The following is a 274,869-nucleotide window of genomic DNA, read 5'->3' on the forward strand; positions in this document are numbered from 1 at the left end:
CACCTCGCCCGGCTAGTTTTTTGTATTTTTTAGTAGAGACGGGGTTTCACCATGTTAGCCAGGATGGTCTTGATCTCCTGACCTCGTGATCCGCCTGTCTCGGCCTCCCAAAGTGCTGGGATTACAGGCTTGAGCCACCGCGCCCGGCCCCAATAAAACATTTTTAAAGCCAATCCCAGGCCGGGCATGGTGGCTCATGCCTGTAATCCCAGCAATTTGGGAGGCCGAAGCTGGAAGATCACCTGAAGTCAGGAGTTGGAGACCAGCCTGGTCAACATGGTGAAACCCCATCTCTATTAAAAATCCAAAAATAATGCCTTTTTTTTTTTTTTTTTTTTGTGGTGGCACATGCCTGTAATTCCAGGTATTCAGGAGGCCAAGGCACGAGAATCATTTGAACCCAGGAGGTGGGGGTTGCAGTGACCCAAGATCGTGCCACTGCCCTCCAGCCTGAGCAACAGAGCAAGACTCCATCTCAAAAAATAAATAAAATGAAATGAAATAAAGCCAATCCCAGCCATGGGGTTTATACCCCAAATACCTGTGAGTTGGGTAAGTTCCTCTCCTCTTGAGGTCCCAAGATAACTTGGTGCTCCTGGGCCTGTTAGAAAGTGACATTCTTGGCCGGGCATGGTGTCTCACACCTGTAATCCCAGCACTTTGGAAGGCCGAGGCAGGTGGATCACGAGGTCAGGAGATCGAGATCATCCTGGCTAACACGGTGAGACCCTGTCTCTACTAAAAATACAAAAAGTCGGCTGGGCGTGGTGGCGGGTGCCTGTGGTCCCAGCTACTCGGGAAACTGAGGCAGGAGAATGGCGTGAACCTGGGAGGCGGAGCTTGCAGTGAGCTGAGATCGAGCCACTGCACTCCAGCCTGGGTGACAGAGCAAGACTCCGTCTCAAAAAAAAAAAAAAAAAAAAAGAGGCCGGGCGCGGTGGCTCAAGCCTGTAATCCCAGCACTTTGGGAGGCCGAGACGGGCGGATCACGAGGTCAGGAGATCGAGACCATCCTGGCTAACATGGTGAAACGCCGTCTCTACTAAAACATACAAAAAACTAGCCGGGCGAGTTGGCAGGCGCCTGTAGTCCCAGCTACGCGGGAGGCTGAGCCAGGAGAATGGCATGAACCTGGGAGGCGGAGCTTGCAGTGAGCTGAGATCCGGCCACTGCACTCTAGCCTGGGTGACAAAGCAAGACTCCGTCTCAAAAAAAAAAAAAAAAAAAAAAAAAAAGGACATTCTTTACTTACCACTAGTCAGGAACCTTGTACAGGGACTGTGTAGACAAGGTTCTACACAGACTGTGTAGACTGTGTAGCCAGATTTCCCAAGGGGTTTTTGTTGGCTCTGTAAGTCAACTTTGTTTTGTTAAAGAAAGCATGGCATTCAAGTCAAAGCCTGGGTAAAACGACCAATTTCTCCAATTATGTCCTGTTACAAAAGAAAACAGATGGTTGTTTTTTTTTTTTCTTTTTTGAGACGGAGTTTTTGCTCTTGTTGCCCAAGCTGGAGTGCAGTGGCATGATCTCGACTCACCGCAACCTCTGCCTCCCAGGTTCAAGCGATTCTCCTGCCTCAGCCTCCCGAGTAGCTGGGATTACAGGCATGCGCCTTCACACCCAGCTAATTTTGTATTTTTAGTAGAGATGGGGTTTCTTCATGTTGGTCAGGCTGGTCTTGAACTCCCGACCTCAAGTGATCCACCCGCCTCAGCCTCCCAAAGTGCTAGGATTACAGGCATGAGCCACCGTGCCCAGCAGAAAATAGATTCTTATTGCACTTATGCAAATAACTATAATGCCATAAATTGAGAATACTCAGAAAGTTTCAAATTCTGGAAAAATCAGGTAGAGAGAAACAAATATGCTCCAAATTTTGTTCACAGGAGTATATTTTACTCACTTGTTAAAACTTTCAGGCCGGGCGCGGTGGCTCAAGCCTGTAATCCCAGCACTTTGGGAGGCCGAGACGGGCGGATCACGAGGTCAGGAGATCGAGACCATCCTGGCTAACGCGGTGAAACCCCGTCTCTACTAAAAGATACAAAAAACTAGCCGGGCGAGGTGGCGGGCGCTTGTAGTCCCAGCTACTCGGGAGGCTGAGGCAGGAGAATGGCGTAAACCCAGGAGGCGGAGCTTGCAGTGAGCTGAGATCCGGCCACTGCACTCCAGCCTGGGCGACAGAGCGAGACTCCGTCTCACAAAAAAAAAAAAGAAAAGAAAAAAAAACAACTTTCAAATAGCTCTAAAGAAATAAGTTCTCTTGACTCTGAAAACAAAAGGATTAGCAATATTTAACACATCAGCTCTCCATGAGACCCTAGAAGTTTCGTTTTTTCCTCTATTCCAATAGCACAATTTTTGTTTTGTATTGTTTTGTTTCATTTTGTTTTGAGACGGAATCTTGCTCTGTCGCCCAGACTGAAGTGCAGTGGCATGATCTCAGCTCACTGCAACCCCCACCTCCCAGGTTTAAGCAATTTTCCTGCCTCAGCTTCCCAAGTACCTAGGATTACAGGCATGCACCACCATGCCTGGCTAATTTTTTTTTTTTTTTTTTTTTTTTGGTATTTTTAGTAGAGATAGAATTTTATCAAATTGGCCAGCCTGCTCTCCAACTCCAGACCTCAGGTGATCCACCTGCCTCAGCCACCCAAAGTGCTGGGATGACGGGTATGAGCCACTGTGCCAAGCCCAAAAGCACAATTTCTTTTCTTTTTCTTTTTTCTTTTTTTTTTTTTTGAAATGGAGTCTCACCCTGTAGCCCAGGCTAGAGTGCAGTAGCATGATCTCGGCTCACTGCAACCTCTGCCTCCCAGGTTCAAGCGATTCTCCTGCCTCAGCCTCCTGAGTAGCTGGGATTACAGGCATCTGCCAACATGCCCAGCTAATTTTTGTATTTTTAGTAGAGACAGAGTTTCACCATGTTGCCCATGCTGGTCTCATGATGAGGTTGCCACTGCTGACCTCAGGCAATCTGCCGGCCTCAGCGTCCCAAAGTGCTGGGATTACAGGTGTGAGCCACTGTGCCCGGCGACAAGTCTTAGGATAGCCACTATTAAAGCTAAAATTCACTAGTGGTTTTGGTTACTTCTGTGGCATACAACAATTTTACATTAATTATAATTATTAATAACATACACTAAATCATATCAGAATTACAGAAGTTTCTCATAATTTTGGAGCACATACTGATAACATATTTATACAAATATAGCCCAAAGAAAGCCATATACCATTTCATATTTGACAATGCTGCCTGTATGATTTTTATACCAAATAAGCCAAAGATGACATTTTTGGGCTTCAGGTGACCTAATGTCTGAAGGATTAAATAGGTCAGAAAATGACATGAAGGGGTGGCCTACCCCTCCACACCTGTGGGCGTTTCTCGTTAGGTGGAACTAGAGACTTGAGAAATGAAACACAGATACAAAGTGTGGAGAAAGAAAAAGTGGGCCCAGGGGACCGGCACTCAGCTTACAGAGGACCCAGGCCGGCACCGGTCTCTGAGTTCCCTCAGCATTTATTGATCATTATCTTTACCATCTTAGAAAAAGGGAAGTGGCAGGATAATAGGATCATCGTAAGAAGGTCAGCAGTAAGACATATGAATAAAGATCTCTGTGACCTGAGTAAGTTTAAGGAAAAGCGCTGTCCCTTGATATGCATACACAAACATCTCCACAAAACTTTTTAGTGCATAAAGAGCAGCATTTCACCCTAAGGCGGTTTTCTTCTTTCTCAGTGAACAGAACATACAATCGGGTTTTACACCGAGATGTTCCATTGCCCAGGGACGGGCAGGAGACAGATGCTTTCTCTTTTTTTTTTTTTTTTTTTTTTTTTTTTTGAGACGGAGTCTCGCTCTGTCGCCCAGGCTGGAGTGCAGTGGCGCGATCTCGGCTCACTGCAAGCTCCGCCTCCCGGGTTCACGCCATTCTCCTGCCTCAGCCTCCCGAGTAGCTGGGACTACAGGCGCCCACAACCGCGCCCGGCTAATTTTTTGTATTTTTAGTAGAGACGGGGTTTCACCGTGGTCTCGATCTCCTGACCTTGTGATCCGCCCGCCTCGGCCTCCCAAGACAGATGCTTTCTCTATCTCAACTGCCAAGAGGCCTTCTTTCCTCTTGTACTGGTCCTCCTGAGCACAGACCCTTCACGGGTGTCAGGCTGGGGGACGATGGGGTCTTTCCCTCCCCAGACTATCACATGGGGAGAAACCTTGGACAATACCTAGCTTTCCTAGGCAGAGGTCCCTGTGACCTTTGGCAGCGTATGTGTCCCTGGGTACTTGAGATTAAGAGAATGGTGATGACTTTTCACAAGCATACTGCCTTCAGGCACTTGTTTAACAAAGCACACCCTGCACAGCCCAAAATCCGTTAAACCTTGAGTCACACAGCACAAGTCTCTTGCAAGGACAAGGTTGGGGGTAGGGTCACCGATTAACAGCATCTCAAATACAGAACAAAATGGAGTCTCTTATGTCTACTTCTTTCTATATAGACACAGTAACAGTCTGATCTCTCTTTCTTTTCCCCACATGACATACTTTATATTTGATTTTGGAAAGTTTTTCAAATATAGAAAGTTTAAAACACTGGATCTCACAAAGTAGAATCACACATTATTCATTTATCCAAACTAGTAAGTCAAAAAAATTTTTTTGCTGGGCGCAATGGCTCATGCCTGTAATCCCAGCACTTTGGGAGGCCGGGGTGGGCAGATCACAAGGTCAGGAGATCGAGACCATCCTGGCTAACACAGTGAAACCCCATCTCTACCAAAAATAGAAAAAATTTGCCGGGTGTGGTTGTGGTCGCCTGTAGTCCCAGCTACTCAGGAGGCTCAGGCAGGAAAGTGGCATGAACCCGGGAGGTGGACCTTTCAGTGAGCCAAGATTGCAACACTGCATTCCAGCCTGGGCGACAGAGTGAAAATCCGTCTCAAAAAAAAAAAAATTTTTTTTAAAGGCAAAAACCTTTACTCTGATAAAAGAGACAGCCTAGCCCGGTCAACATGGTGAAACCACGTCTCTACTAAAAGCACAAAAATTAGCCGGGTGTGGAGGAATCACTTGAACCTGGCAGGTGGAGGTTGCAGTGAGCCGAGACCATGCCATTGCACTCCAGCCTGGGTGCAGAGCGAGACATCATCTCAAAAAAAAAAAAAAAAAAAAAAGAGACAGTTAGCTTTCCAAACAAGACCCAATGAAGATAGTATGAGGCCAGCTGAATCCGTCTCCTCTTTTCTCTACCCTCTTTTTTCCCTGCCATTTACCCGAAGGGGTGAACAAAAACCTTTCATGATTTTTTTTTTTTTTTAGATAGAGTCTCACTCCGTTGCCCAGGCTGGAGCACAATGGCGTGATCTTGACTCACCACAACCTCTGCCTCCTGGGTTCAAGCGATTCTCCTACCTCAGCCTCCTGAGTAGCTGGGACTACAGGCGCCCGCCACCACGCCCGACTCATTTTTGTATTTTTAGTAGAGTTGGGGTTTCACCATGTTGGCCAGGCTGGCCTCGAACACCTGACCTCAGGTGATCCACGTGCCTCGTCCTCCCAAAGTGGTGGAATTACAGGCGTGAGCCACAGGGCCTGGCCCTTTATCTTTTAATATTACATAAAAAATCTTTTTCAAAAGAGAAAACCAAATTTATGTTTGCATTAGTGCATCTTCAATACTAAGGCAAGTTTTTAAATAAAATTTTATAAATCTATCCAGTTTTAATTAGTTTGACCATAAGGTAAGATTTTCATAAACTTTTTAGAACCTTTTACAATTTTCTGTTAAACAGCAGATCAATTTTCTAAGAAAACCCTGTTATTTGAACACATGGGCCCAGATTCTGACCCCGCATTAGTGTGCTTTTATTTTATCTTCAACTTAGGGCAAAAAAAAAATAAATAAATAAATCCCCTTCAAATTTTAGTCAACTTGTTTACACCCACAGAACCTTCTTTTTGTCCCATTACTCTTCTAGGTTAAGACAATCTTTAAAACCCTCTGAAGTAGACAAAATTACATTCCCTTTATCAAAAGCCATATTACCGTGCCTTCTCATACCCTTTAACCAAAAACACATTCTACTTTCCCTATACACCTTGTATGTAAAACTGTTTCTCCAGTAGTCTCGATTACTTGTTACAATGTTAACTCTTAGCAACTTTTATTTTGATGAAAAACCTGATAAATAAGCAATTTTAATTATGTACTAGGTGTAGAGCCTCGGACATCAGACGGAAATACAGATAATGTCTGGCCCTTTGCAGCATAGCTAGGGGCATGGCTCTCCACATGTCCCCAGGCCTCATCTAGAATCTAATGCTCCAAAGTAGGTGAATTAAACAATTTTCTCAGCAACGGACTTTTTTTTTGGAGACAGAGTCTCGCTCTTTCGCTCAGGCTGGAGTGCAGTGGCACGATCTCGGCTCACTGCAACCTCCACCTCCTGGGTTCAAGCAATTCTCCTGCCTCAGCCTCCCGAGTAGCTGGGATTACACGCATGCGCCACAATGCCTGGATAATTTTTGTATATTTAGTAGAGACGGGGTTTCACCATATTGGCCAGGCTGGACTCGAACTCCTAGACTTAGGTGTTTCGCCCGCCTCGGCCTCCCAAAGTGATGGGATTATAGATGTAAGCCACCGCGCCCAGCAACTGAACAATTTTCAAAAGTCAAAGAAATAGTTTATGACCTTAAAGCATTTAGCAGATCTCATATCTGACTTTAATCTAGGTCAAATGTCTAAAATTTGAAGACATTTTTATTTTACAAATAATCTTGAAAACTGTGTTTATTTCTAAAAGACTACTAAAGTAACATGAACAAAAAGGCATTATAGTTTCTATTTTTCTGGCCGGGCGCAGTGGCTCATGCCTGTAATCACAGCACTTTGCGAGGCCGAGGCTGGTGGATCACCTGAGGTCAGGAGTTCGAGACCAGCCTGGCTAATATGGTAAAACCCCATCTCTACCAAAAATACAAATATTAGCTGGGCATGATGGTGGGCACCTGTAATCCCAGCTACTCGGGAGGCTAAGGCAGGAGAATCACTGGAACCCGGGAGGTGGAGGTTGCAGTGAGCCAAGGTCACACCATTGAACTCCAGTCTGGTTGGCAGAAAGAGACTCCATCTCAAAAAAATATAAAAATAAATAAATAAATACACAGATGGACAGAAGATTCAGCACTTGTAAGATTTTTCATTTGCCAATTTCTTAACTGGATTACTGACTTTGGGGTGGAGCCCTTGGAAGAACAGGGCCAGGAAAGCATTCAGTTTCTAGGACCTAATAAGCAGGCACAGCTGGAAGGCAAAGATAGATCCGAAAAATTCAGGGTATATACTGTATCCTGGATCCCCAAAAGGAGGGAAATACTGTAAGAGAAGACAGTGCAGTGCTTCTGCTGAGCAAAACATTGCAAAACAACCCATAGTAAATTAGCCCATTTTCTAATCAGCCCGTCCCCCGTGGGAGTCTCATCTCTCAGTGCAGGTTGGGGATGTTTCCCTATCTTTTAATGGCCAAGAGTGTGTTTCCCTAATCGAAACATCAAAACGGAATATCCCCCTATAAGTGCCATTAGCCATCCTCAAAAGCATATTTCCTACCTAGTTATTACATACCAAGTTTCTTTCATAATGCGAAGTAATTTCTGATACCCACAAAAGCCAAAACCATCAGCTAATGCAATGCAAAACAGAACAGAGCCTTAGATTTTGAGAAGGATCTATTCTCTTTTAATTTCTAGGCTTCTGTGAGGAAATCTGAGGTTTTTTCCCAGAATGGGATCTGTGGCGCCTCCTCTGCTTTTCCCCAGGAGTCCCAGGTTGTTAGAATTTATGTTAGATTCTCTCATGTGGGCATCAAGAGTGACAAAAAGACAAAATGGAGAACAATTCAGTCACCTGAAAAGAAAAAAACTGTTTTTCAGAAAAACATGATTCAAGAAGAGGAAAAAGATAAATTCCTTTTAAATACATATGACTTGGTTATCCATTTTTAATTAATCTGGGTTTAACCACAGAGCTCTTTTTTCTAAAAAAAAAAAAAAAAATCCTTTTCAGTATCTTATTACCAGGGTACCCAGTATTTCTGGCTTTTGAATTCTACCACAGGTAACTTCCCACATGAAATTAATATGCTTTAACTAAGTTTATAACTTAACCATGGACGCATAAGGTGTCTCAAAGAGATGGTAAGCCTCTTTCTTTCTCTCTCTTTCCTTCCTTCCTTCCTTCCTTCCTTCCTTCCTTCCTTCCTTCCTTCCTTCCTTCCTCTCTCTCTCTTTCTTTTCTTTCTCTCTGTCTCTCTCTCTCAAGGGTAGTTTGGAGAAAGGAAAATCCAAAACAGAAAATCAGAAGCTATCCATGGGGTTTAAAAAAAAATCCTCAATAAAGGGCAAAGTTACACAAATAACAAACCAGAAAGGAATCATTCTGGAAGTTAAGAATTGAACCCAGGCCACAATTGTCAAAAGACAAAGCCTTAGCTACTGACCTACATAACATCAAACAGTTTCTATTGTTTTTCCCAGAAGAAGTCTCCAGCAACCAATTTCAAGCTTGGAAAGAGCTTTAACTGCTCAAGATAATTTTTTTTTTTTTTTTTTTTTTTTTTTTTTGAGATAGAATCTCTGCCACCCGGGCTAGAGTGCAGTGGTTCGATCTCTGCTTACTGCAACCTCCGCCTCCCGGTTCAAGGGATTCTTCTGCCTCAGCCTCCCGAGTAGCTGGGATTATAGGTGCCCACCACCACGTCTAGCAGGGTTTCACTATGTTGGCCAGGCTGGTCTCGAACTCCTGAACTAAGGTAATCCGCCTGCCTTGGCCTCCCAAAGTGCTGGGATTCCAGGCATGGGCCACTGTGCCCAGCCTGCTCAAGATAATTTTTAGAGCTATGACATGAACCCCAAATTTTCCTGTGCTCTGGATGGTGGAAACCAAGAGAACCAAGAGAAAGTATCCCTACATGGTCACAAGGTTAAGCTCTTTTTTTTTTTTTTTTTTTGGAGACAGCATCTTACTCTGTTGCCCAGGTTGGAGTGCAGTGGCATGATGTCAGCTCACTGCAACCTCTATCTCCTGGGTTCAAGCAATTCTGGTGCCTCAACCTCCCGAGTAGCTGGGATTACAGGCGCCTGCCAACATCCCTGGGTAATTTTTGTAGTTTTAGTAGAGACAGGGTTTCACCATGTTTGCCAGGCTGGTCTCAAACTCCTGACCTCAGGGGATCCACCCTCCTGGGCCTCCCAAAGTGCTAGGATTACAGGCATGAGCCACCACGCCCAGCCTAAGGTTAAACTCTTAGTGACATAAAACAAGAAAGATAAATTTTGTCTGGTATTGGTTTCAGGGACCTGCAGCAAAGTTTGTAACTGACCAGCCTGCTGGGGTGGCTTGAAAAATAGTCTTATAGAGTCTTACAGGGATCCTAAGCTCATGTTCTATCCTGTGATACCCCTCTCTCCATTACAGAAAGACACATTTTTAGTACAAACTGCATCAGATTTGCTACAGCCTAAGACTAGTCTCACAAATCCTTTATTTTTCTATTAATTAAACACTTGCAGAGGACACAAATAATGACGTTTATCGTTTACACACATACAGAGAGAGAGAGAGAAAGAAAGACCAGAAATTTGGCTGCTAAGAATTATTACCCTTTTTGCTGACATACCAACTTTCTGGGTCCCTTTTCTCTGCTGCAGCTTCCAGAAGAACGGAGCAGCTTTTGATGACCTTCTTCACTATGCCATAGCTATGAGGGACCAAGCCCGGTTACAAAATAAAATCATCCTTTTCTGCTTCGTGGAACCATAGGCAAATGATTCTCCATTTTGCAAGATGTTGTCCAACAGGCTGCATGGGGAACCGAATTAACATTTTCCACCCCAGCAAAATATATATAATACAACAGACACTAGTCACCTCTTTCAGCACCCAGTATCAGCCTGGCAATACGCAAACTTTCTCCTGTTGGTCCCTGTTGTTTTTGATCCACTCCGGGTGGGGAGGAATGAGCTCTGAAAGGTAACCCACAATGGGTGATCTCTGGGCAAGGTGAAGAGTGGATAGTCACACAGAGACAGGCCTGCTGAGCTTTCTCCAGGGCTCAATGAATGTTAACAGACTAATAGGAGGGTTCTCTGAGTTAGGCCTGCTGGACTTCTGTCAGCAACTCCTTCTGAGATGCCCTCCACATATACAAACACATACATAAAGACGAGACAGAGAGAAGGCCTTCCAAATCATATCCTTAACCAAGAACTCCAAAAGTATCCCTTCCAAACTATTCTCCTATTCTCCATCTGAGAAATCTCCCCGAAATCTTCCTGATTGAGAAGTCTCCTGAACCAAGTCTCTTCCTACTAGTTAGGAAGAGCCAACTGAAACCCCCACCAGTAGCCAAACCAAGACAGACACTCCACAATGGAGCAACAGACAAACTGAGACCCCTGAAGGAGCCAAACCGAGACAGACTATCTGTGGTGGAGCTATTAGACAGACAGACACTCTTGGGACTACAGATAGATACTCCACCATGGGGCTACAGACAGACACCTTTTGATAGGGCTACAGTTATGGGACGTCTCCCCAGGACTATTTCTCCACTGCAATTAAATCCATGCAGGCCAGGCGCGGGTGACTAACGCCTGTAATCCCAGCACTTTGGGAGGCTGAGGCGGGCAGATCACGAGGTCAGGAGATCGAGGCCATCCTGGCTAACACGGTGAAACCCCGTCTCTACCAAAAAACACAAAAAAATTAGCCGGGCGTGGTGGCGGGTGCCTGTAGTCCCAGCTACTCAAGCGGCTGAGGCAGGAGAATGGCGTGAACCCGGGAGGCGGAGCTTGCAATGAGCCGAGATGGCGCTACTGCACTCCAGCCTGAGCGACAGAGACTCCGTCTCAAAAAAAAAAAAAAAAAAAATCCGTGTACATTGGGTTGTCAGTGCCCCGCAACTGGAGAGAATACCAGAGTTGCCGGGCGCGGTGGCTCAAGCCTGTAATCCCAGCACTTTGGGAGGCCGAGACGGGAGGATCACGAGGTCAGGAGATCGAGACCATCCTGGCTAACACGGTGAAACCCCGTCTCTACTAAAAAAAATACAAAAAAAAACTAGCCGGGCGAGGTGGCGAGCGCCTGTAGTCCCAGCTACTCGGGAGGCTGAGGCAGGAGAATGGCGTGAACCCGGGAGGTGGAGCTTGCAGTGAGCTGAGATCCGGCCACTGCACTCCAGCCTGGGCAACAAAGCGAGACTCCGTCTCAAAAAAAAAAAAAAAGAATACCAGAGTCAACCCCTAGTCCGAGAGAACTAGGCGGCCGCTTGGGCTGACCTCTGGATCTATCGGGGGAGAGGGGGGCTACCAAACCACAAGCAGGTAGCCACAAGGGCAATCTCAGACAAGTCCCCAAATTTGTAACCGTCCAATGGGTTCACCTTGCCTGCTGCCTAAGCAGAACTCATTTATCAAGATCAGTTGATAAATCTGGGGGTCCAGGTGCAGTGGCTAACGCCTATAATCCCAGCACTTTGGGAGGGTAAGTGAGGCAGGCGAATCGCCTGAGGTCGGAAGTTCTAGACCAGCCTCACCAACATGGAGAAACCCTGTCTCTACTAAAAATACAAAATTAGCCGGGCTTGGTGGCAAATGCCTGTAATCCCAGCTACTCTGGAGGCTGAGGCAAGAGAATAGCTTGAACCCAGGAGGTGGAGGTTGTGGTGAGCCGAGATCTCGCCATGGCAGTCCAGCCTGGGCAACAAGACTGAAACTCCGCTTCAAAAAAAAAAAAAAAAGGCAGAGAACTGCAATAGAGAAAGAATAATTCACACAGAGGCGGCTGTGCAGGAGAACATAGTTTTATTATTACTCAAATCAGTCTCCCTAAACCTTCTGGGATCAGAGTGTTTAAGGACAACTTGGTGGGTGGGGAAAATTAGTGAGCCAGGAGCACTGATTGGTCAGGTCAAAGATTAACTCACAGAGAGTCTTCTTGTGCTGAGTAAGTTCCTGGATGGGAGCCACAAGATCAGATAAGCCAGTTTATCAGTCTGGGTGGTACCAGCTGATCCATCAAGTGCAGTGTCTGCAAAATATCTCAGACACTGGTCTTAGGTTACAATAGTGATGTCCCCAGGAGCAATTTGGGGAGGGTCAGAGTCTTGTAGCCTCCAGCTGTGTGACTCCTAAACCGTAATTTCTAATCTTATGGCTAATTTGTTAAATCCTACAATGGCACTCTAGTCCCCAGGCAAGAAGGGGGTTTGTTATGGGAAAGGGATGTTATCATTTTTGTTTTAAACTGTAAACTAAGTTCCTCCCAAAGTTAGTTCAGCCTACGCCCCAGAGTGAACAAGGACAGCTTGGAGGTCAGAAGCAAGATGGGCCGGGCGCGGTGGCTCAAGCCTGTAATCCCAGGACTTTGGGAGGCCGAGACGGGTGGATCACGAGGTCGGGAGATCGAGACCATCCTGGCTAACACGGTGAAACCCCGTCTCTACTAAAAAAATACAAAAAACTAGCCGGGCGAGGTGGTGGGCGCCTGTAGTCCCAGCTACTCAGGAGGCTGAGGCAGGAGAATGGCGTAGTCCCAGCTACTCAGGAGGCTGAGGCAGGAGAATGGCGTGAACCCGGGAGGCGGAGCTTGCAGTGAGCTGAGATCTGGCCACTGCACTCCAGCCTGGGCGGCAGAGCGAGACTCCGTCTCAAAAAAAAAAAAAAAAAAAAAAAAGAAGCAAGATGGGAGGCAAAGACTTCATGACTAAAGCACCAAAAGCAATGGCAACAAAAGCCAACATAGACAAATGGGATCTAATTAAACTAAAGAGCTTCTGCACAGCAAAAGAAACTATCATCAGAGTGAACAGGCAACCTAGAGAATGGGAGAAAATTTTTGCAATCTATCCATCTGACAAAGGGCTAATATCCAGAATCTACAAAGAACTTAAACAAATGTACAAGAAAAAAACAATCCCAGCACTTTGGGAGGCCGAGACGGGCGGATCACGAGGTCAGGAGATCGAGACCATCCTGGCGAACACGGTGAAACCCCGTCTCTACTAAAAAATACAAAAAAACTAGCCGGGCGAGGCGGCGGGCGCCTGTAGTCCTAGCTACTCGGGAGGCTGAGGCAGGAGAATGGCGTAAACCCGGGGGGCGGAGCTTGCAGTGAGCTGAGATCCGGCCACTGCACTCTAGCCCGGGTGACAGAGCCAGACTCCGTCTCAAAAAAAAAAAAAAAAAAAACAAACAACCCCATCAAAAGGTGGGCAAAGGATATGAACAGACACTTCTCAAAAGAAAACATTTATGCAGCCAACAGGCATGAAAAAATGCTCATCACGAATGATCATCAGAGAAATGCAAATTGAAACCACAATGAGGTACCATCTCATGCCAGTTAGAATGGCGATCATTAAAAAGTCAGGAAACAACGGATGCTGGAGAGGATGTGGAGAGATAGGAATGCTTTTACACTGTTGGTGGAAGTGTAAATTAGTTCAACCATTGTGGAAGACAGTGTGACGATCCCTCAAGGATCTAGAACTAGAAATACCATTTGACCCAGCAATCACATTACTGGGTATACACCCAAAGGATTATAAATCATGCTACTATGAAGACATATGCACATGTATATTTGTTAAGGCACTATTCACAATAGCAAAGACTTAGAAACAACCCAAATGTCCATCAATAATAGACTGGATAAAGAAAATGTGGCACATATACACCATTAAATACTATGCAGCCGTAAAAAAGGGTGAGTTCATGTTCTTTTCAGGGACAGGGATGAAGCTGGAAACCATCATTCTCAGCAAAATATCACAAGGACAGAAAACCAAACACCGCATGTTCTCACTAGTAAGTGGGAGTTGAACAATGAGAACACATGGACACAGGGAGGGGAACATCACACACTGGGGCTTGTTGGGGGGTGGGGGACTGGGGGAGGGATAGCGTTAGGAGAAATACCTAATGTAAATGATGAGTTGATGGGTGCAGCAAACCAGCATGGCACTTGTATACCTATGTAACAAAACTGCATGTTATGCATATGTACCCTAGACCTTAAAGTGTAATAATAACAATTTTTTTTAAAAAAAAAAGAAGCAAGATGGAGTTGATTAGGTCAAATCTATTTCACGGTTACAATTTTGTAGTGGCGATTTCAAAAGAACTCATGTCCAGAATATTCAAACCTCTTCTACAAATTTATAATAAAAATACAGACAACCCGCTAGAAAAATGGGCAAAGGATGTTAACAAGCACTACCCAAGAGTATATTCAAATGAGCAATAAATATGTGAAAAGGTGATCAACTTCATTAATCAGGGAAATGCAAATTAAAACCAAAATTAGCTATGCTGAAAGAAGCCAGACACAGAATACACAGGGTATAATTCCATTTATAGGAAGGCTAGTGACAGAAAAGAAATCAGTTGTTGCCTGGGGCTGGGGGTAGGGGTGGAATGGACTGAGATGGGACTCAGTGGAACTTTCTGGAGGTGATATATATGTTCAATATCTTAATTACACTGGTGATTTTATAATTTGGCAACACCCATCAAAATGTACAATTAAAGAGGATGAATTTTATTCTACGTACTCATACCTCAATAAAGTTGATTTTTTAAAAGCACAGTAGGGCTGGGCACCAGTGGCTTATACCTGTAATTATAGCACTTTGGGAGGCTGAGGTGGAAGGTTCACTTGAGCCCAGGAGTTCAAGATCAAACTGGGCAACATAGCAAAACCTTGTCTCTACAGATAATTAAAAAATTAGTTGGGTGCGGTGGCACATGTCTGTGGTTCCAGCTACTCAGGAAGCTCAGGTAGGAGAATTGCTTGGGCCCAGGCGTGGAGGCTGCAGTGAGCTGTGATCAAGCCACTGCACTACAGCCTGGGGGACAGAGCAAGCCCCTGTCTCAACAACAACAAAAGCACAATAAGATACCACTACATTCTTCCAAAGTATAAACTAGTATGAGGAAAAAACAAAAGAAATACCAGTACATTCTCACCAGAAAAACTAAAATAAAATTTACCAAGTATTGACAAGGATGCAGAGCAACTGGAACGCTACTAACTTGCAGGAGGCAATGTAAATGTCACGGGAAAACTCTTAGAAAGTTACTCTTTGACTGTTGTCAAAAGACAAAATTGCAACTTAAAGATCTTAACTGGCTTTATTTTTATTTTATTTTATTATTATTTTTTGAGTTGGAGTCTCCCTCTGTCACCCAGGCTGGAGCGCAGTGGCATGATCTCTGCTCACTGCAATGTCCACCTCCTGGGTTCAAGTGATTCTCCTGCCTCAGCCTCCTGAATAGCTGGGATTACAGGCATTCACCACCACGCCTGGCTAATTTTTTTTTTTTTTTTTGAGACGAAGTCTCGCTCTTGTCCCCAGGCTGGAGTGCAATGGCGTGATCTCAGCTTACTGCAACCTCCGCCTCCCAGGTTCAAGCCATGTTCCTGCCTTGGTCCCACAAGTATCTGGGATTACAGGCACCTGCCACCACACCCTGCTAATATTTGTATTTTCAGTAGAGACGGGTTTTCACCATGTTGGGCAGGCTGGTCTAGAACTCCTGACCTCAGGTGATCCAACCGCCTTGGCCTCCCAAAGTGCTGGGATTACAGGAGTGAGCCACCGCGCCCGGCCTAATTTTGTATTTTTAGTAGAGATGGGGTTTCTCTATGTTGGTCAGGCTGGTCTTGAACTCCCGACCTCAGGTGATCCGTCCGCAACGGCCTCCCTAAGTGCTGCGATTAGGGGCGTGAGCCATTGCGCTTATAGACAGATAAGGGCTGAAGAAAGCACAAACAACACAGAGTAGACTGGTCAGTTCTTTTCTTTTCTTTCTTTTTTTTTTTTTTTTTTGAGACGGAGTCTTGCTCTGTCGCCCAGGCTGGAGGGCAGTGGCGTGATCTCGGCTCGCTGCAAGCTCCGCTTCCCGGGTTCACGCCATTTTCCTGCCTCAGCCCCCTGAGTAGCAGGGACTACAGGTGCCCGCCACCACGCCCGTTGGTTTTTTTTTTTTTTTTTTTTTTAGTAGAGATGGTGTTTCACCGTGTTAGCCAGGATGGTCTGGATTTCCGGACCTCATGATCCGCCCGCCTCGGCCTCCCAAAGTGCTGGGATTACAGGCGTGAGACTGGGCCCGGCCGCATTGGTCATTTCAAAGTAACTTTCCTTGTAGGGCGGGAACAAGGAAACAGAACAATAGAAAAACAACGGATTGGGCCAGGCGCAGTGGTTCATGCCTGTAATCCTACCACTTTGGGAGGCTGAGGTGGGCGGATCACCTGAGGTCAGGAGTTCGAGACCAGCCTGGTGAACATGGCAAAACCCCATCTCTACTAAAAATACAAAAAAATTAGCCGGGTGTGTTGGCACACGCCTGTAATCCCAGCTACTCTGGAAACTGAGGCAGGAAAATTGCTTGAACCTGGGAGGTGGAGGTTACAGTGAGCCGAGATGGCACCACTACACCACTGCACTCCAGCCTGGGCGACAGAACGGCGGGAACTCGTCTCAAAAAAAAAAAAAAAAAAAAGAAGAAGAATAACATTGATTAACATCAGGTTACTTTTGTTGTAAGGATTACGGGCAGAGGAAATTTCATTGTCATGCTTATTGAAAGTGGCCTGTTGGGGAAATATCTGTTCTCTCTCCAGATTTCTCTGACGGTCAGATAATTAAGTTTCAGCTTGGTAAAATGTAACTTTAGCAGGAATTACTCCATTTTGGTTCTTAGTCTTGTTTGTTAGGATCTAGTGCAGGTGCTTTGTCCAAAATAATGGCCTTCTATAATTTTTTAAAATTTCTTTTCTTTTTGAGACAGAGTCTCAAGAGTCTCACTCTGTCACCTAGATTGGAGTACAGTTTCGTGATCACAGCTCACTGCAGCCTCAACCTCTCTGGCTCAAGGGATTCTCTCCCACCTCAGCCTCCCAAGTAGCCTCTCAATGTGCGCCACCACACCTCGTTGATTTGCTTGTAGAGACGGGGGTCTCGCCATGTTGCCCAGGCTCATCTGGAAGTCCTGGGCTCAGGTAATCAGTTTACCTTGGCCTTCCAAAGTGCTGGGATTACAGGCATTAGCCACCATGCCCGGCCTGTAATTTTTCTTTAACACCATATAATCCAGTCATTTCATTCCTAGGTGTTTAAGATAAGTGTGTATATAGATTTGTCAGAAAATATCTACTAGGCCAGGAGTAGTGGCTCAAACCTGTAATCCCAGCATTTTGGGAGGCAGAGGCGGGAGGATTGCCTGAGCGCAGGAGTTTGTCACCTGGGCAACATGGTGAGTCTCGGTCTCTACAAAAAAATTTAAAAAGTAGCTGGGTGTGGTGGCACATGCCTGTAGTCACAGTTACTTGGGAGGCTGAGGCAGGAGGATTGCTTGAGGCCAGTAGTTGGAGGCTGCAGTGAGCCATGATCATGCCACTGTACTCCAGCTTAGGCAATAGGGTGAAACCCTGTTTCTAAAAAAAAAAAAAAATTAAATTAAAAACCAATCTACTGTATTAAAACTTTAGAAGCCAGGATAGTGATTATCTGGGGGTAGGGAGGGTAGGGTGGTGGGTGGTTGTTGGTGAGTGGGTAGATAGTGACTGAAAGTGGTCAGGAGAGGGCTTCCGGGGTGCTGGTGTATATCATATTATATGTATATCATACTTCTATTAAAAGTTTACCAAAAACGAATTACTTTCGTTACATTTGTGAGACAATCTGAGAAAATGAAACTCAGACTGGGTATTAGACCACATTAAGGAATATTGTGAATTTTCTTAGGTATGTTAATAGCCTTGTATTTTTTATGTATTTTTTTGAAGCACTAATCTGTTGTGATTAATGCTTAAGTATTCACAGATGAAATAATGTGATGTCTGGAATTTGCTTTAAAATAATTTCCTGGATGGGAAGGGATTGCTTAAACAGGATAAATAAGCAGATGTTTATTATTGTTCAAAACCAGTACATGAGGGTTCATTATACTATTGTCTCCACTTTTGCGAATGTCTGAAATATTCTAATAATAATAATAATAATGAGAGGCTTTTCTTTTTTTTTTTTTTGAGACGGAGTCTCGCTCTGTCGCCCAGGCTGGAGTGCAGTGGCCGGATCTCAGCTCACTGCAAGCTCCGCCTCCTGGGTTTACACCATTCTCCTGCCTCAGCCTCCCGAATAGCTGGGACTACAGGCGCCCGCCACCTCGCCTGGCTAGTTTTTTGTATTTTTTAGTAGAGACGGGGTTTCACCGTGTTAGCCAGGATGGTCTCGATCTCCTGACCTCGTGATCCGCCCGTCTCGGCCTCCCAAAGTGCTGGGATTACAGGCTTGAGCCACCGCGCCCGGCCTGAGAGGCTTTTCATCACAGAATTTCCAGGCAGTCGCTTCACCCCTGATTCTCAGTTTCTACCTCAATAAAATAGGGCTGATGTTGTGAGCAGCAGGGGGAGAAAAGAGTTTTATGAAATGTTGTGTTTTTGGTTTTGTCTTTGAGACGGAGTCTCACTCTGTCACCCAGGCTCTAGTGCAGTGGCGCGATCTCGGCTCACTGCAGCCTCCACCTCCGGGGTTCAAGCGATTCTCCTGCCTCAGCCTCCTGAGTAGCTGGGATTAGAGGCGCAGGCCACCATGCCCGGCTACTTTTTGTATTTTTAGTAGAGACGGGATTTCACTATGTTGACCAGACTGGTCTCGAATGCCTGACCTCGTAATCTGCCTGCCTCGGCCTACCAAAGTGCTGGGATTACAGGCGTGAGACACTTCGGCCTGCTGAAATGTTGTTTTAATATTGTAACCACTGCCATTATGGTTTCTAGTACTGATTTGTTGCCTCCAAGTGTTTCCTCCTCCTCTCCCTGTATTTTTTTTTTTTTTTCTTAAGACAGAGTATTGCTCTGTCACCCAAGCTGGAGTGCAGTGGCTCGATTTTGGCTCACTGCAACCTCCACCTCATGGGTTCAAGCGATTCTCCTGCCTCAGCCTCCCAAGTAGTTGGGATTACAGGTGGGTGTCACCATGCCCGGCTAATTTTTTTATTTTTAGTAGAGATGGGGTTTCACCATGTTGGCCAGCCTGGTCTCGAACTCCTGGCCTTAAGTGATCCGCCTGCCTCAGCCTCCCAAAGTGCTGGGATGACAGGTGTGAGCCACCACGCTCGGCTTCCCTGTAATTATTCATTCCGCTTTTCCTCTGGTTCTTTTCAATGGTTCCTTCCTGCTACCCCCATCCCCCGGCAGCCCAATGGTTGAGTCCGGTTTCCCCAGGGGAAACCCCTTGGGGCGGATCACGCGGTGTCTGCGAGTGGCCTCCCTGGAGGCTACAAGGATCGCTCCGCGCCGGGGGTGGGCCAGTAATCGTAGGCGGGGCGCGGGTCCCGAGCTCCGATTGGCCAGGGCCGGAGTAAACATCCGGCGGGACGGGGCGGGGCCGGAAGTGGAGTTAGAAGGCGGTGGCTGAGGCGGTTCCGGAGGTTCTGGTGTCGGAGTTGGGGCAGGCAGGTGCTATGGGCCGGCTTGAGGCACACTGAGGGGACGCGGGGCTGGGCCATGGCCGGCGCTCGGGCCGCCGCCGCCACCGCCTCGGCGGGGTCCTCGGCCTCTTCGGGCAACCCGCCGCCACAGGAGCCGGGGCTTGGGGAGCTGCTGGAGGAGTTCTCCCGGACTCAGTACCGGGCCAAGGACGGCAGCGGGACCGGCGGCTCTAAGGTGAGACTGGAGGCGCGATGAGCTGGGGAAGGCCCCTAACTTGGGGAGTTACAGAGGAAAGGCTGAGACCAGGGGTGAGAGAAAGGTAGGAGTGGTACCTCGCCGCTGAGGAAGAGGAGAGAGAGTTCTCCAGGGTCTGGAACCAGAGTGTAAGAGTCGGACTTGACAACCATAAAAGGAGGAACTGGGGTCAAAATGAGCCCAGCAAAGAGGTCCTTTTTGTTTGAGAAGGGGTCTGAAGGTGAGAGATGAAGCTGAGGGGCCAGGTTCAAAGATCAGAGAGGAGGACCTAAGGAAGGCCTATTCCCTGCTTCAGGTGCCGTAGGATGAGTTGTGTCAGGGAAAAAGCCCTCGAATCTAAGAAAAATAGGGAGACGATTCCTCAGGGTCAGAGGTCAGAATGGAGCCAGGAGGTGAACCCAGTGTGTTGCCCCCTTATAAGGTCTCAGCATAACTTAGGCCCATCCCTTTTCTTCCCTTATACAGCAAGAAGACAACCCACACTCCCACTCAGTTCCTTCATCAAAAGCAGGTCTCAGTTCCTCTTTTTCCTCCCTTTGGGATTTCCACCCAGTCGTCTTATCGCCAGACCTGGAGGGCTTCCTGTTAGCTCAGGCCATCCCCACCCTAAGCACTGGCTGGCAGTGCGGTGGGAATCTTGCTGACCCTGCCATCTCGTTCCCCCACGTGGTTTTGGCCGCTTTAGCACCAAGTTTTCCAGTGGAACTGTGTTCCATCCTGCACCACAGAACTCTGATTTGGCCCCAGAGGTTACCCTGAGTTGCGATTCTGTAGTTGGCATCTGGTAGTCTCTGAAATAACCCAGGGAAGACTTCAGTAAGGATTGGACTTGCTCACTCTCCAAATGGCCAAGTAATTTTTCCAAGTGTAGTCTGGGGACCACCTGTTTAATTATCATCTGGGGTACTTTTAAAATTTGTGCTTGTGGGGTACTTCGTGAAAATAGAGATTCCTTAGTCCCACCCAGTCCTACCAAGTCAGAATTAGCATCCTCCGCCTCCCCAGTTCAAGCAATTCTCCCTGCCTCAACTTCCCAAGTAGCTGGGATTACAGGACCCCACCACCACGCCCAGCTGATTATTGTAGTTTTTAGTAGAGATGGAGTTTCCCCATGTTGGCCGGGCTGGTCTTGAACTCCTGAGCTCAGGTGATCCGCCTACCTCAGCCTCCCAAAGTGCTGGGATTACAGGCGTGAGCCACCGCACCTGGCCTTTTTTTTTTTTTTTTTTGAGACAGGGTCTCGCTCTGCTGCCCAGGCTGGATTGCAGTGGTGCAATCATGGCTCACTGCAGCCTCGAACTGCTGGGCTCGAGTGATCCTCCCACTTAAGCCTGCCAAGTACCCGAGACCACAGGTACACACCACCATGCCTGGCCAATTTTTTTTTTTTTTTAAATTTTCGTGGAGACATGGTCTCACTATATTGCCCTGGCTGGTTTCAAACTCCTAAACTCAAGCAATTCTCCCACCTCGGCTCCCCAAAGTGCTGGGATTACAGGCCTGAGCTGCCACACCTGGCCAGTGAGGGTCTTTTGGTTTTTCTGGTGATTGGTTTTTTGGACCCCTCTTTCAATTTACATGACCTTGAAGATTAGGGTTGTCATAAGTTACACCTGATAGTGGCTGAAGCTGGCCTTAATTATCTCTCCAGGCCTTCTGATCTCCTGCAGACTTAGATGTATATGTATTTATATGTATTTATAACTGTTCAGGTAGAACAGGGAGTTAGATCTGTAACTGAACAATCGATTGAGGTAACTCACTACCCCTTTGGACTAATCTCTTGCAAACTTCTTCTTTTTTTTTTTTCCCCCAGACGGAGTCTCTCTCTGTCACCCAGGCTGGAGTCCAGTGGTGCGATCTTGGCTTACTACAACTTCCACCTCCTGGATTCAAGCTGTCCTCCTGCTTCAGCCTCCCTAGTAGCTGGGACTACAAGCATGCGCCACCACGCCTAGCTAATTTTTTTTATTTATATATATATATTTTTTTGAGACGGCATCTCCCTCTGTCGCCCAGGCTGGAGTGCAATGGCATGATCTTGGCTCACTACAACCTCTGCCTCCCGGGTTCAAGTTATTCTCCTGCTTTAGCCTCCCAAGTAGCTGGGACTACAGGTGCCCGCCACCATGCCCAGCTAATTTTTATATTTTTAATAGAGGCAGGGTTTCACCATGTTGGCCAGGATGGTCTCGATCTCTTTCTTGACCTCGTGATCCGCCCGCCTCAGCCTCCCAAAGTGCTGGGATTACAGGCATGAGCCACCGCGCCTGGCCGGTGTTACAGTTCTTATGTCTTTTTTCCTGTTGTGTTTTTCTCTGAACTGTGAACAAAACAAGTAATTGTAGGGGGAGCTCTTCTATTTCACAAGCGAGTTGTATATAAGGAAACTTTACAGCTTTTACTGATTGTATGGAATAGAGCTTGTAGGTACTAGTCTATAGCTAAAGAATGGGGAAGAGGGCCAGTACAGTGGCTCACGCCTATAATCCTAGCACTTTGGTAGGCCGAGGCAGGTAGATTGCTTCAGCCCAGGAGTTCAAGAGCAGCCTGGAAACATGGACCCCCATCGTTATTAAAAAATTTTTGTTGGCTGGGTGTGGTGGCTCACGCCTGTAATCCCAGCACTTTTGGCAGGCGGATCATGAGGTCAGGAGTTAGAGACCAGCCTGGCCAGCATGGTGAAACCCTATCTCTACTAAAAATACAAAAAATTAGCTGGTCATGGTGGCACCGCCCACACCTGTAATCCCAGCTACTCGGGAGGCTGAGGCAGGAGAATTGCTTGAACCCGGGAGGCAGAGGTTGCAGTGAGTGGAGACCATTGCAGTCCAGCCTGGCGACAGAGCAAGACTCTTTCTCAAAAAAAAAAAAAAAAAAAAAAGTGAAGAGGCCAGGTGCAGTGGCTCACACCTGGGAGGCTGAGGTAGGCGGATCACTTGAGATCAGGAGTTCAACACCAGCCTGGCCAACATGGTGAAACCGCATCTCTACTAAAAATATGAAAATTAGCCAAATGTGCTCACTTGAAACCCAGGCGGCTGAGGTTGCAGTGAACTGAGATCGTGCCACTGCACTCCAGCCTGGACGACAGAGTGAGACTCTTTTAAAAAAATAAAGGCCAGGTGCGTTGGCTCACGCCTGTAATCCCAGCACTTTGGGAGGCCAAGGTGGGTGGGTCACCTGAGGTCAGGAGTTTGAAACCAGCCTGGCCAACATGGTGAAACCCCCGTCTCTACTAAAAATAGAAAAATTAACCAAGCGTGGTTCTGTGCACCTGTAATCCCAGCTACTCGAGGTGAGACAGGAGAATCACTTGAACCCAGGATGCAGAGGCTGCAGTGAGCTGAGATTGCACCACTGCACTCCAGCCTGGGCGACAGAGCGAGACTCCATCTCAAAAAATAAATAAACAAATAAACAAATAAATAAATAAATAAATAAATAAATAAAAGAAGAGGAAACTAACCAAGGAAGGTAGTGGATTAGTGGCAGTTTCAGTAACCTGGACCAAGAGTTCGTATGTTTTATGGGTTGTAGACTTCTTTGAATCTAATGAAAGATGTAATCCTCTCCTCCAAATGCTCAACACCCACAATTTCGGATTCATTGTTAGGGAATTAAGAATCCTTCCTGAAGCATACGATATATGGGTTAATGAACTACATATGGGGCCTGTGGCCTAGCATCACATCTTCCCAGCACAGAATAATTATCACTGAGGTACATGTCTTTCCCAGTGACCTCTCAGGCCATGGACCTCCTAATTCTCACCCTCAGAACCCCATAATTCTCTTTGTGTTCTGGTCTCCTTCTCTGTGCAGGTTGAACGCATTGAGAAGAGATGTCTGGAGCTGTTTGGCCGAGACTACTGTTTCAGCGTGATTCCAAACACGAACGGGGATATCTGCGGCCACTATCCCCGGCACATCGTGTTCCTGGAGTATGAGAGTTCTGAGAAGGAGAAAGACACGTGAGCATCATGTGACCATAGTGTGCATGTCTGGGGAGTCCGTGGCAGCTAATCCGTGTGGCTAGGAAGTCGGTAGCTGGGCAGGGCAGACTCACTTTCCCCAGGTGTTAAGCCTCATTGGCATTTTTATTTACTTCAAGGTTGGACAAGTCAGACTGACAAGGTGGCATGGCATAGAATGAGGGGTTGGGAGTAACAGCCCTTGATTTCTGTTTCACTTCCACCCTAGAGCTCATTGTCCTAAGACAGTTGACTTCACAGTTCACTTCTCTGAACATCAGTGTCCCTTTTTTAGAGAGTGTGGGTGGGAGGTACACTGTCAAGACAGGCTTACCCGCGTTTACCATATGTAGCACTTAGGACCCTGAGGTCTAGAATCAGACTGCTTGAGTTCACATCCTGGATTCCCCTTTTGCTGGCTATGCAACTGATGCTGGGCAAGGTATTTAACTGCTTTGCCCTTAGTTTTCTTATTGGTAATTCTCTACCTCATGTTAATTAGTCCTTTTAAGGACTAACTAAAATTTTAGAAAAGTGGTAGTGCAGTCCAGAGGATAAATAGGGCTGATAAAGCCTGACATGTACGTTGTAAGAATTAGAAATAAAAGCTACCATTTATGGTGAACCTACCAAGAGCTGAGTACCTTATGTGGGATAACAATTTGTACCAGAGCAGACACAGAATGCTTGGTGCAGGATGTGGCCTGTAGTTAGTCAGTAAATGGTGTAGTTATTTGATATTGATAAGTACTCAGAGCATGGGGCTCTAGGAAGTGCTATATGTTGATCTCAAAGTTTGCTCCCCTAATCTCCCTACTTCCTGCTGAATTTAAGGGAATTTCAGGAGCTGTTGTCAGCACTATCTGTGAAATCCTGGCCCCGTGGGTGAAATGTTGTGAGGAGTACCGCAGCAGTCGTGCTACATAATGCAATAGCCCCTTGCTACTCAAAGCAAGGCTAGCAGTGCACTCAATAACTTGTTAGAAACGCAGAAGCTCAGGCTCCAGAGCCATTGAGCTGGAATCTCAGCAGAACATGATGTCCAGGTGATTCGAATGCACTACCAGGTTTGAGAAGCACTGCCATAGGCCAACTGGGGAGAATGGTTAATTCTGCCTGGTGTTTGTGTGCCTAGGAAGAACTGGAATTGGAAGGGTGAGCAGGAATTTCCCTGAAAATGTCCTTAGGGATCAACTCATATAGGGGTCCTGATCATCAGGCCAGGGAGTGTGAACCTGTGGGTTGTGTGTGGGTGTCAGTGGTTTTACTGTGCTGGGAACCCCTGAGCACTTATTAAGATTATAGATTCTCGGCCTGGCCTAGTGGCTCATGCCTGTAATCCCAGCCTCCTTTGGGCGGATCACCTGAGGTCAGGAGTTTGAGACCAGCCTGGCCAACATGGTGAAACCCCGTCTCTACTAAATATACAAAAGTTAACTGGGTGTGGTGGCACACGCCAGTAGCTACTCAGGAGGCTAACACAGGAGAATCGCTTGAACCCGGGGGGTGGAGGTTGCAGTGAGCCGAGATTGCACCACTGCACTCTAGCCTGGGCAACAGAGCAAGAGCAAGACTCCATCTCAAAAAAAAGATTACAGATTCTAGAGCTTCTCCTGGGCCTTCTGGAATCAGAATTTCCAGCCTACATTCTGTGAGAGCTCCCTTGATGTCTTAAATTACAGTATAGCTTGAGAACCGCTGCTGCAGGCCATGGGGAGCCAGAGAAGGTTTACAGCAGAGGAACAATGCTTTAGGAATTTAAGCACTAATGCTTTAGGAGTTTAAGCCTTAGTTTCCTCATCTGTAAAGTGGGGATGTCTATAAGAGTGCCCATCTCGGCCGGGCATGGTGGCTCACACCTGTAATCCCAGCACTTTGGGAGGCCAAGGTGGGCATATCATGAGGTCAGGAGATTGAGACCATCCTGGCCAACATGGTGAAACCCCGTCTCTACTAAATATACAAAAGTTAGCTGGGTATGGTGGCACACACCTGTAATCCCAGCTACTCAGGAGGCTGAGACAGGAGAATCACTTGAACCCAGGAAGCGGATATTGCGGTGAGCCAAGATCGCACTACTGCACTCCAGCCTGGCGACAGAGCGAGACTCCGTCTCAAGAAAATAAAAAAAAAGAGTGCCCATTTCACAAGGTTGTAGTGGGGTTCTCTAAGAAAAGAATGTTAAGGACTCTTGTAAACAGATCACAGAAATTGTATCACATTCTCAGTTATATAACCTAAGAACTCAGGATCGCCAAGCCTAAAGAATTGGGGTTTGTTTTGGCCCCATTATTTATGGTTCTTAGCTCTTCCTTAATTCCTCCTTCCAGAATTAGGTAAACTTCGTTTCTTCTTTTTTTTTTTTTTTTTTTTTAAGGCAGAATCTTGCTCAGTTGCCCAGGCTGGAGTGCAGTGGTGTGATCTTGGCTCACTGCAACCTCCACCTCCTGGGTTCAAGGGATTCTTGTGCATCAGCCTCCCAAGTAGCTGAAATTACAGGTGCGTGGCACCATGCCTGGCTAATTTTTGTATCTTAGTAGAGATGGGTTTTGCCATAATGGCCAGGCTAGTCTCAACTCCTGGGTTCAAACAATCCACCTGCCATGGCCTCCCAAAGTGCTGGATTACAGGTGTGAGCCACTGCGCCCGGCCCTGTAAACTTAGTTTCCGTAAACCTTTAAGCTAAAGTTTCTGAACAAGAGGGTTTTGTTTTGTTTTGTTTGTTTTTGCCTTGCCGTCCTCTTCCATCCCCTTCTTCCTACCCTCTTTGGTGCTGGCTGGCTGGTGGTTTTACCTCTGTGCCCTGATGATGACATTCTGATATTAAGCTCAACTGTAATCAAGATGGGTTTTTTTGTTTTTGTTTTTAATTAAGATGGGGTCTGGAATGCAGTGGCACAATCATGGCTTGCTGCAGCCTTGATCACCTGGGCTCAAGTGATTCTCCCACCTCAGCCTTCCAAGTAGCCGGGAATATGGGCACATACCACCCCTCCCAGCGGATTTATAAAAATTTTTAGTAGAGACGAGGTCTCACTACATTGCCCAGGTGGGTCTCCTGAGCTCAACAGATTTCCTCACCTTGGCCTTTCAAAGTGTTGGGATTAGAGGTATGTGCCACCACACCCAACAGAGTGGTTCTTTTCTATGTTCATTTTAGTGAATCAACTGGGGATCTTTCTACAATGCAGAGATTCAGTAGACCTGAGGTGGGCCTGACATTTGGCATATTCTAACAAGCTCTCAGGTAATACCAAATGTTACCCTTCAGTAACATAATAGTACATTGAGGAACCTAGTCGTGGTTGCCTTGTGGAAGCTTTTCCTGGAAGGAAACAAGTTTAGTGTTGATCCCTTAAAGAGAAAGAAACTAATATTTATTGAGTACCTGCTGTTTGGCAGGTATTAAGGTTTTACATAGATGAAGTTGAAGCCCAGAGAAGTAATTTGCCTTTTCCCAAGATCGCAGAGGTAGTAAGCAGAGTGGGGTTAAAAGCTATGTTTCCTGACTCTATACCTGTCTGCCTTTTCTTTCACCACCGCGGCTCTCCCACCTTGTCTAGCAGAACCTCACAGTCAGGCTAAGGCCCCTATGGAACATCATTAACCTTAGAGGAGCTTGTTGGAGTTTGCTTTTACTTTGCACTCCTTGCAAGGCCTTAAAGTGTTACTGAAGTGATATTGAGTGGGTGATGCCTACTTGTTGAAAGGGGGGACTTCGGGTGTGTTTGGGTGGGAAGAAATAGAATTTTTTGCTTTTTTACTGTCTGGCTTGGCTGTTACTATGATGCTGAATTAAACTGAATAGACTGAATAAAAAATAGACTGAATTAAACAGGGTAGAATTGGATTTAAGCAATGTTTTGGTCCTGTTAAGGAACCTCTCCAATTTGGTTCATCATCTGGGAATAGAAGCCTGGACAGGGATCCCCGAATAGCCAAGACATGTTTGTCAACAGTGTTCATTCAGCTGCTGCTGTGTAGTAGACCTCAGGGATCAAGTTGGATGCCAAATAGATGAAGTCCTTACCAGTAGGTCTAGTGGGAAACAGAGTCCAATAAAGAAACAATAACTGTTAATAAGAGCTGGAATTAGGGGAACTACAGGTGAGGCCCTGTGGGATAGTGGTTAAAACCATGGGCCCAGTGGCTACCCACCAGGGTTTAGAATCTCAGCTACCCTGTTTACCTGTTCTGTGACTTTGGGCTAGAGATTTCATCTCATTAAACTACCTCATCTGTAAAATTGGGTAAGTGAGGACTGAGTGAGATAATGTGGGTGTAAGCTCTACTTTGTGCCTCTTATCTATTAAATAATATCAGCAGTAACATCTCAGAAAGTTTTGGGGCACATCATAGGAATAACCCACATAGTTTGGTAAGTGTGATGCCTGTCTGGGAAAGCTTCCTATTGGAAATAGGCGATAACAGCATTTTCTTCTGTATTTGACTGGGCATGGTAGCTCTTGCCTATAATCCTAGTTACTTGGAGGCCAAGATGGGCATTTCACTTGAGCCCAGGAGTTTGAGACTGAATTAAACTGAATAGACTGAATAAAAAATAGACTGAATTAAACAGTCTGGGCAACATGATGAGACCTTGTCGCTATGAAAAATACAAAGCATTAGCCACGTGTCATGCCATGTGCCTGAAGTCCCAGCTCCCTGGGAGCCTAAGGTGGGAGGATCACCTGAGCCTAGGAGGTCAGCTGCAGTGAACCATGGCGCCACTGCACTACAGCCTGGGCAACAGAGGAAGACCTTGTTGGGAAAAAAAAAAAACAAAATCTCACTACCTGGTAACATCTTGCCAGAAATTTCAGTGCATACATTACAAATGTAAATACGGAAGCCTACATTTATCCCTTCAAATGTGAGTATTATGTGCCAGACACAGCTCAGTGCTTAGCACTGCAGTAAAAGGATCCTAAGGACAAGAGATAGTAAAAATAAAAACAGGAACTAGTGAGAGAACAGAAACTGAATTGCTTCTTTATTTTTTATTTTTTTTTTACAACGGAGTCTCATTCTGTTGCCCAGGCTGGAGTGCAGTGGCGCAATCTGGTCCCTGCAACCTCTGCCTCCTGGGTTCAAGCAGTTTTCCTGCCTCAGCCTCCCGAGTAGCTGGGATTACAGGTGCATGCCACCACGCCTGGCTAATTTTTGTAGTTTTAGTGTAGATGGGGTTTCATCATGTTGACCAGACTGGTCTTTACCTCCTGACCTCAGGCAATCTGCCGCCTGAGCCTCCCCAAGTGTTGGGATTACAGGCATGAGCCACTCTGCCTGACCAGAAACTGAATTGGCACTTGATATAGGGGAACCGGTAAAGGAACCACTGGCCGGCCTAACAAGAAAAGCTGGGTCATTACATTAAAAGACCTCCCTAGAGGAAACTGCTGATGTGTCCTCCACCAGGGGTTTTTTGTTTGTTTGTTTGTTTGTTTGTTTGTTTGTTTTTTGAGACGGAGTCTCGCTCTGTTGCCCAGGCTGGAGTGCAGTGGCCGGATCTCAGCTCACTGCAAGCTCTGCCTCCCGGGTTTACGCCATTCTCCTGCCTCAGCCTCCCGAGTAGCTGGGACTACAGGCGCCCACCACATCGCCCGGCTAGATTTTGTATTTTTTAGTAGAGACGGGGTTTCACTGTGTTAGCCAGGATGGTCTCGATCTCCTGACCTCGTGATTCACCCGTCTCGGCCTCCCAAAGTGCTGGGATTACAGGCTTGAGCCACCGCGCCCGGCGTTTGTTTGTTTTTAACAGAAGTTTAGCCTGAGAAATGCAGCTTGGTTTTGAGGATAGAACTCAACCTGGGAAAATCAGATGTAGGCAGGATTCAGAGGGCTGGTATGAGCTGAGTGAGAGTCAGTTGCAACATATGGTGCTGACCAGATCTGTGACATTGGCCATGGGCCAAGTAAGTGGGAGGAAGGCCACTGTGGCAGTACTAAAGGCGCTCGGTTTTATGTTCTCGTGGAGTCTAGTTAGGCAATTAATTGGTACTGAGGTGCCTTTTGATTTCATAGAGAAACTGGGTGAGGGGAAGGCAGCACACTCTGGTTCTCTGTCAGCTTGTGTGCCTAGGCCTGCCTGGTGGGTTGTTGCCACCCTATGGGCACTTTGCTTTCTTTTTTTTTTTTTCCCCAGACGGAGTCTTGCCCTTCGCCTAGGCTGGAGTGCAGTGGCACGATCTTGGCTCACTGCAAACTCAGACTCCTGGGTTCAAGCAAAAATTCTCCTGCCTCAGCCTCCTGAGTAGCTGGGATTACAGGCATGTGCCACCATGCCCAGCTAATTTTTTGTATCTTTAGTAGAGATGGGGTTTCACCATGTTGGCCAGGCTGGTCTTGAACTCCTGACCTCATGATCCACCTGCCTTGGCCTCCCGAAGTGCTGGGATTACAGGCGTGAGCCACCACACCTATGGGCACTTCTTTGCAAAGGCACCCCAGCCTCTTCAAGTTTGCCATTCTTCCTCCTCCTCTGAACAGAGAAAAAAATTTAATTACAAAAATTACGTCTTACAGGAAAAGACACCATGGGAAGCTCAGTCCTCTTTTTATACCCCTTTGTTCTCTTTCCAAGATCATCAAACTATTCATTCTGGTTTTTATTTGAAGACTGCTTTTTAACTTCATTTTCAGACCCCCATTTGATAGTAGTTATATTGTCAAGCCACAATCACCTATATATATATCTTCTATATATATATATCCTGTTATTCTATATATATCTGCTATATATATATCCTATATATATCTCCTATATATATATGTGTGTGTGTGTATATATATATATATATTTTTGAGATGGAGTCTCGTTCTGTCACCCAGGCTGAATTATAGTGGTGCAATCTTGGCTCACTGCAACCTCCACCTCCTGGATTCAAGCAATTCTCCTGCCTTAGCCCCCCATGTAGCTGGGATTACAGGTGCCTGACACCACACCCGGCTAATTTTTTTGTATTTTTAGTAGAGGTGGGGTTTCACCATGTTGGCCAGGCTGGTTTTGAACCCCTGACCTCAAGTGATCTGCCCGACTTGGCCTCCCAAAGCACTAGGATTACAGGTGTAAGCCACCATGCCTGGCCCCTAGATATATTTTAAGTAAGAATTCGGCAGTATTTTAAAGACTTTGTGTTTTTATTAACCCTAACAGCATCCAGATACATTTAGACAGGTACTGCAAGTATGTGGGAGTCACTGATTTATTCCTTCTGAGATAATATTTGGGTGCGTGTGTACAAGAGAAGCTGTGTAATAACATGCAGATTCCTAGAAGGATTAGGATGTGAAATGAATTAAATTCCCTCTAGGAGTTGGTCTGAAAGCTCAACCCTTTTAAGGAAGGAACGTGAGTGTCTTTCCTTCCTTCTGCTGGGTTACTCTGCATAGCTGGGAAAGCTTCCTGCTCTAACTTTCCTGCCTCTTATTTCTCTTGCTACCAGAAGCTCTGACTGGCTGATGTGAGCTTTGCCAAAGGTTGGTAGGTGAGAGTGAACCCTTATTTTAGGGAAGTGTGATTTGATATGGGTGTGACTTGCTGGAGCTCACTTCTAAACCTGACTCATGTTCTAGAAACTCACTTACCAAGCCCAGTGCGTTAACTACTACACATCCCTGTGTCACACCTGGCTTCTCTTATGCCTCCTTTGCTCTGTGTGCTGTTGGCCATATGGACTTTGAAAGCAGAGGCCTAGAGCCATGTGGACCAAGAAACGTTATCTCATTCTGCCCTCTAAAACAGCACTCCCCAACCTTTTTGACACCAGGGACTGGTTTCATGGAAAACAATTTTTTCACGGCAGGTGGGGGAAAATGATTTCAGATGAAACTATTCCACCTCAGATCGTGAGGCATTAGATTCTCTGCAACCTGAATCCCTCACGTGAGGAGTTCACAATAGGGTTCCAGCTCCTATGAGAATGTAATGCCGCCGGGCGCGGTGGCTCACGCCTGTAATCCCAGCACTTTGGGAGGCCGAGGCGGGCGGATCACAAGGTCAGGAGATCGAGACCACGGTGAAACCCCGTTTCTAGTAAAAATACAAAAAATTAGCCGGGCGCGGTGGCGGGCGCCTGTAGTCCCAGCTACTCAGGAGGCTGAGGCAGGAGAATGGCCTGAACCCGGGAGGCAGAGCTTGCAGTGAGCCGAGATTGCGCCACTGCACTCCAGCCTGGGCGACAGAGCGAGACTCTGTCTCAAAAAAAAAAAAAAAAAAAAAAAAAAAAGAATGTAATGCCACCGCTGATGATCTGACAGGAGGTGGAAGTCAGACGGTAATGCTCCCTTGCACCCTGCTCACCTCCTGGTTCCTAATGGGGCACGGACTCGTACTGGTCTGGGGCCCAGGGCTTGGGGACTGCTTGCTCTAAAAGATCACAAAAATCTATATTCAGAGTTATGTAAAAAATAGATAAATACTCAAAAAAATAGTCCTGTGATTTCCAGAGAGGGTCCCCAGGGCATCAGGTCTTATCCTGGGAGTTAAAAATTGGAAAACCCAGACATAAGATCCAGTTTTCTGTGTATATTTTTGAATTTTGTGTATGTCTTCAGTTTAGCTCACCTTTTTTTTTTTTGTAATCTTAAAGGTTCAGAAATCAGAGTGATTTAAGTTTTAATACCTATAATTAGCACTTTTTTCTTTTCCTGAAAAACTTAATCTCATGCCTGTAATCCCAGCAGTTTGGGAGGCCGAAGTGGGCGGATCACCTGAGGTCAGGAGTTTGAGACCAGCCTGGCCAACATGGTGAAACCCTGTCTCTACCAAAAATAAAAAATTACCCAGGTGTGGTGGCTCACACCTGTAGTCACAGCTACTCGGGAGGCTGAGGCAGGAGAATCACTTGAACCCGGGAGGTGGAGGTCGTGGTGAGCCAAGATTGTGCCACTGCACTCCAGCCTGGGCAACAGCAGTGAAACTCTGTCTCAAAAAAATAAATAGATAGATAGATAGATAGATAGATAGATAGATAGATAGATAGATAGACAGACAGACAGACAGACAGACAGACAGACAGACAGTCTCAAAAAAAAGATGATTGGATGGATGGATGGATGGATGGACGGACAGACGATAGATGATATAAAATTTCGGAATGACATTTAATTTCAAGCAAACATTATATACACAGATCTGGTATGGGGGGGTCTGTGTGAATATACACAAAGTTCCCACTTCAAAGTCAGCTTGACCTGCTTCTCTTGCCTGTGTGTTAGGTTTGAGAGTACCGTACAGGTGAGCAAGTTGCAAGACCTCATCCACCGCAGCAAGATGGCCCGGTGCAGAGGACGGTTTGTCTGCCCAGTAATCCTGTTCAAGGGCAAGGTAAGGCCCATACCATAGCTTCATGTTCCAAGACTCTCTTCTGGAGTAGCTGACTTAATGCAAAGTATAGGGTCTTTTTTTCCCTCAACATTTAGTAGCCAAGCATTGGGTGATTACTGGGTGCCTGGTGTTGTGGGAAGCAGTCCAGAGAAACAGACCAATTCTGACTGAAGGATGGTTCTACGTAGGGAAGGGATGGTCACACCAGCGTACCCCACCCCATGTTCTAGAGCCAGACTGCCTGGATTCAGATCCTGACTCTTATTTCCTGCCTATGCAAAGCCTCCTTTTCCTCTCCTATAAAATGAGAATAATAATCACCTATTTCAAAGGTTTATGGATTAGATTAAATCAAATAAGTTCATATATATTGTTTGTAATATATAATTCACCAAGTATTTATTGTATGTTGTGTGCCAGACACTGCTTCAGGCCTTAAAATACATCATGTAAAGCAGACAAAAGTCTTTATTCTCATGGAGCTTATATTCTAAGGACTTTCGTTAATTTGGCTCCCCAGTATGGTTTCATTTTACTTATCTTTCGGTGTAAGGGATGTGCCCATTTCATTGCAGATGAAACAAAGGCTCAGAGTGACTAAGTAACTTCCCTAAATACAGGGTACACATCAGGGCAGAGGATGAAGGGAATTGAATGAGGAAGGCTGCAGGCTGAGCAGGGAGGTGGCTCTGTGTTTGCTCGGAGAGCCATTGTGATGTTTGAGCAGGGAAATACTGAATGCAAGTAGCAACTGGGGGAAAATTGGTCCAGGAGGAGTGGACTGACATGCAGAGAGCCTCAGAGTGGAAGGGAGCGGAATTCAGTCTGTTCATTTAGCCGGTATGTGAGTGCCTCAGTGGTCAAGGGCAGGGCAGTGGGGAGAGTCTTGACTGTTGTCTCAGTCCCTGGTATGCCTTTTTTGTAAATTGGGAAAGGGGAGGAAGGAAGGGAGACTCTGCCAAAGGCTTTCTTTGGCAGATCAGTTTTCAGAAGTATGTATGGAAGTTAGGCACTAGAAATTGATCTTCTTAAAGCTGTTGCCACTTTGGAAAATTTTCATGTTCCCGAAAGTTATTGGAGCTTTTTTTTTTTTTTTTTTTGAGATGGAGTCTCTCTCTGTTGCCAGACTGGAGTGCAGTGGCCCAAACTTGGCTCACTGCAACCTCCACCTCCCAGGTTCAAGCAGTTCTCCTGCCTCAGCCTCCCGAGTAGCTGGAATTACAGGAGCGTGCCACCACACCCAGCTAATTTTTGTATTTTTAGTAGAGACGGGGTTTCGCCATGTTGGCCAGGCTGCTCTCGAACTGCTGATCTCAGGTAATCCGCCCGCCTTGGCCTCCCAAAGTGCTAGAACTATAGGCGTGAGCCACCACGCCAGGCCTGCAGCTTCATTTTAAAAAGTACCACCCTGTACAGCACAGTGCTCGTCATGAGAAGTTGCACAGGAGATACTCCAACCAGTGTTTACCAGTGTTTCTATAGAACAGCAGCTTAAGGATATGCTTGTGAAAAGCATTCCCTGTCAAATAAGAATTAGAAATACTGCATACTAGATTCATAAAGTAGATTGTTAAATGTATGTTGATATAGTTAAGGCTCTGAGAAGTCTTGTAGCAGAGAGGCCTGTGTTAGGTCAGACACGTGGCTCACAGCAGGCACTTAGGAACTAGTGTGATGGTGGCAGCATTATTATTACCAACACTACTTTAGGGGCCAGGTTGAGGAAGAAAGAGAGGTGTGTTAAGAAATGCTTGCTTCTACAACCTAAATGTCTAACAGATGATAAAGAAAATATGGTACATGTACGCAATGGAGTACCATTCAGCTGTGAAAAATAATGAGATCCTGTCATTTGTATCAGCATGGATAGAGGTCATTATGGTTTTTTTGTTTGTTTGTTTGTTTTTGTTTTTTTGAGACGGAGTCTCGCTCTGTCGCCCGGGCTGGAGTGCAGTGGCCGGATCTCAGCTCACTGCAAGCTCCGCTTCCCAGGTTTACGCCATTCTCCTGCCTCAGCCTTCCGAGTAGCTGGGACTACAGGCGCCCGCCACCGCGCCCGGCCAGCTTTTTGTATTTTTTAGTAGAAACGGGGTTTTACCGTGTTAGCCAGGATGGTCTCGATCTCCTGACCTCGTGATCTGCCCGTCTCGGCCTCCCAAAGTGCTGGGATTACAGGCTTGAGCCACCGCGCCCGGCCAAGGTCATTATGTTAAGTGAAATAAGCCAGGCACAAAAAGACAAACTTCACATGTTCTCACTTACTTGAAAGCTAAAAAAATTAACACAATTGAACTCATGAAGATAGAGAGTAGAATTATGATTACCAGAGACTGGGAAAGGGTACTGGCAGGGACACGGGAGAGGAGTGGGGATGGTTAATGCGTGCAAAAATATAATTAGAATGAATAAGATCTAGTATTTGATAACACAAAAGGGTGACTACAATCAACAATAATTTATTGTACATTTAAAAATAAGAGTATAGGCCGGGCGCGGTGGCTCAAGCCTGTAATCCCAGCACTTTGGGAGGCCGAGGCGGGCGGATCACAAGGTCAGGAGATCGAGACCATCCTGGCTAACACGGTGAAACCCTGTCTCTACTAAAAAATACAAAAAACTAGCCGGGCGAGGTGGCGGGCGCCTGTAGTCCCAGCTACTCAGGAGGCTGAGTCAGGAGAATGGCGTAAACCCAGGAGGCGGAGCTTGCGGTGAGCCGAGATCGCGCCACTGCACTCCAGCCTGGGGGACAGAGCAAGACTCCGTCTCAAAAAAAATAAATAAATAAAATAAGAGTATAATTGGATTCTGTGTAACATAGAGGATAAATTCTTGAGGTGATGGAACCCCATTTACACTGATGTGATTGTTGTGCATGGTATGCCTGTATCAAAATATCAGCCGGGTGCGGTGGCCCATGCCTGTAATCCCAGCACTTTGGGAGGCTGAGGTAGGCAGATCATGAGGTCAGGAGTTCGAGACCAGCCTGGCCAACATAGTGAAACCCCATCTCTAATAAAAATACAAAAAATTAGCCAGGTGTGGTGGCGGGCGCCTGTAGTCCCAGCTACTCCGGAGGCTGAGGCAGGAGAATGGCGTAAACCCGGGAGGCAGAAATAGCAGTGAGCCAAGATCATGCCATTGTACTCCAGCCTGGGTGACAGTGCCAGACTCTGTCTCAAAACAAAAAAAAAATCTCATGTACCCCATAAATAAATAAATGTACCCACAAATATTTTTAAAACTTAAGTACTTCCAGCAGAAACAGAAAATCAAATACCGCATGTTCTCATTCATAAGTGGGAGCTAAACAACAGGTACGCATGGTCGTAAAGGTGGAAACAATAGACACCGGGGACTCCAAAAAGGGGAGACAGGAGGAGGAGGAGGCAAGGGTTGAAGAATACCTATTGGGTACTATGTTCACCATTTGGGTGATGAGTTAAATAGAAGCCTAAACCCCAGCATTACACAATATATCCATGTAACAAACTTGGACGTGTACCCCTGAATCTAACGTGTAAGAAAAAAGAAATGCTTGTGTTCTGCTTCCTTCAAAACGCAGTTCGGCGTGGCTAGTGCAACTGAGAAACTAAGGGTTATATTTTACTTCATTTCAATTTAATTTTTAAGGCTTGAAGCAGTATAAAAGTTTGTCATGGTTAAAAAGAACTTTGAGGCCGGGCGCGGTGGCTCAAGCCTGTAATCCCAGCACTTTGGGAGGCCGAGACGGGCGGATCACGAGGTCAGGAGATCGAGACCATCCTGGCTAACATGGTGAAACCCCGTCTCTACTAAAAAATACAAAAAACTAGCCGGGCGCGGTGGCGGGCGCCTGTAGTCCCAACTACTCGGGAGGCTGAGGCAGGAGAATGGCGTGAACCCAGGAGGCGGAGCTTGCAGTGAGCTGAGATCCGGCCACTGCACTCCAGCCTGGGCGGCAGAGCGAGACTCCGTCTCAAAAAAAATAAATAAATAAATAAAATTTAAAAAATAAAAAAAATAAAAAGAACTTTGAAATGGGCCCACATTTCCCTTAAAATGCCCAAAGTTTTTTTTGTTTTTTTTTTTGTTGTTTTTTTTGAGACAGTCTCTGTTGCCCAAGCTGGAGTGATGCCATCTGCCTCCCAGGCTCTAGCGATTCTTGTGCCTCAGCCTCCCAAGTAGCTGGAATTACAGGCACATGCCTCCACACCTGGCTAATTTTTGTCTTTTTAGTAGAGACTGAGTTTCACCATGTTGGCCAGGCTGGTCTCAGACTCCTGGCTTCAAGTGATCTGCCCACTCTGGCCAAAGTGCTGGGATTACAGGCATGAGCCACTACACCTGGCCAATGGCCAAAGTTTCACATCCTACTTAAGATATGCTTTAAGTGTAAAATACACATCAAATTTTGAAGATTTAATAGAAAAATGTAAAATATTCATTTTAAAAGTGATTACATGTTGACATGTCTTGGATATGATGGGTTAAGTAAAATATTTAAATAATTTTTCAAAATTCAGTTCAAGCATTGAGCGGTAAGTTCTCATACCATTTTCTCCCCAAACACTTGTGTCTGGCTTTGTTAGACCACTGAAACTGGAACAATTCATCTTTCTTTTTGTTTAAGGGGAGCAGAGGTCAGAGGTTACTAAATTAGCAAATCATCCAGAGTACTTTTCCACAGACAGAATTAGAGGCCATTCCTAACTAGGTAAATGGATAGCATTCAGGGTAGATCTTGCGTTTTCAGTCAGGAGCCAGCTTAAAGGGCAGAGATGATGGGTTATAAGTCACAATCATGAGGCAGGTGTCTATCAAGAGGAGTCAACCCTCCCCCAGGGGCCTTTCTGAAGAGGCCGGTGCCCCACTTGGGGACTTGGCCAACTTGTTCTTCTCCATCTGACTCTGGGGTTTTGCTGGCCTAGGTCTGGCTGCCTCAGTTACTAAAAAGACAAGATCAATAGAAGGGATGTGGAAGAAGAATTGGGAACAGAAAAAGGGTCTCTACTCAACAGCCAAAAAGAAGGCAGCTATCTTCGCTGAAAGATTTAACAGAAATAATGCAAAGGAGAGTGAGGTCAGCTGCCAGCAGCTTAGATGAAGTGGGGAGGGTGGACATTATACAAATGCCAGTGGAACAGGCAGCCACACACCCTGCCAACGTCTTGAGGAAATCAGACTTACCCCTTTTCTTTGGAGTCTTAGAGGTCCTCAGCCCTTTCCTGCAGAAGCATCCACTTTGCTCCTCACTACTTGACTGATTCCTTAAAGCAAGGGCTTTTAACAGGGTCTGGGGATGGGTTCATCAGTGGGCTTGAGAGAGTCCAGAAATCCCTGGAAATGTAAGTAGATTATGATGTGTATATATATATATTTTTTTTCAGGAGATAGTTGATAGTTTTTATCAGATTTTCAAATTGCTTTTAGACCCACAGAAATTTAAGTGGCCCCCACTGGAGTACATCCTACTTAGGCCAGCAGGAATGCCAGCCCTTGATAGGCTTCCTCAGTGGGTTTCCAGGATAACCTCTCCACAAACCAGCTCTTGCCCCAGCACCAGTAAAGCCCCTCACTCTGTCCCAGGTAGCTTTTCTATTGCTGTCCCCACCCCTAGGCTGCTGCTACCTCCGGGAGAGCCAGAAAGTGACCTAGTTGTTCCCATGCACAACTCTTTGCTGTAGCAGCAAAACTTTCCTTCCCATTATGTTATAGGTAGAGAAGAAGCCTTCAGATGGTACTTGGCAATCTTCCAGGGATCCACTTTCCATTTGCACATTGTGTGACCCGTTTAGCAGTGAGCTTCACTCCTTGTCTGTCACCTCACAACTTCCCCATTGCAGTGTAACGGGGCCATGTTCTCCTAGCCTTTAGCTAAATTCTGGGCTGGTTTGCCTTCCCATCACCAGGTATCTCCTCCCATTCCCCCCACCCTACCACATTTCAGCAAACACTATTTATTTAAACAAGTAACCTTACAATTAGATATTGAAGTTTGTGCCAGTTGCCTGGTTTCTAGAATTCTCTTACAGTGATCCCTTCAGTGATGAGGAAAAGAAAGCTCTAAAACATTTCTCACCCAGCCCCACTAGAAAGGTTGTTCCCCTCTACACTGAACAGTTCCAAATCACAGTAAGCACATAGGCTTTAGGGGTCAGTGGGTTTGGATCAAATCCTAGCTTACCTCTCGTTATATGACCTTACATATCACTTAACCTCCTTTAGCCTGTTTTTCTTTTCTTCATCTGTGTAACAGCAACAATACATGCCACCTGCCACATCTCCCTCATGGGCTTGTTGTGAGAAGATGGCGGGTTTTTCAGTACCATGTCCAGCACGTGGTACACATGCAACAACCACCCAATCTGATGCGATCCTGTTGGTAACACTGGCGCCTCTTGTTTGGGAGTGAGACTCCCTCAGTAGAGGTTGTGAATTAAGTACTAGGGATCTTCTGACTGATTGTGGCAGCCTTGATGCTGATAAAACTTTGGGGAGTGCTGGGCCCATTATGCTGGCCTGGAAGAATCAGAAGAGTCCCAGGTGTTCCTTCAACTGTGCATGCTTCAGAAAACCATCTGACCCTGAAAATGCTGTTTCTCTCCCAGCACATTTGCAGGTCGGCCACACTGGCTGGATGGGGAGAGCTGTATGGACGCTCAGGCTACAACTATTTTTTCTCAGGTGAATGTTGAACAGCATCCTCTGATGTAGAATGAGAACCCAGTCATAGAGAATAGCTACCTGGGCTGGGCGCCGTGGCTCACGCCTGTAATCCCAACACTTTGGGAGGCCAAGGAGGGCAGATCACAAGGTCAGGAGTTCAAGACCATCCTGGCTAACTAAAAAAATACAAAAAATTAGCTGGGCATGATGGTGCACGCCTGTAGTCCCAGCTACTCGGGAGGCTGAGGCAGGAGAATCACTTGAACCTGGGAGCCGGAACTTGCAGTGAGCCGAGATCACGCCACTGCACTCCAGCCTGGGCGACAGAGTGAGACTCCATCCCAAAACAAAAGAATAGCCACCCATGGCCACAGTAGAATAGGTAGGGGGTCTCAGTGAGCTGGGTGGAGATCAGGGGCCTGCCTTTGATCAGGGACCAGGAGACAAATAGGAGTTCACCTTAGAGGTGAAGACTACCAGACATATAGGGGCATAGTGTTTCCTTAAGGGTAGAGCCATGTTGGCCCAGCCCACCCTTGGCACTACGGGGAAGGAGGCTGGTGAGGAGGCCCCTGTGTGGAGCCCTGGGTCACCAGCCTCAGTACTGACAGATAGGTTTCTCTGGCAGGGGGTGCAGATGATGCCTGGGCAGATGTGGAGGACGTCACGGAGGAGGACTGTGCTCTTCGGTCAGTGCTGAGTTGCTGTGGTCAGGGGCTTGTGTTGGGGACGGGGTGTCTGGCCAGAGATGGCCATGTTCATATTGTCCATGTGTATTTGTCACTGGTTCAGGTGAGTGGATTGGCTTCTTTCCCTTCTGTCTGCCAAGTCTGTGCCCCTGAAATAGGGCTGTTGAAGTCCACTGAGTGCACATCTGGATTCACAGAGAACATCCCACTCTTGGGGTTCCTGGTACTGCAGGCCTGAGATAGGGCCCAGACATCTATATTTGTTTAAAAGCCCCACAGAGTTGCCAGTTTGCAGCTGTGATGCTGACTACCAACGTGCCACATCTCACCCAGTACACCTGGTACTGAGGCACAGGGCAAGGGCTACAGTCCATAAGTAGGAGACATGAGGTCTAGCCTGGAAGGCACATTTGGAGACCAGATGTGTCACAGCTGCATGGTTGGTATGGAACAGGAGTTTGAATCCCTATAAAAGGAGGAAATGGGCTGGTTCACACTCTTCCTATCCCCTTTCCAAATGTTTTTAGAAAACAATGCTACAGGTTATTTTAGAAAAGCTCCTTTGCATGGTCTGTACCACATGGAAAGTCTTTAACTGGTGTCAAGCATCTCTGGAATGCACACAAGCACCCTAGTTAAGATCAGCTTCCCAAATCATAGTTCAGTTCATGAAAGGGCATCTTGCTATGCTCAGGTTCTGCCTGTTAGCTCTGAAAGCAGCGGCTCTGGCTTGTGCTCAAGAATGTTTGGCTTTTCTCCCTAGATCAGGTGACCTCTGCCCAGCCAGGTCACCATCTTCAGCATATACTGTTCTTGGCAAGGAAACTACTGGGGACAACAAAGCAGTGTGGATTAAAAAAATAAAAAAGTAATGGTGACTGTTTATGCTTTCTACTTCTGCCTGTATCTGCAGGGCTGATCAAAAGGCAGCACTGAGCATTAAAATTTTTATCTTTCTCTTTGCTTCATTGGCCTGCTAGGTAGAGGGAATTTACTTGCTAGTATTTCATAGTCAGTTGATAAAATAGCTCTAAAAACTTTATCTCTACAAGAATTTCAGACTGTTACATTATGAGCAAGTCATGTGGCTAAAAATGGTCATAAATGGGGGAAAAGGAGGCGGCGGAAGGAGATCAATTCTAATGGAAATGGAAAGATTCTATCAGCCACCAGCCTGCTGCTTTTTAGAACCCTGAGATTATCTTGAGTCCTCTGGCTTAATGTCAAGCAATGCCAGAAAGTCCTTTTCCATTTCCACCTGCAAATTGCTCCTCTTTGAAATACATCCCAGAGATGGGGGTAATCTCTTAGAAAGTCACCTTTCCTGCAACCTCTCTGAAACCAGTTGTCCTGTTTGGCACCCATGCCTCCACCTAGCACACGCCCCAGCTTCTGGAGAAGAGTGACATCCATACTTCCCTGAATGAGTGCCCACTCCCTGGCTCCTCTGAGTGAACATGCTATGTAACTTTTTCCTCTGACTCTTCATTTCAGAAGTGGTGACACGCATCTTTTTGATAAGGTCAGAGGCTATGACATCAAGCTGCTTCGATACCTGTCAGTCAAATACATCTGTGACCTGATGGTGGAGAACAAGAAGGTGAAGTTTGGCATGAAGTAAGTACAGGGGCCACAAAATGAGCAGAGGCAGTGTGTACAGATTTGTAGGGCTGGCATTAGTATGTAGCTGTCACTGCGTGCTGGCCTTCTTACAAAGGGCTTTCTGTACATTCTCTCACTGTATCTTCAGACAGCCCTACAAAACAGGTATCAGTGTCCCCCTTCTACAGATACTGAAGCACAGAGAGATGAAGTAGCTTGCTCAGGTTGTACGTTAGTGACTGTGGTAGCCATCAGTCTCTACCCAGTGCTCTGCTGCCACTTTCTCTTCCTTATCAAATCTTTTTTTTTTTTTTTTTTTTTTTTTTGAGACGGAGTCTGGCTCTGTCGCCCGGGCTGGAGTGCAGTGGCCGGATCTCAGCTCACTGCAAGCTCCGCCCCCCGGGTTTACGCCATTCTCCTGCCTCAGCCTCCCAAGTAGCTGGGACTACAGGCGCCCGCCGCCTCGCCCGGCTAGTTTTTTGTATTTTTTTAGTAGAGACGGGGTTTCACCGTGTTAGCCAGGATGGTCTCGATCTCCTGACCTCGTGATCCGCCCGTCTCGGCCTCCCAAAGTGCTGGGATTACAGGCTTGAGCCACCGCGCCCGGCTTTTTTTTTTTTTTTATTCTGGCTCCAAGTTCTATGCCATGTGTGGCAGATTAGAATCTCTTAATTTTTAAAATTTATTTTTCATAGAGATGGAGTCTTTGTTGTCTAAGGGGGTCTCAAACATGTGGCCTTTAAGCAATTCTCCTGCCTCAGCCTCCCAGAGTGCTGGGATTACAAGTATGAGCCATTGTGCCTGGTCCTAGAATTTCTTTTAAAATTGAACCAAAAAATCAGCATATATTCAAATTTTACTTCAGTGACTGCTGTCATATAAAAATAACACATATGAACCAAATTCAAATATAAGAAATCAAAACTAAAAAATAGAGCCTGGGTTAGTGATGAGACTGTAGGAGCTTTTTCCAAAATTTTGTTTTTTAAATGATTTTTAAATGTTTTTAAATGATCCTAAAAGGTGATCTTAGAAAATAAGGCATACTGAGGCTAAAATTAGAGCTCACCTATCTGAGATCTGAATATTGCCTTATTGCTCCCTTCCTTTATCTGTCAGAGTCCCCAGTGTTTATTTTCAGATGCTGTTTGTTCACCCTGTTTAGAAGTGGGCTCAGTGACTATTAGAGAAGACAGGAGAGCAGGAAACAAGCTTTCCCATAGGATCATATTATTTGGCTCTCATCTCACTCCTGGGTCAGAGTGGCTACACTGTGTGCATTTTGGGGTCAGAGAAGGTAGAGTTCTTTTTTTGAGATGGAGCCTCACCCTCTCACCCCGGCTGGAGTTCAGTGGCACGATCTTGGCTCACTGTAACCTCTGCCTCCTGGGTTCAAGCAATTCTTCTGCTTCAGCTTCCAGAGTAGCTGGGATTACAGGAGCGCACCACCACACCCAGCTAATTTTTTATATTTTTGGTAGAGAGAGTGTTTAACCATGTTGTCCAGGCTGGTCTTGATGGGGTTTCTCCATGTTGGGAACTTGACCTCCAGCCACCGCACCCGGCCAAAGTTATAGTTCTTAATTGTACAAAGTAGGCACTGCTGAAGGGAATTATTAACATTGAAGAATACTTTTTTAGCAGAAGCTTCATTTGTGATTATAACCCTTATTTGGGGAATGGTGTGTGTGTTGCGACACTGTAACACCTGTGTCCTTGTCTTGTAGTGTAACCTCCTCTGAGAAGGTGGACAAAGCCCAGCGCTATGCCGACTTCACTCTTCTCTCCATCCCGTATCCAGGTAGGGGGCTCTCTTCTAGTGGCGGGCATCCTAGGACTGGCGACCTAGGGGGCCATGAGCAAGCCCTCTCTACTTAGTTACACTGGAAGCTTTCCTGGAGGGTTTGCGTCAGGCAGCGTAGGACATTTTAGTTCCTAGTCACAGGCCACGCTAAGCGTAGGATAGTGTCCTGGGGAAGGGGCTTTCCACTCAAGGGGTCTAGGGATTGAGCACTGTCACTGGTCCTAGCCACAGCCTTAGTGAAGTACTTCACCCCTCCAAGCCTCAAGTTTTCTCAGGAACTTGGAACAATTTAGCTCAGTTTTGATTTATATGAAAGTGGTCTGTGCATGAAAATACCATTTAAGTGTAAAATAACATTATTAGTACTCTGTGTCAGCAACTATACTTGCTGCTCTAGCCTGAGTGGATGTCACGCTTTGGGTGCATGTCTTGAAGTGATTGAGTTATTTATGGAAATTGCCCCAGGCAAGGCTATTCTGGTGGTAGAAGAACACATAATTGCTATGTTCCCAGTAACTGGACAGTGGCCACACCATGTTGCAAAGCACATTGGTATCCACAAAGCTGCATTTGTCCCTGGCACATAAAAGTGTGTGCAACCTGTGGCCAGGGCTATATTCTCTACAGTGGATATTAAAGCTGTTAGTCTAGTTTGTAGCATTCAAGCTTTCTGGCAATACCTGCCTGTTCAGCAAGGGAGGGCAAGGAGCTCTAACATCAGTGCAAGATGTTGTCAGCAGACAACAGGGAGTAATATACTCTTTTTCCTTAAAACCTCTCTCCTGTTTCTCAGCACCAGCATCTGCCTTCAGTCTTGTGTTGGACCTTATCTCCTCAATCTTGGGGCCACATAGCCATGAGCAAGGGCAGGCAGGTTCATCTAGTGCCTTGTAGGAGGGGTGTCCTCATCATGTGCAAGATGGTGGTATCCAAACTCCAGCCCCTGGTAACCCGGCACCTCTGCAGGGGACTTCCCCTGCCTCCTGCAACCTCTCCTGAGTCTGTTCCCCGTTCTCTGCTAGCATAGTGTTTGGTGCCACATAGAACTGGGCAGGAATCCCAGCCCTAGCACTGTGTCTCCTTGAACAAGTCCTGTAACCCTTCTGAGCATCAGTTTCCTCCTTGAGAAAATGAAGATAATGGTGCTTATTTCAGAGTGAAGTGCCGGACCACTCCATAACAGGTGTCCTGTAAATAAGGCCCAATGATGAGTAGTTGGGAAAGCCTCAGGGAACCTCCTCTTCCCTAAAAGCAAGTTTGGGCTGATGCAGATGATGATGATGATGATGATGATAATGCTGCTGGAGTGAGCTTGGCAGTATCAGACCCACACTGATGGGAGTATCCTACCTAAGGGAGTCCACACTGGAACCATTGGGTAACTCCATAGCTAGTTTTCAGACATAGTTTCCAGCTCCCAGGAGATGCTTCGGGGGTTCCACAGACTGAACTCTGCAGATTTGCACTGCCTGAGGAACCAGGCATTACTTCATTTAAATTTAGGTTTCAAGTAGGACTTGGTTTGGAAAAAATAGTTTTGCTAGAAGTATAAATACCATTGCTCCAAAATAGTAGCGCAGTGTCCTTTCTGCTATAGTTTGGCAACTTGTTACAAGACTCCCAAAATGTTATCACCCTTTAACCCAGGTATTTTTCTAATAATTGGTCATTAGGCTGTAATTCAGCCACTTGGTGTTGAGGACGTTCTTCATGATGTCTATTTGTAATAGCAAAACAAGAAATGTTTTCACTAATCAGAATAATGATTGAATGATGGAACATCCATCAGTAGAATGAAATATAGTATAGTCATAGAAGAATCGGAAATCGGCTGGGCACAGTGGCTCACGCCTTTAATCTCAGCACTTTGGGAGGCCTAGGCAGTAAGATTGCTTGAGCCCAGGAGTTCAAGACCAGCCTGGGAAACAGCGACACTCTGTCTCTACCGAAAAAAAGAAAAAGAAAAAAATAGAAAATGCTTACACTTTTTGATACGGAAAACGTCACAGAGCTTAAGATAAGCAGGATACAGAATCACATAGTATACTCTCAACTAAGTAAAGGAAAACGTGCTTACAAAAAAAGGCTTAAAAGGAAGTGTGCCAAAATGTTAAGATGCCTGAATGCTTTCCCCAAAACTTTTTTTGTTGTAGAAGGCACCAAAAGCTGGGCGCAGTGGCTCACGCCTATAATCCCAGCACTTTGGGAGGCCAAGGCAGGCAGATCACCTGAGGTCGGGAGTTCAAGACCAGCCTGACAAACATGGAGAAACCCCATCTCTACTAAAAATACAAAATTAGCCGAGCGTGGTGGTGCATGCCCGTAATCCCAGCTACTCGGGAGGCTGGTGCATGCCTGTAATCCCAGCTACTCGGGAGGCTGAGGCAGGAGAATCACTTGAACCCGGGAGGTGGAGGTTGCAGTGAGCCGAGATTGTGCCATTGCACTCCAGTCTGGGCAACAAGAGCGAAACTCCGTCTCAAAACAAAAATAAAAACAAAAACAAAAAAGACATAAAAAAGACATCAAAAGAGACCAAAATTTGTATGTACTGCATCTGACAGTTAGGGAGGGTAATGAAGATCAATAAAAATAAAAAAGCTGGAGATGGGGTGAGACACCATTACACACCCAAATAAGGGGAACAGAAGAATCACTTTTTATTTGATAGACTTGTGTTCTTGTGTTTTTTTTTTTTTAAAAAAAAAACATATTTCTCTTACTTTATAATAAGAAAAATAAAATAAAATTACTATTATCCAAACCAAGTCATGAGCTGCACTTTGATGCTGTTTGAGGAATCTCAGTTGAGCCCTATGATGACTTTGAGGCTCAAACAGGTACTCAGTAGTCTCAGTTCTAGCTGTGTCACTCTATCTTGGGCCCTTGGAAATGAGAAGTATTCTGGGATCATTTCTTTCAGCACACCAAAATAGATGGGCCCAAATTCTGCAGCACAAATCTAATCTGTTTCCTCCTTGAGTGAATGGCTCTTCTCATCCTGCTTTTGGTCCCTCTCCTCTTGCCTGACAGTGGTTCAGAAGCCTATTCAGGTAATGAGCATCAAGCATTGCCCTGAGTAGAGTCTGTTTTAATTCTGTTTCTCACAAAAACTGCTTCTGTATCATAGGTGGGTCTGAACTCAGCCTAAGGCTTGCAGTGTTGATTTGAGCAGCTAGAGTTGGGAAAACAGCACTTCACAAGAGCTCTGAGAGATAATTGGTGTCTCTTCTAAACCTGGGCTCATAAGTCAGGGCCTCTGTCTGAGATCTGTAATTCTTCTTTCTCCCAGTGAGGCTCCCAAGAATAGGCTAAAGTAATGACTGAGGATTGTTTACAGACTTCTTGAGGCCTGGGGATTAGAGTGCAGGGTGTGTATGGAATGAAAGACAATTCTGGAAAACATGGACTGGGTCTCCAGGGAAGCTTTCCTATCTTCCCTGAGGTGGCCTCAGACAGGAACTTGGCCCAAGAATTGCTGCGACATTCCATGTGAATCCTTGCAGCTACTTCCCCTGAATTTGGATGATTGTTTTCTTGCCTCTGGGACCTCACCAGACTTGGAGGTGTGGCCGAAGCTACATGCCCTCTGAAGTTTGTGTAGAGGTCCTGATTGAGGTGCTGAGAATAACTGCAAGCTAGCCAAGTGCCTTCTCCCACGGTATTTCTTGAAGCCACCAGGAGCTCTTGGAGGACCAGATGCTCACTGTGCTATGGTCAGACTCAGCAGGGGCAGGCCACAGCCTGGGGGCACAACTCATTCTCTGTGACCAAGGCAGCCAACCCCAAGTGCAGAGCAAAGTAGTTGACTTCAAGCTGTGGGCTGGCACTGTGGGCTCTTGTTGCAGTGGCAGTGTGATGACAATGGTGTGCTGCCATTTGAGTGCCACTTGGATCAGTGCTGTGCTACGTGTTTTATATGTATTCTGTCATCCTTAAACAGCCATTTTACAAATGAGAAAATCAAGGCTTTGAGACATTAAACAACTTGTTCAGCGTTACAGTGTTAAGTAAAAAGCTGAGATTTTAAGCTGGGAATGTTGCCAAAGCCCTATTCTCTCCAGTGTTTCTCTCTCTATTCCTGAGGGCTTGTCCTGGTGGAGTTACTTATGATTTTTCCACCAAATAATATAGAAAAATACCTCTTTGCTTTGTTGGGCATGGCAGTGTCTCTTGAACACCAGGTTTTAGGCACTGTCCATGGGCCTTTCCAGTATGTTAGGATGTTTAGTCTTCACTAAAGGCCTGCAAGGCTAGCATTATTTGCCCCCATTTTAGAGATGAGGAGGAGTGATCCTCTGCAGCTAGGCTGCAGTGGCTCACGTTGTGAGTCATGCGTTTGTTTACTGGGATTGGCACTACAGAGACCTGTAGGAAAAAGGGACTTGCAATGTGGGGGAAGTGACTGGTGACCAGTGAGCATAGATGGAGAAAGTTACAAAGAGGCTGAGAGCACACGGTGCCTCGTGGAAAAGGCATGCAGCCAGGAAACCAGAGGGACTCTAGAGGCTCGCCTCTGGCTTTTGCCCACCCATGTCAGCCTTGGCCTCACTGGAGCCACTAGTTTGGAGAAGTGTGAGCTGGCGGCCCCCTCTCCACAGCACTCAGGGACCTGGGTCTGGCCAGAGCTATCTCAGAAGACTTTGGGCTGGGAAGGGAGGTGTCATAACTCTGCCCTTCTTTTCCAGGCTGTGAATTTTTCAAGGAATATAAAGATCGGGATTACATGGCAGAAGGGCTCATATTTAACTGGAAGCAGGTATGAGCAATAACATACATCAAATTGGGTCTTATGTCTCTTTGTAAAGGAAGACCAAGGAGAACAGCAAGCAGTCTTTTGGGGGAAAGTAACTCCCTCTTTCCTTTCTCCCCTGATTGTTTCTTTCTTTCTCTCCCTCTTCTCCTTGTATATACATGTTAAATTTTCATCATTATACTTTCCTCTCTCCTTTATTTGTCTTTTGTTTAAGGGAATTTTTCAGAAACAAGATAGGAAAAGCCCTTCTTTCTGTACTCTCTGTGTGAAAGCTGGGGGCAGCATTCTTTGCCTTCCCCAGCCTGTAGGGGCAGGCCATGGAAAACCTGCTGGAAGCTGAACACATATTGATCTTGCATGTTTCAGCAACAAACATCAAATGTCCGACTGAAAAACTCTACTCAGCTGTAATGATCTGGTCACATTGATTTTTAAGCTGTCACTCCCAGGTAGCACAGGTATCTGGCCCAGGGAAGGCAAGCGCTGCCTGTGGTAGTCACAGCCTCAGGACTGCAAGCTTCCCCATCACCTTAGCCTCCTCTGGTGGCCAACCCACATCTCACAGGAGTCTTTCTGTCCCCAGGACTACGTTGATGCCCCACTGAGCATCCCTGACTTCCTGACTCACTCTCTGAACATTGACTGGAGCCAGTATCAGGTGAGGGACCTGACTCAAGCATTGAGGGCAGGATAAGGGAGTGGGAACCAAGAAGACCCCTGACGTCTGCCCCACAAGGTCCTCATGTGTTTGCCTGATGGGCTGGTTTGTGCCCTCAGATGCCTTTGGCCCTCTGACCTCTCAGAACGGAGGAATTGTGTGTCCGTTCAACTATCTCTTGATTTGCTCATGTCCCAGAAAATCAAAGCTTTCTGAACGTGACTCATTCAAAGATTTGCATCCACCAGGGGGTTCTGTTTCCAGAGGACCTCATAGAGTCTGCTATTCCAGATCTGGGCTTTAGTTACTTTTACATTTTTCCTTTTAAATGTGTGTTCAGCCAGAGGAAGTACAGAGCTGCCTGACCTCATTTGATTATAGAAACGTTAAAATTACTTCCACCATGCTCTTCTCCGTCACTGCACACCATGGAAGGGGCCCCTAGTCTTACTGGAAACATTTCTCTACCCTTACTTAGCCTACACAGTGTGAAGGCTGCCAGTAGCTTTGCTTGTCACTTGCTTCAAACAGAACAAGTAGTTTTGTTTTTCTGCGACCTTTCCCATGTCCTGTGCCTCTGCCTGGCTGCCACCTCTCAGCTTCCTCTTGTCTGGCTGACATACTGCCCTTCAGGCTTTGGCTCAAGTGTCTGCTTCAGGAAGACTTCCCTGATCTGCCTCTTCCTTATCCCTGGCGAGTTGGATGCCTGCATCTATATTCCCATTAACCCCCTGGGCACATCCATCATGGAATTTTCCACTGAGCTGTAGTCACTGATTTAGAGATCTGCTTCCCTGAAATCCTGGAGGACAGGGACCCACAGTTTGTGTATCCCAGCACAGAAGCAGGCACAGAGCCTAGAACTTGAAAGACTGAGCCAGTGAGCAACAGAAAACATTCTCCCTCCCTGCTAGTTTCCCCTGTCCCCAGGTCTAGACAGCTCCCACCTAGCCTTGAGATCTCTCTCTTTGAAAGGCTGACCTGGCTATGTTAAGCAACCCATCACCAATGTCAGTACTCTTGTTGTCCTGATAGCAGCAAAGTCCATCTTGTTTTCTCTGTATATATCCAGCCCCTAATCACAACGTTTATGCTCACAGCAACTGTTTGAGTGTATGAAGTAGGGTGATGTCAGGTCTCCCCTGTGCAGGTGTTTGCAAGAGAGGGAGCACTGGAGAGGAAAGCAGGCCAGTTTATTATGGTCTGGAAGCCTGGAGAAGGAACAGGTTTGGGCTACCTGTGCTGTGGTCTCATGTCCCAGGCTGTGTCTAGACAGATTGAGTAGATAAAAGAACCGGCAGGTTTCCTTCTTTATGTGCTGTATGCAGGGGTCAAGTAGACTCTGCCCCAAACCACCCTCTTTCTGGTCCCTTCCGGCACCATTTTTTCTCCTTATGCAGGTACAAACTGGATCTGATGAACTACTCAGCAAATGAGATGTGACAGTTCCAGGCACTGGTCCCGCCAAGGATGTTTACCTCTTTAGGAAGGGGTCCTGTGCATGTGAGGAGGTACTCTGCTTAGTAGATGCAGGCCCTAGATCTAGGTCCCAGCTTGCCTGGCCCTTCCTGCAAGGCTCTGTGGCCTAGAACAAATGACCTCACTTCCCCCTGAAAGTGGTGTTGGCAGTACCTATTTCAGAGTTGTGCCAGGCTCAAATATGATCACTGCTTGAAAGGGACTACTGAACTGAAATACCAGACAGATTGTAATGATAATTATGAAGAGGCTGCTAGCTGGCTAACTCAGGGAAGTGAACACTGATAAACTTGCAGGCGTGAAGGCAGCAGGGCTGGAGTGTAGCAGTCAGGCAGGTGCCTCCTAAGAGGCCACCTCTTTGGTGTTGCTCAACCTGTTTATCTCACTGGGGCTCCTAGCATCCTCTTCCTTCACTGGGTGTGGGCTCTGCCCTTTCTGCCGGCAAAGCCCTGGGGTGCTGGTACCCTGTTCCTTTTCACCATCTCCCCAGGTGATCTTATCCATCGTCCATGCCATGAGCCCACAGCCAGGCCTCTCTGATCCATACCTGCGTCACCTTTCACACATTGTCCCTTCAGGTGGCCCCTCAGACTTAAGCTGTCCAGAGTAGAGTTGGCCATGGCCACCGTTTACCCAGATGCTGACACCTGAAACTTGAGTTCTTTGCTTCCACCACATCCATCACCAGCTCCCATTGGTTCTCTAGTCTCTGCCCCAGATGCAACTGCAATCCTTCTTGCCCTCATCTCCCATGCAGTGCCTAGCTCAGGCCACCACTGTCTCAGTGCATCTCACAGCTGAGTATGGGGCCTCACTGAGGAGTAACTAGAAATGAAGTGCTCAGATAGCAACCACTGAAATGATAGAGCAGGGCCATCATTGTCACCCCTGCCTTAAAACCTACCACTGACTTCCCATTTTCCTCACAATACAATGTAAGAGCTTGTACATGGCCTACCCAGCTCCATGCAGTCTGGTCTTGCCTGTTCTTGTGACCAGCTGATCTTCCTGCAGCCCCACTGCCTCCCTTCAGCTCCTTAAGAAGGCATCCCATGGCCGGGCATGGTGGCTCACACCTGTAATCCCAGCACTTTGGGAGGCCAAGGCAGGCGGATCACGAGGTCAGGAGATTGAGATCATCCTGGCTAACATGGTGAAACCCCGTCTCCACTAAAAAATACAAAAAATTAGCCGGGTGTGGTGGTGGGCACCTGTAGTCCCAGCTATTCGGGAGGCTGAGGCAGGAGAATGGCGTGAACCTGGGAAGTGGAGCTTGCAGTGAGCAGAGATCGCGCCACTACACTCCAGCCTGGGTGACAGAGTGAGACTCCATCTCAAAAAAAAAATGGCGACCCTCTCCAGGTTCACACATGCCGTTTTCTCTGCCAGAAACACATGTTTCCTTTCTCTGTTGCTTATGCTGTCTCATGTCATTACCTCTGAGAAGCCTTCCCTGATGTCCCTACAGATCAGGCTCGGCTCTCCAGTCACATGGTCGCACAGCATCCTAGAGGTCTCCTTTTAGTTGCACACCTGCAGTGGTTAGCTTTGTCTCCCCTGTCCTGTGACTCCATGAGGGCTGAGGTCATATTCACCCTTGTGTGCCTGGTGCCAGGCCCTTCAGGAGGCATGCAGTGTGAGGCTCACTGAATGAATGAATGAATGGTAGGAGGAGTTGTGGCAGGACACAGGTGTCTTGCTGCCCTCCATGTAACCGAATTGAATTCCATAGAGGTACGCCCTTTCTGTGTACTAAGACCCCTCTCTGGGGCTGCTGCCCCTCAGGCACTCAGCATTGCCCCACCTATGAACAGGCAGCAAGGAACATTCTGCAGTGACCTCCTAGTCCCTGAACACTAAGCCTTAGAGATGCCAAAGCAGCCTCTGCCCTTATGGAGATTAGAATAGGAAAATAGGCAACAACATAACCATCGTCTACAGCAGTGGTCACAGAAGCCCCAAAGAGAAGATAATTGGGCTGGGCCTTTGAAGGATGAATAGGAGTTTGCCAACTGGGAGAAAGAGTACTCTAGGCATAGAAACATAAGCAGAGGCATGGCATTCGACTCAGCTCCCAGAGACTTCTTCATGATGCACATAGGATGAGAGAGTCAGGCATGAGCCTAGTTTTTTTTGTTTGTTTTTTTTGTTTTTTTTAAAGCTTATCTCCTCAGTCCTCACTTTGAGCAGTCCCCTCAGACTTCTGCTGCTTACTCTGGTGTTATAGGAAGAGTAACTACAGTGTAGCATATGATTAAGAATGTGGACTTTGGAGTCTGGCAGGGCTTGATTTAGCCTTCAGCTCAGCCGTGTGACCTTGGGCCTCTACCAGCCCAGCCCTCCCCAGCCGTGGGAACTTCCTGCCCCTCCCTGATGGTCAGCATCTCCTCCAGACAGCCATCATGTTGGCTGGCACTCCGCAGCTCTCTAGTCCTTAGCGGGGCCTGCCCTCCCCGGCTGCTGCAGTCATCCCCCAGCCCACTTGATGCTCACTGGGCTTGGTGCAGTGCAGCTTCTACCTCCCTCTCCTGCTTTTCCTTGCCCTGTGAGAATCACTGCTCCATCGGCAATGGTGTGTCTGACACGTTGAGCCAGATGAGTTGAGAGATCCCTTGTGCAGCTACTGATAATGACTTTATTAGCACAGCACTGCAGCGCCTGTCTCTGGAGCCACTAAAAGTGGGTCAGAACTCTCCAGGGGCGTGGGAGGGTCAGGTAAATGAGCCTGTTTTAAGTTCCTGGGAAAGCCATTCCAATTACAGGTGCCGTGTTCCCCCTCCCCCTGGGAAGTGCTGTCTTGCTGGCATGCGTCCTCTCTGCACAGCCCCAGAACACTGCTAAGCAATTGTATCTTAAGAGAACAGAGGCTGCCCCAGCTAGGGAATAGGGTGCCGCAAAACTGGGTCAGGCCCTTCCATGGAGTTCCAGGTTCTGAGTGGGCTGTTTCTTAGAGGGTCTGGACTAGACCTTGCACTTGGGCTAGGACAGAGGTTCTCATCTTTAAGGACTTTTGCTTAATTTCCCATCTCCCACCTCATGAGCTTCCTTTTTAAAAAGACTTTCCTTGTTAGACTCCTTATTTATTATCAAAAGATAGTATGCAGTAAATAGCAATAAAAAGCAAATGAAGCATGTTTGAAAAGGTTGATGTTTTAGTTTCTATGATGTGATGGGAAATGAAGCAATGAATCTTTTTATGTGGCCATTTGGAGACATTGGCCACAGCCTCAGGGCTCTTCATTTACCTGTACTGAATTCCTGGACAGCCACACCAGGAGCCCAGCACTTAGAGGACCCTAATGTGGGCAGGGGGCTCTGGATCACCCTGGCCTCAGCATCCCTTTGTGTTCCTCACTCTCACATTGGGTCAGAACACACTGAGTAGGGGGTCCACAGGCTGAGGGGTGCAGGGAGAGGTGGTAGGAGCTGCTGGAGATGGAATATGAATGTCCCAGATTATCTGGGATTCAAAACCTGTGGTCTGTGACCAAGGGCCTTGTGTAGTTGCCCCAGAATAACTCTGGCCATTTTATTTTTTAAATACTTTAAATTCTAAATCTGAGTTAATGTCCATTCTTAGACCCCTTTTCTTCTCAATTTTCTCCAACAGTGTTGGGACCTGGTGCAACAAACACAAAACTACCTGAAGCTGCTGCTTTCCTTAGTTAACAGCGATGGTGAGTCTGTCTCCTCCAGATCCCTCGAGCCACTGCACCCTTGGGGAGTTCCCAGTTCATTCTGCCTCAACTGTATGTTTGTTGGAGTCGCACACCTAACTTTTGCACTGTGAGAGAGGGATTTGGGGAGTTCCTAGAATCCCAGAGGCTGGGTGGGATTTGTCCATTGGTGGCTTTATTCCATGTCCTCAAAATCCTGGAAAACAAAATTAAGAACTCATTACCATCTCTGCCATGCACAGGGTATTTTCACACTGGCTCAGCATTGCTCATCAGCATTGTGTGTGGGGCCAGGATGGGCCTCTCATTCAGAAAGATGAGGCATGAGATGAGAGAATCAATCCTGGCTGCTCAGCGGATGCACACAGCCTGTAGAGGCCCTGTTCTCCAGAGTCCTCCACCCAGTTTGGCTGTTTTGATGGGATGGGCCTGGCTTGCTCAATGTCTCTAGAGCAGACGGACTCTAAATCCCTGGTAGCAATCAGGACTTCTGTAGGAGTTGCACTTGCTCAAACTAATGGAAATGCATTGGCTTATGGAACCAAGAAGGCCCAAGAACAGAGCCAGGTGAACACCATAAAGAATCTTTCTTTGTTTCTCAAAACCACTGTCTTGGCCTCATGGCTGGCAGCCATTCCAGACCTGTCTTCCGCCATCTTAGCTCCACCAGGGGAGACTGCCTCAGTCTCTGGAGTTCCAGTAAAAGTCTGAGCTCATGCTCATTGGCCCAGTTGGGGTTAAGTGCCCATCCTTGAACTAGTCACTGGAGGGAGAGTTGCCACAAAGTCACATGCCAGCCCTTGGAGTCAGGCACTGGTTCTCTAGCTGGGGGCAGTACCTACCCCTCAAAGCACTTCTGGAAATGTGTGTCTGGCATATTGGGTGCTGTAGAAACTAGAGGATGGGGAAAGTAGTACTAGCATGTGGTTGGAGTTGGCCAGGGATAGTCATTGTCCTGCAACTCATGCAGCCCTGCACACTGAAAAATTGCCCACTCCCCGCCCCCAAAAAAATACTTGTAGTGCCCTCTGAGAAACTGGGTAGGGATGTCAGCCCTGCCTAAATGACCTGCGCAAAGTGGACTGTGCAGGCTGCACTGTGTCCCCAGAAGTACACTGAGAACTATAGCCAGAAAGGAAGAAAGGAGGCTACAAAGCCAGATGCCTGCCACTCACCCCGTTCTAGGACTAGGCTGGAGAAGAGCCGTGGGGAGGCCACTGGGGAAGACAGAAACTGGTGGGGCCTGGCTCTCTCCACCAGGCCAGGGTGGTGGTACTTCCCTGCTCATCGGCCCATGTCTGATTCTCTCCTGGGCATCCTCTCCTGTGGTTCCTGAGTAGATGACAGCGGGCTGCTGGTACACTGTATCTCAGGCTGGGATCGGACCCCCCTCTTCATCTCCCTCCTGCGCCTTTCCTTATGGGCTGTGAGTATGAGTGGGCCCCTACCACGCTCTGCTCTTTGGGTGTGTTAGGATTGTCTCCAGACAGGTTGAGGCAGGGGATGCCATTGCTCAGAGCAGATGTGTTTAACCCTGTCCTTCAGGGTGTTCGTCAGCTTGCGTTGTCACTGGGTCTGGTTATGGTTTAGCTCCTGGGGACAAGAAGAGGGCTCTGTCACATCTCCTGTGGTCTCTTCCAGGATGGGCTCATCCACACGTCCCTGAAGCCCGCTGAGATCCTCTACCTCACTGTGGCCTATGACTGGTTCCTCTTTGGGTAAGCCTTTGCAGGAGTCGGGTTTTGGGGCCTTGGTAACAGTTTCTGTATGTGAGTTGTGTGGTGGCTCCCTTGACAGGGGTTGGAGGTAAGGATAATTCTACCCCTTGAGAAGGACCAAAGCTGCTGATCAGGCCCCATCTGCCATGCTGGTGCCAGTGACACAGTCTGTGTCTGGTGACCCTGTCCTCTTGGCCTTGTCATCTTGGTGCTACTGACTTTGCCTCTCCGCCCTCTTTTTTTCAGGCACATGTTGGTAGATCGGCTTAGCAAAGGGGAGGAGGTGAGTGCCACCTATGATTTGTGGGCGCAGCTCAGCACTGAAAGAGGGGCAGGGGGTGGCCTGTCTGAGTTCCATGTTTTAGGGACAGCTCCTTGCCCCAGGTATGCAGGGATGTGACCCCCTGTCCTGTCCTCCTGAGGCAGCATGGCAGGACAAGCACCCACACAGTAGCTGTCTGTTCTGGGCCTCGTGGGCCTGTGCCATGGAGATAATACAAGCCCACACGTCGGGGTGAGCAGTTACAAAGCTTCTTGGCTGCCTGTGATCTTTCCTCTCACAGGCCATTCGTTTTCTCTGCTCAGTTCTCGAACCATCTTACAAGTCTTTTCTGTGCCCCTCGTCTCTGCAGCTAAAATGCAGCAGCACTTCTCTTCCTCACCCTCCCATCACACCCTTCAGCCACTTTTCAATGTCAGGGTGCCCGGCAGCAGGGTCCTGCCCCTGATGGTTGCCTCCAGGTCCCCTCTCCTCTGGACCTGCTCTTCCTTCCTCTTCCCATGTGCTCAGTACTCTCTACCCCATACCCGTCGCCACCTCTGCGCCCCCATCCTGTCAGCCACTCTCCACAGGCCTTACCTGTTAGTGCCTGTTTTCATCACATGCAGGTCTGGAGTCGGCCCTGAGTGTGTTCCCTAGTTGGCCCCCTTACTCCCTGGGTGACCTTGGATGATGTGCTTCACCTTGAGTCTCCTGGTGTCAAGCGTGCTGCCTCACTAGGAGAATGAGTCCAGAAGCCCAGCACGGAAGCTGTCCCACAGTGCCAGCTCCTTCTCTTTGGCCCCCACTCCCCCATTTTCCCAAAGTGTGTTTCTCATCTTTCTCACCCTCGTGAGGCTGCTTCCTTCCTGGGCATCTTATCTCGCGCCTCCTCCTTTTGTTCCTCCGTCTCAGCTGCTCCTCTCCCCTTCCAAATCTCTTCTTCTGAACACTTACCGCGTCTGCCAGGGCTGTAGAGCTCTAAGCCTGTTCCTCAGAGGCCCCCATGAACTTCCTCAGAGGCGGTGACTTTGGCATTGAAATCAGTGCTTAAAGAAGCCTCTTTGTAGCCTCTCATTTTGGGACTTGCCCGGAGCTCCGGTACATTCTACCCTCCCTGTAATCTCCCTACCCCCACAAAGCAGACCAGATCTGCCTGCAGAGGGTGGGGCTGAGCCAAGTAGTGTCTGAGTTTGAGCCCTTGGCATCTCTCCATGTAGACAAGAGGCTGTCCTCAACTGCAGCGTTCGTCTTCAGGACCTTTCGTTTACCACCCCCGAGACAATCCAGACACTGATGTGTCCAAAGCAAAAACCCCAGGCCTATTAGTTAAACATGATTGTGTCATCTCCCCACCTCACCTTGGAGGTTCGAGGAACATATTAGCATATTAAAGACTACAAAGTCTGCAGTGAAAACACCTGTTTAATCTTATGTAACACAATATTTTCATACTGACCCGACCTGGGCAACCCTCTCCTTGTGCGGGGAAGCTCCTTGCCTGGGCACACAGAGAGAAGAAACTGACAGGGCTCGTGGGATGCCAAGTGGGGATTTCTCTGAGGGAGGGGCTCATGGGCCAGGCCTTTGGGAATCACCACAGAAACAGAAGCCTGGTGTGTGCTTCCTGGAGGCCCCTAGGCTAGGCACTGGCTGAAAGGAAGAAGATAATTGCTCATGGAGGTGGGGATATGGGTGGGGTCAGGAGCCTCCTGCCTGTGCCCATCTCAGGCTTAAGACCTGACCCTCACAGCTTCTCAGCAAGGGAGGCTCTAGACCAGACAGTGGCTGCCCACACCTCTAGGCTGCCCACACCTCTAGTTCTGAACCAGTATTTTTGGGTGCCTCTCCTAAAAAATGTGATTCCTTTGCCTTCCATTATGTTCCTGCTTTGTTCATTATTCTCCCTGTGCCCAAGTCATCTCTCCCGCAGCTGTCCTTCCCTGTTAGCGTCTCTCCCTGGGAATCTTAGAAGAGTGGAGAGGGTACCATTTCAATTTATCCTTTTTAACCACTTGAGAACACACATGTTGAATTTGACGATAGTTTGAAAAATCGCTGGCCTGACCGGGTGTGGTGGCTCACGCCTGTAATCCCAGCACTTTGGGAGGCCAAGGTGGGCGGATCATGAGGTCAGAAGATCGAGACCATCCTGGCTAACACGGTGAAACCGTGTCACTACTAAAAATACAAAAAATTAGCCAGGTGTGGTGGTGGGTGCCTGTAGTCGCAGCTACTCGGGAGGCTGAGGCAGGAGAATGGCGGGAACCCGGGAGGCGGAGCTTGCAGTGAGCCGAGATTGTGCCACTGCACTCCAGCCTGGGTGACAGACCAAGACTCCGTCTCAAAAAACAAACAACAACAACAAAAATTGCTGGCTTAACCCTGGCAGTCCCAGGAAGGAAATCCCTTCCTGCCTTCCCCCGGTCCAAGTGCATCTGCCAGGCCCTGCCAAGGCCTCTATACCACCCACACCACTTATGGACCAGAACACCCACAGAGTCCCACAGCAGGGCCACTGTCCAGCAGGGGCCTTGACCTGAGTGGCTGGCTGCCCTCTCCTGGGAGTTCTGCCTCCTCGGTTCTTCTTATTGTGCATTGCTCTTTGGTCTCTCCTTTAGATTTTCTTCTTCTGCTTCAATTTTTTGAAGCATATTACCTCCGAGGAGTTCTCTGCTCTGAAGACCCAGAGGTAAGTGGAGGCCTGCACGTGTCATGCTGGGCCAGGGCACTCTGAGAAGGGCTGCTCTCTGGCAGGCAGAGGCTGGCCACCTCATTCCTGCCCTGCCTCCCTGCTTGTTGGGCTGGTGCTCCCTCCTGCGTTCGCTCTGAGGGCAGGGTAGCAGTCCCTGCTGAAGGCCACTGGTGAAGAGGCTCTTCTGCAGGGAAGGCCATGTTGGGGTCAACTTGGAGTCACACTAGCAGACAGGCTTTGGGACAGATGAGTGGTCTCTGATGGCCAAGAGAACAGGTGCGTTGCTGCAGGGAGAAGCCAGCCCAGGAGTAGGAGGACTCTCAACTCCCAGTGCGCTCAAGCTGACTCTTGCCCTCCATGGCCTATAGCAGAAAGTGTGGCTGAACACTGCAGCCCCCTACAAAGGGGCAGAAGGCTGCTTCCAGCCTGGGAAATGCAAGCGTCTTGGCTGGCAACTGCCTTAGGACCCCTGTGAGAGTTGGGGTCTTGCCTGAGTTGGTTTGCCTTCCTAATCCGAGCTACAAGCATGTTGGGCCAGATTTGAACGCGAACACTCAGGGCACAAGCTGATGAGGAGGATGCAGACCTTGCTGGCCTCAGAAATCTGCACCTGTGTGTTGGACAGAGCCTTGCAGCATGTGTCCCAGCAGTGGGCCTGGTGTTTTATAACACTCCCTAGGCTAGGACCCATCTCCATGAGTTGCTAGTGAGTTGAGCTGCTTTCCAGAGCAGGCAAGATTAGGAACGGGAGACAATAAAACCCCAGATAGGTCTGGAATTTACTGCTCCAGTTTCTGTTTCTAGGAGGAAGAGTTTGCCAGCCCGGGATGGAGGCTTCACCCTGGAAGACATCTGCATGCTGAGTGAGTCCTGGGCCCCAACAGACTTCCCTTCCTCCATGCATCTTCCCGAGTACAGATCAGGCAGGAACTGTTCGTCCTAGGAGTTTTTTTTTTTTTCCCCCCAGTTATGTGGTATAGAAAAGGTGAGGGACCAGTAGTGGGAGAAGGTAACATGCTGACTGATGGCACTGGCTACTTTTAGGACGAAAGGACCGTGGCAGCACCACCAGCCTTGGCAGTGACTTCTCCCTGGTCATGGAGAATTCCCCAGGAGCCACTGGGAGCTTCACCTATGAGGCCGTGGAGTTGGTCCCAGCAGGAGCGCCGACTCAGGCAGCTTGGTAAGGGGCCAGACTGGGACCAAGGTCACTCACAGCTGTGGCCCAGGGCCATCAGCACCAGGGAGTCAGGCTGGAGCCCCGAGAACAAAGGGGGCCCCCAACAGAAGAGCTGAGAAGATAGCTCTGTGCTCCTGCTGTCTCTACTGGGCCTCGGAAGCCAGCCATCTGGTTGGTGAAGGGCACTGCCTGTGGTGGCCCAGGAGCATAAAGGGCTAGGGCTCCCTGTGGGACAGAGAAGCGGCTGGGCAGGGTAGGGCAGGGGGGTGCTGGGAGGCTGGTATTAGAGGAGCTCCATTGTATCATTTGTTGGGGAGATAGGGGGCCATTTTGGAAAAAAAAAAACAAAAAGGTGGGTATAAGATGATAGGGAATTGGGAACTTGTTTGAAGGTCAGCTCCTTTGAGAATTTCATGAAATTGAGACCCTGATGACTTTCACCATAGACATATGGCTCAAGATGTTGTATAGCACAGTCCTGAGTGGTGGCTCATATTTATAATCCCAGCACTTTGGGAGGCCAAGGCAGGAGGATCACTTGAGCCCAGGAGTTCGAGATCAGTCTGGGCAGCATAATAAGACCCTGTCTCTTAGGGGGAAAAAAAGAAGGAAAAAAAAAGATTTTGCATAACATATGGAGGTGGGCAGTGACTGAACAGTGAGGAATCATTTTCTAGCACATACTTCGAGGCCAGTAGGCTGGTGTGATTTGGATGCCATAGACCCTCCATAAAGACCCAGCCCTGCTACCCATGGCCCTGAGCTGGAGAGAGTGCTAATGTTTGCCCACTCCTATGTGACGTTTTCCCAGTGGAAGTAAAGCCTGGGCCTGAAATTCAGTGAGGGTGGGCAGAGGGCTTTGCCTGCAGTGGCCCCTGGCTCACAGCCCTGCTCCTTCCACTGCAGGAGGAAGAGCCACTCATCCTCTCCACAGAGTGTCCTCTGGAACCGGCCACAACCCTCAGAGGACCGCTTGCCTTCCCACCAGGGGCTGGTGGAAGCCAGGTCTTCCAGCTCCTCATCCTCAAACCATTCTGATAACTTTTTCAGGATGGGTAGCAGTCCCCTGGAGGTCCCCAAACCCAGGTGAGGAGCTCCAAAGCCCTTGCTGTTGGAAGTGGCTAGCTTTCCCCCTTAATAAGACTGGAGGGTCGGGGGCCCAGCACCTGAGCTAGGGTCTCAAGATGGGGTTTCTAAGCTTTCAGGCCTAGTATTTGGAGGATGGGTTAGTGTTTGGTAATAAAGCAAGGGCTGATTTGTAGAGTGGTTTGAGACTCCTTCCTTGAACCCTAGCAGAATGCAGGGGAACCCAGAAGTGCTGTGGCTGTGATGTGATGGTGGGGAATAGGGACTGCCTCCACTTGTTACCTTTGGCAGATCCCAGCCCCCTAGGCGCACCTCCCATTGTGATTGAAGAGATGGATCTAGATTCTGAGTCCCTTCTGGCTCTCACATCTCAAGTCTGAATTGGTGGAGCAGTAAGAACAGATGTTAGGGAGATGAGCTACATGTGTGTGGCTGGGACAAACGGTGGTGACTGCACACCTGGAAAGGGAGCAGCTCAGCCAGGATGGCCGTGCCAGGGCTGTGGCTGAAGGGTGCTGCAGGAATGTTGCTTTCTGGGTGAGTTTAGAGCTGAGCACGGGCCAGAGGCTAGGACTGAGGATTGGTCTGGCACTTCAGAAAAGCATTTCCTACCACTTTTTCCACTTCATACTCCCGTCAAAAGAATCCTGTAAATTGCTTTGTTTTCTAAAGCTTTGAGAATGTCTCGCCTTTCTGGAGCGAATAAAGCAGTGTGGGACTTCAGGACCTTAGTGAATTCCAGGGAGAAAGGGGCATTTAGAAGAATGGGCATGAGCTTTGGAGTCCATCCCAGATTCAAGTCAAGCTCTGCCACATCACATCCATGTGATTTTCAGACTCAGTTTCGTCCTTGGTAGTAATAGGTCTGTTAAGAAGAAAAACGTTCTGAAACTTCTGGAACCCTCCTCCCATCACCCCTCTATGATTTTTTCCTCTGGGCAAAAACAGGCAATGAAGGAATATGGGGAAGAACATCCTCTGCACGTAGGCAGAGCAGATAAGCGGGAGTGGGTGTTCCAGACTGCACTGCCCACAGGGGCCCTGTGTGCTCACTCCTGAGTGAGCTCTTCAGCTCAGAACACTGCCTGAGTGCTGGAGCTGAGTCTGTGAAACCACGGCCACACGCTGTCTGGCCCCATAGGAGGTGTCTTGGAAGTGGTGGGGCAGAGACGGGGCCAGACAGACAAGCCCATGTGCTGGTGCCCCGTCCCATCCTCTGTGTGCATGCCTGCTGCCGCATCACTCTTGTCTGCACCCAGCTGTCTTCAGGGCCACTCTGGGGCTGCAGTGGCACTGTGTGACCCTCACTGTTCCAGGCTGTGGCTTTAGGTCATGGTCCCTGCGTCCTTTTCTGCCTGTGCAGCATTGCTGAACTACTAGGGAGGAAACCAGAAGGTTCCTCTTGTCCTCTGGGTCCTGCCTCAGTCTTAACTGCCCAGACTGCAGTGAGCTCCCAAGTTGAGGCAGCACCCCATCACCCATTACCACACCCTAGCTCGCCATCTCCTGCCTGCCAAAAAATAGCACTTTGCAATCTTGTGATAGTGTCCCTCAGTCTCACAGGTGACTTTCTGCTTGCAGGACGTGGCTCAGGCTCTTGTGGCCAGTCAGGATGGCCACCAAGGCCCTCTCTTGGGAGGCTGAGGAGGATAAAGGTTGTCCTCCTGACCTCAGAGCCCTGCACACTGGGACTTGGCCAAACTTGGGATAGCTGGACCAAGATGGGTGCAAGGCTTTGAAAGGCATGGGGTGGGCAACTGTGAGGTGTTTGATCCTTCTGCTGGTCTGTTTGGGGGAGGCCTGTCTGGAGTCAGGCTTCTTCTGACTTGGATGCCTATTGGTCAGAGGTTTTGAAAGTCTAGATTATTCAGATTTGGAGCCTTCTAATTATATATTTCCATTACCATTAAAATTAATTTAGTATCTTAAAGTGCCTAAGGGATTAGCTTCCCTGCCTCTTAGGTAACAATAGCCAGGTCTTTAATGTGTTAGGAGAAGCTGTATGGAAAGAAACCTTTTAGTGAAGCTGTCTGTGACAACCAAAATTCTTCTAATGTGAATTCTTTGGGTTTTTATATGCTCCAAATTCTACAGGCATCTCTCTTTTAAAGCAGGATTCCCCCGTGGAATGAATCTGTGAAGCTTTGTTCAAAGTTAAGTAGTAGGTATGAATCAGGTTGGGAAGAAAGTTCTGTGGGGTGCCAATTCTTACTAACCCCCAGCCCATACCCCTTATTGGCAAGCCTGGTGGTTTTTAATCATTGTTAGCTGTTGCTGCAGCAGCTTCTGATTAAGCTGCATTTCTGGACCATTGTTAAATCTCTCCATCAGTGACAGGGTTGAGGGCTGAGACGGGCCGGGACCAATGTTCTGAGCTCACATGCCTCCCCCACCTCTGGTTAGCAGGTCGCTACCTTGCATGGCCTTGGCCTCTGCTCTGGAGTCACACATCCTTTAGGAGTAGGGGGGTTGCTAGCACAGCATTATCCATGCCCAAGGAGGGATGGTGCCACCACTGAGCCCAGCTTGAAGCCAGGCTACCTGAAGAGCAGATGAAGTTTGCTGGGGGATGCCCAGCAGCCTGGTTGAATAGCTGAGTAGCAACGCAGGGACCAACCTATGCTGCCCGGTTAGCTACTCTTCCCCCAACCTCCACCACCTGCTAACTACTCTTGAGCAACTAGCTCTGTCCTAGGCTGTCTGCTTGTGGGTGGGAGCAGGGTAAGTTTAGATTAGGTGACAGCCAGGTCCCCTCAGAACCCAGGATTCTATATCTTAGTTCAAGTACTAACTGTGTGTGACTTCATGACATATCACTTGATGACTTTCGGTTTCCATTTTCTTATCTGTGTAATCAGAGGCTTAGGTAATTCCAAGGTCCTTCCTAGCTGTACACCTTCAAACCTCCTGTATCAGCCTTGTCAGATGTTTTCAAATGCAAGTAACAGAAAACACATCTCACTGACTGAAACAGTAAAGGAAACACATTTACAGTCAGCCCTCCATATCTGCAGGTTCCACATCCATGATCAGCCAACCAGATTGAAAACATTCAAGATAACATAAACAATAGAAAGTAATACAATGAACATGCAGTATAACAACCGTGTACAGAGTATTGACATTGTATCAGATAATCTAGAGATGATTTAAAGCATATGGGAGGATATGCATAGGTTATATGCAAATACAAGTGACCTTGAACAATGCAGGGATTAGGGCTGTCCCTCACCCCATTCAGTTGAAATCTGTATATAACTCTGACTCCTCAAAAACTACAGATAGCCTGCTGTTGACTAGAAGCCTTACCAATAACATAAAGTCAGTTAACACATATTTTATGTGTTATCTCTATTATATACTGTATTCTTAGGTAAGCTAGAGGAAAATAAAATGTTAAGAAAATCATAAGGAAGAGAAACTATTTCCTGTGTGTTCAGTAGAAGTGGATCATAAGGGTCTTCTTGCTGAGGAGGCTGAGGAGAAAGTGGAGGGAGGGGTTGTCTTGCTGTGTAGGGCAGCAGAGGCAGGAGATAATCTGCATATGAGTGGACCCATGCAGTTCATGTGTGTTGTTCAAGGATCAGCTGTGCTACTACATTTTATGTAAGGGATTTGAGCATCCAAGGACTTTGGTATTGGTGGGGTGGTAAGTGGGTGGTGATCCTAGAACCAATCCCCTGTGATAAAAAGGAATAACAAGGAACAACTGTATATAGAAAAGCCTAGTGGAAAATCAGTCTTCCAGTGCAGCCTGATCAAGGTTCCAGCTCTATTTCCCTGTAGTTTGTTCCCATTGCCTCCTTCTGCATGTTAGCTTTGTTCTCTGGCCAGCTTCCCTAATGGTGGCAAAATGGTTGACAGCAGCTCCCAGGATGACATGCTGCTTCCTTTCTCACATCCAGGGGTCACATGAGAGCCTCTTTTTTTCAGTTATAGGTAGAAGCTGTGTGCTTTACTCCCATTGGAGGTTATGTGGTGGTCCATGAACCGATTTCTGAGGTGCCCACCCCTTATCAGGAAGAAAGATGAGTATATTATTGCAAGGGCTTTGGTCAGACCTGGGTTTCAGTCGTAGCTTTGCAGTCCTAGCTGTCTGACTCGGAAAAATCACATCCCTTCTGAGCTCAGTTATTTTATCCTGTTTTTAAAGGGGGAAAAATGATTCAAGCCCCCGTAAGTTTGGGTTAAAATGAAATAATGGGTTGGACTTGATGGCTCATGCCTGTAATCCAGCACTTTGGGAGGCCAAGGTCAGATTATCGTTTGAACCCAGGAATTCAAGACTAAGCTGAGCACCATAGTGAGACCCTGCCAATACAAAAGATAGATTAGATAGATAGATTGGATGGATGGCTAGACAGATAGATGGATTGGACTGGATTGGGATGGATTGGGATGGATTAAATACTCATAGTAGATACCTTTTTACCAATGCCCAGCAAACAGTAGCTGTGGTTAAGGATTTGGCCTTATCAGTCATTTGTCTGAGAGCCTGTAGGCCCTGTCATGGCACTAGGCAGCTGCATAAAAGGCCAGGCCCACATCCCGACCTGTGTGTTCTTGCCTGGGTTGAGCCAGCTCGGTTTGCGTGAGTATTCTTGTACCCGCTTCCAGAAAGGACTAGCTAAAAGACACCTGCTCTGAGTTGGCTGTCAGTAGGGCATCTGGGGAGGTGGGAGCCCGTAGCAACTACAGCTCTGGGTGCTATGAAGAGGGCCCTGAGCTGCATCCCACTAAGGAAGTGAAATGTTGCTGAGCTCCCACCCTCCTAGGCAGAGGTCCGAGCTGCTGGGATGTGGACAGGTGATCTCTGAAGCGTTGTCAGCTCCACCACCATCCAGTTTGAGGGTTGCTTGGTCCCATGTTCTCTCCAGTTGTGTAGTGGGAGAGCAGAGGGGGTGGAGATTGGACCACTCTGTTTGCTGCTCAGGGCAAAAGGGTTTGGGCTCTTGTTGAAGCTGGTTAAGTTACCTGTGTTCTTAGACTGACTGGAAGGCTTTTCCTCTCTTCTCAGTATATGGGCACAGGTCCTTACTCCCGGTGACATGACCCACTGTAGATGTACCCTGCAGCCGGCTAATCCATGGTGGTATTTGTGGACACTTTCCTGCTTAGCATGGCCCTTTGCCCTCAACCCCAGGAGCTGAATGGTCACTTTGTAGCCCTTCCTTTGACAAAGGCCTCGTGTAGGAAAACTCCTTTGTAGCCAGTGTGCTCACTCTTGAAAAATCCCAGAGTCTGCAGAAGATGGCTGCCTGCTGAGAGATGCTTCTCTCCCCTGGGATCACACACACTGCTGCTGTCTGTGCTGCCTAATCCATCCAACAGCTGCTCCAAATGCAGTTCTTGGCCGATGTTACCTGCTGGGACATGGGGGAAGTAAAGGGAAGTGACTAGCCCAGGGGACCTGGAATCCTTGAGGGGAGCCAGTCAGTAACTCCCTCCCATTGGCCATGTTTCCCTTGCCAGTGTTACTCTTTGGCTCTGGGGCAGCGGTTTTGGGGCCTGAGAAACTTCCCCATGCTCCTGGCCCCAGCTGTGCCTCGTCCTAGTCAGCATCCCTTCCATTCCCTCAACATTCTGGGTTTTAGCTGTTGTTTTCCCACAAGCTACTAAAACTGGAAAAGATTCTACCCTGCAGCTTGAACAATAGATGAGATTTGTGGAGCTAGGATGCGCCTCAGGGTTGTGCCGGCTGAAGGCCTAGTGTGACCTGGAGGAGGCACAGGGCAGGCTGCTCCTGGGGAGCTGTCTCTTTGATTTACAGACTGCCTGAGCCCAAGTTTCTCCATCTAGAAACAAGGAAGCCCTGCTCTGTCGGGCCCTAGGGGCTTCTGTCAGGTGACAGACCATGTCCTGTTCTCATCCCTAATGCTGCCATCACGCACCTTCTAGAGTTTAGCAGGAATGATGAATGTGGTAAGTCTGTATGTTGTAGGGGGTTCCGATTTATGGCAGCCTTAACATAGAAAACCATCTGTTTTTCCTGGTCCCAAGGTGGTTCTGTTTCAGGACAAATGTGCAGTCATTCTTGGTTTTAAAAATCTCTTCTCAGCTGGGTGCAGTGGCTCATGCCTGTAATCCCAGCACTTTGGGAGGCCGAGGTGGGCAGATCACCAGAGATCAGGAGTTCAAGACCAGCCTGGCCAACATGGTGAAACCCCATCTCTACTAAAAATACACACAAAAAAATTAGCTGGGCATGGTGGTGGGCGTCTGTATTCCCAGATACTTGGGGTTACAGTTGGGAGGCTGAGGCAGGAGAATTGCTTGAACCCAGGAGGCAGAGGTTGCAGTGAGCCTAGATCACGCCATTGCACTCCAGCCTGGGTGACAAGACTGGAAAAACAAAAACCTCTTCTCACACTCCCTAGCTGTGATACATCAGGCAAGTATCTTCACCTGTCTTACAGATGGAGATGGTTAAGGATTGCCAGAGTTGCAGTGCCTGGCCAGCTGCACTCCAGTGGCAGCTGCTTGGGGATAAGACTGGCCCAGTGACCAGTTGGGCTGTCATCTCAGACTAGGAGCCCTTGACACCAGCCAGCTGGGGGAGCCAAGGCCAGTGAATGTTTTTCTCCACTCCCAATCCCTGCTCTTCATTCCTGTTTCTGGGTCCCTACTTGAACACCTCCTGCTGTTTTTGGATGAAAGAATAAAGGGTCAGGCATCAAAGATGATGTCCCTCTGGGGACTGGGACCTGGGGTAGCAGGTGGAAGGGCCTTGTTTGATGTCTCCCTATCTCCTCCCTCACCCGCACTGGCTGGACTACTGCCCAGGACAGAAGAGAGGGGTTGGCTGAGTGGGGAGGAGGCGGAAGCAGTAGATTCCCAGCACAACTTTCTTCCTCCCACCCCCCAAACCTCCATCTGAAGAAGGCCTGATGAAGCTGTCAGGCTGCCTGCCTGATTCATCCCTTCCCTCTGGGCATAGCCACTGAGTCTGTTGGGCTGGGCTGATGCTTCTGAATACAAACTATGGCACTTGGAAGGCACTGCAGAGAAAGGGGGGACTTCAGGACTCCCATTCCATCACTCTTCAGTCTAGGTCATACCCTCCACAATCCCCAAGAGGCCTGTTCTGTCTCTTCTGATGGGACTCCTGGGTTCTGTGTTGCCCACCCTGCAAATCTGCATGCCAGGAAGCATGGGTGACCCGGCTGCTGGTACACCTTCATTTGGGTGCTAGCCTTGCTCCCTTCATTTGGTGCTGTTGAGATTGTCCTTGCCATGTTTGCTCCCAGCACAGGCACGCCCTGGCCCCAGGCTGTGGCTCTGATTCACTCTTACTGCCATGCTTTGTTCTCGTTTTTTGCTTCCACAGTAAGTCTGCACAAAGTACTGTCCTCACAGCTGAGCTTACCTGGTGATCTGTTCTTTTTTGTTGGTCACTACTTGTCCAGCTTTTTTTTTTTAGACTTTTGGAGACGGTGATTGACAACAGAACCTAGCAGCCAGGGCCGTGCTAGCCCCCCAGTCCCCTCCAGAGCCTGTGTCAGGCATATGACTGACTGCATCCTCTCCCCTCTCTCTCCTCTCTGCCCCAGATCAGTGGACCATCCCCTGCCCGGATCCTCTCTCTCCACAGACTATGGCAGCTGGCAGATGGTAACGGGCTGTGGCAGTATTCAGGAGCGGGCTGTCCTGCACACAGACTCCTCTCTCCCTTTCAGCTTCCCGGATGAGCTCCCTAGCAGTTGTCTGTAAGTGTCTTGCTTGAGAAGGCAGGATACTCCCCTGCCCATGTGAAAAGCTGGTGAGCAGTCAGGAGTGCTGGGTAGGAATGAGGCAGAGGCTGGCGCTTGGGAGCTGGCCTGGCCTCCTCCCCCTCCCCTCTCAGCTGCTGAACCTGAGGTATGAAGGAGGCCTGTGGCTGGTCAGGAAGTGCACTGGTTTGTGTGTTCACTCTGCAGCCTCTAAAAACCATCCACTGGTGTCTCAGGTGCACCCAGAGGGAAAGCTGCTGGACTGTAACTATAGAAGATTCTATTTCTGTATAAGCCTTTGCCTGACATGAGAATCGTTTGAAGGCAGAACAGTAGGATAGTGAAGGTAGGTGTATGGTGGAGGCCAGAGCCAGAGTGGTGCTGGGTTAGCCCAAAGCTGTGCTCCTGAGCAGAATCTAGGGTGACTTGCCGTCTCTACCCACCTTGTCTTCTGTTTTTGCCTCTGGGCAGGAATAAGAATTGGATGGGGATTCTAGATCCCACACCTACAAAACCCTGAGTTTCCAGCCCCTACAATGTGTCCACCTGACTGGAGCCGCTGCCTCTGGGGAAACCACCTGCCCCTGGCCTGTTCTGCCGCTTCATGGATGTCAGGCAGGAGAAAGCCTCCGGTGGCCGGGGGAGCAAGACCTGCTCCTCAGCTGTGGTGCCTGAGGGCCCCTCAGCAAGCCTTCCCTTCACCTCCATACCATGGGCTGGATGAATGGCACATGCTGGGGCCTCACCGCCAGCACCGCAATCCAGCTTATCCCCACCCATGTTGGTGGGTTGGAAGCAAGGTGCCTTGCGGAGTTGGGAAGGGAAAGGGGGCCCTAGATCCTAGCTGAGGGCAGTCAGGAGCCAGTCAGACCTTGAAATTCCAGGATGGCACAGGTCCTGGCCCTGCAGCTGTGAAGTCACCAAAGAGCTTCTGAGGTCACTGTGCCTGGCACAGCCTCCTCTGCGGCCAGCCCCTAGGCCAGAAACAAGATCTCTTCGATTTTTGAAGGTTAAATATAAAAAAATTGCAGGCCGGGTGTGGTGGCTTATGCCTGTAATCCCAGCACTTTGGGAGGCCGAGGCGGGCAGATCACCTAACGTCAGGAGTTCGAGACCAACCTGACCAACATGGAGAAACCCCGTCTCTACTAAAAATAAAAAATTAGCTGGGCGAGGTGGTGCATTCCTGTAATCCCAGCTACTCGAGAGGCTGAGGCAGGAGAATCGCTTGAACCCAGGAAGCGGAGGTTGTGGTGAGCCAAGATCGTGCCATTGCACTCCAGCCTGGGCAACAAGAGCGAACCTCTCAAAAAAAAAAAAAAAAAAAAAAATTGCACCTTTCTGTAGAGACTTCCTACTCCAGCCCCGTTTGCCCAAAAGCCGTCTCTGAAGGAAGCACAGATATCCCTGCTTGATAGCACCCCTCACTTACCTGGGGTCAGCCACTGAAACTGGCAACTCCAGCCCCAGATCACCCACCCTAGAACCTACTAAATTTAGGCCCCAGGCAGCACTGCAGGCTCCTAGCCAACCCTTTAGTTCTGGGAGGTTCTCAGAGGAGGGCTGGATTCTGTATGATCTCAAGGCCTCCAAGATTGTGGGATGCGGTCAGAGTTGATTCCTGTGAAGCCGTGTAGCATGTGGGTGCAGCACTTGGGCTTTGGTATCAGAGAAACTTAAGTCCAAATCCTAGCTGCTCTATTCACCAGCTGTATCTTCGAGTGTCAGCCTTGCCTTTTCTGAACCTGTTAGCTCATCTCTCAAGAAGGAGTGGCACTGCAGTACCTCCCTTGACTGGTATGTGTCCTTAAATGGATCACATAGCCTCTCGTTTTCTCGTCTCTCAGGAGGTTGTGGTCTCTGTCCCTTCCATCTCAGAAATGGGCAGCCCAGCCGTGGCGGGGGCTGGGGGGAGGGGGCAGGGCAGTGAGAATGCTCATGTATGGATCTTTGGATGTTCCCTGTGAGTGTAAACTAATTGGTCTCTTTCTCCTTCGTATGCTGTAAGGAGAAGCTAAGGCAAGCATGCATGGCCTTTGGCCTGTGTGAAATTAGAAAGTAAAAAGATCTTGGGCCATGCTTCTCCCCCAGGTACCAGGAGAGACTTCAAGATTGTTCATGGTAGTGCAGGAATCCAGTCTCAGCTCCATGTTCTTAGTGCTGCTGCAGGAGCAATTTGACTTTTCTTTGCCCAGAGCCTACTGCTTCCATCTCTCACGTTTCACTCCCACAGATCTGCTTTCCCTTGAGTCCTGTCTATCTCCGCACTTACTTACCTCAGGACTGTCATTTATCCTCAGACACCCCTCTGCTCCCACAAGCCCTGGGTACAAGTCATTGAGGCTTTGGGATTGGGTTCACTTCAGCTGCCTCTGACAGATTTCCAGGGAGGGACTGTCCAGGCATTGGTTTCTTGGGGGCGGATTTGGAGCAAGATTAGTAGGCATGGCTGGTCTTAGTATTTAGATGAGGGCTCTTCTCATGTAGGTCTGTGACCCCTAGAGAGGGCCCTCCAGGGACCCATCGGGGGAACACCATGTGAGTACTTGACCTTTGAGTCGAGTCCACGGGCCTCTTCTATTAAAGGCCCTTGGGGATGTCACACAGCCTCATGTGGAGTCACACTTTGATAAGCCTGAGTTGTGTGCACTTGTTTCCCTTCTTGACTTGTAATTTCAAGGTAAGGAAAGAAGAGGGGCTTTCATCTGTGATCAGAGCCTACAGAGGCCAAGAGAGGAATGGGGGATAGAATCAGAACACAGATCTTTCTGGAAAAGCAAGCACCCTTTCAGCTGTTTACCTGGGAACCACAGTGACGGAAAGTGTAGCTAAAGCCCTAGAGGTTTCCAGTGGGGAACCCTGCCCTCAACCCAGCAGACAGTGGGTTCTTCCAGGGCAGTAGCTTCCTCCTAAGATGCGACACGTCTACGCCTCAAGGCTGAGGCCTTTTTCTTTCCTTTTTTTTTTTTTTTTTTTTGAGACAGAGTCTCGCTCTGTCGCCCAGGCTGGAGTGCAGTGGCGCAATCTGGGCTCACTGCAAGCTCCGCCTCCTGGGTTTACGCCATTCTCCTGCCTCAGCCTCCCGAGTAGCTGGGACTACAGGCGCCCGCCACATCGCCCGGCTAGTTTTTTGTATTTTTTTTTTTTAGTAGAGACGGGGTTTCACTGTGTTAGCCAGGATGATCTCGATCTCCTGACCTCGTGATCCGCCCGTCTCGGCCTCCCAAAGTGCTGGGATTACAGGCTTGAGCCACCGCGCCCGGCCTCTTTTTTTTTTTTTTTTAAGACACAGTCTTACTCTGTTGCCCAGGCTGGAGTGCAGTGGTGCAATCTGGCTCACTGTAACCTCTGCCTCCGGGGATCAAGCAATTCTCCTGCCTTCAGCCTCCCAAATAGCTGGGATTACAGGCACATGCCACCATGCCTGGTTAATTTTTGTATTTTTTTTTTTTTTTTTTTTTTTTTGAGACTGAGTCTGGCTCTGTCGCCCAGGCTGGAGTGCAGTGGCCGGATCTCAGCTCACTGCAAGCTCCGCCTCCCGGGTTTACGCCATTCTCCTGCCTCAGCCTCCGGAGTAGCTGGGACCACAGGCGCCCGCCACCTCGCCCGGCTAGTTTTTTGTATTTTTTAGTAGAGACGGGGTTTCACCATGTTAGCCAGGATGGTCTCGATCTCCTGACCTTGTGATCCGCCCGTCTCAGCCTCCCAAAGTGCTGGGATTACAGGCTTGAGCCACCGTGCCCGGCTTAATTTTTGTATTTTTAGTACAGACGGTTTTGCCATGTTGGCCAGTCTGGTCTCGAACTCGACCTGCCTCGGCCTCCCAAAGTGCTGGGATTACAGGCGTAAGCCACCACACCCGGCCAAGGCTGAGGCCTTTCAACAGCTGTGGCCTGCTGCCAGATTTCAGGGGCCTCCTTACTGTTAGGTATAAAACTTCATGCCTCAGCTTGCCCTTCCCAAGGAGTGGAAGCAGAGAGCTGCTGGGGCAAATTCCCTCCTGCTTAGCTACCCTCCTTCCAAGTGATCGCAAAGAAAGTTATTTTCACAACAGGTCAGGTCAGGCCAGGCACAGTTGCTCACGCCTGTAATCCCAGCACTGTGGGAGGCCAAGGCAGGCAGATCAGTTGAATCCAGAAGTTTGAGACCAGCCTGGGCAACATGGTAAAACCCCATCATGGTGACATGTGCCTGTAGTCCCAGCTACTTGAGGGGCTGAGGCGGGAGGATGGCTTGAGCCCGGGAGGTTGAGGCTATAGTGAGCCCTGATTGTGCCACTGCACTCCAGCTTGGGCAATAGAGTGAGACCTTGTCTCAAGAAAAAAAAAAAAAAGGTTAGTGTCCCAGTAAAAGCTCCTGTTCTAGGTGGGAACAGTAGCCTGAGGGCTTTGAGAAATGATTTAAGGGAAAACAGGGCCAGATATCTGGGGCCTGAACCACAAGGATAGCATGGCCATAAGACAGACACTGGATTTGTCCAGTCAGAAGCACAAGGACAGGTGGTGTGGAGGGAGGATGCTGGGTCCTGTCCCAGGGTAATGTCTTTGTTCTTTCTCTTTCCCTCCCCATAGGCTTGCAGCCCTGAGTGATCGAGAGACTCGGCTGCAGGAGGTGCGCTCAGCCTTCTTGGCTGCGTACAGCAGCACGGTGGGGCTTCGGGCAGTAGCCCCCAGTCCCTCTGGTGCCATCGGGGGCCTGCTGGAGCAGTTTGCCCGTGGTGTCGGACTCCGGGGCATCAGCAGCAATGCCTTGTGAAGAAGCCAGCCCATGACAGTTTCCTGCTCCTCTCTCAGCTGAGCCCTTAGCAGAATCAAAGCCATGCCTGGCCAAAGGGGTACTTCCAGGTCAGGGGAAATTTCACTCCCCCATCTCCATCATGTACATGGCAGCCCCAAAGCTGAGCAAGGCCAAAGACAGGGTTTTCCGATCCCCAGCCTCTTGACTGGTGACCACCACCCCTTCTTGTCACTGTCTCCCACCCACCCCGTCTTTGCTGGGATTCCCATCAACTCTCAGAACTGTGTGGGGTTTCCCTGGGGCCTTGTGGAAGCCATGACTTCACAAAGACCCTACCTCTCAATTCTTGTTTCCTGGGGAGGAGGGATCACCTGCACTGAGAATGAGGCAGTTTGACACAGATCACAAAATAAAATCAAAGTCTTTTTAAACAGCCACTCGTGTCCTCATTTGGTTATTGTCTTTGTGGAGCTATTAGGAAGGTTATCATTGTCCTTTTTGCTGGACAAGGGGTGTTTAAGTGGAGGACAGGTGAAACAGGAAGAGAACTGGCGACAGGTGTACCTCTCCACTCGTGAGCCATGGTAGTCCTGCAGTGGGGACAATACTTAACACTGTTGAGAGTAGTGGTTCTCGGGCCTAAGCAGGTCCTAGTCACCTAGGGAGCCTGATTAGCTCTGCACATTCCCAGGGCTGCCTGAGTTTTAGCCTTTGGGTTGCTAAGGAAGTTGCCTGGGAATTAGGAGCTGGAGGATCTTCTTTTTTTTTTTTTTTTTTTTTTTTTTTGAGATGGAGTCTCACTGTCATCCAAGCTGGAGTGCAGTGGCACAATCTTGGCTCACTGCAACCCCTGCCTCCTGGGTTCAAGCGATCCTCCTGCCTCAGCCTCCCGAGTAGCTGCGTGAACATGCCACCGTCCCCAGCTAATTTTTGTATTTTTAGTAGAGATGGGGTTTCACCATGTTGGCCAGGCCAGTCTCAAACTCCTGAGCTCAAGTGATCTGCCTGCCTCGGCCTCCTAAAGTGCTGGGATTACAGGCATGAGCCACCGCACCCGACCAGGATCTTCATCTTTAACAAGTTCTGTAGGCAGCATGGTCCTGGTACAAGTGACCTACAGCCCTTACCTTGAGGCCTGCCTATGGAGGAGGGACTGGCTTCTGAAGCTTTGGAGATAGCAATTGGTGTGCATGTGGTGGGGGAGAGCCTGGCTGACCACCACTCTCTTCTACAGTGTGGCCTACAGTAGATTGCATCATGAGAGTGTGTCCACATCTGTAATGCCATGAAAGTTGTGAGGGTTTAAAGGCATGGGCAGACAGCTTTGCACGGTGCTTAACAGCCACCATTTACTGTCATCAATGTGAATACCCAGAGGACAAATCATAAATACCAGTGAATATTGAGCACTTGCTGTGTGCTAAGTGCTTTCCTTGGGTTATCTCAGTAAAATTTTACAGCACCTAAAGTAGCTGCTGTTAAGGGCCTTTCTAACGGTCTTTCATGGTCAAGCCACAGAGATGTTGAGTAACTTGTCCAAGGTCACACAGCTAATAAGAGACGTACTTTTCCTATTCAGAGACCTAGGCAGGCTGGGAATGGGAAAGGGCAGAAACACTAAGGGAGTGGCTCAGTAAGAGGCAACAATTTCAACGCCCACCAGGTGCCCCAAATGCTTCAGCATCATGGACAACTCTAGGGGGCTTGGGTTTCCACCCCAGAGAGTTGGCAGGGTGGACTCTACTAAGGTGTGGATTGGAGTTGGGGGTCGGGGTGAGGTTCCCCGCTGGCTCCAGGCTGCTCCAATGGGGCGGGGGCCGCCCGCAGGGCCGGGCGGGGCTGTACTGCCATCTGGAGCCGCTGCCGCCGGCGGCCACTGTCAGGGCACGAGCGGCGGGAGCGCACGCAGGGCTGGAGGGAGTGCAGCCGCCGCCGCCGCCGCCGCCACCGCCACCGCGGCACATGGGCCGGCCCCGCCGCTGCCGTCGCCCCTAGCCCCAGCAGCCCTGGTCTCGCAGCCTCCTGCGGCTCGGGTCGCCCGACCAGCCATGTCTCTCGGCGGAGCCTCCGAGCGCAGCGTCCCGGCCACCAAGATTGAAATTACCGTGTCCTGCCGGTGAGCGAGCCGTGCTGGGGAGGGCTTAGGCACTGGCACTGCCCCAGCCCCAGCCAGACGCGGGGCTCAGCCCGGGCAGGGGCTAGACCCCCAGGGGAGAGGCGAAATTGGCTGGAAAATCACAACTGATGACAGGGGAGTTGCTGGTGGGATCGAGAAGGTGGGGGGGGGTCTTCTTGGGCAGCCCCACCCTGAAAAAAGGGCTCAGCCTGCGGGTTCAGGGGGTGGGTTGCAGGTATCCGGTAGGAGCTCGGCCCCAAGAGGACAAAGTTCTGGGGCAAGCCCTCTTTCCTGGGCCCTTGGAGACAGTGTGGGTGCGTTCGCGTCCAGTCCGCAGAGCCACGGTTCCTGGACAGCGATTTCCGGTGCTGTCCAGAGTGCTGACAGCGCGGACCCCAGCTGGGGGTAGTCATGGGGGACAGAGGTTTGATGCGGGCCCCATACCTCCCCTCAGTGCCCGGCTCAGAGCTGACTCGAAGCGGGCGGGCTTCAGGATGATCCACTCTGTCTGTCTGTTGCTTTTCTCTAGGAACCTGCTAGACCTTGATACCTTCTCCAAGTCCGACCCCAGTAGGCGGCTCCAGGACCGGGAGGGGGAACTTGGGGTCTGGGCGCGACTCAGGGGCGGGTGGAGTCGGGGCCAGGGGTGCAAGCCGACCTCACGTCCTTCCCTCCCCGCCCCCACCTGCAGTGGTGGTGCTTTACACGCAGAGCCGGGCCAGCCAGGAGTGGCGGGAGGTGAGTCCCAGAGCCCCCTCCCGGCCCAGGGCGTCGCCCGGGAATCCCCTGGGCGTCTGCACGTCCCACGCTGACCCTCCATCCCCCTACCCAGTTCGGACGGACCGAGGTGATCGATAACACGCTGAACCCAGACTTCGTGCGCAAATTCGTCCTCGACTATTTCTTTGAGGAAAAGCAAAATCTGCGCTTCGATGTGTGAGGCCCCGCCTGGAATTCTGGCTTGGCCCGCCCCCGACCTGGATCCGCCCGGAATTCTGGCTGGCCCCACCCCCGCCTCGCCTCCCGGCCTGGTTCTTCCCGCAGGCCTCCCTCCCATTCTGAATGGCCCCCTCTAGCCTGAGTCCTGCCCTTCTGTGAGATGCGGTCCAGTTCCGTCCCCCGCTCTGGCCCCGCCCACAACTCTGCTCCTATCGCAGCTCCACCTCAGGCCCGACCCCTTCCAGACAACCCTGCCCCCAGCAGCCCCTGATTTGGCCTCGGCCCAGGCTTGACCCTTTTACTCCTCGGCCCACCCTGACTCCTCCCCCAAAGGAGACCAAAGCTGAATTCGGGTCCACAGCCACCCATCCCGCCACCCAAAATTTTCACCAAGACTCGGTGCCCGACCCCCTTCCACACTCTCCCCCACCCAGCCCCACCCCACACCGGTTCCACTCTTTTCCTAGGTACAACGTGGACTCCAAAACCAACATCTCCAAACCGGTGAGCAAACGTTTACTCGAGGGTTGGCAGAGCGCAAAGGATGCACTTAGATGTGTTCAACGACTCTTGGAACTCCTCCTAACCCTCGACCCAGACCCCATCTTCTTCAGGCCCCCAACCCACCCTCCTGGTCCCTCTCCTCTTGCCTGAGTGTCCTGCCTGTGCCCCCTACTCACTGTTCCTCTTCCTTCTTGGCTGCCACTACTGGGAACTGCAGAAGGTGAGACTGAATGGGGCTGGGCAGAGGCTGGGGGTGGGGGTGGTGTTGTGGAGAACAAGCTTGGACTGATGACCCACTATGAGACAGAGATTGCTCGCAGACCCCTTCTTTCACACCCCCTCCAATAAAGCCCATGCAGGGTGGTGGCTCCTGCACCACTCACTTGCCTGGGAACTGCCCTGGTCCTCCTGTGCAGGAGCATCACTGGGGCTGAGCTGGGACTCAGCACTCAAGAGCTTCTGGTCTCGCTGACTCCTTGTCCTGCATAGGATTTCCTGGGACAAGCATTCCTGGCCCTGGGAGAGGTGATCGGAGGCCAGGGCAGCCGAGTAGAAAGAACCCTCACGTAAGTTGAATGGGAAGGGGTGTGGGAGTGGGGTGGGGGCTTCCAAATTCTCTGTCCCAAGGATGCCACTGACTGATAGCAGTGGAGGCTGGGGTTGCCCCTGGTCAGGAGCCTGCACTGGCTCCCATCACCCTCGTAGAAAAGTCCAATTTCCAGTGCTCTGCCCGAGTCACTCTCAGGCCTCATATGTCTTTTCCTTCTTTCTCTCTCTCTTCTCTCTCTCTCCCCCCTCACTCTTTTTCTAAATCTGATTCAACCTTTAAGGTCCACTTCCAAGCCCCTCTCCACAGGGAAGCTCCCCCGGAATAAATCAAATCCTCAGGAATTTCCATTACATCCACTCACTAAATATGCATTAGCATGTTTTATATCCCACACCCTGCTCTAGGTACCAGGGCTTCATTCATTCCACAAACACTATGTATACATACCCTATGTCAGCCACTGGTAAAGGGGATTAGCTTGCAATGGTAAACAAAACAAAGGTTCTTGTCCTCAGGGGGCTGATACTCTGGTTGTGGGGGTACAAAATAGACATAAGTAAATTACATACTAGATTAGACAATATTAAGTGCTATGGGGAAAGAGACAAAGTAGAGCAGAATAAGGGGAACTGGCAATGCTGGGTGAGTGGGAGGTGCAGGATTCAACAGTGCAGTTGAGCAGGCCTCATGGACAGGTAACTGTGGAGCAACAACCTGAGGGAGGTGAGGGAGTCAATGGTACAGACATGTGGAGGAAGAATGTTCCAGGCAGAGGAGACTGCCAGTGCAAAAGCCTGGCACATTCAAAGTACAGCAAGGAGGCCAGTGTGACTGGAGCCAGGTGACTGGGAGGCAGGAGGAAGTGAGGTTGAAGAGCTAACAGGGCCTTGCAGCAGACTTCCACCTTTCCTCTGAAACGGGAGTCACTAGAGGGTTCTGAGCAGAGGAGTGACATGATATGGCTGCTTGCAAAAGATGGTGCTAGCTATGGGGTTAAGAAAAAACCTTGGGGACCAGGCGCGGTGGCTCATGCCTGTAATTCTAGCACTTTGGGAGGCCGAGGCAGGTGGATCATGAGGTCAGGAGATAGAGACCATCCTGGCTAACACGGTGAAACCCTGTCTCTACTAAAAATACAAAAAATTAGCCAGGCGTGGTAGCGGGTGCCTGTAGTCCCAGCTGCTCGGGAGGCTGAGGAAGGAAAATGGCATGAACTCAGGAGGCAGGGCTTGCAGTGAGCCGAGATTGCACCAGCCTGGGCGACAGAGCGAGACTCCGTCTCGAAAAAAAATTAAAAAATAAAAAAATGAAAAAAAAAGAATAAACCTTGGGTGGCCAAAGGTAGAAGCAGAGAGCCAATGAGAAGACTCTGACAGTAATCCAGGCTGCTACCAGTGAAGGAGGGGAGAAGTGGTCAGATTCGGGATATATTTTAAAGGTGGAGCTAACAGGTTCCTGACAGATTGAATATGAATGTGAGAGGAAAAGAGGAGTTGAGGACAATACCAAGGTCTTTGGCTTGAACAACAGGAAAAATGGAATTGACACCAACTGAGATAGTAGGGAAAAAAAAAAACAAAGGAGAGCCAAGCATGGTGGTGCACACCTGTAGTCCCAGCTACTCAGGAGGCTGAGGTGGGAAGATCACTTGAGCCCAGAAGTTTAAACTCCTGGGCTCAAGCCTGGGTGACACCCCAAGCTGGGTAACAGAGTGAGACTCTGTCTGTGGACGAAAAGACAAAAAAACAAAACAAAACAAAAAATGTGAAGGAGAAGCAAGTTGGAGGAGGAATTCAATCAAGAGTTCCATCTGACATGTTGAATTTTATGTTTTATAAATATATAAAATGTTAGACATCCAAGTGGAGGTATCAAATGAGTCTTGGATGTTGGTTTTGTTGTTGTTTTTTCAAGACAGGCTCTCACTTTGTAGCCCAGGCTGGAGGGCAATGATAGCTCACTTCAGCGTCAAGTTCCTTGGCTCAAGGAATACTCCCACTCAACCTTCCAAGAAGTCAAGTAGCTGGAACTACAGGTGGATGCCAGCAGGCCCAGCTAATTTTAAAATTATTTTTTGTGCCGGGTGCAGTGGCTCAAGCCTCTAATCTCAGCACTTTGGGAGGCCGAGACGGGCGGATCACGAGGTCAGGAGATCGAGACCATCCTGGCTAACACCATGAAACCCCACCTCTACTAAAAAATACAAAAAACTAGCCGGGCGAGGTGGCGGGCGCCTGTAGTCCCAGCTACTCGGGAGGCTGAGGCAAGAGAATGGCGTAAACCCGGGAGGCGGAGCTTGCAGTGAGCTGAGATCTGGCCACTGCACTCCAGCCTGGGTGACAGAGCGAGACTCCGTCTCACAAAAAATAAATAAATAAATAAATAAATAAATAAATAAATAAATAAATAAATAAAATTATTTTTTGTAGAGACAGGGGGCCTCGTTGTGTTTTTCAGGCTGGTCTTGAACTCCTGACATCAAGTAGTCCTCCTGCCTTGGCCTCCCAAAGTGCTGGGATTACAGGCATGAGCCACTGAGCCCGGCCTTAGATGTTAACTTTAAAGCAATGCTATTAGATGAGATCACCAAAGGAGGGGAGGAAGGACTGGCGAAAAAGAAAGAGGGAGACGAGAGAGAGAGAACCAAAGGCCGAGGCTCCACAAATTGGACCTAAAAAAGAAGACTGAGAAGGAGCAATTAATGAAGTAGGAGGAGAACCAAGAGAGGGTGATGTCATCGAAGCAAAGAGAAGGGTTATCAAGAAGAGAGTTACCAACCACGTCAAATGCTGCTGCAGCTCAAGTAAGATGAGTATTGGGAATTGGCCATTGCATTTAGCAAGGTGAAAATCCCTGTTGACTCTTACAAGCATAGTTTTAAAGAAGAGGTGGAGGTGAAGAGGCTGGAAGACGGAGGGAGTCAAGGCATCTGTCAAGGAGTTTTACAGCAAAAGGGAGAAGAGAAAAGATGTGTGACCAGGCACGGTGGCTCACACCTGTAATCCCAGCACTTTGGGAGGCTGAGGTGGGTGGCTCACTTGAGGTCCAGAGTTCCAGACCAGCCTGGCCAACATGGTGAAATCTCTACTAAAAATACAAAAAAATGGCCGGGCGCGGTGGCTCAAGCCTGTAATCCCAGCACTTTGGGAGGCCGAGATGGGCGGATCACAAGGTCAGGAGATCAAGACCATCCTGGCTAACACAGTGAAACCCCGTCTCTACTAAAAAATACAAAAAACTAGCCGGGCAAGGTGGTGGGCGCCTGTAGTCCAGCTACTCGGGAGGCTGAGGCAGGAGAACGGCAAGAACCCGGGAGGCAGAGCTTGCAGTGAGCTGAGATCCGGCCACTGCACTCCAGCCTGGGCGACAGAGCGAGACTCCGTCTCAAAAAAAAAACCAAAAACAAAACAAAACAAACAAACAAACAAAAATTAGCTGGGAGTGGTGGCGCATGCTTGTCATCCCAGCTACTCAGAAGGCTGAAGTAGAAAAATCGCCTGAACCAGGGAGGCAGAGGTTGCAGTGAGCCGAGATCATGCTACTGCACTCCAGCCTGGGCAACAGAGGGAGACTCTGTCGCAAAAAAAAAAAAGAAGAGAAGGGAGAGGAGAGGAGATGAGAGGAGGGGAGGGGAGGGGAGAGGAGAGGAGAGAAGGAGATGTGGCTGAAGCAGGAAGAGAGGTCAAGAATACGTTTTTATATTTATATATATATATATATATTTTTTTTTTTTTTTTTTTTTTTTTTGAGACGGAGTCTCACTCTGTCACCCAGGCTGGAGTGCAGTGGTGTGATCTCGGCTCACTACAAACCTCTGCCACCCTGGTTTAAGTGATTCTCCTGCCTCAGCCTCCCGAGTAGCTTGGATTATAGGTGCCTGCCACCGCGCCCGGCTAATTTTTGTAGTTTTTTAGTAGAGATGGGGTTTCGCCATCTTGGCCACGCTGGTCTTGAACGCCTTACCCCGTGATCCACCCACCTCCGCCTCCCAAAGTGCTGGGATTACAGACGTGAGCCACCACGCCTGGCCAAGTTTATAATTTTTTAACACGAGGCTGGGCGTGGTGGCTCACACCTGTAATCCGAGCACTTCAGGAGGCTGAGGCCTCCTAAAGGTGAAGGCAGGTGGATCACCCGAGGTCAGGAGTTCAAGACCAGCCTGGCCAACATGGTGAAACCCTGTCTCTACTAAAAATACAAAAATTAACTGGGTGTGGTGGAGCGTGCCTGTAATCCCAGCTACTAGGGAGGATGAGGCAGGAGAATCGCTCGAACTCAGGGGGCAGAGGTTGCAGTGAGCCAAGATCACACCATTGCACTCCAGCCTGGGTGACAGAGCGAGACTCCATCTCAAAAAAAAAAAAAAAAGAAAAAAAAATTTAACATGAGATAAATTATACCACATTGGCTGGGCGTAGTATAATCCCAGCTACTCTGGAGGCTGAGGTGAGAGGATCACTTGAGCCCGGGAGTTCAGGACCAGCCTGGGCAACATAGTGAGGCTCCATCTCTACAGAAAAAAAAAAAAAAAAGGAAAATTATACTATATTTACACATTGATGGGAATGACCAAGTAGAAACTGAAAAGTTGATGTAATAAAAAGAGGTGAGCATTACTGAAGTGATGTTCCTGTGCAGACAAGACAGTATGAAATATAGTACACAGTGGAGGGATAAATAGGCACAAGGACAGTTCATTTATAGCAACGGTAGGAGTCACACTTGTGTGGGTGAAGATACTGGTGGCAGGGTAGGTGTGGTGGTGGGTGGACATTCTCTTCTGGTTGCTTCAATTTTGTTCAGTGAGTAGGAAACAAGGTCATTGGCTGAGAATGCGGATGGGGAGGAGGCTTTAAGGGTTGAGGAGAGAGAAGGAGTGAAACTGCCATCTACCAGAACTACCATCTACCAGAGAGTGAAGGGCCTTGGGACGTATAGTATGACTCCAAGGCAACAATAAGGACCCTCTTGAGGTCTGCAGTCATGCATTTGAAAAGAGACAAGTTCGCATAATTGTGTTTTTGTCTGGCCATGTTCAGTTTCACAGGTACAGTATGGGTTAGGCAGAGTTAGGCTTAACTAGAGCTGTGGTTCTGCCAAATAAATATATCGAAAGTGAGAGAAAAGGCTGGGCCAGTGGCTCACACCTGTAATCGAAGCACTTTGGGAGGCTGAGGCAGGAGGATCTCTTGAGGCCAGGAGTTCAACACCAGTCTGGGTAACATAGCCAGACCTTGTCTCTAAAAAAGTAAAAATTTAAACATTAGCCAGGTGTAGTGATGTGCACCTGTAGTCTCAGCTACTTGAGAGGCTGATGTGGGAGGATCTCGAGTCCAGGAATTTGAGGCTTCAGTGAGCTATGACCGTGCCACTGTACTCCAGCCTGGGTAACAGAGTGAGACCCCAACTCTTAAAAAATAAAAGTGAGGCCGGGCGCGGTGGCTCAAGCCTGTAATCCCAGCACTTTGGGAGGCCGAGACGGGCGGATCACGACGTCAGGAGATCGAGACCATCCTGGCTAACACCGTGAAACCCCGTCTCTACTAAAAATACAAAAAACTAGCCGGGCGAGGTGGCGGGCGCCTGTAGTCCCAGCTACTCGGGAGGCTGAGGCAGGAGAATGGCGTAAACCCGGGAGGCGGAGCTTGCAGTGAGCTGAGATCCGGCCACTGCACTCCAGCCCGGGCTACAGAGCAAGACTCCGTCTCAAAAAAAATAAAAATAAAAATAAATAAATAAAAGTGAGAGAAGGAAAAAAGAGACAGCATGCAAGCGAATGATTATTATAATCACTGACTGGAATTCACACTGGATGGATGAGGTGGTAAGGGAGAACATTAAGGAGGCAAAGAATAGTGAGGAGGCAACAGGATCAACAATTCATTGGTCCTGGATGTGCAGGTGAATTATTATTATTATTATTATTATTAATATCATTATTATTATTTTGAGACGGAGTCTCACTCTGTCAACCAGGCTGGAGTGCAAGGGCTTGATCTCAGCTCACTGCAAACTCTGCTTCCCGGGTTCAAGCAATTCTCCTGCCTCAGCCTCCCCAGTAGCTGGTATTACAGGCGCCCGCCACCACACCCAGCTAATTTTTTTTCTTTTTTTTTGTATTTTTAGTAGAGAGAGGGTTTCACCATGTTGGACAGGCTGGTCTCGAGCTCCTGACCTCAGGTGATCCGCCAGCCTCGGCCTCCCAAAGTGTTGGGATTACAGGCGTGAGCCACCACGCCCAGCCGTAGGCGAATAGTCCCTATTCTCATCACATTCCCTCTTTGTAAAGCACAAAGAGTCAAAGATCAAAGGAGCCAAAGAAATAGTTCAACTCTCATTCTAAGGATAGGGAAAATCACATAGCAAGTTAGAGCCAGGACTGGAATCCAGGACGCTCCTGACCTAGTTTTTTCTCTGCTACATTTTGGATCCCTTTGGGAATCAGGGTTCACAGGCCCAAGGTCTCTTGGGGGTCCTTGTATGCACCGTTCAAACACATGGAAGTGTTCCTTCTAGGGTCAGGAAAGGATAAGGTTTCCCTTGTCTTTTAAATCTCCCTCTCCATGGTCTTCAGAAAGTACATCAGCTTTGACCTAACAAACCAGCCCTTTGTCCCTGGGTCTGGACAGAAATTCTTCTCCCTCATTCAGTATCGCTACAACCCACTCTATTTACCTAGTGGCTTTGACATTCCACCTCCCCCTGCCCCCATAGCTCCCTGCGGGCAGTCTAGCAGAGCTGGAGAGTGCCAATTGCCCAATTCATGTCTATCACAGCACCCGGCATATAGTAGGAACCAGGGTTGGCTTTGAAGAATACAACTAGCTCATATCTATAAAGCTTATGAGTTGATTTTCCTTCCATGCACTCATTCAGATCTCTTCACAACCCTGACAAGTCATCATGATTCCCATTTCACAGAGAAAAAAACTAAAGCTGAGGAAGGGGAAATAACTTGCCCAGGGTCACACAGCCTAACAATCATAAAATCCACTGACTCTAAATCCCTTGTCTTTCTCATGCTACTTTTGTGAGATGTTCACCTAAGCTGTTCTAACCCCTTTTTACCAGACTGCAGACCCCACCCAGTCAAAGTGAGGCCCTTCCTCACCAGAAGGCACTCAAGACAAAAGGGACTGTCAGTAAATGGCAAACTGAATCCCCTGGTCCATCTAACCCCAGACTGGCCACTCAATCCTTGTTGCCTACCCTCCCTCCTCTCACTAAGAGGCTTTTTCTGCTTCCAGGGGTGTACCAGGCAAGAAGTGTGGGACCATATTGCTGACTGCAGAAGAGCTTAGCAATTGTCGGGTCAGTAAGGGCCACATGCTAGACCCAGGAGCTCCCTTCTCTCCCCATAAACCCTTTAATGGACTCTCTGAAGGCTATGGGCAATTTGGGTGTCACCAGCCCAACTTCATCCATCCCTAGGACATTGCCACCATGCAGCTGTGTGCAAACAAGCTGGACAAGAAGGACTTCTTTGGGAAATCAGACCCCTTTCTTGTGTTCTACAGGAGCAATGAGGATGGCACGTGAGTCACTGCCATCAGGGCTCTTAGGCTGGGGTGGGGCATGTGCTTAACAAGTGGGGTAGGCCGGGCACGGTGGCTCAAGCCTGTAATCCCAGCACTTTGGGAGGCCGAGACGGGCGGATCACGAGGTCAGGAGATTGAGACTATCCTGGCTAATACGGTGAAACCCCGTCTCTACTAAAAAATACAAAAAAACTAGCCGGGCGAGGTGGTGGGCGCCTGTAGTCCCAGCTACTCTGGAGGCTGAGGCAGGAGAATGGCGTAAACCCGGGAGGCGGAGCTTGCAGTGAGCTGAGATCCGGCCACTGCACTCCAGCCTGGGTGACAGAGCAAGACTCCGTCTCAAAAAAAAAACAAGTGGGGTAATCTCAGGAATCTCTGAGAGCATCCGGTTCTGTCTCTGGATTCAGTCCTACCCCCAGGCACGAGATAAATTATACCAATCCTTCCCACTCCCCTCCAGGTTCACCATCTGCCACAAGACAGAGGTTGTGAAAAACACACTGAATCCTGTGTGGCAGCCCTTCAGCATCCCTGTGCGGGCTCTGTGCAATGGAGACTATGACAGGTTGGCTCTGGCATAAGCTGGGGAGTAAGGAGCCAAGGACATGCCAGTGGGGTTCCTGGGCCCAAGAATGATAGTAGAAGTATCATAATAGCATTGGAGGGTCCTGCTCAGTGAGATAGAGTTTGCGGCATGAGGTTGGGTGATGAGGTTGGATGGAGAGGCAGATGGATGGCCACACAGATGGATAGGTGGACTATCCAGTGATGGATCGACTGATGGATGGAATGGTAGGTGGATGGGTAGATGAAAGGGCAGATTAACAAATGAATAAGCAGGTACATGGATGGATCGTTGGATGCGTAAACTAGCGAATGGTTGGATATGTATGTGGATGGATATATGAGTGAATTGGTGGGTGGGTAGAGGGGCAGATAAATGAATGGATAGCAGATGAATGGATAATTGGACTGATGATGGGTGGATCTGTGGATATACAGATGATGGGTGATTAACGGATGGATGAGCTGATGGATGGGTGGGTGATAAATTGGTAAATGAGAGTTTGATGGATGACTGGGGAGGCAGGAGGATGAACAGAAAAGCCGGTGGAATACAAAAAGATAGGTTGAGTGACAAGTAGATTGATGGTTGGATAGATGAATAGATGGCAAATGGATTAATGGATGGATTTGTAGGTGAATTAGTTGATGGGTGGGTATAAATTAGATGGATAGGCCAACCAAATGAATGAGTAAATGGGTAGTATAAAGATAGATGGTAGGTGGAAGGGTGGAAGAATGGATGGGCACATACATGAGTAAATGAATCATTATGCTGATGAATGGATAACTAGATGGGTAGATGTTATATAGTTGGGTAGATAGACGGATGGATGCTTGCATGCCTCAGTGAGTCAGTGAATGGCTAGACGTATAGCTAGGTGTCCAAAGAGATGAACTGATAGGTAATTGGACTGGCAAATGTATAGGTAAATAGGTAGCTAGATGGATAGACGGATGGTTGGATGGGCTGATATACTGATAGGTAGACATATGGAATGATTTAGGCATGACAGTTAAGAACAAAGTCTTTGGAATCAGGATGCCTGGGTTTAAATCTCAGTTCAGTCGTTTACTAGCTATGGGATCTTAGCCAAATTACTTTTTTTTTTTGTATCTCAATTTCCTTATTCCAAGATAAGAATAATAGTACCTACTTTATATAGGGTGATTGTTAAGTTAAATGAGACAATCCGTGAATGTGCTGAGAACAATGCCTGGAATACAATAAGGCTCAAAGTAGTAAAAAAAACCAACCAAACAAAAAAAGTGCTAGTGGTACTAACCACAGTAGTATTAACAGGGGTAGGTGGTTGGGTACAGGCACGGACTGATGAATGAATAGACAGGATGGGAGGTAGGTTGAAAGATGAACAACTTAATGGGAAGACAGATGGGTGGATGGGGAGATGATATGTGTGTGGTTAAGTGTATGAGGGTGTCTCTGGGATTTATCATACACACCCAGCATATGTTTGTCTCCTACATTTCAGAACCGTGAAGATTGACGTGTATGACTGGGATCGGGACGGAAGGTAGAACTGCCCCACATGGTCCCTTCTCCTGTACTTGACCCAAGCAGTTCTCAATAATATGTTGTACATTCACTGAGAACCCCAAAGTAGCTTTAGGAGCCAGGAAAGGGGATGATAAACACCAGTGTCTTGGGTACAACTGATCTCCCCAATTGTCTCTCTGGACACTGTCTCTTCCCGTTTTTCCCCTATGTTTGGCCTCCCTTATGGCCCCAGCACTAGGCTGCCCTGCAGCCTAAGTAGGGGCTTAGGATAGAAGGAATAAAAGATTCCATTCAGGTCTGGTTCCAAACCAGCAGCAGCTGCTGCTTAGCCACACCCACCTCATTGCAGCCACGATTTCATTGGTGAGTTCACCACCAGCTACCGGGAGCTGAGCAAGGCCCAGAACCAGTTCACAGTATATGAGGTGAGCATTCCAGCCCTCTCCAGATCACCCAGGCCCTCCATCCCAGTGTGCTGAGTCTGCACCTCCCTTCCTTTGTTTCTCATCATCACTGTTACCTCCTCCACTTAGGTACTTAACCCTCGGAAGAAATGTAAGAAGAAAAAATATGTCAATTCAGGAACTGTGAGTGCTCCCTAGAGCTGTGGCCCTCCCTGGATCCTTCCGTGTCTGTCCCCATTGACACAGCATGAGAAATATTGAGGGCAAGGCAAGACAGTGGGCAAGATTACCTGGAATAGTAATACTGGGCACAAGGAGCACCATTTAAGTTTTTGTTTTTTCTCACTCAGGAAATTTTTCTGATTTTACTCTTTTGCAGAATAAAAGAAAAAAACCTAAGTTGTATTTCCCAATTTAATATACTTTTGGAAATCCAACTATGTTTCTGACAGCTTCCCCTTTTTCCCTGTCAGAAGTTGAACAGGGTGGGGCTGACTGGGGAAGCAGGTGGAATCATGTGCCTCTCATCACGTGCCTCTTTCCAAGCCCCTATATGCCTCACTCCCTTCTGCCAACCCAACTGCCTTTTCCAAAGTGCCAGGGCTGCCTATTCTGTCCCACAGGTGACGCTGCTCTCCTTCTCTGTGGACTCTGAATTCACTTTTGTCGATTACATCAAGGGAGGGTGAGTCACAGGCCAAGCTCTGGGCTGAAAGCCCGGCAATAAATTACTCCCAGTTCTGATCTCCAGGTTTCTTATTTATGAATGGTCAGGGTCCAGTGAGACCATGTAGATAAACTTTAAAACACTTGGCCAACTACAAAGTGCTCTGTAAAATGCAGAATACTGCTCCTCTTAGTTCCCTTCAGGGGGCTGCTTTCATTCTCGGCTTTCGGCTCCTCCCGGGAAGACGGCTCCCAGACCAGTGGTCTTCATTGGTGGCCCCAGTAACTTAATTGGGGCACGAATAAAGTTATAGTCAGGCAGGACAGAGAGGTAGAGACAGAGGGAAAAGCCAAGCAGACTATAGGGGACATTCTGTTTGGTTTGGTGGAGGCAGGAAGACCTGGGAAAGGTACTTTGCTTCTCTACACTTCACTTTTCTCCTGTGTAAAATGAGGATTTTTTTTTTTTTTTTTTGAGACAATGTTTCACTCTTGTTGCCCAGCCTGAAGTGCAATGGTGCGATCTTGGTTCACTGCAACCTCCGCCTTCGGGTTCAAGCAATTCTCCTGCCTCAGCCTCCCAAGTAGTGGGGATTACAGGCATGCGCCACCATGCCTGGCTAATTTTTTTTAATTTTTAGTAGAGATGGGGGTTTCTCCATGTTGGTCAGGCTGGTCTCGAACTCCAGACCTCAGGTGATCCGCCTGCCTCGGCCTCCCAAAAGGCTGGGATTACAGGCGTAAGCCATGGCGCCCAGCCAAATGGGGATATTAATTACTACTTCATGGCTATAGTAAGGGTTAAATTAAATGACCTATAATACACCTGACACACAGCAGGCATTTAATTCTGCTACCTAAAGTGTGGTCCATGAGCTAGCAGCATCAGCATTACTTGGGAGTTTGTTAGGCTCCACCCAGACCATCTGGATCAGAATCTGCATTTTAACATGAGCCCCAGGTGATCCATATGCACATTACTGTTTGAGAAATAGTGAAGTAATAATTATTAGTTCCTCACTTCTCAATTCATCTGCTTCCCCAACAGGACACAGCTGAACTTCACAGTAGCTATTGACTTCACGGCTTCCAATGGTGAGACATGGATAAGTGAAAAAGGGGGAGGTGGGAAGGGACTTCTAAGGGAGTCATTAGGAGTTGGTCTGGATTCCTACCTAGGAATAAGAGTTTACCTACCCAAGAAGCACAAACTTAGGCAAAACCCAGCCAGGAAAATAGAGTACAGAAAAATAGATGGGTAGATGGATCACAGAGGGTTGAAAGGATATATAGCGCAACAGGTGGATGAGTAGGCTGATGGATGAGAGAGAAAGGGGGTACAAGGAGAGATGGATAGGTGAATAGGTAGTGAGTCTTGAATGAATGCATAGATCCATGAACAAATGGAGTGGGTACATGGGTTGGTGAGTGAGTATAATAGGTTAGCCAAGTAAGATGCATGGATGGGTATGTGGGTGGACAAATGGACCAAAGTTTAAGTTGGGGAAATAACAAGTAATTAGATAGAGGAAATGCATGAGTGGATAAATCCATATGAGAACAGACAAGAGAATGAATGGAATGGAGAGGGCTGGCTAGCTGGATGGATAAAATAATACTGCTCTACAGATGGATGGAAAATGAAGAAAAATGGCAAGTAGACAAGTGGGTAGATGGGTGGATGGATGGATGGACTGACGGATGAGTGGGTAAGCAAGTAGCTGCATAAGATAATGGAGAGACGGCCGGGCGCGGTGGCTCAAGCCTGTAATCCCAGCACTTTGGGAGGCCAAGGCGGGTGGATCACGAGGTCAGGAGATCGAGACTATCCTGGCTAACATGGTGAAACCCCGTCTCTACTAAAAATACAAAAAACTAGCCGGGCGTGGTGGCGGGCGCCTGTAGTCTCAGCTACTTGGGAGGCTGAGGCGGGAGAATGGCGTGAACCCGGGAGGCGGAGCTTGCAGTGAGCCGAGATCACGCCACTGCACTCCAGCCTGGGAGACACAGCGAGACTCCGTCTCAAAAAAAAAAAAAAAAAGATAATGGAGAGATTGGTGGATAAAGATGTATAAGTAGACTGAAAGATAGATGTATGGCCAGGTAGATGGGTGGATGGATGTGTGGGTAGGTAGGTAAATGGATGAATAGATATAGCGATGGGGGCCGGGCGCGGTGGCTCAAGCCTGTAATCCCAGCACTTTGGGAGGCCGAGGCGGGCGGATCACAAGGTCAGGAGATCGAGACCACAGTGAAACCCCGTCTCTACTAAAAATACAAAAAATTAGCCGGGCGCGGTGGCGGGCGCCTGTAGTCCCAGCTACTCAGGAGGCTGAGGCAGGAGAATGGCGGGAACCCGGGAGGCGGAGCTTGCAGTGAGCTGAGATCGCGCCACTGCACTCCAGCCTGGGCAACAGCGTGAGACTCCGTCTCAAAAAAAAAAAAAAAAAAAAAAGATATAGCGATGGGTAGATGGACAGATGGATAAATGAACAAATGGATGATTGGGTAAAATAAGGAGGGAGGATATGGGCAGAGGGCAGATAAATGGATATAGGTGGATGAATGCACACAAAGATAAGCAGGTGAGCAGATGGATGATCCAGATGATCATGAGGCTGGGGTTCCTGTGTCCCTACAGGGAATCCTCTGCAGCCTACCTCCCTGCACTACATGAGTCCCTACCAGCTCAGCGCCTATGCCATGGCCCTCAAGGCAGTGGGAGAGATCATCCAGGACTATGACAGTGACAAGCTCTTCCCAGCTTATGGCTTTGGGGCCAAGCTGCCCCCAGAGGGACGGATCTCCCACCAGTTCCCCCTGGTATGGTATTGGCCAGAGCTTAACCTCCATGCCCTGGCATCTGGTTCACCCCAGTTGATGATTTTGTTCTGTTTACATTTCTTCAAAGGGCATGTAGAGGAACAGGAAGCTATGAGAGGATAGCAGAGCAGGGAGGGGAGCAGGGCTGGGTTTGGAGGGGAGCATGAAAGGGACTGATGGAAAATGGAAGGAGTGAGCTGGAATCAGAGCACTCCTGGATGTACCCTGCATGGGCTCAGCCTGGCAGGGCATATTCTTTGACAGAACAACAATGATGAGGACCCCAACTGTGCAGGCATCGAGGGTGTGCTGGAGAGCTATTTCCAGAGCCTGCGCACAGTGCAGCTCTATGGGCCCACCTACTTTGCTCCTGTCATCAACCAAGTGGCCAGGTAAGGGAACTGGGTGGAGGTTGGGGGAAATGAGGGGACCCACATAAGGGACTGACTCCCCAAGTACAGTCAGGAGCACTCTAAGTAATGTGGGATGATTTAAAGTATACAGGAGAGGCCAGGCACGGTGGCTAATCCCAACACTTTGGGAGACTGAGGCAGGAGAGTCACTTGAGCCTAGGAGTTCAAGACCAACTTGGGAAATATAGTGAGACCCCATCTCTTTTTTTTTTCTTTTTTTTTGAGACAGAGTCTTGCTCTGTCACCATGCTGGAGTGCAGTGGCATGATCTTAGCTCACTGCAACCTCCACCTCCCAGATTCAAGCAATTCTCCTGCCTCAGCCTCCCAAATAGCAGGTATTATAGGTGCATGCCACCACGCTCGGCTCATTTTTGTGTTTTTAGTAGAGACATTTCACTATGTTGGTCAGGCTGGTCTTGAACTCCCAACCTCAGATGATCTGCCTGCTCAGCCTCCCAAAGTGCCAGGATTATAAGCATAAGCCACCATGCCTGGCCCTTTTTTTTTTAATTAAATATGTAAATTTTAAAAATTAAAGTATACAGGAGGATGTGTATAGGTTATATGCAAATACTACACCATTTGATATAACAGACTTGAGTACTGAGGAGTTTGGTATCCACAGGGGTCTTGGAACCAATCCGCTGTGGATGCTGAGGGATGACTGTACCTTATTATGGGGCAGAAAAGGCGTCAGCAAATTACCCTAACCCCACTGCCTGAAAATGACAACCCGGGGCTTGAGTTTGGGTAAGAGAGAGAAGAGCCTACAGCACTGTGGTGAAGGCATAAGTTTTAGCATCAGACCTGAGTGTGATCCTAGCTCCACCATTCACTAACCATGTGACCTTAAGCAACTTAGCCTCTTTAAGCATCCGTTTCATCCCTGTAAAGTGGTATGATAATGGATGACAACAGCAGCTTCCTTATAGAGTTATTGCAAGGTTAAAATTAGATAACAGTATAACAAGTATTAGCACAGTGTCTGGCCCATGGTACATGCTCAATAAATGATAAGTTAAAAACTAGAAGCATGACTGTCCAAGTTTTCAGAATAAAAATATACAAAGCAGGCTAGGCGCGGTGGCTCACGCCTGTAATCCCAGCACTTTGGGAGGCCGAGGCGGGTGAATCACAAGGTCAGGAGTTTAAGACCAGCCTGGCCCAGATGGTGAAACACCGTCTCTACTAAAAATACAAAAAAGAGCCAGGCGTGGTGGCGGGTGCCTGTAATCCCAGCTACTCAGGAGGCTGAGGCAGAGAACTGCTTGAACCCGGGAGGCAGACAGTGCAGTGAGCCCAGGTCATGCCACTGCACTCCAGCCTGGGTGACAGAGCGAGACTCTGTCTCAAAAAAAAAAAAAAAAATACACACACACACACACACACACATAAAGCAAAGCAAAGAAAACCCAGATCATATATCAAATGACTTTAAAAACCAGAGGGTATTAAAATAAATTTAAAACAAATTTATGAAATGACAGAACTAAAACCAAACATATGTCAATAAACATAAATAAGCTCTGTTTGACCTTAAAAAAGAAAAAGATTATTTGATTGAATAAAAAATAAGCAAACCCCACTTTATAGTAAACAGAAGAAAACCAGCTAATACAAAGCCCCTCAGAAAGCTTAGAAGTAAAAAGATGAAACAAAAAAGGGAATAAAAGTGAAAGGATTTCAGTGAGATTTATATGTCACATACTTTTTCCCCTAGCAAAGATTTATTTGTTTATTTTTTTAACTTTCCTTTTAAGTTCAGGGGTACACATGCAGGTTTGTTACATAACAAACTTGACACATGGGGGTTTGTTGTACAGATTATTTTATCACTCAGGTATTAATTCTAGTAGATTTGTTTATTTTCTAATTTGCAGTAATGATAATAGATTCTTTAATAATAACCGTACAAAATTTCAATAGAGAAATGAAGTAAGAAATCACCCTGAATACTGCCCATGGAATGTGGATGTACATACAGTTATTTTCCTTATGCATCCATAATTATAGTCAAGTTATTATACATATAACATTTCACTACTGATTTTTTTTCCCACTAATACTGGAACCTGATCATATTTTTGTTGTTATTAAGCAGACTTCTTAAATATTATCTTATGCAACTACACTAATTCAAAATTTATTCATTCACTTAGTAAACATTCAGTAAAAGGGCAGTGTATCATGAGTGTGGGGTCTGGAGCCAGACTAGCCAAGTTAACACACTGGTTCTATCACTCACTAGGTGTGGCTTTGGTCAAGACTCTTTTTTTTTTTTTTTTTTTTTTTTTGAGACGGAGTCTCGCTCTGTCGCCCAGGCTGGAGTGCAGTGGCCGGATCTCAGCTCACTGCAAGCTCCGCCTCCCGGGTTCGGGCCATTCTCCTGTCTCAGCCTCCTGAGTAGCTGGGACTACAGGCGCCCGCCACCTCGCCCGGCTAGTTTTTTTCTTTTTTGTATTTTTTAGTAGAGACGGGGTTTCACCGTGTTAGCCAGGATGGTCTTGATCTCCTGACCTAGTGATCCGCCCGTCTCGGCCTCCCAAAGTGCTGGGATTACAGGCTTGAGCCACCGCGCCCTGCCTGGTCAAGACTCTTAACCTCTCTGTGCCTTATTCCTCATTTGTAAAATGAGGAAAGTAACAATGTCTACTTCATAGGGTTGTTGTGAGAACTAATTAATATATGTCAAACACCTAGAACAGTGCCTGCCACATCATAAATACTATAGGTGTTCGCTATTACTGTTACTATTATTATCATTATTACTATTCAAAGGGCATCTGCTGTGTGCTCAGTTCTCTGCTGGGGCACTGAAGATTCACAGATGAAGCAGATCTAGTCCCTGCCCTTGGGAGCTCCCGCCTTGGTGCAGGAGACAGAAATATAAATAAATCATTACCTTCTGTAGACCAGAGCTTCCCAGACTTTTCTAGCAAGTCGCCTGTCGGCAAAGGCAAGCGACAGCGTCCCTCTGGGGGAATCTGGGGGCATAGCTGAAAGCAGTCAGGCTGAAAATGTCTTTGAAGTTTCCGTATTCCATCTTAAAAATTCATGCAAATTTTATATTCTTCTCACATTGCGTCCATGTTTAATTTAGGGAAAAAAGGTGTTTTAAGTGTACTTATAGTCATCTAGCTTTATCCAGCAGATCATGCAGTGAGAACCCACTTAGAGGAGCAGACAGCCCATCTTGGTGGGTGGAGTAGTATCCTAGAGGGAGGGGGTAGGGCATAGGCTCCAGTACCATAAAGGGGACTGCTCAGCTAGGTCTAGAGGACAAGGTAGACTTTATCAGAGAAACAGAAGTAGAGCAGGCCTGGTAGAAGGAATGGCATGTGAAAAACAGAAGAATGAAGGGGCAAGTTCATGAAACAGTAAAGAGTTTAATATGACTAGAGTGTACACTGTGTACAGAGGACTACACAGAGAATGGCCTTGGGATAAAGAGTAAGAGAATCAAGAGCTCCAGTTTTAGGCTCAGCTGATCAGGCATGGGCTTGGACTCCAGCTTCATAACCCCTTGGGGATGCTACTTAATGTCTCTAAGCTTCAGCTTCCTCATTTTAAACATAGGAACCTTTTTTTTCTTTTTTCTTTTTTTTTTTTTTTTCTTGAGACGGAGTCTCGCTGTGTCCCCCAGGCTGGAGTGCAGTGGCGCGATCTCGGCTCACTGCAAGCTCCGCCTCCCGGATTCACGCCATTCTCCTGCCTCAGCCTCCTGAGTAGCTGGGACTACAGGCGCCCACTACCACGCCCAGCTAATTTTTTGTATTTTTAGTAGAGACGGTGTTTCACCGTGGTCTCGATCTCCTGACCTTGTGATCCGCCCGCCTTGGCCTCCCAAAGTGCTAGGATTACAGGCTTGAGCCACCGCGCCCGGCCGGAACCTTTTTTTTCTTTTCTTTTTTTTTTTTTTTGGAGATGGAGTCTTGCTCTGTCACCAAGTCTGGAGTGCAGTGGCATGATCTCGGCTCACTGCAACCTCCGCCCCCGGGTTCAAGCAATTCTCCTGCCTCAGCCTCACCAGCACCTGGGATTACAGGTGCGCACCACCATGCCTGGCTACTTTTTGTATTCTAGCAGAGATGGAGTTTCGCCATGTTGGCCAGGCTGGTCTCGAACTCCTGACCTCAGGTGATCCACCCCCTCGGCCTCCCAAAGTGCTGGGATTACAGGCATGAGCCACTGCACCCGGCCATAAAAATAGGAACTTTTAAAGTGCCTACCTTATAGAATGGGGGTGAGGATTAAATTAGATCATGTATGGCCAGGCATGGTGGCTCACGCCTGTAATCCCAGCACTTTGGGAGGCCGAGGCGGGCGGATCATGAGGTCAGGAGATGGAAACCATCCTGGCTAACACGGTGAAATCCCATCTCTACTAAAAAAAGTACAAAAAGTTAGCCGGGCGTGGTGGCGGGCGCCTGTAGTCCCAGCTACTGGGGAGGCTGAGGCAGGAGAACGGTGTGAACCCGGGAGGCGGAGCTTGCAGTTAGCCAAGATCACACCACTGCATTCCAGCCTGGGAGACAAAGCAAGACTCTGTCTCAAAAAAACAAAACAAAACAACAAAAAAACAAATTAGATGATGTATGTCAAGTATACATCTGTGATTTTGATGATCACAATGGACTCTGCTGTTTCCCACTCTACAGCCAAGTGAGGCACAGACTGGCTTCTGGCCACTCACCCATTTTCTCAGCTAACTTCCAGATAAAAATAGCCTTGAAAATGCAAGGCATCTACAGGGAACCAAAGATGTACCTCCTGTGCCCCCAAACCCTTGCATTATGCCCACTGTCTCCTCTCTTCTATAGTTCCTTATTTATTTATTTATTTATTTATTTATTTATTTATTTATTTTTTGAGACAGAGTCTTGCTCTGTCGCCCAGGCTGGAGCGCAGTGGCCGGATCTCGGCTCACTGCAAGTTCCGCCTCCCGGGTTTACGCCATTCTCCTGCCTCAGCCTCCCAAGTAGCTGGGACTACAGGCGCCCGCCACCTCGCCCGGCTAGTTTTTGTATTTTTTAGTAGAGACGGGGTTTCACTGTGTTAGCCAGGATGGTCTCGATCTCCTGACCTCGTGATCCGCCCATCTCGGCCTCCCAAAGTGCTGGGATTACAGGCTTGAGCCACCGCGCCCGGCCTATTTATTTTTTTAAGAGCAGGGTCTCACTCTGTTGCTCAGGCTGGAGTGCAGTGGTACCACTGTAGCTTACGGCAGCTTTGAACTCCTGGGCTCAACCGATCCTCCCTCCCACCTGAGCCTTTTAAGTAGCCAAGACCACAGATGCATGTCACCACGCCAGGCTAATTTTGTTATTTTTTGTAGAGACAGGGTCTTGCTACATTGCCCAGCTGGTCTCAAACTCCTGGGCTCAAGAGATCCTCTGATCTCATCCTCCCAAAGCACTGGGATTTTAGATGTGTCACCAGGTCCAGCCTCTCTGCCATAGTTCTACATGTAACTCCTCGTGTTTTGCACTTACCCATTCTCTCTCTCTGGAACACTTTTCCCTTTACCTTCCTACCCCCATCACCACCTGGCTAAACCCAACCCATTTTTCAGGTACTTAGGTTAGATGTTACATCCTCAAAGCCCTAACCTCAGTGCATTTTAGTAGTTTAAGCCTCTCTCTCCCCAAGGACAATATCCTATTCTGCTCCATGCTCAGCACCCAGTTTGGTGCCTGATACATACTAGGTATGCAGTTGCTATTTGTGAAATGAGTAAGTGACAGGAAAAGGTCCCAAGCCAGGTCTCTGAGGAGGCTGGGACCAGAATTCAGGAAGTGGGTAGGGGATGTAAAGGAGAATCATGGCCGGCTGCGGTGGCTCATGCCTGTAATCCCAGCACTTTGGGAGGCCGAGGTGGGTGGATCACTCGAGATCAGGAGTTCAAGACCAGCATGGACAGCATGGTGAAACCCTGTCTCTACTAACAATATAAAAATTAGCTGGGCATGGTGGTGGGCACCTGTAATCCCAGCTATTCAGGAGACTGAGGCAGGAGAATTGCTTGAACCCAGGAGGCAGAGATTTCAGTGAGCTGAGATTGTGCCATTGTACTCCAGCCTGGGCAACAGAGCGAGACTGTCGCAAAAAAAAAAAAAAAAAAAAAAAGAGGATCATGACCCACTCCCACTCTGGGCCCTGGGCAAACTGAGCCAAAATTATTTTATTACTTTATTTTTATTTTTATTTCAGTTGGGGTCTTACTCTGTCTCCCAGACTGGAGTGCAGTGGTGCCATCATGGCTCACTGGGCTCATGCAATCCTCCTGACTCAGCCTCCTGAGTAGCTGAGACTATAGGCACATGCCACCAAGCCCAGTTAATTTTAATTTTTTTCGTAGAGACCAGGCCTCACTATGTTGCCCACGCTGTTCTCAAACTCTTGGTCTCAAGTGATTCTCCTGCCTCAGCCTCCCAAAGTGCTCGGATTACAGGCGTGAGCCTCCCCACCTGTCCCCAAAGCTATTTTATAATTCTACGCCCTCTCTGTGCCTTTCCTCACATTTTGAGATCAGGTTTCAATACAGCACCATCCAATAGCACTTTCTGCAATGACGGAAAAGTTCTGCATCTGTGCAGGCCAATATGGTATTCACCAGCCACATATGGATATGGAGCACGTGAAAGTAGCTAGGGTGGCCAAGGAACTGAATGTTTAATTATATTTAATTAATTTAAATTTCAATAGCCACATGCAGCTAAGGCTACCTTACTGGACAGCACAGCTCCATCCTTTCCAATCTGCACAGGACTGGAGACTGGAAGTCAAGAGACCAAGGTCTCCCACTACCTTTGTGCCCTCTCTAGGTCTTTTTTTTTTTTTTTTTTTGAATATGCATAATAAAGGGACTGGACTCAATAACTTCTGACATCCTTTTCAAGTGGAAAAAAAATCTTGGCTTCAAAGACTGGTGAGAGAAGGAAAAGGAGCTCTGGAAGCAGCTATTAGATTGACCAGGGAAGGACTGCACGGGGCCCAACAGCCCAGGCAATGAGATGTGGTCGGCAGAGAGGAGAAGGGAGAGAGAAATGTAGGGGAGAGGGAAGCAAGGAAGCCCTCAGCCTTTGCTCTTGCTCGTGTATAAACATCAAAATCTTGCCAGGGGTTGATCAACCCCTGTGTGTCTAAGCTCTGTGCTTCCTCAGCCACATGGCCCACTCTGCTTCCCTCAATTTCTGACCTCCACACAGGGGAGTTGTCGTTTAGCCCCACTCTAGTGCCTTTGGCCTTACTGTTCCCCCTTCCTAGAAAGATCCTCCTCCTCTTTCATTTAGCCTCTCTATCCTCAAACATCACTTCCTTAAAGAAACCTTCGCTGACCTTCTGGGTCACATCAGGATCCCATTTGTCTGTCTGTCTGTCTGTCTGTCTGTCTGTCTATCTATCTATCTATCTATCTATCTATCTATCTATCTATCTATCTATCTATCAATCAATGATAGAGTCTCACTCTTGTCACCCAGCCTGGAGTGCAGTGGCGCAATCTCAGCTCACTATAACCTCCGCCTCCTGGGTTCAAGGACTCTCCTGCCTCGGCCTCCCGAGTAGCTGGGATTATAGGCATCCACCACCATGCCTGGCTAGTTTTTGTATTTTTCATAGAGACAAGGTTTCACCATGTTGGCCAGGCTGGTCTCAAATCCTTGGCCTCAAGTGATCCGCCCACCTCGGCCTCCCAAAGTGCTGGGATTACAGGCATGAGCCACTGCACCCGGCCAGGATCCCCTCTGGCACCCTGTCATAGCAGTGTCCCTTCCATCACAGCACTCATCACAGTGGTAATTTTACACATTTTTGTGTGATTCTTGGATTAATGTCTGCCTCACTCAAGAGGGCTGGGATGGATTTATTTTTTCTCCTCATGTATCTCCAGTGTCTACCATAGTAAGTGTTCAATAAATACTACTGAAGGCAGGCTAGGCACGGTGGCTCACGCCTGTAATCCCAGCACTTTGAAAGGCTGAGGCAGGCAGATCACTTGAGGTCAGGAGTTTGAGACCAGCCCACAACATGGTGAAACCCCATCTCTACTAAAAATATAAAAATTAACCAGGTATGGTGGCACACACCTGTAGTCCCAGCTACTCGGGAGGCTGAGGCAGGAGCATCATCTGAGCCTGGGACGTGGAGGTTGCAGTGAGCTGAGATCGCACCACTGCACTCCAGCCTGGGCAACAGGGTGAGACTCTGTCTCAAAAAAAAAAAAAAAGGTGTGTGTATATATATACATATATGCAGGCAGGGGCAGGCTGCCAGGTCTGGGGAAGGAGCATGGGTTTCAGAAGCCCCAGGTCTTGCCCACTGCCCACACAATGGCTGTGGAAGCTCTGGGGGTAAGGTATTCCTGTGGCCTGTCTGGCTTTCATCTGGATTCTGATTTGGCCTCTCATCCAGGGCTGCAGCCAAGATCTCTGATGGTTCCCAGTACTACGTTCTGCTCATCATCACTGATGGGGTCATCTCTGACATGACACAGACCAAGGAGGCCATCGTCAGCGTGAGTCTGAGGAGGAGGGCTTGGCAGGGAAGAGTAATGTCAATACTGTGAAGGGGCTGAGATTTTATCCTACTTGCAAGCTAACAAGTTAGCCTGCCAGTTTCATGGATGCTGGCAGAAGACACAAGACTCTTGGATTAGAGACAGAGGACTTTGATTTCCAGCAAAAGCAGTAGCTGGAGTATTAGCATTTGCTTGAATTCTCTAAGTCCCAGTTCCCACTGGATGATGTGAAGTGGGACAGATGACACTTGCAGCCACTGTGGGTTGCATTACAGAAGAGGAACCCTGAGCTTAGGGAACTTGAGTCTTTTATAATGGACAGTAAGCATGCTTGCCTTTTGTTCCAAAGATCTCCAGGGAGACCTTGTTTTAAAACTATATTGGACAGTATGCAAATATGCCCTCTGCTCTAGAGGAAAATACTGTATTTTTCAAGGCTGCTTGATATAGAAACATCCTTCAAAAAGTAGTCTGGGGCAGAGAGAATCAATGCCTCTGCTTACAAAATGTGCAGAACTATGACACACATACTCAGAGAACTGTCTGCCAACAGTCACCTCCCTGGTGATGGCTGCTTGCCCCAACCGTTCACCCTCTTTCCCCCACAGGCCTCCTCATTGCCCATGTCTATCATTATCGTCGGTGTAGGACCAGCCATGTTTGAGGGTGAGTAGGAAGGGGTGTCCCTGAGTGGGACTAAGAACTAAGGAGAAAAGTGGGAGGGGGTCGGGTACTTGGGCCTGCCTCACAGAAGAGACAAGGTAAGATACCCCTGTGTGAAGCCTTGGCCAAGTCACAGACCTTCTCTGAACCTGTTTCCTTATCAGAATCAAGGCTGATGATACTAATATTTCCCCTGGGGTTCCTGGGAGGACGGGCTGCCTGGGAGGCATAATAATAATAATAATAACTCCATAACAAAGCCTGATATCTGTAGGACTTGATCAGAAGCATTAAGCATTCTTCTGATGACTCCAAAGGGGAGCTCAAAGGGAGGGGGCAACATGGGGGTGGGGCTGGAGAGGCCAATCAGCTGAGGGGTGTCTTTTCTGCAGCAATGGAAGAGTTGGATGGTGATGATGTGCGCGTGTCCTCTAGAGGACGCTACGCAGAGCGGGACATCGTTCAGGTAGACCTGACCTGGGAGAGGTTGCGGAGCTGAGAGGCACAGTGAGAAGAAGAGGCTAAGTTGGGAGCCACTCACACTTACTGCCTTCTCAGTCTCCTACTTTTTTCCCCGTCACTCTTTCATCCTTTCTCATTCATTGAATACATCCTTTTTGATAAATAGGAAGGTTGCTGCAGCCTTGGTGCATCCATGGTGTAAGTCGGGAGGTCCCCAAGGCCCCTGCCCTCTAGTGGAGGCAACCAACAATAAATAATCACGCAAATAAATATCTCATTAGATTGTGATAAGTACTCCAGAGGAATAGCAAATGCCACCGTGAGAGCCTGTAACAGGGACCTAACATAGGTACAGTAGTCAGGAAACGGTTCTTTAGCTTGCCGAGACCAAAGGGAGGTGATAAGCATTACAGGGAGAGGAGCAGCATGTGAGAAGGCTCTGAGGCCCAGAAGAACTGGCCCAATCAACAAAAATGCAGAAGCTAGGGTAGCAGGATCATACTGAGTGTGAGGAGGGAGGCAAAATTTGGGGGTTTGTTATAAAAGAATTGGAAAGCTCTTGAAGGATTTTACATAGGGGAGTGAGATGGCATTTTTAAAAGGATCTCTCTAGCTGCTGCATGGTGGGTGGACAGTAAGAGGGCAAGAGAAAAGGCAAGTAGACTCATTAGTGAGGAAGCCTTTGAAGTAGTAGAGGGCGGTGATAAAGATCTAGCTGGAAGCAGTGGGGAGGGAGAGAAAGTGGCAGGTTCAAAAGATATTTAAGAAGAAAATGTTACAAGACTTGATGATTAGATGATGATGGGGAGTGAGGGGGGCTGTAATCCCAGCACTTTGGGAGGCTGAGGCAGGTGGACCACCTGAGGTTGGGAGTTCGAAACCAGCCTGACCAACATGGAGAAACCTTGTCTCTACTAAAAATACAAAATTAGCCGGGCGTGGTGGTGCATGTCTGTAATCCCAGCTACTCGGGAGGCTGAGGCAGGAGAATCACTTGAACCTGGGGGGAAGCGGAGGTTGCGGTGAGCCGAGATCGCACCATTGCACTCCAGCCTGGGCAACAAGAGTGAAACTCCGTCTCAAAAGAAAAAAAATAAATAAAAATAAAACATAATTTTTTGAAAAGAGGTCATGGATGGATATATACATTTGGCAGTCATTAGGAAACAGATTTTCTTTTGTTTTTTTCTCCCTTATCAGCCCCTCTCCCCCCATACCTTATTTCTTCTTCTCCACTCCCCAAGACCCTCTCCTAGGCCTCTCTCTCTTCCCAGCCCCTTCTCACAGACTCCTCCTCCTTCTTGCCCCAACTCCATCTCTCTGGCCTCCTCCTGTTCTCAGGATCCCTTCTCCCTGGTCCCTGCCCCTTTTCTCCCCTGATCCCTCCTTTCCAGTCTCCCTCCCTACCTCCTGGCCTGCTCTACTTCCTTCCAGGGAACAATTTTTAAAGTCATGGAAGTGTATGAAATCATCCAGGAAGAGAGCTGAGAGAGAGAAGGGACCAGGTTTAGAGAGCAGGTAGACCCAGAGGAATGGTGGTGGGAGTGGGGAGCTTCAAGAAAGGTAAGCAAGAAGCCAGAAAAGTGTGGTGTCAAGAGTGGGATGTGTCCAGAAGAATTATGGTCAAATGTAATGGAAAGCTAAAGAGAAGTCAAGCAAGATGAGGACTAAAAATTACTGTTCACTGGACTGATTTAGAAACACAGGGCCACTGACGACATCAGCAAGAGCAGTTTCAATGGCCTGTGTGAAGCCAAACTGGAGTGGGTTGAGGGTGGAAAAAAAAGTAGGTGGAGAGAAAGCAAATGTACAAAACTGTTCAAGATGTGGGGAGGGAGATACTATGATAGTTGGAAAGAGATGCTGGAGATCAAAAAACAAGCCTCCCAGCTGTACCCCCATGCCCTCTCTCCTGGTCATGGCTTCTCTCTTCTTGTCTGTGCCTGACCCAGTTCGTCCCATTCCGAGACTATGTTGACCGGTCGGGGAACCAGGTGTTGAGCATGGCCCGACTGGCCAAGGATGTGCTGGCCGAGATCCCGGAGCAGCTGCTGTCCTATATGCGCACCAGAGACATCCAGCCTCGGCCCCCACCCCCTGCCAACCCCAGCCCGACCCCAGCTCCAGAGCAGCCCTGAGGATTCCACATATCCAATGCCTCACAGTCTGCTCGTCTGCTCACCCACTGCTTCTGCTTTAAGCCAGAGGCACCTGGAACCCTGGACCTCACTGGGAGGACCAACTTGGAGGATCGATGCTGGCTGATAAGCCCTCCGCCTCCTTGCCTGCAGAGGGCCTGGCACTATCACCACCTCCCTGCCTTCATGCCAATAATAAAGCTGATCTTCACTCCACCTCTGTCTCATGCATACTGGGGAAGGAAGACTATGGGACCCAAGGACTGGGGCCACATCAAGAAGGGGGAAACCAGGATGGCTTCAGCTAGATTCATCCCCATCCTAACACGTTCATCCAATCACTTCTTCATACATTCTTCAAAGACTTTAATAAGTGAAACTTGGTATGTCTTCCTCAGGAGAGAGGCCCACAGTTGTTTTTTTCTTTTTTCCATAAAATCCGAATCCTGCACATGGCCCAAAGTTTTCACCAGATTCTCAAACGAATTCCTGACCACTAAAGGAGATGACTTAGTATAACTCTGCTTTGATCCATTTATTCTGAGTTATTTTAATAAGGATAATAACATAATATTTTCTTTGAACATTCACTACAAGTCAAACCGTGTGCTAGGTGATTTACAAGCATCACCTCATTTAATTCTCACAACTACTCTGTGAGAACAGGTACTATATATTATTCCCACTTTACACATAAGGAAACTGAGGCTCTGAGAGGATGAATCATTTGTTTAAGAGAATTCATCAGTTTGACTTCAGATTCCAAGATCTTAATCAGCAAACCTCTTCCTGGCATGTCGATTTTATTGGGATGGTTTTTAGAAAACAGACATTTTAGTGGGTCAAATGCAAAGTTTGCATTAAGATAAGAGAGAAGCTTTCAGATGCTTTGGACTTTGTCGCAGAACCCTAGAAGACCCTTTCACGCTCCTCTTTGATGACAAAACTGGAGTATTGTTTAAGGATGTCTCCCCTGCCATCCAAGTTCTCTGAAACCCTCAAGAGCTAGCAATAGAGTTTTCGAGCTCTGTTTTACAAATAAGGAACTTGAAGAACTGAACTTGCCCACGTTCACATTGCTAGGAGGTGGCCCACTCACATTAAATCAGCTGTTTTGGCACCATCTTCCAACCAGCAACCCGCAGCACATCCGTGCCAACCCACAGAGTTCCCGCCGCTTTACCAGACACAAGCCCTTTCACACCCACCGGCCCCAAACCAGCCCCTTCTCTCAGACCCATACCTTTTCTCTAGCACCTCTCCTTTACTTTTCCCGAGTTTCTTCCCTTTCCTTCTGTCACGCCCCGTTATCCCTAATCGGTCCCGCCCTTTCCCCACAGATCCGCCCGCTGCCTTCCCAAGCCTCGCCTACTCCCTTCAGCCTCGCGTCGTTTTTTCCAACTCTGTTCTTTATTTCTAGTCCAGCTCCACTTTCCAGACTCGTCCAAAGCTCCGCCCTTTCTCTCATGAGTAGTCCTCTTCTGTTTAACCCCACTTTTTACCTCGCTATTCTAACAGGGCCCCCGCTGTACAGTAGCCCCGCCCCCTCCTCACAAGCCCCGCCCCACAGACCCGTCTAATTTCCAGCCCCGCCCCGGTCCTACCCACAACTCCCGGTCCCTTAGGCTCCAGCTCCCATCCCTCTTGCTCCCGGCCCTGCCCCCAGTCCCGCCCCGTGACTCTGGCCCCGCCTCACCGCCTTCCTCCGAGACCAAGGCCAGGTCCCTCCCGCAGCCGCGGCGCCAGCAGGAGGCAGGGAGCGGAGAGGGAGGAGGCAGAGGGGGAGGGGAGAAGGGCGGGCTCCTCACCCCCAGCCCCGCGCTCACCGTCCGTGGCTGCAGATTCGCCACAAACCGCCCGACGACCCCGGATCCCGAATACGGTGACTTCAGTCTCCAGAAACTCCACTCTAAAATGAGAGAGCTAGAGAAGCCCTGTGGGGCGTCCAGGGTCCTTTCTGAATCCCAGAGAACGGTCTTTCGAGCCTCAGCAGGCGGGCGGGGATCCGTGGCGAAAGTGCAACTCAGCAGCGCCGCGGAGCCACGTTTACCCTGCGCAGACGCCGTCGCCGCCGCTGCTGCCGCCGCCGCTGCCACAGCCTTTGCCGCCACGGTCTCCGCCGCCGCTGTCCTCGCGCTGCCTCTGGGAGCCTCCATTGTTCCAGCGGCGCCCGGTCCCGAGACCGGGCATCCTAAGGGCTCGCGAAACGGGCGGCTGCCGACGGAGTTGAGACCCCAGGGCGCCGGCGGGACCGGGAGCGGCAGGGGTCAGCGCAGGAATCCCGGGGAGCCGGGACCAAAGCGTGGGGCGGCAGGGGGCCGAGGTGGCGAGGTCTAAGGTCTCCGGAGTTGGGGCTCCCCCTTCCCGGCCCGACTTTCCCCGCCGGCCTCCCCAAGTGGGGTCGGAGCCCCGGCGGGCGCCCCCGGCGATGAGCCCGGACTCGAGGTGGCCGGTGAGTGCGGGCCTGGGACCAGGGCGGGAGTGGCCGGCAGGGAAGGGGTAGGCTACGTTCGTGGGGCGCGCACTGAGCCGCGTGGCCCGGGAGCCTCTCTGGCAACTCCAGCTGGGAGAACTGACAGTGCATTGCTTCCCAGCAGGCATCCCGGGGCAACAGTATGTCTTTCGGGGCTGCTCTGGCCAGTGGCAGGAGGGGAGCCTTGTTTCACTTGTTACACTTCCACAAAGGGGAAACGCCGCCGCATCCGGAGAGTGGGCTGCGGGCACTGCCGGGGCCCAGCCCTATCCCTCCGGCCCCCGCCCCCTACTTCCTCCAGCCCCCTGAGCTTCTGGGGCAGATGCAGCCGCCATTCTCCTTGGGCCCTCCCCACGGGCTTTCTGGTCACAGTTCTCGTCTCCGTCGCCTGTGCCTCTGCTGCCGGGTTCCAAGGGGAGATTGCCGGATTCACTGTGCTGCTTTGGGAGCCATTCACCCGGGACCCAGCTTGGAAAGAGGAGAGCTTGTTTGTGCTTCGGTTGGTTTGTGTTTAAAGACACAGCCGCAGGTAGGAAGTAGAAGAGAGTTGCAGTTGGACGTGTAGCGTTACTGATGTGATAGTCAGGAGCCGTTGACAGAAGAGCTGGAGTAGCCCACTTGCCTGGTTAAGGCACAGGTGGAGAGGCCAAGAGGGGTTATTTTGTCAGGGAGCTCATGATAGCCCTGCCCTGCTGGGATGGTGCCAAGCCCCTAGCTGAATTGTTGAACTCAACTAGGCCGAGAGAAATTGGGGCAGTCTCTGACCAAGCTGGGCTTCCTGAGGCCTGGTGCCATCTGCTGTCTACACTCACCCAGGAATGTTGGGGAGGGGGAAGGGAGGGCCCCTGCGGACCACCGTGGAGCTGAGCATGCCTAGATTGTCGCGTTCGTGTTTGTACCCTTAGGGTCTGGCACTTGGTAGTCACTCAGTTAATGTTGCGTGAGTGGGTGAAGAGCTCAAATGTAATACAGGCTGCTGTCACTGACTAAATGATCTCAGTTTTCACTTTACTTCACAGTACATCTCCTACCCAGTTCCAGGGCCAGGCTCCCCATAAAGACCTCAAAAGTAAATGAATTCTTTCTGTGATCCAGTGATTTCTGCAGGAGTCCAATGCTAAAGCATTGGCCACCCATTCAGCCTTCTACATGGCCTTCATCCCATCTGAGCTCTCAATCTGGTGATCCCCTCATTCAGCTATTCGTTCAACAGGTCGTTCATTCGTTCACCAAAAACTGAGTGTCCACTGCATGCTAGGTACTGGGGATACAGAGGTGGATAGGCTCTCTTGTCTTTACTACACAGCTCCCAGTACAGAGGGGAGACAATTTTCAGTATGTCAAGTGCTGTGGTAGAGGTGAGAATGGAATGCTGTGGAAACAGCTCCCCATGGGAGAGTCAGAGAAGTTGTGTCAGAAGTGACATTTGAGCTGGTTTTTTGAAGAACGAGTAGGAGCCTACCAGTCAGAAAAGGATGGAAGGCATTCCAAATAGAGATCATTTTGCAGGAATGAGAGGTTATAACATTCAGGGAATGGTAGGTTCCCCTGTGTAGACAAAAACAGCTGTAACTTGTAAAAAGAATCTGGAAAGGAGGACTAGGGCCAGAAAGTGAAAGGAGCTCTTTGAATGGCATTATAGAGAATTTGAATATTATCTTGAAGGAACTGGGGAGCATCAGGAGGCTTTTAGTGAAGAGACTGTCATGATCATTACTACCTGGTAGAAAGATCACTCTCCTATATGATGTGAGATTGGGCTAGAGGAGTTGAGACATAGGGCAGGATAACCAGGCAAGAGGTGATGAGGGCCCAGATCCGGGCCATGGTGGAGGAGATGGCATTTGGAGACACTGTAGAGGTAGGCTGGCCAGGACCTAGTGACTCCAAGTGAGGGGGAGGACTGGAAAGACTGGGGTCTCTGGTGCAAATGGCCAGGAACTCATCCCCAGCCTTATGCTAACTGATCTGTGTATTCTAGATGTGACAGCATGGGGGTGGACTTTGATGTGAAGACTTTCTGCCACAACTTGCGGGCGACTAAGCCACCGTACGAGTGCCCGGTGGAGACCTGCCGAAAGGTCTACAAGAGTTACAGTGGTATTGAGTACCACCTGTACCACTATGACCACGACAACCCACCACCACCACAACAGACTCCACTCCGCAAGCACAAGAAGAAGGGGCGCCAGTCACGCCCAGCCAACAAGCAGTCACCCAGCCCCTCAGAGGTCTCACAGTCACCAGGCCGTGAGGTGATGAGCTATGCACAGGCCCAGCGCATGGTGGAGGTGGACTTGCATGGCCGCGTCCACCGCATCAGCATCTTTGACAACCTGGATGTGGTGTCAGAGGATGAGGAAGCCCCCGAGGAGGCCCCTGAGAATGGCAGCAACAAGGAGAACACTGAGACACCAGCTGCTACTCCCAAGTCAGGCAAACATAAGAACAAGGAGAAGCGCAAGGACTCTAACCATCATCACCACCACAATGTTTCTGCGAGCACCACTCCCAAGCTGCCAGAGGTGGTCTATCGGGAGCTGGAACAAGACACCCCTGATGCCCCACCCCGGCCAACTTCCTATTACCGGTAAGGCCACCTCTACCTTGCAGCTCTGGAAAACTGATCAAGCAGGGCTCAGGAGCCAGAGAGAGGTGAGAGGCACAGATAGAAGAGTGGTGGGAATAAAGAATAGTGAAAGAACACTGAGTTTGCCAGGGCAGTGAGTGGAATGGTATCCTACTAATGGTGGCACTTACTCTACAGTGCCACACACCACTCCTTTATTTTTTTCTCACAACTCTCAGGTAGATATTTTTCTCATTTCACAGATGAGGAAACTATGGTCAAGAAAGAATGCCAAATTTATCTTCTTTTTCTTTTTTTTTTTTGAGACAGGGTCTGGCTCTGTCACCCAACCTGGAGTGCAGTGGCACGATCTTGGCTCACCCCAACTTCCGCCCCCCGTGCTTAAGTGATCCTCCCACTCAGCCTCCTGAATATCTGCAACTAAAGGCGCATGCCATCATGCCCAGCTAGTTTTTAAAATTTTTTGTAGAGATGGGGTTTCACCACGTTGCCTAGGCTGGTCTTGAATTCCTGGGCTCAAGCGATCCACCCACCTCAGCCTCCCAAAGTGCTGGGATTATAGCATGAGCCACTGTGCCCGGCCAGACTTATCTAAAATCACATGCCAGTAGATAGCTGAACTGGGGTTCAAACCCAGGTCCTTCTGACTCCATAGCTGTACTGTTTCCACTGTGGCAAAACATCCTGTTTCTGATTCCTGGCCCTCTCCATTTCATTACTGAATGACCTTGGGAAATGCATCCAACTTAAGGTGTTTTAAGGACCCCATCTGCAGAGCAGATACAGTATTTCTCTGCCTCCCTAAAGGTATAGGATCACTGATTTCATAAGGTACTAAAACCACTTTGTAAATCTGCAGAGGTAATTCTCCCACTATTTGTTTTGTTATTGTCATTTGTCCTTTAACATGTTTAAGCGGTATTTTATGCTTAAGCAACATTTAATACTCCTCCAGTGGCCCTTTTATTTTTGTCATTTAATCATTTGTTTAACATGAGGTAAAAGGTGAAGGGATGTGGGGGGCAGTGTGGTGGTGAAACTACATGGAGAAATCCTGGCTGAAGGATGGCACGAAAACCAAGTGTAAAACCTCTCTGAAAGTTGGCATCCAAGGCAAAAAAGGCATTCTGATGAGTTAATTTGCCAAGAGTGGTAAGTTTGTTGTCAGCTAATTAGAAGGCCTGATCTCTGAGGAGGATTTGTCATAAAGGCTTTTATATGAAAAGCATTTTTTACCAAAAGTGCAGTCCACATGATGTTATTCCTCCATTCTTTTTTTCCGTTTTTCTCTTTTTGAGATGGAGTCTCGCTCTATTGCCAGGCTGGAGTACAATGGCGCGATCTCGGCTCACTGCAACCTCCGCTGGGTTCAAGCAATTCTCGTGCCTCAGCCTCCCAAGTAGCGGGGATTACAGGCACGTGCCACCACATCCAACTAATTTCTGTGTTTTTAGTAGAGATGGGGTTTCACCATGTTGGCCAGGATGGTCTCGATCTCCTGACCTCGTGATCTGCCCGCCTCAGCCTCCCAAAGTGCTGGGATTACAGGCATGAGCCACCCACTGCGCCTGGCCTAAACCTCAATTCTTTAAAAGCAAATCTGGGAACGCAAGCAGTATGGCCGGTAGCACTTTCTTCTCTCTACTATTAGAATTTAAGCCCATCTCCCTCTTCCTCTCCCATTCTTTCATCTTTTCAGTCCAATTCCACTTCCTTCTGGCTTTCCACGGTCTTTCTCTTTTCTGTTCACACTGACTACCATACCCACCTCTGCCCCACTCCTAACACACAGACCCCTCTTTGGACTTCCCCTCCCTCCCAGTGGCCCTTGAGCTCTCTGTGCTCTAACAGGCAGCCAAGTCCAGCTCATTAGCTGCTTTTCTTCCTCCCTCCACTTAGATTCACTCTTCTTTCTGGGGATCAGATCTGTTCTTTAGGGGAGCAGTTTTCAGCAGGTGCACTGCAAACAACTGGGAGGTGTATTGCATGGAATTTGTTACCACTGTTGGTAAAACTGCCCAAGTTTTGGAAATGACTTACTTTCTATAGAAATTGAGAAGATTTGAGGTCACCTCTCTAATAGCATCACTTTCTTTTGCTTGCATTCTGATATGCTTCCTTGAGGGGGAGAGAGAGGGTGGCATGTCAGCTGGTGTGCCAGGAATTACACGACATGCAGCCTACCTTATCTGTACTGCAGCCTGTAATCTGGGTGCCTGTGGGAGTGTGTTATGCACCATCACATAATGTCACGTGTGTCATGGCAGAGAAAAGGGTGAGAATTGGTGCTGAAGAGAGCTGGTGCCAAGGCCTAGAAGAAGCCAGATGGTTCACACCATCCATGAGTCATACCCTTGTTCAAAGATAGGGATGTTGCAGTCACCTTGGGGAAGAGGTAAAGGGCTAAAAAGGAAGAAGCTGCTTCCTACAATGTTTCAGTCTCTCTCCTCCCTTCCACCCCCAAAATGCCTTTCAAATGAACAGTGATGAGTGCCTGTATCTGTATGGCGAATCAGACACAATCCCCACTTCTGTTGTGTAGTGGAGAAGTTAGACACATAAACAGCTATAATGCTAGGAAGGTGGATAAGGGCCATACAAAAACTAATAACATTTATTGAGTGTTTGCTGCACACCAGGCACTGTCCTAAGCACTTTACCTGCATTAACTCATTTAATGCTCACAATTGCTGTGTGAAATAGGTTCAGATTAGCATCACCACTTTACAGATGAACAAACAAGGCTCAGGGAGCTTAGCTCACTTGCCCTCTGTTAGACAGGACCCAGGCAGTGTGGCTCCAGCACCTGTGTGTCCCGGCCCACTCTAGCAGCCAAAGTCCCATTTCCCACATGAGAGGAGAAACAGGAGCTAATGTTTTTCTAGGACCTGCTGTGTGCCATTTGACTTAGCTCATTCATTTTTAAAAACAACTTTTTAATAAAAAGATAAATGTTTATATTCGCACGCGTCTGTATGTGGTCACATGTGACTTAGTGGTTAGGTGGCATTTTACACCAAGGTGCTCACACTTCCTTCCGTGGGCCTGCTGGGGACTGCTGGAGCCTGATGGGGTGGTAGGCACCGGGCAAGGTACTATATAAATAAATGTAAAGGCCAAGAGTTTGTAGCCTATTCATTTTTATAATTCCACATAATCCTGACAGCATCTTTGTGAGTAGGTAGTATTATCCTCATTCTGTCATCAATAAAACTGAGGTTCAGAACAGCAGTGATGTCCTGAAAGTCACAAAATGGCAGAGCCAGGATTCAAATCCGGTTTACTTAGAAGCCAAAGCCCCATTCTTTCCTTTGTACCCTGTAGTTCACAGTGCCAGAGTCTAGGCCATCTATAGCATGGCAGGCAAGGAGCACCTTCTCTGTGTGACAAGCAACTAGAGCAGCCCTTAATTCCAGGCCTGTTGGCACAGTAAGTGATATAGGGTGGACATTAAGAGCACTGGGGTGGAGGTTGAATGCCTCTGCCATTCCCTTGTTATGTGACCTATCTGTGTTTTGATTAACTTCTCAAAGCTTAAGTTTTATCATCTACAAAATGAGGACAATAAGAACACTAACTCTATGGCTGTGGTAAGAATAAATATAATAGTTAAGCACAATGCCTGGCTCATAGTAAATCCTCAGTAAACCTTAGCTATTATAATTGTTATCTCCCAAGGCTATCCAGTGAACAAACATAGCACCTAGAGTTTGATGGAGCTTTGAGCTGATGTTGGCACCAGCTGAGAGAAGACCCACGGCAGCTCTAGTCGAGGCCCTGCCCACCAGTGCTAAAACAACTTGTATGTAATTTGTCAGTGACATCCAATGACCTTCCTTCTTCCCTGATTCTTCATACCATCATCTGGACCATTCCAAGGGGTACTAGCTGCCCCACCTTCCTCCTTTTAGAGGAGGCTGGCCACGCCTCTGCAACCCAAAGAAGATGGTGTCACATATAGCAGCTAGGACATGAGCTTTGCAGTGGCAGGTCTGGGTTCACATCCCAGCTCCACCACTTTCTCACAAGTGAGCTGGGGCCAGGCGATTAACCTTCCAAGCCTTAGGTTTCCTTTTCAGCAAAAGAGAAATGATGATAGTACCTATAATATCTGAAGTTAAGGTGAGGATGAAATGAGACAACACATCTGAAGGGCACACGCACAGAGTAAGTGCTCAGTGGCAAATGACCCACCTTCTTTAAGGGAGGGAAGTCTCAACCATGTGATGCTGAGCTCCCTGTGTGTACCATAGGTACATCGAGAAGTCTGCAGAGGAGCTGGACGAGGAAGTAGAGTATGACATGGACGAGGAGGACTACATCTGGCTGGATATCATGAATGAGCGTCGGAAGACAGAGGGTGTAAGTCCCATCCCGCAGGAGATCTTTGAGTACCTAATGGACCGACTAGAGAAGGAGTCGTACTTTGAGAGTCATAATAAAGGCGACCCCAATGCGCTAGTGGATGAGGATGCTGTTTGCTGTATCTGCAATGATGGTGAGTGCCAGAACAGCAATGTCATCCTCTTCTGTGACATGTGCAACCTGGCCGTGCACCAGGAGTGCTACGGTGTCCCCTATATCCCTGAGGGCCAGTGGCTATGCCGCCGTTGCCTGCAGTCACCCTCTCGTGCTGTGGATTGTGCCCTGTGCCCCAACAAGGGTGGTGCCTTCAAGCAGACAGATGACGGTCGCTGGGCCCATGTGGTGTGTGCCTTGTGGATCCCTGAGGTCTGCTTCGCCAACACGGTCTTCCTAGAGCCTATTGACAGCATTGAGCACATCCCACCAGCTCGCTGGAAGCTCACCTGCTACATTTGCAAACAACGGGGCTCAGGGGCCTGCATCCAGTGCCACAAGGCCAACTGTTACACAGCTTTCCATGTGACATGCGCCCAGCAGGCTGGCCTTTACATGAAGATGGAGCCTGTGCGGGAGACAGGCGCCAACGGCACCTCTTTCAGTGTCCGCAAGACAGCCTACTGCGACATCCACACGCCTCCAGGTTCAGCACGCCGACTGCCTGCCCTGTCGCACAGCGAGGGTGAGGAAGATGAAGATGAGGAAGAGGATGAGGGTAAGGGCTGGAGCTCAGAGAAAGTCAAGAAGGCCAAGGCCAAGTCCCGGATCAAAATGAAGAAGGCACGGAAGATCCTGGCAGAGAAGCGGGCAGCAGCACCTGTGGTGTCAGTGCCCTGCATCCCACCACACAGGTATGTGGGGAGCCGGTGGACCGGCAGGTGAGGGAGAAAGCCTTCTGGAGAGGAGCTGGCAGCCTCCTGAGTGGAATAGCAGGGCTGGGCTATCTTCTTCCCAGGAGTGGAATGTCAGGGCTGGACTATCTTCCCAGGAGCTGCATAGAAGTTAAAAAGAACGTATTTTCAAAAGAGATAGTTGTCTTTAGCAGGTCACCTGACTTAAGAGCCAGAAATGTCAACTTTTATCTGGCATAGCTAACAGGTGTTTTGAACTGCCCTTCATTTTGATGGTGTGGTTTGTTAAGTTGGGATGGAAGAGGATGGAACTGCCACTGGCAGCAATGGAAAAAGTGGTCTGATTATGAAGAAACAAATAGAATGAAAACGGGGAAGGGGAAGCTCAAGAAGTTGTGAAGTGGTTACTGCCTCTCATGTGGGCTGTGATGGCCAGGGGTTTTTTCAGTTCTCTCGTGCCATTTATTTGATTTACTATATGTTTCTGCTATACAGTTGTACTTCATCTTAAAACCTTCAAAGGCTTAGTCTCAGTGGGGCTCTCAGGGTCAAATAGTACTCTGGGCTGCCGTGACTAGAGCAGTCTTCGGGGCAGAAGTCCCTGATCCCAGGTATACAGGGTTAGGGATCTGGTTTAGTGATGGGAGCTTGGTTTCCTGTCTGCTGTGGTACCATTGATGGCACCACTCTTTCTTCCTTGCCTTAAGTCCAGAGTCCCAGGCCTTTTGGACAAGAGATACTCTCCCTTCATCCCCATTCAGGAACTCTCACTGGCCAGAGACCCTTGCTCTGCTTAAGAGAATCAGGGCCCAACAGGTTTTACTCTTTGTTTCCTGCCTCCCAGGCTTAGTAAAATCACCAACCGCCTGACAATCCAAAGGAAGAGCCAGTTCATGCAGAGGCTGCACAGCTACTGGACACTGAAGCGGCAGTCACGGAATGGGGTCCCATTGCTACGTCGCCTGCAGACACACCTGCAGTCTCAGAGGAACTGTGACCAAGTCGGGGTACTGTGTCCAGTTCCCTGTGGGCTCTGGGAACTAGGGCCAGGGGGATGAAAACCAAAATTTGCAACTGTAGTTTCCAGTGTCAGAGGGTTTAGACTCTTTCCTCCTTTAAGCTCGCCCTCAAGCCAGGATCAGCGTGGAATCCTCAGTGAAAGGATGTTGTTCCTATGTGTTTATGTATTCATTCAACAAACACCAGGCATTTATTCTGCCAGGCCTTGGGGACACACAGATTGAGGCACTACCAATAAATTGCTGTGCTCCCTCTTTTGGCTTGACCTGCCCTTGACCTGAGTTTCCTGGGCTCTCTTCTCCCTGCTGACCTTTCCTCTGGCTTTCTAATCATTCCCTGATCTTCCTTTTGCCTCTGCAGAGAGATTCTGAGGATAAGAACTGGGCCCTTAAAGAACAGCTCAAGTCCTGGCAGCGGCTCCGGCATGATTTAGAGCGAGCTCGGCTGCTGGTGGAATTGATCCGCAAGCGGGAAAAACTCAAAAGGGAGACGGTGAGTGATCCTGGGCCAGCCCTATTTTATAAAGGAGAAAACAGACCCAGGAGAAGGAAAAGTGTGTGTCCGTCAGCCAAATAGCAGCAGGGCTGACGCTAGAGTCAGGTCTCCTGGTTCTTGGTGTGCTTTTAAAAGGTCTACTGGAAGCAGAATGTCACAGGAGCGTATGAACAGAATCCTCAGTGACATAGGTAGTTGATGCTGGTAGTTCAAGAAAGGGGGAGACCAGAATCGTTGGTGCAAGTTTCTTGTATCTCATAGAAGGTAGACCTGTATGAGTGCACCCAGCTGTGAGGGTGGGAAAGAAGGTGGCTTCCCAGGCCAGCTGGGACCATATCCTCAGATGTCTCTGCCACTGGACTGGCCGGGGCCTGGCTGATCAGGCCTTTTTCTGTGTTAGATCAAAGTTCAGCAGATTGCCATGGAGATGCAGCTGACCCCTTTCCTCATCCTCCTTCGCAAAACCTTGGAGCAGCTCCAAGAGAAGGACACAGGCAACATCTTCAGCGAGCCGGTCCCTCTGTCTGAGGTAACCGAATTGGACGAAGTAAGAATCCCTTCCCCTCACTCCACCTTCTCTCTGTTCCTCTCCCAATTGGACCCCTGCTGCAGGTCTGGGCCAGGGACTAGATGGGGACCTTGAAGAGAGGGGCTGGTGGCTCTGGGGCAGGATGAACTGGAGCCACATGTATCACCTGGACTCTGTCTTGTCCCTGTTACACCCCAAGGGCCCAGAATGGGAGGCAGTCTGCACTCCTTCCCCAGAGGCAGGGACTGAGTCTGCCAAATGAATAATCCCAGGGCAGGAAGACACTTTCGGGGTGCTGAACCCTAGAACGGAGACTTTAGAAGGCTCAGCACCTAAAGAACCAGCTCTGAAGCCCTAGGTCCTGACTGGCAGACTCTTCTCTCTAAAAGGTATAAAATGAGAGGTCTGAGGCAGCAGCCTCCTTATAAGTTACTGTTAAGTAAAAGGAGCTCTAGGAATGCAAGGTGGTGTTTATTTTCAGAGGAGTCCCCAAGCCATTTTCTTACTAAAGCCTCATGTAGTCTAAAAAGTATATTTGGCTCTACTTTCATGATTTTCTAGGAGAGGAAAAGTAGGCCCAGAGAGGTGAAGAGACTTGCCAAAGTCACACAGCTTGTGACTGGTAAAGTCAGGACCAGAATTCAGCTTTCCTTTCGCCTGTGCTATACGCCTGATTCTAACTGATGGGAGGAGGTTGCTGGATGTATTTCAGGGGGGCTTGTTAGGAGCAGGGTTCGGGGCAATGAGGAGGATATCTCTACTTAAAACAAACTTGCCCTGCCCTCCCAGGTACCTGACTACCTAGACCACATCAAAAAGCCCATGGACTTTTTCACCATGAAGCAGAACTTGGAGGCTTACCGCTATCTGAATTTTGATGATTTTGAGGAGGACTTCAACCTCATCGTCAGCAACTGCCTCAAGTATAACGCCAAGGACACCATCTTCTACCGGGCAGCAGTGCGGCTTCGTGAGCAGGGTGGTGCTGTGCTCCGCCAGGCCCGGCGCCAGGCAGAAAAAATGGGCATTGACTTTGAGACGGGCATGCATATCCCCCACAGCCTGACTGGAGATGAGGCCACACACCACACTGAAGATGGTGGGTGATATGTCACACACACATATAAGAGGCCAATGCCAGGGATGGACAGCTTTCCAAAAGTCCCCTCCTGAGAGCAGGCAGTGTAGGCAGAAAGCAGCTAGGCTGAGCAATGGCACACTATCCCCAGGAATGCTCCCCAAGAAGCCAGACTGGGTGAATGGATAGCAGTGCCCATCATTCCACATCTTGGTGCTGCTATTTTACAGCTGTTCCTGGTGAGAAGCCGAGGAGGGATGAGTGGGTTTCTTGCTGCCTGCCCAGGTTCAAGGGGCCCTGAGGGCTGCCCTGAGTCTGACCTTTCCCCTCCAACCTTACTCCTAGCAGCTGAGGAAGAGCGGCTGGTCTTGCTGGAGAACCAGAAGCACCTGCCAGTGGAAGAGCAGCTGAAGCTGCTTCTGGAGCGGCTGGACGAAGTGAATGCCAGCAAGCAGAGTGTGGGCCGCTCACGGCGTGCAAAGATGATCAAGAAAGAGATGACGGCACTGCGGCGGAAGCTTGCCCACCAGCGAGAGACTGCACGTGATGGGCCTGAGCGGCACGGCCCTTCGAGCCGGGGCAGTCTGACACCCCACCCGGCAGCCTGTGACAAGGATGGGCAGACAGATAGTGCCGCAGAGGAGAGCAGCAGCCAGGAGACAAGCAAAGGTCTGAATCCCATGGCAAGGTGGACCCCAAAGCAAGTCAGACTTTGGCTCTGCAGCACACACTCAACCCCTGCCATTCCCCAGGCAGAGGTCCCTCCTACACAGCTAGCTGTACTTTCTCCCTCATTCCCCAATCAGGGGCCTCTTAGCTGCCTCTCTGGCTATTTGTATAAGAGTTAATGTTCCAAATTCCAAGCCCCTAAAATGATCTCCCCAACTTTAGCTGGAGTAATGACCCTATATACCCAGGGCATGACCCTGGATATCTACCTTTCTCAAATCAGGCCCCTCACCAACTCTCCTTCTTTCTTTCTCTGCTCCAGGCCTGGGTCCCAACATGTCCTCAACCCCCGCACATGAGGTGGGCAGGAGAACCTCAGTTCTGTTCTCCAAAAAGAACCCGAAGACAGCTGGACCGCCCAAGAGGCCGGGCCGGCCCCCCAAAAACCGGGAGAGCCAGATGACCCCCAGCCACGGAGGCAGTCCTGTGGGGCCCCCCCAGCTCCCCATCATGAGCTCCCTGCGTCAGCGCAAGCGGGGTAGGAGCCCCCGGCCCAGTTCGAGTTCAGACAGCGACAGTGATAAGTCCACAGAAGACCCCCCAATGGGTGAGCCTTACCATCACCCAGCGCCCCAAGAGAGTGAGCAAAGCTGCCATTCTTCCCAGCATACTCCCAGTTACCCCTTTATTTGCCCATAAAAGAGAGAGCTAGAAGGGCCCTTAGGAATCCTTTAACTCCACTCACTCATCTTACAATTGGGAAAACTGAGGCCCAGAGACACTATGACCCAGCTAGAGTCCCACCCAGGGCCCCCCGCCTCCATTGTATCACTTTACCTTTTCTCTTCTCACCTTCCTTGGGGATCTCCTACCCTTTAAGCCGTTTGTGTCCTAAAGCCAGTAACTGCCACGGGAAGCAAGGGGTGGGGCAGGGCTGTGGCCAACTGTGGTAGACACTGCCCAGAGCTAGCTCTGCTGGCAAAAGTTGGAGGAATTTTCCAGCACAGAAGGGGAACCCAAGCTCCAAGTCCCTCTTACCTCCATGTCATCTCTGATCTACATCTTCCTGACCGGTTCCTTCCCTCCTCCCTTTCCCTTCAACCAAGACTTACCAGCCAATGGCTTCAGCGGTGGAAACCAGCCAGTGAAGAAGAGTTTCTTGGTATACCGTAATGACTGCAGCCTTCCCCGGAGCAGCTCAGACTCTGAGTCCAGCAGCAGTAGCAGTAGCAGCGCTGCCTCAGACCGGACCAGGTACCAGCCCTCCAGATCAAGGCCAGCCTCAGGGGATGCCCTTCCAGGGCTCTTGGGCCTTTCTAGGTTTCCCTGTTGGAAGTGGGGTGGCTGCCATGTCAGTCTAGGTTAAGATGACTCAAACTCAAGGTTCTCTGTTAAATAAATCAGTGTTACCATTAATGGAACAGAGAGAACCATCCTGGGTTAAGGTGATGATTAGAGTATGCACTCCTGCCGCCACTGCTCAGTCTAACGCACCTCAGGTCACCAGCCTAGCCCCTGTGGGTGTTTGAATTTGAAATTCCTCATACAGCCACTGCTTTCCAAAAGTCTCAGACCCTGAGGGCTTTAAGAGCAGAGGGCACATACCATGCTGTTCCCCATTCTTCCCCTCCTTTGAGCTGAGCTCCCATTGTCTTGTCCACAGCACAACACCCTCAAAACAAGGCCGGGGTAAACCTTCCTTCTCTCGGGGCACTTTCCCAGAGGACAGCAGTGAGGATACCTCAGGCACTGAGAATGAGGCCTACTCCGTGGGCACTGGCCGCGGCGTGGGCCACAGCAGTAAGTTCCCTTGCCCAAGGCCAGGGATGCTGGGGACCCAGTGTCAGGGCCTCGCCAGCCCCCCAGCTGCTGATCCACCCCCTCTCCCCCATTCCTGTGAAGTGGTAAGGAAGAGTCTGGGCCGGGGAGCTGGCTGGCTGTCAGAGGATGAGGACTCCCCGCTGGATGCTCTGGACCTCGTGTGGGCCAAATGCCGAGGGTATCCATCATACCCAGCTCTGGTATGCTCCGCTTCTGTTCTTAGGCCCCTTGCTTTCCAATCCCAGAATACAGATTCACAGTTAGCAAACTTTTCCTACTCCCTGCTGAGCTATGGGGCACAGTTTCTTGGCAAGGTGTACTGGTGGGCAGATACAGCTTGAGTACCACTTAGAGGCTCCTACTCAGTTTCTCCATCTCTCCCTTTTCCTTCTCTTTGCTCCTTGGGCTCTGAAATAATGTAGCGTGGAAAGAAGCTGAGGGTCAGCATTGCAGTTCTGGTAGCATGATAACCTTTCTGTCCCCACTTCAGACGTACTCTTTAAGTTCTTGAGGAGGGCAAGCCTTGGGAGGACGTGGACTGAACCAAACTGGGCTCTTATTACACCCTCAGATCATTGATCCAAAGATGCCCCGAGAAGGTATGTTCCACCATGGAGTTCCCATCCCTGTGCCCCCACTGGAGGTGCTGAAACTTGGGGAGCAGATGACCCAGGAAGCCCGAGAGCATCTCTACCTCGTCCTCTTCTTTGACAACAAACGAACCTGGTAAGGAGGGGAGCATTTGGTGTGACTCACAGCCACAGATGCAGCCCTGTGTGGTATGGAGGCAGACTGCCAGGAAACTCCAGCAACAGGCAGACTGGGCTAGCATAAGTCAGTGGGGGAGGGACTTAGAACAGTTTTTTGAGCGAAAGGGTTGTGTCGACCATGTGTCTGAGAGGCTGAGTGGGCACTAGAGGACAAACAGCTGTAGCTAGAAACCAAAGGACCATCAGAGACTATGACAAATATAGAGGTGGCTCCCACCCAGACTCAGATGGCTTCTAGACTTAGTTTTCCCACCTCTGCCTCCATGGTGACAAAATGAGGATAAGGCAGGCATAAACATTCAGGCTCTGAATCCCTCTTCTGTCATATTTGCACATGTAGTCTTTTTGGTAATTGTCTGCAGAGGATATTCAGTGTCAGTGAAGTCTGCCTAGAGCCTCAGGGTAACTACTTCTGGTGAGGTCAGGGCGCCTCCTTTTTGTACCCATAAATACCCTGTGGTTACCCTCCCGCTGCCACCACACAGTATAACCGTTGACTGGGCTCTTTCATCTCTAGACCATGAGCACTCCTTTGAGGGCAGGGACCATCACAGAGTCTGCCCAGAGTGGGTGCTTGGGCAGTATACTTAAGTGAATAGAGGAGGAAGGCTGGTCCTTAGTCTCCCTGAGATGATTTATTTGATCTTCACCTTGTCCTATAGGCAGTGGCTGCCGAGGACCAAGCTGGTTCCTCTGGGTGTGAACCAGGACCTAGACAAGGAGAAGATGCTGGAGGGCCGCAAGTCCAACATCCGCAAGTCAGTACAGATCGCCTACCACAGGGCTCTGCAGCACCGCAGCAAGGTGCAAGGCGAGCAGAGCAGTGAGACCAGCGATAGTGATTGATACTGCTCAACACAGCCCAACCTACACAGGGTCACACAACCCTGTGACCTCTCTCCTCCCCTTTGCTCACTGTCCTGGAGTGGCACCGGCCTCTGCACTGACTCATTTCTGGTCTTGGGGCCAGTCTCAGGGGAAGCTGGGTGGGGGAGGTCCCTCCTGCCCTAAGTGCAGCTGGACTGTACAGAACACTCCAAGGGCCAGTGGCAGTTCAGTGCAAGGAGAGGGAGGGCCCACAGGTCAGAAAGAGCTCCAGAGACCTCACAGCATTGTAGGGCGGGGTGGTGGGCCAAAGTTAGGACACTGCATAAAACAGGCCATCCCACCACCTCTACCTGCTTATGCCAGGAGAATCTATAACTGCCTAGAGGCCTGAGGCCCCTACCAGTGGTGAGGTGAGCGGGCATCTGTCCAGCCTGGAAGAGGGGCACTAGGTGACTCCCTCCCCTGCTGTTGTAAATAACTGTAATTATCGGAGAATTTAAATTATTCTCATTTGTAACTGCGTTTCCGGGTCGCGCCAGAGTCATTTGGTACAAAAAAAAAAAAAAAAAAAGACTGGGGCCTGTCCCCATTTCCCTTCTCTTTCCCATAGATTCCCCCACCTTTCAAACTGGTTTGTATTTATTTCAAAGGAAGAAAATATATTGATTCTTAGAAAATAAACTGTCTTTTTAGAATTCTTTGTTCTTCCCCCCTGCCAGGGCAAAGGGGATACAAAGGGAGGTTCTGTGCCCCAGGGATGACACATAATTGGGCCCAAGTGGTTGCTGACTGCTGTGCATGCTACATTTATAAGACACAGCAGAGAGCCCCCGTTACCCATGCATGGAGTGAGTGGCAGGCCCTGTGCTAAGCACCTTTAGACACTCAGCTTTGCGTAATCCTTGCAATAACTACAGGGAGTTTAATAATAGGCTGGTTATCTCCACAAAGATGCTGAGGTTTCAAAAAATTATCTTGCCTACAGTTACTACAGTTCCTAGTTCCTACAACTAGGAAGGTACAGAGCTAGAATTGGAACCCAGGTCTGTTTGCAAAGCTGGCTCTTCAACCAGTAGGCTGAACTGCCAGGGGAAGAGTCAACTGTTGATTCCTTCTTGGCCCTCAGAGGCCTCAAGTCCTTTGCCAATGGCATGGCCCAAGTGTTTCAGCATCACTGCAGCTGAGACCTTCCCCACTGCTTAACCGGAGACAGAGCAGGGATGGAGAGGGTTGCTCTTTGCTCACTCCCAACCTCGGCACCTTCATTCCAGACTCCACCGACATTTATTGAAGGAATGCCTTCCAAGTGCTAGGCGCCTGTGGGGTGGCATGCCTACAGATAGGAACAGTCACAGGAAAAAGGGGCGGCCCAGACCTTGCAGCCACTGAGGAGTGGCACTGAGACAATGATGGCATTGGTCTGATGTTGATTCCATGCTCACGGTACACTCTGCTAGGTCTCTGGCTGGGATATAAGGGTCAATCCGCTGCAGATGTTGCTCTTTAAGAACTTGGAGTCTGGGCAGGGTGCAGTGGCTCACGCCTGTAATCCCAGCACTTCAAGAGGCCGAGGCGGCTGGATCACGAGGTCAAGAGATCGAGACCATCCTGGCCAAGATGTGAAACCCCATCTCTACTAAAAATACAAAAATTAGCTGGGCGTGGTGGTGCACGCCTGTAGTGCCAGCAACTTGGGAGGCTGAAGCAGGAGAATCGCTTGAACCCGGGAGGCGGAGGTTGCAGTGAGCCCAGATCGCACCATCACACTCCAGCCCGGGCGACAGGGTGAGACTCCGTCTCAAAAAAAAACCTGCAGCCTGACAGTTAAGATACAGCAACCCCAAATCCCTATGCTAGAAGGTGAGAATGGCCCAGTAAAGTTCGTATCTCTTAGCTCCCTGCTTTTTCACATCATTAGCCAGAAGGGAAGACATTACATAATCCATCCTCCTGCTCCAGGCGGCTGGACGAGGCTGGCTGCCTCAGGGCCATACACTGGGACTTGGACTCAACCTGATGGGCTTCTGGGCCCAGCCCCAGACAAACCCCCGGCACAGGCCCTATTCTGAGGAAAGCATGAGCAGATGGAGTATGGAAGGAATGAATGCCCAAGACTGCAGGCAGCAGCTGTGGCGGCCGGCGGGACAATCCGAGGAGACGCCTCTGAAGTCCTGAGGTCTCAGAGGACGCCTAAAGGTCTTGAAGGGGACAAACTTAGCGGGCGGGCGCAAAAGAGAATACTCTGGAGACACTTCCCAAGGGCTCTAGGGCCTGAGCTGTGCTCGCTCCAGTTCTTGGTGAAGATAGGGTTCGTGGGAGGCGGCCCAAGAAGGGCGAACGCCTAAGACTGGAAAGGCTCAGGGGAGAACGGCTCTCGGAGGACAGGCTGGGAAAGGACATGGCTCTGAAGACGGACAGCCCTGAGGAACCGCGGGGCGCCCGGATGGAACTCGTTAGCTCCCCGAGTGCAGACAATCCCGGTGGGGGAAAGGCCAACAGCGGGCAGACAGCCCAGTGCGCGCCAACAGCGCGGGCGCCTCGGAACGGCCCGCCCACCCTGATTTCTCATTGGCGCCTCCCACTTCCTCCTCGGATTGGCTACCTCTAGGTCAAATACGCAGTGCTTGAGCACTACTTCCGGTGGTGGCGTGGTCGGCCACTGGAGAACTCAGAAGAACACAGCTGTGCGCGCCCAGAGGCTCGGGGGGCGGGAGAGGATAAGTCGGAAGGAGGAGGCGGGACCTACACCTCAGGAAAGCCGGAGGATTGGGGCACGAAGCGGGGCTTTGATGACCCGCAAAGGGCGAGGCATGCAGGAGGTGGAGGAATTAAGTGAAACGAGGAAGGTCGTTAATCAGGACCCTGTGGGCTAGGCCTTAAGGGGCATGGTCCTTGTCTGGGCGGGGTCTTTGGGCGCCGACTAGGCCTGGTTCTGGGTGGGCGGGGCTGCTGTGGGCGGCTCCTGCTGTGGAAATGCCGGCCCACGCGCTTCTGCCCAGGCGCATGGGGCATCGTACTCTAGCCTCCGCTCCTGCCCTGTGGGCCTCTATCCCGTGCCCTCGCTCTGAGCTGCGCCTGGACCTGGTTCTGCCTTCTGGACAGTCCTTCCGGTGAGTGACTGCGCCTGGGAAGCCCGTCCCCTGGGACTGGCTCCTGCCGCCTCAGCACTGCCCGGCATGGGGTACAAAGGAATTTGGGGGGTGATGGAAGAAACCCCGGGGTACAAAAGAGGAAACAAGCACGGGTGGCCAGGCTGTTCCCTTTAATATGTCTGTGCAGTGATATTGTAAGGATTTAGCGGTATAACCGATGCAGAAGATAACAGTACTTGTTTTTCTTTTTTTGAGACAGTGTCTCACTCTATTGCTCAGGTAGGAATGCAGAGGCCCATTCCAGCCTCGACCCCCGGGCGCAGCCTCCCGAGTAGCTGGGAATACAGGTGTGTGCCATGCCCGGCTAAATTTTTGTATTTTTTGTAGAGGTGAGGTTTCACCATGTTGCCCAGACTGGAAGATAGCACTTTTACTTGTATCAGTTTTGTACATGGAGCGATTGTAGGATGGGAGGGAGCCCAAAGGGTGCAAGAAAGGAAATTGAGTGCCAGGGTTGTCGTGTGCCTGGGGCTTAGGTGGAGGGAGCAAAGTCCTGCACACTGGAGTGGTGTACTAGCGGATCAAGTATGGACACTGACTCAGACTGAGGAGCAGCTCCACTGCACTGTGTACCGAGGAGACAAGAGCCAGCCTGGCAGGCCCACACCAGACGAGCTGGAGGCCGTGCGCAAGTACTTCCAGCTAGATGTCACCCTGGCTCAACTGTATCACCACTGGGGTTCTGTGGACTCCCACTTCCAAGAGGTGGCTCAGAAATTCCAAGGTGAGTACAGGACCTGGGCTGGGGTTAGGGTTCTTGGACATAAGTTACTTCTCTATGACTCAGTTTTACCACCTGTAAAATGGGGATTATATCTACTTCATAGGCTTTTATGAAGATTTAAGGAACTAATACATGTAAAGTGCTTAGAATAATGCCAGGCACATAGTAATTATTATTATCATTATTATTATCCTGCTAATAACCATAGTGAAGTGACAAGGATTTTGAGCCCATTCGTGGTTGTGTGACCCAGGGCAAGTGATTTCATTCATTCTGTAAATATATACAAAGCATCTGCTGTGCGACTGGGGATACACCAATGAACAAAACGGACCCAAATACCGGTCCTCATGGAGCTTACATTGTGGTCTCTTTATCTGTGGAATGGGATGGTAACTCAGCCCTTACAAGATGCTATGAGGAATGAGAGGTCTGGTGTTCCTTTTTTTTTTTTTTTTTTTTTTTTTGAGACGGAGTCTCACCAGGCTAGAGTGCGGTGGCGCGATCTCGGCTCACTGCAAGCTCCGCCTCCCGGGTTCAGGCCATTCTTCTGCCTCAGCCTCCCGAGCAGCTTGCGCCCGCCACCACGCCCGGCTAATTTTTTTTGTATTTTTAGTAGAGACGGGGTTTCACCGTGTTAGCCAGGATGGTCTCGATCTCCTGACCTCGTGATCCGCCCGCCTCGGCCTCCCAAAGTGCTGGGATTACAGGCGTGAGCCACCGCGCCCGGCCTGGTGTTGCTTTCTCTAATGATGCTGACTCTCATTCTCCTGGGATCATCCTGGAGTTTTGGTACCTAGGATCTGACCTGTGGGTGGGAAGAGGCCACACCCAACAGTAGGTACCTCTCCTACCTCCTGCATTTCTGGTCTCCAGGTGTGCGACTGCTGCGACAAGACCCCATCGAATGCCTTTTCTCTTTTATCTGTTCCTCCAACAACAACATCGCCCGCATCACTGGCATGGTGGAGCGGCTGTGCCAGGCTTTTGGACCTCGGCTCATCCAGCTTGATGATGTCACCTACCATGGCTTCCCCAGCCTGCAGGCCCTGGCTGGTGAGTAGGTGGGTCCCCTGCCCCCAGGCCTCCATCAGCTTTGAAGATCTGTTCATTTTTCCCCTGGTTACCATCTCAAGGCTTCCTGCCATACCAAACACTTCCCCAATCCAGAACTGCCCTGCCTGGTCTGATCAACTCCAGTTACTCATCCTCCCTATGCATCCCCAAAATGTCAGCACCTCACTGGTCTGTGCTTTTTGCCTAGTGAGTTCAATGCCTCATCAGAAAAACATCTGTATACAATGTACAGTAGTTTGGGGTTAAAAGCATGCATTCTGGGGACAGACCCATGCCTGGTTTTGAACCCCAACTCTCACTTGGGCACATTATTTAGCATCTCTGTACTAAAGTTTCTTCATCTGTGAAATAGAATAATAGCATCTACCTATGCTGTTATTGGAGTTGTCACGAGAGTTGAATAAAGGAATATACATACTGCACCTAGCGCAGTGTTTGGCACACAGGAAGTATATGTAAAATTCAGGTTGGTATCAGCTGGGTGTGGTGGCTCACGCCTGTAATCCCAGCATTTTGGGAGGCCGAGGCAGGCGGATCACAGAGTCAGGAGATCAAGACCAACCTGGCTAACACGGTGAAACCCCGTCTCCACTAAACATACAAAAAAATTAGCCGGGTGTGGTGGTGGGCGCTTGTAGTCCCAGCTACTTGGGAGGCTGAGGCAGGAGAATGGTGTGAACCTGGGATGCGGAGCTTGCAGTGAGCCAAGATCATGCCACTGCACTCCAGCCTGGGTGACAGAGCTAGACTCCTTCTAAAAAAAAAAAAAAAAGCTGGTATCATTGTAGTGAACAGGATAGTTTTGCATCTAAGAACACATGTGTTCGTGTGTTCTTCACGGTACCCCTGTAAGGCAAATGTTTTACAGAGGCAAGTGTATCAGTTGGCAGATATGAGAACCAAGCTAGGACAAGTGCTTGGGAACTGCATAGCAAAGAGATAGACTGCCTCAAAACAGGAGAATGTTTTTGGTGCTTAGAAACCCATTCCTGGCCGGGTGTGGTGGCTCACGCCTGTAATCCCAACACTTTGGGTGGTCGAGGCAGGCAGATCATCTGAGGTAAGGAGTTCAAGACCAGCCCGGCCAACATGGTGAAACGCCATCTCTACTAAAAATACAAAAATTAGCTGGGCGTGATGGCAGGCACCTGTAATCCCAGCTACTTGGGGGCTGAGGCAGGAGAATTGCTTGAACCTGGCAGCAGGAGGCTCCAGTGAACCAAGATCACGCCACTGCACTCTAGCCTGGTGACAGAGCGAGGTTCCATCTCAAACAAACAAAAAGAAACCTGGGCCGGGCACAGTGGCTCACACCAGTAATCCCAGCACTTTGGGAGGCCGAGGCGGGTGGATCACCTGAGGTCAGGGGTGAAACCCCATCTCTACTAAAAATTAGCTGGGCGTGGTGGCGGGTGCCTGTAATCCCAGCCTTTCAGGAGGCTGAGGCGGGAGAACCACTTGAACCTGGGAAGCAGAGGTTGCAGTGAGCCGAGATCATGTCATTGCACTCCAGCTTGGGCAACAGGGCGAGACTCCATCTCAAAGAAAAGGAAAAAAAAAAAGAAAAAGAAACCTGGCCGAACACGGTGGCTCACGACTGTAATCCCAGCACTTTGGGAGGCCGAGGTGGGCGGATGACGAGGTTAGGAGATCGAGACCATCCTGGCTAACACGGTGAAACCACATCTCTACTAAAAATACAAAAAAATAGCTGGGCATGGTGGCAGGAGAATGGCGTGAACCCAGGAGGCAAAGCTTGCAGTGAGCCGAGGTCGCACCACTGCACTCTAGCCTGGGCAACAGAGCGAGACTCCATCTCAAAAAAAAAAAAAAAAAAGAAGCCTGTTCTTGAGTCTCAGCTCCTGGCTTAGTCATCAGACCTGAAGAAAGTCATTCACCTCTCCTGGCTTCTCTTAGCTTGTTTGTAGAATGGGAATAACAGATTCTATCTAGAAGGACTTTGTGGGTGAATAAAGCAATCATGAGGCAGTGTCATGTAATGGGTTAAAAGCACGGCGTTAGCCAAGTGTGGTAGCTCATGCCTATAATTTCAGCACTTTGGGAGCCCAAGGTGGGAGGATGGCTTGAGCCCAGGAGTTTGAGACCAGCCTGGGCAACATAGTGAGACCTCATCTCTACAAAAAATAAACAAAATTAGCCAGGCATGGTGGCACAAGCCTGTAGTCTCAGCTACTCAGGAGGCTGAGGTGGGAGGATCGCTTGAGCCTAGGAGGTGAGCCTGTAGTGAACTGAGATTGTGCCACTGCATTCCAGCCTGGGTGACAGAGCAAGACCTTGTGTCAAAAAAAAAAAAAAAAAGAAAAAGAAAAACCACAGGTCTTGGTGTCCCAGACCTAGGTGCAAGATCTTATCTCCCCCATGTCCTTTAAGTAAGTTAACCTCTTCTAAGCCGTCATTTTCTCCACCTGTAAAATGGGAAAACAGCAGTACTGTCAGTGGGGTTCTTAGGAAAAGTAAGCATGATAATATATCTGAAGCGTGTTGCCAGTGCTTGATGCCTAGCACTTAATCATAGAAGCTCTTGCTATATTTTGGTTATTTTTTTAGATCATGAGTATGAACACTCTTTTGGAAAGATTAAGGAACTCGGTTGGGGAGCTCCTCCAGGGCAGCAAGTCCTCAGTCCCTGGACTAGACTTGGGCTCCAGGGGCCAATTCACAGTAGGTGCTCAGAAAACATGTGTAGAGGGACAGGATCCAGGCCTTAACCCTTTCCCTTGCACATAAAAGTGTCCACTATCCTATAGAGGGTGGGGAGGTAGGAGGGGTACTTAGGAAAAGCACTCTTGTCCCGAGGTGGAGAGCTCACTTACTAGGCCAAGGACAGGAAGAACTTGAAGATGCCTGATGCCTACTCTCCTCCTCACTCCCCACAGGGCCAGAGGTGGAGGCTCATCTCAGGAAGCTGGGCCTGGGCTACCGTGCCCGCTACGTGAGTGCCAGTGCCCGAGCCATCCTGGAAGAACAGGGCGGGCTACCCTGGCTGCAGCAGCTACGAGAGGCCTCCTATGAGGAGGCCCACAAGGCCCTCTGTACCCTGCCGGGAGTGGGCACCAAGGTGAGGCCCCAGGGGGTAGGAGCTACCCTCTCCACTGACACTTAAGAGGAGGAGAGCAGGAAATGAGCCAAGCCTGGGAGCTGGGTGGAGGCTTGGCTTCCGGAGGCAGAGCAGGAAGGAGAAAGGATATAAGTAGATGTTTTATGAGAGAAAAAAGCAGAGTGCAAAAAGAGTGGAAAGGATATAGCCCTTTGAATGAATTTCTAGAAAGACCATTTGTTCACATGCAACACATATGTGCTGCTATATATATGCAGCAATTTCCAGAAGGAAATTGCAGGAAACTGAATAGTTTCCTTGGGGGAGACAAATGGGAAGATATTTCTCCTTTTCCTATTTTGTTTGTTTGTTTTGGTAGAAACAGGCTCTTAACAATGTTGCCTAGGCTGGTCTTAAACTCTTGCCCTCTAGCAGTGTTCTTGCTTTGCCCTCCCAAAGTGCTGGAATTACAGGGATGAGCCACTGCTCCCAGCCACATTTTGTTCCTTTCATAAAATTACATGTACTGACAAAACTTTTTCCTTGATGTCAATAGGGTTAACTGGCAATAAGATGATTGGAAATTAGGCATCTGTCTTTTTTTTTTTTTTTTGAGACAGTCTTGCTTTGTCGCCAGGCTGAAGTGCAATGGCACAATCTCGGCTCACTGCAGCCTCCACCTCCTGGGTTCAAGCGATTCTCCTGCGTCAATCTCTCGAGTAGCTGGGATTACAGGCATGAGCCACCACACCCAGCTAATTTTTGTATTTTTAGTAGAGATGGGGTTTCACTATGTTGGACCAGGATGGTCTTGATCTGACCTCGTGATCCACCCACCTCGACCTCCCAAAGTGCTGGGATTACAGGTGTGAGCCACCGCGCCCAGCCTTTTTTTTCCTTCATACTTCTCTGTAGTTTAAAAAATGAATTTTTGCTTAAAGAATTTTTTTTGATGGGCTTTGGACTATAGCCTAACATTAAATATTGTTTCTGCCTGTTCCCCAGCCATGTGACTTTGGCCAGGTCACTTCACCTTTCAGAGCCTCAGTTTTCTTGTCTGCAAAATGGGTGTGGTAATACCTTCTTCCCAGGTTATAAGAACCTGGTAGCAGCTCTTACTACAGCAATTTCAGTGTATTCATAGGCTGGGCATGGTGGCTCATGTCTGTAATCCCAGCACTTTGGGAGGCCAAGGTGGGCGGATCACTTTAGGTCAGGAGTTCGAGACCAGGCTGGCCAACATGGTGAAATCCCATCTCTACTAAAAACACAAAAATTAGCCACACGTGGTGGTGCATGCCTGTAATCCCAGTACTTGGGAGGCTGAGGTAGGAGAATTGCTTGAACCTGGGAGGCAGAGGTTGCCGTGAGCCGAGATTCCACCAGTGCACTCCAGCCTGGGCAACAGAGCAAGACTCCATCTCAAAAAAAAAAGCATATTCATAGATAGTATCTGTTGATTGAGAATATAGAACAACAGTAACCCCAGAGTGAAGGAGAAAGCAGCTGGCTTTGGGGTTATAAGCAAGATGCTGGCCGGATGCTGCCCTTCTTCCACAAGGGCTCATTCTCTGTGTCTGTCAAAGGTGGCTGACTGCATCTGCCTGATGGCCCTAGACAAGCCCCAGGCTGTGCCCGTGGATGTCCATATATGGCAGATTGCCCAACGTGACTACAGCTGGCACCCTACCACGTCCCAGGCGAAGGGACCAAGCCCCCAGAGCAACAAGGAATTGGGTGAGGAAAGTGGGCTGCAGGGGCTGGCAGTGGGCTGGTATGGTAGAAACCTCTCTCTCTCTTAGTCATCTCTCCCTCATACCCTACCTCTCTTGATGGGTCACAGAAGGGGTCAGATAACTTAGTCTCATCACTTCTGATTTAGGAAACTTTTTCCGGAGCCTGTGGGGACCTTATGCTGGCTGGGCCCAAGCGGTGAGTGTACCTACTAGGTTTCCTCTCCTCCAGCTCAGACCCCATAGGACTTCTCCTCCAGCCCTGACCCAGCAGACTCTTCCACCACCACTGCCCCAGGTGGCCCTAAAGGACTCTCCAGCCACCCCTGTCCCAACCCCAGTGGACTCTCATTGCCTTCGGCCCTGTTCCCCAAGGACTCTTCCACCTCCCAGCACTGTCACTAGTCCCACCAGCCCTGACCCCAATGTACCCTCCTCCCCACACCGACTCCACCCTCATACAGGTGCTGTTCAGTGCTGACCTGCACCAATCCCACCGTGCTCAGGAGCCACCAGCAAAGCGCAGAAAGGGTTCCAAAGGGCTGGAAGTCTAGATGGGGCACCCTGGACAAAGGAATTCCCCCAAGCCCCTTCCCCTCCATTCCCCACTTCTCTCTCCCCATCCCCACCCAGTCTCATGTTGGGGAGGGGCCTCCCTGTGACCACCTCAAGGGCCAGGCACCCCCAAATCAAGCAGTCAATTTGCACAACAAGGTGGGCTGGGGGCTATTGGGGGAGACAGCGCTAAGGATGGTTTTATCTTCTTCCCTTTATTACAAGAAGGAACAATAAAATAGAAATATTTGTATGGAAAATGCAGTGAGGAGTGGTAGGGAAGCAGGTGAGGAGGGGACAGGGCAGAGAAACTCCCAGTTCAGGGAGGGAAGGGGAGCAGGCTGCCCCCAAGCCCTCCCACGCAGGGGATCCTGACCCGAGGTCCAGGGCCCTAGAGCTGGTGGGGCAGTGTGGGGGACAGTTCTGGGCCCGGCTCCACGCAGCAGTCTCGACAGCAACAGCCAGTTGCTGGCCCTGCATGGGAAGAGAGAACAGAGCTGGCTGGAGGGGCAGGCCCTCCACTCCAGCCCAGGTGCCTCTCTGTGGACCACCCATGCCCTTCTGCAGAATCTGCTCCTCACCCCCAGCCACTGGTGTCAGCAGCTCCCCGTGGCTCGCCGTCTGCCCCTGCCCCTCCTGGCTGGTGCCTAGCTGCAGTTTCCTCATGTGCCGCACCACAGCCGTGGCATTGAAGGCTTGCTGTAGGGAGAGGGGAGAAAGGACTTTTGAGATAGTCAAGTCATGGGGCAGGGGTGGAGGTGCAGTGGGATTCTTGCAATTGTTCTGTTATTTTCATTCAGGAGTTATTTTATTGATTCCCCTAAAGGCCCCCAAAAACCTCTACAAGGCTTTATTATATATTCACACACACACATGCACGTATGTTAAATGTATGTGTGTATATATATAAATAGAAACATAACTCTATAATTCATATTAATATGTAATAGCAAACACTGTAGCACTGTATGCCAGGTAGTGCTCTAAGCACTTTACATAGTAATTCATTTAATCTTCATGAAAGTCTTTGAGGTAGGTACTATTAATATAATTTTCAAAGGAGGAAACAGAGGCACAGAAAGCTGAAGTAACTTGCCTAGGTGTGTATCTATTCAACATCTCCACCTAGGTGTCCCACACACCCCTCAAATTCACCATGTCCAAAACTAAAACCATCCCCACAAAACATGTTTCTGTCCCTGTGATCACCATCTCAGTCATGGTACCGCCACCGTCCACTCTGTTCCCAGCTACAATCTTGGGCCAGCCCTTGACATCTCTTTCCCCCAACATCCATTGCATCATCATGTCTTAGTTTCACCTCCTAAATGACTCCTGGATCAACCACTGTTCTCTACCCCTGTTGATACTACTGTGGTCCAAACCCTTACCCTCTCCTGCCTGTATCTCTGCCACAGCCCCCTAATGGGTCACCCAGTCTTTACTCCATGCCATTCTCTGCATCCTGAGAGCTCTTTATTTTTTTTGAGGTGGAGTCTCACTTTGTCACCCAGGCTGGAGTGCAGTGGCACGATCTCAGCTCACTGCAATCCCCATCTCCGAGGTTCAAGTAATTCTCCTACCTCAGTGCCCCGAGTAGCTGGGATTACAGGCACACACCACCATGTGTGGCTAATTCTTGTGTTTTTAGTAGAGACAGGGTTTTGCCATGTTGGCCAGGCTGGTCTTGAACTCCTGACCTCAGGTGATCCGACCACCTCGGCCTCCCAGAGTGCTGGGATTATAGGTGTGAGCCACCATGCCTGGCCCTGAGAGCCCTTTCTATGTAGCAGATGCTTGCCTAAGATTCTTCTGGGCCTCCTCAGTGCCCTCAGGATCAAGTTGGTGCTCCTCTGTGGAATCTGAGGCCCTAAGAGGCCTGGCCCCTACCTGCTTTCCCAAACTGGGCTCCTGCCTCTCAGTCCCCTCAGCCCCTTCAGTCTGGCCAGGCTTAGCATTTGCACTTCCCGGAATGGCTGTAGACATTTTTCTGCTATGCCTCACTAATTCCTACTTAACTGACAGCTCTGTCAAGTCATCACCACCTTTATGACTTTCCCGGACCCCCATAGGCTGGATCAGATGACTCCTGAAGAATTATAGACTTCTCCCTCTAGACTTGGAGGTGAGGGACCCTCTCTGGAATAGAGAAGGTGTTGGGAGTGTTGAATGAATGAATGAAGTCCTTCAGTAAGGATTCCTAAGAAGTTACTGTGTGCCCAACTTGGTGCTAGGTGCTGTGCGAGCTGAGCCTGGGTAGGGATGGGGAGGAGTCCTGGGGAGGCTGGGACCAGAACTAGGGATATGGACTCACCTTCCACTTGCTCTTGGCAAAGTTCTTCTTGATCTGCTCACTCACCGACTGGTGGATATTCTTATCTAGAGCCGTATCTCCTGCAATCCTAGGATGGGGTTATGTGGTGGGTTGCCTATGAGGGCAGAGGCAGACCTGAGGGCCCCAAATCCCACCCCACCTCACAGCTTGTGTGAATTCTCACCATGGGTGCTGCAAGGCCTGCTCACAGGTGAATCTTTTCTCTGGGTCCTTCTCCATCAAGTGCCGGATGAAATCTTTGGCTAAACCCCCAAGACAAAAGTAAAAATAATGACAGCATGGTAGTGCCTGTGTACTCCCCAAGAGCGTATGCACTCCCTTAGGTCTGACCCAGCATCAAAACAAAACAAAGAGGCCAAATCAGTCCATGCCGCACCCCACCCAACCTGTGCTCTTCTTCAGACCCTCCCACCCCATGCCTTCCAGCTCTTTCCTGTCTCTCTCAAGAAAAACATGAGGCCGGGCACAGTGGCTCGTGCCTGTAATCCCAGCATTTTGGGAGGCCGAGGCAGGTGGATCACGAGGTCAGGAGTTCAAGACCAGCCTGGCTGAGATGGTGAAACCTCATTTCTACTAAAAATACAAAAAAATTAGCCAGGCATGGTGGTGGGTGCCTGTAATCCCAGCTACTTGGGAGGCTGAGGCAGAGAATTGCTTGAACCTGGGAGGCAGAGGTTGCAGTGAGCCGAGATTGTGCCACTGCACTCCAGCCTGGGCAACAAAGCGAGACTGCATCTCAAAAAAAAAAAAGAAAAAGTTGTTCTTGACTAATTTCAGTGCATTCACACTGATAAATGATAGTAGCTTCACAGGTTTGCTTCTTAATAGGGGGCACAAAAGGAGGATGAAAATGTTTATGGTGGTATTTTAGACATCAGGAAGTCAATAGGGAAGAGGTATTTTCAAATAGACTGTGTTTGAAGATTGAACAAATGCCTAGTTTCTCACTCTGGGAGCCAAGCAGAAGGAAGTACCCAGGGTAGGGTGTCTGGTCTTGAAGACAGCTTAGTGTGGCACTGGAGAATCCGACAGAAGGAAGGCAGGAGGGAGACCGCCCCCAAAGCAGGTGAGGGAGGGACCAGAGGCGGGGCCCAGGGGAAAAAGGCAAAGCCCCAAATACCGGAGTCAGAGATGTCGTCCCAGTAAGGAGAGTCAAACTCGTACTCGGCCTTCAAAATCTGTTCAAAGAGTTTGGCATCATTCTCATCATAGAAGGGGGGATAACCGCAGAGCCTGGGCAGGGAGAAACTTATCCTCATTTCCACTTTCAGGTGCACCCATTGACTCCGGGGTGGAGCACTGGGGCAGTCTCAGGGGTCAGGCAGGACCCACGGAAGGAGTTCCCCCTTTATAAACTCTACCAGCCCTGTCTGCTCACTCCCATTCTAGCTATGTTGTCCTTTCTGTTCCTTGAATGTACCGCCATCTTGCCCTCCTCAGGGCCTTTGCACTTGCCATTGCCTCTGCCTATGATACTTCTTCCTCACACCTCCAATGTCTGGCTCCCTTAGCACTTGGACATCCCCTCCACAGCGAGCCCTTCCCTGACCTCCCTACTGAAATGGCATCACCCCTGTCTCCCTATTCCTCCTTGGTTTTTCTCCACAGTATGTATTTTTATCACCTGATGTTATTTTGTAGATTTATTTACTTGTTGATTGTCTTCTCTACTAGAAAGAAAGTCAGCTCCCTGAGGGCAGGCACTTTGTCTGGTTTGTTCTGTGCTAAATTTACTCCAGTGCTCGCTTGGCACAGTGCTTGAAACATAGTATCTATTGAATGAAGTAATATTCATAATTGATTGGTGGAAGGAAGGGAAGAAGGGAAGAGAAGAAGGGAAGGGAAGCAGAGGGAGGAAGAGAGGAAAGCAGGCCAGAGGACAAACTCTGGAGCCATAGCCTACCATGGCCAAGCCCCACTTACAGGATGTAGGCGATGACACCTATGGACCAGCAATCCACAGCCTTGCTGTAGGGCTTTTGGGCCAGGACCTCAGGGGCTGTGGAGGGAAGAGGACATGGTGGTGACAAATCTCTGCCCTTCAGCTCCTGGTTCCCCCCACCATCACAGCCCCAGCCCAGGGCCCTCCGCACCCACGTATCCCGGAGTTCCGCAGGCGGTGGAGAGCACACTGCCCGGGTCCTCCATCTTGGAGAGGCCAAAGTCGGAGATCATTATTTTGGAGTCTTCATCCAGGCTGTAGTATAGCAGATTCTCTGGCTTGAAGGGCAGGAGGGAAGGGAAGGGGCAATCAGAGATGGTTAGAGGCTAGTAGAACCTTCTGCCTCTCCAAGCACCTTCTGAGAAATAATGGATCCCCCAAAAGCCACTGTGGCTTCATGGCTGCCATAAGAAAATCAAGAAAGTTCTCAAGAAGGCCAAAAATTCCAGGAAGGACAAGGCCCAAGAGGGTGTGGGAGGCAACTTTCTGTAAACCTCAGGTGTGCACTGTAAAGCCCTAAAGAAATGTTTGAATACCTACTTTATGCCAGACCCTGGATTAGTGCTTGATTTCATGTCATCCTCACTGCATCCCTGCTAGGCCAGTCTGAATAATCCCACCTAACAGATGAGGAAACTGATGCCTTTGGAGGCAAAGTGACTCACCCAAGAACCCACAGTTAGGGAGTAGCAGGGCCAGAATTCAAAGCCAGGCATGTGCCCTTCTCTTAGACCGGATTGAGATGTACTGCTAAATGTGAGCCCCATCGCTATTTCTGAGGAACAGGATTTCAGGGATTTCTGGCTTTTTTCTTTATGTTTTGCTGTCCCATCCAAGTTTTCTACAAAAGGGGAATAGGATTTTTGTTTTGTTTTTTTTTTTAATTTTTTTTATTTTTTGAGATGGAGTCTCGCTCTGTCGCCCAGGCTGGAGTGCAATGGCACAGTCTCAGTTTATGCAACCTCCGCCTCCTGGGTTCAAGTGATTCTCCTGCCTCAGCCTCCCTAGTAGCTGGGATGGCACCCACCACCACGCCCGGCTAATTTTTGTATTTTTGGCAGAGATAGGGTTTTGCCAGGCTGGTCTCAAACTCCTGACCTCAGGTGATCCACCCATCTCTGCCTCCTGAAGTGCTGGGATTACAGGCGTGAGCCACCATGCCTGGTCAGATTTTTTTTTTTAAATCAGAAAAATACATAAAATGTTATTTGGATAAAATGCCAGCACAATTCACTCGTGTTCTTTTGAGTATCTGGACTAGAATAGGAGGAGGCAGTTTAAGGGTTACAAGATCCACTTGTAGATGGAAATCCAAGGCTCAGTGAGGGGGTGAAAGTTGCCCAAGGTCGGACAGTTTGGGGTTTGCAAAGGCCCCACCCTTGGGTACCCCAGCTCACCACACCCCCTCGAGCCCCACCTTGAGATCCCGGTGTACAATGCCCAGGTCATGTAGGTATTTCACAGCATCCAGCACCTGGAAGATGAGGCGGCTGGCGTCCCGCTCCGTGTAGAAGCCTTTTTCCACAATACGGTCAAAGAGCTCCCCACCCGACACCCTGCAGCAGGGGATAGGGCAGTCTGGCAAAGAGGGTGGGGACAGCAGGGAGAGGTGTGTGGGGGTGGGCAGAGGTGGGGCCACTCACAGCTGCATGATGAGGTAGAGATGGCCCCCACTCTCATAGATGTCATCCAGGGCTACAATGTTGGGGTGCTTGATCCTGAAAGGAGAAATGAGGTGGTTTAGCCAGGCATGGCGGTGTGCACCTGTAGTCCAGGCTACTTAAACTTGGGAGGCTGAGGCAGGAGGATCACTTGGCCCCAGCAGTTCGAAGCTGCAGTCTGTTATGATTGCACCTGTGAATAGCCACTGCACTCCAGCCTAGACAACAGAGTAACACCCTGTCTCAAAAGAAAAAAAAAAAAGCAGTGGTTTAGAGCTCAGGACAGCTACCCCAACCAAGTGCCTGCAAACCTGGGTAGGACAAACCAAGGATGTAGGCCCCAAAGGGAAAAGCTGGCTTACCATGGTTTATTACTATTTCTTGGAAGGTGAGAGAGCAGAGGGATAAACACTGGGCTCTGGCGTACACAGACCTGGGTCCAAATCCTGTCCCTGTCACATGCTATATGGATGCTGATCTTTTTACCAGTGAGCCACTGCACCCAGCCTGATACATGCCTGTTAAGAGTTTTCTGACTGGGCACGGAGGCCCACGCCTGTAATCCCAGCACTTTGCGTGGCTGAGGCAGGTGGATCACTTGAGGTCAGGAGTTTGAGACCAGCCTGGCCAACATGGTGAAACCCCATCTCTACTAAAAATACAAAAATTAGCTGGGCACGGTGGCACGTGCCTGTAATCCTAGCTACTTGTGAGGCTGAGGCAGAATTGCTTAAACCTGGGAAACTGAGGTTGCGGTGAGCCGAGATCATGCCATTGCACTCCAGCCTGGGCAACAAGAGCAAAACTCCATCTCAAAACAATGAAAAATAAAATAACTTTCTGTGTTTACATGTTTGTCAGCCTCCCCTACCAGACATACGCTCCCCGAATCCAGAGGCTTTGTCTTGCATGCCACTGTTCCTCCAGCACCTGGTACAGGGTAGGTGCTAGATTTAATGTAACCTCTCTGAGCCTCAGTTTCTTCATCTGTAAAATAAAGCCAATGGTAGTACTTCCCTCAAAGAGTTGGAGTGAGGATCATGTGAGATCATGCAAGTAAGGTGCTTGGCACAGCGCGTGGCACACAGTAAATACTCATAAGTGGGCCAGGCGCAGTGGCTCACGCCTGTAATCCCGGCACTTTGGGAGGCTGAGGCAGGCGGATCACGAGGTCAGGAGATCAAGACCATCCTAGTGAACACAGTGAAACCCCGTCTCTACTAAAAATACAAAAATATTAGCCGGGCATAGTGGTGGGCGCCTGTACTCCCAGCTACTCGGGAAGCTGAGGCAGGAGAATGGTGTGAACCCAGGAGGTGGAGCTTGCAGTGAGCAGAGATTACGCCACTGCACTCCAGCCTGGGTGACAGAACAAGACTGTCTCAAAACAAAAAACAAAAAACTCGTAAGTGAAACAGTAATGGTAATTGATTTTTTTCTTTTGTTTTTTGTTTTTTGTTTTTGAGACGGAGTTTTACTCTTGTAGCCCAGCTGGAGTGTTGCCCAGGCTGGAGTGCAACGGCATGATCTTGGCTCATCACAACTTCTGCCTCCTGGGTTCAAGGGATTCTTCTTTCTTAGCCTCTCAAGTAGCTGGGATTACAGGCATGCACCACCATGCCTGGCTAATTTTGTATTTTTAGTAGAGACGTAGTTTCTCCATGTTGGTCAGGCTGATCTGGAACTCCCCACCTCAGGCAATCCACCCGCTTCAGCCTCGCAAAGTGCTGGGATTACAGGCGTGAGCCACCGCACCTGGCCTTTTTTTTTTTTTGAGCCATAGGTTTGCTCTTGTTGTCCAGGCAGAAGTGCAATGAGTGGCGTGATCTCGGCTCACCGCAACCTCCACCTCTTGTATTTAAGCAATGCTGCTGCCTCAGCCTCCCAAGTAGCTGGGATTACAGGCATGTGCCACCACGCCCAGCTGATTTTGTATTTTTAGTAGAGACAGGGTTTCTCCTTGTTGGTCAGACAATAATTGATCTTGATGATGAAGTAAGTTTAGCTCTGCTACAAACTTTCCATGTGACCGTATACAAATCCCTTGTCTTCTCTGGGTCTCAGTAGAAATGCTCTGCCCAGGAGTTGGGTGCGGTGGCTCATGCCTAGCACTTTGGGAGGCCGAGGCAGGTGGATCACCTGAGGTCAGGAGTTCGAGACCAGCCTGGCCAACATAGCGAAACCCCATCTCTACTAAAAATACAAAAATTGGCCGGGCGTGGTGGCAGGTGCCTGTAATCCCAGCTACTATAGGGAGGCTGAGGCAAGACAATAGCTTGAACCCAAGAGGCAGAGATTACAGTGAGCCAAGATTTTGTCACTGCATTCCAGCCGGGGCAACAGAGTGAGACTCCATCTCAAAAAAAAAACCATTATCTGCCCAGGGTGGTTGGAAGCTCAGGGGAGAGATTAGCAGTGATTCTCTGCAAGTTTTCCAGTGAGGACAGGAGGTTTCATACCAGCATGAGCAATTCATAGACCAGCTGGTTGTGGATTTAGTCAGGGGGTCAGCAGAGACTCATTTTTAAACTTGCTGAGTGGCTTTAATATGTTAGGGGAACTTGAGGTAGGTCCAGAGACAACACCAACTGAGATATGTGGGTCCAAGTCATGTTCAGGATGGATCTTTACACCTGATTGAACAGTTAAACCCCTGTTACTAAGCCCTGGCATCTCCATCACATCTGTTGTGTTAGCTGTTGTGCCAGGCACTTGAAATAAAGGACTTCTGATGTTCCCCCACAACCCTGCCAAGTGGAAATTGTGATCCCCATTTTATGAATGAGCAATTTAAGGCTTAGAGAGTTTAAATGTTTGGTCCAAAGCAGGGAAGGAGGAGGATGGGAGGGCCAAGGCAGGGTCAGCTTGGGGCAGGGAAAGGCTGTGGCCCACGCACTTGTGCAGGACAGCAATCTCATTCTCCATGCTGCCTTCCTTGCCCTCCAGGGCCTTCTTGGCAATGCATTTGATGGCCACCAGCTTCTGCGTCCTTTTATCTTCTGCCAGGATCACCTCCGAGAAGGCCCCCCTATGGGGAGAGGGGATTCATAAGGTGAAGAACTGGAACCCCAGCTTCCCTCCAGCCTCTCCTCCATTCCCTATGGGTTCTGTGACCACTGCTGGACCAGGGATGTGGATGACCCTCTCCTAGTCACTCATCTATCCCCTGGCTCCAGAGATGGTCACATGACCCAGGCCTGGCCAAAGTAGTCTCTCCCCTGGTAACAGTAATTGGTCATGTGATGCAAGCCAGATTCCTAGCTCTTTAAGAATGAGGCTGCTGCTGAGCTGGTAGGATGTAAGCCTGGAGCTAATGATGATCATCTTTGTCACCACTTGGGGACAGCCTGCTTGGGAATGAAATTAACACAAAGGAAGTCCAACCTGAGAAATGGCCAAAGTCATTTCATGATAACATTATGTGGCCCTCTGGATCCAGCCATGCCTGAAGTCTACCTCTGAGCTTTTTGATTTTGTGTGCAGTTGGTTCATCCCTTTTTCTGCTAATTTGAGTCATGGCTAATTTAACACCTTAAAGAACCATCAGCATCACCTGGGAACTTTTTTAGAAATGCAAAATCTCTACTGCTTTGGATCCTAGGTCAAAAAAAAAAAAAAAGAAATGAAATGCAAAACTTTAGGCCCTGCCCCAGGTTTACTAAATCAGAATCTGCAGTTTAACAAAATCTCAGGTGATTTGTATGCTCATTGAACTTTAAGAAGCAGTGCTTTAAAACAAGCTCTTAAAAAGGAACAAATAAACTCATTTAACTAAAGTTAACTGATTAAGGAGGATTTACTAGGGTATTGTTTCCATATCTGTTTGCTTTCTCTGGGAGAATAAGAAGTCGTAAGTCAAAGAAAGGCATCTCTCATGGTGAAATTTCAATCCTCAGGGATAGTTACTGTAGTAACCTCATCACTGGTTTCCAGTCCTGTCCCTCTCCAGTTTACCCTCCAAGCTGTGGCCAGAGTGACTGTCCTGAATTGCACACCTGCCAAAGTCTTAAGTGTCTCCCAGTGGCCTATGGAACAATATCTAGCCTCCCTGACCTGCCTTCCAAGACCCTACACAAACTGTTCCACTTTCATCTCCAGCCTTTTTTCCCACTCTTCCCCAGCCTCTGATTTTAAGCTCCACCACACTCTGCCTCTTTCCACATAGAACCATGCCTCTAAACCTTTGTTTACAGGATTCCTTCTGCCTGGAATGCCCTTCTTCCTCTCTCACAAGTGCACACCTACCCATCCTTCAGTCCCCAGCTCTAATGCCCCATTCTCCACGAAGTTTCCCCCCAGGCAGAAGGCACAGCTCTCTCTGGGCTCCACAAAGCCCTCAATCCCAACCTTAATTGGAGCACAGCACACACCCTGTTGTCATTTTCTGTGGGTCTGTCTCTTGCACATGTCTGGGATCAACTTGAAGGACAGAGACCAGGTTTGAGTTATTTCTGCATTCCCAGCACCAAGAACAGAGCCATCCCCAGCCTCAGTTCCCAAACCTAGGCCAGAACACCTAGCTCTTGGCAGCAAGTTAGATGGACTGACTGGCACCTTCATTCTCCCAACTTCTTTCTCTTCAAGAACCCAGGGCTATTGGAAGAGCAGCCCCTGTCCCACCCAGAAGTGAAAAGCTGGGGACAGTTTAGGCCCTAGATAGTGCTGCCACAGGGCCTGGGCTATGGGAAACAGGAAGCATTAATTGACCAGACGAAGCACCACCCTGGACTCAGCCTCCCCCAGCCATCCAGCACCCAATCCTGCCCTGGACTCACGTGCCCAGAACATCTCGGAAGTCGTAAATGTCCCTAATGTCCTCTGCCTGCTTCCACCTGGGGCCTTCCACTGCCCCCGGCATGGCCCACTGCCCCCCGGCCACAGCCAGGGCTCCTGCAAGGAGAATGGAAGGAGGAGACTCAGCAGAGCCCAGCATTCTGTCTGGGAATTTGCTACAGGCCTCATTCAGTCATTCAACCTGCATTTATTCATCCTTGATTCATCCATTTGACAAAATCATTCAACAAACATTCATTTGTTTATTCAACATTCGGCAAATTCTTGTGCCTAGAGAAAAACCTTTCACAGTGGCAGCAAAATTCTTTATTTAACAAAGTCATGCATTCATTCATTCATTCATTTATTCTAGTTCACTTCCCAGTTTTCCCCCTCTCCAAATCCAAGCACCCAGGGAAACCCTGACCTCTGGTAGTACAACAGATAAACCACCAGAGCAGCTGGTAGAAGCCTGGAGGATCCCCCTGTCCCCAGAACTAGTGATGTCCCCACCCCACCCTGGGGATTGCTGGGGTGTCTCCTCTCCCTCCTCCTCCCCACCCCCCCTCCAACCGGCCCGCAGCCTGGGCTTCCAGCAATATCTCAGCCACGTTTTTAAATAGCTCTTTCTGCACTGTTCCCACAGCAACAACAGCCACAGCTGGAGCTCCCCAGACCTCTCCCTCCTGACTCCCCATCTGGGTCCCAGGAGCCTGAGAAATGGTCCTAGTCACTCTGTCCCTTCCTGGCCCCATCTAACCCTATCCAGCCAGGCCCTTCCCCTGCTGAGGTCTGTCTCATCCAGCAGGAGAGGGTGGGAGTTCTCTCCCATTTATCAGATGAAGAATGGGGAGACTGAGGTTGGAGTTAGGTAGAGGCTGGCTCCAGAGGCCCAAATGACACCTGGCCTGGGGCCCCCAGCTAAGCTTGCTGAGGGCAAAGCCCATGGAATGGCCTTGGCTGGTACTTCCAATATGAAGCCAGAATGGGCCCCATTCAAAAAACACAGCCTCCCAACCCATCCACAGAAGATGAGGCCAAAATAGAGCCTAGCATGCTTTGTGACCTCAGGGAGAGGACTTTCCTTCTCTCTTTTTCTCTAAGGGAGAATGAGGAGAGGTGCCCTGACTAGGGCCTCTGACGTGAGATTCCACTCCTGGAACAGGACCTTTTTCCCAGGGGACCCTGCCCACCCATCCCAGGGGCAGAATCTTCTAGGAAAGGCGACTTGAGCTCTAGAGGCAAAGTCTGAAACCCACATGGAGGCCTACCAAATACAACTGTCAGAGATCCACACACATCCCTGTAGCAGACACGCCACACCAAGCCAACTCCACAGCCCTGGACTCAAAAACACCTGCCTCCCAGATCCAGTATGCCTCGTATCCAGATCCTGGGACACCTGATCATACATGTACTCCCAGACATCAGCACACATGTCCACACCACACAGTGCCCCAGACAGCCCTACACCCGGGCACCTGCCTGTCCATCCAAACATCTCTCACCCAGCTCCCTCTTACACCCCAAAACACACATCCACCCACACCCACACAAGATGACACCTAGACACACACACACCCTCATATACCAGACGTACCCTACACCCTCCAGCTCCTCTATCCCATCCCCTGAAGCTCCTATATTCCAAACCAAACCCCAACTCCTTACACACCTAACTCCAAACATCCTCAGTACACAATTGTACACCCCCTCCTAACTCTGACTTAAGACCCTGAGAGCCAAATACCAGCACACAAAACACGTGGACACCCCTCTGGAACAAAAAACACAGATTCCCAGATCCCCCACCCATGTCTGACCCACATGCCTGTCCTAGGCTGTACACTCCACAAGCCCCCCCACCCCCATGGATACCTCCAAATGCCCACGCCCTTCCACAGTCAGGCCCAGCTGAAGGCGCTCACACAGGCCCCCTTCTCTATTACCCAATCAGTGTCCCATAGGCCTGCCTGGCACCTGCTGGGCCTGGGGCAGAGGTGGAGGAGAAAGGCCCAGCCCTGCCTGCCCCTCAGGGTCCAGCCCGCCCGGGAGGGTGCCCAGTGGCCACTCCTTGGGAAAGGATACCCAGAGGCTAGGGGCTCCTACCGTCCCCCCGCAGCGCCCAGGTGTGCAGGGGTGGGTGGGCCGGCTGTACCTGCGGCTGCCCCGCCGCGGGGCTGGCTGGGAGGCCCGCGGTGGTTGGCGCCGAGCTCTGGCTGCGGTCCTCACCGCTGCGCGCCTGGGCCACCCGCCCGCTCTCTCGCTGGGGCTGGGGCTCGGCTCGGCTGGGCTCGGCGGCTCTCTCCGCCCGCCTGCGGCTCTGATGTCAGTGGAGGAGGAGTCTGCGGCGGAGGGACCCGGGATTGGGAGGCGAGGCGCCGCTCTAAGGCTGGGAAGCGGACGGGTGGAGGCCAGCTCTCTAGTTCTGGTCAGAGATCTCCTGCTAGACGCTTCCCGCCCTTGGTCTTAAGCGGGGCTACATTTCACAGAGGGGACAACTGAGGCCCAGAGAGATGATTTTCAAATCAGCAGGTGGTCGGAAGCAAAGCAGGATTTGAACCCCGTCTGTCTGAAGCTAGAGACCGGCCAAACTCACCCTGTGGCCTGGTGGGTTCTCTTTCAGACCAGTTCTGCGACCTCCCTTAGGGCTCTGTCGTCCTTCGCCTCTCCCAATCCTCCTGTGCCCTGAGGGAAACAGGTCCTCGGAACTGCATGGGAGTCTGGTGGGGTACGGGGGAGTGAGGGAGTGGGAAAAGACCGGGCAAGACTAGGCAATGAAGAGAGTGAAGGCGGTGTAGGGTGGGGGCCCCACTTGACAGGTGGGAAGACTGAGGCCCAGGTTCCTCTGCAAGCGGAGCCCAGGCTTCAGCCCGACACTTGCTCCTCAGAGCGGATGGTGGTGCCCAGAGGTATTGGGGGCAGAGGGAAGTGGGGAGGAGGAAGTTAAGTCGGGATCCTAAAGGAAACAGGCCAAAAAGGACCGATATATCACGTGACTGGCCGGGCTCCAGGGTTTGATGGCTAGGGGCCAGGTTAGGGGAGGTGGGGGACAGAGCCCGCAACTAGGACAGCAGGCAGGCGGCCAAAGGTTGACTTGCACAAGGCCTTCCTTGGGAAGAAATTTGGTGCGGGTGGCAGAGGGAGCAACTCGCAGGAATTGGGGATGGGGCTGGACTGGGGGCAGCCAGTGGAGGTATGGTGCTTGAGACCCCACTCCACCTCCAAGGATCCCCAAGTGCCACTCCCTACTCCTGAATTCCTGCATTGTCCAGCTGCGGATGGGGAGAGAACAGTGCTTAGGCCCAACTCATTTCCCTTTTCTTTCTTTCTTTCTCTTTCCTTTTTTTCTTTTCTTTTCTTTTTTTTTTTTAAAGACAGGGTCTTGCTTTGTCACCCAGGCTGAAATGCAATGGCATGATCATGGCCCACTGCAACCTCAAATTCCTGGGCTCAAGTCATCCTCCTACCTCAGCCTCCCATGTAGATGGGACTACAGGTGCATGCCACCGCACCTGGCTAACTTTTTTATTTTTTGTAGAGATGGGAGGTCTCACCATATTGCCCAGGCTGGTCTCAAACTTCTGGGCTCAAGCAATCCTCCCCAATCAGCTTCCCAAAGTGCTGGAATTCCAGGCATGAGCCACTGCACCTGGCCAATTTATTATGCACATTTTACAGATGAGAGAGGAAGATAGCTGAGGTTCCTAGAAAGGCTTTGGAGTCTAACTGATCTGATCAAGCTTTGCCTCTCGGAACCTCAGTTCCTTACTCAGGAACATGGTAATATTGATGATTGACTCAGAGTTCTGAGAATTCTATGAGATAATGACATGAAGTGCCTAGAACACTATTCAAAACATGAGAGTTAGACTCAGTGTAAACTGAGGCTCAGAGACAGGACTTGATTTGGCCAGGGATGAGGCGTTAAGGGATCCCTCTTCCAAATCTCAGTATCTCAGACTCCGTAGTTCATGGAAAAATACATTTCCTGCTCAGGGCTGAGCCCCCACTCTCCCCTATACCTGCCAAGCACACCCACTGAGCTAGGGGTTCTTTTACCACAAATTCCTGTTCATCTTGATGACAACACCCCCTGGGTGATAAGATGACCTCTGTCCTTTTGAGGACTTGTACAACTTCTTCTTTTTTTTTTTTTTTTTTGAGACAGAGTCTCCCTCTGTTGCCCAGACTGGAGTGCAATGGTGCCATCTCGCCTCACTGCAACCTCCGCCTCCCAGGTTCAAGCAATTCTCCTGCCTCAGCCTCCCAAGTAGCTGGGACTACAGGCGTGAACCAGCATGCCCAACTAATTTTTGTATTTTTAGTAGAGATGGGGTTTCACCATGTCGGTCAGGCTGGTCTCGAACTGCTGACCTCAGGTGATCCACTCGCCTCAGCCTCCCAAAGTGCTGAAATTACAGACATGAGCCACTGTGCCAGTTGACTTGTGCAACTTCTATGGTGTACTTTACATTTTTCCTGCTTTTGAGCATTTCTGAGAGCACTCATGTTTTCTTTTCTTTAACAAACACATTATCTTTACTTTTTTAGTATTTCTGTTGAACAAGTGATACATGGTCATTGGAGGAAAATTCCATAACATATTAAAAACACACACAGACTAACTGATAAGATTCTTTCACTTCCCAAGTGACAGAATCCCAACCTAAACCAGCTTCATCCACGAGGAATCTTTAGTTGACAATAGCTGGCACAAGATTGCAGGAAAGACACCAGGGATTAGGGGCTTGGAGACTGGAACTAGAGATGTAGTACTCATAGGATTTGCTTTCTCTATCTTCTCTCCTTGTCTTGATTTATCTTCACACATTGGCCTCTTTCTCTCCAGAGTGGTCTTCTAGTTGGCAGGAAACATGGAGTGAGGCAGCCCCAGCTTTCCAATTAAACACAGTAGAAGGAAAGCATCCTCCCAATTTCCTGTCTCATTCTCAGGGAAGGACTCTGGCTCTGCTTGAGTGGTAGAGTGACATGTTCACCCCTTGGCCTCCAAAACTGTTGCCAGGAGAATTAGAGTGCTATATTGAGTGAGTGTACTGTAATGGGCATCCATAAGGAATGGAAGAGGTATCTTGTCCAAAGGAATTAGGGGTGCAAAGGAAGCAAGAATAACACAACCCTCTCAGCTGGGCCCCCACCAACCAGAGACAGCCAGTGTTCACATTTTTAGTACAATTCTTCCAGATTTTTTGGATGCATATACATATACATCCTTCTGCAGCTCCCAGTCCCAATGAGCACATTTCAAGGTACTAATCAAAAAGTGAGTCGCCGGGCGCGGTGGCTCAAGCCTGTAATCCCACCACTTTGGGAGGCCGAGGCAGGTGGATCACGAGGTCAGGAGATCGAGACTATCCTGGCTAACATGGTGAAACCCCGTCTCTACTAAAAATACAAAAAACTAGCCGGGCGTGGTGGCGGGCGCCTGTAGTCTCAGCTACTTGGGAGGCTGAGGCGGGAGAATGGCGTGAACTCGGGAGGCGGAGCATGCAGTGAGCCGAGATCACGCCACTGCACTCCAGCCTGGGAGACACAGCGAGACTCCGTCTCAAAAAAAAAAAAAAAAAAAAGTGAGTCAAGGGTCGGGCACGGTGGCTCAAGCCTGTAATCCCAGCACTTTGGGAGGCCAAGGCTGGCAGATCATCTGAGGTCAGGAGTTTAAGACCAGCCTGGCCAACATGGTGAAACCCCATCTCTACTAAAAATACAAAAATTAGCTGGGCATGGTGTTGGGCACCTGTAGTTCCAGCTACTTGGGAGGCTGAGGCAGGAGAATTGTTTGAACCCAGGAGATGGAGGTTGCAGTGAGCCGAGATTGCGCCACTGTACTCCAGCTTGGGTGACAGAACGAGACTCCATCTCAAAAAAAAAAAAAAAAAGAAAGAAAGAAAAATGGTGAGCCAAGGAAAGTCAAATGTTCACAAGGAAAAGGGGTATTGTTTAAAAAATATATATATCAAAACAGTGCAGACATCTCCGTCAATTCTTTTATTTATTAATTATTATTATTATTGAGACAGAGTCTCACTCTGTCACCCAGGCTGGAGTGCAGTGGCACCATCATGGCTCACTGCAACGTTGACTTCCCAGGCTCGAGTGGTCATCCCACCTCAGCCTCCCGAGTAGCTGGGGCTACAGGTGTGTACCACCGTGCCTGGCTAATTTTTTTTATTTTTTTATTTTTTGTAGAGATCGGGTCTTTACTTCCTCTGTTGCCCAGACTCCTCTGGAACTCTGGACTCAAGTGATCCTCCCGCTTTGGTCTCCCAGAGTGCCAGGATTATAGGCATGAGCCACTGTGCCCAGCTGACAGGTTTATTTTTTAAAATTCTTTGGCTGGACGTGGTGGCTCACTCCTGAATCCCAGCACTTTGGGAGGCTGAGGCAGGTGGATCACCTGAGGTCAGGAGTTTCAAGACCAGCCTGGGCAACATAGTGAAACCCCGTCTCTACTAAAAGTACAAAAATTAGCCAGGTGTGGTGGCGCACACCTGTAGTCCCAGCTACTTGGGAGGTTGATGCAGGAGAATCGCTTGAACCCGGTAGGGGTGACTGCAGTGAGCCGAGATTGCACCATTACACTCCAGCCAGGACAACAGAGCCAGACTCTGTCTCAAAACAAAAACAAACAAACAAATTTAACTTTTGTTGCTTTTTGTCACTTTTTTTTTTTTTTTTAGACGGAGTTTCGCTCTTGTTGCCCAGGCTGGAATGCAATGGCAGGATCTTGGCTCACTGCAACCTCCGCCTCCTGGGTTCAAGTGATTCTCCTACCTCACCCTCCCAAGTAGCTGGGACTACAGGCGTGCACCACCACACCCAGCCAATTTTTGTATTTTTAGTAGAGATGGGGTTTCACCATCTTGGCCAGGCTGGTCTCGAACTCCTGACCTCATGATCCACCTGCCTTGGCCTCCCAAAGTGCTGGGATTACAGGCATGAACCACCGCACCCGGCCTATTACTTTTTTTTTTTTTTTTTACTTTTTTTCAAAAAGTGAAAACCCTACCCTACTCTGAAATGGTAGGCAACAATGAAAGGCAAACTTCAGACTGGGGAAATGTTTTATAGACAATGGCTTAATATTTTTATTATATAAACAACACACAGAATTGATAACAAACAGAAAGAACCCAATAAATGGTCAAAGGATACAGATAAAACACAATAAACACAAGACATTTTGAATCTCACTAGTAATACAAAAAAATACAAAGTAAAAGGTCATTTGCAGGCTTTCAAATTTGAAGTTTAAAAAGCTGGTAACACGGCCGGGCGCGGTGGCTCAAGCCTGTAATCCCAGCACTTTGGGAGGCCGAGGCGGGCGGATCACGAGGTCAGGAGATCGAGACCATCCTGGCTAACACGGTGAAACCCCGTCTCTACTAAAAATACAAAAAAAAAACTAGCCGGGCGAGGTGGCGGGCGCCTGTAGTCCCAGCTACTCGGGAGGCTGAGGCAGGAGAATGGCGTAAACCCGGGAGGCGGAGCTTGCAGTGAGCTGAGATCCGGCCACTGCACTCCAGCCTGGGTGACAGAGCAAGACTCCGTCTCAAAAAAAAAAAAAAAAAAGCTGGTAACACTGAAGGCTGATGTTGATGTGAGGAATGAGTAGTCCTATGTTCTGGTGGGAAAATGATTTGCTAAAGATCCTTTGGAAAGCAATTTGGGAATATGCATCAAAGGCTTAAATAATGTCGAGGTCTTTTGACTCAGGGACTTTTCTTCTGGCAATCAGTTTCGGAGAAGTAATCCTAAATTAGGACAAGGCTATATACTCCAAGGTGTTTGAAGAATTTTTTTTTTTTTCCTGGGCTCACGCCTATAATCCCAGCACTTTGGGAGGCCGAGGCAGGTGGATCACTTGAGCCCAGGAGTTCGAGACCAGCCTGGCCAACATGGTGAGACCCTGTCTCTACTAAAAATACAAAAATTAGCTGGGCGTGGTGGCACATGCCTGTAACCCCAGCTACTTGGGAGGTTGAGGCAGGAGAATCACTTGAACCTGGGAGGTGGAGTTTGCAGTGATTTAGATTGTGCCACTGCACTCCAGCCTGGGTGACAGAGCAAGACCCTGTCTCAAAAAAAACCCCAGAAAAACAAAACAAAAAAAAATATGCCCTGAGCTTTTGATTAAAAGTTTTGATAAGAAATCACTGTGTGAAACTTAAATTCCATTTGCTATCAAATGTAGGGAGAGTATTTTCAATGTATTATTCCAGTTTCCACATGAGATATTACTGAAACAGATTTTGGAGGACATCTACCAGTCTGCCACATTCCCCATCTCACTTGTATTTCTTTGCACCAACTTCACCCTCACTCCCTCTCATTAGTCCAACCTCCATGCTGCTCTGAGAGTGCTTTCTGATTCAGAGTGCTATTATGGCACTAGTCTGCTCACAAACCACCCATAGCTCCCTGTTACCTCAGAATGTGATTCTCAAACTTCAGTATGCACCAGGAATCACCTAGAAGGCATGTTATAATAGAGTGGCTAGGCCCCATAGCCAGAGGTTTGTTTTTTTCTTTGAGACAGTCTCACTCTGTCGCCCAGGCTTGAGTGTAGTGGTGTGATCTCCGCTCACTGCAACCTCCACCTTCCAGGTTCAAGCAATTCTTCTGCCTCAGCCTCCCAAGTAGCTGGGATTACAGGTGCATGCCACCATGCCTGGCTAAGTTTTGTATTTTTAGTAGAGACAGGGTTTCACCATACTGGCCAGGCTGGTCTTGAACTCCTGACCTCAGATGATCTGTCCTCCTTGGCCTCCCAAAGTGCTGGGATTACAGGTGTGAGCCACGGTGCCAGACTATACACCCAGAGCTGTTGATTCAGTAGGTCTGTGGCCCGAGAATTTGCATTTTTATCAAGTTCCCAACTGATGCTGTTGCTGCCAGTCCAGGGACCACACTTGGAGCACCATTGTCCTGGAGAATAAAGTCCGTGCTCCTTAAGCTGCCATTCAAACCCTTGCCCAGCCTGGTCTTCAACCTACTTTCTAGCTTCATCTCTTATCCTTTCCTTCCCCCTCCACACACCCAGGGCTCCAGTCACACTGCAGTTCTCACTTCTCTCTAAGCAGGCCAGCTGTTCACACCTCTGTGCCTTGCTCCTTTTGTCTGGAATGTTATCTTCTGCCCAGCAATTTTCTTTCCACATCCTCCCTGAAGCCTTTCCTGACCCTCTAAGCTGTTGTTAAGTCTTTCTGTGCCCCAGGTCCCTGCCAACTTTGCGCAGTCTCTTTTTTTTTTTTTTTTTTTTTTTTTTGAGATGGGGTCTCGCTCTGTCCCCCAGGCTGGAGTGCAGTGGCGCGATCTTGGCTCACTGCAAGCTCCGCCTCCCGGGTTCACACCATTATCCTGCCTCTGCCTCCTGAGTAGTTGGGACTAAATGTGCCCGCCACCACGCCCAGTTAATTTTTTGTATTTTTAGTAGAGAAGGGGTTTCACTGTGTTAGCCAGGATGGTCTCAATCTCCTGACCTCGTGATCCGCCCACCTTGACCTCCCAAAGTGCTGGGATTACAGGTGTGAGCCACCGCGCCCAGCCTACACAGTCTTATTGCTCTTGCGGCCTAGTGTTTTGATTGTCTGTCTAGCTGTGTCCCCATCTCTGGAGCCTTAGTCACCTCCATAGCTCTCAGCCATGGCGACAGGGTCACTGAGTGAGGGAACAAAAGTATAATGAGGAAGTGGAGGTGTGTGGATGAGTGAATAAGTGAATGGAGTAATTAGGTAAGTGAAGAAATGAAGAGTTTATTGATACCTAAGCGAGTGAGTTACAGTCTACTGGGCTTGGTTCTTTCCATTGAGTCCTGAGCTAGAGGCCAAGAAAGAAATGTATTCCCTGACCACATTTCCACAAAGTTCCTGTCATCACTTTCTTTTCAGCAGGGGCCAATTGGGACCCAGAGCACTCAGTGCCTAGAGTACTCAGGAGCAGACAGGGGCTGGGGACCCACTGTGGGTCAGAGCCTACCCTCCCCATTCGCACTCACCCTGGTGTTGCTGAAAGTCAGCTGTAAGGCATTTGGGACTCTGGGGAGGTCATGTTGTGCAAGACAGATGCTTTCTAGGGCCAAGACACAAAAGGCTTTGCCTCCAAACTGGTGATAAGGAATCAGAATTGTTTTGAGTTAAATTTGGAGATGTGAGGTACTGGAACTAATCTGCCCTCGTCATGACAATCCAGCTTCCTCCACACTCATAAAGGAGGCATCTTTTGGCTCCAGCAGACACTCTGATATGATTGTAAGAACTTTGCCAGGGATGGTGCTACCTGGGGGCAGCAACTATTCCTACATCAAGGCTGCATGGCCTCAGTAAGGCACAGCATCTCTTTGAGCTTCTGTGTCATCTGCAGGCTGGAATATTACTCTCCTTGGAGGTGCGTGGTAAGCATCAGATGGGAGGGGTGGGTAAAGGGCCTGGCACAGTGCCAGGCAGATGGTAGGTATGCAGCAGAGAACAGCTAGAGTGCTCATGACTGATCCTTGAAAGTTAAGTTTCTTCTCTGGTGAACTAGGCCCAGTCGGTCTTCTAGGGTTCTTCCATTTATATCTGTCTTCCTTCTTTCACAATTCTATCCAATTTTAGGACGTCAGCTCTCATCCTACCTCCTCCGCAAAACTGTCTCTGTTCTTGGAACTCTCTACCAACAACGCCCACCATACTTATGGTGTGGCCCAGTGAACATGGAATTGAGTGGTTAAGAGGAGGGGGTCTTCGAGCAGAGCTGCCGTGTATGGCTGCATAGGTTGGGCACTGGCCAAGTATAGGGAGTACCGTTCACATACACTGTAATGGGAGTGGGGCCCCAGTGAGTTGTAATGAAGAGGCTCTCTCTGCAAGCCAAATGGCCTGAGTTTGAATGTTGGCTCAACCACTCAATTGCTTGACAAAGCAAGGTGTGTAACCTCCTAAGGCTCAGTTTCCTCATCTGTGAATGGGATGTTATTATGGGGTAGCTGATACCTACCCCATAATATTAGGTAGTTGAATGAGTTCAAAACAGTGCCTGGTACATACTAACATTTACTGAGCACTTAATTGCATTATCATTATGATTATAGTTGGTTTCTCATCATTGCATGTGTGGGTGTCTTTTCTCTCTGAGAAGGCTGTGAGCAACCTGGGGACAATGAGTCACTGAGAAATTGCAGCAGCTTGGCCCAGCACCTAGTGGGAGGCAGGGCCTCATGCTGTCCTCTCTCTCAGGATGCTACTTCATCTTTCTTTTTGCCAAAATTCACTTGTAAGAGTTAGGCCTTTTTTAGTTACAAATCACAAAACTCTAAAGCAAACTAGTTTAAGCCAGAAGAAGTCTTTGTGGGCTGATATATGTGGGAAGTCTAAGGGAGGATCCAGTGCCTTCAGGAATAGCTGGATGCAGCGCTTCTCCTTCTCCTGGCTCTGCTTTTCTGAGCTGGCTTTATTCTCAAGCAGGTTTTTCCCCATGGGAGGAGCGCAGGTCACTGGGGTAGCCTGAGCTTATCATCTGTGGCTTATGGTCCAAAAAGAAGTGAAACTCTCCTCTCAGCATTCATAGAGCAATATTATGGAGGGCCTCGAGTGACCCAGCTTGGGTCACATGCCTGCTTCTGGGACTAATCATTGTGGCCAGAGGGATTGGCACTTGACTGGCTGTGGGGAAAAGAAAGAGAGATCAGACTGTTACTGTGTCTATATAGAAGGAAGTAGACATAAGAGACTCCATTTTGTTCTGCATTTGAGATGCTGTTAATCGGTGACCCTACCCCCAACCTTGTCCTTGCAAGAGACATGTGCTGTGGTGACTCAAGGTTTAAAGGATTTTGGGCTGTGCAGGGTGTGCTTTGTTAAACAAGTGCCTGAAGGCAGCTTGCTGGTTAAAAGTCATCACCATTCTCTTAATCTCAAGTACCCAGGGACGCGTACTGCCAAAGGTCACAGGGACCTCTGCCTAGGAAAGCTAGGTATTGTCCAAGGTTTCTCCCCATGTGATAGTCTGAAATATGGCCTCATGGGAAGGGAAAGACCTGATCGTCCCCCAGCCTGACACCCGTGAAGGGTCTGTGCTCAGGAGGACTAGTGTAAGAGGAAAGAAGCCTCTTGGCAGTTGAGATAGAGAAAGCATCTGTCTCCTGCCTGTCCCTGGGCAATGGAACATCTCGGTGTAAAACTGGATTGTATGTTCTCTTTACTGAGAAAGGAGAAAACTGCCTTAGGGCGAAGGGTGGGACTTGCTAGCACGGTGCTGCTCTTTATGCACTAAAAGGGTTTATGAAGATGTTTGCATATGCATATCAAGGCACAGCACTTTTCCTTAAACTTATTCATGTCACAGAGATCTTTATTCATATGTCTTACTGCCGACCTTCTCCTTACGATGATCCTATTATCCTGCTACTTGCCTTTTTTCTAAGATGGTAAAGATAATTATCAATAAATACTAAGGGAACTCAGAGACTGGTGTCAGCGTGGGTCTTCTGTATGCTGAGTGCCGGTCCCCTAGGCCCACTTTTTCTTTCTCTATACTTTGTCTCTGTGTCTCATTTCTTTTCTCAAGTCTCTTGTTCCACCTAATGAGAAACGCCCACAGGTGTGGAGGAGCAGGCCACCCCTTCACTGGCCAAGCTGGGGCCATGTGTCCACCCTAGTTTGGCAGTCAGATAAGAGCCATGTGTGATGGGGAAGGGACATTTCTCCAACAGAGAGGTGCTGGGTGTACGAGAATCTCAGCCATGTTCGCCCTCCTTCTTTATGGCTCAGTTCATAGGTCACTTCCTTAGGGACCCTTACCCTCCCTTCTCCCCTGCGTGGACCTCAGCCTTCCCACAGTAAATTGCAAATTATTCCCTGATTCTCTGAGACCAGTCTTGGAACAACTTGAGGCAGGTACCAAAGCATATTAATTCATCTGTGTCCCTCAGGCCAAGCTTCCTGCCCCAGGTGTGGAAGGGTTGTTGTTGTTGGCCTATCCAGCATTCACTTCCCCGCTTCCTACTCAGATCTTGTTAGGTTTTACTCTCTCTCCACCACCTTGATGGAGTAGCAAACTCCACTCTGGCATAAACCCATTACAGTCTCTCTTGCCACAGTGACTGAGGAATGGGTATGTGAGACTGAGTTTGGGCCACTGAAACATGATGGTATCTGGGAAAAGGCTTCTTGCTCCTGTAGGTGGGCCATGGAAGCCCACTGGCTCCCGCTCCCTGCTGTGCTGGATGTAAATGAGGAAACATCTGGCCTCAACTGCTCCACTGCCACACTGCAGCCAGAGAAGGACTCACCTTAGGCAGAGGTTGACACTGTGGAGGGCAGTGTAGCGACCCCTAAGGAACCTGGACCCTTAATGACCCTGAAGAATTGCTAGATTGGCTAACCATGAAGGCCACCCTGTCCCAGGACTGCCAAGCCTGCAACCAACACATTTCCTTATTATGAATCCACTTTGAGCTGGAGGGCATTCTTACCTGCAGCCACAAGTATCCTCAGAAAGAGGTACTCAGAAAGAGGTACTCAGTTCTCCCTGACTGAATGCCATGGGTTAGTGGCCACGGGCTGAGAGCCACCAAGCATACCCCCTACAAACCTTACCACCCACACTGGTTCCTTTACCCCATCGTTACAGACATTCAAAGACTGGATGCTTTTTTTGAAAAACCACAGCAGTCACTTTATTCTTAAGTTTGCACTTTACAAAACCACAAGGGAGAAGTCCTTGAAGGGGAAACAGGGGCAGGGGGTTAGGGAGTGGGGGATGGTAAAGGGGGAAGAGGAAGACCAGGAAACGAAGTCCCCTCCAACCCCATCTTGGGGACCAAGCAGAGACTAGGCCTCAGGCCAGCCCAGCAGGGCTTCCTGTGTCCTGGCTGTACAGAGCTAGGCCAAAAGACCTCAGGGGAAGGGCCACGGTCCTCTAGAGACTGTCGCCATTTGAGGGACAGCCACAGGCCAATGCTTCCTGTGCCCAAAGAAGGAAGTGGGCCTCCCTTCCCCTCCCTGAGGCCAGATAATCAGCCTGAGGCAGGGGTGAGGGCTACCCATCCAGCAGCTTCAGGATGCTCTCGCGCTCCTTCAGAGTCTTCCAGGCCTGGTCCTTTTCTTTCTTGGTGGGAGTCCGCTTCTTCTGCCGGGCAGCCATGATCTTGCGAAAGGCGTCCATGACCTCGTTGTCAGCCATGCGCACCCGCTGCCTCAGCTCCTGCCGGCTCACCTCCTCCTTTGCCAGCCTGTGGGGACCAGCCAGCCAGGTGCCATGGTCAGCCCACCTCCAGAGAGCGGCCCCTTCCTCTTCAAGACTGAGCCTACCCACCAGCCCAGGCTGGCATGCTTGTGGATTGTGTCATACAGTCGTGACCAAAAAGCAGTTACTGACCTGCACTTATATGGCACTATTTTAAGCTCCTGAAAAAAATACTAACTCATGTTGATCATGGGGGAGGCTGTGCACATGTGGGGACAGGGGGTATACGGGAATTCTCTGTACCTTTCTCTCAATTTTGTTGTGAACTTAAAACTGCTCTAAAAGAATAAAGTCTTGGCTGCACATGGTGGTTCACATCTGCAGTCCCAGCACTTTGGGAACCCAAGGCAGGGGGATCACTTGAGCCCAGGGGTTCAAGACCAGTCTGAGGAACATAGTGAGACTGTCTTTACAAAATCTAAAAAATTAGCTGGGTGTGGTGGTACACACCTGTAGTCCCAACTCCAAAGGGGCTGAGGATTGCTTGAGGCCAGGAGTTCAAGGTTACAGTGAGCTATGATCATGCCACTGCACTCCAGTCTGGGCAACACAGCATGACTGTGTCTTTAAAAAAAAAAAAGGGGGCCGGGCGCGGTGGCTCACGCCTGTAATCCCAGCACTTTGGGAGGCCGAGGTGGGCGGATCACAAGGTCAGGAGATCGAGACCACGGTGAAACCCCGTCTCTACTAAAAATACAAAAAATTAGCCGGGCGCGGTTGTGGGCGCCTGTAGTCCCAGCTACTCGGGAGGCTGAGGCAGGAGAATGGCGTGAACCCGGGAGGCGGAGCTTGCAGTGAGCCGAGATCGCGCCACTGCACTCCAGCCTGGGCGACAGAGCGAGACTCCGTCTCAAAAAAAAAAAAAAAAAAAAAAAAAAAAGTCTTAAAAATATATACAGTAGGCTGGGTGAAGTAGCTCGTGCCTGTAATCCCAGCGCTTTGGGAGGTGGAGGCAGGAAGATCGCTTGAGGTCAGGAGTTTGAGACCAGCCTCCTCAACAGAGCAGAGGTCAGGAGTTTGAGACCAGCCTCCTCAACAGAGCAAGACCCTGTCTCTTAAAAAAAAAAAATATACACACACACACACACACACGCACCCACTCTCTCTTTCAGTTAATCCTAAAAACCCTGCAAAGTATGTACTATTATTCCTATGTTACCCGTGAGGAAAATGAGGCTCAAAGATGATCCCAGGATCCCACAGTGAGTAAGTGGGAGATCTGGAACAGGCTGGGGCTAAACTCTTATTTTTAAATACTGTTCTTTAACAGGTGTTCCAGTGCCAGCAGAAGGCCTGCTTACTTCAGCATCTACATTCCAGAGCCCCCTAAGGTCTAGGCAGCCTGAGGCTGACAGGAGGTGGGTGAAACACCAAATCAATCTCTCTGAATAGGAATCTGATTTATACATTTCATTGATAGTGGAGCTGGAAAGTCACTTAGTGATTGAGTCCAGCCTGCCCGTTTTCCAGAAGAGGAAGCTGCTGCTCAGGTCAGGGAGTGCTTAAGGCCTTGCAGCTGCTCTGCAGCAGGGTAAGGGCTGTGCTCTGGTTTCCTGAGAGCTGCAAGCCATTTCTTCATTGCCCATTACTTCTTTTTTTTTTTTTTTTTTTTTTTTTGAGACAGGTCTCACTCTGTCACCCTGGCTGGAGTACAGTGGCCTGATCAAGCTCACTGCAGCCTCCACCTCCCAGGATCAAGTGATCCTCCCACGTCAGCCTCCTGAGTAGCACTATAGGCATGTGCCACCATGCCTGGCTGATTCTAAATTTTTAGTAGAGATGGGGGTCTCACTACATTGCCCAGGCTAGTCTCAAACTCCTGAGCTCAAACAAGCCTCCCACCTCAGCTTCCCAAAGTGCTGGGATTATAGGCATGAGCCACCAGGCCCAGCTAAGGCCCATTACTTCCGTAACCGCACATGCCTGCTTTTCTCTCTCTTCCTCTCTCCCTCTCCTTCCCTCAGTGCCCCTTCCATCTGTGTTTTCTTCTTCTCACCTTTCAGAGAAAACATGAACTATTACAGAAAGAGGCTTTGATTCAGCCATGGGCTCAAGTCTCAGCTTGGCTGTTTATTGAGTGTGTGACCTTCAGCAGAGCACTTCGCTTCGCTGGGCCTTTATTTCCTCATCTGGTAAACAAGGAAAACAGCACTTCCCTCCTGGGTTGTTGTCAAGACACTTGAGAGTGTACATAAAGCCCCTGACACACAGTAGGCACGCAGCATACATTAGTCACCCTTATCCTTAAATATCCTGGCAGCTTGTCAGCAACTACCTCTCCTTTTAATGGCACTCGTCTTTACTGATCATCTGCTAGTAATCTGCAAGTCTCTTGCTGTGCCTCTCTTGCTGGTCCCTAGCACAATGTCTAAGAGACAATAAGAATGGCCAAATGATTAGCTGGGCATGGTGGTGGCACATGCCTGTAATCCCAGCTACTCAGGAGGCTGAGGCAGGAGAATTGCCTGAACCTGGGAGGCAGAGGTTGCAGTGAGCCGAGATCGTGCCACTGCACCCACTGCCTGGGCAACAGAGTGAGACATTGTCTCAACAACAACAAAAAAGGCCAAATGAATGTGTATGTCCTGTCCTGTCAGGGCTCTATGAAGTTAAGACACAGCACTTGCCTATGAGAAGCAGAGACTTGTTTGGGTTGCTTCCCTATCTCTTTAACTAAAGGGTAGCTATTCCACAGTCTTCCTCCAGATGTCACCTATACCTTTGTTGTGATCAATGCAGAACAAGATGGATGGGAGTTGACATCAAATGAATGGTAGGCACTGTGATGGATTCCCAAAAGAACATGTCTAAAACACTGGTCAATTTCTTGTGATAAGCAAATAAAAATCACAGATCTCTAACAAAATGTTAATAGTTAATTAGTCTAGGTGGAGAATATGCTGATGTTTATTGTATGATTCAGATTTTCTGCATGTATGAAATTTTTAATAAAAAAACTTTGGGGATAAAAAGAAAAGCAGCATGAAAAGACAAAAAATAAATCACACAACAATGTGCATATGGGTAACACTACTAAACTGCACACTTAAAAATGGTTAAGAAGGGTAAATTTTTTTTCTTTTCTTTTTTTTTGAGACGCAGTTTCACTTTTGTTGCCCAGGCTGGAGTGCAATGGTTCAGTCTTGGCTCACTGCAACCTCTGCCTCCCAGCTTCAAGCGTTTCTCCTGCCTCAGCCTCCCATGGGCATACATTTTACATTATGCCTCTATCACAATTAAAAAATCAAACCAAATCAAATCAATCGATCAATCAGTCACAGGTGCCTGAGCCCCACTCTGTGGAATTAGAATTTGTTTGACACATACCCGGTGGACTGGCCACTGCTGTTTCGAGGCTCTCCAGGTGATTTAGAGACCAGCCAGGCTGGAAAGCCTGTTGTAAAACCCCTGGAAGGTGACCAGCTGTGGCCACAGCCTCCAAGGCCACCCGCGGGACTGTGCATCCTGCTCACACTCACCTCAGCAGGTCGTGCTTCTTGGTGCGGTTGTGGGCACTAAGTGCCTTCAGCTCCGCCTGCCGTTTGCGCAGCTCAGCAAGGACCTCATCCTCAGAGTCCTCTGCTGGGCGGTCCTCAGACTCCAAAAGGCCCTGGGCAATTAGCTCCTCCTTGATGCGGCTCTCCAGGGACTTAGTATGCGGCACACTGCAGGGGGAGGCAGGCCCCTGTCAGACTCAAGAGCCAGCTTGGAGGAGGGCCCACCTTGGAGGTTCCCAGGGCTTCCCAAGCTCAGTGAAAACCTGCCTTTCCCTTTGGGCACCCCCTCTGTATCTATCCAGATACAAAGGGAAGGACAGACACATCTGGTCTGGTTTTTAAATACAAGCAACATATGTATCCACTATCCAAAAAATATGGAAAAACCTGTAATGCCAACAACCCAGAGAGAATCATTATTATTTTATTATATGTTATTATATATATATTCCAGATTTTGTTATATATTATTCCCAATCTTTTACTACATATTAGTCCAGGTTTTTTCCCCTATGTGCATGTATTTAAATATATTTTAAGTAGGCCAGGCATGGTGGCTCATGTCTGTAATCCCAGCACTTTGGAAGGCCGAGGTGGGAGGATCACCTGAGGTCAGGAGTTCAAGACCAGCTTGGCCAACATGGTGAAACCCCGTCTCTACTAAAAATACAAAAATTAGCCTGGCATGGTGGCAGGCGCCTGTAATCCCAGCTACTTGGAGGCTGAGGCAGGAGAATTGCTTGAATCTGGGAGGCGGAGGTTGCAGTGAGCCAAGATTGCGCCATTGCACTCCAACCTAAATGACAAGAGTGAGACTCTGTCGCAAAAAAAAAAAAAAAAAGAAAAAGAAATACATTTTAAGTAAAAATAAGATTATAAAAATATGTATCTGTACTGGCCTACAATTAACATTTTCCCCACTTGGCACTCTATAATTTATATCTTTTCATGTCATTTACCTATATTTCTCTATACTTGCAGCTATATGATTAATAGTTGCAAGTTATTTCATCATATGGAGTTATGCCAATTTAGCCAACCACTCCCCTTCAGCAGGACATTTGGTTTATTTATGGTATGAACAGTTCTGTGCTGAACAACCCTGCACTCAGTCTGTGCATGCAGACACATTGGGCCAGCACTCACACTTGAGACTGCTATTGGGCTTCACCTAACTGTCCCCAGCCTCTTATTGATGAGGAACTCCCCAGGTTGAGATGGAGAGAAGCCAACAGAAGTGGGCGCCAGACTGTGGGTTGTGGATAGGACACCACTCACCTGAAGGGCTTATTCTGATTGCGAGGGGAGGTGCTTGCCCCGTCAGCCCCTGATTCTTTCCCAGACATGTCAGGAATAGGAGAATCCTCCATAGGGGAAATAATATTTTCCTAGAAGACCACAGAAATGGGTGGAAGGAAAAAGAGCTGTTCCACTTTCCTGCTCCTTTCTGACCTACACTGACAGTCTTCAAACACCAGAAATATCCTTTTATCTTTCCCATCCCACCTACTCTGGGAAGCCTTCCCATACTGATCCCAAATTGCTTTGATCATTCTAGAAATCCATTTTTGTACTGATATGAAGAAAAAGGAACAAAAGGAACACAGAAGAGAAATGATTAACACTCAATGATGGTAATGAACAGCCAAGGTTTGTGAAGTGCCTGCAACGCACCAGGCACTGTGCTAGGCCTGCTGTGGCAGAGGTGCTAGCTGTCCGAACGCCACTCTCCTGTCCTCCATGGCAGCTAGGCAATGCCTCTCCAGCTGCACTACATTTCTCAGGCTCCCTTGCAGGCAGGTATGGTCATGTGACAGATTCTCTCCAGGGGAAAGCGATCAGAAGAAATAAGAGCCACAGCTAGGCATGGCCCAAAGAGTTTCCTTCACACACTCCTCCTTGCTCTTATTCTGTGGGACTGGAGTGACAATTATGCCCAGAGTGACCCTGTGCAGACTGCAAGGCCACCATCAGCTGGGATTCCTGTTTGATGATATGCCCCTTCCCCTACCTTAGATAACCTGGAACACGTACCCAGACTGTTACATGAGAGAAACTATTGTGTTTGAGCCAGAAAAGAAAACTGAGTCTCAATGAGGTGAAAGAGTATGAGGGTTTGTCTAAGGTCAACCAGCAGGTATAAAGACAGGGACCCCGAAGTAGGGGTTTGAATCCTGCTGTGAGAGACCTCAAGTGAACAGTTCCCTTTTCTGAGCCTCTAATCTTCTCATCTGTAACACAGGGTTAACCACTGTCCTGGCCTCCAGTGGGAGGATGTGTATAAAGCCCCTCCAACAGATGCTTAGCAAAAGTTAATTGTGGAGTAGAGGCTATCTTTGGGGGAAGTTGGAGAAAAACAGGGGCATGAGAGGGGCTTCTAGGATATAGTAATGCTTCATTTTGTAATCTCCAGGCTGCTAATACAAGCTCATTTGTGAAAACTGTACATTTATGATCTGTGCACTTTTCTATTAGGTTGGTGCAAAAGTTATGTATTATTCCCAATCTTTTGCTATGTGTTAGTTCAGGTTTTTACTTTTGCAGCAACCTAATTATTGTTGTACCAACCTAATAAATGTATGATATATTCCAATAAAAAATAAATATAACACATTAAAACACAAAGTAAATGTGGTTCCTGTTTTGGATTAGGGTGCTCACCTCCACCAGGGCCTGCAGGAGGCGCTGCGTCAGGGCACCAAAGGGGCATCCATCTTCCGGCTGTTCATGCTGGGCCTCAGACTTCTTCAGCAGGGCATCCACATCTAAGTGGGCACAGGAAAGGAGGGCAGGTGGGCTGAAGTTCTGGAACTCAAGTCCTGACCTGGGGTTGGCAGGGAGGTGAGAGGCCTACCTTTAGTGTCCAGTTCAGTCAGTGGCCCCATGAGGCCTTTCTTCTTGTCAGCCACGGCTGCTGCCCGGGCCCCATCCTTCTGCTCCTCCAGCAGGTCCTCCTGGGCCCAACGCTGGGAGTAGTGCTTCCCCAGGGGTGGGATCTGTGGAAAAGATGGCACCCAACCCTGAGTGGGTAAGCACTGGCCAGCCATGCTTCATTCATTCATTCATTCACTTATCTGTCTTATCTCTCTCTCAAGTCCCTAGTCCAAGGCCAAGCCCAGTGTCAGGTATAGGTAAGAAAGTATAAAGAAGATACCTCTACTTCACACTCTAGTAAAGGAGACAGGTCCGAAAAGGACTAAGACACACACACAGAAGCCAATCTGAAACAATTCCCAAGATAGAAGGTGCAGAATACTCTACATACACGGATTGTCTCAGGTCACATTAATTGTCTCTCGAGAGAATTAGGAGCCTTCAGGTCACGGGTGACAGGGAATTACCTTTTATATTGCTTGAATTAACTGCTGTCTGTATGAACTCTTTTTCAAATAAATTTTTAAAAAGTCAGGTAAGTGAAGTGAAAGAGACAGATCAAAGTGTTGTGGCAGCACAAAGGAGAGACTAACTTTCTGCTGGGGAATCTGAAAGGGCTTTGGTGGAGGTAACATGAGATCAGGGCCTTGGAGGGTGAGTCAAGTCTATCAGGGAGAGAAGAGGGAGAGAAGAGCTTGCCAGAGGCGCCCAGAGACCAGCAAGGAGGCTGTGGTGTCCTGGAATGAGGGCAAGGTACTTGGTGGGACTGGTCAACACAGCAATGAAGAGGGGTATGGCCGAGGAAAATGGAGAGAGGCACTGGAGCTGTGCCACCAAGGACTGGGATGCATGGACTTGATCCTGTAGATAACGGGATGAAGAGAGGCCTAGATGCAGTGCCATGTCATGAGCACATCTGATGACAGCTGACCTATGGGAGTATTCTCCCTCAACATTTTTCTGTATTTTCTAAATATTCTTTAATGGAGCATGTTTTATTTATTTTCATCATTAAAACATAGTTTCGTATCTTCTTCTTTTTTTTTTTTTTTTTTGTGAGATGGAATCTCGTTCTGTCACCCAGGCTGGAATAGTGGCACGATCTTGGTTCATTGCAACCTATGACTCCCCGATTCAGGCGGTTTTCCTGGTTCAGTCTCCTGAGTAGCTGGGATTCTAGGTGCACGCCACCATGCCTGGCTAATTTTTGTATTTTTAGTAGACACAGCGTTTCACCATGTTGGTCAGGCTGGTCTTGAACTCTTGACCTCAGGTGATCTGCCTGCCATAGCCTCCCAAAGTATTGGGATTACAGGTGTGAGCTGACTTTTTTTTTTTTTTTTTTTTTTTTAAAGACAGAGTCTTGCTCTGTTGCCTAGGCTGGAGTGCAGTGGCGTGATCTCAGTTCACTGCAACTTCTGCCTCCCAGGTCCAAGAAAGTCTCCTGACTCAGCCTCCCAAGTAGCTGGGACTACAGGTGCACACCGCCATGCCTGGCTAATTTTTTGTATTTTAGTAGAGATAGGGTTTCACCATGTTGCCCAGGCTGGTCTCGAATTTCTGAGCTCAGGCCATCTGCCTGCCCTGGCCTCCGAAAGTGCTAGGATTGCAGGCATGAGCCACTGCACCTGGCCCAAGCTTTACATCTTAAAGAAAGAAGAAGGGTTCCTCCAGAGGCCTCAAAGCAGGAACAGAGTTAAGGGGCTGTTTGTATAGAAGCTGATGAAGGCTTGGACCAAAGCAAAGGGACAGAGATAAAGGAACACGGGCACACTTCACTTAAGCTTGAGGGCATGGTGACATCTGGCTCAGGTAGAGGGGAGGCAGCGCACAAAGAAAGCTGAGTTTGGGCCGGGCGTGGTGGCTCAAGCCTGTAATCCCAGCACTTTGGGAGGCCGAGACGGGCGGATCACGAGGTCAGGAGATCGAAACCATCCTGGCTAACACGGTGAAACCCCGTCTCTATTAAGAAATACAAAAAACTAGCCGGGCGAGGTGGCGGGCGCCTGTAGTCCCAGCTACTCGGGAGGCTGAGGCCGGAGAATGGCGTGAACCCGGGAGGCGGAGCTTGCAGTGAGCTGAGATCCGGCCACTGCACTCCAGCCTGGGCGACAGAGCGAGACTCCGTCTCAAAAAAAAAAAGAAAGCTGAGTTTGGACCTGGGTGTCTGGATACATTGATGGAGCAGATAGGAGGCTGGGCAGGATGGGGGAAGGAAGATGATGCATGGCTTTGGTAGCTTTAATTCTCAGCCACCTCTGAACTCTCTTGTTCTGCATCATGTCTATCAAGGCCCAGAGTTTCTACCTTGTAATGCTCAGCCTCATCTTCTGGGGGCTTCAGTAGCTCCTCAAGTGTGCGGACCTCCTCACTGGTGATGTCAGCACAGTAGGGCTCCACTGAAGCCCAGAACCTGCAGGGAGAAGCAGATCCTCAGTGGGTACCCCTGCCCCACCAGCGCCTCCACCACCAGAACCTTGAGGCCCCCTTCTATGTTCTCTAGCCCAGAACCTGTTGGGGGCATCATTTTTGGGGATCCGTGGCACGTCGATAGGGTCATCAGTGAATTCATATTCCTGGATCTTGGGCTGAAGGTTTTTGGATTTGGGCCGTCCTGGGCCAGGGCCCGGCCCATGTCCCGCCTTCCCTTCCAGTTTCTGCTTCTTGGGCTTTCCATGTTTCGGGGGAGCTCCAAGTTCATGGTCTCGACCCAGCTTCAGGAATCGTCGGTCACCTTTTTTATCCTGCCAGTCGGTGAGGATCTGAAATGTACAGAAATTGTCACTGAGGGAGAGAAGGGAAAACAAAGAATATTTCTTTCCTCTAGTGAATAAATTAGGATCTAGAATCTAAGGAGTCTCCTGGGTCTTTCCCCATCCTCTTTTTACCTAGTAAACTCTTACTCATCCTTCAAAATTCAGCTCATTTTCTGTGCCTGGCCTCTTACGACTTTATTCATATACTTCTCATCCTCTCATTCACTTGTTCATCTGTGCTTTTGATTCACTTCTTTATCACCCATGCCAGTCACATATTGTTTAACAGAAGAGTCCTCCCAGCAAACCTTCACTTCAATGTCACCACCACTGAGATGCCTTCTCTGAATCAGTTACCCAGGTTCTTAGATGCTAAAATACAACTTGAGTCATAACCTTCCTCAAGGAGCTTCCATGGATTCCCAGGGACAAGTTAATTCCATTCATCCTTTTAGGTCCAGTTGGCACCTCCTTCCTCTACAAGTCTCTGGCACTTCACACCTCCACCGTGCACCCAATCATGCTGTTTGGTCACACTGGAATGACCATCGCACCTTGTTTCTTCAACTAGACCATAAGCTACTGAAGACCAGAAAGCATACCTTAACTATCTCTATTTTGCAGCATACAGCATAGCGCCTGGCACACAAGGCTGAAGACATCTTTATGCAGTGAATAAAGTAATCAGAGTAGTAAATAAATAACACCTGAAGTGCTTACTTAGTGTCTGGCACTGGGTTGAGTTTTTGCAAAAATTCTCTTTTAATCCTCACAAAAGCACTAAGGTAGGTCCTATTATTCACCCCACTTTGCAGATAGGGAAACTGATACTCGGAGATATGAGAAAACTTTCTCAAAGTCATATAGCTAGGAAACAGCAATGCTAGCAAGTGCTTATGCCAGGATTCAAATCCAGGTCTCCCCATTCCAGTTCCCTAGGACTCCTAACCACAACATCACATCACCTGGTATGCACCTGACTTTCTCCCTTTCCTAGTTGGCAAGCTCCTTGACAGCCAAAACTGTCCTAATTACCTTTCTCTAATGACTAGCGTAGAACCCAGAACATAATGGGGGATGGGTGGGGGGATGCCAAAAAAAGTGTACCGAATTAGAAATCTTGCAATTTAAGAGGATCATGCATATTCTTGTGTATTTTTTGTGTCATGCAAACCCAGTTTGGGTCTCTCTCCCTCTCCCCACAAACCCCTGTATCCCAGGTTTCAGCATATGGAGCTAACTCAATGACCCATCCCATAACTTGTTGCAGTCCATCTCTGGTGATGGCCCCTCTCTGGGGTATCACCTGGGTTTCGGCCTCAAGCACACGCAGGCGCCGGCTGGCAGAAGACAGCAGGGTCTCAAGCTCCAGCTGCAGGGTGTCCAGCTCCTCGATGCCGATGCCATCATCCTCGGATCGCGCCAGCACTGCCGTGTAGCGGGGACAGACCTTCAGGTGATCCACAGACTTGAAGTCATGGAACTGCAAGGGGCAGTCTTTCAACTCACTCATGGCCCAGGATATGGGGATCCTGTGGGGCTGGAGAGGACAGGGCCATTGATGGGAGACAAAGGGGTCTGAGAAAAGCCCAAGGGCTTCTTACCTCCAGGGACAGTCTCAAGCAAGCCAGGCTTCAGTCCCTTACTGACAAAATTGATGGCACAGTTCCTACTCACAGGGCACTTAACTGTGTACCAAGCTAGGCGCAAAGCACTTTATCAGCTTATCTCACTTAATTTCTCACTCAGCACCATGAACAAGGACCGTTGTGATCTCTTTACAGAGAAAGAAACTGAGACTCTGTAAGGGTGGGTATGTGCCTATGCTTCCAAGATGCAATTTGAACCCCGCTATATTGAGTCTGCACCCCTGATCACCATGCTATATTACTATGCATTGCCTTGCCTTTCTGATGCTCTTTCCTTCCCTTCTATTTCTCTTGGGTTCTGCTAAGACTTTGAGTTCCAAGCACCCCATTCTTACCATGTTCTCTGGGACTCTTGGCCTCTTTTCTTATCCTACTCCACCTTTCTCCCTTCTCTAGTCACTAATAGTGGTTTAGAACGTGGGCTGGTAAGCCAGACAGACCCGGGTTCAAGTCCAGGCTTTACCATTCTCTACTTATGTGCCCCTGAACATGTTGTTTAACCTTTTTGAGTCTCAGTTTTTCCATCTGTAAAATGGGAACAAAAGAAGTCTCGGTCTGTTTCCCCATTAAAAGTCTGAATCTGAAAAATGGGGATAACAACGGTACCTACCTCCCTGGGATGTTCTGAGGATTAAGAGATGATGCCCGTCAAGAGCCCAGTTCAGTGTCTGGCACAGAAATGGGACTATTTAATGGCTGGCCCCGCCCGGGGGTCGTCCAAATGTCCCGCCTTCAGAGTCCTCGTTCTCTAGGGACACCCTAGCGCGACCCCCGCCCCCTCTACCTCCTCACTGCGGCCTCCTACGGCCCCAGGGCCGCGGGAGGGGGCGGGGAGTTCCGGTCGACGGGAGCAACCGCCCCGGAACTGGCTATGGGCGGGCCCCTTGCAGTTGACGCGGGGGCGGGGAGTCAGCGAGGGCGAGCCTACTGAAGTTTGCCGGGGGTGGGGAGAAGGTGGGCCTCGAGCAAGCCCGCTAGAGGTGGGGTGCGGGTGGTTGGCCTCAGGCGCGCCCCAGGGCATAGCCCGGGGCGGGAGGCGGGAGGCGGGGCTTGGCGGCGGAGATCTCGGCGCTGCAGTTAGCGCCGCTGAGCCCCAGGAGCTGCGGGTAGGAGGGGCGAGAGAAAGGATGGGGGCACAGAACCGGAAGAAACGAAGGGCTCCTCCGCTTCAGCTTGTCCTAATTTGGTGCCCAATCTGAAGCTGGGCTGTACCATTGCATACCTGGGGGGAGGCTGTGGCAAAGGTAACAAGAAGGCCGAAGGCACAAAGGGGAGCTGCTCCCATTCCTGGAGAAGCTTAAGTAGTGACTCGAGTGCAAGAGTTTAAAGATACCGAGACAGCCCTAGGTGGAAAACTTCCGGAAGGGCCAAGCGTTCGCAAGGGCTCCCTATCCCGCTCAGAGCATAGATGGTACCATCCGGAAGTCCGGGCGGAGACAGAGGCTGCGCTTCTCGCGAAAGGGCAGGCATCGCGGGGCTGGCCACTTCCGTACTTCCGCTTTCCGGCCCAGCCAGCGCCCGCGATGGTGAGAGAGCCGGGCCCCCGGCCAGGGACCCCCAGCTGTTCAGCCTCAGGGCAGTGGGTCGGTGGGAGATGTGGCTTTGCCGCAGGGGCGCGGGGCTGAGGGATGCCCGGGGGTTGTGGGGACACCATGAGGGTGGGAGAAAGAGGGCGGGGGCCCGAGGTGAGGAAGGGGCGAGTAGGGGTACTCCCTGGTTTGAAGCGGGCCTTGCGGCTTCGTGATCAGCCTTCCAAGCAGGTAGGGGCTTTTACTGAGCCCTGGAGGAAGCTGGAAGTGGGGCTTCCTAGGCTCTTTGGAGCGTTTCGAGGGTACGTAGTCGGCCTCTTAGCCCGTCGAAGGGCCGCTGAGGCATGTAGCGGGTCCATCTGCCTGTCCACAGTAGAGCTTCACTAAATACGCCCTTTGTCTTCTGCCTTCCTGACCCTACAGTTGCTTAAGGCAGGCGGCCACACTTCCTTATCCCACTCTTGGTACCTCCAGCCCTGCTTCCACCCCACTGGAGGATCTCTCGTGTTGCTTCCATTCAGGCCCCTCCTGGTCAGAACTGAACTGTGTCAGCCCTAGTGTTTGTTAGCTGTGATACTGCTCATCCCTCCCTTCCTGAAAGTCCTCCCTTTTTCATACATGTGGGTATTCTTGGGAGTTGTGACTTTGGATGACCACCTCCCTCATCGTCACACCTTCCCTGGTGATACCGATCTAGTCTGCTGGCTTCGATGACTTTCTTCACTCTGATGACTCCTAATCTGGCTTCTCAGCTCTCTTTGAAGGTTTGCCTGGGTATCTTGAAGAGACCTTGAAATTACACCTCTAGTTCAAAACTCATCTTCCATTCTAAATTTGCTCTTCCTCCTGAGTTCCCTATCCTGGCAAACTTTGTGAACTCGTATCCCTGCTAGAAATCTGGATTTTTTTTTTCTAATGGAGCACATGCGTCTTGATTTTTAAAAATTTAAGTTTTTTGAGGTATTGTATGAGACTACGTCTGTTTTATTCATGAAAGGACAGGCGTCACGGAGCCAGTCACCTTTTTTAGGTTTACTGTCTATAACTATTGCCAAAGGCCGGGCGCGGTGGCTCGCGCTTGTAATCCCAGCACTTTGGGAGGTCGAGGTGGGCGGATCACGAGGTCAGGCCATCCAGACCATCCTGGCTAACACGGTGAAACCCCTTCTCTACTAAAAATGCAGAAAATTAGCCGGGAGGGTGGTGGTGGACGCCTGTAGTCCCACCTTCTCGGGAGGCAGGGGCAGGGGCAGGAGAACGGCGTGAACCCAGGAGGCAGAGCTTGCGGTGAGCCGAGATCGTGCCACTGCACTCCAGCCTGTCGCTCCAGCGACAGAGCGAGACTCCATCTCAAAAAAAAAAAAGTGTTGACAAAAACTTGCTGGGTATGGTGGCATGCACCTGTAGTACCATCTGCTCAGGAGGCTTAGGCAGGAGGATCACTTGAGCCCAGAAGTTCGAGGCTGTAGTACCCTGTGATCACGCCTGTGAATAGCCACTGCACTGTAGCCTGGACAATATAGCAAGATCCTGTGTCTTAAAAAAAAAAAAGTCAAGTTATGTAACCACTACTACAACCAAAATACAGAATATTTCCATCACCCCAAAAAATTCCCTCGAGCCCTTTTGTAATCACACCTTTCCTCCTTCCCACCCCCGACAACCACTGATTTTTTTAACCCCTATAGTTTTGCCTTTTTCAGATTGTCATGTGAATGGAATGCTTTAGTATGCAGGCTTTTAAATGTACCTTCTTACCATAGTACATGTGAGAGTCAACCATGTTGTGTGTATCAATAGTTACTCTTTTTTATTGCTAAGTAGTATTTAATTGAATGACCGGACCATAGTTCGTTGGAAGTTGTTTTTTTCTTTTTTTTTTTTAAAGACACAGTCTCTCCCTGTCGCCCAGGCTGGAGTGCAGTGGCCAGATCTCGGCTCACTGCAACCTCAGTCTCCTGGGTTCAAGCAGTTCTCCTGCTTCAGCCTCCCAAGTAGCTGAGATTACAGGCACCCGTCGTGGCTAATTTTTTTGTATTTTTAGTAGAGACAGGGTTTTGCCATGTTAGCCAAGCTGGTCTTGAACTGCTGACCTCAGGTGATCCACCCACCTCGGCCTCCCAAAGTGCTGGGATTACAGGCATAAGCCCCTGGGAAGTTGTTTTTCAGTTCCGTTATCCACTCCATCTAATGTCAGTCCAACACTTGTGATACTCTTTGCTGGTGACACAGTCTGCTGTATGTCTCACTTCCCTCTCCAAATCATTCTTCACAGAGCTACCATGCAGCTGCAGTCATGAACTTCCTCCTCAGAAAGCCCCAGTAGTTCCTTACCCCCTTAAGAGAAAAGCTAAACTTGGTCTGGCATTCAAGATTCCCCATGATCTGACCTCAGTCTACCACTGCAGCCTCATTTAGTGAATCTAAAATGCTTCTCATATACAGAAACATTGTACTCATTACTACTCTGGAACTCTTGCTGTCCTTTTGTGTTACTCTAACCTTAATTATTTCTTTTGCTCATTTATTCTACAGGAAATGAGTAAGACACTCTACATGTTACGTACTGAGCTAGGTTGGAGGCTATATAGCTGTGAGTAAAATAAATATGGTCTGTTGACCACGAGGTTTACAGCCTAATAAAGGAGAAATCACTTTACAAAGGCATGAAGGAGGCCAGGTGCAGTGGTTCACGCCTGTAATCCCAGCATTTTAGGAGGCCGAGATGGGCGGATCACTTGAGGTCACGAGATTGAAACCAGCCTGGGCAACATGGCAAAACCCCGTCTCTACTAAAAATACAAAAGTTAGCCAGGCACGGTGCTGCACACTTGTAATCTCAGCTGTTTGTGTGACTGAGGCAGGTAAATCACTTGAACCCGGGAGGTGGAGGTTGCAGTGAGCCAAGATTGTACCACTGCACTCCAGCCTGGGCAACAGAGTGAGACTCTGTCTCAAAAATAAAATAAAAAAAAAATAAAGGCCAGGCACATTGGCTCACGCCTGTAATCCCAACACTTTGGGAGGCTGAAGTGGGCGGACTGCCTGAGGTCAGGATTTGAAGACAACCATGGCTAACATGGTGAAACCCCATCTCTACTAAAAATACAAAAATTAGCCGGGCATGGTGGTGTACACCTGTAATCCCAGCTACTCGCGAGGCTGAGGCAGGAGAAAGGCTTCAACCCAGGAGGCGGAGATTGCAGTGAGCAGAGATCGCGCCACTGCACTCCAGGCTGGGCAACAGAAGCGAAACTCTGTCTCAAAATAAATAAATAAAAATTAAAAAGATATGAAAGGCCGGGCGCGGTGGCTCAAGCCTGTAATCCCAGCACTTTGGGAGGCCCAGACGGGTGGATCACGAGGTCAGGAGATCGAGACCATCCTGGTGAACACAGTGAAACCCCATCTCTACTAAAACTACAAAAAAAAACTAGCCGGGCGAGGTGGCGGGCGCCTGTAGTCCCAGCTACTCGGGAGGCTGAGGCAGGAGAATGGCGTGAACCCGGGAGGCGGAGCTTGCAGTGAGCTGAGATCAGGCCACTGCACTCCAGCCTGGGTGACAGAGCGAGACTCCGTCTCAAAAAAAAAAAAAAAAAGATATGAAAGACATTTTATTGTAAATTGTAATAAATGCTTTGTAGGCGGAAGTGAAGGCCTAAGAGGCTTTCCTTAATTAAGCTGAGATCTGGAGGATGACCTAGGCAAAGAAAGAGGAAAAAAGCCTACAAATAGATGGTCAAGCATGTGTAAAGCCCTGAGGTGGGAAAGAATTTGGCTGATATAAGGACTGACCAGTACATCTAGAAGCTAATCCCTCTACTAAGAATGTCCTTATTCTAGCCGAGTGTGGGGCTCATACCTGTAATCCCAGCACTTTGGGAGGCTGAGGCTGGTGGATCACAAGGTCAGGAGATCAGGACCACCCTGGCTAACATGTGAAACCCTGTCTCTACTAAAAATACAAAAATTAGCCAGCCGTGGTGGCGGGCGCCTGTAGTCCCAGCTACTTGGGAGGCTGAGGCAGGAGAATGGCATGAACCCAGGAGGCAGAGCTTGCAGTGAGCCGAGATCGTGCCACTGCAGTCCAGCCTGGGTGACAGAGCAAGAGTCTGTCTCAAAAAAAAAAAAAAAAGAATGTCCTTACTCTACTTTTTCTCATTATAAAATCCTCCTAATCCCATTTCACTTTCAAAACCAGTTTCTTCTGCAAATATAGATTACTTGTAAATCTAAATATTTCAACATTTTATCTTTATATCATAGTTATTTTCTGTATATCTGCTATCCAGTTGAGCTGTTTGAGGGTAGAGACAGTGTTAATCATCTTTGAATTCCCAGTTAGCTCAGTGCCTGGCAAACAGTATATACATTTGTTGGCCTAATAGATTGAAGACAATCATGCATTCACTGGTATGTCTCTAGATCACTTTCTCAACCTCAGCACTTTTGATATTTGAGACTCAATAATTCTTTGTAGTGCATTGTAGTATGTTTATTGGATATCTGTCCACTCAGTGCCTGCAGTTCGCCTCCCCGCCAAGTCATGACAGTTGAAAATGTCTCAGCATTCCTCTGGTGTGACCCCAGGTTAAAAAAGAAAGAAATGAAATATCTCGACATTGCCAAATGTACCTTGGGAGGCAAAATTGCCTCCTGTTGAAAACCATGACTGCACCTTGGAAGGCGTCTCGAAGGCCTAGTTTGTTCTGTTCACAGTGGTGTCTTAAGAGCCTTGCACCCTCAGTGCTACCTGGCTTCATGGGAGCTGGAATAGGGGATCAGTGGGTTTGGCATGACAGATTTTGATCTTCCCTTCCCTTTGTGTTATTTCCTATAGACTGCCACTCTCCGCCCCTACCTGAGTGCCGTGCGGGCCACATTGCAGGCTGCCCTCTGCCTGGAGAACTTCTCCTCCCAGGTTGTGGAACGACACAACAAGCCGGAAGTGGAAGTCAGGTAGGGAAGGACAAGTCAAGGTGGGGATGAGGGGTGTGGCACGCAGAGATGGCTGCTGTCAAGAAGGTGCCGTGAACTTATGTCCCAGAGTAGTCAGGACAGCTGCAGTTGACATTTTGTCTTGCTGCCAGCTGAATGGTGATTCCCAATTTGGAGTTAAGAAAATAGGGTCAGGCCGGGCGCGGTGGCTCAAGCCTGTAACCCTAGCACTTTGGGAGGCCGAGACGGGCGGATCACAAGGTCAGGAGATCGAGACCATCCTGGCGAACCCGGTGAAACCCCGTCTCTACTAAAAAATACAAAAAACTAGCCGGGCGAGGTGGCGGGCGCCTGTAGTCCCAGCTACTCGGGAGGCTGAGGCAGGAGAATGGCGTGAACCCGGGAGGCGGAGCTTGCAGTGAGCTGAGATCCGGCCACTGCACTCCAGCCTGGGTGACAGAGCGAGACCCCGTCTCAAAAAAAAAAAAAAAAAAAAAAGGAAAATAGGGTCAGTGGGTTGGCAGGACAGAACCCAGGGGAAAAGACAAGATTGCTTGACACAAGGTATGACTTCTCAGAGCTGGGCTGTTGATGAAGTCTTTCCTGTGGCATTGTTGAAAACACTGGTAGTTTAAGGAATAGTCAGATAATTTAGTTATTTGAGATGCCATCTCCATACTTTTCTAATGTAATGATCAGGGATTTTTTTGTACCTACCAGTCTAGACACTCTGACACCCTAATCCAAATACTCCACATTTTGAATGATTTTCTCTTATCTAGTTTCCATTTCATAAATATCTTTTTCCCCTTTAAAATTTAATCTGGTGCAATGGCTGGTGCAAGCCATTGCCTGGTGCAGTGGCTCACCCCTTTAATCTGAGCACTTGAGGAGGCTGAAGTGGGCAGATCGCTTGAGTCTAGGAGTTCAAGACCAGCCTGGACAACATGGCAAGACTCCATCTCTACCAAAAAAATATGCAAAAATAGTTGGGCTTGGTGCCACATGCCTGTAGTCCCAGCTTCTTGGGAGGCTGAGGCGGGAGGATCTCTTGAGCCTGGGAGGTAGAGGTTGCAGTGAGCCAACATCGTGACAGTGCACTCCAGCCTGGGTGAGACCCTGTCTCAAAAAATAAGTAAAAGAGGCTGGGCACGGTGGCTTATGCCTGTAATCCCAGCACTTTGGGAGGCTGAGGCAGGCAAATCACGAAGTCAAAAGATCGAGAGCATCCTGGCCAACATGGTGAAACCCTGTCTCTACTAAAAATACAAAAATTAGCTGGGCATGTAGTGCGCGCCTGTAGTCCCAGCTACTCAGGAGGCTGAGGCAGGAGAATTGCTCGAACCCGGGAGGCAGAGTTTGCAGCGAGCAGAGATCGTGCCACTGCACTCCAGCCTGGCGACAGAGCAAGACTTCATCTCAAAAAAAAGTAAATAAAATTCAATCTGGTACGTACATAACTGAGATAATCTGGGTTATCACATTAATGGTATGATTTAATTTTGAATTTTAAAAATAACTGATGTTGGCCGGGTGCGGTGGCTCAAGCCTGTAATCCCACCACTTTGGGAGGCCGAGACGGGTGGATCACGAGGTCAGGAGATCGAGACCATCCTGGCTAACACGGTGAAACCCCATCTCTACTAAAAAATACAAAAAACTAGCCGGGCGAGGTGGCGGGCGCCTGTAGTCCCAGCTACTCAGGAGGCTGAGGCAGGAGAATGGCGTAAACCCGGGAGGCGGAGCTTGCAGTGAGCTGAGATCCGGCCACTGCACCCCAGCCTGGGCGACAGAGCAAGACTCCGTCTCAAAAAAAAAAAAATAACTGATGTTAGGATATGCCCTGTTATACTGCTTAATGTACATGATTTCCAGTGGGCCTTTGAAAATGATTAACAGTTTAGAGACACCACACCACAATTAATTACTATTATAGATCTCTAGGTATTCAGAGGCATTACCTTGGAACCTGAACTCATAGGGGTCTCAGAGGCAAATGAATCATTTCTGGATTGATAATTAAAGGAAGCCAAACTGTGTTCAATTTTAGCCTTTCCTTACCTCCAAGACAGGTGTTCTCTCTACATTCCTAAATGGTATATTGGTTTGCCCATGTAGGTTGAGTATCTCTTATCCAAAATGCTTGGGACCAGAAGTATTTCAGATTGTGGAATATTTGCAGATACTTAACCAGTTGAGCATCCCTAATCCCAAATCCAAAATGCTCTAGTGAGCGTCTCCTTTGAGCATCTTGTCAGCACTCAGAAACTTTCAGATTTTTTTTTTTTTTTTTGAGACGGAGTCTCGGTCACCCAGGCTGGAGTGCAGTGGCCGGATCTCAGCTCACTGCAAGCTCCTCCTCCCGGGTTCACTCCATTCTCCTGCCTCAGCCTCCCGAGTAGCTGGGACTACAGGCACCCGCCACCTCGCCCGGCTAGTTTTCTGTATTTTTTTAGTAGAGACGGGGTTTCACCGTGCTAGCCAGGATGGTCTCGATCTCCTGACCTTGTGATCCGCCCGTCTCGGCCTCCCAAAGTGCTGGGATTACAGGCTTGAGCCACCGCGCCCGGCCAGATTTTTTTTTTTTTTTTTTTTTTTTTTTTTGAGACAGAGTCTCATTCTGTTGCCCAGGCTGGAGTCCAGTGGTGTGATCTTGGCTCACTGCAACTGCCACCTCCTGAGTTCGAGCAGTTCTCATGCCTCAGCCTCCTGAGTATCTGGAATTACAGGAATGCGCCACCATGCCCAGCTAATTTTTATATTTTTAGTAGAAATGTGATATCACCATGTTGGCCACGCTGGTCTCGAACTCCTGACCTCAAGTGATCCACCTGCCTCAGCCTCCCAGAGTGCTGGGATTACAGGCATGAGCCACCACGCCCAGCCAGTTTCAGATTTTGGATTTCGGATTTGCAGATTGGGGATGTTCAACTTGTCGTTACTAAAATAGCTGTTTTTTGTAAAGCTCCTACTCTGTACCAGGCACGCTATTAGACATTTGACCCTTTTTGATCTCTCTCAGTCCTCGCCAGTGAATTAGGAATCAGAGTCATTTTACAGATGAGAAAATTGAGATTCCAACAGGGTAACTTGCCCAAGGAAAGTAACAGAGGAGGCTGGATTTCAAAACCTTTTCGCCCTGACTTCAGAGCCTGTGCTCTTTCTGCTGAAGAACACACTCACTGGCCCCCATCTTGGAGCACCCCTGCTTGTGAGTCTTCTATTCCTTGGACTCTGTGGTCTCATAGTGATTCCAGGACCTGCCATGGGGTCACTCTGACTATTCTGTCTCTCTGTAGTACAGAGGACTCTGTCACATTGTGTTTTCAGGAGTAGCAAAGAGCTCCTGTTACAACCTGTGACCATCAGCAGGAATGAGAAGGAAAAGGTTCTGATTGAGGGCTCCATCAACTCTGTCCGGGTCAGCATCGCTGTGAAACAGGTAAGTTCACCATGGAGGAGGCCCAGCGTAAGGAGCTCTCTTTCAGTCCAGGGGTCCCCATCTGAGAGATCAGTGACCCAGATTCTAGATTCAGAGTGCAGGAAACCTAGCCTCTGCTTCCTTTTTTTTTGAGACGGATTCTTAACTCTTGTCGCCAAGGCTGAAGTGCAGTGGCATGATCTCGGCTGACTGCAACCTCTGCCTCCCAGGTTCAAGCAGTTCTCCTGTCTCAGCCTCCCGAGTAGCTGGGATTACAGGCACCCGCCACCACGTCCAGTTAATTTTTGTATTTTTAGTAGAGACGGTGTTTCACCACGTTTGCCAGAATGGTCTCCATCTCCGGACGCAGGTGATCGGCCCGCCTCAACCTCCCAAAGTACTGAGATTACAGGCATGAGCCACCATGCCTGGCCAGTAGAAGGCAACTCTAAACTTTCAACAGGATGAAAACAAAACAATATTGTTAAATGCAGACTACATAATGTTTTCTACAGAAAGTTCTAACCCTGGGGCCTGCTTTCCTTGTTAAAATGGGAGGTTAACAAGTGTTGGGAGATGTTAAGGGCATACTAGCAACCAGCAGCAATAATTTTCCTTTAGAAATGTTGAGAGTTCGGGGCCAGGCACAGTGGCTTATGCCTGTAATCCCAGCACTTTGTGAGACCAAGGCGGGTGGATCACTTGATGTCAGGAGTTCAAGACCAGCCTGGCCAATATGGTAAAACCCTGTCTCTATTAAAAGTACAAAAATTAGCCAGGCGTGGTGGCATGCGCCTGTAGTCTCAACTACACGGGAGGCTGAGGCAGGAGAATTGCTTGAACCCGGGGGGCGGAGATTACAGTGAGCCGAGATCGCGCCACTGCATTCCATCCTGGGCGACAGAGTGAGACTCCATCTCAAAAAAAAAAAAAAAAAAGTAGCCAGGCGTGGTGGTGGGCACTTGTAGTCCTAGCTACTGGGGAGGCTGAGGCAGGGGAATGGCGTGAACCTGGGAGGTGGAGCTTACAGTGAGCGTAGATCATGCCACTGCAGTCCAGTCTGGGCAACAGAGCAAGACTCCGTCTCAAAAAAAAAAAAAAAAAAAAAAAGGAAATGTTGAGAGTTCAGAAGGGAGAAACTTCAGAAATGTTCAGTGTTATTAAAGCAGAGATCACCTAAGGTTATTTCTGATAGCCCAGGTGGTGCTACAAAACACCCTGGGAAATGTAACACTAGTGAAATGAGAATGGGAAGGGCAGCTTGGAGTACAGTTGTAGACTCTGAAATAAGCCATAGAAAACTATAAGAATTACTTCTCTGGAATGGGTCCTCATTAACAGATGGCCCAAGGTAGACCCTTGTTTCAGCTGGCAGCCAGGTCCCCCACTTCAGTGATCCTTCCGAGTACCAAACCTCACTGTCTCCTGGGAGCCTTGGAGAAATTGGAGTCAGAAGACCAGGCTACAAGGTGTTTTTGGCCTTGGGTGTCAGCTTTAGAGAAACGTTTCTCTCTTACACTCCGCAGGCCGATGAGATCGAGAAGATTTTATGCCACAAGTTCATGCGCTTCATGATGATGCGAGCAGAGAACTTCTTTATCCTTCGAAGGAAGCCTGTGGAGGTGAGACCCTGTGACCCATGAGTTTGCGATACCCAGGACCCTGCGTATCGCAATGGCCTGGGATTGTTTCTAGAACCAGGATCAGTGCTCCTCCAGCTGTTTGGCACCCACTGCCTGAATTGACAGTTGGCCTTCATCTCAGAGTGGGAGCAAAGAGGATTAGAAACTTAGGAAAAGTTGGGTCTACCTCAGCCATAGAAAAGGTGAAAAAGGGCCGGGTGTGGTGACTCACGCCTGTTAATCCTAGCACTTTGGGAGACCGAGGTGGGTGGATCACGAGGTCAGGAGTTCAAGACCAGCCTGGCCAACATGGTGCAACCTCGTCTCTACTAAAAATACAAAAATTAGCTGGGCGTTGTGGTGGGCACCTGTAATCCCAACTACTCAGGAGGCTGAGGCAGAGAACTAACTGCTTAAACCTAGGAGGCGGAGGTTGCAGTGAGCCGAGATCGTGCCACTGCACTGCAGCCTGGGCAACAGAGCAAGACTCCGTCTCAGAAAAAAAAAAGGCAGAAAAGGTAAGACATATTGCTTATTCCCAGAGCCTATAGTCTAGCATCAGAAAGAGCTCAGTGAATTAGAAATCCTTTCTAAGCTCTGCCAACTGAATCATAGTCTCTCTCTCTCTTTTTTTTTTTTTTTTGGAGATGGAGTTTTGCTCTTGTTGCCCAGGCTGGAGTACAGTGGCACAATCTCACTCACTGCAGCCTCCACCTCCCAGGTCAAGCGAGTCTCCTGCCTCAGCCTCCTGAGTAGCTGGGATTACAGGCATACGCTACCACACCTGGCTAATTTTGTATTTTTAGTAGAGACAGGGTTTCATTGTGTTGGCCAGGCTGGTCTCGGAACTCCTGACCTCAGGTGATCTGCCTGCTTCGGCCTCCCAAAGTGAATCATAGTCTCTCTTTTTTTTTTTTTTTATTTTTGAGACGGAGTCTCGGAGGCTCCGTCGCCCAGGCTGGAGTGCAGTGGCGCAGTCTCAGCTCACTGCAAACTCCACCTCCCAGGTTCATGCCATCCTCCTGCCTCAGCCTCCCAAGTAGCTGGGACTACAGGTGCCTGCCACCATGCCCGGCTTATTTTTTTGTATTTTTAATAGAGACGGGGTTTCACCGTGTTAGCCAGGATGATCTTGATCTCCTGACCTCATGATCCACCTGCCTCAACTAGGTTTACAGGCGTGAGCCACTGCGCCCAGCCTCTTTTTTCTTTCTTTTCTTTTTTTTTTTTTTTTGAGACAGAGTCTCGCTGTGTCGCACAGGCTGGAATGCAGTGGCGTGATCTTGGCTCACTGCAAGCTCCGCCTCCTGGGTTCATGCCATTCTCCTGCCTCAGCCTCCCAAGTAGCTGGGACTACAGGCGCCTGCCACCACACCTGGCTAATTTTTTGTATTTTTAGTAGAGACAGGGTTTCACCGTGTTAGCCAGGATGGTCTTGATCTCCTGACCTCGTGATCCACCCACCTCGGCCTCCCAAAGTGCTGGGATTACAGGCATAAACCACCACGCCCGGCCCACCAAATCAGTCTTTTAAAGCCACAGTTAACATTGGGTCAGTTGTTGCCTGAATTTTTACTTGAATCTTCTCCACAGACTCCTTGCCAGGTCAACTTAAAATATCCCCAGTGACTGAGCAACTACCACACAGCAGCATGTGCCATCATCAGACACGTCAGGCGTGTTGGCCAAGTTCTTCCTCATCCTGAGCCAAATTTTCTCTCCTGGTCCTAGATCTAACCTCTGGGGCCACCTGGAATAAAATTGCTCTTCCTCCCACAGCCCTCCAGCAGAAAAAGACCTTAATCCCACCCATCTTCCACATCATCTCTTCTCTGAACGAAATGTTCCCTGTTGTTTGATTAGATTCTTCTGTAACAAGACTTCAAGTCCCTTGACTCATTCTCAATGCAGAGTTCTTTGTGCCACAGATAGTCTTCCAGAGATGTCTGATACACACAGAATTCTCAACTGGGTTCAGTTGCTTGGATCCAACCTAGACACCCTCTCCCCCAGAGCAGCTGGGCTGCTGACTGGAAGGGTGTGTAGCTTGGGAGAAGATCACAGCCAGTGGGAACCATGTGGATGAGTGGAGGACGTGACCAGCTTAGTTCCCCTGGGGTGCTAATTCTCTCCTGTTCCTTCTCTTCCTCCTCCCTACTGTCTTCTTCCCTAGGGATATGATATCAGCTTTCTGATCACCAACTTCCACACAGAGCAGATGTACAAACACAAGTTGGTAGACTTTGTGATCCACTTCATGGAGGAGATTGACAAGGAGATCAGTGAGATGAAGCTGTCAGTCAATGCCCGTGCCCGCATTGTGGCTGAGGAGTTCCTTAAGAATGTGAGTAGGGGCCTTTCAGCTTTCCTTCCAGAGGCCAAAGGATCTGGGGGTCATGTTGAGAACTTAGCATCTGGTGGGAAAGGGGTCCAAGCAGTGTGTTTATATCTTCTGAGCTCTCTAGGACCCCTGGGCACAGCAGGTCAGTCAGGTGCTTTGGAGCCAGAGGACCCCAAGTTCATCTCTGAGAGCTACAAGGCGTTTTCTATGTTTGGGTGTCTGGGATGTCTCCTAGTCCCTCATAGGAACTTGGACACTCATTTCTACATCTCAAGATATTCACAAAGGCCTTACCTCTATCTCATTCAAACCCCAAGCGAGGCAAGTGAAGTCTGCATGTGAATTTTCTAGGAATATAGGACAGTTAATCATGTTATAATTCCACTTCTCAAATAGACTTCAGTACTTCCCTTCAGCATGTTTCTCAGGCTTAGTCATGATTCCTTCAACCTGTTTTCTATCACTTGCATGATATCAGTCCTCCAGATTCCTCTTACATTGTTTATGCCTTTCTAATTGAAAGCACGTAGTCATTTGAAGAGGTAGAATTGTTTACATTGATGAACTGATGACATAGTTCTTAGTTGTTTAGATATTCAGAACATGCCTTCTTTTTTTTTCTCCTTTTTCCAAACAATCTTCGGTTTGTTGATATGTTCCACCCAGAGTGGCTGTGATCTCTAGATGGTAGACTTAGTGTGTACTCCCACTAGTAAGTACACACCCAGTCCAGAAGGAGCTTAGATTCCTAAAAATGGAAATTATACCCGCCTCCCTTGGGATTTAATTATACTGAGGGTGGCCAGTATACAGAGTAGCCATAGTGTATGCACAGGTCAGCATGGTTGTTCAGCTCACTCAGCTGTGGAGGCAGACCACCTGTGTGTGAATCCAGGCTCCACCACCTACTCAAGCATGTCACTGAACTTTCAACTAAGCCTCAGTTTCCTCAGCTGTGAAATGAAGGTCTGGTAATTAATACTTATCTTTCAGAGTGGTTGAGCATTAAGTGAGACCATGTGTGTAAAACATAGCACCTGGTATATAGTAAGCTTTCCATGTATTGCAGCACTGAAGTTTTATGACCAGGATACTAGGAACCCTCTAGATTGAACTGGAAGGGGAAAATAGCTCTTGTTCCAATATTGGCTCACTCATTTCAACAATCATTTACTTATTTATGATAATTACATCACACAGAATTAGACACCTAAAAAAGTATGTTCACATATCCCGTTTATTACTCAAAACAATCTTTGAGTCAGCTATTATCGCCATTTTAGAGATTAATAAACTGGGGCTCTAGAAGCAAAAGCACCTGTCCAAGGTCCCTCAGCCAGTAAGGAGGAACCAGAATGTGGAGCTGGGTTTTCAGACTCAGAGGTCTAAGATAGTACCATAACCTTTGTCGGGGTCACACATTCAGGTGCATCCAAAGGTTGGGTAGCCGTGGAGTGGGCAGGATGAGGAGCTGCTAAGCACATGCCTCATCTGCAGGGGCTGGGTCCCACACACCTCCAGGCCATTGAGCCCCCAATTTTTTTTTTTTTTTTTTTTAAATGGAGTCTCGCTCTGTCGCCCAGGCTGGAGTGTGGCTCACTGCAAGCTCCGCCTCCTGGGTTCATGCCATTCTCATTCCTCAGCCTCTCAAGTAGCTGGGACTACAGGCGCCTGCCACCACGGCCAGCTAATGTTTTTGGTACTTTCAGTAGAGATGGGGTTTCACCGTGTGAGCCAGGATGGTCTCAATATCCTGACCTCATGATCCACCCACTTGGGCCTCCCAAAGTGCTAGGATTACAGGCGTGAGCCACTGCGCCTGGCCAACTAATTCATATTCTTTTTTTTTTTTTTTTTTTTTTTTTTCTGGAGACGGAGTCTCGCTCTGTCGCCCAGGCTGGAGTACAGTGGCCGGATCTCGGCTCACTGCAAGCTCCGTCTCCCGGGTTCACGCCATTCTCCTGCCTCAGCCTCCCGAGTAGCTGGGACTACAGGCGCCCGCCACCTCGCCCGGCTAGTTTTTTGTATTTTTTAGTAGAGACGGGGTTTCACTGTGTTAGCCAGGATGGTCTCGATCTCCTGACCTCGTGATCCGCCCGTCTCGGCCTCCCAAAGTGCTGGGATTACAGGCTTGAGCCACCGCGCCCGGCCAATTCATATTCTTTTAAACACCATGTGGGCCATACAGTGCTCATCTTTGGGCTGGTTTCAGGCATGGACCATTGGTTCACAACCTTTGGTCTCTAAAATGTCCAGGGCTGTCCTAGGCAGCATGGGGGTCCCTTGAGGGCAGAAAACATTTCAAGGGCCTGTCTTGGTTGGAGGATCATCCAGAGCTTGACACAAAAGTACCAGAACCTGGGTCCTTCTCCACTTGGCCCTCTGAGTCCCCAAGCCCCTTGCATGAGAGCCCCCATGCCTAAAGAAAGCAACCCCAGTTCACCAGGCAGGACGCTGACAGGGCTTTCTAGCAGCCTCCATGCCAGGGCACAGGGGAGCTGTGGATAAGCTCCATGGCTGTTAATTTTTCTGCCTCATCTAGTGTTAGGCTTAGGGCTGGTGCCCATAGGTCACTTCTGAAAGCTGGCTGAATTAGAGCATGACCACAAGGTGTCCTGGGACCCAACTCTGCCCATCAGAGATATGAGCACAGTGGCAGCTCAGGTTCATGCACCTCCTTAGAGCAGTCCTACCAGGATGCAATAATAACCACCATGCACTGCCTCTTGGTTCTCTTGACAGTTTTAAACTATCTGGCTGGATCTTGTGGCCTTCCCCCTCAGACTACCCATGTCTCCACGAAGGCGTCCTGGAGTCACTCCCCAGAGCAGCGGCGGCAGCGGCGGCAGGGAGCTGGGTTGGGGTGGGCATTTGATGCGGGAGGTGGGTGATGTGCTTGCTAGCTGGGCAAGAAAGCAGCTGTGGACCTGCCCCAAGGCCACACATGCCTGGTCAGGCTGGCTTCTGATGGTCAGTGCCCTGGGCCGGGACAGATTTTTTTTTAACGTCTTGAAACTTAAACTCTGTGCTTGTAGGATACTGTAACCTTTTTGTCTTTTTTTTTTTTTTTTTTTTTTTAAACCTCCACCTCCAGTGACTGTGACTGGTCCCAGTGATTGTACCTTATTGGTTGCTGTGGGTCTGGGCGGGCCTGGAGCCAGAAGGCGACTTTATTTTTTCTCTCCTATGCCACCCCAGGTGGGGAGGGAGGGAGGTTTCAGACTCCGGTTTCTCTCCCTTACCCTTTTATTCCCAAGCCTCCTTGGCCCCAATATAAGTGGTGGGAACCCTCTGCCAGCTTCCTGAGTTCTGCCTGAAGATGGCCCCCCAGCACTGGTTGGGGACAAGGGCCAAATTGGTGACCACCAGTCATGCCTAGGACCTGGGGCCCAAAAGCCAGGCAACCCCTGACTACAGGGGCCACTGGGTACCCTCCTAGTTGAGAGGGGCCGCTGTTTCGCCTTGTCCGTCAGTGCCAGTGCCTGTGCCAGAGGTTGCGAGGTGAGTCCTCCAGAGCTTCCCAGCCGGGCCCTCCTCCTGCCTGTTCTGGCTTGTCTGCTCCCACGCTAGCTGTCCCTTTTCTGATTCTGGTGGATCCTCCCTCCCCTAATTAAAGTCTCTTTTTGCCCCTTTGGGGCTGCATGAGGTCTTTGCTGTCTGTGTGTATGAAAGGAGGGGAGGTGGGGCTTCTTTTCCCTGAGACTAGATGGCTGGTAATTGTGCCTGGAGCTCCCCACTGGGTGCAATCTCATGATTGGTCCCGCCATTATTCCTACCAGGGTCCCCAACCCAGAGACTCCATTCATTGTAGTCCAGGCACCATTCATTTCTGAAACTGCTCTCTCTGCCTATACAGAGCTTGGGTGCTTTTCATATAATGAACTTAACTTGGGCTAAAAAGTAACCTCAGAGAAACAGTGCTCCCATTTGGTGGATAAGGAAACTGTGATTCCAAACATGAGATGTAATAACTTGCCCCAAATCTAGCCAGTGAGCAAGAGAGTAGACTTTTGTCTGTGCCAAAACAGTAATCACCATCCACAAGTGGCTATTTAAATTTTAATTATTACAATTAAATAAGTTTAAAATCCAGTTCCCTAGTCCCACTGGCAACTTAACAGCTACCAATGACTGTACCATGTATAACAGCATATATAGACAGAGCATATACAACACATACATAGAGATTCCTATCATTGCAGAAAGTTCCATTGGATAGTACTATACCTTAGTAACACCTCGAAGTAAAAAAAAAAAAAAAAAAACCCTTGTGTTTGAGTCCTGATTCTTCTTGACAAATTTGGTCAAGTTATTTCTATTTTGTGTCTCAGTTTCTTAGTCTATAAAGTAGAGATAATGAATATGAACAATCTGACATGGTCCCTGCCACACAGGTACTGACAACCGTAGTTGTTCACCAGCCCAGTGGCTGGGCTGTTGAATAATTTCCAGTGTTCATGATGTTATCCTTGCCTCAAAGAGACTTGGAGGTCCAGGAAAAGGGCTAGGTATGTAAAAGGTTCACTGAAGTGTTTTATGTTTAATATTGGAAGTCTGGGGGCCAAGGGGTAAATATAGGAGAGGGTGTCAGGGTAAGCTTCAAGAAGGGTTAACCTTTGAGCTGAGCTTTGAAAAGGGATTCCTCCAGATGGCCAGAGGGGTCTCTCTTGATGGGGTGGACAAGGTGATGTTAAAGGCAGGAGGGCGCGAGGGCAACCTGAACAGCTATTGCCCCTCTCCCCCGCCACCTTTTTTTTTTTTTCCATTTTTGAGACGGTCTCGCTTTGTCACCCAGGCTGGAGTGCAGTGGTGCAATCGTGGCTCACTGCAGCCTCAGCTTCTCCAGGCTCAAGTGATTCTCCCACCTCAGCTTCCTGAGTAGCTGGGACCACAGGCTTGTGCCACCACGCCTAGCTAATTTTTTTGTTTTTGTTTTTTGTTTTTTTTAGTTCTCGCTATGTTGCCTGGGCTGCCTTGGGTGATCCTTCCGCCTCAGCCTCCCAAAGTGTTATCATCCCCTTTATGACATTACCTCTGTGACCTACCTCACTACCCCTCTGAATTAGATGTTCCCTCCTCCAGGGCACATGGCTATGTTCTAGCTTTGCAGTGAATGTTAAAGGTGGTCACAGTGAAACTGGGTGACTAATAGGGTATAGCAGCTGGTCACTCAACAACCCTCACAGGAGAGCATTGCCTGGGTGAGCCAGCCACAACCCTCATTTGTCACGTATCTCTCTCCCAGGGTCCAAATTCCCTAAATCACCTCTCCTGGGGATGTGCTTTTTGGGAAGTCCAGCCATCAGCTAAAGGGGGTTGGGGTCAGCTGGACAGAAAGGTGGGGAATCCACCTTCACTTAAGAGCACATCTCCCCAGTGACTAACAAAGCTGGGCTCTGACCAGGGTACTCTCTTCAACTCTGCCTGCATGGGCACTGCTAGAGTTGGCCTCTCAAACTGTCCCTGTGTGGTCCTTCTGTGACTAACAGGCAACCTTCTGTGTGATAACATACAGGTGTTTAAGAGACAGGCTTTGGAGTCAGACCTGGGTTGCAATGCTGCCTCTGCTCTGTGATTTGAGGCAAATTGTTTAACATCTTGGAACCTAATCTCCCCTGTGACTTTTGAGGATAATACTTTGCCAGTGCTCCAAAAAGTTTGCTTACAGTCTTAGCCTGGGGGCCAGGCATAACTGTTCTGATCTATTACATTTCTTTCACAGTTGACTCAAATGATGATCAGTTTTTCCATTTCCAAGTTCCTGGGGAGGGTGTGCTCTGCACTTTCGTGTTACCCCCATATGCTGCCCTCGCTAAGGACCTTACCCTAGGCCCATCTGCCAGGCCCGGCAGGTCTGATCTGTCCTCGCCAGGCTCCAGCCACGCTGGCTGTCTTGTAGTTCTTAACCCTTCTCGGCTGTTGCTGGGACTGTTTGTTCCCTGAAGTGCTGTTCCTCCCTTTTCCCTGGTGACTCCTGACTCCTCGCATTTACATCTTCAGCTTAAATGTGTCACCTCTTCAGAGAGGACATCCTCTACCTCCACTTCATCTAAAATGCGTCCTCTTCCTGGTTTCACCTCTGCTTGTTCATTGCCCTTATTATACCTGTAACTATTCCCTTCCTTTGTTACTTTTTATTCCCCTCACTGGGCTGTAAGCGCCATGAGATCAGGGGCCATTTGTTAGCGCCTATAAATACTGTAGAATCGCCCAAACCCCACGGCCGGTGGCACCAGGAAGTACTGGATAAGGAACCGCGGCACTAACTGGGGCTCAGTGCTCTCTTCCGCCTTCAGTGCTCCACTCATCAAGGGTGTGGGTGAGGCCCCAGGTCCTGAGGAAGCCCTCGCTTGACTGCCCCGGGGCCCACCGCAGCCCCCAACCAACCCCGAGCGGTCTGATGGTGCCCAGGGAATGGTTTCCAAGGCAATAGCAAACGGGGCGGGGCTTGGAACGGAGGACAAGGCTCGAGCCTAGGCAGGACCTTCCCGGGAGAGGAGGCAGCGACGCGGAGGGGAGGCGGGATCAGGGGCGCTGGGAGGGCGAGCGCCGCGAGAGGCGCATGCAGGGCCCCGACGCGCCGCTGCTCCTGAGCGCTGGGGAGCTGGGGCCCGGGCGCCGGGTCTCGGCCTCCTGGTACCGCCAGGGGGGCGGCCCGGTGTGCAACTGGCTGCGAAAGCCGCAGCCGCTTGAGCCACGCACCAGTTTCCCCTTGGCCCGCCGCTCCGAGTTCCGTCCACCCAGGAGGCTGCCATGGCCCGGCCCTGCCTCCGCCCAGCCCGAGGAGGGCCACGCAGGCGGTAGATGCCAGGCGGGCAGCCCCGCTCCTGCGCGCCGCCTCGGCCGCGCCTTCAATACGCTGGTCCCAGGCACCCACGCCCAGGGCGCCGCGGATCCCCGCCCCCTCGGCCCCCCGCACACCCCAGTCCTGGATGACCCCTCTCCGCAGGATGGTGAGGCCCCGTGCGGCCCGTTCACTCTGGCCTACAGCGGCTGCGAGGACGACAAGATGCTGGGGTGGAGGGAGGGAATGGGGGTCGGGAGAAGAGCGGCCGAGGGTGGACATCTGGATGAAGGCCGGAGGCAGAGAAGAGGCGTGGCTATCGGCGGCGAGAAAAGATCCTGGGCCGAGACCCTAGGCCCAGGCCCAGTCTACCCCGCCCCTACTCCGCATCTTTCTGCAGGTTTCCCGGTCCTCTGGCGAGGATCCTCCAAGGCGTCTCACATGAACCGGCTCAGAAACGCCAAAATCTACGTGGAGAGAGCTGTCAAGGTCAGAGGAGGGGCGGGGGCGCTTAGAAAGGGCCCTGGGAGCGGCTCAACCTGTCTCCCTGCGCTGTTTTCTTATATCCTTAAAAAACAAAAGCAAAAGAAAAAACAACAGCAAAAACCCTCAACCACCACACCCATCTTCAACTACCTCCCCATTTACCCCTTCAGCACCAAACTTCTGGGCTCCCTCCACTCTGGTTCCCTGTGATGTCCCACTCTAATCAAGGTGCCTGGTGAGTTCCAGGGAGCCAAACCCAGCAGTGCCTTTCTGTTTTGATCTCGGTTGGGCACCCTGTATCTTTCTACACCGCTGCCCCACACACACCCTTCCCCTTGGCTGTCTGACTGCACGCTCCTCGTTTTCCTTTCTCCCTCTTTGGCTGCCGCTTTTCAGTGGCCTTTAAAGGTTCCTTGGCCATTAGTGGCCCCCTGGCCCCTTCCCCAGGTCTGTCTCCTTTGGCTGTGTCCTTGGCTGAGTCCGGTCAGTGTGCTGCACCCCCTCTGTGCCCCTTCCAGCCCAGCCTCGAACTCCACATCCGGTCGATCCAGCCCCCTACCTATCATCTACACCCAGGAAACTTAACAAGCATTTCAAATTCAGGTCCCAAACCAGACTTTGATCTTCCTGCCCAAACCTGTTGTCCTCCCCAGTCTGTGGTCTTTCCCATCTCTCAGTTCCTCAGGCCAGAAATCTCATCTCTCTGTTTCTTCACCCACAGGTCTAATCCCATCAGCAAAACCACTTGTCATCTCCACCTCCAAAACGATTCTCAACTCTAGCACCTTCTCCAGTCCGTGATGTAACCACTTTCATTTTAGTAATTGTGATTTCTCTCCTAGGCAAACCATGACAGCCTCCTAACTGGTCTGCCTCCATCCTGTCCCCTCATCTTTTTGCCATACAGCAGCAAGCCAAGCCTGGAAAGACTCCCTCAGTTACCCTTTTTTGTTCACGACACTCTTAGTATGAAATCCAAGTCCGTTCTGAGGCCTGCAGGCCTTCCACAGTCTGGCCACTGCCTACCTCCTCTGGGGCTTTCCCCATCATTTTCCATGCTCCACTCACTCTGGTCTCCCTTCAGTTCCTTCTGACCTCTCTCCAGCCTCAAGGCCTTTGCACATGCATTCCCCTCTGCCTGAATCGCCATTTCCCAGTTCTGTGCATTCGTGGCTTCCTTTCAACCTTCCCTGGCCATGTATTTCTAAGTAGTTTCTCTGGATCCCATTAAGTATGCAGTTTCTGGAGCCAAACTGCCAGGATGTAAATCCCTGCTCTTTTGCTTAACCACTGTGCGGCCTCAGGCACCCTGCTCAACTTCTCTATGCCTCTGTTTCATAGCCAGTAAAATGGAGATAACAGTATCTAATAAAAATGCATAGTATTGGCCGGGTGAGGTGGCTGACACCTGTAATCCCAGCATTTTGGGAGGCCAAGGCAGGAGGATCACTTGAGACCAGGAGTTCAAGTCCAGCCTGGCCAACACAGTGAAACTCAGTCTCTACCAAAAAATATAAAAATTATTTGGGCGCCGGGTGCGGTGACTGATGCCTGTAATTCCAGCACTTTGGGAGGCCAAGGTGGGTGGATCACCTAAGGTCAGGAGTTTGAGACCAGTGTGGCAAATATGGTGAAACCCCGTCTCTATTAAAAATACAAAAATTAGCTGGGCGTAGTGACACACAGCTGTACTGCCAGCTACTGGGGAGGCTGAGGCAGGAGAATCGCTTGAACCCGGGAGGTGGAGGTTGCAGTGAGCCAAGATTGTACTATTCCAGCCTGGGTGACAGAGGAAGACTCCATCTCAAAAAAAAAAAAAAAAAAAAAAAAAAATCTGGGCATGGTGGTGCACACGTGTAATCCCAGGTATTCAAGGAGGCTGAGGCAGGAGAATCACTCGAACCCAGGAGGAAGAGGGTGCAGTGAGCCGAGATTGTGCCACTATACTCCAGCCTGGGCAACAGAGTGAGACCCTATCTCAAACAAAACAAAACAAAAATGCTTAATGTATTGTTAGTAATGCATGTAAGTGCTCAGCACATAGTAGGTCCTCAATAAATAGTAGCCATTGCTATTATTATTACCATGCATATTTATTTCTCTACTTATTTATAGTCTGTTTATTTCTCCTACTGGAATATAAAAATTTCCTGATGGCAGTGTCCATACTGTCTGGTTCACCTTTATATCCCCTATGTCTGGTACTTATGTAATACTTATTGAAGAAGTATCCATCTCTCACCTTGCAGCAGAAGAAGATCTTTACAATCCAAGGCTGCTACCCAGTGATCCGGTGTCTCTTGCGCCGGAGGGGCTGGGTGGAGAAGAAGATGGTCCATCGCTCAGGCCCCACCCTGCTGCCACCCCAGAAGGATCTGGATAGCTCAGCGATGGGTGACAGTGACACCACTGAGGATGGTGAGTGGTTCCCTCCCTTTCCACAACTGTCCCTCCTGAGTCCCTTTTCTTTGGTTCCCACTGTCCCAAGGTTGAGGCCTTATGGACTATGGGGCAGGGAGAGGAAACTCATCAGCTCTGGCCTCTGCATCCACAGAGGATGAAGATGAGGATGAGGAGTTCCAGCCACCACAGCTGTTCGACTTGGATGATTTACTGAAATTTGATGACCTAGATGGAACACATGCTCTGATGGTGAGGGCCCTGGGGGACAAGATGAAGCAGGGGCTGCCTGCTTAGAGGGAGAGCATTGGTGTCCAGCTGGGTGACCTCAGACAAGTCCTTTCTTTCTCTGGGCCACAGTTTCCCTATCTGTAGTAAAAACTGCTTCTTTAAAGGCTGGATAGAGCTGGGCATGGTGGCTCATGCCTGTGGTCCCAGCTACTCAGGAGGCCAAGGTGGGAGGATCACTTGAGGCTAGGAGTTCAAGACTAGCCTGGGCAACATATAAGACTCAGTCTCTACAAAAAAAGGTAGAAAAACATTATCCAGGTGTGGTGGCATGTTCCTATAGTCCCAGCTACTCGGGAGGCTAAGATGGGAGGATCGCTTGAACCCGGAAATTACATGCTGCAGTGAGCTATGGTCGCACCACTGCACTCCAGCCTGGGCAACAAAGCAAGTCTCTATCTCTAAAAAAGAAATAAGTGAATAAAGGCTGGATAGGGCCGCAGAGTGGGGAGGGACACATCAGGCCTGTGTCCCATCTGGCCTGTGGTTCAGAGCTCTGCTAGGTCATACCAGATGCCAGCACAGCTTCCATGCATGGTAACTCCCCCTTCAAATAAAAACCCCATAGTTCACCTTCTCCCTCTGCTCTTGGTAAGTGAAGGTAGGAAGGAAGGACTTAAAAAGCTGTGGAAGAGGCGGAGTGGGGTGGCTTATGCCTGTAATCCCAGTACTTTGGGCGGCCGAGGCGGGCGGATCCCTTGAGGTTAGGAGTTCGAGACCAGCCTGGCCAACATGGTGAAAACCCATCTCTACTGGAAAAAAAAAAATACAAAAAAAAAATTAGCCGGTGTGGTGGCAGGCACCTGTAATCCCAACTACTCAGGAAGCTGAGGCAGGAGAATTGCTTGAACCCAGGAGGTGGAGGTTGCAGTGAACTGAGATCACGCCACTACATCCCAGCCTAGGCGACAGAGTGAGACTCTGTCTCAAAAAATAAAAATAAAAAATAAAATAAAGGCCGGGCACAGTAGCTCACGCCTTTAATCCCAGCACTTTGGGAGGCCGAGGCTGATGGATCACCTGAGGTCAGGAGTTCAAGACCAACCTGGCCACTATGGTGAAACCCTGTCTCTATTAAAAAAATATAAAAATTAGCTGGGTGTAGTGGTATATGCCTGTAATCACAGCTACTTGGGAGGCTGAGGCAGGAGAATTGCTTGAATCTGGGTAGCGAAGGTTGCAGTGAGCTATCACGCCACTGCACTCCAGCCTGGGCGACAGAGCAAGACTCTGTCTCAAAAATAAAATAAAAATACAAAAATTAGCCAGGCGTGGTGGCGGGCACCTGTAATCCCAGCTACTCGGGAGGGTGAGGCATGAGAATTGCTTGAACTTAGGAGATGGAGGTTGTAGTGAGCTGAAATCGCACCACTGCACTTTAGCCTGGGTGACAGAACAAGCGATAACTCCATCTGGAAAAAAAAAAAAAAAAAAGCTGAAAGAGTTGGGTGTGATGATGTGGAGGACATGCATGTTGAGGTGAGGGTACTTGGGTTTCCATCTTGGTAGTGCCACTTACTGAGGTCAACTATATAAAATTGCCATTTCTGGCCGGGCGTGGTGGGTCACGCCTGTAATCGCAACACTTTGGGAGGCCAAGGTGGGGGGCTTATTTGAGGTCAGGAGTTCGAGACCAGCCTGGGGAACATGGTGAAACCCCGTCTCTACTAAAAATACAAAAAAAAAAAAAAAAATTATCTGGGTCTGGTGGCACACACCTGTAATTCCAGCTACTAGAGAAGCTGAGGCAGAAGAATCACTTGAACCGAGGAGACGGAGGTTGCAGTGAGCCAAAATCATGCCACTGCACTCCAGCCTCGGCGACAGAATCAGACTCCATCTCAAAAAAAAAAAAAAAAAAGCCATTTCTCTATGTCAGGAATGGCTGAATATTGGCAGCTTCATATGGGTCAATCTCATGAGCCCTTGGGCAAGTCACTTGCCTTCCTGTGCCTCAGTTTCCTCATCTGCAAAATAGAGATTACCTTAGCACCTACCACGTAGAATTGTGGTGAACCTTGAATGAACTGACATGGAAAGTGCTTAGAGCAGGGCCCAGCATGTGCTGACATTGGTTATGAATAATTATCCCACCTCCCAGAATTGTAGGAAGGATGGAGAGAGGTGGGGTCCATGAGAGAGCCTTTGTCACAGGCTGTGTGCCCATCAGCTTGGAGTCACCGTCCTGCCCCTGGGCAAGTCACTGATGACCATGGGCCAGAACAAAGTGTGACATTCAGTTGTGCAGCTTTGTCACTGCTTGGGGGCACCCTTAGGGGCCCTGCCTCCTCAGCGGCTAACTCCATAGGTGGGTCTATGTCTCAGTCTTTGGAATTTGCCGTGGTTTGATGAGGCTAATGCCAACTCCTTCTTCTCACGCTGCCACCTGTGGCATCCCTAAGGCCAAAAGGAACCTGAAAGGCTGGCTTGGCCTCTGCCCACCTGTGCCCTGGAGGAAGAGAAATCTTGACTTACACAAAGATGATGTGTGGGTTAGAGTCCACCTTGGAAGCATCCTCTCCTTCCTGTTCACCCACCCTGCTCAGCAGGGCAGGGAGAGGCTGCCTTAGGCCCTGCTACCCACACTGGCCTCTGTGTTTCTGTCTCCTCCCTGTCTCCCCAGTCCCGCATGGTTCAGAATGAGACCCCCTACTTCATCTGGACCACTCGGCGGGATGTGCTCGACTGTCGCTTCCTCTCCAAGGATCAGATGATAAACCACTACGCCCGGGCTGGCTCCTTTACCACAAAGGTGGGCTCCCTAGAGGAGCAGGCAGGGCAGCCTCCAACTCCCGGCCCTTGGGCTGGCAGCCCTCCTCCCTGCTCTCCTTGTTAGTAACAGGAAGTTCTCAGGGCAAGGGGAAGTATATAATTCAGAAGATTTGGAGTCTGACCAGCATCTGGCTGGTTCAAATCCAGCCCCTGCACCGTATCTGGCATGTGTAGATATAGTGACTAAAATGGGCTCCGGCATTCAAATGGGTCTGGAGGTAGAACAATCACCAAACCCAATGATAGTGAGCAAGCAGGCTCTTAACCTCCTAAGCAAAAGATATCTGGCTAATGAACCCATTCTGTCTTACCTGGGTTTCTTTTTTTTTTTTTTTGAGTGGAGTCTCACTCCGTCTCCCAGGCTGGAATGCAGTGGTGCAATCTCTGCCCACTGCAATCTCTGCCTCTCAGGTTCAAGCAATTCTTCTGCCTCAGCCTCCTGAGTAGCTGGGACTACAGGTGCGTGTCACCACACCTGGCTGATTTTTGTATTTTTTAGTAGAAATGGGGTTTCATCATGTTGGCCAAGCTAGTCTTGAGCTCATGACCTCAGGTGATCCACTTCAGCTTCCCAAAGTGCTGGGATTACAGGCATGAGCCATCATGCCCAGCCTTACCTGGGTTTCTTAGCAAGTGACTTCACCTCTCTGAGCCTCAGTTTTCTCATCTTTCAGTGAGAATACCAGTAAGGACTGTCTTCTGGGATTGTGGCAAGGATGAAGGGCTTTATAATAATGACCTGCCATTATATTATTGGTGTGGGTTAGGAAGGATTCTAGAAGAAGCAGCTCTTGTTTTGTTCTATTTTTTTTTTTTTTTTTTGAGATGGAGTCTCGCTGTGTCTCCCAGGCTGGAGTGCAGTGGCGTGATCTCGGCTCACTGCAAGCTCCGCCTCCCGGGTTCACGCCATTCTGCCGCCTCAGCCTCCCAAGTAGCTGAGACTACAGGCGCCCGCCACCACGCCCGGCTAGTTTTTTGTATTTTTAGTAGAGACGGGGTTTCACCACGTTAGCCAGGATAGTCTCGATCTCCTGACCTCGTGATCCACCCGCCTCGGCCTCCCAAAGTGCTGGGATTACAGGCTTGAGCCACCGCGCCCGGCCGTTTTGTTCTATTTTTAAGAGGTGAGGTCTTGCTATGTTGCCCACGCTGGTCTTGGCCTCAGGCAGTCCTCCTACTTCAGCCTCCCAGAGTGCTGGGATTACAGGTGTAAGCTACTGCGCTTGGCCTTGGCAGCTCTTTAAGAATGTGAAAGGGTGGGCCAGGCGCAGTGGCTCACGCCTGTAATCCCAGCACTTTGGGAGGCCGAGGCGGGCAGATCACAGGTCAGGAGATCGAGACCATCCTGGCTAACACGGTGAAACACCGTCTCTACTAAAAATACAACAAATAAGCCGGGCATGGTGATGGGTGCCTGTAGTCCCAGCTACTCTGTAGGCTGAAGCAGGAGAATGGTATGAATCTGGGAGGCGGAGCTTACAGTGAACTGAGATCGCGCCACTGCACTCCAGCCTGGGCAACAGAGCGAGAGTCCATCTCAAAAAAAAAAAAAATGTGAAAGGGTGGACAGGAGGGACGTCAGGCATTCTTGGCAAAGGATACTGCCCAGGCAAATATATGGTGATAGATGTGAGCAACTCAGACCTTGCAAGTGGGGCCAAGGCTCTGAGAGCATATCCAGTTGGGGTCTTTCTGAGCTGTCTGGGTGTGTGCTGAGTGTGGGCAGTCCCGCCCTGCCCTCTCAGCACTAACTCCGTAGGTGGGTCTATGTCTCAATCTCCGGAATTTGCCGTGGTTTGATGAGGTTGATGCCAATTCCTTCTTCCCACGCTGCTACCGCCTGGGGGCTGAGGATGACAAAAAAGCCTTCATAGGTAAGGAGAACCCCAGCCCCATGCCTGGACCTCAGGCTGACGGAGCAGGGCTGAAGCTCTGGCTCATGTTGGAGAGCAACAGGCCTCTCTTCATGTCCTCGTCTGCCCCAGCAGATTTCCTTTTCCACCCTCAATCCTTATCCTTCCCTAATGTGCCCTCCCTTAATGAGCCTCTTAGCTTGGTCAACTCTGACCTCCAGAAAAGCTCAGGTAGCTTGGCTTATATTCTAGAGCAGGTTCTAAAAGCTGGTCAGTCCCTTGAGTTTGGAATCCAGAACAGATTCCAGGCTTATATCAAGTTCCACTTGTTGAATTGGGTTCCAAAAAAGGCTGCAGGCTTTGGGTTTCTAAGGCAGACTAGGTTCCAATTCCACAATATGTTCTAAATTCAGGTTAGAATTTGGATCCAGATTCTATGCTAGGTTTAAATTACATTCAAAATCTGAAATATGACATAGTCTGGTTCTCAGGATAGAATAAGTATCAAAAGTAGGTGATGAACAGAAGAAATAAATCAGACAATGGGTCCAAGCCAGATTCTGAAGGCAGAATATGATCCAGGTCAGGTCAGATTTGGGGTCTGGTTCCACAACTGAAACAGGAGCAAGTCCTTTTTTTTTTTTTTTTTTTTTGAGACAGAATCTCACTCTGTCACCCAGACTGGAGTGCAGTGGCTCGATCTTGGCTCACTGCAAGCTCTGCCTCCCGGGTTTATGCCATTCTCCTGCCTCATCCTTCCTAGTAGCTGGGACTACAGGCGCCCGCCACCACACCCAGCTAATTTTTTGTATTTTTAGTAGAGACGGGGTTTCACTGTGTTAGCCAGGATGGTCTCGTTCTCCTGACCTCGTGATCCACCCACCTCGGCCTCCCAAAGTACTAAGATTATAGGCATAAGCCACTGCGCATGGCCTGAAACAGGAGCAAGTTCTAAACTCAGGCTCTAGAGTCAGAAAAGGTAGAGTCAGGTTCTGGATCCAAAATGGGGCAAGTCATGATCAGGTTCTGGAACCAGAACAGGCCTCAGGCCTAGGGGCTGAGCAGGGTATCCCCTGGCCTGGGAGCAGAGGACTTCTGGCTGACAGCTGCCCGCAACGTTCTCAAGCTGGTGGTGAAGTCTGAGTGGAAGTCATACCCTATCCAGGCAGTAGAGGAAGAGGCCTCAGGTAAGTACTGTGATTACCTCCACTCTCCTACCCATTTATCCTCCACCCGTCTGCCCTTCCACCTATCTGCCCTTCTACCTATCTGCCCTTCTACCTATCTACTCATCCACCCACCTACTGGTTCATTCACACATCTGTGTATGATTCACGTCTACCCATCTATCCATCCATCCATCCATCCATCCATCCACTCATCCATTCACCTATGTACCCACTTATTTACCCACTCTCTGATCTACCGATTCACCCACCCACACTTCCATTCATCCTTCCATCCTCCCACCTGTCACCCATTGTTAATCTCTTCATTCATCTATCTGACGTCAGCTCCATACTCCCCATCCATCTGTCCACTCCCTGCCTACCTATCCTTCCACAGATCCATCTACCCATCTACCTACCTGCTATTCCATTCTCCTGTCTACTACCTATCTGTCCTCCAGTCCATCCACTCATCCATTTTTCTGTCCCAGGTACCTAGACACTTGTCTTCCCATCCATTTGTTAGTTGATCCACTCCTCATTCCACCCTCCCATGGGCCTGGCATGTGGCCAAGCACCCTGGAGAGGGGAGACTAAGAAGACATGGTCCGTCCCTGCCTGTGAGGAGCTCAGGTCTCTGAGGAGGAGGACGCAGTGAAACTGGGCTTTACACATGGCCCGAGAACAGCTTAGGCCTGAACATAAGGAAGAGCTTGGAGTGGAGGGGGACACAGAGGAACCCTCACTATCATTGCATGCCAGCCCAACCACTGCCTGCCCTTTCCCTTTCTGGATTTAGCTCGTGCCTCCCGGCTCCTAGTCCTGTAATCCAGGGACCCATCAGTGAGGGATTCAGGGAAGTAGAGGCAGCTCTCCAGGAAGGAGGAAAATCCCTGCCTCTTCCAGAGGGAGACCTCCCCATTGCTGTCTCTTGCATGTGTCACGTACAGGGAAGGCTTGGTTGTGTGCCAGGATAAGGGGCAAAAGGGCCTCGGGTGTGGCTAGAGACCCCGTGCTTAAGCTTTTATGGTATAGGTCAGGCTGCAGGGGTCTGAGGGCCTCAGCTGTATATCAGGGTCTTCAGTGCACTGCGATGTTCCGGGTGAGTCAGGTCTGTGGATGTGCATGGGGGTCTTCTGAAGGGTCAGTTTCTGTAATCACTTTCAGGTGTGTCAGGGCCTTGTGCAATAACAGTGCACACAGAGGTTAGTGCTTCTGTGGGCTAAGGGTTGTAGCTCTGTGTCAGGATTCTGGGAGTGGGTCTGGATTTCTGGTGTGTGGACTTAAGAAGCTGTGTCAGACGTGGGGGAGGGGTATTCATGTATAACTGGGTTCACATAGGCCAAGGCTCCCAGGTGCATTTTAGGCAGAGCCTCAGGTGTCTTACAGGTCCCAGGGGCAGAGAGGCTATAGGTGCTGTCAGAGGACTTGGGGACATTTAGGGCCAAGTCTTAAGTGAGTGACAGGTCCTGGGACAGTGGGAGCCAGGGGCAAGTGCTAGAGTTGCAGTGAATTTAGAGCAAAGCCTCAGCTAAGTGACACATCCCAGGGCAGTAAGGGATCTATCTAGGTACGTGCTGGGCCGCATGTAAGTGACAGGCCTCAGGACAATGGGGGCTGTGGCATGTGTCAGGTTACCTGCCTGGATATGGGATCGTGACAGGCCCCTCCCTATGTGCAGGAGACAAGCAGCGCAAGAAACAGGAGAAAAACCCAGTGTTGGTGTCCCCAGAGTTTGTGGATGAAGCTCTGTGTGCGTGCGAGGAGTACCTTAGCAACCTGGCCCACATGGACATCGACAAGGACCTGGAGGCCCCACTGTACCTCACCCCCGAGGGCTGGTCCCTCTTCCTCCAGCGCTACTACCAAGTGGTCCAGTGAGTCCCCTGCAGCTGGGACTTTGGGCTGTGGGCAGGTGTTTAGGGACAGGCCCTTTCTGTCTCGGGCAGCCCCCACCCCTTCCCCAAGCCTCCCGCTCATTTACCCTACTGTTCTTCTGCTCGGGAACCCTCAAGGACTCCCACTGCCTCCATGATAGGGTCTGGGCCACTCTTCTTGGTTCTTGGCATAGCATAGTCTCTAAGAGCATGGCTTGTGCCACCAAATGGACAGCACATTGCCCAAAGTGTGTGTTGTATGGATGTTAATTCTCCAGGAAGTAAATAGATTTTATGGAAAAAGGGCTTTTGTGGTCCATCACATTTGGAAAACACTGGATTAAGCAGTTAATTAAAGAGGCTTCCCTGGGGCAGTACTCTTCAGAACCTCTGGGTGGTGTAAGCCTACAGAATGTATCCTGTATACTCTCTCTGTAGGCTCCCACCCTGCCCTGCCCCCCACCAAGCATCCTGAGGGGCAGTGCTTTCTTTCTTTTTTTTTTTTTTTTTCTTTTTTGAGACGGAGTCTCACTCTGTCGCCAGGCTGGAGTGCAGTGGCACGATCTCGGCTCACTGCAAGCTCTGCCTCCTGGGTTCACGCCATTCTCCTGCCTCAGCCTCCCGAGTAGCTGGGACTACCTACAGGCGCCCGCCGCCACGCCCGGCTAATTTTTTATATTTTTAGTAGAGACGGGGTTTCACCATGTTAGCCAGGATGGTCTCGATCTCCTGACCTCGTGATTCGCCCTCCTCGGCTTCCCAAAGTGCTGGGATTACAGGTGTGAGCCACCGCGCCTGGCCTGGGGCAGTGTTTTCTGAACACACTTTGGAGAAAGGTTCTCAGGCGGGGGAAGGGAGGATAAAGGTGAGCCTGGTGCTGCTTTAGGGAGATTCCATTCAGGAGAAGCATGCAGGAGCGACTGGAGGGAGAACAGCCCGGAAGGCAGAACACACAGTAAGCATTTTTTGAGCAACTCCAATGTGCCAAGCATTGTGCCAGGTACCAGAAATGAAGCGTAGCCCCTGTTCTCAACCGGGACACAGCTCAAGGTTTGAGACCTGCAGGAAGCCAAGTGGGAGTGCTAGGAATCTCAGCTGGGGTGGTGGTAATGGAAAGAAATTGACAGATTTAATTACTCAATAGGGGAAACTGAAGAACAGAAACAAATGGACAGATTTAATTACTCAATAGGGGAAACCGAAGAACTAATGAATGACATGAGCAGCAGATCCACGTCATTAGCAAGTAATTCATTGCATCTTTTCTAAATGTCAGGAAATAACTTAGGTGACCCAATACTTTCTCTTTAGCTACTGGAAAATGTAAAGCTACCCATCTTAAATTAAGAATTATCAAGGCAGCCAGACGTGGTGGCTCACACCTGTAATCCCAGCACTTTGGGAGGCGGAGGCGGGCAGATCACTTGAGGTCAGGAGTTGGAGACCAGCCTGGCCAATATGGCGAAACCCCATCTCTACTAAAAATACGAAAATTAACTGGCCTGGTGGCACATGCCTGTAATCCCAGCTACTCAGGAGCCACTGAGTAGTGTGAGCCACTGCACTCAGCCTAATTCGTTCAATATTTACTGTTAATGCTTCTCAACTTTTTAAAAAAACAAATCTACTCGGGGCGGTGGCTCATGCCTGTAATCCTAGCACTTTGGGAGGCCAAGGCTGAGACAGGAGAATTGCTTGAATCCGGGAGGCAGAGGTTGCAGTGAGCCGAGATCGTGCCACTGTACTCCAGCCTGGGTGACAGAGCGAGACTCCATCTCAAAAAAAAAAAAAAAAAAGAATTTTCGAGACCTAGAACATTAGTCATGAAGCACGAGTCCTTTTTATTTCTGGTGTGTGGGGGCGGGTTCTAGAGGGCTATAGGAATCTCTCTAAAGTCGGGATTACATAAAATATTGCATCATATAACAGACGTACACAGTGTTGAATGGTTCAGTACAAATGACCAGCATTCATACATTCCTTCAATATTTTATTTTAGTTTAGTTTTTTGAGACAGGGTCTTACTTTGTCACCCAGGCTGGAGTGCAGTGGTGCAATCTTGGCTCAGTACAACCTCTGCCTCCCAGGCTCAAGTGATTTTTCCCACTTCAGCCTCCTGAGTAGCTGGGACTACAGGTATGTGCCACCAGGCCTGGCAGATTTTTGTTTGGTGGGCCTACAAACAAAAATTTGTGTTTTTTTTTTTGTTTGTTTGGTTGGCCTAATTCATTCAATATTTACTGTTAATGCTTCTCAACATTTTTTAAAAAACAAATCCATTTTTAAAAGTGCTGTAATCCCAGCACTTTGGGAGGCCAAGGCTGGTGGATCATGAGTTCAGGAGTTCAAGACCAGCCTGGCCAATATGGTGAAACCCCATCTTTTGTAAAAATACAAAAATTAGTGGCCAGGTGCGGTGGTTCACACCTGTAATCCCAGCACTTTGGGAGGCTGAGGTGGGCGGATTACCCAGGTCATGAGATCGAGACCATCCTGGCTAACATGGTGAAACCCCGTCTCTACTAAAAATACAAAAAAATTAGCCAGGCGTGGTGGTGGGCACCTGTAGTCCCAACTACTGGGGAGGCTGAGGCAAGAGAATGGCATGAACCCAGCAGGTGGAGCTTGCAGTGAGCTGAGATCGTGCCAGTGCACTCCAGCCTGGGCGACAGAGCGAGACTCCGTCTCGAAAAAAAAAAGCCACCCAGTTTTTTGTTTGTTTGTTTGAATCCTGGATTTTAAGAACTAAGCCAGCCAGGTTTTCATCAAGGTTGACTTTTCATTAAAATACTGTTGTTGTTTTTTTTCTTTTCACTAACTATAAAATCATATTGTCATGTCGAATATACTTTTTCAAATTACACTCCTGTGTGATACTTTCCTGGGCCACATCACAGATTACTGAACAGATGCTTCATGCTACGGACCACAGAAAAGTTTATCAGGACATAGGTGTGAGTACTGCTGGGAGACCTTGCCTAGCCCCCTGCATCTTGCTGTACCTGTTCCTGGCACTGCCCCAATGGCTGCTGCCTCCTCCTTAAAAAAGAGAAAGTTCTCCATGACTGGAGACATTCAAGATGCTAAAGTGTTACAGAGTTAGCTTTCCCTGAATAGGAGGCTCCCGTCCTATTCATTCAGAAGGAAAGAAATGGGAGAGTCTGGATGAGGTAGCCATCTGGTGTATTTTGTGACTTGGTTTAGTTCAGGACATTTTCTGTCCTGTAGAGAACAGGGTCACTCTTTGTCCATGAAACCCTGTCTGTGCAGCCCAGTTGCTGATGCAGGCTCCTACCAAAGTACTTGCTGAGCCATCCGTTAATTCACTGAGCAAACTTTTAGGGAGTACCTGCTGAGTGCCAGGTGTGGTGCTTGGGGATGGGGATTACAGCAGAGAACAACTACAAAAAATGTTGCTGCTCTTACAGAGTTTACATTCTAGTTAGGGGATTCAGACAATAACCAAATAAGCAGATGTGTCAGGTGGGGGTAAATGATGGGGAGAAAAGCAAGAAGAGGTGTGATATAGATGTGCTTGAAAGGAATTAGGCTAACATTGTATCAGCCAATATTAGGCGCAGATTAAGAGAGGAATGAACCCCAAAAAGCACCTATGCATGGAGGAATCAGACAGGACAGAGTTTGAATCCTGGCTGTACCACTCAGCTTTCAGTGTATGGCCTTGGGTAAGTCCCTTAACTCTCAAAGCTTCAGTTTACTTTTTTTTTTTTTTTTGAGATGGAGTCTCGCTCTGTTGCCCAGGCTGGAGTGCAATGGTGTGATCTCGGCTCATTGCAACCTCTGCCTCCTGGGTTGAAGCGATTCTCCTGCCTCAGCCTAATGAGTAGCTGGGATTACAGGTGCCCACCACCACGCCTGGCTAATTTTTGTATTTTTAGGAGAGACAGAGTTTCACATGTTGGCCAGGATGGTCTCGATCTCTTGACCTCGTGATCCGCCCACCTCGTCCTCCTAAAGCGCTGGGATTACAAGCATGAGCCACTGTGCCCGGCCCAGTTTACTTTTTATTTTATTTTAATTTTATTTTATTTTATTTTTTTGAGACCGAGTCTTGCTCTGTCACCCGCCCAGGCTGGAGTGCAGTGGCGGGATCTTGGCTCACTATAACCTCTGCCTCCCTGGTTCAAGTGATTGTCCTGCCTCAGTCTCCCAAGTAGCTGGGATTACAGGCACCTGCCACCATGCCTGGCTAATTTTTGTATTTTTAGTAGAGACATGGTTTTGCCATGTTGGCCAGGCTGTTCTCGAACTTCTGACCTCAGGTGATCCGCCTGCCTCCGCCTCCCAAAGTGCTGGGATTACAGGCATGAGCCACCGTGCCTGGCCCAGTTTACATTTCTCTAAAATGGGACCAGTGCTGGGTGTGGTATCTCATGCCTACAATCCCAGCACTTTGGGAGGCTGAGCAGGAGGATCGCCTGAGGCCAGGAATTCAAGACCAGCCTGGGTAACATAATAAGACCCATCTCTGCCAAAAATAAAAATTAGCTTGGATGTGGTGGCATATGCCTGTAATTCCAACTACTTGGGAGGCTGAAACTTGGACCTAGGAGTTCCTGGCTGCAGTGAGCCATGGTTTCACCACTGTACTTCAGCCTGGGTGACAGACCAAGACCCTGTCTCCAAAAAACAAAACAAAAGTTGGGGGGCAGGGGGTGGGGTATCAGTAATACTTCCCTGGCAGGGCCTTGAGGGGATTAGTGAAAATATATGGAAAGCCCTTGTCACAGTGCCTGGCACATAGTGGTGCTTTATCATTAGGAACTGGAAAGATTAAATTCTGTCAAAGACAGTTTTAATGTAATAGGAAGGGGAGTGGCACAGGTGGAGTGCTGGAGTAGGGGGTGGTTTGCAGTTAATGGAATTTTATCAACCTTTCCCTTTCCTGTAGTCTGGGGAGGTTAGGATTTCAGGGGTGGCTTGAAGGTGGGGCGGGAGGCTTGGGCGGGACCTATGGATATCTGCAGGGAGGGCGTGACCGAGGCTGCCTGGAAGACAGTGGGGGGTGGTGGAATATATCTCCCCTTGCCCTCTCCGCCCACATGTCCCAGGTCCAGCCCTGCCCAAGTTCCATCATTTCCCCACAGCGAAGGGGCAGAACTCAGGCACCTCGACACTCAGGTCCAGCGCTGTGAGGACATCCTGCAGCAGCTGCGGGCCGTGGTACCCCAGATAGACATGGAAGGGGATCGCAACATCTGGATTGTGAAGCCGGGAGCCAAGTCCCGCGGACGAGGTGGGGGTCAGCTCCTACTTCCTGCCTTGGCACCTCCCATCTCCCAGTAAAGGCCAAGGAAGTTAATAGTGTAGGTCTATTGAAGCCAGATTGCCTGGGTTTGAGTCCTAGCTCTGCTACTGATATTCTTCGTGACCTTGAGCAGGTTTTATCACCTCCCTGAACCCCAGTTCCCTCATCTGTGAAATGAGGAGGATGATAATACCTCCTGTGAGGTGAGGATTAAATGCAGTCATGCATCTAAAGCACGATTCCAAATCCTTAACATGCTTTAATTTATACAATCCTGGGAAACTAAGGCATGTGTAGGCTCTCACATGATCCGGAAGGATATCCATAAGGACCTGGAAGCAGCAGTTGGCTGCCCCTGGACAAGGAGATGTAATTTTTATTGTCTGCCCTTTTGTACTGTCTAATTTTTGTTTTGTTTTATAGTCTATTTATTATTGGTAGGAAAGTAATAGGTGCACATACTTTTAAAAAGCCCAACACTGGCCGGGCGCGGTGGCTCACGCTTGTAATCCCGGCACTTTGGGAGGCCGAGGCGGGTGGATCACTTGAGGTCAGGAGTTGGAGACCAGCCTGGCCAACATGGTGAAACCCTGTCTCTACTAAAAATACAAAAATTGGCCACACGTGGTGGCAGGCACCTGCAATCCCAGCTACTCAGGAGACTGAGGCAGGAGAATCGCTTGAACCTGGGAGGCGGAGGTTGCAGTGAGCCGGGCTCGTGCCACTGCACTCCAGCCTAGGCGACAGGACTGTCTCAAAAAAAAAAAAAAAGGCCAGGCGCGGTGGCTCAAGCCTGTAATCCCAGCACTTTGGGAGGCCGAAACGGGTGGATCACGAGGTCAGGAGATCGAGACCATCCTGGCTAACACGGTGAAACCCCGTCTCTACTAAAAAAACACACAAAAAACTAGCCGGGTGTGGTGGTGGGCGCCTGTAGTCCCAGTTACTCGGGAGGCTGAGGCAGGAGAATGGCGTAAACCCGGGAGGTGGAGCTTGCACTGAGCTGAGATCTCGCCACTGCACTCCAGCCTGGGTGACAGAGCAAGACTCCGTCTCAAAAAAAAAAAAAAAAAAAAAAGCCCAGCACTTTAAATTTGTAGCCATGTATATATTCCTATTTAATCAAACAAAACTGGTTAATTAGGAAAAATTTAAAATCCTTAGCAAATTCCTGGCTTTCTCAAAGGGAACTGAGTTCTGGTTGAGGGAGACCACCTTACCCACGCAGCCCTATCAGCTCCGAGGGGATGAGAGCTCATGACAAGCTGGCCCTTCTCCCAGCCCACGCCTGACCTTTCAATCCCTGACTGCCCTCCTCCCCCGTAGGCATCATATGCATGGACCACCTGGAGGAGATGCTGAAGCTGGTGAATGGCAACCCCATGGTGATGAAGGACGGCAAATGGGTGGTGCAGAAGTATATTGAGCGGCCCCTGCTCATCTTTGGCACCAAGTTTGACCTGAGACAGTGGTTCCTGGTAACTGACTGGAACCCACTTACTGTGTGGTTCTACCGCGACAGCTATATCCGCTTTTCCACACAGCCCTTCTCCCTGAAGAACCTGGACAAGTGAGCCCCTCTGTTCGCCTCCCACAAGCTCCCTGCCTAGTTGGGGAACTGGCAAGCAAACAGGCAATTACAGTGCAGGGGACTCGCGCAGCAGCGCTAGGCTCCATGCACAGACTGCAGGCAGGCGGGCTCTCATCCAGCCAGCTGTCCTTGCATCCAACAGATTTTTTATTTTTATTTTTTTTGACGGGGGGTGGTCTCACTCTGTTGCCTAGGCTGGAGTGCAGTGGCATGGTCACGGCTCACTGTAGCCTTGACTTTCTGTGCTCAAGCAATCCTTCCTCCTCAGCCTCCCAAGTATCTGAGACCACAGGCATGTACCACAGCTGATTTTTGAATTCTTTTATGTAGACATGGGGTCTCACTATGTTGCCCAGGCTGGTCTCAAACTCCTGGGCTCAAGCGATCGTCCCACCTTGGCTTCCTAAAGTGCTGGGATTACATTGTGCCTGGCCCCTCCAACAGATTTGATCAAGTGTGTACCTTATGCCATGCACTGTTCTGGGCACTTGGGGTATAGCAGTGAACAAAACAAGATCCTGGCTCTCAAGGGCTTACATTCTAGCAGGGAGAAACAGACAAGCAATGAACACAAGTGAAATTATCTAACAGGTTCAAAGATTATTTGGGCCAGGCGCAGTGGCTCACACCTGTAATCCCAGCACTTTGGGAGGCTGAGGCAGGCAGATCACCTGAGGTCAGGAGTTCGAGACCAGCCTGACCAATTAGGTGAAACCCCGTCTCTACTAAAAATATAAAAATTAGCTGGGTGTGTTGGCGGGCACCTGTAGTCCCAGCTACTCGGGAGGCTGAGACAGGAGAATTGCTTGAACCTGGGAGGTGGAGGTTGCAGTGAACTGAGATCGTGCGACTGCACTCCAACCTGGGCAACAGAGCAAGACTCTGTCTCAAAAAAAAAAAAGATTATATTTGTCGTTGGGGGAAAAAGGGAAGCAAATGTAGAGCAGGGGAAAGGAGGTCAGAAGTTTTGAAAACCAAGATGTCGTGTTAAGTTCTGGGGTGAGAGAAAGCCTTGTTGAAGCCTGAATTCAAATTCTGTCTCTGCAGCTTCCAAGTTGTTTGACTCTGGTCATGTGAAAACCTATTTAAGCCTTGGTTTCCACATCTGAAGAATGGAGGCAGTAGTATGAAATTCATAGCTATCAATTATTGAGTGCTTCATATGTGATAGTGCTAAGCACTTTGTATCCATTATCTTATTCTTCATAAGAACCCAGTGAATACTTCCTGTTCACCCGGTCTGAGGAAAAAAATAAAAAACAGTGAAGTGGGTACTGTTACTACCCTCATTTTGCAGATGTGAAGAGCACGCAGGTTAGACGACTTGCCTAAGGTCTCACAACTAGTGTGGAGATGGCACTTGACCACGTCCTGGTGATGACGGGGCCATACCCTTACCCACCCTCTTATCTTCCAAACACTGAGATGGTTAACTGAGACTATGCACAAAGCACTTAGTACTGTGGCCCCCATAATTAGCGCCCTCAGAGCAGCCCTGAGAGATAACAGTAGTTCTGGCCCTAAAGGAATGTGGTGGGGCCCAGGCCTCTGTCCTTTTTGTCCTTCCCAGTAGGGCCCCATCTCCAGTTGAATAGTGCAGGGTGGCCCAGGGCTGGTTCCAGGACTTGCCTGTCCTCCCTGAACTTGGATGGGAGAGACACAAGGGCCTGGACTTCAGTTTTCTGCTCTCTGCCCCAGCTCAGTGCACCTGTGTAACAACTCCATCCAGAAGCACCTGGAGAACTCATGCCATCGGCATCCACTGCTTCCCCCAGACAACATGTGGTCCAGCCAGAGGTTCCAGGCCCACCTGCAGGAGATGGGGGCCCCAAATGCTTGGTCCACCATCATCGTGCCTGGCATGAAGGATGCTGTAATCCACGCACTTCAGACCTCCCAGGACACTGTGCAGTGTCGGAAGGCCAGCTTTGAGCTCTATGGTGCTGACTTTGTGTTCGGGGAGGACTTCCAGCCCTGGCTGATTGAGATCAACGCCAGCCCCACCATGGCGCCCTCCACGGCAGTCACAGCCCGGCTCTGTGCTGGCGTGCAAGCTGACACCCTGCGCGTGGTCATTGACCGGCGGCTGGACCGCAACTGTGACACAGGAGCCTTTGAGCTCATCTATAAGCAGGTGAGGAGGTTGGGCCCAGGCAGGACCCCAGAGAGTCTGCACCCTCTTCCAGGCAGCCCCATAGTGGAGCATAGGACTCTGCAGTCAGACCCAGTTTAAGACCCAGATTCAAGTCCTGGTCCTGCTAAGGTGACCTCACCTCCTTGAGCCTCAGTCTCCTGATCTTTGAAATGGGGATATTATTACCAACTTTCTCATGGGAATGGGAGAATAAAATGAATTAGTGTATGGGGATAATATTTCTAGAGAGGCATATAGCATAGTCGTAAGAGCAGAGATTCTGGAATCTCCTTGGTTTCTTCTTTTTTTTTGAGATGGAGTCTCGCTCTGTCTCCCAGGCTGGAGTGCAGTGGCCCAAGTTTGGCTCACTGCAAGCTCCGCCTCCTGGGTTCACGCCATTCTCCTGCCTCAGCCTCCCGAGTAGCTGGGACTACAGGCGCCCGCCACTGCGCCTGGCTAGTTTTTTTTTTTTTTTTTTTTTTTTTTAGTAGAGACGGGGTTTCACCGGGTTAGCCAGGATGGTCTCGAACTCCTGACCTTGTGATCCGCCAGTCTCGGCCTCCCAAAGTGCTGGGATTACAGGCTTGAGCCACCACGCCCGGCCGTCTCCTTGGTTTCAAATTACTGTTCAGTGACAACAAGCTGTGTGACTTTGGACAAGTTCCTAACCCCTAGGTCTCCTCATCTGTAAGAATAAAAATAGTACCTAACTCACAAAGTTAGGTACTATGAGTTGTGAGAATTAAATGAGTTGATAAGTAAAGTACTTCATTTTCATTTATTTATTTTTGAGACCGAGTCTCGCTCTTTTGCCCAGGCTGGAGTGCAGTGGCATGATCTTGGCTCACTGCAACCTCCACCTCCTGGGTTCAAGCGATTCTCCTGCCTCAGCCTCCCAAGTAGCTGGGATTACAGGTGCCCACCACAACGCCTGTCTAATTTTTGTATTTTTAGTAGATACAGGGTTTCTCCATGTTGGCCAGGCTGGTCTCGAACTCCTGACCTCAGGTGATCCACCCACCTCAGCCTCCCAAAGTGCTGGGATTACAGCAGGAGCCACCGTGCCCAGCCAGTAAAGTACTTTAGAATAGTGCCTGGCACATAGTAAATGCTACTAAGTTTTAGCTAATGTTGTTATTACCTAATAAGGTTAGGAGTTTCATCATGTATAACCTGTAAAGTGCCTGAATGTATAGTAATAGGCAATTACTGGTAGCTACTATTATTATTAGTATTATAATTATTTCACTCATCTTGCTTCAAAGAGAGATTGGAGTCTACTTGTAAAATAGAACAGCATTTTAAAAAATCAGTCAGAAAATTGATTGCAAAGCTTTCTGAGCTCTGGATAGAATTTCTTGTGGCAGTTTAAGTGGCTTCTGATTAGCATTCGGCTTCTGTCAAGGTTTGGTTACAGGAAGAGAGCATACCGATCACGTGACCTAAGTGACCTCGTCTTTATTACAGTTATTGATCATTTCTTTTTTTTTTCAAGATAAGAGTCTTGCTCTGTTGCCCAGGCTGGAGTGCGGTGGCGCGATCTCGGCTCACTGCAAGCTCCGCCTCCCGGGTTCATGCCATTTTCCTGCCTCAGCCTCCCAAGTAGCTGGGACTACAGGCGCCCGCCAGCACGCCCGGCTAATTTTTTGTATTTTTAGTAGAGACAGGGTTTCACTGTGTTAGCCAGGATGGTTTTGATCTCCTGACCTCATGATCCGCCCACCTTGGCCTCCCAAAGTGCTGGGATTACAGGCGTGTGCCACCACGCCCGGCCCCGATCGTTTCTTAAATTAATATATTGGTGTTTTGGTTTCAAAAAATGTAAATGGGGAAATACATGGGCAGGAAAATATGAGCAAGCTGAGGGAAAAGGTGCCATTGTAGTGCAGTGCTCCCAATGCCAGTGCCCAGGCCAGAAGCATGTGAAAGCTTCTAAAGGTATGGATGTCAGGAGGCTCCACCCCCAGAGATTGACCCAAGATGTCTAGCTTGGGGAGGTGACTACGCATCTGCATTTTTCAAATTTCCCCCAAACATCTTTTTTTTTTTTTTTTTTTTTTTTTTTTTTTTTTTTTTTTTTGAGACAGAGTCGCTTTATCATGCAGGCTGGAGTGCAGTGGCACCATCTCAGCTCACTGCATCCTCCGCCTCCCAGGTTCAAGCGATTCTCCTGCCTCCACCCCACTGAGTAGCTGGGACTACAGGCGCCCGCCACCATGCCTGGCTAACTTTTTGTATTTTAGTAGAGACAAGGTTTCACCATGTTAGCCATAATGGTCTCGATCTCCTGACTTCGTGATTCACCCGTCTCGGCCTCCCAAAGTGCTAGGATTACAGGCATGAGCCACCGCGCCAAGCCCTCTAAATGTCTTTTATTGCTGATTTGTTCTTGTTTTTAGGCCAGCACATAGTGAAGGCTCACACCTTGCACTGGTTTTTTGTCTCTTTTCATCTAGGCCAGCCCCAGTGCCTTTTGACACCACAGTTTTGATCTTTTGAGGGGCCAGGCCGGTTGTTTTGTAGAACTGTCCCACATTCTGGATTTATCTGATTGTTTCCTTATGGTGTTATTTACCTTGGTCTTTTGTTAGCTGATTGTCTCAGGAACTAGAAGTTAGGTCAGACAGCTTGATGAGGTTCAGGTTAAACATTTTTGCCAAGAGCACTTCAGAGGTGATGTTGGGTACCTCATGTGGCATCACAAGGCACATCCTTTGACAGTGTCTCACAGTTAGTGCTGCTGAGTTTGACTGTGGGTTACAGCGGTGGTTACGAGATCTCTCCATTATAAGCTACATCTCCCCTTTGCAATTAATTTTTTTGTAAGGTGTTGTGTTGGCTCTGTCCAGATGACTGTCATTTTCCTGTCATCCATTCATCTAATTGTTTTGATACCAGTTTTGATTATTGCCTATTTTATTAGAGTTGCAAAATGGCAAATGTCTAATTCTGTTGTTCCTTCTGCATTTATTAGCTGAGATTCTTCTTTAAAGATGAGCTTTCCCTCATCATTTGGGGCCACTCGGGAGTGCTGATAGCTATATTTTTATTTGATTAAAAAGAATTTTTTTTTAATTTTTCTTTTTTTTTGAGACAGAGTCTTGCTCTGCCACCCAGGCTGGAGTGCAGTGGTGCTATCTCGGCTCGCTGCAACCTCCGCCTCCTGGAATCAAGTGATTCTCCTTCTTAGATCCCAGGTAGCTGGGATTACAGGTGCCCACCATGGCTGGCTAATTTTTGTGTTTTTAGTAGAGACGGGGTTTTGCCATGTTGGCCAGGCTGGTCTCCAACTCCTGACCTCAGATATTCACCTGCCTCAGCCTCCCAAAGTGCTAGGATTACAGGCATGAGCCACCATGCCCGGCAATAGCTGTATTTATTTATTTATTTATTTATTTATTTATTTGAGACGGAGTTTCGCTCTTATCACCCAGGCTGGAGTGCAATGGCGCGATCTCGGCTCAGTGCAACCTCCGCCTCCTGCATTCAAGCAATTCTCCTGCCTCAGCCTCCCAAGTAGCTGGGATTACAGGTGCCTGCCACCATGACCTGCTAATTTTTTTGTATTTTTAGTAGAGACAGGGTTTTGCCATGTTAGCCAGGCTGGTCTCGAATTCTTGACCTCAAGTGATCTGCCAGCCTTAGCCTCCCAAAGTGCTGGGATTACAGGTGTGACCACCGTGCCCGGCGGATAGCTGTATTTTTAACGAGCTCCAAGTAATTCTGATGTTTAGATAGATTCTGATCAGGATCCTTCAGTGGCACAGAAGATACCTCCAATTGACTCCAGGTTGCTGGCGAGGCACAGGGAGCTCTCCTGGAGCCCAGCTGAGGGCAGGACACACAGCTTGGCCTGATAGGAACTGAGAGTTGTAAGGGAGTCCCTCTCCTTGGACCCTTCTCTCTGCCTTCCTCTGCGTATTCGCTAATTCATTCTCTCCACAGACTGTCTTCTTTAAGGTTCTTAATTTCTGCTCCCCCATAACCTGGGTTCACACGAGGCTCTAGGGAGGCTCCAAGCCTCTTACCTGTCTGGGTGGCGTAACTCAAACTCCCTGTGCAGAGAATCTGATTGGCTGAGCTCAGGAAGCTGTCCACCTGCAGTAGCCTGTGCAGTGGAGCCACACACATTCCAGCAGGGGCTGGGGGCAGCTTAGGAGGGAAATGTGGCTGAGGGGTGCTGGTGGGACATGGCTGGGATTCCCCCATTCCTCTGGGCTAGCAATTCCTGGAGCTCTGTGACTCTAGGTACTGACTCAGAGGTGGGCTTTCCATTTCTCAGCTCAGAAATGTCTCTTTGACCGGATGCCTCAGAAAGTAATTCCACCCATCTCTACCCTGGGTCCCGCTGGGCCAAGGATTCCACTACCACTGACTGAGTGGGCCTTGTCTCCTCTTCTTGCCCACAGCCTGCTGTGGAGGTGCCCCAGTATGTGGGCATCCGGCTCCTGGTAGAGGGCTCCACCATCAAGAAGCCCATGGCGATGTGTCATCGGCGGATGGGGGTCCGCCCAGCAGTCCCTCTGCTGACCCAGCGAGGCTCTAGGGAAGGCAAGGACTTGGGGACCCCTATCCACAGGTCAGCTTCTAGGAAAGGTGCTGGGGCCAGGAGCCTGGGGCACAGTGAGAAGCCAGTCTCCACTGCCACCACTTCAGCCCTTGGAAAGGGGAAGAAAGGCAAGGCGAAAAGTGCCACAGCCCTGGTCTGCCCCAATCTCCCAGAGTGGGACGCCCCCAGCACCAGGATAGGCTGCATTTTCACTATGACCTTTTCTAGTGGGGACAGGCAACCCCACCACTTGAACAGATTGCCGTTGAGTCCGAAGAACCCCCAGGCCCTGGGTAAGACCATTCGCCCAAAACACCCAAGTGTCCCAAGGCGATTTATTCCTGCTCTCCAGGCCCCTCCTAACCACCTGGATCAGCCACCCCACCAAAGAGCCACCAGTAGCAAGTAAAAGCCACTACTCACAAAGTATTCTTTAAAAATACACAGCCAAATTAGCTGGGCATGGTGGCGCGAGCCTGTGGTCCCAGCTACTCGCGAGGCTAATGAGGATGGCTTGAGCCCGGGAGGTCAAGGCTGCAGTGAGTTATGATTGCACCTCTGCACTCCAGCCTGGGAGACAGAGCGAGATGCTGTCTTAAAAACAAACAAAAAAAGCACTTTGGGAGGCCGAGGCGGGCAGATCACTTGAGGTTAGGAGTTTGAGACCAGCCTCGCCAACATGGTGAAACCCCATCTCTACTCTACTAAAAAATACAAAAATTAGCCAGGTGTGGTGACAGGTGCCTATAATCCCAGCTACTTGGGAGGCTGAGGCATGAAAATCGCTTGAACCCGGGAAGCGGAGGTTGCAGTGAGTTGAGATTGCACCATTGTACTCCAGCCTGGGCAACAAGAGCAAAACTCTCTCAAAAAAAACCAAAAAAAACCCGGCCAAATAAGTATTGTCTCCTCCAAAGTAGTGACTCTGCGAGGCAGAGTGATTTATTTCAAAGACGACCTTATTTCAAAGATGCCAGAACTTAAGCCCAGGTTGTTCTCTCCAGCGCCCATGCTTTTCCCACTGCAGTATTCTGCCTTTGCCTTCAAGCAGTCACCTCTGGGGAAAATAACTAACATGTGTCCAGCACTTAACAGTGTGCCCCATGCCACTACCTGCCCAGCTCCTTTAGTGCCTACACCAGCCTAGCAAGGTAGGTGCTATTATCCCCATTTTCCAGCCAAGATATCAGGAAGTTTAAAGAAGTTGCCCAAGGTTGCACAGCTCAGAAGGGGCACAGCTGGGATGCAGACCCAGGTCTGTTGGACTCTACCCTGTTTTCTTCTCACTGCCTCTGGAGGAGGAACCCGGAGGGCTCCATCTGCCTTTACCCCGCCCCCTCCACATCCCCCCATCCTCCACACACACCTTTTAGGGCAGCTAGGCCACCTTGGGACCCCCTAGGCCCTCACAGCTTCTCTTGCTCCCACAGCCCCTCACCACTTCCCCAGCCTCCACACCAAGGCCCAGCTGCCTTCTCCCCATGTACTCCGACACCAGGGCCAGATCCTCAGACGACAGCACAGCAAGCTGGTGGGCACTAAGGCCCTGTCGACCACAGGCAAGGCCTTGATGACTCTACCCACGGCCAAGGTCTTCATTTCCCTCCCACCTAACCTTGATTTCAAGGTGGCACCCAGCATCCTGAAGCCAAGAAAGGTGGGCCTCGACCTGTGGCTCACACCCAGTGGACCGTGCTGAGCATGGGGTCAGGGCTGGAGGGCACAGGCAGACGGCAGCTCCCAGGCTGGCTGGCACCCCAAGGGAAGAGCTTGCCTCCCTCAGAAGCCCCTTTCTCAACAGACTTCTGACCGTCTCCCTCTTCTCCCCTCCTTTCACACTGAGGCTCCTGCTCTCTTCTGCCTCCGAGGCCCCCAGCTGGAAGTGCCTTGTTGCCTCTGCCCTTTGAAGTCGGAACAATTCCTAGCACCCGTAGGAAGGTCAAGGACAAAGGCAAGTTCAAGGCCAAACTGCGACAAACCCAGGGCTGAGGCGTGCCCCATGAAGAGGCTGAGCCCCCTGAAACCCCTGCCCCTTGTTGGTACATTCCAGAGGCACAGGGGCCTGGGGGTATGAAGCTAGGGAAGCCCCTGCTTCGATTCCCCACTGCCCTTGTCCTGGATCCAACACCAAATAAAAAGAAACAAGTGAAGTATTTGGGGCTTGGCTCCATTGCTGTTGGAGGGTCAAGAGTGGGTGGGGCGAGGCCATGTACCTCAGGGTCCACAGCAAGAGCCTGAGGCCATCAGCAGCTCCGCCATGCAGCGAGGCCCAGAATTCTCACCTAAGGACAGACATGGGGCTTCCTATTTAGGGACTCCCCCAGCATCTCCAATCCAGAGGTGGGGAGCGTGAGCCTTCACTTTACAGATGAAGAAACTGAGTCTGAAAGAGGAAGCATGGCTTGCCCAAGATCATGTGGCAGTGAGTAGACTCAGGGACGTATTGCCAGAACTGCCGACCACGGAGAGCCCCCCAACACCAGAGAACAAGCCGGGCTAGCAGAATGACACCTAATGGGCATAGGAGTGTTAATGTCATGAGACGGGGAAAGAGTTGACCTTGCCTAAACCTCAGCCCTTCTGCAGAGGGAGTGGGTCTATCCCTTCTTCAGCAAGGGGCCAAGGTCACCTAAAAATGAAATATCCAGGCCGGGCGCGGTGGCTCAAGCCTGTAATCCCAGCACTTTGGGAGGCCGAGGCGGGTGGATCACGAGGTCAGGAGATCGAGACCATCCTGGCTAACATGGTGAAACCCCGTCTCTACTAAAAAAAATACAAAAAACTAGCCGGGCGTGGTGGCGGGCGCCTGTAGTCCCAGCTACTCGGAGGCTGAGGCGGGAGAATGGCGTGAACCCGGGAGGTAGAGCTTGCAGTGAGCCGAGATCACGCCACTGCACTCCAGCCTGGGCGACAGAGCGAGACTCCGTCTCAAAAAAAAAAAAAAAAAAAAAAGAAATATCCAATAAGCCACACCTACCTGAAGAAAAGTGTGGCACTGCTTAGTTGTAGTGGGTTGAACTGTGGTCCCTGAAAAGAGATGTCTACCTGGACCCCGTGAATGTGACCTTATGTAGGAAAAGAGTCTTTGTAGCTGGGTATGGTCACTCATGCCTGTTATCCCAGCACTTTGAGAGGGCAAGGCAGGAGATCATTTGAGCCCACAAGTTCAAGACCAGTCTGGGCAACATGGTGAAACCGTTTCTACAGAAAACTAGCCGGGTGTGGTGGCACGCACCTGTAGTCCTAGCTACTCGGGAAGCTTAGGTGGGAGGATTACCTGAGCCCGGGAAGATCAAAACTGTGGTGAGCTGTGATCATGCCACTGTACTCTGAGCCTGGGAACATAGTGAAACCCTCTATCCAAAAAAAAAGTCTTTGCAGATGTAAATAAGTTTAAGATCTTAAATGAGATAATCCCAATGACCAGTGTGGTGCCTACATTCAATGACAAGTGTCTTCATAAGAAAGGATAAAGGCCAGTGGCTCACTCCTGTAATTCTAGCATTTCAGGAGGGCTGACGTAGGTGGATCACCCAAGGTCAGGAGTTTGAGACCAGCCTGGCCAACATGGCGAAACCCTGTCTCTACTAAAAATACAAAAATTAGCCGGGCATGGCGACATGTGCCTGTAATCCCAGCTACTCGGGAGGTTGAGGGAGGAGAATCACTTGAACCCCGGAGGTGGGGTTGCAGTGAGCTGAGATCGTGCCGCTTCACTCCAGCCTGGGCAACAGAGTGAGACTCTGTCTCAAAAAAAAAAAAAAAAATGATAAGGAGGCTGAGGCGGGAGGATTGCTTGAGGCCAGGAGTTGGAGGGTAGCCTGCCTGGGCAACGTACTGAGACCCTGCTTTAAAAAATATAATAGAGGCCGGGCGCAGTGGCTCATGCCTGTAATCCCAGCATTTTGGAAGGCTGAGGCAAGCGGATCACAAGGTCAGGAGATCGAGACCATCCTGGCTAACTCGGTGAAACCCTGTCTCTACTAAAAATACAAAAAAAATTAGCCAGGTGTGGTGGCAGGCGCCTGTAGTCCCAGCTACTCAGGAGGCTGAGGCAGGAGAATGGTATGAACCCGGGAGGCGGAGCTTGCAGTGAGCCGAGATCACACCACTGCATTCCAGCCTGGGCAACAGAGCGAGACTCTGTCTAAAAAAAAAAAAATATATATATATATATATATATATATAAAAAATAGAGTAAGAAGGCTGGGTGCAGTGGCTCATGCCTGTAATCCCAGCACATTGGATGGGGGGGTGCCAAGACAGGTGAATTGCTTGAGGCCAGGAGTTCAAGACCAGCCTAGTCAACATAACAAGACCCCAACTCAGTTGTTTTTTGGGTGTGTGTGTGTGACAAGGTTTCACTCTTTCACCCAGGCTGGAGTGCAGTGGCAACATCTTGGCTCACTACAATATTCACCTCCTGAGCTCAGATGATCCTTCCACCTCAGCCTCCCAAGTAGCTGGGACTACAGGTGCGTGCCACCACACCTGGCTATTTTTTTTTTTTTTTTTTTTTTGCATATTTTGTAGAGACAGGGTTTTGCCATGTTGCCCAGGCTGGTCTTGAAATCCTGGGCTCAAGTGATCCACCCACCTTAGCCTCCCAAAGTGCTCGGATTACAGGTGTGAGCCACTGAGGCCAGCCGCCATCTCAACAATTTTTTTTTTTTTTTTTGAGATGGAGTCTTGTTTGGTTGCCCAGGCTGGAGTGCAGTGGTGCAATCTTGGCTCACTGCAACCTCCACCTCCCGGGTTCACTGCCTCAGCCTCCTGAGTAGCTGGAACTACAGGCACGCACCGCCACACCCAACTAATTTTTGTACTTTTAGTAGAGACGGGGTTTCACCATGTTGGCCAGCCTAGTCTTGAACTGCTGTCCTTGGGATCTGCCCACTTCGGCCTCCCAAAGTGCTGGGATTACAGGTGTGAGCCACTGCGCCCAGTCTACAATTTTTAAAAGGATTACCAGGGTGCAGTGTGTGTGCTTGTAGTCCCGGCTACTCAGCACAGGTAGGAGGACAGCTTGAGCCCAGGAGTTTGAGGCTGCAGTAAGCTATGCTTGCACAACTGCACATCAGCCTGGGTGACAGAATGAGACCCTGTCTCCAAAAACAAAAACAAAAAACCCAGAAGAGCAGACAGACATGAGGAGAAAGCCACGTGAAGATGGAAGCAAGCCGGGTACGGTGACTCAGGTCTGTAATCCCAGTACTTTCGGAGGCCAAGGTGGGTGGATCTCTTGAGGTCAGGAGTTTAAGACCAGCCTGGCCAATATGGTGAAACCCCATCTCTATTAAAAATACAAAAATTAGTCAGATCTGGTGGCATACACCTGTAATCCCAGCTACTTAGGAGGTTGAGGCATGAGAATCGCTTGAACCTGGCAGGCAGAGGTTGCAGTGGGCCGAGATCATGCTGCTTACACTCCAGCCTAGTGACAAGAGCGAGACTGTCTCAAAAAATAAAAATTAAAAAAGAAAAAAAAAAAAAAGCCTGGGCACGGTGGCTCACTCCTGTAATCCCAGCACTTTGGGAGGCTGAGGCAGGTGGATCACCTGAGGTCAGGAGTTCAAGACCAGCCTGGCCAACATAGTGAAACACCCGTCTCTCCTAAAAATACAAAAATTAGCTGGGCGTGGTGACACACGTCTGTAGTCCCAGCTACTAGGGAGGCTGAGGCAGGGGAATCACTTAAACCCGGGAGGCGGAGGTTGCAGTGAACTGAGATCATACCACTGCACTCCAGCCTGGGCCACAAAGCAAGACTCCATCTCAAAAAAAAAAAAAAAAAAGAAGAAAGAAAATGGAAACAGATACTGATGTGATGCAGCCACAAGCCAAGGGACACCTGGAGCCATCCGATAATCTGGAAAGGATTCTAACCCCCAAGACTTCAAGAGTGAGGTGGTGCTAGGACTTCTGGCCTCTTAAACCAAAAGAACATTAATACATTTTAAGCCACTCAGGCTGTGTAAATGTGTTGTGGCAGCTCTAACAAACTAACACACCAGGCCAGACATTCTAATCCAGAAATCCTTGTGTAACTGCACCAGGAAATGCATACAAGCAGATTCACAGCAGCACTGTGGTAACAGCCGAATGACCTAACTGTCCACTAACAGTAGAATGGGCAAACTGGTCTATTCCAAGTATGGAATTCAAACCATACACCATACAACACAGATGCACTTGACAATTAGGAGCAAGAGCAAATCATGAAAGCGTATATACAGTGTGGTTCCAGAAACTTCAAAACCAGGCAAAATGAAATACATGGCCGGGCGCGGTGGCTCAAGCCTGTAATCCCAGCACTTTGGGAGGCCGAGACGGGCGGATCACAAGGTCAGGAGATCGAGACCATCCTGGCTAACCCGGTGAAACCCCGTCTCTACTAAAAAATAAAAAAAAAACTAGCCGGGCAAGGTGGCGGGCGCCTGTAGTCTCAGCTACTTGGGAGGCTGAGGCAGGAGAATGGCGTGAACCCGGGAGGCGGAGCTTGCAGTGAGCTGAGATCCGGCCACTGCACTCCAGCCTGGGCGACAGAGCGAGACTCGGTCTCAAAAAGAAAAAAAAAAAAATGAAATACATTGGTTAGGGATGCATATGTATGCAGTCAACTTGAAAACAAAGTAATTCTCCCAAACCAGGGGATTCATTTCCGACCTAGACTGAACAGTAGAACCCCTTCAAGTAGTTTTTTAAAAGATCAGTGCCAGGGTATCCACCCCAGGCCAATTAAGCCAGAATCTTTGGGGGTGCAGAATTGGGGACTTAAGCTTCCTGAGGGATTGGGGGGGGATTCTAATCCAGGGCCAGGGTTGACAATTGCTGCTCTACAAGAAAGGAGTGGGTGCTTGTATTTCGTGCCCCAAGGGGAGTAATATGGGTACTACTTTATAATTACAATTGTCCCTCCCTATTCACAGGTGCCACATCTGTGGACCCAGCCAACTACAGATGAAAAAATAAATAAAAAATGATACAACCAAAAATACAAATTAAAATGCAGTATAACAACTGTTTATATATTTACATTGCATGAAGTGTTATAAGTAATATAGAAATGATTTAAACTATATAGGAGGATGTATGTAGGCTATATGCAAACACTGTGCCATTTTACATATAAGTGATTTGAGGGTTTTGGTATCAGATTTTTGGTGTCTGAAGGGGGTCCTGGAACCAATCCTCTGTGGACACTGAGGGGATGATGGTATTTGTTGTTGTTTTCTTCTTCTTTGAGATGGAGTTTTGTTCTTGTTGCCCAGGCTGGAGTGTGGTGGCGCGACCTTGGCTCACTGCAACCTCCACCTCCTGGGTTCAAGCAATTCTCCTACCTCAGCCTTCTGAGGAGCTGGGATTACAGGTGTCCACCACCATGCCAGGCATTTTTATTTTTAGTAGAGGCAGGGTTTCGCCGTGTGGGCCAGGCTGGTCTCAGACTCCTGACCTCCAGTGATCTGCCTGCCTCAGCCTCCCAAAGTGCTGGGATTACAGGCATGAGCCACCGTGCCTGGCCTGTTGTTTTCTTTTACTTTTTTTTTTTTTTTTTGAGACGGAGTCTCGCTCTGTCGCCCAGGCTGGAGTGCAGTGGCGCGATCTCGGCTCACTGCAAGCTCCACCTCCCCGGTTCACGCCATTCTCCTGCCTCAGCCTCCCGAGTAGCTGGGACTACAGGCGCCCACAACCGCGCCCGGCTAATTTTTTTTTTTTGTATTTTTAGTAGAGACGGGGTTTCACCGTGGTCTCGATCTCCTGACCTTGTGATCCGCCCGCCTCGGCCTCCCAAAGTGCTGGGATTACAGGCGTGAGCCACCGCGCCCGGCTGTTTTCTTTTGAGACAGGGTCTCACTCTGTTGCCTAGGCTGGAGTGCAGAACCCGGCTCACTGCAGCTTCAACCTCCTGGGCTCAGGTGATCTTCCCACCTCAGCCTCCCGGATAGCTGGGACTACAGGCGTGCACCACCACGTCTAATTTTTTGTAGAGACAGGGTTTCTTTCTTTCTTTTTTTTTTTTATTTTGAAATGAAGTCTCGCTCTTGTCCCCCAGGCTGGAGTGCAATGGCACGATCTCAAGCATTTCTCCTGCCTCAGCCTCCCAAGTAGCTGGGATTACAGGTTCAGGCTACCACGCCTGGCTAATTTTTATATTACTAGAGACAGGGTTTCACCTTGCTGGCCAGGCTGGTCTCAAACTCTTGACCTCAGGTGATCGACCCGCCTCAGCCTCCCAAAGTGCTAGGATTACAGGCATGAGCCACCGCGCCCAGCCGAGACAGGGTTTCACCATGTTGCCCAAGCTGGTCTTGAATTGCTGGGCTCAAGTGATCCTCCCATCTTGGCCTCCCAAAGTGCTGGGATTACAGGCATGAGCCACCACACCCCGTGATGGTATTATTTTAAATCATAGAAATGGCCGGGCACAGTGGCTCATGCCTGTAATCCCAGCACTTTGGGAGGCCAAGATGGGCGGATCACGAGGTCAGGAGATCGAGACCATCCTGGCTAACACGGTGAAACCTCGTCTCTACTAAAAATACAAAAAATTAGCAAGGAGTGGTGGCGGGCGCCTGTAGTCCCAGCTACTTGGGAGGCTGAGGCAGGAGAAAGGCGTGAAACCAGGAGGTGGAGCTTGCAGTGAGCCAAGATCGCACCACTGCACTCCAGCCTGGGCGACAGAGGGAGACACTGTCTCAGGAAAAAAAAAAATCATAGACATGTTTTAGGCAGATTTTGATGTTTGCTATATTTCACAATTTTTTAAAGAAAAAGATCTAACATCTCCACTTATGAGGTTCCTAGAACAGTCAGCTTCATAGAGACAGAAGCAGAATGGTGGCTAACAGGGGCTGGGGGGATGGGGAATTAATGTTTAATGGGGAGAGTTTTTTTTTTTTTTTTTTGAGATGGAGTCTCATTCTGTCACCCAGGTTGGAGTGAAGTCATGTGATCTCGGCTCACTGCAACCTCTGCCTCCTGGGTTCAAGTGACTCTCCTGCCTCAGCCTCCCAAGTAGCTGGGATTACAGGCACCTGCCACCACATCCAGCTAATTTTTGTATTTTTAGTAGGGACAGGGTTTCACCATGTTGGCCAGGCTGGTTTCGAACTCCCAACCTCAGGTGATTCACCTGTCAAAGTGTTGGGATTACAGGCATGAGCCATAGCTCCCAGCCCTGAGACACAGTCTCACTCTATCACCCAGGCTGGAGTGCAGTGGTGCCATCTCGTGGTCACTGCAACCTCCACCTCCCAGGTTCAAGTGATTCTCGTGCCTCAGCCTCCCTAGTAGCTTCGATTACAGGCACCTGCCACTGTGCCTGGCTAATTTTATATTTTTAGTAGAGACGAGGTTTCACCATGTTGGCCAGGCTGGTCTCAAACTGCTGACCTCAAGGGATCTGCCCACCTCAGCCTCCCAAAGTGCTGGGATTACAGACATGAACCACAGCACCTGGCCAAAATTTCAGTTTTATAAGATAAAAAAGTTCTGGAGATGGTGGTGCTGGTTGCACAACAATGTGAGTATACTTGATGCCACAGAACTGTACACTTAAAATGGCTAAAATGGTAAATTTTATTTTGAGACAGGGCCTTACTCTGTGGCCCAGGATGGAGTGGAGTGGCATGGTGCGATCTCAGCTCACTGCAACTTCTGCATCCCTGGCTCAGGTGATCCTCCTACCTCAGCCTCCCAAGTAGCTGGGACTACAGGCATGTGCTACCACGTCAAGCTAATTTTTCTATTTTTAGTAGAGAGGGTTTCTCCATGTTGCCCAAGCTGGTCTGGAACTCTTGGGCTCAAGTGATCCACTGCCCCTGGCCAAGATGGTAACTTTTATATGTATTTTACCACACAAACACACAAAAATCTAACATCTCCCAGCTAGGATCAGGATGGAAACCACCAAATAAAAAGACTACATAGTCAACTGAGCAGAAAGCAAGATCTGTAATAAACATTTACTTTCTTAGCAAATCCTCAAAACCATAACATGAGGTAGGAACTTTTATTATCACAAGTCCAGAGAGGTAAACTTACTTGCTCAATGCCACACAGCAAGCAAGTGGCCTGTCCAGGATGTGATCTTAGGTTTGTCCGACTGCAGAGCCCCCACCCTCACTTTCCAGTGTGTGTGAGGGGGTCAGGAACAGAGGGAGGACTATTGTAAGCGGAGCCCCAGGCACTGTAGGGTCCTGGAGAAATAAGGGGGCAGTGGTGCCAGGAGCTCGATGGGGGTGTCCCTGGCCCTGGTGCCTGGGAGGAGGAGCCGATGTAGGTGGAGGTGCAAGGGCAGCTGGGCAGCCTGGGAGGGGGTCAGGTGGAGGCGTCTGAGGAGGGCTTCATCCAGGACCTGGAGCAGAGAGGTACGTTGTGTTGAGCCCCACATTTTCCAAGCAGCTGGGTACCCACCTCTAAGGGAAATGGGAGTAAGGTGGGCGCTTCCTCTATTCCCCACTGTTCTGCTGCTGTTAATCACATCTTCTTTATACACAGATGTGCACATTCATACAGGCACTCACACTGCAGCAGAGACTGGCTAGGGGGTCACCCAATCAGTTTCCTCCTAGGCACATGCCTCAACTCCATTTCCCAGCCCTCTCACAGCTTGGTGAGACGTGAGTGAGCTCTAGCCAAGTGAATGTAGGTGGCAGTATGTATGCCACTTCCACACCTGGCCCAGAAAAGCCTTACCCACTTGAACCTACACTGTCTCCCTTATCTGGCTGGATATCAACAGCCTGGGTCCCTGAGTACTTACTGCTTGGAGCAGAGCCCACTCCCGTTATTTGACCTTAACATGAGGGCACAGTTCTTGTGTTAAGATTCTGGTAGTCTGGGCTTACTCTGTTAGAGCAGGTAGAGGCATCTGGTGTCCTAATACATGCATGCCTTTGACCCTTTGTACCAGACTCAAAGAATGGCAGACTTAAGAGGGTTTTAGAAATCAGCCACATCAACTCCCTTATTGAACACACAGACAGAATGAAGCTCAAGAGAGTGTTACTTGCCCAAGGCCACACACCAAGATGTGGGTACAGATACAGCCTTGGGAGCCAAAAGGGCTGCCTCCCAGTAGTCCCAAGCTGCAAAGATAAGGTCTTGAGATGCTGTCCATGCTCACCTCTCCCTCCACCCCTCAGAAAGCAGCAAGCAGGTGGGCTGGAGTACCTGTCTTTGGGGCTTGGTGCTCTCAGCTGGCAGCAGAAATCGCTGGCCCAGGACAGTCCCCACACGGGCAGAGTATGTGTGGTCCCCAAGCACAGGGCAGAGCTGTAGTACCATGTGTACCTGTAGTTGACTGGAGAACACTGGGCAACAGGAGAGCCCGGAGAGACAGTGGGCAGCTGCTCGTTCTGTCCCACCCACTATCACCCCTCCTGCTTTCCTTTGGGGAAACACCACCCCCTTTCTCAGATCACATGTTTCAGTGAGGTCGCTACTACGACCCTGCATCCAGACAGGGACACACAACACGTCAGGACAACCACAGCTATCAATCTGCCTGGCTGTGGGATCCACTCATGATGAGATGCAACCCTGATTTAATTGCTGAAGCCATCAGCCATAAGGACTGTTTTTTCCTGCTGGGGTGCTAGCCTGAAGCTGCCTTCTCTAGCTGGGCCTGGTCACATACACCTCTGGGGGCCATCAAATGCTTCCCAGGCTGCTGTTGATACCACCATCTCCCCAGCCCCTTGCCCCCTTGAGCCAAGTGCAGTTTTTTGTTTTTTTTTTTTTGAGACGGAGTCTCATTCTGTCTCAGGATGGAGTGCAATAGTGCAATCTTCGCTCACTGCAACCTCAGTCTCCCAGGTTCAAGTGATTCTCCCGCCTCAGCCTCCCAAGTAGCTAGGATTACAGGTGCATGCCACCAACCCCAGGTAATTTTTGTATTTTTAGTAGAGACGGGGTTTCACCATGTTAGCCAGGCTGGTTTTGAACTCCTGACTTCAAGTGACCCATCCGCCTTGGCCTCCCAAAGTGCTGGGATTACAGGCGTGAGCCACCGCGCCCGGCTCAAGTGCAGTTTTTTTTTTTTTTTTTTTTTAGACGAAGTCTCACTCTGTCGTCCAGGCTGGAGTACAGAGGCGTGATCTTGCCTCACTGCAACTCCTGCCTCCTGGGTTCAAGCGATTCTCCTGCCTCAGCCTCCCGAATAGCTGGGATTACAGGCACCTGCCACCATGCCCGGCTAATTTTTTTTTTTTTTTAAGGCAGAGTCTCGCTCTGTCACCCAGGCTGGAGTGCAGTGGCGCGATCTCAGCTCACTGTAAGCTCCACCTCCCAGGTTCATGCCATTCTCCTGCCTCAACCTCCCGAGTAGCTGGGACTATAGGCGCCCGCCACCACACCCGGCTAATTTTTTGTATTTTTAGTAGAGACGGGGTTTCACCGCATTAGCCAGGATGGTCTGCATCTCCTGACCTCATGATCCGCCCACCTTGGCCTCCCAAAGTGCTGGGATTACAGGTGTGAACCACCGCGCCCGGCCGTGCCCGGCTAATTTTTATAGTTTTTAGTTGAAACAGGGTTTCACCATCCCTGCCAGACTGGTCTTGAACTCCTGACCTCATGATCCACCCACCTCAGTCTCCCAAATCAAGTGCAGTTTTAAAGGCTGGCTGGGGTGCAGACCTACCTGTCAGTGGCTGCAGCTGGACCAGGGCACAGCCAGAGCCTGTGGCTACCACACGAAAGTGACTGAGAGTCTTCTTGACACCTTGCAGGATGTCCTTTCGGGATGGGGCCTTCACTGGAACTGTCTGTGGTGCCAGTCAAGAGTGAACAAGCCTTACACAGGCCTGGGAGCTATAACCAGACCCTCCCTGCTCCCAACAGACTCTGGGCAGGGCCACAGTATAGGCAGTGGTCAATTGCCTGTTTTAGGGGACAAGAGAGCCAGCCCTCCCAAATCCATACCCCTGACTCCTCTCCGTAGGGTACTGTATCTAGAAGCATCCCTCCTCTTCCCTGCCCAGACCCGGACTCACAAGATTGACCCCATCAATGTGTTCCAGTTTCAGGGCGGCCTGGATCTTCCCCTCCGAAGCAGTTGGGATCCCATTAGTGACAGCACTGAGGAAGGGGCAGGAGGAGGTCACACAGTGGCTTGCTGGGCCCTCCCCACCACCTTAAGAACCTCCCAGCACCTCTCACCAGTAGGTAGCTGTGGGCCTCTGGGCTCTCTGTGAATGGGTGAAGAACTTCTGGAGGCGACTAGCCGTCTGAGGACAGCTGGAGAGGAGTACAAGCCCAGAGCTTTCCCTGGAATAAGGAGACAAATTACACAAGTTAAAGTCCCTTGAACTCACCCACTAAAAAGGAAACTCTTAGGAAGGAACACTGACCTGCTTCAGGCCAAACACTAACACCAGGACTATAACCTAGACCACCTCCTGAGAAATAAGTAAGGTTTCCCCTTCTTTGATATCAAGACTTTGTAGCTTAATGTGTTTCTCATTTTTCCCCAGCCCCCAGGGAGCTCAGAGCCAAATGTCGTAAGGATTGTCTACCATGTGCCAGAACTCTACTAGAAATTCTGTACATAGTAGCTCTTAAATAAGTTCCCCACAAAAAAGCTCATGAGTTTGTGGAACTGCAGAAATATTTAATCTCAAGTACCATCTTTAATTGATGGCAGTTAGAGGAAAGAGTATCATGGATCGACTAGCAATGCCTGCCACGAGTACAGTCATGGAGAAATGACTGCACACTAAGCATAGGTATTATTTTCTCTATTTTACCATTAGGGGAACTGAGGCTCAGGGAGGGTTTTGTTTTGTTTTGTTTTTTTGAGACAGGGTCTCACTCAGGTTGTTTAGGCTGGAGTACAGTGGCAGGATCTCAGCTTATTGCAGCTGCCATCTCCTGAGCTCAAGTGATTCTCCCATCTCAGCCACCCGAGCAGCTGGGACTACAGGCATGTGCTACTATGCCCAGCTTGTGTGTGTGTGTGTGTGTGTGTGTGTGTGTGTGTGTGTGTGTTTCTTTTGTTTTGTTTTTTTAAGTAAAGATAGGGTTTTGCCATGTTGCCCAGGCTGGTTTTGAACTCCTGGACTCAAGCAATCCTCCCACCTCGGCCTCCCAAAGTCCTAGCGATTACAGGCATGAGCTACCATGCCCGGCCTCAGGGAAGGTTTTGTTGTTGTTGTTTTTCCAGAGATGGGGTCTATTTTGCCCAGGCTGGTCTCGAACTCCTGGGGTCAAGTGATCCTCCTGCCTTGGCCTCCTAAAGTGCTGGGATTACAGGCGTGAGTCACTGTGCCCAGCGTCAGGGAGGTGTCATGCTTTGCCTGGTATCACACCATTTGTACTTGAGGATTTGAACCCAGAGTCATCAGCTTCCTCCTCTTCACTGTACCTGTATCCACCTCTACGATCTCAAACCTTCCTATGGAAAATGTGTCAGCATATCCCAAAGCAGCTGTTTCCCCACCATAGATGGATGCCTGTACTCCTAGCTTCCTATCACCCCTACCACTTACTTCCCAGATGCTCGGACAACCTGAAGCTCCTGCTCCCCGAGCCCCAGGGACTGGCTCAGCTCTGGCAGCACTGACAACAACGTCAGCTCTCCTGATTTTCCTGGAAAGTAAGAAAGAAAAATTACAAGAGGCCAAAGCTTCACGCCTTCACTTTTCCCTCCCCAGACACAAAACCCCCTTCTGCTGCATTCCCTTCCCACATACCCGGCCTGTACCTGTCACTGGTAGACCCTGTGGCTTGTTCAACATCACTAGAGGTCCTGAAACATACATCACATGAACATCAGCAAAAGCAACAGTAACCCTTTATGCAGCACTTAAGAATTTCCAGAGCACTTTCTCACACATCTTAGCACATGGCCCCATCATGACTCTCAGACGTGACTTATCTACCGCACACCAAACTGAACTGCTTTCTGTTCCTCTGCCACCTCAGAGCCTTGGCACTTACTGTTTCCTCTGTCCCCAAATTTCCCAGGTCTGGCTCCCTATCACCTTGGCTCAAATGTCACATCACAGAGAGGTCTGAATCTCCAATCCAACGTCTGCCCTCTTCCTACAGTTCCTCACCATTAGAACATCCTGTTTCAGTTTATGCATAGCACTTATCACTAGTAACTTGTTCATTTATTTTCTGACACCCATTTCTCCCATTAGAGAGAAATCCATTTCTCCCTTGAGAGCGGAAACCATATCTATCTTTTTCAGCACTGTATACCTGCCTAGAACAGTGCCTGGAACACAGCATATGTTTAAGAAATAGTTGAGAAAAGAAATAAATCACTGAATGGAGAGTGGGGTTCAGAGAAATTCAGTTATTTTCCTAAAGCCACACAGCAAGCTGATCACAGAGCCTAGATGTCTGACTCAAAGCCTGTGTTTTGTCTATCAATAAACAATAATTTGTTGTCGTTTTTTTAGACTGAGTCTTGCTCTGTTGCCCCAGGCTGGAACACAGTAGCACGACCTCGGCTCACTGCAACCTCTGCTATCCGGGTTCAAGTGACTCTCCTGCCTCAGCCTCCCCAGTAGCTGGGATTACAGGCGGACGCCACCACACCTGGCTAATTTTTGTATTTTTAGTAGAGACGGGGTTTCACCATGTTGGCCAGGCTAGTCTCGAACTCCTGACCTCAGGTGATCCGCCCGCGTCAGCCTCCTAAAGTGCTGGGATTACAGGCGTGAGCCACCGCGGCCAATAAACAATAATCTAGTATAGCAACTCCTGTAACTGAGCGCCGGCTATGTGCAAGGCTTGATAGTTATTTGCATCCTCTCCCCACTCTTAACCCTACTGCATCATGGCAGTAAGGTTAAAAGCGGGGAGAGGGTGCAAATTAGGTGGCTCGTCCCAGCTCATGCTGCTAGTGGGAGGCAGAAGCAGGGCTGATCCCGTGGCTTCACTCCGCGGCAGTCCCCTCCCGATCCCTGTGCGGCCGTGCCTCTCACCCCTCACCTTTCCGGTCCACCACGGCTGCCCGCAGCGCATCAACCAACTCCTCCCGACTGAGGTTTTTTGGCAGCAGCCCCGGGAAGGGCTGGTCTCCGAGGGGCCCCGACCGTAGGCGGGAGCCGCGGGGTTGCCTGTGATGCCTGGACAACGAGGGAGAAGCAATGGGAGTCATTCCGTCCCGAGGTGCCGCCCATTCCTATCTCCCGACGCCTCTTCCCAAAACCTGCGGCCTCTGACAAATGCCTCACAATGTCTAGGCTGACCTCGAAAATTCAGGTAGACCGGTCCCATCCTACAGTCGAGGGCACCGAGGCTGAGAGAGGCCAAGGGGCTGTTTTCGGGTAACATCTACCTGATGCAGATCCCGCACGTGCCTTCCCGCTGCCCTAGCCTCCGTCCCGCATGAGGGAGGGGGTACTTAATCACCGGGCTTCGATGCCAAAGCCTGCGTCCTCGGGCGCTGTGCTTACAGCCAGGCCCCACCGCCAGCCACTCCAGATCGGACCCAAAACACGGCGGCCGTCCATCTCCCGAGTCAGTACAGTGCGCATGTGCTTTCAGAGGAGCAGCGCCACGCTCCCGCCAGCGCGCTGATTGGTCAGCTTGAGTGTCAATCGGAATGGTGACGAGGCGGGACTCAGAGCCGGAGGAGGCGGGCTTTTCCTCCTCCCAGGAAGGAAATACAGCATTGCGGGCCTGTGCTTTTAGGGAGAGCTCAGGCAGACGAATTTGATCTGTTAAGAAAATGTGTCTTGGTCGGGCGCGGTGGCTCATGCCTGTAATCCCAGCACTTTGGGAAGCCGAGGAAGGCAGATCACAAAGTCAGGAGATCAAGACCATCCTGGCTAACACGGTGAAACCCCATCTCTACTAAAAATACAAAAAATTAGCCGGTCATGGTGGTGGGCACCTGTAGTCTCAGCTACTTGGGAGGCTGCTGCAGGAGAATGGCGTGAACCCAGGAGGCGGAGCTTGCAGTGAGCTGAGATCCGGCCACTGCAGTCCTGCCTGGGGGACAGTGCAAGACTCCATCTCAATAAATAAATAAAATAAAATATACAGAGTCCTCCTTTTTCAGCAGTGAGTAACTCAAGGCCTTGGTGGTTTTGGAGGACAACTGCAGCTAAGGAGTCAATTTGGGCCTAAAGGACTGATAAAGTTTATGATACGTCTGTCATGCTAGCAAAGAAGTCATTAGAAACACTACAGAAGGTCGTGACAGAGGTTGAAATGCCTGCTATTCCAGTACCAAGAGCAATAGTGGAGGCAGAAAGTCCCAAATTGACAAGCAAGGGAATTAGTGGAATAACTCTTCTTTGTCGTGTCGGTGTCATGAGGAGAATAGGAAGCTCTTCGGTCCCATTTGCAAATTGAATTTTGGGAGTAAGGAAAACTAGTGTGCATATTCCTGTCCAATTAGCAGGTAGACACATGTAAGTGGAGGAGCCACAGAGGAAGAAGAGACCTTGTGCAAGGCAAACTGGAAATGCAAAGTAAAAAGATGAGATGGAGTACTGTAGCAGGACAAGCCATAGACAAAACTCCTCACACACCGAGTTAAAGAAGGAAGGGGTTTATTCGGCCGGGGGCATTAGCAAGACTCCTGTCTCAAGAGCCGAGTTCTCTGAGTGGGCAATTCCTGTCCCTTTTCAGGGGTCATAACTCTAAAGGGGTGCATGTGAGAGGGTCATGATCAATTGAGTAAGCAGGGGGTACGTGACTGGGGGGCTGCATGCACCGGTAATTAGATCGGAACAAAACAGGATAGGAATTTTCACAGTACTTTTCTATACAATATCTGTAATCTATAGATAACATAACGGATTACGTCAGGGGTGAATCTTTAACTACCAGGCCCAGGGTGTGGCGCTGGGCTGTCTGCTTGTGGATTTCATTTCTGCCTTTTAGTTTTTACTTTTTCTTTATTTGGAGGCAGAAATTGGGCATAAGACAATATGAGGGGTGGTCTCCTCCCTTATTCCCCCCCTTTGAGACTCTTAATAGTGGGAGTTCTCACTTATTTTTACTACCTATGTCTTCTTGCAAGACAGATCGATAGTGATTCATATAGTACACTTGTGCTGAAGCATTTTGGTGAACAAAGGTAGCGATGAAGCTTTTTGTCATTTGAAGAAGTACAGGTAGCAAACAAGGGAGCAGTAAGCATGTTCCTATTACTGTTATAACTCTTGTTTTAAGAGTTTTAAATCCTCCTAGCACTGGGAACCATTTTCTAAACATGGCTCCAGGATTAAATCTATGCCACACTTGCACAGGCACATGTGCCAGTTTTGTCATATCTCTAACTATGTCTTCAACTACTTGTTCTTGATTATCTATGTGTAGGCAGCAATTAGTAAGGTTAAATTTCCTACAGACCTCTCCTTTAGGTGCTAGCAAGTAGTTGAGAGCTAATCTATTTTGATAGATAGTATTTCTCATCTGAGTTTCTTGCCAGGCTAGAATAGTCAAGGCTCTGCTGGTTTTGTTAGTGGTTATTTTTAAGACAGCTTGTAACCATATGATTTGGTTGATCATGTAAATGGGGGTCCAGTATCCCCACGAGCCATCTTGTGCCTAAGTAGCCAGCCTATAATATTGTATGATTCTCTCAGGGGACATTTATCATTTTTTCAATTTCCTATAACTATGCTTCTCTTTTCACGGGAAGCATAGACAGGGAAGCCCAGGAGTTCGCCTGTTTTTATGGGCAGTAGGAAGAAAGATGGTTTAATAGTGCCAATAACACAACTACCCGCCTACTGGTCAGGTAATTTGGTGTAAACTCTATACCTACATATCCAGTATAATCCAGTGGGGGCTGACCAGTCCTGGTGGGACTCTGGGTGGGTCCACACAGTTTGCAACTTTGGAAATTTACTAAATGAATTTCTCTATGTGTGATTTGAACTCCACTAAGTGACTGTTTTTGTGGTACTATTATACAGTTTCTATCTCAGACAACTAAGTCGTCCTACAGGGTGGGTGAATTCTTTTCCTTCTCTAGCTATGCAATTTGTCCAATAATTGAGGTTTTAGGACCCAGAAATTATCAGGGTGAGTCTTTTGAGCCGGGAATTAATCAGGAACTGCGTCTATAGGTACTAATTCTCAGGTTTCCCACGGCCATTGATCTCCCATTACAGTTCCTCCACATACATAACATGAAGTGACATTGAAAGACTGGGCTACATGCTCGGCTAATTGCAAAAACAAATTTCTTATTTTTCCTTGAATTTCTGGTACTGGCACATTTAGTTCATCATAGAAGGTTTGAAACACCGGCTCAGGAGAGTGTTTGTAAATTTCTCCTGGAACCAAGATATTTACTTGAGGATCCAGTCCTGCTGTGTCAATTCCTAAGGTCACATGCTCCTCTTTTTACCAGCGAGGATCAAGGGGGTTGGTTATTACTAGCTCTGAGGGGTTATATTGTCCTTTGGTACAGGAAGGGCCATTTTTTCCTTTCTGAAGGTGGACTGGATCCATTTTTTTTTTTTATCCAGGTGGCCTAAATGACACAAGACAAGTATTTATATTTATTTCTATGCAGTCCTAATTTATGACAAATGTACTTATTTTCTGCCACATAGCCTCTTTTCCAATTAAGAGAACAACACCTTATTCCTAACTTATTACTATTAATAACAGCACAGGCATCAAATTTTAAGATGACTTGTTTGGGCACCTTTTTTTCTTCTGCTTTGGCTAAGACTTTACTCCTATCGTTTATGAGCCCCTAGCAGTCCTTAGTCCTTAATCTTATTTTAAAAACTGTGATCATGGGAGGCTCAGATGGGTCATAACACACATTAGGTTAGTCATTTCCTGGGCTACATACCTGGTATAGAATAACATTATACAAACAAGTTCTTTTTAGAGTTCCAGTACACTTATAATAACCACAAAATAATAGGACCATAGCAACCTTTTGTCCTACCTCAGTGACTTGATATGTACACAGGGAACAGTCCTCAGTCTGAGGAAGTTCAGTTGAAGTCCTTACTGTAAAAGTCCAAATTTTAAGGAAAATGAGTCCTGCGATGAGTTTCCTCATGCTTTGGCTGTGCGTGGACCAGTCAGCTTCCAGGTGTGACTGGATCAGGGCTTGTCATCTTCTTCAGAGTCACTTTGCAGGGGTTGGCGAAGCTGCTTCCATCCACGTACCTCTCACAGTCTATTGATGTTTAAGGATGGTCTCGGAGGCTGGGCCTGCTAGAATAAACTGAGTCCAACACCTCTACACAGTTATGTTCAACTGGGCTCTCTGATACCGGGAGCAAGTTGGTAGGGTTTAGGGTGTTGCAAACTTTAATGGTTATGTGGCGATTTTCACATAGCAAGCTTTGGTACTTGGTTAATCTAGCATTTGTTAACCAATGATGTCCTTTGGTAGTCATTAAAGTTACCACAGCATGGGGGGCCTTTATATTCAGGTTTTGCCTAAGGGTTAGTTTATCTGCTTCTTGTGATAACAGGTCCGTTGCTGCTAGGGCCCGTAGACCTGGGGGCTAGCCTTTGGAAACCCTGTCTAGTTGTTTTGAGAGACAGGCTACCGACCTTGGCCAGGGCCCCACAGTCTGGGTTAAAACTCCAACTGCCATTTTTTTCCTCTTTCTGACACATAGAGTGTAAAGAGTTTTGTCAGGTCAGGTAGCCTCAGGGCTGGGGCCGACATGAGTTTTTCTTTTAATTCATGAAAAGCTTGTTGCTGTTGGTTGTAATAGATGTAGTTTATCTAATCTACATTTTTATTAACTGTCACCTACCAAAATATTGACTCAAATCCTGCAGCTATTTGATTTCAAGCTTTAAATTGATCTGGTATTCCTTGTGGGACTCTAATTGCGTCTAAATAGACACGAGAGTCGAAAGACCTATAAGGGGCTTCTCTTGCTTTACAATATCTCATTTTTTTTTCCTTCTGGTTGATGAAATGCCAGGGTGAAAGGGATAGCCAAATGGACTAAAGTACAAGTGCCACTCCAGTTATTCGGCAGAGTGCCCAGTAAAGGTCCACCACAATACCACCACACCTCTGCTTGGGGATGAACAAGGGCTGACTGATTGATAACCTCTTGAAAATTATTAAGCTCACTGCATCCTTTCAGGTCTCCAAGGAACGCTAAGTTTCCTCCCTGTTGTGAGAGACACAAAGTGAACTTAGTGTTGGGAGACAGAGGCTGGATGGCCCTTGGGGGCTGATCCGCAGGGTGCCGGACTTTGGGATATAGCAGAGAGACCTTGGCACGACTTATTACTCCAGGCTGTAGAATCCTGGAAAAGAGCTACTATGCAGCCTACACCTGGTCGACTGGAGGACCACCTTAGTGGAAAGGGGAAAATCTGGGCCTCTGGCCTGCCATGTGCACAAGCATAACAATTGCTTTTGTTTAATGTACAGACGGAATATTTGATCCATTTTAACCAGGCATTTGCATCTTGGTGTCTTGTCTTAATTGCTAACATTTGTTTTAAATCTTTAACTTCTATGATCCTCTAGTAAAATGGATGTATGGTTTTAGGAAATTACAAAAACTGGTTGGGGCAGTCCATCCTTGCTCTTTAGTGGCCCACAGAATGTTGGACCAACTATGGCATGAAAGCTCTACATTGGGGGGCAGGACTCCTGCATTGGCACTGGGGTCTTTATCGAAATCTCCCCGGATTAAATGGTCCTAGTTTACTAATGCCCAGTCTGAGGAGAGTCAGGAGGGACAGAAGTACTTTTCTGAAGTAGAAAGCTGTCTTTGACTTGGGAAGTCCTCACATGGTATAACAAGGCAAGCATTAAATGCAATAGTTTGAGGTGAAATTGACTTGGTTATGTTAATAACTAGATGGTCAGCAATAGAACGAGGAAAGAAGAAAGGGTAATAGAATAGATGAAAAGAGTTAAATTTTTCTTAGCTTTAGTTTGGTAGGGTTTTCCCGTGGGACTATGGCCCACGACTCTGGAGGGGGTGGTGCTTTCTTGACTCGAGTGTGATGAGTCCATCCTTTTTTTTTTTTTTTTTTTTTTTTTTTTTTTTGCTGTACAAACAGCAGTCTTGGTGGTTAGTAGCACAAGGTAGGGTCCTTCCCAGGATGGCTTGAGTTTTTCTTCTTTCTAACCTTTGATGAGAATGTGATCTTCAGGCTGGTGCTGGTTTACCGGAAATTCTAGGGGTGGTACATGTGCTAAAAGACTTTTCCTAGACAGGCTAGGAAACCAGGGATTTCAAGCCCAAAAGCGGGATAATTTTTGCTATCGTGGCCACACAGAAGCGCTCTCCCTTCTAAGGCTGTCTCTGCACCTTGCAGCTTTCCAGGATGGGCCTTAGAAAAACTCTGTAGGTGTCCCTGGAGATTCAGGCCGGCTCTTTCCCAGGCTGGGAATGAAAGACCTGGCCAGTCATATGCAATTCCGGAATGTTGCTCAGGCTGGAGTGCAGTGGTGCAATCTCGGCTAACTACAAGCTCCGCCTCCCAGGTTCACGCCATTCTCCTGCCTCAGCCTCCAGAGTAGCTAGGACTGCAGGCGCCCACCACCACACCTAGCTAATTTTTTGTATTTTTAGTAGAGACGGGGTTTCACCGTGTTAGCCAGGATGGTCTTGATCTCCTGACCTTGTGATCCGCTCGCCTCAGCCTCCCAAAGTGCTGGGATTACAGGCGTGAGCCACCGTGCCTGGCACTTGCTTGTAGCTTTCTACAGAACAAATCTCACAGCTTGGTACTCAGCTCTTCATTTTATAATCTCCATGCAGGCCACTAGACGTTCACGTTTATTGTTTTCAGGCAGTATTATATATTTTCTAACATTTTCTATTTTAATAAAAACTTTTTGTGACCAGGCATGTGGTGACTCATGCCTGCAATCCCAGCACTTTGGGAGGCCAAGGCAGGAGATCACTTGAGGCTAGGGGTTCAAGAACAGTCTGGGCAATATATGGGAGGATCACTTGAGCCCAGGAGGTCAGGGCTGCAGTGAGCCATGATCGTGTCACTGCACTCCAGCCTGGATGACAGAGTGAGACCCTTTCTCCAAACAAAAAACAAAAAAATTTTTTTGTTACTTCTAAGGAAGTGTATTTATTTCTTTTCATGTATGTAGCTTTACTCCTAGATAGAAGTAAAGCCCTGAACTCGGAAAAAGAGATGGAAAAAGCCCTGAACTCAGAGTTAGATGACCTAGGATCTAGCTTGTCAACTCACTTTGTGAATTTGGGAAAATTACTTGAACCATTGGGGTCTACATAAGTATTTTTTTTTTTTTTTGAGACGGAGTCTTGCTCTGTCGCCCGGGCTGGAGTGCAGTGGCCAGATCTCAGCTCACTGCAAGCTCCGCCTCCCGGGTTCACGCCATTCTCCTGCCTCAGCTTCCCGTGTAGCTGGGACTACAGGCGCCCGCCACCACGCCCAGCTAGTTTTTTGTATTTTTTAGTAGAGACGGGGTTTCACCGTGTTAGCCAGGATGGTCTCGATCTCCTGACCTCGTGATCCGCCCATCTCGGCCTCCCAAAGTGCTGGGATTACAGGCTTGAGCCACCGCGCCCGGCCCATAAGTATTAAGATCCTGTCTAAGTCCAGGCACAGTGGTTATGCCTATAATCCCAGCACATTAGAAGGTCAAGGCAGGAGGATTGCTTGAGCCCAGGAGTTTGAGACCAGCCTGAGAAATACAGTGAGACCCCATCTATACAAATAATTTAAAAATTAGCCAGGCATAGTAGCACATGTCTGTGGTCCCAGCTACTTAGGAGGTAGAGGTGGAAGAATCGCCTAAGTCCAAGTGGTCAAGGTTGCAGTTAGCCATAATGACGCCACTGCACTCCAGCGTGGGTGACAGAGTAAGACCCTGTCTCAAAAAAAAAAAAAAAAAAAAGAATTCTAAAACTCTGTAATTTTTGTTATTTACATAGCAAATGTAGAGACTATTATAAGCATAAGGTTGTGCTGTATGCTTTGGAAAAGCAGATAATTTAAATATCTGATACACGATTTTGCTTGCTTATAATCAGTTGAGGAAATAAGACCAGTAAACAATGAAAAGTTTAAAAAGCTTCAAAGGGAGTAGATATAAAAAATGTCTTAGGGAAGACTTACAGGCAAAAAGTATATTTCAACATGCCTGTTAAAATCCTGGCATGAGGTGTTCGAATAGTAACACTACATGGAAAAGTCAAATAAGAGACTCCATTTTTCCATGACTTACAAATTATATATGTAATGAGAAAGTAAGCTATTCATTTGATAAATATGTATAGCATATCCATGATATCAAATGAAATGATACTTGCTGTCTTACTAGATGTTAGGGAATTCACACTGAATTATAATTATGTAATTATAATCCACACAGAATTATATCTGTAAATTCTACCCATAACAAACAGTACAATAGAAAAAATAGCTACAGGCCGGGCGCGGTGGCTCAAGCCTGTAATCCCAGCACTTTGGGAGGCCGAGGCGGGCGGATCACAAGGTCAGGAGATCGAGACCATCCTGGCTAACACGGTGAAACCCCGTCTCTACTAAAAAATACAAAAAACTAGCCAGGCGAGGTGGCGGGCGCCTGTAGTCCCAGCTACTCGGGAGGCTGAGGCAGGAGAATGGCGTGAACCCGGGAGGCGGAGGCTGCAGTGAGCTGAGATCCGGCCACTGCACTCCAGCCTGGGTGACAGAACAAGACTCTGTCTCAAAAAAAAAAAAAAAGAAAGAAAAAATAGCTACATAGATATGGTTGTAACAAAATCTAAAAAGTATAATAATGGAGATAGGAATAAAAATAATGTATAAAGAGAGAAGGCTGTTTTGGAATAATGGAAAGAGTAGGAATTCTGAAGTTGACATATCTGGATTTAGTCTCAATTCTGTCTCTTATCATGTATTTTGGGCAAATCACAGTTTTTCTTAGGGGTGATAAAAAGTACTTAATAGAGTTATTACGAAGACTAAATGAAAAGAAAAAAAAGCTCATGTTTGTAATCCCAGCACTTTGGGAGGCTGAGGTGGGAGGATCACCTAAAGCCAGGAGTTTGAGACCAGTATGGTCAACATAGTGAGATTCTGGCTCTACCCAAAAAAAAAAAAAAAAAATTAACCGTGCATGGTGGCACACATCTGTAGTCTCAGCTACTCAGGAGGTTGAAGCAAGAGCATCACTTGTGCTTGGGAGTTCGAGTCTGCAGTGAACTATAATTGTGTCACTGCACTCCAGCCTGAGTGACAGTGATCCCATGTCAAAAAAAAAAAAAAAAAGATAAGAAAAGAAAAATGATTAATTGAGGTAGTATATGCTAAGTACCTAATACTAAATATATATAAGTAGAAAAATATGCTTATTTTGTTTATTTTTACTATTTTCAGGGGTGACAGTTTTTAAAAATGACTTCTTTTTTTTTTTTTTTTTTTTGAGACGGAGTCTCGCTCTGTCACCCAGGCTGGAATGCAGTGGCGCAATCTCCGCTCACTGCAAGCTCCGCCGCCTCCCGGGTTCACACCATTCTCCTGCCTCAGCCTCCCTGGAAGCTGGGACTACAGGCGCCCGCCACCACGCCTGGCTAATTTTTTTTTGTATTTTTAGTAGAGACGGGGTTTCACCGTGTCAGCAAGGATGGTTTCGATCTCCTGACCTCATGATCCGCCCACCTCAGCCTCCCAAAGTGCTGGGATTACAGGTGTGAGCCACTGTGCCCAGCCGGTATATTCAAAGATTTTTAAGGAAATCTACTCATATGCTTTGGGAGGTAATCAAGCTGAAAGAAGTAATTAGTAGTAGTAGGGATGATTATTATTATAGCTAGATTTTTTTTTCTGCTCTTAATTACCACCTGCAATCTATAGATGAGGAAACAAAGAATTAAACTGGTAAATGAGGTTGTACAATTAGTCAGATGCAGAGATTATATTTAAGCTCAGGTAGCTTTCTTCTAGTGCCACACTCTTAGCTACTATGCTGTTAACTTACCTAACTGTACCTACATGTTTGTGTTTCTTCACATTTTTTTACTGAATTGTGTATAACCTTTAGTAATATGTTTATTAATGTTTTCTTATATCTGTTTTAGTAGAGTTTCCTTTTGTACCTCCGAAAGTATAATATAAAAATGGAATTATGGATGCCTTATGTAGTTTTAAAACCAGTTACTTTTCAAACATAAATTTTTTTAGGGTAAAACTATGATAAAACTAATTTACAACTGGAATTTCAAAGCTATTATCTTCTTGTTTTTTGAAAGAGAAAAGGGGGAAAAGGAAATAAAAAGTGAAGGGGGAAGGGGGAAAAATAAGAAAAAGCGAGACAGAGGCACTGCAGGATCTGCCCTGGGGGAAGGCTAAGGAGGGAGGGGCTATTATTTTTAGTCAATATAGACTTTAATTCTCTTGTCATTGTATGTAGTTTTTTCTTTCTTTTTTTTCTTAATGAAAAATTGGAGTTGGATAGATTAGATCTTCCCATTCTTACTTTCTCTGACTAAATTGACTATGATTAAATTAGTTAATATTTCTCAGACTCAATTTTCTCTCCTGAGAAATGGGAATAACAGTACTACAATATAGAATATAATTTGCTAATCCTTAATAAGTGTTAGCTTCATTTGCCCTTCTCTTCCTTTGCCTTTTTAATTCTAGAATCTAAAATAAGTATATGCTGTGACTGAACAGGTAAGATAGTTGACTCAAGTTTTAATCATTTTGCCTTTAAGTGTTATTTATGGGTGATTACATTGTAGGTATGATCAGAATAATACAGAAGTATTTATGAAGATCCTGTACTTTTTTCTTGACGAAAAGTTCAGTCCAAGGGGCTGTTTGTTATATTTATAGGTACCTTTACAGGAAATGCTTTCAGCCATGAGACTAATCCTCATGGACTTGTGGTTATTAATAGCCACAAATTGTAATAACAGTTCAAAAATGAAAACTTAATTCTGTCTTCTTTTTACAGCAACTTCTTCAAATACTGAAGCAGAAAACCAATCAAAATTCAGTGGACACTATGTTGAAATTTACTTTGGGCCGGGCGTGGTGGCTCAAGCCTGTAATCCCAGCACTTTGGGAGGCCGAGACAGGCGGATAACGAGGTCAGGAGATCGAGACCATCCTGGCTAACACGGTGAAACCCCGTCTCTACTAAAAAATACAAAAAAAAAACTAGCCGGGCGAGGTGGCGGGCGTCTGTAGTCCCAGCTACTCGGGAGGCTAAGGCAGGAGAATGGCGTGAACCCGGGAGGCGGAGCTTGCAGTGAACTGAGATCCGGCCACTGCACTCCAGCCTGGGTGACAGAGCGAGACTCCGTCTCAAAAAAAAGAATTAAAAAAAAAAAAAAAAGAAAAAGAAATTTACTTTGAATGCACTTTGGAACCTCACAGATGAATCGCCAACCACTTGTAGACACTTTATGAAAATCAAGGGTTAGAACTCTTCATGAGGGTTATAGAGGTCAGAATGGGAATTTAGCTTACAGTTTTGATATTTATTAATTACTTACTCTAGCATTCATTTTATATTTGGTTCTTTAGGTAATTATAGGTTTCTCTTTTTACAGTCTTTCCTAACTGAGTCATCCATTTAGCAGAAAGTTCTAGGACTTTCGGTAAGATATAAGCACTTCCTGCTAATTTCCAACCTGTATTTATTTCTGTCTGAAGTAACACATTGAAAGTTGCAGCTCTGCAGTGGCAGTATCATAGCCAATGAGGTCTATCCAAGGCACAATGCTAATTGAGAACTATTCCCAATACCTCACCATGACGACTTGAAATATGGCCGGCAATGGTAATTTCTTTTCTTTTCTTTTCTTTTTTTTTTGAGACAGGGTCTCACTTTGTTGCCCAGGCTGGAGTGCATTGGTGTGATCACAGCTCACTGCAGCGTTGACCTCCTGCTGGGCTCAAGCAATTCCCCCAACTCAGTCTCCCTAGTAGGTGGGACCATAGGTGTGTGCCACAATGCTCAGCTAATTTTTGTATTGTTTGTAGAGATGGGGTTTTGCCATGTTACCGAGACTGGTCTGAAACTCCTGAGCTCAAGTAGTCCTCCTACCTCAGCCTCCCAAAGTGCTGGCATTGTAGACATGAGCTGCCCGGTTGGCAATGGCAATTTTTGACGATTTCTAGGTGAATGAACAAAAAAAGAAATAAAGAAAGCTGCTGCTATGATACTTGTAAACAATGACATTGGAAAATAAATATTATTAAATTTTAAAAGACTATGAATATATATAATATATATAATATGTATTATATATATTATATATATTATATATATGCCGGGTTTGGTGGTTCACACCTGTAATCCCAGCCCTTTGGGAGGCCGAGGTGGGCGATCAGCTGAGGTCAGAAGTTCATGAGCTGTCTGGCCAACGTGGTGAAACCCCATCTCTACTAAAAACACATAAATTAGGCGGGCGTGGTGGCGGGTGCCTGTAATCCCAGCTACTTGGGAGGCTGAAGCAGGAGAATGGCTTGAATCCGGGAGGCGGAGGTTGCAGTGAGCCGAGATCACGCCATTGCACTCCAGCCTGGGCAACAAGAGCAAAACTCCATCATACATATATATATAATATATTTATATACACACACACACATATATACACACATATATATACATATATATAAATATTTTTGCCATATTAAAAGGAAAAATATAAATATGCATACACTTCTTTATATTTTTTGGTATTGTACAAAGTTTCACACTGGGCATGTTTTACTTTTTTTTATTTATTTTTGAGATAGGATCTGTCACTCTGTTGCCCATTGTGGAGTGCAGTGGCACAATCATGGCTCACTGCAGCCTCGACCTGCTAGGCTCAAGCAATTTTCTCACCTTAGCCTCCCAAGTGCTAGGACTATAGGCATGTGCCACTATGCCCAGCTTATTTACCTATTTATTTTTGCAGGCTGCAGTCTCGCCATGTTGCACAGGCTACTCTCAAATTCCTGGGCTCAAACAATCCTCCTGCCTCAGCCTCCTAAGGTACTGGGATTACAGGCAAGAGCCACCGCACTTGGCTTCGTGTTTCACTTTTATAATCAGAAAAACAGATCTCATTAAAAAATGTTGTTGTTAGGCTGGACACAGTGACTCATACCTGTAATCTCAACACTTTGGGAGGCTGAAGTGAGAAAATGTCTTGAGCCCAGGAGTTTGAGACCAGCCTGGGCAACAAAGCATGACACCATCTCTACAAAAAATAAAATAGGAAAATTAGCTGAACGTGGTGATATGCACCTGTAGTCCCAGCTAGTGGGGAGGCTGAGGCGGGAGGATCACTTGAGCCTAGGAGTTTGAGGGCTGCAGTGAGCTGTGCTCATCCCACTGCACTCCAGCCTGGGTGACAGAGCTCTCTCTCTCTTTTTTTTTTTTTTTCATACGGAGTCTTGCACTGTTGCCCGGGCTGGAGTGCAGTGGCACAATCTCGGCTCACTGCAACCTCCGCCTCCCAGGATCAAGCGATTCCCCTGCCTCAACCTCCTAAATAGCTAGGATTACAGGCACCTGCCACTAGGCCCAGCTAATTTTTTGTATTTTTTTAGTAGAAACAGGGTTTCACTATTTTGGCCAGGCTGGTCTGAAATTCCTGACCTTGTGATCCATCTCTCTTTTTTCTTTTTTGTTTTTGAGACGGAGCCTCGCTCTGTCGCCCAGGCTGGAGTCTCGCTCTGTCACCCAGGCTGGAGTCTCGCTCTGTCACCCAGGCTGGAGTGCAGTGGTGGGATCTCGGCTCACTGCAAGCTCCACCTCCTGGGTTCTCACCATTCTCCTGGCTCAGCCTCCCGAGTAGCTGGGACTACAGGCCCCCGGCACCACGGCCGGCTAATTTTTTGTATTTTTTGTAGAGACGGGGTTTTGCCGTGTTAGCCAGGATGGTCTCGATCTCCTGACCTCATGATCTGCCCACCTCAGCCTCCCAAAGTGCTGGGATTACAGGCTTGTGCCACCGTGCCTGGCCAATTCGTCTCTTAAAAAGAGAGAATTCATTAACCTACAAGATTCTGTGTTTGTAGTTAATGATTACTACTTAAAAAGTGCTTACAAAGGCCTGGCACGGTGGCTCACGCCTGTAATCCCAGCACTTTGGGAGGCTGATGTGGGCGGATCACCAGAGGTCAGGAGTTTGAGACCATCCTGGCCAACATGGTGAAACCCTGTCTCTATTAAAAATACAAAAATCAGCCAGCCGGGCGCAGTGGCTCAAGCCTGTAATCCCAGCACTTTGGGAGGCTGAGATGGGCGGATCACGAGGTCAGGAGATCGAGACCATCCTGGCTAACACGGTGAAACCCCGTCTCTACTAAAAAATACAAAAAAAAAAAAAAAAAAAAAAAAAAAAAACTAGCTGGGCGAGGTGGCAGGCGCCTGTAGTCTCAGCTACTCGGGAGGCTGAGGCAGGAGAATGGCGTGAACCCAGGAGGCGGAGCTTGCAGTGAGCTGAGATCTGGTCACTGCATTCCAGCCTGGATGACAGAGCGAGACTCCGTCTAGGAAAAAAAAAAAAAAAAATTCAGCCGAGCGTGCTCGTGGACGCCCATATCCAGCTACTCAGGAGGCTGAGGCAGGAGAATCGCTTGAACCTGGGAGGCAGAGGTTGCACCACCGCACTCCAGCCTGGGAGACAGAGCAAGACTCTGTTTCAAAAGAAAAAAAAAGGACTACTTACGAATCACATATTTCTTAATATATTGGATATGGATTAAAGTGAGCCCTCTAGTATTTTGAGACAAAGGTAAAAGATCAAATATTTTGTCAATTTAAATTGCTGTAACAGGTAAAGTGCCTATGTGGCAAAAGCCATTTTATTTTATTTTATTTATGTATTTATTTTTTGAGATGGAGGCTGGCTCTGTCACCCAGGCTGGAGTGTGGTGGCGTGATCTTGGCTCACTGCAAGCTTTGCAAAATTACAAGTATCCTTGCACAGGGGCCATGCTAATCTCTGTACCCTTCCAATTTTAGTATGTGTGCTGCCAAGCGAGCACGCAAAAACCATTTTATTTATTTATTTATTTATTTTTTTTTTTTGAGGCGGAGTCTCGCTCTGTAGCCCGGGCTGGAGTGCAGTGGCCGGATCTCAGCTCACTGCAAGCTCCGCCTCCCAGGTTTACGCCATTCTCCTGCCTCAGCCTCCCGAGTAGCTGGGACTACAGGCGCCCGCCACCTCGCCCGGCTAGTTTTTTGTATTTTTTAGTAGAGACGGGGTTTCACGGTGTTCGCCAGGATGGTCTCGATCTCCTGACCTCGTGATCCACCCGTCTCGGCCTCCCAAAGTGCTGGGATTACAGGCTTGAGCCACCGCGCCCGGCCGCAAAAACCATTTTAAAGCAGACCTCTGCTCTCAAGGAATTAGATTATGGGAGGCATAGATTAGTGAGTTAAAAAAATATAAATTGGAGCTTGTTTTCCACATGCAAGCCGTGAGGAGATGGATTTTTAGGAAAGCTGAGGATTGCCATTTAAGGAGGACCTATTTGTTCATTGTAGCCTTCATGGAAAACAACCTAAATGTCCAGTAATAGAGGAATTATTAAATAAATTACAGTATTTGATTGTTTTATTCAGGGTTAATATGATTTTTTGATACAGAAGTTGCCTGAGGTCACCTGAAATGGAAAGGGGAAATTTATTTTTAAGTATTTGAGGGTCAGGTGCAGTGGCTCATGACTGTAATCCCAGCACTTTGGGAGGCTGAGGTGGGTGGTGGATCACGTGAGGTCAGGAGTTCAAGACCAGCCTAGCCAACATGGTGAAACCCTATTTCCACTGAAAACACAAAAATTAGCCAGGCGCGGTGGCACATACCTGTCCCAGCTACTCGGAAGGCTGAGGCAGGAGAATTGCTTAAATCTGGGATGTGGAGGTTGCAGTGAGCCGAGATCTCATCACTGCACTCCAAGCCTGGGTGATAGAGCAAGACTCCATCTCAAAAATAAATAAATATATATATATATATACACACACATAAATCCTATGTTTTGTTTAAATTTCAAAAGGAATACATGTTTATTATAACTAGTAAAACAGCACAAAAATGTATTTAATATCCTTACGGTGCTGTCTCCAACGTTTCATCATTTTTATCTCCATGAAGTCACTAATATTAATACAACTTTATATGTTTCCTTCCATATTTTTCTCTATTACCTTGAGACAACATTTTTTCAATAATTTAATTTGAGATATTGATTCTAATTTAATTCTTTATGGTCAGAGAATATGCTTTGATTGGTTTGAGTCCTTCTGAATTTATTGAGACTTGTGTATGGCCAAGGATATGGTCTATTTTGGTAAATATTCCATGTACACTTGAGAGGAATGTGTATTGTCTTATTATTGGGTATAGTGGTGTTCTTTCTTTTTTTTTTTTTTTTTGAGACGGAGTCTCGCTCTGTCGCCCAGAGTGCAGTGGTGCAATCTTGGCTTACTGCAAGCTCTGCCTACTGAGTTCACGCCACTCTCCTGCCACAGCCTCCCGAGTCGCTGGGACTACAGGCGCCCACCCCCACACCCGGCTAATTTTTTTTGTATTTTTAGTAGAGACGGGGTTTCACTGTGTTAGCCAGGATGGTCTTGATCTCCTGACCTCGTGATCTGCCCATCTCAGCCTCCCAGAGTGCTGGGATTACAGGCGTGAGCCACTGCGCCCGGCCCTTTTTTTTTTTTTCTGAGACAGAGTTTCACTCTTGTTGCCCAGGCTGGAATCCAGTGGCGATATCTCACTCACTGCAACCTCAACCTTCCTGGTTCAAACGATTCTCCTGCCTCAGCCTCCCGAGTAGCTGGGATTATAGGCATGTGACACCGTGCCCAGCTAATTTTTGTATTTTTAGTAGAGATGGGATTTCTTCATGTTGGTCAGGCTGGTCTCAAACTTCCAACCTCAGGTGATTTGCCCGCCTCGGCCTCCCAAAGTGCTAGGATTACAGGTGTCGTGAGCCACTGCACCTGGTGAGGTATAGTGTTCCAGAAATGACAATCAGGTGTATTTGGTTTGCACTGTACAACTCTACCATATCCTTACTAATTTTCTGCCTACCTGGTCTATCAATTATTGACAAAGGAGTTTTGAAATCTCTGTCTATAATCGTAGATGTATATGTTTCTCCTTACCGTTCTATCAGTTTTTCTTCATGTATTTTGAAACTCTATTATTAGATGTATAAACATTTAAAATTATGTACTCCTGATTAATGGACACCTTTACCATTATGAAATGACTTTTCTTTACCCCTGGTAATATCCTCTACTTTGAAGTCTTCTTTGATACTGATACAGCCATTTGTACTTTCTTTTGACTAGTGTTAACATAGTATATCTTTTTTTATCCTATTACTTTTATTTATTTATTTATTTATTTATTTTTTGAGACGGAGTCTCGCTCTGTCACCCAGGCTGGAGTGCAGTGGCCGGATCTCAGCTCACTGCAAGCTCCGCCTCCCGGGTTTACGCCATTCTCCTGCCTCAGCCTCCCGAGTAGCTGGGACTACAGGCGCCCGCCACCTCGCCCGGCTAGTTTTTTGTATTTTTTTAGTAGAGACGGGGTTTCACTGTGTTAGCCAGGATGGTCTCGATCTCCTGACCTCGTGATCCACCCGTCTCGGCCTCCCAAAGTGCTGGGATTACAGGCTTGAGCCACCGCGCCCGGCCCCTATTACTTTTAACCTATATTTGTCTTTATATTTAAAATGTATTTCTTGTAGATAGCATATACCTTGCATCCTGCTTTTTTATCCAGTTTGAAAATCTGTTTTTTATTTGGAGTATTTGGATCATTTACAATTCCTGTGATTTTAAAAATTTTTTAAATAATAAAAAATAATAATTGTGTATATGGAGTACAATGTGATTTTTGTTTTGTTTTGTTTTGTTTTGGAGACGAAGTCTTGCTGTGTCGCCTAGGCTAGAGTGCAGTGGCGTGATCTTGGCTCACTGCAACCTCCACCTCCCAGGTTTAAGTGATTCTTCTGCCTCAGCCTCCCACGTAGCTGGGATTACAGGTGTGCCCCACCACACCCAGCTAATTTTTGTAGAGATAGGGTTTCGCCATGTTGGCCAGGCTGGTCTTGAACTCCTGATCAATGCGAGAAGGTCACTGAATTGTCAGAGTTAGGCTAAGCGTCAGAGTTAGGCTACAGCATCACAAACTGTCTTGCAAAATGCTGCTGGGGAGGTGCAGAGAGAGAAAAGCCAGGAATAGCGGTGCAGTCTGGGAAAGCTCCCAGCAGGGGTCTGATTGATGGGTGGTGAAGAGCTAATGAAATTCACCAGGAGGAACAGGTGTGTAGGGGGATGTGGGCAGAGGAGGAGGGGAAAAGCAACAAAGAGAAACAAGATGTGATGTCGGAAAAAGGCAAAGAATAAACAGTTCCAACCTACAATGACAACTGTAAAGAAGTTCCATGCAATCTCTGTATTGTTTTATTTGCTAAGAGCACTATAACTTTTGATTCATGGTTTGCATTAGCAAAATACTGTCAATAAATCTAAATCCATCAGAGGAGTGGCTAACTCAGCTCTAGCACGTCTGTATCATGGAACCATTGAGGGAAGAATGCATAGTTCTATAGGAGCTCATGTGAATTGATCTCCAGAATATATTAAATCAAAAGAGGAAAGTAAAGGACAGTGTGACTAGAATAAGCATATGTGTATGTGATGGATGTCTATTTCGCCTTCTTTTTTTTTTTTTTTTGAGACAGAGTTTCGCTTTTACTGCCCAGGCTGGAGTGCAATGGCACGATCTCAGCTCACCTCAACTTCTGCCTCCCGGATTCAAGTGATTCTCCTGCCTCAGCCTCCCGAGTAGCTGGGATTACAGGCATGCGCCACCAGGCCCGGCTAATTTTGTATTTTCAGTAGAGACAGGATTTCTCCATGTTTCTCCATGTTGGTCAGGCTGGTCTCTAACTCCTGATCTCAGGCAATCCACCCGCCTAGACCTCCCAAAGTGCTAGGATTACAGGTATGAGCCAACATGCCTGGCCTCTGATGGGTGTCTATTTCTTAGTTATATTTACATCCTTCTGTGTTTCTGAAAGTACACACAAATACAAGACCAGCCTGACCAACATAGTGAAACCCCATCTCTACTAAAAATACAAAAAATTAGCAGGGCATGGTGGCAGGTGCCTGTAATCCCAGCTACTCAGGAGGCTGAGGCAGGAGAATCACTTGAACCTGGGAGGCGGAGGTTGCAGTGAGCTGAGATCGTGCCACTGCACTCGGGCCTAGGTGACAAGAGCGAGACTCTGTCTCAAAAGAAAATAAACAAACAAACAAATAAAAAATTATGTGCACAAAGACCGGGTGCGGTGGCTCATGCCTGTAATCCCAGCACTTTGGGAGGCCGAGGCGGGTGGATCACGAGGTCAGGAGATCAAGACCATCCTGGCTAACACGGGGAAACCCGGTTTCTGCTAAAAATACAAAAAAATTAGCTGGGCATGGTGGCGGGCGCCTGTAGTCCCAGCTACTCAGGAGGTTGAGGCAGGAGAATGGCGTGAACCCAGGAGGCGGAGCTTGTGATGAGCCAAGATTGTGCCACTGCACTCCAGCCCAGGCGACAGAGCGAGCCTCCATCTCAAAAAAAAAAAAAATTATGTGCAAAATTATGGGCATTGCTGGCAAGCAGTGTGGCAAAAACACAAGTGGTTCTCTTGTTTTGGGCTCAGACATGTGACTGTGCCATCACATGTGCCCCCCGGGATTTAGAATTCTTCTGAAAGGCATCCTGTGCACTCTCGAGCACCAGCTTGAACAAATGAAAAGGCTGAGCTGGAGGGGCTGGGACACAGCACACCTTGAAGACAGCTACTCCTGGCTGTGCGGGGCCCAGGAAAGTCCGTTCCCCCTCTAGGACGGGCAGGCCCTACCAAGGCTCAAGCTCCTTTGCTGTTTGGAATCTTCCCTCCCCAGCTCCCAGCCTCATCAAAGGCTGCCCTTTCCTATTCACTGACCACAGCTGCTTTGACTCCATTAGCCTCCGAGCTCCTGGAAGAAGAGGAAGAACCTTGTTTTCCCTGGGCTCAATGCCAAGAGACCGTGGGCAGTTGCTCAAGATTCACTTGTGAAACCCCAGATCTCAGGAGGAGGGAAGCTTGACAAATACCGAGCCTCCCACCCCCACTCCAACTCTGTTACTGAGCACTTTACAGGAGGAGCAGGTAGGCCCTGCCACCGCTTCAGCAAGGGTGGACTGGGATAGCTTCTGTGATCATACAAACATCAGGCCTCCCTGCCAGACGGCACACCACATGGAGCCAGCCTGGCACCGGGCCAGCCTCCAGCCATAACTGCAAAAGAGCAGGAGAGCCCAGAATAGCAGCCCCTCTTCAGCGAGCTTCAGAGTCTTTGCCCACAGGGTGCAGGGTTCAGGTCTGCTGCCAGAAATAGCTCCCAGACCAGCTTTGGTAATACAGGTCTTTGCCTTAGTGTTTACTAAATCCAAATAGGATTTATAGTAAAAGTCGTGAAACGATAGGTTTTGTTTTGTTTTGTTTTTCGTTTTTATTTTATTTTATTTTGAGACTGAGTCTTGCTCTGTCGTCCAGGCTAGAGTGCAATGGCACAATCTCGGCTCACGGCAACTTGCAATTCCCAGGTTCAAGCAATTCTCCTGCCTCAGCCTCCCAAGTAGCTGAGATTACAGGTGCCAGCACCATGCCCGGCCAATTTTTTGTATTTTTAGTAAAGACGGGATTTGGCCATGTTGGCCAGGCTGGTCTCAAATGCCTGACCTTGTGATCCACCTGCCTTGGACTCCCAAAGTGCTGAGATTACAGGCGTGAACCACTGTGCCTGGCCATGATAGAGTTTTTGAATCCTTTTTTTTTTTTCCCAGAGACAGGCTCTCACTCTGTTGCTCAGGTTGGAGTGCAGTGGCACAATTATAGCTCACTGCAGCCGCGACCTCCTGGGCTCAAGTGAACCTCCCGCCTCTACAGCCACCACGCTCTGCTGATTTTTTTTTATTATCTAGTATAAAGACAGGGTCTGGCTGTCTTGCCCAGGCTGCTCGTGAACTCCTGGCCTCAAGCGATACTCCTGCCTTGGCCTCCCAAAGTGCCGGGATATCAGGCATGAGCCACTGCATCTGGCCAGGTTTTTAAATCTTTCAGTCACAGACTAAATAAAACAGTCACCTACAAATTCTACAAGTTCAGCCTTTTTTTTTTTCCCCCCTGCGACGGAGTCTTGCTCTGTCACCCAGGCTGTAGTACAGTGGCACGATCTTGGCTTACCACAACCTCCACCTCCCGGGTTCAAGCAATTCTACTGCCTCAGCCTCCTGAGTAGCTGTGATAACAGGCACCTGCCACGACGCCCAGCTAATTTTTTTGTTTTTAGTAGAAACCGGGTTTCACCACATTAGTCAGGCTGGTCTCGAACTCCTGACCTCAGGTAATCCACCTGGCTCAGCCTCCCAAAGTGCTGGGATTACAGGCATGAGCCACTATGCCCAGTCTAAATTCAGCCTTTCATGCTTGTCTTGAGTCGTCCAATATTGGAAAATGCCAGCTCACACTGATGAGAAGCTCCTGCTCTTTGGGGCTACCTATGAGCCCACTTTGAAATCCCGAGGTTGAAAGTCCTGAACATCAAAGATAAGCTGTCTGGCAAGTTAGGATGGGCATTGATGGAGAAATGCCTTACAGCTTGAGTAGTACTTTTACACCTAATCACTTAAATGGTTATTATAAAATGGGACACTGAGAAATTAGAAGAGTGACTTAATCCCACCTGCTTAATTGAAGCTCTTCTTATAGGTGAATTTAATTAGGAAATTGTTACATATGGCATCAATTACATAGTTAGCTCAAGCCTCAAATTCAGCTGACTTTAGTTTCAAAATCAACTGCAATTTTGTTTATTTAAAGAGACTGGGGTCTTTAAAAAAGACCCACCCCAGTCTGCTGAGTAGCTAGGACAGCAGGCACCTGTCACTGTGCCCAGCTCTTTTTTTTTTTTTTTTTTTCTCCTTTGGTAGAAAAAGTGCTATTTTCTTTTTTTTTTTTTGAGATGGAGTCTCGCTCTGTCGCCCAGGCTGGAGTGCAGTGGCCAGATCTCTGCTCACTGCAAGCTCCGCCTCCCGGGTTCACGCCATTCTCCTGCCTCAGCCTCCCGAGTAGCTGGGACTACAGACGCTCACCACCTCGCCCGGCTATTTTTTTGTATTTTTTACTAGAGACGGGGTTTCACCGGGTTAGCCAGGATGGTCTCGATCTCCTGACCTCGTGATCTGCCCGTTTCGGCCTCCCAAAGTGCTGGGATTACAGGCTTGAGCCACCGCGCCCGGCAAAAGTGCTATTTTCTGTAATCCTACATTAAAGAGAATGCTTTGACAATAGATTTTTCTCTTCCTTTAGCCCCCTCCAACCTTCCAGATAGAACCCTGCCCCCAAAGAACACAGGCAAAGAAGAAACATCAGCCTCAGTAATTTATTGCAAACTCCCTAATATCACATGCTGATGTGCTTGAGAATTCACTCAGGAATGTTCTGGGATGGGGGCCAGAAGGTAGAGAGCACCATGAAAGTGCAACCTGTGAGGCTGGATTGCTGAGGGGCAGACTTCAGGACCAGTCTGGGTGGGCTAAGCTGCCTTGGGCAGGAAGGAGCTGGGTCAGACTAGGAGCCTGAGATTCTCCTTTGGCCATCCCACCCCAGGTTTCCAGCCCCTCCTCCTCACTCAGGTCCTACACGGTGAAGGAGGTGTGGGGAGGTTAGCGGCTCTACAGCTGCCAGGCTTGTGGGCACTACCAGTTAAGCGTGGGGCCCCTAGTCTAGTCCTTCACTGGGGAAAGCTTCCAAGGACTTGGGCTTTCACTGAAGTATCTTCAGACAGGTCGGGATGAGGGATGAGGTCTTGCCCTTGGGGGGCAGCCCTTCCTCCGTAGCATCAAGGAGCTGCTGCAGGTAACAGGAGGTGCCAAGCATCACGTGGCCCGTGGCCTGCATGCTGAAGAGGGCCCAGCGGAGAGCTTCCCTGGGGGGAATGAGAGGGCATGCAAGTCAAAACCACAAAGTAGGCTGGGCATGGTGCTCATGCCTGTAATTCTAGCACTTTGGGAGGCCATGGAGGGTGGGTCACCTGAGGTCAGGAGTTTGAGACCAGCATGGCCAACATGGCGAATCTCTGTCTCTACTAAAAATACAAAAATTAGCCAGGCATAGTGGTGGGTGCTTGTAATCCCAGCTACTGCAGAGCCTGAGGCAAGAGAATTGCTTGAACCCAGGAGGTGGAGGTTGCAGTGAGCCGAGATGGCACCACTGCACTCCTGCCTGGGTGATAGAGCAAGATTCTATATTTAAAAACAAACAAACAAAAAACATGAGGCTGGGCGCAGTAGCACATGCCTGTAATCCTATCACTTTAGGTGGCCGAGGCGGGTGGATCATTTGAGGTCAGGAGTTTGAGACCAGCCTGGCCAACATGGTGAAACCCTGTCTCTACTAAAAAATACAAACAGCCAGGCGTGGTGGCAGACACCTGTAATCTCAGTTACTCAGGAGGCTGAGGCATGAGAATTGCTTGAACCCAGGAGACAGAGGTTGTAGTGAGCTGAGATTGTACCACTGCACTCCAGCCTGGGTGACAGAGTGAGTCTCCTTCTCAAAAATAAATAAATAAATGTATAAATAATAAATAAAAAACAAGAGTGTACCCCCTCCCTGCATCCCCATATTCCCATGCTGGCCTGGAAGGGATTGGTTTCATTATGTTTGTTTTCTTCATTAATAACATTTGAATACCACTGAGGTGGTAGCACTAAAAGCACTTCATCAATTCTAGAGTGATGTGCAAACAGGAACAGATGCTGCAGATGAGGTCAGGATTAGGGCGAGGACCTGCAATTCCACCTTAACTGAGATGCCCAGAACCTCCCTACTTTCTCATGCGAAACTCCAGCTCATTTCATAAGGCTTTCTATTTTTCTACTACTACTTTGGACCAGATTAATCTCCATAACATGGCTCTGTCCCTTGAGACACTCTGTTCTAGACTCTGAGGCCTTTCCAAGTCACCTGCAGTCTAACTGATGTTCAGAGTGCTGGACATGAAGACACCCATGCCTGGCATGAGCATGCACTGAGAACAGAAACTGAATTAGGCATGCCTAAGTCCTAATCCAGTCTTGTTAGCTGGGTGAACTTTAGCAAACTGCTCTAGCTTTGAGCTTCAACTCCCTCATGGGTAAAATGGGATTGCATCTGCCACCCAGGGTCATAAGGCTGAAATAGCATAAAGCAATTAACATGGAGTTGGATGTTTGGAAAGTAGGGGAAATGGGGAAGTGGGAGTGGGTTCTAACCTCACATATTCTCATGCTTCCTGAGACATTTGGTTAGACTTTCAAAAATAAGTTTTAAGAAAAGTTCATTGTATAGTACAAATGACTCTGGTCCATAAGACTTGCAAATTATAATTCTGTCCTATGGAGGGAAGATTATTTCATCCCTCCCATTCACACGGGGGAAAAATCCAATTTTGTATGTATACATTTATCTCTTTTTTTCTTCTTTTTAGAGACAAGGTGTCATGCTGTTGCCCAGGCTGGAGTACACAGTGGTATGGTCATTTCTCACTGCAGCCTCAAACTCCTGGGCTCAAGCAATCCTCCCACCTAGCTGGGATTATAGGGAGATACTACCACTGCCAGCATTTTGTGTGTGTGTATGTGTGTGTGTGTGCGTGCGCGCGTGTGCACGCGCACGCACACATGCATGTGGTAGAGACTGGGTCTCACTATGTTGCCCAAGCTGGTCTCAAATTCCTGGGCGCAACAGATCCTCCCGCCTTGACCTCCCAAAATGCTGGGATTCCAAGTGAGAGCCACCGCACCCAGCCTATCTCATCATTCTTGCTGGACCTATGTATGTGTGAGATTTTGAATTCTCCTTTGAACTGATTGTAACTTCTTGCTACTTCTCTCATTAATTAATGAATTCAATTAAATCTTTGACACATGCTTTTTTTTTTTTTTTTTTGTCCGAGAGAGTCTTGCTCTTTTGCCCAGGCTGGAGTGCAGTGGTGGAATCTTGGCTCACTGCAACCTCCACCTCCCAGGTTCAAGCAATTCTCCTGCTTCAGCCTCCTGAGTAGTTGGAATTACAGGCATGCACCACAATGTCCAGCTAATTTTTGTATTTTTGTATAGATTGGGTTTTGCCATGTTGGCCAGGCTGGTCTTAAACTCCTGACCTCAAGTGATCCACCCACCTTGGCCTCCCAAAGTGCTGGGATTACAGGTGTTAGCCACCACACCTGGCCAACACATGTTCATTTTTAAAAAATTGACTAGAAGACTACTTAGGAAAACTCCCTATTTCAATAAAAAAAAAAGTGTAGTTTCTAGAGTGGAAAGTAGTCATAAAAACAAAATGCATCCAGGTTTCACCAGGAGGAGCACGTGCACCCTTGGGCACACGCCAGTGTCGTCCACAGCAGCACTTCAACAGCCCATCAGGCTCCATGTTGTCTGATACAGGCTATGCTTTGTCAGCACTAATGCCAGACCCAGGCGCTGAGAAGGCTGAGTCCATGTGAACAGACAGGGGCTCTCCCATTGCCCATACCCACCCTGTCCCCAGGAAATCCCACTTCACTCACTTCACAATGCGTTTGGCCCCACAGCAGTGCAGATCGTAGGAAAGGGAGTACGTATCATAAAATGTTGCCTTCACATTCAGGCAGCCAATGAAGTCCTGTGGGTTCAGCTTGTACAGGTCAAAGGTTACACGGGCCACATCAATCTTCCTGGCAGGCTTATGGGAGAGGGACTGTGGGTGCCTCGTCCCCTGTATTGAGACAAGCAAATGGTTAGCACCCCTTGAAGACATCTCCCAGGGTCCCGATTTTCTCCCCCGACAGGTGGAACCTCACCTGTTCTGATGGAGGCTGCCATTTCTGCCCCTTCTGGAGGACCATGAACACTATATCCCCTGCCAGGGCTTGGAAGTACTCTTCTGTCTCTACAGTTGTACCATCTTCCTCCAGCACCAGAAAGAAGGGCTTGTCTGCCAGCATCAGAGTGTCCCGGACCTGGGGAATAAGGTCAGTGATGCTTCTGCCATCCCAGAACTAGTGGGCTGGGGTCTATGAGGTGGAACTGGAGCCCAAGCCCTCTGCTGTGTAATCACTACCCAGAGACTTTATCATGGTACCTCTTGGTTCCTGACTTCAGGGTTCATAGTCTAGAATAATATTGTCCAATAAAATATAAGTCACATATAATTTTTAATTGTGATATAGTTTACATACTCTAAAAGTTACCCTCTAAAAGTATACAATTCAGGGTTTTTTAGTATATTCACAAAGTTGTGCAGCAATCACCACTATCTAATAGTGCAGTGTTTACTAGGCTGGAATGCAGTAATCGTAAGCATATCATAAGCGTAAGTAGAGAGCATGTGACATAATTGTAGCTCATTGCAGCCTCCAACTCTTGGGCACAAGCAATCCTCCTGCCTCAGCCTCCCGAGTAGCGGGGACTACAGGCGCATGCATTACACCTGCCTAATTTTTATGTTTTTTTAAAGATGGTGTCTGGCTATGTTGCTCAGACTGGTCTCAAACTCCTGGCCTCAAGGGATCCTCCTACCTTGGCCTCCCAAAGTGCTGGGATTACAGGTATGTGCTATCATACCTAGACATGATTCATTTTTTTTTTTTTTTGGCTAATAATATTCTACTATATAGATATACCAGATTTTAAAATCTATTTATCAATGGATGAACACTTGGATTGTTTCTTTTTGACTGTTATGAATAATGCTGCTATGAGTTTTTGTGTACACGTTTTTATATGAACACAGGTTTTCAATTCTCCTGGGCATATACCTAGGAGTAGAATTGCTGAGTCATACATTAACTCTATGTTTAATTTTTTTTTTTTTTTTTTTTGGAGAGAAGGCTTTGCTCTTTAACCCAGGTTGGAATGCAGTGGTATAATCACAGCTCACTGCAGCCTCAACCTCCTGGGCTCAATGATCCTTCCACTTTAGCCTCCCAAGTAGCTGAGATTACAGGCTTGTGCCCTGGTTGTCCAGCTAATTTTTTTTTGCGGGGGGAGGTGGAGACAGGGTACTGCTTTGTGGCCGAGGCTGGTCTCAAAGTCCTGTGCTCAAGGAATCCTCCCACCTCAGCCTCCCAAAATGCTGGGATTTTTCAATCCCAGTGGATGCACTTGGCCTCTGCCTCTGGAGAATGGAAATAGTGGTAACTACCTTAAGGCTCTCATCAGAAGAAATACTGCAAGTCACCTGGCAGAATACATGGTCCATAATAAGAATAGCCTCCTCAGGACATTTACAACCACATCATTGGTTATTTTGGAATGATTGAATTCTCACTTCACTTTTCTTGCTTGGATTCTATAAGGAACATACTTTGCTACTTAAAAATCTTTCAATAAGGGCCTGGGCTCAGCAACACACCAATAGCAATGAACATACCTAGCTCTCTGATCTCGGTTTCTGAATACCATTCTCCACTAAAATGAAACAGACCTCCTTAGAAAAAAATGGCCAAGAATTAGGGCAGGGTAAATACAAGATGAGCCTGTAATACCTTGCTGCACCAGAAAGTAAGAAAGCATGCAAAGAATGATGGGGACAGGATAAAAAAAAAGCACCAGAAAGTAAAAAAGCATGCAAAGAATGATGGGGACATGATAAAAAGACACAGAAGTCTGGGACAACTTGAGCATCAATAAATAATCTGTTGCCATTCATATATCCTACTAAAATAGGAATACCTGTGTCCCTTTTGATATAAATAAATAAATAGGCCAGGGGCAGTGGCTCATGCCTCTAATCCCAGCACTTTGGGAGGCCGAGGTGGGAGGATCACTTGAGGCCAGGAGTTTGAGACCAGGCTGTGAAACATAGCTAGACCCCATCGCTATTTTTTTTTTTTAATTAAAAATTAGGTGTGAGGTTGTGTATCTATAGTCCTAGTGAGTCAGGAGGCTGAGGTGGCAGGATCACTTGAACCTAGGAGTTTGAGGCTGCAGTGAGCCATCATCACACCACTGCATCCTAGCCTGGGCAATGGAGTGAGACCCTTTGTCTAAATAATAATAATAATAATAATAATAGGCCGGGCGCGGTGGCTCAAGCCTGTAATCCCAGCACTTTGGGAGGCCGAGACGGGCGGATCACGAGGTCAGGAGATCGAGACCATCCTGGCTGACACGGTGAAACCCCGTCTCTACTAAAAAATACAAAAAAAACTTAGCCGGGCGCGGTGGCGGGCGCCTGTAGTCCCAGCTACTCGGGAGGCTGAGGCAGGAGAATGGCGTGAACCCGGGAGGCGGAGCTTGCAGTGAGCTGAGATCCGGCCACTGCACTCTAGCCTGGGCGACAGAGCGAGACTCCGTCTCAAAAAAAAAAAAAAAAAAAAAATAATAATAATAATAATAATAAGTGAATACAGTGACAGATGCAGAATTCAATGTTTACTTAGTACAAAGTACTGACCTAGAAAATAAATAACAGAGGGAAAAATGTTACATAGAGAAGCTTGACTGTACCTACCACTTTATTCAAATAATCAGAACAGTAAGGTGATAAAAATTGCATATAATTTTGCACTGACAATCTTTAAAAAAATTTTTTTAGACAGGGTCTCACTCTGTCACACAGGCTGGAGTGCAGTGGTGCATTCACAGTTTACTGAAGCCTCAAATTCCTAGGCTCAAGCGATCATCCTGCCTCAGCCTCCTGAGTAACTGAAACTACAGGTGCACACCACCATGTCCAGCTAATTCCTGCATTATTTTTGTATAGATGGGGTCTCACCATGTTGCCCAGGCTGGTTTTGAACTCCTGGGCTCAAGGAATCCTCCTGCCTCGGCCTCCCAAAGTGTTAGGATTACAGGCGTGAGCCACTATGCCTGGCCTGTAACTTATTTTTATCATATTCCTGCCAAAGATGTAAACCTGAATTAAAGAAATGGATAGGGCCGGGTGCAGTGGCTCATGCCTGTAATCCCAGCACCTTGGGAGGCCGAGGCAGGCAGATCACAAGGTCAGGAGATCGAGACCATCCTGGCTAACATGGTGAAACCCTGTCTCTACTAAAAATACAAAAAAAAATTAGCCAGGCGTGGTGGCAGGTGCCTGTAGTCCCAGCTACTCGGGAGGCTGAGGCAGGAGGATGGTGGGAACCCAGGAGGTGGAGCTTGCAGTGAGCCGAGATCGCACCACTGCACTCCAGCCTGGTCAACAGAGCAAGACTCCATCTCAAAAAAAAGAAAAAAGAAAGAAAGAAATGGATAGTTCCAAGGGCCAGTAAACAAAAATAGCTGGCTCACAATCTTCAAAATGGTCAAGGTCATGAAAGTCAAGGAAACACTGAAAAACTGTTCCAGACTAAAGGAAACTAAAGAACCATACAATTAAATAAACACTTGATCCTGACCTGGATCCTTTCACTACAAAGGATATTATTGGGACAACTGGCAATGCTTGAGTCTCAGGATTCAATTACAGTAATGTAATACTGTTTCCTGATTGTAATAGTCGTATGATGGCTACACAGGAGAATATCCTTGTTTGTAGAAAATGCACATTGAAGTATCCAAGAGTAATAGGCAGCAAGTTGGCAACTTACTCTTAAATGATTCAGGAAAAGTTTTGTATTGTATTTGTACTGTGTAACTTTTGTTAGTTTGTAATTGCTTCCTCCAGAAGAAGCCATATATAACAAGGACATTTTGATGCCAGGGGTGCCCAGGCCTCAGGGCAAAAAAGCAGCACCAAGTCCAGACTAGAGTATGAACAGGTCCTTTTGATCGAAAGCACAAGAAATGTAGTCTGCACAGCCAGAAGCCTTACAAAGGAGGGGAAATTTGCTCCCCGGAAGAATAGAACTAATACACAGAAATAGGGGAGGAAACTTAGAATAAAGAGGTGAGCTATGATTTATGTATGTTAAATAGAACCTAGTACTTGAAAGCCTAATCCAAACATTTGACCTGTACCAGGCACCTGGGATTGCAGGTCCCACCCCTATAGAGATGATCACTGAGGACGGGCGTGGTGGCTCATGCCTGTAATCCTAGCACTTTGGGAGGCAGAGGCAGGTGGATTTCCTGAGGTTGGGAGTTTGAGACCAGCCTGGTCAACATGACGAAACACCGTCTCTACTAAAAATACAAAAAATTAACTGGGCGTGGTGGTACATGCCTATAGTCCCAGCTTCTTGGGAGGCTGAGGCATGAGAATCACTTGAACCTTGGAGGCGGAGGCTTCAGTGAGTCGAGATCATGCCACTGCACTACAACTTGGGTGACATAGCAAGACTCCATCTCAGGCTGGGCGTGGTAGCTCACGCCTGTAATCCCAACACTTTGGGAGGCCGAGGTGGGTGGATTGCCTGAGCTCAGGAGTTCGAGACTAGCCTGGGCAACACGGTGAAACCCTGTCTCTACTAAAGTACAAAAAATTAGCTGGGTGTGGTGGTGTGTGCCGGTCGTCCCAGCTACTCGGGAGGCTGAGGCAGGAGAATCGCTTGATCCTGGGAGGCAGAGGTTGCAGTGAGCCAAGATTGCGCCATTGCACTCCAGCCTGGGTGACAAGAGCGAGACTTCGTCTCAAAAAAAAAAAGAAACAAAAACCAAAACAAAAAAACTAATGGAAGTGGGAAGCAAGAGATTTTCCAGCAAGAAAAATGTGCCCTGAAAATACTACTGACCTACTGATAGTGTAGGATGGTAACATACTGCCCCGCCCACCTGCCGTTACCAAACAGACATCAGCCATTGCTAATCAGTTGGACGCTGTCCAGGTGGGCATTACCATATGTAGGTGCTGGTAGGTATCAGAAAGGAAACTGCCACCTTCTAAGCCCTGAATCTCAGCTTACAGCTGGGCTGTGCAACGTGCAGGGCACTCTCACCTTCAGGAGGAGGTCCTCAAGACTGTAAGCCATGATGCCCTTCCTCACGCTTCGATCCGCAGTGCTTACGCGGCAGGGCCGGGCCCTGGGGGCCTCGGGGCTGGGCTCCGACAGCAGCTGCTGGGTCACCACAGAGGTACGCACTGACACGCGCCTGGGGGCAGTTGAAGCATCAGGGTGAGCCGCCCACTTTGCCCAACCCTTGCCCACCACACAGGGGAGCCACCTCCCCACCCCTCCAGACCAGGCTCATGATCAGTCAAGCCCCCATCGCCTGCTAATCCTGCTCTAGTCTTACTCAAAAGCCTGCTAGAGGCCAGGCACGGTGGCTCATGCCTGTAATCCCATACTTTGGAAGGCTGAGGTGGGCAGATCACTTGAAGTCAGGAGTTCAAGACCACCCTGGCTAACATGGTGAAACCCCATCTCTACTAAAAATACAAAGATTAGCCAGCGTGGTGGCATATGCCTGTAATCACAGCTCTGTAGGCTGGGACACAAGAATTGCTTGAACCCTGGGAGGCAGCAGAGGTTGTAGTGAGCTATGATGGTACCACTGCACTCCATTCTGGGCAACAGAGTGAGACCTTGACTTAAAAAAAAGAAAAAGAGGCCGGGCGCGGTGGCTCAAGCCTGTAATCCCAGCACTTTGGGAGGCCGAGACGGGCGGATCACGAGGTCAGGAGATCGAGACCATCCTGGCTAACACAGTGAAACCCCGTCTCTACTAAAAAATACAAAAAAAAAAAAAACTAGCCGGGCGAGGTGGCGGGCGCCTGTAGTCCCAGCTACTCGGGAGGCTGAGGCAGGAGAATGGCGTGAACCCGGGAGACGGAGCTTGCAGTGAGCTGAGATCCGGCCACTGCACTCCAGCCTGGGCGACAGAGCGAGACTCCGTCTCCAGAAAAAAAAAAAAAAAAAAAAAAGAAAAAGAAAAAGAAAAAAAGCCTGCTAGAGCAGTGCATCTCAAACTTTGAAGGGCACGTAAGTCACCAGGGCATCTGTTCAAATGCAGATTCTGATTGAGTAGACCTGGGTGAGGCCTGCGATTCCAAATGTTTCACAAGTTCCCAAGTGATGTTGATATGCTGGTTCTCAGACCATGAGGAGTAAGTAGCAAAGTAATAAAAGACCCATCTCACGTTCCCCCAGTTACCACCTCTCTCGGCTTCACTCTCCTCACCTGTAAAGTTGGATGAAGTGGGGGAAACCCGAAGTCAATATAAGGTATTTTTTTAACTGAAGCACTCAATTTAGAACCAAAGGAATGGAAAGGACCTGGATTTTACAGTCAGGCAGTCCCAATTTAGAATTTCGGCTCCCTCATGGATTTGCTGGGTGATTGAGAGCACCCACTATGTGTCTCAGTTCTGTCACCTATTAATTTGGTATAATAACCCCCACTTCCCAAAGTTGTTGTGAGGCTTACATGAGATCAGGAGTAAAAGCACCAAGCATAGTGTCTACTCCTTTCTATGCACGGTGTGGTGGTAGTGTAGGCAGCAGCATTAATATCACCCAGGGACTTCTTGGCAGTGCAGAATCTCAGGTCCCACTCCAGACCTCCTGAATCAGAATCTGCACTTGAACAAGGTCCCCTGTGACCTATATACCCACTAAAGTTTGAGAAGTTCTGGCTTACAGCTCATAGGTGGCTCCCTTTCCATTCTGCCCATGGCTTTCCTCACCTGGAAAGGGACTTGGGGTAGAGAAGGCTAAGGGACTTCATGGCGTATTCCATCCTTGTCAGCTGGACTGTGTTGGACCTGGGAAAGAGGCAGAAACAACTCATCAGTGTGAGATGAGAGGGTTCCTATCTCTCTCATTGTTAGGCATGGTGCAACCCAACCCCTCTTCAGCAACCCTCCTCCCTCTTCTATTCCAACTCACACATACCTCCCCCAGCCCTTCTCCTGTCCGGTCCCAGGCATGCCAACCAAGACCAAGCTGGAGACCCCACCCTTCTCCCCACCGGGTGCTCAGGCTCAGCCTCACTCAGCAGCTACTGCTCCTGCCCCAGTCCCACTCACTCCATGTTTCTCAGCCCCTGGCTTTGGTCACACTGAGCAGATATCCCAAGTCAGGGCTGAAGAAGCCTTGCCCGATATTTTCCTGTCCTTGGGGACAGAGTCCACTTTACGCTGGCAGGAGGTGAGTCACACCACCTCACACTTCTGGGGACCGTTCCCTCACCTCTAGTCCAGAGACCTCACAGGCAGGCAGCCCAGTCAAAGCCTGCTCTCTCCCATGGGTCCTTGAGCAATCCGAACCCCTTCCTGAGGCTTCCCATGGGCCAAAAGAACATTCTGTGATGATAGAGGCATGCCTTGTACATACTCTCCAATACCATTGCTACCAGCCCCACGTGGCTATTGAATATTTGAAACATAACGTGTGATTCAGGAGCTGGAGCTGGATTTTTTTTTTTTTTTTTTTTTTTTTTTTTAGTTTCACTCTTGTCACCCAGGCTGGAGTGCATATGGGGCGATCTTGCTCACTACAACCTTCACCTCCTGGGTTCAAGCAATTATCCTGCCTCAGCCTCCCCAGTAGCTGGGATTACAGAGGCATTTGCCACCACGCCCATCTAATTTTTTTTTTTTTTTTTTTTTTTTGTATTTTTAGTAGAGATTGGGATTCATCATGTTGGCTAGGTTGGTCTTGAACTCCTGATCTCAGGTGATCTCCCTGCCTCGGCCTCCCAAAGTGTGGGGATTACAGGCATGAGCCACTGCACCCGGCACAGGAGCTGTATTTTTTACTTTATTGAATTTTAACTAATTTAAATTTAAATAGCCACGTTGCCATGTGGCTCCTGGCATCCGTATTAGATCACAGGTCTAAGCAGATAGCCCTGGGCTCATCTGTCACCACTTTTTCTCTTAAACCTCTGTGCTCCAGCTCTTGAAGGCCCCAACCCTTTGCACAGATAGTTCCCTCCACCTGTAGTGCCTTTCTCTGATCCAGGGCGAAACTTTTGCAGCCTTGAAGACTCAGTTTCATTGCTTTCCACTCTTTAAAAGGAAAGTCTTCTTAGACCACTCACAAAATTAGACCAGGCGCCACAGAGGCAGAAAGCCCTCTTCCCCACTTAGCACTACAGTAGTTCTAGTCCTAGCTACATGGGAGGCTGAGGCAGGAGGATTCTGCTTGCCTCAGCCTCACCCACTTCTTATCCCTAGCAAAACTGCCAAGAGCTACCTAACCTGCTCTCCAGGAGCAAAGAAAAAAAAAAAAATCCCCAAACCCAAAACAATAACAAACTCCTTACCTCCCCCTCACAGCCTCCTGGAAATACTGCCCTGTCCCGCCCAGCCCTCCCTTCATTTATTTCCAGCCCCCATGAAGCTCCTCCCCAGCCTTCAGCCCCAGCTGGGGAAAAAGGCTTGGGGTGAGAGCTGCAAGCCAGCCTGACTTCTAGAAAAGGCCTAAAAGGAGGGGAGAAGCCACGTTTTGAAAGCTTTGGCAAAAGGGATGGTCCATGACGTGAGATCAAGCACAGAGGGCACAGAAAGCAGGCAGATGTGGGTTGTGGTCCCAACTCTACCCCATATCAGCTTGCTTGAGCTTAGACAGGTCACCTGACTTCTGTGAGCCCCCGTTTCTCTTCTCTGTATAATGAGGATAATGATTCCTGTTTTACAGGGTAGTGGTGAGGATTAGTGACAATAAAAGTAAAGGGGCACAGTGGCTCATGCCTGTAATCCCAGTGTTTTGGGAGGCTGAGGCGGGAGGATTGCTTGAGGACAGGGGAGGAGTTGGAGGACAACCTGGGCAACAGAGTGAGACCCTGTCTCTGAAAAGAAAGAAAGGAAGAAAGGAAAAAGTAGCCTGGGTGCAGTGGCTCACGCCTATAATCCCAGCACTTTGGGAGGCCGAGGTGGTGAGTCACTTGAGGTCAGGAGTTTGAGACCAGCATGGGTGGTGAGTCACTTGAGGTCAGGAGTTTGAGACCAGCATGGCCAACATGGTGAAACCCCGTCTCTACTAAAAATACAAAAATGAGCCAGGTGTGATGGTGTGCGCCTGTAATCCCAGCTACCTGGGAGGCTGAGGCAGGAGAATCGTTTGAGCCTGGGAGGCAGAGGTTTCGGTGAGCCTAGATCACACCACTGCACTCCATTCTGGGCAACACAGTGAGACCTTGTCTAAAAAAAAAAAAAAAAAGAAAAGAAAGGCCAGGCGCGGTAGCTCACACCTCTAATCCCAGCACTTTGGGAGGCCGAGACCTGTAGATCACAAGGTCAAGAGTTCGAGACCAGCCTGGCCAATATGGTGAAACCCTGTCTCTACTAAAAATACAAAAATTAGCTGGGCGTGGTGGTGGGTGCCTGTAGCCCAGCTACTCAGGCGGCTGAAGCAGGAGAATCACTTGAACCCAGGAGGCGGAGGATGCAGTGAGCTGAGATCACACCACTGCACTCCAGCCTGGGTGACAGAGCAAGACTCTGTCTCAAAAAAAAAAAAAAAAAAGTAAAAGCTTTGCAAACATAAACACTCAATAGATCCAACTGATTATTACTATTACTGATAATATATGTTATTATTTTTAAGTTTTTTGCATTTTTCTCAATTTGATAATGTACATATTAAATCATAGCAGAGAGTAAGACAAGCTGAAATGTGGAGTGGTTAAGAGTGTAAGATCTGTGACCCGGCAGTTCCACTTCTGTGTGTGTGTGTGTGTGTGTGGCGTGTGTGTGTCACATAGAGCACATCTGTTGTCCCAGCTGCTCAGAAGGAGGCTGAAGCAAGAGGATCACTTGAGCCCAGGAATTCAAATTTAGCCTGAGTAATATAGGGAGACCCTGTATTTACAAAAGAAAAGAAACAAAACCAAAACCAAATTACATATATATGTGTGTATATGTATATACACACACACATATACACACACACATATATCCAAAAGAAATGAAAATATATGTCTACACAAAAACTTGTATGTGAATATTCATAAGATTATTCATAATAGCCAAAAAGTAGAAACACATGAATGTTCAATTGATAAATCAATTTTTTAAATGTGCATATCCATACATGGTATATTATTTGTCAAAAAGGATCCATGCTACCACATGGAGGAACCTTGCAAACAGTACAGAAAGTAGACAAAGCCAGTCACAGGAATCATATACATGTTGTATGATTCCACTTATATGAAATGTTTACAATAGGCAAATCTATAGGGCCGGGTGCTGTGGCTCACGCCTGTAATCCCAGCACTTTGGGAGGCCGAGGCAGGCGGATCATGAGGTCAGGATATCGAGACCATCCTGGCTAACATGGTGAAACCCCGTCTCTACTGAAAATACAAAAAATTAGCCGGGTGTGGTGGCGGGCGCCTGTAGTCCCAGCTACTCGGGAGGCTGAGGCAGAAGAATGGCGTGAACCCGGGAGGCGGAGCTTGCAGTCAGCCCAGATCGCGCCACTGCACTTCAGCCTGGGCGACAGAGAGAGACTCCGTCTCAAAAAAAAAAAAAAAAAAAGACAAAATAGGTTGCTTCCGGCTGGGAGTAGGGGATGGGAGGGGAACGGGGAGTGGCTGCTAATTGGTACAGGGTTTCTTTTAGGGTTTTTTTTTTTTTCTTTTTTTGAGACGGAGTCTTGCTCTGTCGCCCAGGCTGGAGTGCGGTGGCGCGATCTCAGCTCACTGCAAGCTCCGCCTCCGGGGTTCACGCCATTCTCCTGCCTCAGCCTCCCGAGTAGCTGGAATTACAGGCACCCGACACCACGCCCAGCTACTTTTTGTATTTTTAGTAGAGACGGGGTTTCACCGTGTTAGCTAGGATGGTCTCCATCTCCTGACCTCGTGAGCCACCCGCTTCTGCCTCCCAAAGTGCTGGGATTACAGGTGTGAGCCACCACGCCCAGCCTTTTCTTTTCTTTTTGAGACAGACCCTTGCTCTGTCACCCAGGCTGGAGTGCAGTGGTGCGATCTCGGCTCACTGCAAGCTCCGCCTCCCGGCCTTCTTTTTTTTTTTTTTTTTTTTTTTTTTTTGATACGGAGTCTCGGATCTCAGCTTAGGGCAACCTCCGCCTCCCACAGGCGGGTGCCACCACACCTAGCTAATTTTTGTATTTTTAGTAGAGACAAGGTTTCACCATGTTGCCCAGTCTGGTCTGGAATTCTTGACCTCAAGTGATCTACCTGCCTCTGCCTCCCAAAGTGCTGAGATTACAGGCATGAACTATTGCGCCTGGCCAGGTCTCTTTTTTTTTTTTTTAACCTATTAATTACAAACTATTTCGGTGATGGTTGTACAACCCTGTAAATATACTAAAAATCATTGACCTGTACACTTGAGTGGGTGATGTGAATTCTATGTCAATAAAGCTGTGTTTTTAAAAAAACATTTAACCTCATCTTTCTTTTTTTTTTTTTTTTTGAGGCAGAGTCTCGCTCTGTTGCCCAGGCTGGAGTGCAGTGGCCGGATCTCAGCTCACCGCAAGCTCCACCTCCCGGTTCCCGCCATTCTCCTGCCTCAGCCTCCAAGTAGCTGGGACTACAGTCACCCGCCACTGCGCCGGGCTAATTTTTTGTATTTTTAGTAGAGATGGGTTTCACCGTGGTCTCAATCTCCTGACCTTGTGATCCGCCCACCTCGGCCTCCCAAAGTGCTGGGATTACAGGCGTGAGCCACCGCGACCGGCTCATCTTTCTTTTAACACAAGGTTTTTCACACTTTGGTGCATCAGAATCACCTGGCAGGTTTGTTAAAATTCAAATTGCTAGGCCCCACCCCAGAATTTCTCAGTAAGTCTGGGGTGGTGCCTAGGAATTTGCATTACTAAAGGTTCCCAGGTGATTCAGAAGCCATGGCTGCTCAGGGAACCCACTTTGAGAACCAGTGGTCTAGTGCTAGCTGTGTGAGCTAACTTCTCTAAGCTTCAGTTTGATCCAACAACTGGGGATAAAAATAGCTCTATAGAATCTGGTTTCCATGAAGATTAACTTGCTACAGAGTCTAGTGCATCCTTAGAGCTCAATAAATGGCAATTATTATTATTATTTAGATCTAAATCCTTCCCTGGAGGGGCTCTCAGGCAACCATCATTCATTTATTCAGCAAATATTTATTAAGCAGTTACTATATGCCAGTCCTTCTGGGGCTAAGAATACAACAGGAAAGAAGACAGCCTTGTCCTAGACTTCAAGGAGCTGACATTCCTGAGGAAGGTGCGAACTCAGACCATGAAAAAATATGCAAATAAACAAAATAATTTCAGATAATGATGTTCTAGGAAGAAAACAAAACAAGGTGATATAATAACAACAGCTGGATAGTTAGATTGGCCTGTGCATTCAAGAAATGCCTCCAAGGAGGTGAGTTTTGAGGTAAATCCTAAATCTTGGGGAATGATCAAGACAAAGGAAACATCATTGCAAAGGATTTGAGAAGGGAGCATGAAGAGAGAGTGAGGAGACAGGAACACAAATAACTTAAACTTAAGGACAGACCAAGAGCCAGGAGAAAGGTACAAGCAAAACCCTTTAGGGAAGAGGTTCTGGAGAGAGTCGGGACCCCTCCCTTCAACAGTCATGGCTCAAATATTTATTACTCCACTGTGTACTTGGTGTCCCGAGACAGACAGGCCAATAGATGACTCAGGAGAGTCATCTCTGACAGAAAACCAGACACAGAAAGACAAAGATAACCACGAGCTAAAGCCAGAGAGCACTGTCTGAGGGTGAAGGATAAACCCGGGGGATTTTTCACAGCAATTAGGAGAGGGAGATGGTTTTGACTCCATTGGAATTTATCTATTCAACCAGCATTTCTTTCTTTTTAAATTTTTTTTCATTTTTCTTTTTTCTTTTAATAGAGATGGAGTTTTGCCATGTTGCCCAGGCTGGTCTTGAACTCCTGGGCTCAAGCGATCCTCCCGCCTCGAGCTCCCAAAGTGCTGGGATTACAGGCGTTGAAATGTTCACACTATGCCAGACACTATGAGCTGCTGGGGACATGGATGACTTAGTTCTTGTCCCTGCCTTTGGGGAATTCACATTCCAGTGAGAAAGGCAATGTCTGAGCATGGTTCTCAAACTCTGTAGTGCATGAAAGTCATCTGGGACACCTTGGATTGGAAAAGTACTGTAGCTACAAGTCAAAATTGAGAAGCCACTAAATTTAAAAATATATTCCTCATGTTAAATTTATAACACCATGAACAAAAAGTCAAAAGACATAAAATAAATAGGGAAAATACTGTATAAAATTTGAACTAATATCACAGACAAGAAGCTAGTCTCTCTCTTTCTTTCTCATTCTTTCCTCCCTACTCTATCTACATATAATTAAGGGCCAGGGCGGTGGCTCACGCCTGTAATCTCAGTACTTTTGGAGGCGGAGGCAGGCAGATCACAAGGTCAGGAGATCGAGGGAGACCATCTTGGTTAACACGGTGAAATCCCATCTTTACCAAAAAAATACAAAAAAATTAGCTGGGCGTGGTGGCGGGCGCCTGTAGTCTCAGCTACTCGGGAAGCTGAGCCAGGAGAAGGGTGTGAACCTGGGAGGCGGAGCTTGCAGTGAGCCGAGATTGTGCCACTGCACCCCAACCTGGGCGACAGAGAGAGACTCTGTCTCAAAAAAATAAATAAATAAAAAATAAAAAAATAAGAAGACTGAGCCGGGCGTGGTGGCTCCCACCACGCCAGCACTTCGGAGGCCGAGGCAGGTGGATTGCCTGAGGTCAGGAGTTCGAGACCAGTCTGGCCAACAGACTACCAAGTTGTTGCTAGAGCTGGGACTCAGACAGACTCATATATTGCTGGTGAGAATATAATTGGTATAACCACTATGGAAGGCATTCCGACAAGATCTATCAAAATTTCAAGCACAATATATTCTTTGATCCAGCAACACCACCTCTGGGATTCCAGACTACAGATCTACTTGACCATGAGTAAAATTATATATGTACAAGGTTATTCTCTGAAGCTATATTTCTAATAGCAAAATATTGGAAACACAAATGTCCAACAAGAGGGAGTACGTCAAGTAAATTATGTTATAGTCATCATATAATGAAATGGCACTAAGAAAAAAGAGGGCCAGGCGCGGTGGCTCACGCCTGTAATCCAAGCACTTTGGGAGACAGAGGCAGGCGGATCATCTGAGGTCAGGAGTTGGAGACCAGCCTGGTCAACATGGTGAAACCCTGTCTCTACTCAAAAAATACAAAAATTAGCCAGGCGTGGTGGCACGCTTCTGTAATCCCAGCTACTCAGGAGGCTGAGGCAGGAGAATCGCTTGAACCCAAGAAGCAGAGGTTGCAGTGAGCTGAGAATGTGCCACTGCACTCTGGCCTGAGCAACAAGAGTGAAACTCCGTCTCAAAAAAACAAAAACCAAAACCAAAACAAAACAAAACAAAAAAACAACAAAAGAGTTTCTTTATGTACTGATCTGGAGAAAACAGTCAAGACATATTGTTCAGTCAAAATAAGGCAGGGTCGGGGCACAGTGGCTCACACCTGTAATCCTAGCAGTCTGTGAGGCCGAGGCAGGAGTATTGCTTGAGGCCAAGAGTTCAAGACCAGCCTGGACAACATGGTAAGACCTTGTCTCTACAAAAAACACAAAAATTAGCCGGGTGTGGTGAAACACGTCCCAGCTACTCAGGAGGCCGAGGTGGGAGGGCCCAGGAGTTTGAGGTTGCAGTAAGCCACGATTGTACCACTGCACTTCAGTCTGAGCAAGACCCTATCTCTAAAAATATAAATAAAATAAGGCCAGATGTGGTGGCTCATGCCTGTAATCCTAGCACTTTGGGAGGCTAAGGCAGGAAGTTTGCTTGAGGCCAAGAATTTGAGACCAGCCTAGGCAACATAGCAAGACCCCCATCTCTACAAAAAATGTAAAATAAGCCAGGCATAGTAGTGCATGCCTGTAATCCAAGCTACTCGCATGGCTGAGGCAGGAGGTTCACTTGAGCCCAGGAGATCAAAGCTCAGTGAGCCACGATGGTACCACTGCACTCCAGCCTGGGCAACAGAGCAAGACCCTGTCTCAAAAAAAAAAAATTAATTAAATAAAAAATAAAAATATTCTGAGAGTTTGTAGCTTCCCCAGGCTGCCAAGGAAATTCATGGCACAAAAACAGCTATGAACCTCTGCTCTAAACAGCCATGCCTTTGCATTAGCATCCTTTCCATATGACCATTTGTATTTTCTTTTTGAGACAAGGTCTTGCTCTGTTGCCCAGGTTGGAGTGCAATGGTGTAATCATGGCTCACTGAAGCCTCAACCTGCTGGGCTCAAGTGATCCTCCCATCTCAGCCTCCTGAGTAGCTGAGACTACAGACATATGCCATCTTGCCTGGCTAATTTTTTTTTTTTTTTAGAGATAGGTTCTTGCTATGTCGCCCAGGCTGATCTCAAATTCCTGGACTCAAGTAATCCTCCTGCCTCAGCCTCCCAAAGTGCTGGGGTTATAGGCATAAGCCACCATGCTCAGGGTCTCATCATGTTGCCCAGGCTGGCCTCAAACTCCTGAACTCAAGCAATCTTCCCACCTCAGCCTCATGAGTAGCTGGGACTACAGGTACATGCCACCGCAGCCAGCTTATTGTTTGGTTTTTGAACCATGTAAACACATTATCTAGTCAACATTTTAAATTAAAAAGATATTCTTAGGCCCAACTTTGGGGAATGATTCATTTGGGTAACGGTGGGGCCCAGAAATCTGTGTTTTTAACAAGCATCCTGGATGAGTCTATCACAGATGGTTCTAGACCAGGCTTCACAGACAGCAAAAACGATGAGAACTAACGTGGTAGCAGGTGATTCTTGGTGCAGTAAGATGGGTCCTAAAGGGTCAGCAGGATTTCCACAGGAGAAAGAAAGACATTCTAGAGAGCCTGGGGGGAGGTGACAAATATTCCTGGCCCATTTTCCCAGAGGTCCTGAACCCTCTTAGTTTTCCCTCAATGGGTCCTGAACCCTCTTAGTTATCCCTTAAACAGGACAGTAACAGATCTGGCAGAAAAATCCTCCAGCCCTAGGGTCACTTTGGTCTGAGTTCTTGTAGTGCTATTGCTGTGTGATCCTGGGCAAGTCACTTCCCCTTTCTGAGCCTTAGTTTTCCCTTGTGTAAGATAATGATAACAAAAGTAGTTATCTCCAAGGGTAATGGAAAAAGAGAATGAGTTCACGTGTGTGAATATGCCTAGCATAGAGTAGGTACTCAATAAATATTGCTGATTTCTTTTGTCTCACTCTGTCACCCAGGCTGGAGTGCAATGGTATGATCTCGGCTCACTGCAAACTCCACCTCCCAGGTTCAAGCGATTCTCCTGCCTCAGCCTCCTGAGTAGCTGGGACTACAGGCACATGCCACCATGCCCGGATAATTTTTTGTATTTTTAGTAGAGATGGGGTTTCACCGTGTTAGCCAGGATGGTCTCTATCTCCTGACCTCGTGATCCACCCACCTCGGCCTCCCAAAGTGCTGGGATTACAGGCATGAGCCACTGTGCCCGGCCTTTTTTCTTATTTTATTATTATTATTTTTTTTTGAGACAGGGTCTCACTCTGTTGCTCAGGCTGGAGTGCAGTGGTGTGATCTTGGGTCACTGCAACCTCCGCCTCCTGGGTTCAAGTGATTCTCCTGCCTCAGCTTTCCGAGTTAGCTGGGACTACAGGCATGAGCTACCACACCCTGATAATTTCTGTATTTCTTTTAGTAGAGACATGGTTTCACCATTTTGACCAGGCTAGTCTTGAACTCCTGACCTCAAGTGACCCACGACCTCGGCCTCCCAAAGTGCTGGGATTACAGGTGTGAGCCATGCTCGGCCAATGTTGCTGATTTCTTGCTTGTCTTTCTCAGATCCCAGCCACACAGAATCCCTTCCTAATGTGAGCCCCTTGCTAGTCATATGTGCTCTTGTTATCCACCTACGGATGTTAAATCCCAAGGAACTCAAATCTGTTCCTGTCTGTCCATTGCCACCTCTTAACCCAAGCCACCCCTAGGATTGCCTGAATTACTGCAGTAGCCTTCAAGTGATTCCTCTGCTTCACCCTTGGCCCCTGTGAGCCATTCTCTACACAGCAACTAGATCTAGCTATCTTTAGTTATTTACAGACAGTGTCTTACTCTGTTGCCCAGAATGGAGTGCAGTGGCATAATCATGGCTCACTGTAACCTTGAACTCCTGGTCTCAAATGATTCTCCCACCTCATCCTCCCGAGTAGCCTGGACTACAGGCACGCAACACCATCCCAGCTAATATTATTTTATTTTTTATTTTTGTAGAGACAGGAGTCTCACTATGTTGCCCAGGCTGATCTCCTGCCTTGGCCTCCCAAAATGCTGAGATTACAGCCTTGAGGCACTGTGTCCCCACCTAGATCTATCTTTTAAAAATGCAAAATTGTGTCATTTTCCTGGTTAAACCTTTCAGTGGTTCCCCAAACCGCCTGGGATAAAGACTTAACTCTTTACTGAACCCTCCAAATGTTCCAGTCACTCTTAAGTTCCTTAGTTCTTTGAACAGCCAAGTGCTCTCTGGATTTGGGGCCTTCTCACGTGCTGTTCCCTCTGCCTGAAAAGCTCCACTCTCCACCTCTTTAGCTAATTCCCACTCAGGCTTCAGACAGCTTAATTGCTGCCACTCCAGAGAGACTTTCCTAACCCTCCAGGTCAGGGAGAGAGGCCTCATTTTTCCTCCCTCAGCCTCCTGTGTTTTCTTGTATTTCTTAGCCTCATGGGTACAAGTTCTTTCCCCGACTGGGCTGTGATCCCTCAGGGGAAATGGACCAAGTTTATTTCTGTGTCTGCAGGTCATAGCACAGTAACCTGGTGCATGGTGGATGCTCAGTATACATGCTTTTTTCTTTCTTTTTTTCTTTATTCGGATAACATAACTTCTTTCTTTAAAGTTTTGCTTAGTATTTTGTTGTTGTGGTAAAATGCACACAACATAAAACTTACTATGTTAATCATTTTTAAGTGTACGGTTCAGTGGCATTAAGCACACACATATAGTTGTACAATCAACACCACCATCCATCTCCAGAACATTTTTCATCTTCCCAAACTGAAACTCTGTATCCATTAAACACTAACTCCCCATTCCCTGTCCATCCCTCAAGCTTCTGGCAATGGTCATTCTACTTTGTCTCTACAGATAAAGTTTATTTGGAAATAATTTTTCTTTCATGGCCTTGACATTTTTGAAGAGTACGGTCCAGCTCTCTTCTAGAATGTCCCTCCGTCTGGATTTATGTCATTTCTTCATGATTAGATTCAGTTAGGTATTCTTCGGAGAAACATCTTAGAAGTCATGCTGTGTCCTCAGAATATTAAAAGAGGCACAAGATATCAGTTTATCTCATTATTGATCAAATTAATTATTTGGTTAAGGAGGACAAGCCAGATTTCCTCACTGAGAGGTTCCCGTTTTCTCTTTGCAATTATTAAATGTGAGAAACTTATTGTGAGACGGAGTCTCACTCTGCACTCTGTCCCCCAAGCTGGAGTGCAGTGGCACATTCTCGACTTACTGCAACCTCTGCCTCCCTGGTTCAAGCGATCCTCCTGCCTCAGCCACCCAAGTAGCTGGGATTACAGGAACCCGCCACCACACCCGGCTAATTTTTGTATTTTTAGTAGAGACGGGATTTCACCATGTTGCCCAGGCTGGTCTTGAACTCCTGACCTCAAGTGATCCACCCACCTCGGCCTCCCAAAGTGCTGGGATTACAGGCGTGAGACTGTGATGTCTGCTCCAGGGAAAGTCACAGAATGTATCAGTTTCCCCCTCTGTAAAGTGTGGACAGAGGTATCCTAAACTGATACTACAGTTTAAGAAAGTAAAAGTGTTCAAGCGGCCTCTGAGCGCCAGCAAAAACACGCTGAGTCTGTGGATTAATTTCCTCCGCGCTCCACGGGAGGCGGGGCTGGGTGGGGCGGGGGCGAGAGGGAACAAGGGCGCCTGCGCTGAGAGGAGTGACCACAGAGTCGGTCCTCCTGAGACAGAGGGGCCGGAAGTTCTCTTCACAGAGTCGCGCGGCTGTGGTGGCGGCGCTGCGGCGGCGCAAATAGGGTCCGTGGGCCACTTGGCGCTGTCGTTGCGGTAGCAGGTCCGCGTGAGGGGTTCGGGGGTTCTGGGCAGGCACAATGGCGTCTCGAGCAGGCCCGCGAGCGGCCGGCACCGACGGCAGCGACTTTCAGCACCGAGAGCGCGTCGCCATGCACTACCAGATGAGGTATGAAGTGAGGCGAGGAGCACGGAGGTTTTCTCCCCGGCCGGAGCCTGCGGGGCTTGGGGAGCGACGCCGGCCCGGCCTCAGGGTCTTGCTCCCCAGCCAGCCCCCGCGCACCTGCCAAGTCTCCTCTTCCCGTGACGGCTTCAGGCCTGTCCCCCATCCTGGAAAGCCCCGTCGCCCCCGCGAGCTCCACCCCTTGATCCGCCCGGTGCCTTGAGGGGATCCAGCCCCGCGTGGACTCCCGAGTCACGTCGATGCTGGCCCTGCTGTGTCACCTTCGAAACCGAATTTCTGAGCCTCAGCTTCCTTATCTGTAGAGGGAGAGAATAATCTGCCTTTTAGGTTTTGGTGAAAGATTAATCAGTAATTCGTATAAAGGAAATAGCGTAAGGCCTACCGCGTAATATATGGTAGGTGTTATATTTTGGGCCGTTTGGGGGGATATAGACAGTAAAAGGCAGCCTCTCCTAAGGATGCCTTGCCTAAAATGAATTCTATAAACACTCCCACGGAAGGAGTATTTCTACATTCGATTACTAGTTCGACAGATACTGAACTTCCAACCATCATACACTGCTAGACACTAGGTTATAATAGTGAGCAAAAGCAGACATGGTCTTTGTATGCATGCTATACCTTCAATAAACAATTTTATTTAAAAAAAGAAAAGAAAAAAACTGTTCCCTGCCTTCATGGAGCTTGAAGTCTAGAGGTAACTTTTTTTTCCCCCAACCTTTCCACATTTTCTACAATAAATATTTTTAAATAAAAATTTTAAAATGTTTACTTCCTTAAACCCATTGACCTCTCCCAGAATGTTCTTCATATCTTTCTCTCCAGAGTTTTGAAGAAGGACAAGCTCTTTGAACCCTCATTTCTTTCACATCTCTAGGCCCCGGCTGAAGGGGCCTCACAACTTAAGCAGGTGTTTTCATGACAGCCCAGAGTGGAAACATTGCCCTTAGGGATATGAGGAGGATACATTTGGGACCTGAGAGAATTCGAAGAATAAGATAAGTGTGTACTTACTTTAGATGAAAAATCTGGCTGGAGAAGTATGGGCAGCCTGAGTACTTTTCCTCTCTGCCAATACCTTCCCTTCCAGGCTTTAATCCTATGGTGCAGTCAGAGTCCTCTTGCTAAACACAGCTCTGAGTTACCCTTCTGCCTTATTATTATTATTATTATTATTATATTATTATTTATTTTTGAGACAGAGTCACGCTGTGTCGCCCAGGCTGGAGTGCAGTGGCGCGATCTCAGCTCACTCCGCCTCCCGGGTTCACACCATTCTCAGCCTCAACCTCCCGAGTAGCTGGGACTACAGGCGCCTGCCACCACGCCTGGCTAATTTTTTTGTATTTTTAGTAGAGACGGGGTTTCACCGCATTAGCCAGGATGGTCTCGATCTCCTGACCTCATGATCCACCCGCCTCACCCTTCCAAAATGCTGGGATTACAGGCGTGAGCCACCACGCCAGGCTCTACCTCTTTATTACTAGTATTTTTTTTTTTTTTTTTTTTAATAGAGATGGGGTCTCATTTTGTTGCCAGGCTGATCTCAAACTCTGGGCTCAAGCATTCCTGCCTCAGCTTCCCAAAGTGCTTGGATTACAGTTGTGAGCCACCATGCCCAGCCTCTTCTGCCTTTAACTCTCATAGCCTTTGTGACTTCATATCCCACTACTCCT

At 48.7% G+C, this 274,869-nt stretch overlaps 11 protein-coding genes, 1 non-coding gene and 1 pseudogene across 168 annotated transcripts in view; 8 read left to right on the top strand and 5 right to left on the bottom strand.

Moving 5' to 3' along the window:
- Positions 1-19,470: 19,470 nt before the first annotated feature.
- On the top strand, positions 19,471-74,199 carry MTMR14 (myotubularin related protein 14). Of its 32 annotated transcripts, none has more exons than XR_012431426.1 (22): positions 19,471-19,746; positions 23,592-23,740; positions 32,960-33,068; positions 39,656-39,731; positions 40,342-40,402; positions 41,897-42,019; positions 43,732-43,805; positions 48,497-48,567; positions 49,148-49,222; positions 54,312-54,378; positions 55,719-55,804; positions 56,020-56,096; positions 56,343-56,379; positions 58,977-59,047; positions 59,855-59,913; positions 60,095-60,233; positions 61,137-61,316; positions 67,733-67,880; positions 68,867-69,022; positions 69,233-69,371; positions 69,497-69,825; positions 73,597-74,199. XR_012431426.1 is itself a non-coding variant. In XM_005547718.4 (19 exons), exons 1-19 carry the CDS (start codon positions 19,588-19,590, stop codon positions 73,778-73,780), a joined length of 1,953 nt encoding a protein of 650 aa, XP_005547775.1. In that variant the 5' UTR covers positions 19,471-19,587; the 3' UTR covers positions 73,781-74,199. The 32 variants fall into 32 exon arrangements, 9 of the variants coding, with proteins under 9 accessions (XP_005547775.1, XP_045241784.1, XP_005547777.1 ...); XR_012431425.1 differs by having other exon boundaries at positions 69,262-69,371; XR_012431418.1 differs by lacking the exon at positions 67,733-67,880.
- A 1,438-nt stretch (positions 74,200-75,637) lies between these two features.
- On the top strand, positions 75,638-103,797 carry CPNE9 (copine family member 9). Of its 4 annotated transcripts, XM_065538919.2 has the most exons (20): positions 75,638-75,878; positions 76,408-76,448; positions 76,570-76,616; positions 76,711-76,814; positions 77,285-77,321; positions 77,811-77,887; positions 85,119-85,182; positions 85,303-85,406; positions 85,870-85,974; positions 87,467-87,508; positions 87,842-87,917; positions 88,026-88,079; positions 88,520-88,581; positions 89,611-89,657; positions 91,204-91,385; positions 91,650-91,777; positions 100,213-100,315; positions 100,927-100,984; positions 101,374-101,447; positions 103,396-103,797. In XM_065538919.2, the coding sequence occupies exons 1-20, from the start codon at positions 75,811-75,813 to the stop codon at positions 103,579-103,581; spliced, it is 1,659 nt and encodes a 552-aa protein (XP_065394991.1). In that variant the 5' UTR covers positions 75,638-75,810; the 3' UTR covers positions 103,582-103,797. The 4 variants fall into 4 exon arrangements, with proteins under 4 accessions (XP_065394991.1, XP_065394992.1, XP_073888957.1 ...); XM_065538920.2 differs by lacking the exon at positions 101,374-101,447; XM_074032856.1 differs by lacking the exon at positions 85,119-85,182.
- Positions 103,798-105,638: 1,841 nt separating this feature from the next.
- Positions 105,639-121,748, top strand: BRPF1 (bromodomain and PHD finger containing 1). Of its 30 annotated transcripts, none has more exons than XR_012431389.1 (15): positions 105,639-106,033; positions 108,036-108,644; positions 112,898-113,857; positions 114,702-114,864; positions 115,238-115,369; positions 115,773-115,901; positions 116,101-116,290; positions 116,691-117,000; positions 117,325-117,648; positions 117,971-118,255; positions 118,755-118,902; positions 119,312-119,448; positions 119,551-119,669; positions 120,041-120,195; positions 120,902-121,748. XR_012431389.1 is itself a non-coding variant. In XM_005547732.5 (14 exons), the coding sequence occupies exons 2-14, from the start codon at positions 108,046-108,048 to the stop codon at positions 121,083-121,085; spliced, it is 3,696 nt and encodes a 1,231-aa protein (XP_005547789.1). In that variant the 5' UTR covers positions 105,639-106,033; positions 108,036-108,045; the 3' UTR covers positions 121,086-121,748. The 30 variants fall into 30 exon arrangements, 27 of the variants coding, with proteins under 27 accessions (XP_005547789.1, XP_005547790.1, XP_073888918.1 ...); XR_012431388.1 differs by having other exon boundaries at positions 117,328-117,648; XR_012431390.1 differs by lacking the exon at positions 117,971-118,255 and having other exon boundaries at positions 117,328-117,648.
- A 1,958-nt stretch (positions 121,749-123,706) lies between these two features.
- Positions 123,707-162,446, top strand: OGG1 (8-oxoguanine DNA glycosylase). Of its 17 annotated transcripts, XM_074032867.1 has the most exons (9): positions 123,707-124,177; positions 124,419-124,506; positions 124,696-124,943; positions 125,820-125,999; positions 128,918-129,099; positions 130,665-130,815; positions 130,961-131,010; positions 157,595-157,682; positions 161,380-162,446. In XM_074032867.1, the coding sequence occupies exons 2-8, from the start codon at positions 124,445-124,447 to the stop codon at positions 157,652-157,654; spliced, it is 933 nt and encodes a 310-aa protein (XP_073888968.1). In that variant the 5' UTR covers positions 123,707-124,177; positions 124,419-124,444; the 3' UTR covers positions 157,655-157,682; positions 161,380-162,446. The 17 variants fall into 17 exon arrangements, 14 of the variants coding, with proteins under 14 accessions (XP_073888968.1, XP_065395001.1, XP_065395002.1 ...); XM_065538929.2 differs by lacking the exon at positions 124,419-124,506; XM_065538930.2 differs by lacking the exons at positions 124,419-124,506; positions 161,380-162,446 and adding an exon at positions 158,328-159,301.
- On the bottom strand, positions 131,566-144,358 carry CAMK1 (calcium/calmodulin dependent protein kinase I). 7 transcript variants are annotated; one of them, XM_005547748.5, is made up of 12 exons: positions 144,236-144,358; positions 142,080-142,194; positions 140,201-140,332; positions 137,287-137,361; positions 137,061-137,199; positions 135,795-135,921; positions 135,625-135,700; positions 134,822-134,934; positions 133,865-133,943; positions 133,681-133,768; positions 131,948-132,065; positions 131,566-131,840 (listed from the first exon to the last, which is right to left on the bottom strand). In XM_005547748.5, the coding sequence occupies exons 2-12, from the start codon at positions 142,160-142,162 to the stop codon at positions 131,758-131,760; spliced, it is 1,113 nt and encodes a 370-aa protein (XP_005547805.1). In that variant the 5' UTR covers positions 142,163-142,194; positions 144,236-144,358; the 3' UTR covers positions 131,566-131,757. The 7 variants fall into 7 exon arrangements, 6 of the variants coding, with proteins under 6 accessions (XP_005547805.1, XP_065395004.1, XP_065395007.1 ...); XM_065538932.2 differs by having other exon boundaries at positions 144,187-144,358; XR_012431442.1 differs by lacking the exon at positions 134,822-134,934.
- On the bottom strand, positions 155,729-167,939 carry TADA3 (transcriptional adaptor 3). 2 transcript variants are annotated; one of them, XM_005547746.3, is made up of 9 exons: positions 167,711-167,939; positions 166,758-166,991; positions 165,207-165,457; positions 165,003-165,108; positions 162,676-162,817; positions 162,483-162,586; positions 161,100-161,209; positions 159,804-159,989; positions 155,729-156,310 (listed from the first exon to the last, which is right to left on the bottom strand). In XM_005547746.3, the coding sequence occupies exons 2-9, from the start codon at positions 166,962-166,964 to the stop codon at positions 156,118-156,120; spliced, it is 1,299 nt and encodes a 432-aa protein (XP_005547803.1). In that variant the 5' UTR covers positions 166,965-166,991; positions 167,711-167,939; the 3' UTR covers positions 155,729-156,117. The 2 variants fall into 2 exon arrangements, with proteins under 2 accessions (XP_005547803.1, XP_073888965.1); XM_074032864.1 differs by lacking the exons at positions 159,804-159,989; positions 161,100-161,209.
- A 38-nt stretch (positions 167,940-167,977) lies between these two features.
- Positions 167,978-184,594, top strand: ARPC4 (actin related protein 2/3 complex subunit 4). 8 transcript variants are annotated; one of them, XM_065538941.2, is made up of 7 exons: positions 168,598-168,683; positions 173,470-173,588; positions 176,590-176,778; positions 176,867-177,009; positions 178,515-178,610; positions 180,784-180,954; positions 183,694-184,594. In XM_065538941.2, exons 3-7 carry the CDS (start codon positions 176,628-176,630, stop codon positions 183,697-183,699), a joined length of 567 nt encoding a protein of 188 aa, XP_065395013.1. In that variant the 5' UTR covers positions 168,598-168,683; positions 173,470-173,588; positions 176,590-176,627; the 3' UTR covers positions 183,700-184,594. The 8 variants fall into 8 exon arrangements, with proteins under 8 accessions (XP_073888980.1, XP_045241772.1, XP_065395013.1 ...); XM_065538940.2 differs by having other exon boundaries at positions 168,598-168,676; XM_045385838.3 differs by having other exon boundaries at positions 168,598-168,626.
- A 2,847-nt stretch (positions 184,595-187,441) lies between these two features.
- TTLL3 (tubulin tyrosine ligase like 3) lies at positions 187,442-219,130 on the top strand. 50 transcript variants are annotated; one of them, XM_074032834.1, is made up of 14 exons: positions 187,442-187,904; positions 188,136-188,224; positions 190,471-190,639; positions 190,776-190,873; positions 193,533-193,661; positions 195,441-195,555; positions 196,623-196,721; positions 198,385-198,580; positions 203,653-203,837; positions 205,176-205,419; positions 207,139-207,574; positions 211,984-212,125; positions 213,554-213,780; positions 213,967-214,276. In XM_074032834.1, exons 1-14 carry the CDS (start codon positions 187,514-187,516, stop codon positions 214,195-214,197), a joined length of 2,751 nt encoding a protein of 916 aa, XP_073888935.1. In that variant the 5' UTR covers positions 187,442-187,513; the 3' UTR covers positions 214,198-214,276. The 50 variants fall into 50 exon arrangements, 24 of the variants coding, with proteins under 24 accessions (XP_073888935.1, XP_073888936.1, XP_073888929.1 ...); XM_074032835.1 differs by having other exon boundaries at positions 190,474-190,639; positions 203,689-203,837; XR_012431401.1 differs by having other exon boundaries at positions 187,442-188,224; positions 207,144-207,574.
- Positions 219,131-222,058: 2,928 nt separating this feature from the next.
- Positions 222,059-228,605, bottom strand: RPUSD3 (RNA pseudouridine synthase D3). Of its 14 annotated transcripts, none has more exons than XM_005547759.5 (9): positions 228,495-228,605; positions 228,072-228,208; positions 226,831-226,875; positions 226,616-226,715; positions 225,288-225,395; positions 225,122-225,206; positions 224,770-224,893; positions 223,299-223,438; positions 222,059-222,480 (listed from the first exon to the last, which is right to left on the bottom strand). In XM_005547759.5, exons 1-9 carry the CDS (start codon positions 228,593-228,595, stop codon positions 222,289-222,291), a joined length of 1,032 nt encoding a protein of 343 aa, XP_005547816.3. In that variant the 5' UTR covers positions 228,596-228,605; the 3' UTR covers positions 222,059-222,288. The 14 variants fall into 14 exon arrangements, with proteins under 14 accessions (XP_005547816.3, XP_065395008.1, XP_073888974.1 ...); XM_065538936.2 differs by having other exon boundaries at positions 223,252-223,438; XM_074032873.1 differs by having other exon boundaries at positions 228,421-228,605.
- Positions 228,606-239,723: 11,118 nt separating this feature from the next.
- LOC123572148 (U4 spliceosomal RNA) lies at positions 239,724-239,869 on the top strand. The gene has a single exon (XR_006696467.1). It is a non-coding gene; the product is annotated as a U4 spliceosomal RNA (small nuclear RNA).
- Positions 239,870-242,938: 3,069 nt separating this feature from the next.
- LOC123572027 (U6 spliceosomal RNA) lies at positions 242,939-243,038 on the bottom strand (annotated as a pseudogene).
- Positions 243,039-250,480: 7,442 nt separating this feature from the next.
- CIDEC (cell death inducing DFFA like effector c) lies at positions 250,481-262,259 on the bottom strand. Of its 2 annotated transcripts, none has more exons than XM_005547767.4 (6): positions 262,229-262,259; positions 260,646-260,723; positions 258,958-259,111; positions 253,939-254,097; positions 253,666-253,853; positions 250,481-251,040 (listed from the first exon to the last, which is right to left on the bottom strand). In XM_005547767.4, the coding sequence occupies exons 2-6, from the start codon at positions 260,696-260,698 to the stop codon at positions 250,878-250,880; spliced, it is 717 nt and encodes a 238-aa protein (XP_005547824.3). In that variant the 5' UTR covers positions 260,699-260,723; positions 262,229-262,259; the 3' UTR covers positions 250,481-250,877. The 2 variants fall into 2 exon arrangements, with proteins under 2 accessions (XP_005547824.3, XP_065395014.1); XM_065538942.1 differs by lacking the exon at positions 262,229-262,259 and adding an exon at positions 260,988-261,021.
- Positions 262,260-272,946: 10,687 nt separating this feature from the next.
- JAGN1 (jagunal homolog 1) overlaps positions 272,947-274,869 on the top strand; it is a 3,255-nt gene continuing 1,332 nt past the window's right edge. The window contains exon 1 of the mRNA XM_005547770.4: positions 272,947-273,178. Within this exon, the coding sequence (XP_005547827.1) occupies positions 273,090-273,178 (89 nt within the window). The 5' untranslated portion in view covers positions 272,947-273,089. The remainder of the gene's footprint in view (positions 273,179-274,869) is intronic.

This window comes from Macaca fascicularis, chromosome 2 (genome assembly GCF_037993035.2).
Source record: "Macaca fascicularis isolate 582-1 chromosome 2, T2T-MFA8v1.1".
In the NCBI taxonomy this organism is placed as follows: domain Eukaryota; kingdom Metazoa; phylum Chordata; class Mammalia; order Primates; family Cercopithecidae; genus Macaca; species Macaca fascicularis.

What these genes read in the sequence shown, in the direction of transcription:
- CIDEC (XM_065538942.1), bottom strand. An exon ending in TTGAGGACCTCCTCCTGAAG is followed by an intron (nt 254,098 to 258,957) that starts GTGAGAGTGCCC and finishes CTTATTCCCCAG; the next exon opens with GTCCGGGACACTCTGATGCT. An exon ending in GGGGCCAAACGCATTGTGAA is followed by an intron (nt 251,041 to 253,665) that starts GTGAGTGAAGTG and finishes CATTCCCCCCAG; the next exon opens with GGAAGCTCTCCGCTGGGCCC.
- CAMK1 (XM_005547748.5), bottom strand. Translation starts at nt 142,162, where the DNA reads ATGCCGGGGGCAGTGGAAGGCCCCAGGTGGAAGCAGGCAGAGGACATT. An exon ending in TTCCGAGATGTTCTGGGCAC is followed by an intron (nt 140,333 to 142,079) that starts GTGAGTCCAGGG and finishes CTCTCCCCATAG; the next exon opens with GGGGGCCTTCTCGGAGGTGA. An exon ending in TTGTACACCGGGATCTCAAG is followed by an intron (nt 135,922 to 137,060) that starts GTGGGGCTCGAG and finishes CTGCCCTTCAAG; the next exon opens with CCAGAGAATCTGCTATACTA.
- CPNE9 (XM_065538919.2), top strand. Translation starts at nt 75,811, where the DNA reads ATGTCTCTCGGCGGAGCCTCCGAGCGCAGCGTCCCGGCCACCAAGATT. An exon ending in CTTCTCCAAGTCCGACCCCA is followed by an intron (nt 76,449 to 76,569) that starts GTAGGCGGCTCC and finishes CCCCACCTGCAG; the next exon opens with TGGTGGTGCTTTACACGCAG. An exon ending in AATATGTCAATTCAGGAACT is followed by an intron (nt 88,080 to 88,519) that starts GTGAGTGCTCCC and finishes TCTGTCCCACAG; the next exon opens with GTGACGCTGCTCTCCTTCTC.
- RPUSD3 (XM_005547759.5), bottom strand. Translation starts at nt 228,595, where the DNA reads ATGGACGGCCGCCGTGTTTTGGGTCCGATCTGGAGTGGCTGGCGGTGG. An exon ending in AGGCCCACAGCTACCTACTG is followed by an intron (nt 225,207 to 225,287) that starts GTGAGAGGTGCT and finishes CCCCTTCCTCAG; the next exon opens with TGCTGTCACTAATGGGATCC. An exon ending in GCACCAAGCCCCAAAGACAG is followed by an intron (nt 222,481 to 223,298) that starts GTACTCCAGCCC and finishes TCTCTGCTCCAG; the next exon opens with GTCCTGGATGAAGCCCTCCT.
- TTLL3 (XM_074032828.1), top strand. Translation starts at nt 187,514, where the DNA reads ATGCAGGGCCCCGACGCGCCGCTGCTCCTGAGCGCTGGGGAGCTGGGG. An exon ending in ATGGAACACATGCTCTGATG is followed by an intron (nt 190,874 to 193,532) that starts GTGAGGGCCCTG and finishes CTGTCTCCCCAG; the next exon opens with TCCCGCATGGTTCAGAATGA. An exon ending in TTGAGCTCATCTATAAGCAG is followed by an intron (nt 207,575 to 211,983) that starts GTGAGGAGGTTG and finishes TCTTGCCCACAG; the next exon opens with CCTGCTGTGGAGGTGCCCCA.
- OGG1 (XM_005547750.4), top strand. Translation starts at nt 124,041, where the DNA reads ATGCCGGCCCACGCGCTTCTGCCCAGGCGCATGGGGCATCGTACTCTA. An exon ending in CCTTCTGGACAGTCCTTCCG is followed by an intron (nt 124,178 to 124,695) that starts GTGAGTGACTGC and finishes CCTGGGGCTTAG; the next exon opens with GTGGAGGGAGCAAAGTCCTG. An exon ending in TGCCGGGAGTGGGCACCAAG is followed by an intron (nt 129,100 to 130,664) that starts GTGAGGCCCCAG and finishes TGTCTGTCAAAG; the next exon opens with GTGGCTGACTGCATCTGCCT.
- BRPF1 (XM_005547727.5), top strand. Translation starts at nt 108,046, where the DNA reads ATGGGGGTGGACTTTGATGTGAAGACTTTCTGCCACAACTTGCGGGCG. An exon ending in CAGCCAGGAGACAAGCAAAG is followed by an intron (nt 117,649 to 117,970) that starts GTCTGAATCCCA and finishes TCTCTGCTCCAG; the next exon opens with GCCTGGGTCCCAACATGTCC. An exon ending in GCTGCCTCAGACCGGACCAG is followed by an intron (nt 118,903 to 119,311) that starts GTACCAGCCCTC and finishes TCTTGTCCACAG; the next exon opens with CACAACACCCTCAAAACAAG.
- TADA3 (XM_005547746.3), bottom strand. Translation starts at nt 166,964, where the DNA reads ATGAGTGAGTTGAAAGACTGCCCCTTGCAGTTCCATGACTTCAAGTCT. An exon ending in GACTGAACTGGACACTAAAG is followed by an intron (nt 162,587 to 162,675) that starts GTAGGCCTCTCA and finishes GTGCCCACTTAG; the next exon opens with ATGTGGATGCCCTGCTGAAG. An exon ending in TCCTGCAGGCCCTGGTGGAG is followed by an intron (nt 161,210 to 162,482) that starts GTGAGCACCCTA and finishes GTGGTCTTCTAG; the next exon opens with GAAAATATTATTTCCCCTAT.
- ARPC4 (XM_045385837.3), top strand. Translation starts at nt 168,509, where the DNA reads ATGGTACCATCCGGAAGTCCGGGCGGAGACAGAGGCTGCGCTTCTCGC. An exon ending in CCCAGCTGTTCAGCCTCAGG is followed by an intron (nt 168,677 to 173,469) that starts GCAGTGGGTCGG and finishes TATTTCCTATAG; the next exon opens with ACTGCCACTCTCCGCCCCTA. An exon ending in AAGCCGGAAGTGGAAGTCAG is followed by an intron (nt 173,589 to 176,897) that starts GTAGGGAAGGAC and finishes TTGTGTTTTCAG; the next exon opens with GAGTAGCAAAGAGCTCCTGT.
- MTMR14 (XM_005547718.4), top strand. Translation starts at nt 19,588, where the DNA reads ATGGCCGGCGCTCGGGCCGCCGCCGCCACCGCCTCGGCGGGGTCCTCG. An exon ending in TATGACTGGTTCCTCTTTGG is followed by an intron (nt 56,097 to 56,342) that starts GTAAGCCTTTGC and finishes TCTTTTTTTCAG; the next exon opens with GCACATGTTGGTAGATCGGC. An exon ending in GGCTTAGCAAAGGGGAGGAG is followed by an intron (nt 56,380 to 58,976) that starts GTGAGTGCCACC and finishes TCTCTCCTTTAG; the next exon opens with ATTTTCTTCTTCTGCTTCAA.